This window comes from Pipistrellus kuhlii, unplaced genomic scaffold (genome assembly GCF_014108245.1).
Source record: "Pipistrellus kuhlii isolate mPipKuh1 unplaced genomic scaffold, mPipKuh1.p scaffold_m20_p_2, whole genome shotgun sequence".
NCBI classification, from domain to species: domain Eukaryota; kingdom Metazoa; phylum Chordata; class Mammalia; order Chiroptera; family Vespertilionidae; genus Pipistrellus; species Pipistrellus kuhlii.
The window spans coordinates 66,609,769-66,898,126 of NW_023425515.1; the positions used below are offsets into that span (position 1 = coordinate 66,609,769).

General features: G+C 36.4%; 1 protein-coding gene and 1 long non-coding RNA gene across 3 annotated transcripts; both read right to left on the minus strand.

The window, feature by feature from the left end:
• Window positions 1-8,726: 8,726 nt before the first annotated feature.
• ALCAM (activated leukocyte cell adhesion molecule) lies at window positions 8,727-205,273 on the minus strand. Of its 2 annotated transcripts, XM_036447634.2 has the most exons (15): window positions 205,050-205,273; window positions 59,209-59,309; window positions 55,176-55,395; window positions 47,259-47,323; window positions 45,987-46,074; window positions 45,353-45,535; window positions 39,530-39,657; window positions 37,934-38,066; window positions 34,363-34,475; window positions 31,793-31,928; window positions 31,551-31,684; window positions 28,851-28,983; window positions 26,603-26,641; window positions 26,201-26,318; window positions 8,727-8,842 (listed from the first exon to the last, which is right to left on the minus strand). In XM_036447634.2, the coding sequence occupies exons 1-15, from the start codon at window positions 205,120-205,122 to the stop codon at window positions 8,755-8,757; spliced, it is 1,752 nt and encodes a 583-aa protein (XP_036303527.1). In that variant the 5' UTR covers window positions 205,123-205,273; the 3' UTR covers window positions 8,727-8,754. The 2 variants fall into 2 exon arrangements, with proteins under 2 accessions (XP_036303527.1, XP_036303531.1); XM_036447638.2 differs by lacking the exon at window positions 26,603-26,641.
• LOC123652646 lies at window positions 179,491-199,554 on the minus strand. The gene is made up of 3 exons (XR_006742093.1): window positions 199,545-199,554; window positions 196,241-196,247; window positions 179,491-179,882 (listed from the first exon to the last, which is right to left on the minus strand). It is a non-coding gene; the product is annotated as an uncharacterized LOC123652646 (long non-coding RNA).
• Window positions 205,274-288,358: the final 83,085 nt, after the last annotated feature.

Below are 288,358 nucleotides of genomic sequence, written 5' to 3' on the forward strand. Positions count from 1 at the left end.
GCCAGGCCAAGACTGGTGTGAGCCACTGGTCACTGGGCAGGGGCTGATTGCCCTGCCAATCTGATTGTGATGCCACCTCTGGGCTCTCAGGTGCTGAGGGAGCAGGGCAGGGGCTTGCCACCTGGCTCTCTCAGCACCTGGGAGCTGGGTAGCAGCAGGGCATTCGGCTGGGTGATCAGGCCCCGCAGCAACCAGCAGCAGTGGCAGGGGGCAGATGACCAGGGGAAGGAAGGGAGTTTAACTGGCCAGTAGCCAGCAACTGCTAGGGGCCCTACTAGTACACAAATTTTGTGCACTGGGCCTCTAGTATTTTTTTATATTATCCTGACCTAATTAGCCAATCAGTTGTTACCCTTGAAGAAGTGTGCCAATGAGCTATTGTTGCAAAAGAACAATCTCAAAGTTTAGTGGTTTAAAACACTCCTTTATTACTGAGTGTAGCCCATGGATTGTAGCCCAGGTGGATCATCTGACTGACAGCTGATGCAGATTGGGCTCCAGTGATCGTGGCTGAGCTTGCCTTGCCATACTCTGGGTTTGTCTGAGGCACCTTACCTGGTGCGAATCTGCTCTGTGTCTTTAAACCCATCTTGGCATGAACAGGCTGGCCTCGGCTTGTCCTTCCCATGGTGATCAGAGAAGTACAAGAAGTCAAGAAGAAATATGGTATGCTGCTTGAGGCCTAGACTCAGAACTGAAAAACAGTCACTTTCACATGATTTTATTGGATAAAGTGAATCATATGGATGAACCTAGTGTCAAAGAATGGAAAAACATTCTCTGGTCCTTTTGTGGGAAGAATTGCAAAGTCACATACAAAGGGTATGGAGACAGGTAAAGGTAAAGAATTAGGGCATTTAATGCCTGGCTGATGTGGCTCAGTGGTTGAGCATCACTATGAACTGAGAGGTCATGGTTCAATTCTGGTCAGGGCACATGTCCGGGTTGTAGGCTTGATCCCCAGTGTGGGGTGTGCGGAAGGCAGCCAATCAATGATTCTCATCATTGATGTTTCTTTCTCCCTCTCGCTTCCTGTCTGAAATCAATAAAAATATATTTAGAAAACAAAACAAAACAAAAAAATTAGGGCATTTAATGCAAAAAAAATAAAAAATAAAAAATGGCTCACGAGTGAATCAGGAATAGGATTCCTTTTGCAAGAGCACTTGACTGTAGGAAGCTTCTGAAACACACAGGAGGCTGGAAAGAAGAGGCCTGTGCTGTGGGAGGAGTCTGGTCCAGGAAGAAAAGATGAGTCAAAGACAAAATCAAAAACTGTGTGAACTGCTGCTGACATGCTTCCTCCCATAAAGTCATCTTTTAGCAAAAGCTCAGTTCACCGCAATTGCAAATATATGAGCTTTATATCTGGAAACTCAAGCTGACATGCAGAACCAAATCATGACTCAACAGCTTCCTGTGCTTATTCCAACTTCCTAACCCTCTCCTGCTCCACTCTGGTACATCTCTAAAACTCTCTACAATAAAGATTAAAACAAAACAAAACTATTTTTGTAAAATCCATTTGACTTTGCTCCCAACTACATGATTTTCTCATTGGATCAAATGCTTAGAAAAATAATTTTAAAAGAGGGGGAGTGATGAAGATGGACGAACAGAATCTGCCTCAGTGCCATTTCCTCTTCTGTACAATGCCAAGAGTCACTGGGTACTGATGTTGATGGTATTAATGTCAGTTCAATTCCATTTTTGTTGCAGAAATACCACAAAAACAATAGCGTTAAAATTTATCAATCTGCACAGCCTTTGAATTGAACACTGATTCCATATGTTGCCTTTATCATCACGACAACAGAAAATCCAAATCCTGTCATGATAACTATGAAGTATGTATTTTATATTTTAATAATTACATTTTATTACACTTAAGAAAAATAACAAACAAATATGAGAGAAACTAAGTCACTATAGAAATCTTAATATATTATCAGTTAGGTATGTGGGGGAAGATCTATGTGTTGTTTTTGTGGTTTTGCCAATATGACCAAAAATCCATCATCTTTTAAACAATTTGTGTGCAACTGTGATATATGAAAAACAAAGCTCTCCAAATTAAGAAAACTCACAGAATATGATTCTTGTACATGAACCTGCAAAAGTTTTAAACAATAAACTTTCCTCTTGGGATTAGATTGAACAATAGGTAATATATCTTTGTCTCTCAATATAAAGTCTATTTTAAAGCTTTTGGTGGACAATTCTAATCAAGCTATGAAAAAGGAACTTAATTGTTATTGTCAACAAGAATTTCTGCGTAAATTGGGTTTTAATAACAATTTAGTTTCCAAGAGATGACTCTAGTACATAGACAAAAACATTTTCTTAACAGAAATACTAGTATTCTATATCCTTAATAGGCCATCCAGGGAGAGGGTTGTGAAATTACTTTCAAGCAATAACTTCATCTTCACTAATATTTCACTATATATTATTTCTTAATGATGAGAATTCAAAGAATAATATAGGTTTGCCTGGATTTTAATTGTTATTTCTGTGGAAGTGAACATCTCAGATCATATGTGAGTCAACCATCAATTTAAATTGTTAATTGAAGTTCCATTTATCCTGGCCTACCTGGGAAGATATGATGAGAAAGAAAATGTTTATGGGAAGTTGATATTTAATTTTGATTCCCTTACACAGTCTAAACCGAATTGCTGCCAACTTCCAAAGGCACATTTTATCAAGTGCCATACCTTTTGGACACCACAACTTCTGTTCTCTGGATATATAAGTTTTCTCAAAAACCTAATAATTTATTTTGAGCATCTATTATGTTGACACCGTCACTTATTTCCTGATATTATAGAGTTTATGTAATTAGGTTTATTCATACAAATTTCACTGCAACTGTTGAGTCTAGTGTGTGCTATTGTAACTGTAACACCCATGAATGCCTCACATCACAGTGCCATGAACATGTTCACCCTACAGTTGCTTCCTATCTGACAAATAATTTGTATGTATTTAAGAATTTCCTTTTTAAATAAGAAAAATGGGGCAAAAAGCTAATACTTATATAATAATTTGTTTTCAAAGTGGTGGTCATCTTTTTCTTTAAATATGAATGACATGTTGCTAAGGGGATCAGATAAGTTATTCAATGGAAATATTTCCTCTTGGTCATCTTCCCAAGCATAGATAGATGTATGTTCTTATAACAGGGAGGGCAAGCAATGTAGTGAATAGAACTTGGACTTTGGCATTTTGATCATAGGTCCGGGCTTACCCACCTCCCATGTCTGTGATTGTCAACAAATTTATTTACATTGTCTTGATCTGTAACATGGAGATAGTGCCTCCTGTGACAGGAAGTTGAATACATTCAAATGAAAGTGTAAGTAACACATCAATACAGTGCCAGTCTCATAAGAGGGACTTAGTGTATGACAGCAACATGCATGTTTAAAATGTCTCACATATTTATACACATTTTTAAACATGTGTTTTAAATAAACATATATAATTATACATATGATGTCTAATAAAATATCTGATCAGCTGTTAAATCTGTAATAATAAAAACATAATATGCTAATTAGACTGGGTGTCCTTCCAGAAGCCTGTGGCTGGAGGGAAGCCCAGGTCCCGGATGCTAGAGGTTAAGCCAAGGTCCCAGTGCCAGAAGGAAGCCAGTGCTGGCAGCTGGGGGAAGGAAGGCCTACTTGTGCACAAATTCGTGCATTAGGCCTCTAGTTATATAATATTGGCCTATTCCATCCTTTATAGATAGTATAATCACTTCATGTGTCAATATTTCCCAATTTTACATATTATAAAAAAGGAGGATTTCCTGATTAAAGAAGTTTGGAAACTATAGAAGATTGGGCCAAGCATGGCCTTTAGAATCAGATCTGGTTTTTATAGCAACTTACTTACTTAGAAGCTAAATGCACTTGGGACTTATGGAACCTCTCTAAACCTTAGATTTCAGCTATTAAATGGGAGGATATTTAATACTATTTGCAACAAGTAAGGGTTAAATAAGATAATGTATGGTTGGCCCTAGCACACAGTATGGGCTCAATAAATATCATTTTTTTTCTCTCTCTGATGTTCATAGCTGACTTTACCTTATTTTAAAGGTAAAGAATTGCTATGGAAGTTCATGCCTTGGTAATTTCCAATGGTAAACTGAATGGTGTGTTAATAGTAGAAGAAAAGAAATAGGAGCATGTCCTCTTAATTATGTTCCTAGGACAGCCACATGGGACACCCACAACAAGTATGATCCTATCCCTGAAGATAGACACACATACATTATAGAACCAATTTTAGGTAAAATCTAGGACTGGTGAAGGTGGCAGAATAGGAAGGTGTAGACAATTTCACCTTGCTGAATTCCCTCTCCAGAGAAATGAAGAGTCAAAATGAGTTTTCTACTGTTTTAATAAAGACAACTATTTCCTATACATAAACATCCTAGTTTAGACAAGAGGCAGACCACTGTGAGAGATGTGTGAAGACATATTTCAGTTTTATTATCTTTTAGGCATAGACGGGTGTGTTAATCCATTTCCATATACATTTCTTATAATCAAAGATTGGAAGTGAAACTTGAGCTGGAAAAACCTGTCTCCTGTTGCCGAAGAGTTAGTAGTAAACTGAAGAGATGCCACCTCAGAAGTTGAGGATTGTGCAAGATCCGCCCTCCCAGCCTCGCTGTGCACATCTCTGATGTTACACAAATAAGCTTTCCTTTTCATCCGGGCATGGATTCAATAGTTCTAATGTTGTCTCCTGTTTCCCAGCAAACTTTCTGCTTCCCGTCCAGAGCTCTGTGCTGTGAATGTTCTGCTCTCTAGGTTCCGACACCTGTTCTTGAACTCAGTTAACCACAGCAAATGAAAGCCAAGAAATAACTGTAGCATAACCCTCTCTTTCTATCGTAGCATTGCTTCTTTCTGCAAATGTAGCCTAGGAGTTAGACTTTGAACCTTTGATCTCCCACACCAAAAGAAAAAGTATTTCTATGAAAGAGATTTCATTTTAGTGTTCATGGTTTATTGTGGAAAGCAGGTGTTTAAAATTTTTAGAATTTCTTTAACAAAATTCTAAAGAAAAGAGAAAACAGAGAAATCACAGTATTTACAGAGAGATAACAGAATGGCTTTGCCATGCAGAACACAAAACTTTGGTTTTTCCCCTTTCACTTTGGTTTAAATATTGACCAAGATTCAATTTTCTTTTCCTGCCAAATAAAACTTCAATAAATGAAAGTTTAGAGGCAAAATAACATGTTTTCTCCCCCCTCCCATAATATTTTACACAGCTTTGAGTCTAATAAGATATTTTATGTATTTAATTCATACCAATGCACTACAGGAAGCTTTTATTAAACTGAGATACTATTGCCCAGATAGTAAGTGGTTTACAAATGTACAACAGCATGTGTTTCTAAATAATGCAGAAGTGGCAAAATATTATTCCTAATATCCACCTTCAATTTATTTTTCATTGGCTTCATAATTTTTATTCCATCAATCTAAAAAACAAACACCAGTTTTCCTCTCTCCCAAGAACACAGTTCTATACCTGGGAATCTGATGTTCATTTTCTTTTTCTATATAAAGTTATGTAAATCCTGGGACAAAAATAGCTGTGCAGTGTTCTCCCAGAATCCAGGCTTCTGCTTGAAAGAGCAAAGTTTAAAAGTCTAGTCACAAGTAGCTACTGGCCCATATCCAGTCTACTTCAAAAAGTTTCCATTTAAACTACCACCCTATAAAGTTCCTCAAGCATAAAACACGCTTATAAAGTTACAAATTTGAATGTAACTAAAGATACATAGACATTTTATTATTACACTTTTATGTACTGCTTGATAAATTATGTACCAGTTAAAAACACTAAATTATCTCAAGGTGCATTCAATATCCGTAGCATAGTTAACAAAAACACACACGAAAAAAATATATATTCTATATTCTGTGGAAAATAACACAGCTTTGATAATGACCACTGTTAAAAATCTCCAATTCTGACTGATATCTCTTTTAAAAAGGAAATGGGCATAATTTTAAGGCAGTGGATAACCCAAAGGATTTAACACCAATTTTTAAATACCGTGATTTACACTCTGATCTATGAAAATGAAAATGTTATTCGTGATTTTTCCAAACTGTCTCTCGCACATTTTTTTCCTTTCTTATGACAGAAAATAATTTACTAGCAGATGTCTCTAAAGTGCTACCCAAATTCTGTAATGTTATTTTTTTTTCAGTATAGGCAAAATTGTTAGTTTGGGAGTACCGTTATTATGTATGTGCATCCATATGCATGTGAGATTTCCTTTTGAGAGCCAGCTGGTCGTGCGTACACAGAATCAGCTCATCCAGGGTTTAGCAATCTGACTCTGCGCCTCCCCCTCTCAGGCTAAAACCACAGTTTTGGAATTGGGCAATGTGTGTGTTCCCAGTCCTCACAAGCTGCCACCTTTGGGAGTTAGGGGCTTGTGAAAAAGTTTAGGGGCATTATTGATAGCAATCAGAATCAGAAATGTACCTGCTCAGATTATCCATATAAACAATTGAAATAAAAACATTACAGTATACATCAGATTAACAGCAACTCCCAGAACAAAGCTTACAGTGTATAAAAATAGCTACGTAAAAAATTTACATAAAAGGCAAACCGAAAGGAAATCCTCAGTGCAGACATTTACAGAAAAAAAAAAAATAATAAAACCAAACGCAACATATGACCTATCATCATGGCTACCAAAACTTGTTATTGTTTGCAATTTCATTTCATTGTTTGACTTGAGATAATTCTCTAAGATCCTGTGACAGCTTGGTAAAATGAACTGCTTAATATTTGAACCATGAATTGCTGTCAATGTCTTTGTATATGTCTTAAATACAATCCACGTTCATGCTTCAATTGGCCTATATAGTTTTTTTTTCTCTGAAATAATGAAAAAAAGAACATAATTTAGTAAGTTACTGTAGCAAACATTTTTTATTGTCAGCAGATGCTTTGTACTAAAAGTGACAGGAATTACTTTATAGGAGACTTTCATAAAACTCCATTTTCCCTGAACCCATCTGTGATGCCAGGCATTGCTATGCCCTTTCTGCAAATAATTTTTTTTGGAATAGTTGAGTGTCTTTATTTTTATGAAAATTGCTTAATTCATGTGAAGAGCATAAAGGTTTTCAGGAAAACATTTCATTCTGTTTAAAAAATCCACTTATTCCTTCAAATCACACTCTTTTGTGGGCTTTGTCTTCAAGCTCAATTTTCCTTTGAGATTTTACTCAACCCAATTTTGAAGATAACAGTAGGTAAAAATCTATGTTTATGAAAGATGGAGGAATGAATCCTAGAGAAGCAGAAAAAACACACACCATGGGTAGAAATGCTGTCTATCTTGCTTCCAACGAAAGGCAAATAAGGGGAAAGAATCCAATCCAGTTCTTTCTCCCAATCAGTTTGAGGTCCTGGTTTTCAGATTTTAATAGTGATTACCTAAATTATTCTATTTTTCCTTCCTGTGTGCATCCTCCCAATCACAATTCTTTCCCATGCCCCATATCTTCTCTATGGGATTAATTTGGGTGACATACTCAAATTGTGACTATGGCTTATGTATAAGGAAGCAAAATTTTACTATGGTTGTTGGGGATTTTAACTTTAGAGAGTCAGCTACAGTAAGTATTCTCACTCAAGGACACGCAAAATAATGTGCCCAAATGACTTACCTTAATAGAATCACACTCATATAAATTACATAAAATATATGCAATACACATAACAAGTGTATATATATTATACACAAATATATGCATATGTGCATATACAGATACATGTATACATACACCTCCTATATAATAAAAGGGTAATATGCAAAGCGACCAAATGGTGGAACAACCAGTCACTATCACATGTACTGACCACCAGGGGGCAGATGCTCAATGCAAGAGCTGTCCCCTGTTGGTCAATGCACTCTTAAAGTGGGAGCGCCACTTAGGCAGAAGCCAGGCTGACAGCAGGTGAGCTCAGCGATGGTGGTGGGAGCCTCTCCCACCTGGGGGATGTCCAACTGATGGCTTAGGCCTGCTCCCCATGGGTAATAAAAGGCCCATGGAGAGCAGGCCTAAGCCGTCAGTCAGACATCCTTCAAGGACACCCAGACTGTGAAAGGGTTCAGGCTGGACCAAGGGACCTGCAAAAGTGTGTGTGTGTGTGTGTGTGTGTGTGTGTGTGTGTGTGTGTGTATACACAAACTTGTTAGTCTTTTCATTAAAATAATTTGAGAGATGGCTAATACTTTTAATATCTTAAATCATTGGATTCAAATTTTTATATTTAAAAATTATTCTCATAATTATTTTTAAAAATAAATTTAAATTATTAGAATCAGTGCTCATCCAACCAAAACACAGTTTATAAAATTAAGCTTCTTTGCACTCAACAAAATTTTTGACATTAGAATACAAAATGCTAATTAAATGTTAAAATTTCAAAATTGATTTTAATTATTCAGAGGATAATGATTATTTGTTTGGAGGATATGAAAATGGTTGAGATTCCATTCTTTTGAAGACACCTGAGTTATCAAAGCTTGCTTTTGAAAAGCTCTCTTCTTGTTTTAAAAGCCTCAATTATAAAATATCTTACTGTCAAGGCTTTCCCTTTCATCTCATAGGGTGTTTCATTCTTTACTAGGAATTATTTCTATAAACCTCACACAGCTTACTTACCTGGACAACAACAAGAACAGTTTCTCTCTTAGGCTTCTGTTTTGTGATTGTTTTCTTCTAACTTTTTATTTTCCTCTAGATTACCAAGGTCCTTGTTTACGTGTTTTGATGCGGTCCTGTAAAGGAATTAATTAAACATTATTACATTGACACACACATTTTCCTTTTATAAATTTAGGATTCACATTAATGTATCTTTGAAAGCACATGTTTCATCTCTAATATAGGCAAACCACTGGAAAGAACAATTCCACATCTGTGAGTCCTGATTGGTAACAAGACCCCTTCCATTGAAATGACTTTGACAGTTGGATTGTATTAAATATATGCTAAGAGAAACATAAATCTATTATTTTGAACACAAACTATACATACATAGTTGTATCATGGTTTTGGCTAGGTTTTCTCTCCACTTTCTGGAAAGTAATTATTATCACTTTTTAGTCAAAATTTTCATTCTGTGGAAATATAATAGTTTCTGGCAAAAGTTTTCTGAGGGAGTTTCATTAAGGTCTTTCCCTTTATCGCATCTCTTTTTATGTCTCCAGATAGAGCTAATCCCCAGTAGCTTTGTTTTTGGATTTTTGTTTTACTGGATAAATAAAATACAAGATTAGAAAGAGACTGAGATTTATGACAGGAGCTTGGCAGCAGCATAAGCTAAAGCAGCTCTACTGTGGTGGTTCTCAAATAGTGGCCTCAGATGAACAACAGGATTATGAAAACAGAAAATGCAGATGGGCATGCAATCTATGATAAGCAAGACCTAGTGGTTCAGCTGCAAGCTAAAGTTTGAGAACCGCTGCCCTAGTGGTTGCCATGGTTACATATGATTGACTAAGTCCCATCCTTTAAGCGCTGAAACCAGGTTTTCTTAAACCCAGGGCCAAATTCTTTGGTTTTGTGATCACTCAGGAGAAGTCATCACTATATCTAAGAGTGCATCATTTCCTTCTTTCCTGTTTCATTCCTTCCCTCTATCCCTTTTTTCTTTCCCTAACTCCTTCACTCCCTGTTGTAAGTACATCAGGGGAACCACAGTGATATGGAACTTCAAATTATTATTGCCATATAATTCCTAGTAATTCTTCTACTTTTAAGAAATTATGTAATACTAGATGTATCTCTTGGTTATGGAATCTGGGGTAGAAAAATCCCCTTTCCTCAAAGTATTTCTATTCTTTAATTAAAATTTTTGAACTCATTTGCTAAGAATCACAATTTTACCAGAAAAAGTGTTATAATGGTGTATGACATTGGTTCAATTGAGATTAAGACATACAGCTCATTCAAACTGGAAATTCATTATATTTAGTATAATTTTAATTTGTGATTTAAAAATCATTAATTTAGCTTAAATTATAGCCTTCTAAATCTATGCATAAAGAAAGGCAGGAGAGCAATCTCAAACTCTGTCATCATGATTAAGTCCTATATGTGATAGCATTTTACTAGAACATATTTAAAAATGTAAATGAGATCATGTTGTAAGTTTGAGTCTATATCTTTAGTTATATATCACATAAATATCTTCTACCTTGTACTAAAATGGCACATTATACTGAATGACAATTTCTTTATCATTTATATTTTCCAGGCAAATAAAAGAATAATGTGTATATTATATATATACCATCTACATTAATATATATATATATACCATTGGTAAAATATATACCATCTACATTAATATATATATATATACCATCTACATTTTATATATATATATATTAATGTAGATGGTATATATATATATATTAATGTAGATGGTATATATATATTAATGTAGATGGTATATATATATATATTAATGTAGATGGTATATATATATATATATATATATATATATATATATACACCATCTACATTATATAATATACTACTGTGTTTTCCCGAAAATAAGACATCCCCTGAAAATAAGACCTAGCGCATCTTTGGGAGCAAAAATTAATATAAGACGCTGTCTTATTTTCAGGGAAACAGGGTATGTAGTATATATTATAGGTGATTTGAAGTCTATTCTCTTTTGCTAACAAATTGCTTAACTAATGCCTAATAAAATCTTAGTAACCTCAACAGTAAAATATGAGGGGTGGTGATTTAAGATGCTCTCTAAGACTTATTTTAAGGCCTAGACTTTCTATAAATCTACAAATCCTTTAAGATTTGTTTTGTGAAGAGTTTATATACATATAAAATAATTTATCAATAATAAAAGTAAAATTCAATAAATTTTCAAAAACTGCATGCATGAATGCAACCTATACCCAGCTCAAGAAATAGAACAATTGCAGACCCTGAAGTACATGATGCTCCTTCCACTCACTATTGCCTCCCAAAACCTACCATAGTCCTAAGTTCTCACAGAATAGTTTTAGCTGTTCTTGTAATGTGAATATAAATGGAATCACACCTCATGTATTCACTTTTCTCTGCCTTTTATTTAAACACAACCCATGTTTGTGACATTCACATATGATGTTGTATGTAGTGTAGGTTTTGATTCTCATGCCTGTATAGTTTGTCACTGGTTAAATAAATCATAATTTATTTATATATTTTACTAGTGGTGGGAATTCTTGCTTTTTGTTCTTTTTGGGGATTTCACTTAAATTAGATCTTTTGTGTTGTCCCACATCTCTTATTTTATTGTGTGTCTTATCTATTCTTTTTCCTTTCTGGGTGATTTCCATTGATCTGTATTCTAGCTTGCTTCTCTTCTGTTCTGCTGTAGCCAATCTGTTTTTAAATTCATCCACCCAAGACTTATTTTTTAATATATATTTCCAGGTCTAAGGTGTCAATTTGATTTTGAAATACATTTAAATTCTCTATTCCATGAATCTACAATGACCATATTTTCTTCCACTTTCAAGATATTATTTAGAGTTATTTTAATATCCTTGTCTGTTAACTATAGTACCAAAATCATGCATGAATCTGCATGTCTATCTTTTCTCTTGATTTTTGATTGTGTATTTTTTACTCTTTGCATATATAGAATATTTTGTATGACACCATGTATAAATGAACTGTAGAGACTTATTTCCATGAAATAAGGTCCCTCTTTCCGTTGTTAAGTGGGCAGGGCGAGGGGCTGATGATTCCATTGCAATCAGGGCTTAAGTTAGGCTGAGGCTCAGCTGCAGTTTTAGTGAGACCCAGTGTTCCTCTGGTTTGCCATTTTCTCTAAGGCAGTGGTCAGCAAACTGTGGCTTGCAAGCCACATGCGGCTCTTTGGCCCCTTGAGTGTGGCTCTTCCGCAAAATACCACAGCCTGGGCGAGTCTGTTTTGAAGTGGCATTAGAAGTTTAAGTTTAAAAAATTTGGCTCTCAAAAGAAATGTCAAATGTTGTACTGTTGAAATTTGGCTCTGTTGACTGAATTTGCCAACCACTGTGCTAAGGCATGACCCTCCAAGGCTTCTGATTGAGATTCTGGCAAGTTCCACTTTCTCCAACCCTTAAATATAGAGATCCATCTCTTTGGAGAGTTTCCATCCACATCTCCAGCCATCTATCTCATGACACTTCAAAATATGGGCACATTCTTCTTGACTTGAGTATAGTTTCCTTGAAAGTAAGGACCATGTTTTACTTCTATTTACCCATAATATACAATACACTGACTGAATATGGTAGGCAGCCAGAAAGTATTTCTTTTGATGAAATGAACTAACTGACCTCACTGTATATGTGTTGTTTTTTTTCACCATGATATTCTTTAAAAAATATGTATATATTTTTTTTGATCTTTTACAGAGAGGAAGGTAGAGGGATAGAGAGCTAGAAACATCGATGAGAGAGAAACATTGATCAGCTGCTTTCTGCACACCCCCTACTATGGATGTGCCTGCAATCGAGGTACATGCCCTTCACCGGAATCGAACCTGGGACCCTTCAGTCCACAGGCTGACGCTCTATCCACTGAGCCAAATCGGTTAGGGCCCACGATATTCTTAATAAAATTTTCTTTTTTCTAGCTGACTTTATTGTAAGAATATAGTATATAATACATGTAACACACAAAATATGTAATTGGTTGTTTATATTCATATCTATTTCCTTCTACTGTTCCTTATATTAATATTCACCAACACAAAGTTCTCATACCCAGCCGTTATCTTACAGACAAGTAAAATATAGAGAATACTACCTAGAATGACAGAACTTGAGTGATTTTTTTCAAGATAAAACAATTTTTTTCTGATAAAACTGCACAAAATCATATACATACATACATACATACATACATATGTACCTTGATTATTCTAATAGAGTGTTATAAGCTAGGAGTTGTTATTATAATCTCAAGAACAACCACAATAAAAGAATACCAAGAGGTAGGGTTAAAAGACCAGTAGAGTAATTAAAATGCAACACTAAAATTTATTTGAGTACCAGAAAGCAGGAAAAGAGGACCAGAGGACAATTAAGAAAACAAAGAGGGAGATAGTGGTCTTAATTATATCAATAGTTAAGTCAAATATAACTTGGCTAAAATATCCATTTAAAAGCTAGAGATTGTCATACTATACTATGTAAGACAAGAAAATGCTGGAGAGCAGGGGCTAAATTATTTTTCTGAAAGGCCCAGATAGCAAATATTTTAGGCTTGCGTGGCTTTTGGTCCGACTCTTCAACTCTGGCGGTATAGTATGAAACAACCAACAATGGCCGTGCTCCCACAAAACCTGATTTACAAAATGTGGCAGCAGCCTGGAGTCATGGTTTGATCAGCCTTACTGTATACGAATGCACTTTAAATATATATATAAAGAGATAAATTATAAATATATATATATATATATATATATATATATATATATATATCCCTAATATGCAAATAGACTGAAGAGCTGGTTGCTACGACATATGCTGACCACCAGGGAGCACGTGTGGAACACGGTGGGCATCAGTGGCAGGTGGCAGAGCTTAGAACATGCTGGGCATCACTGTGGCAGGATGGTGGAGTAGGTGAAGGGGAGTGCCAGACCAAGGCAGGAAGTCGGTCACTATAATCAGGGCAAGCCTCTGGTGGTTACTGAAAATTCTTTGCTCCCATACACTGTGGTCCCACCAGTTACTTGTACCTGCTGCTAGTGCCAGCCCTGCTCACACTTGCTGACAGCACTAGAGCCGCTGCTCGGAACTGCTGCCCGCATTTGGAGCCATCCCCGATCGCTCGGTGCTGTCAGTGGATGCGAGTGGTGGCTGCTGCCCCAATCATCCCTCAGAGCTTCTCTACCTCCCCTGTTCCTGAGGGGCTATTGGGGCAGCAGCCACCACTCACACCCACTGGCAGAACAAGCCCCGCTCACACGCACTGCTGAAGAGCATGGGAGCAGTGGCGGCAGGAGTGGCGCTGCAGAGTGGGAGCACAGAGGATGGGCTGAGGCCTGCCCCTGTGCCCACTGCAGCCTCGCAGCCCACGGTTCCTTTCAAGGTGCATGAATTCATGCACTGGGCCCTAGTTGAAAAGAAAAGGATCAAAAAAGATAAACATGTAATCAGTAAGCTTATGGATGCCATGTGGCTATCTTAATACCAGGCAATGTAAAATTCAACACAAGCAATATTGCAGCAATAATGAGAGGCATTTCACAATTATAGCAGGTTTAACACCTAAAAAAGTCATAAAAACTGTAAGTGTGTGTACTTAATGAAAGAATAAAGCAAATACTGACAGTACTTGAGGGAAACATAGACAAGTACACAATCTCATTTAGAGACTTTAATGAGTGTTTCTCAGTAGCTGATAGGATGAATGAATCAAAATTCACTATGCATGATCTTAATAAAGTAGCTAGTATTGGGTAACTCTAGTACTGGAAAATTATGCTTACTAGTATATTCTTACATTATATGTAAAGTGATTTTATATAATTGAAAAAATATAATGATAATATTTAAACAAATTAAATTTAAACAAATTTAACCTAATATATAGCTATAGAGCACTATACCACTAATAATCAAATTATTTTTTTCAAGGGCCAACATAGCATCTACCAGGAAGTATTGCATGCCTGCACACCAACCTCCACTCCCACCAAAAATACCCCACAAATAAATCTCAATGAATTTAAAAGAGTATAAGCATGCAGAGCAAGTTGTCTTAACAAAACAGAACTAAATGAGAAATGTTTAGAATTTAATACAGTTCTAGTTACATGACTCCAGATAAGAAACCACAAAAGGAATTTAAAAATATTTTGAACTGAAAAAAATATGTAAATACAACATACTGAAATTTGTGGAATGTTGTTAACAGAGTGCTGAGATTAATAGTTTAAATGTTTGTGTTATAAAAGAAAGACTAACATTTATGATCTAAATTTTTTACTTTATGAAATCAGAGAAAGAAGAGCAAGTTAAGCTCTACATAACTTGAAGAAAGAAAATAGTAATATAAGAGCAAAATTAATTAAAATGGGAAAGAAGCAATAGAAATAAAAACAATGCCAATATTTAAAAATATTAAGAAAATTGATAACTCCCTTGAAAAGACTGAGCAACATAAAAAAACAAAGAGCAAAATAACAATATTAGAAAAATAGTGTTATCACTATACAGCCATGAGCAAAAAAGGAAAGGGGAATCCTAAATATCAACAACTTAGTAAATGAACAAAACATTTTCTTTGAAAAAAACGAAATTTATTTAAGAAGAAGCACCTGTATTTCTGTTAACATATATGTTAATCCTCATCTGAGAATATTTATTTTTGCCATTGTTTATTTTTAGAGAGAGTGGTAGAGTGGGAGTGAGAGAGAGAAAGAGAGAGAGAGAGAGAAACATCAACTAGAGAGAGTGAGAGAAAAAACACACACACAACATCGCTTGGTTGTCTCCACTATGAGCTCTGGGGCCAGGGATGGAAACTGCCATCCAGGTATATGCCCTTGACATGGCCTGCATCCGTTCAGTGGAGGAGCTGATGCTCTATCCACTGAGTTACACTGGCTAGGGTCATTCAAAAAACAAAAAAAACACAAAAACAAGTTCTCATAAAGAAAGTTCCAGGCCCATGTAACCATTAAATTATATGAAACTTTTAAGAAAGGAACAAACTTTTTCAGTAAAGAAGAGGATGGGACTCTTTCCGAGCCATTTCATGAAGCTCACCTTATCCTAGCAACAAAACTTGACAGAGATATTACAAGAAAAGAAAATTACAGACCAATATTCCTCATGAATACAGATAGAAAAAAATCTTTAATAAAATTTTGGCAAATTGTATCCATCAATATATAAAAATTATGACACATGATAAGGACTTGGATTTATTATAAGACTGCAACACTGGCTTAGCATTCAATAGTCAATCAATGCAATTTACCATTTTCTTTTAAGAATAAAAAATGAGAATAAATGATTATTTGTAGAACTAACATAGATATAAATGTAATGTAATGCAGGAAGGGCATTTGAGAAAAATGTATCAACAGTGATTTATGTTAAAAACTCTTAGCAATCTAGGAATAGGAATATTGAAAATTTCTGTAACTTGTTACAGGACATTGTGTAGTAAAGAATTTGGCCTTACTCAAAAAGAGATCTGGCCTTTGTCCTCAGTTCCTGGGAGATAATCTCTAAATGGTTAGAATTTTCTGAGTGATAGGAGTCACCTTATTCGTGGTGAGCCTCTTAGGTCACACCTGATAGTTTATGCTGAGAAAATGCCCCAGGTAAGGGCCATCAACACTTACTAGTCTTAGGGTGTAAGGTGGCCCCAGCTGAGAGAACAACTCTATGCATTTAGGTGGCTTTGGCTGTGAGATATCAGCCTGACTCTGAGAGAGTGAAAGGCTGGAGCCTGAGTTCATCCATGTGGGCAATCAAGCCTACACAATAAAGCCCCAATTCAAACTCTGGACCCTAAAGCTTGGGAAGCTTCTCAGATCGGCAAACTCCATACTTTTGGCACATATCTATATCGGTAAAGTAACAATCTCTGAGGACAAATGATACATCTCATGTGGAACCTTCCCAGACTCCACTATACTTTTCTTCCTTTGGTCAATTTTAGTGTATCCTTTAATTATCATAAACCTGCGAGTATAATAGTTTTCGCAGAGATCTGTATTTCTAGAAAATTACCAAACCTGAGGATGGTTTTGAGAAAACCATCAAACTTGAGTTGATGTCAGAAATGAGGGCAATCTTAAATGGATTCTTCCCTCTAACTTCCTGTTTGTACCCTAAATCCTTGCAGTTGGAGTAATAAATATTGAACAGAGTTGGCAGTTTGGAGGACTGTGTCCTCAACCTTACAGTTTGGCTAACTCTGGATAGGCACATATGAAAAACATACAGCCAACATCATCCATAGTGGGAAATACTGAATAATTCCTTCTGTAAGATCGGGAACATGTAAAGATGTCTGCTGTCACCCTAACCAGTTTGGCTCAAGGGATAGGGCATCTGATTATGCCCAGGTTTCAGGCTCCATCCCCAGTAGGAGGCATGCAAGAGGCAGCCAATCAATGATTCTCTCTTATTATTGATGTTTCTATCTCTCCCTCTCCCCTTCTCTCTTAAATAATAATAATAATATATATATATAAAGATGGTTTCTGTCAACTTTCTATTCAACATTGTATTAGAGCTCTCTATGAGTGTAAGAAAAATAAATGACATATAGGAGCTGATTTTAAAAGACAAAAAGTAAAATTACCTCTATTGGAAGATAATTGTTTTGATAGAAATCTTAAGAAATCCACAAAACAACTAATAGAACTAACCAATAAATTAAGGAAAATATTAATTATGGGGGAAGGCATGAGTGGGTGGAGGGGTAAATGGGAGGGAAAAGGGAGATATCTGTAATACTTTCAACAATAAAGATAAATTTAAAACATGTATTAATCATAATTTCACATATTACTATAAAGTGGAAAATAAAACATAAAATACTTGCATTTATAACATCTGCAAAATACATAAAATAATGAATGAATTTTATAAGATGGCCAATATCTGCATTAAAATTTATGAAATATTGCTAAGAAAAAATGGAAAAAATAAAGTAATTGGAGAAATATATGATATTCATGGATTGGGAAACTAAATATATATTTAAATATATTTTATTGATTTTACACAGAGAGGAATTGAGAAGGACAGAGAGTTAGAAATGTCGATGAGAGAGAAACATAGACCAGCCGTCTCTTGCACACCCCCCACAGGGGATGTGCCCGCAACCAAGGTACATGCCCTTGACCGGAATCAAACTTGGGACCTTTCAGTCCGCAGGCCGACGCTCTATCCACTGAGTCAAACCGGTCCCGGCTATTTTAAAAATATATTTATAGATTTTGTTTTTAGAGAGCAAGAAGAAAGGAGAGGAAGAGAGAGAGAAACATCAATGAGAAAGAAACATTGATCACCTGCTTCCTGCATGCACCCCAACTGAGAATCGACCTGGCAACCTGTTGGTGCATGGGATGACACTCTATCAACTGAGCCACACTGGCCAGGGAAGAAAACTAAATTTTTTTAAAAGATGTTTTTATTGATTTCAGAGAGAGGAAGGGATAGAAACATCAATGGTAAGAGAGAGAAGTACTAATTGGCTGCCACTTGCAAGCCCCCTATTGGGGATAGAGCCTGCAACCAGAACTTGTGCCCAGATCATGGGTCAATGCTCAGCCATTGAGCCACACTGGCCAGGCTGGAAACTAAATATTTTTTTAAGATATAAAATCTATCCAAATATATCTATAAATTTAAAGCAGCCAGCCACAATCCCCTAAAGTTCTATAATTTTTTTGTAGAAATTAACAAATTGCTAAATTTTACATGGTAGTGTACAGAAATAAGATTGTTAACTTGAACAGAAAATCAAAGTTGAAGGACTCATATAATTATCATTATTATGAAAAATGTGCCAAGGCTAAAAGAAGGTCTTTATAGCAAGTGGTACTGGAATGACTGGCTAAATATATGTAACTAAAGCAATAAGGAAACAAATACACCACCTTTACCTTGTACCATACACAAAATCTTAAATGGATCATATCCTTAAATGTAAAAATTAAAACTATAAAATTTCTCAAAAAAGACATAGAAAACAGCATTAATAAAAGGAAAAATCCAACTGCAAACTAGGACAAACTATTCAAAATCTAATTATGACAAAAGACTTTTATGGAGTATGTAAATAATTCTTACAAATCAATCATAAAAGGAGAAATTTCAATAAAGTCACTAGAAAATTATTTAAATATTCACTGCACAAAAGAAGATGACCAATAAGCACATAAACTTTAAAATCCTAGGTCTCAACGAATGACAACCCCAAATTTAAGTGAGGATGTGGAAGAACTGAAACTCATATACTGCTGGTGGGAATCTCAGAAAGGACAAATACTTTGGAAAGCTGCCTGGCAATTTCTCATGAACAAATATCTACCCTATGACCTACAAATTCCATTTCTAGATATTTACCCAAGAGAATAAAAACATGTATATGCCCACCATAACATTTGTTTGAGAATGTTGATTTTAGCTATATTTTTAATAATAGAAACTATGCAAATGTCCATAAACAAGAGAATGGGTTAAAATGATGTGATATATCTTAACAATGGAAAATGACTCATAAACTAAAATAAAATTATTAATACATTTATCTCAGGAACATTATGTTAAATGAAGCAAGTCAGACATGAAGAAGTACTTAATATATAATTCCATTTATATGAGGTTTAAGATTAGTCAAGTCTTAGTGCTAACAGTCACACAGAGTCTGCCTTTGAGAACAGGGCTGGTGGAGTCAGATAGGAAGGGAGTTCAAGAGAACTAGCTGGGGTGATGCAGTGCTCTATATCATGATTTGAAGTAATGGTTACAAAGGTATATAAAGGTTTATCCAATAAGATGTAATTGTATATTTAATGTAAGCAAATGTTACCTTCATACAGTAAAAACATATAGGGTGAAGCAAAAGAAGGGTTACAATTGTTCTTATGAAAAATAATACAATCCTATATAATAAAGAGGTAATGTGCAAACTGACCATCACTCCAACACACAAGATGGCTGCCCCCATGTGGTCAAGGATGGCCACCCCCAAGTGGATACAAGACGGTCACCACAAGATGGCCAGCAGAGGAGGATAGTAGTGGGGGGCCAGGCCTGAGGGGAGAGCAGTTTGGGGGGACCAGGCCTAAAAGAGAAGGCAGTTAAGAGTGACCAAGCGTGTAGGGAAGGATAGTTAGGGACAATAAGGCTGGCACAAGAGCAGTTAGGCAGATAGGGGATGGCCAGTGGAGTGGTTAGGGGCAATCAGGACAGCAGGCAGGCAAGCAGTTGGGAGCCAGCAGTCCTGGATTGTGAGAGGGATGTCTGACTGTCCATTTAAGATTGGGCCTAAACAAGCAATCGGACATCCCTTGAGGGGTCCCAGATTGAAGAGGGTGCAGGCTGGACTGAGGGACACACACCCCCATGCACAAATTTCATGCTCCAGGCCTCTAGTAACTAATAAATAATAATACAAGAACAAAATGTTTTGTGCACTCACAATTGTAAACCTACTTTTGGCCCACCCTGCTGTGAAAACAACTAAAGCATGATCCTTTTGGCCAGAGGTTGAAAGAACCAGGCATCGATGTAATCCATTCCCATTTTATGTACTTTCTAGGTGGATTTATTGCTCTAGGGATGGAGAGTAGTTTCTGTGATTTCATTAAGCTGTACCAAATAGAAGAACATACCCAAAAAGTGGGAAGTTGTGGTATTCAGGGCAAATCACATATATCTGTACTGTGAAAACTATCACTGCTCACAATTCCAAATTACAAAATAGGTAAGAGCAATATGAAACATATTTGTAGAATATGAGTTAGTTAACTTCAAACTAATTATATTTTTTATGTTAAAGTTTATAAAAAAAGAAATGGTAAATGAAAAACAAAATTTCCTTTCTTTTCTTAATCTCATTCTCCAAAAACAGTAACTGCTAAACTGACACTCTGGTAATACCTTCCTGTGCCAGGCACTGTTCTAAGTGCTGCATAGATATTAAATTACCATAGCATTAGGAAATCTCTATTTTACATTGAGACTAATAAACTTGCTTGTGGTCACATAGCTTGTAAGTAGCAAAGGCAGGATTCAAACTCCAACAACCTGGCTCAAATATCCATGTACCAAGTTACAAATATGCTAAGTTACAAATATACTATTTATATGCATTTTATTATAAATTTCTTTATTTTTGTGACTGAGAATCCATTCTCTCCAGCAGAGAAAAACCCTTAAAAATTATTCTGATCTCTTTTGGCTTGGTTTTGAGATTGCTGTGGCAAAAATCAATATAATTTTATGGATGTATCCTTTTGTAAAATTCAGTTTTGAAAGAATTACAGAAGTTAAAAATTCAGCTAGGGCTGGAAGAGGACAAAAAGTTATTTAAACCATTCCCTTTAGCAAAATATTTTCAGTCAATTGATTTGAGGGACAAGGCTAGGCATTTATAAAGAATGAGTGCTTGGGTAAAAAAAATACTAATTATATGGTTATTTGTCTTAAACTTTCTTCACCAGTTGATTTTTGTAACTTAATATGGGATAAATTTTAAATCATAGAATCCCAATAAATTAGCATTAGGAATAGTCCTAGAGGTAACCCTCTAGTCTAGTCTAAGCCATGAGGCAGAGAGAAGAGGCCACTGGGCCTGGGTTCTCATGTGTCAAGTCTGAGCTGAAAGTCCTTGGACCAGTCCCTCCTCTAAAGCATGCTTGCTCATCTATAAAGGGGGAAACAACAGGATCTACACACAGGGCTATTGTGAGGACAGTGTGATATATAAGGGAGACCCCAGCAGGTGACAGGGCCTCATCAAGTTGAAGGTGAGTCATGAAGCTATTCCTAAGGCCATTTGCTATGAAGTAGCAGAAGAGAATTAAACCTGGTCTGGACACTTCACCTGTTTTATTTCCATAACTGAAGTACCGATTAAGGGTTCAAGTTACTTTAAAATAACTTTTTAGAAGATGAGTTAGCTTTTTTTTGAGAGATTTTCCCCAACATTGTTTCCAGATCTCCTTCAAAGAAGGGAACGGACTAATCTGGTGGCATCTCCTAAATTTGCTCCAATGTTGCTAAGAGACTAGATATTAAGTGTTCTCACCACAATATGAAATGACAATTATTTGACCTGATGGAGGTGTTAGCTAATGCTACAGTGGCAATCGTATTTCAATATATAAATGTAACAAAACAATACATTTTGTACACCTTAAACTTACTCAGTGTTACATGTTAATTATAGTCCAATTAAAACATTATTTAGTGGGGGGTGGAGGAAGCAGCAAAAGTGAAGAGCATGGGAGTGGTGTGTATAGCTAATACATCACAATCTTACAATGTGCTATCATTTGAAAGGATACATGAACTATTAAAATAGAATTATATACCTGAAAAACAAAAAACAAAAAATCCCATTTAAAACAATTCATAGATGAAAGAGCTCATAAGATTTTAGCTTTTCCAAATGTAGGCTTGTGTAAAATGAATTTGAAAACTCAGAGGCAGCATGAGAAGTCATTAATGCTTTCTAATTTGAGAAAGATTTTCTATGATTTTTAACTTGTATTCCTGGAACACACCATAGTAGGGCAATGGGACTGAGGGTATTTAAGACTTGGGACCCTGGCCCTGTAGAATTGCCACTTCCAGCAAGCTGGCTATTGACATCTGTAGAAGTAATTAGAATCCCATCCAAGAGAACAGTTCTTTTTTCTCTTCCCTTGTCACAGCTGTTAGCAGGCTGAGTTTCCTGTTTGGCCCAAGATTAATTAGTTGAAGGAGAGGAGGGCTCTAATCCCTGCATCTCAGGAGGATAATTTCTGTCAGCAATTTCTGGATTTAAAGGAAATGAAGAATGAATAGTTGGTCTTATTACAACTTTCAAGTTTATGTCCTTAGACTTTCCAAAAGTCTCCAAGGAAACTCTCCATTTAAATAGGGAATCCTATTGTCCTCAGTAAGAAATAGAAAATGGCTTTTTCATCTTGTAAATATGGGGACCACACATTTAAAAGATGAGGAGGCCAACACAAACATAACTATACTGAATATGCATAAAAACAGGATGCCACCTGCATGCATTCTGCACCAAGGCTTGAAGTGCATTCCTAAGGTGGCTACTTTTGGGTTGGCACATAGCCGTGGCCCATGGGCAGGTGCACAGGGAACAGGACTTCCCTTTACCTTTGAAAAGATAATTGAAACAAACAAACATTTGAACAAAATGCATATATATAGACAGACCAAAGAAATTTAAAAACTTGGAAATGTTCTATTTTGACACGAGCCCTTTCATCTGGAAATATTTCAAGTCACATGTAATAGTGGAGGGGACAGCCATGATTGGTTCTGCCCACCTTGTGACTGATTAGATGGTATTTCCTTGTGATCTTATTTTCCCTCTAGTTCACCCTATTATTTTTGGTTCAATAGAAAAATGAGGAATTTCCTTTCTTTCTTCTGGCTCCTGCCAGACCATGGATAGGAAAGGAGAAAGAAGGCCAAACTTGGATCATCCCTGAACTTCAGAACTCACCCTCCAACCCAAATACTATATTAAATGCCAGCAGGCCATCAAAGTCAGGTATGCAATTTTAATTCCAAAGAAGGCACCAAAATATATTTGAAAATATATGAGATATGGAATACGCTTGGTCAAGTTAATCTCACTGAGCCTTTAATACTATGAAAACAGGAATAGTTGTATTCCCCTCATTAAATTATTGAGGATTTAAGTAAAAGAACAAAAACGAGAAATAATAATAATAAAAAAGAGTAGTTGGTGCTTAGTTAATGACAAATGAGGAAAGATTTAAAATGTGTTATGAATGGTCTCCCAGCCCTGTCTTTTTTATTTATTCAATAGGGAGTCAATCTTCCCTCATCAGAGTGAGTATTAATCGGATTGGAAACAGCATTCAGTTAAAATAAATTCTCCTGTGAGATCCTAATTCCATACATCAAGAAATACCAATTAGAAAGGTTTTAGAAAGGCTTAATATAAGTGTTTCTTAACATTTCAATGTTATAGGAAAGTCCTCTGTAGTCCTTCACCAATTTAGAACTGTCTTTTTCTTTTCCTGATACAGTGGTGGAATAATATAGCATTATGTAAAGACAGAACTGACAAAACATATTTGTAATTTTCAGATTTCCAGATGGCCTATACATTACTCACCAATTTTCATGAAAATGGTCATGAGTTCCAGGGTTGCAAAAGATAAACCTCTCGGTAAGTTCCTAATACTCAGACAATGTATGTTTTGAGATTACAAATCTTTGGTAAATGCTTATGCCCAGTTTAGTGATAAGAATTATGGTGGTCAGGGGTCTCTTAAATGCAATAAACCTGGAAGTTATGGTTTTAATAAACCTCTGAACAAGTTTGTGGCTACATCATGCTGCCTTTCCCCCTTTATCTTTGGCTCTTTTAATTTTTCATTAGTTATTTTACTATAAACCATGTAGGAGAGGATTTGAAACTCAAAAAGTCACATTAAATTCCTGCAGAGCTCAAAACAATGTTTGGAGGACAGGATGAAGAGAAAAGAAGTCAATAATTGAAAAACTATTAAATTATCTCTAGATTTCCTATGTTCTCCAACATGTTAAACAACTATACATGGTGTGGGCTTAGTCAAATAATGCCTTTAGCCTGGAACTGTTAGTTAAAACCTTACATATAAGGGAAATATCCATTCTCATTACTAAAAAAAATCTACAAGTAAAAAAGAAAAAAAACTTCCAGTGAGAAGTTATATGAATAAAATGGCAGAGGAATTAAGAGTTCTTACTCTGCTATGAATATATCATTTCAAAATGCTAAGCACCATGTTAAGCACTTCTTGCTGCAGGTCTCCATATTAAAATTGGATATAAAAATATATAGCTCATAATAATGGAATGGGGGGGTGCATGTTAGAGGGTAGCCACTAGGTATGTTAACAAATTTACTCTTAAATTCTACTTGGGTATAGAAGATTTGTCTTTCTCATCTCTCTAAAATGAGTTTTTAAATTGCCAATACAAAAACTTCCCTAAATATTTCTCAAACTTCACCACTGGGCTACCTATATCATTGAGGCTTTTAAATGAAATATTTGACTCACAATTTAATTGTTGCTCAAAGGTATTTGCAACAATAAGTGACTCTAAGTTTATTGATGATATTATTTTGTAGGATGGTAAACACAAGGCTATATATATTTTTTGGTATCTGAGGGAAAGTCTGGATCGTATCTTTATTAAAAATTTATCACATGTATATAAAATGGTGATGAATTAAGTATAGGTAAAAATGAAACCCTTATAATAATTTGTAAAGTTTAAGAAATTATCTAGAAGAGGAGAAAGAAAGAGAACATAGTAAAGCCTAAAACAGATTTAGCAACTCTGAACTTGAAGGCTTTTATTATAAATATGAACACTAGACAAAAGGATTAATAATAATTCGTATTGCCAAAATGCTGACTTATCTGAGAGGACACCAGCAGAGAATAGCATACTAAAAATAATCAGGAAAGCAAAGCACTTAGCAAACCTGAAGAGAGCCATAAGTTCATAAGGAAAACACTTTGATTCTTGGGATGATAAATGAAATTTATTACCAATAATATATATATATATATAAATAATATATATATAATATATATATATATATTTTTTTTAATATAGTTTATTGATTTTTTTTTTTTTACAGAGAGGAAGAGAGAAGGATAGAGAGTTAGAAATCATCAATCAGCTGCCCGCAACCAAAGTACATGCCCTTGACCGGAATCGAACCTGGGACCTTTCAGTTCTCAAGCCGACGCTCTATCCACTGAGCCAAACTGGTTTTGGCATATTATCAATAATATTAACTCTTGATAAGTTCAAACACTTTTCAATTAAGTAACAAGTATTTGAATGAATGTTCAAGTCTGATGGTAGAAATTGTACTTAATTTAATAAGATACCTTATATTTTATTTATTTTTTATTTTTATTTTATTTTTAAAAATATATTTTATTGATTTTTTACAGAGTGGAGGAGAGAGGGATAGAGAGCTAGAAACGTCGATGAGAGAGAAACATCGACCAGCTGCCTCCTGCACACTCCCTACTGGGGATGTGCCCGCAACCAATGTACATGCCTTTGACCGGAATCGAACCTGGGACCTTTCAGTCCGCAGACCGATGCTCTACCACTGAGCCAAACCGGTTTTGGCTATATTTTATTTTTTTTAATTTAAATTCTTTAATGTTTAAAGGATTACATATGTCTCCTTTTTCCCTCATTGACTTCTCTTTGGCCACTCCCATTCCTCAGCACGTCTTTACCCTCCTACTCTCTTTCCTATCCTAGAAATTACAGCTGGAGGGAGTGTACTAATTAACACACTGCATTTCCTTGCAGTGGATGTCAATGAACAAGGAAGATCTTTCCCACACAACTTACTTTGATTTCTTCATGTACAGCCAGTAGACAACCCCAGCAACGAGGGCAGCAAGGAGGAGACCAACGACGATGCCCACAATGAGCTTTGCCTGATCATTCACCTTTTCTCTGTTTTCATCTATGACAAAGAAGAAAGGCCCATGCGATTACAGACAATGCGAGGATTTCTTTGGAAAGAAATCAATCTGGTTATTATTTCTTATTAAAAATGATTGTGGCTCACTACTATTAGTCACATGCAAACTTCTGAATTGAAAGGATACAATTTTAGCATTCTTACTATCTTGTTTCAGTTTTAATTCAAGTCAAAATTGTGGAGGCTAAGAAAATTACTTAAACATTGACACTTCATAAATCTTGAGCTGATAGTCAGGGAAGAAGAGTCGGCAGCATAGTACCTACCACTTATCTCATCTGCCTCATCGTGTTCTGGAATACTTACTGAAATGAAAAATGTTAATATGAAATTAAAAACAAAATTTGTTGATAAATGAAAGTCACCTTTACTATTATAGTATGATATAATAATACTTAAAGATAAAATATCTATTCTAGAGCTAAAGGTAGACAATTTTTTTTTACATTTAATAGAGCAGGAACTTTCCTACAAGAAAATTAATTTTCTTTTAAGGAAGGAGAGTAGTTAATTTACCATAAAAATTTCACAATGGGTAAGCTATGGTATGAATCTAAAATACATAGAAATTTCTCCACAAGCTACCACCTTTTAATGGAACTTTTTTTTTTTTTTTTTTTTTTTTTTTTTAGGAGAAACAAGTTGCCACATATGAAATCTACAATGCAGTGTTTCTCAAATTTTCTCATTTTTTCCTGCCTCAATAGAGAAGCAATTTTCCTCGTCAGTGTTAGGGACTCACCACTAGGGACCTCCTTAAAGCAGTGGGGCTAGAGGTTAAAACTAGGGATGTCTTGGAGATAAAGAGGCACCATGTGTGATGTTTGTAAAAGCCTTCAAATAACTCTGGTGGTGCCAGGCTCCTGGCTCAGTTTAAAAATCACTGCTGCAGTGGATTACCAGCTAAAGTCAAACTACTGAAATATTCTTCTAGGCATGGGCCTGAACCAGGACTTCCAGGGATGTTTGTTAAACTGCAGATTCCCCAGTCCTTCCTCACAAAAATGGGGATCTCAGGAGGTGCTCACTGAATTGAAAAACAACTGTACTAAATGTTGATCAAGCCACTGCAAAGCCTAGAAGACCATTCTTCAATGGGTTAAAATGAAAAGAGAGACTTGTGTTCAGGGAGAAAGGATAAGTTCTCTTTCTAGGTAGGACAAATCAATACTCGCTGAATTAAATTCTGAGAAGTCAATGCTCCTATTTTCAAGTTAAATTTGTTTGGTTCTTTTCTTGTCAGTTCAGCAGGCTTTTATATTCCAGTCATAATCTGTTAAAAACTATTATCTTTAGACAATTATTTTCTCCTGGCTCCAGCTAATTCCTGGCCAGTGTATTCCTATCCTGCTAATGTCACATACAGATTCCAACTGACTGAAGAATAAGAGTTTGGAAGGTCAGTTAGCCTCCTGCTCAGAGCTAAACCTCATTCTAAGTCTCTCCTGATTTCAGGTTATCATAGTAACAGGAACAACGACAGAACTGAAGATGACCGATAACCCTATCCAATAAGGAGGGAAGATGCTTATTGACTGCCCTGCCCTCAAAGATGGCAGCGCCCACAGCCACAAGATGGCAGCATCCAGTCCCCTCAGCCCTACAGCCGCCCAGGACTGGCCTGAGGCACAGGCAAGCCTTGGATGCTATTGCCCAGCCACCCAGGGCTGACCGAGGCTCAGGTAACCAGGGCCAGCTGAGGCTTGTGCTGTTCCTTCCCCTGTTCACTAGGAGCCTCCCACCTCTGAGGGCTCCTGGACTGTGAGAGGGGACAGGCTGTGTTGAGGGACCTATTCCTCTCCAGTGCTTGAATTTTCATGCACTGGGCCTCTAGATTCAAATAAATGACAAATGTTTTCAGAAGCTGCTTTTGGCGTGTATGTATTATATTACCCTGATTTCATTATTGACAGATATTTTTCACTTTTTCTGAGATAATTTCATGGTTTTTAGCTATGATTCAAATATTGTATTCAAAGCATCAATTTTTAAAACTAGATTTCATTAATTCTGACACAAGTGTGACTAACAATTTGCTAAATGACCTTGAGCATGTGGCATTCTTGTACAAAATAATGGTAGGATAAATATCACAAATAGAATGCAAAATAACAGATTAAAGATAATTAAAATTTTATCAAAATTGAAACTGTTACACAAGTGTTTTAAGAAAAACTTTGAATTATCTGTACTCTGAACACAAAATATAGATTAAATAATAGCAACTCAGTTCATATCATCTCATGTTCTTGGGAAATATTCCCATATAAGTTAAGACTTTGACCCATAAGACATAAAATGATTTCGCTGTCAAGACAAGAATTATACAAGAATGGACACCATAAATAAATAAATAAATAAATAAATAAATAAAACCTATGATGATGATACCCAATGGAAAATAAATAAAACTTACCATAATGCAGTATAGGAAGATGGAATTGAAGATTTTAAACTAATGAAGAATAACTTCAAATTTTCTTACTTTTTAAATGTCAGAAATGAAATACTCACTAGCAGAGACATTCAAGGAGTTTACTGTTCTCTCCAGCTGGTTTTCTGCTGTGCAAGTTAATGTAACATTCTCTTCTGGGGAAATGATAATTTTACTATAATACTTGCCATTGATATAAGGAGATTCCTCTGTCTGGAAAAGAACAAAGAAATATAGATTTAGAAATGGAACTAGGTGAACAACCTGGGGAAGAGAAATGCTGAGTGAAATAGGATAGGTGTGGTGCTCTGTAGTGCTATCAGGTGTTGAAGGGTATATGTAAGGTCATAGACATAGATCGCTTCAGGTTTACATCTACAGCAGTGATGGGAAAAGAATAGTAAATTCATAAATGGATTCCTGTTTATGCTTATATTATAAATCCTAATAATTAAATTCACTAAACTCATCTTTTTCAAAAGATACTCAGATTAATATTTTAGCATGAGAGTGATTATTTTAAAATATTAATCATCAATTTCCCCCTAATAAACTAATGAATTCAGTTCTTGTTTTAAAAAATGTTTTTTTTATTAATTTCAGAGAAAGGAAAAGAGAAAGATGTAGAAATATCACGAAAGAGAAACAATTGGCTGCCTCCTACACATCCATTGCTGTGGACTGAGCCAGCAACCTGGGCATATGCCCTGACTGGAAATCCAATCAGTGACCTCTTGGTACATGGGATGGCCATTATATCTAAGTACATATTTACATAGAATTTTACTTATGGGAAATCTAACTCTTTTTTTTTCTTTCTTATTTGTCCTGAGCTAAACACAGAGGATGAGTTCTTTGGTAAATTGATTCTGTTGTTGTGAAGTGTTGATGAGGACAATCACTGTATTTAATTCATCCCAAAATGAGACAATGCACTTTAATCTCCTCCCTAGGACTAGACTCCTAAGTCTAATACAACAAAAGCAAATATGTACTGGTGCTCTTTTCTCAGTCCCCTTATTTAGACACATTGGTCCTTACTTAGTTTCCCTTAAGCTGCAATGTAAGGACCTTGAGAACAAGAGCTAGTTTTATGCTTAGGGATTTTTTTCTCATCCTAGGGTAGAATGGGCAAGGTTTTCAGGAGTTGTAAAATAATAGATTCACCATGTGTTTTTGGAGGGAACAAATAAAAGATTATGTGTATCAGCACAAACCTAGAACAAGAAAAATAACATATCACCTAGTGGGCCAGAATCAATTCTTCTCCTTGACAATGAAGAATGGCATTATTATTTTTATCCTCATAGTAAGTTCACCTGCTATTGTACCACTTCCCATCAGTATTTTTCATGTGACTTTCTCACTGAGTCTTTCTTCTTGTTATTTTTTATCACAACAAAATATATTTACTCGTTTCTTTTACACCTTTGCATCTTTCATTCATCAAATATTTATTGTGTGCTTATTTTTATATTTTTTATACTTACATTACCAATACCTACAGGTTCTTTTTGGCTTTCATTGAACAAGAGAAGGAGAAAAAGCAAAATAAAAAAAATAGTCATTTTGGATGCTAAAATTTAGCTTGTGTACATTGTATAGGTTGTTCACATCTTCACCTGGGTCAGGACACCTGCATTTCGTGCTAGAGCCTCTTTGTCTTGCTCGTGCATGCTTTCTGTGTGTCCCCATCCCACCTATTCATATCAGTAGTCTTTTGCTTTGGGGACCTTCCATATTTGGAGTTATGCAAATATATATATGCATCAACCATAGGTAAAAGAGCCAAAATTCACCTTGCTCTGCAAAACCACATTGTATAATTTGGACCAGCAGCCCAATATCCCTGAACAGAGAAAGAGTAGAAATTTAAACTTAAAACCCAATTGCAACTTTGCTTTTCATATGCCTTTTCACATTGCAACTGGGCCCAAAGATGAGAAGAAGGCAGCACAGAAGATTGAGAGAATCAAATAGCACCTCTGGGTGTTGCTGAAGAGTCTTTAACTGGCTCTATTGAGAAGAGAAAATAGAATTAAGAAGTATCTCAGTAACCCCAGCAGACTGGCAATTTAATGAGATTCTAGCTTTGAACTCCTAGTGACAGACCAGATTTTCATCTTTTAAATTTTTAAAAAATTTTATCAAAGTAAAAAGAAAATTACTAGTGGTGTTCATAATTTCTTAGCCCTTTACTATGACTAAAATGTCCTGGCAAAGGTACAAATATTAAGTTTTGGTTTGTTTCCTTTGGTTCCAGAAGGACACATCCTAGATACTATGTATTTACCTAGCCTTACTCTGGTCCTGGCACACACAAACCAGACCAGATGCCAGAGAACACTTGAATGTGTTCTCTACCACACTTCAGGGCCCAGTTTCAAGAGGAAATCTCCCTTAATGTGTGTAAGTAAGCAAAGTAATGGAGGCCACTTATATTCAGACATGTAAGTTTATCATGCAGAAAAGTACACACTTTAATGTTTTAATCACTAGGTTTCAGAAGTTAATTACCTTGGAATAACATCCAATTTATGTTCTTTTAAAAACAGATACTGACCACAACTCCATGATTCTTTCATTCTCCACAGCCCTGGTATCTAAAATCGCTCTTTGAGCCATGCTCTACCTTTGGGAAAATTAAGAATTTAGCAAAAGCTTCCTCTGAGGACATTCTGAAAATTTCACCTTGTCAAGCAGCTTCACCCACAGTTTAAGTCCAGATAAAACCCCATATTGGACCACGTGCAGGATATAACAAGAAGATGAATACTTGCTTGGTTTATGACACTCCCACTACCAGTAATTGTCCACTGTATGGCAGGCTTTGGAAACCCTTCCACATGGCAGATGACTGTTTTAGACAGGCCTCTGGGATCAATGATTTTTGTCATTCTGATTTGAGGTTTTCCTGAAATATTATTAAAATTAAAATAAGATGTTGAACCAAGGTCATAAAATTAACCAGAGAGCAAAATCTCAAAGAAAAAATTGAAGGAGTGTTCAAGTATTTTATTACCTTCTACAATGAGAGTCAATGACTCTCTTTTCTTTAGTCCTTCCACCTCCTGCAGAGCAGTTTCACAGACATAGTTTCCCGCATCCTGATATTGGAGACTAGAAAATGATGGGCTAGATTTAAGCCTGGTGTTATCCTGATTAAATAAAAAGTTAATTACTGCACAGGGCACAATAATAACTCTCAATGTGTTTACTATATAAATAATTAGGCCTAAAATGATTCTTCTGGGTCTAATGAAAACTCAAGCTTCTTTTTCTTAACTTCGGGTGACTTCAAAAGTAGATTTCCCTTTTCGTTTGTACTGCTAGAATTGAACATTATTTCAGACTCTTCTGTGTATTGAACTTGCAATTTGGAGCAGTTCTTAAACTTCTGAGACTCAGTTTCATTATTTGTAAGAGAGGATAATAGCCTTCTTGAACTGTTATAAGGCCTATTTTTATAAAAACAATACAATGTGTTTACACCAAGAAAAGTTCTTGATTCATAGTAATTACTCCTTGTAGAAAATGTATAATTAGGAATGACAGACATTGAAGACTTGTGCTATGTAATGGATGATAGATATAGATGTGTGAAAGGATACAGTTATTAACAGTGGATCCATTACAGAGCCATGGCAATTATGACAACATGCCTTATTTATTTATTTATTGCTTAATCCTCAACCAATGGTATTTTTTCAATTGGTTTTTAGAGAGAGTGGAAGGGAAGCAGAGAGACAGAGATAGAAACACATCAGTTGGTTGCTTCCAGTACATGCCCTTGACCAGGGCTAGGGATGGAGCCTGCAACCAAGATATGTGCCCTTGACTGGAACCAAACTTGGGACCCTTCAGTCCATGGGCTGATTCCCTATCTACTGAGCCAAACTGGCTAGGGTGACCACCTGCTTTTTAAAGAAACCCTTAATAACAACTTACTATCCCGATTTCAATGAACAAAGAAAATATAACATTTAATTTTTAAAAAATCACGCAATATATAGAAAATGATGCTATTTTATCAGGAATTGAAATGTTCAGAAGCAGACAACTAAATTAAATCCTAAGATTATGTTATCTTTGTCCACTATGAATTTTTTCCTCTCTCATCAATGAACCAATGGCCAGACAATATTGATCACTGATATTAGGTATTCAATTAACAACAATGACTGCAGTTGATATAGAAACTGGTTTAGTCAAGTAAACTACAGTCTTTAGTCCTGTAGTAAAACACACTATGAATGTTCATAATGTCATTGAGTGGTCTAGTTGCTTAGAACTTGTCTAGCCCTTTGATTATCAATTATTATAAATATATTATGTTAAATATACAGTCTCTTGAGTAACACTTTAATATCTGATTAACACTTGAGTAACACTTTAATATCTGATTAACACTTTAATATCTGGTCCATCTAATTGGTTATGAATTTATTTGAAATTAACATGATTGATGTTTTCACTGCACATATGTATTCCCCAGGGTTCTATCACTTTAAGAAAGTTGTGATAAGGTGGTTAAAACAAAGTGCAATAAGAAAGTACCAGTAAGAGTCAGAAAACAAGTAACAGAATCTGGTATTAAAAGAGATCAAAGAGCAATACAAAATCATTTATATTTTCATCAAGAAGAAGCTCTAGGAATAAATTTCTCCACAATTGTTTATAAAGATAATATTTGCTAACCCTTACTTCAAATCATATGCATGCATTTTGTCAACACATTACTGGTAAAATGTTCCTGTTAAATGCCATGTCATGAGGATTAATGTACTAAGTGTTTAAATTTAGTAGCCAAGGATTTGGGTGGAGGGATCAGTTACAACCATTGACTTTCAGGGAACCCTGTCTCAAATAACAAATTACCAATCCTACTTTCTTACTCTAAAAATATAATAATAATTGGGTCTGTGAAATGCCCTATATTACAGATAATTACAAGAAAATATTAGCACTCACTCAAGAAGTACTGACTGAGATCCTAGCATGATGTACTATGGCTTAAAGATGAAAAGAGATATGGACCTCCAAAGAGCTACTAGTTCAGTAGGACATAAATTCAGACACTTTAGTTTCAGCAGTCTTTATTCTCAGTAAGGCCAGAGTTCAAGTCTCTACTCTGTCACGTATGTGCTTTGTGATTTCCCTCATCTCAACCTCTTCATGATTAAAGAGAGGAAATAATAAATGTCCTGCATATTTCACAGGGTTGTTGTAACTGTCATGTGAGAATAATGTGGGTTACAAAACATCATAAATCGTTCAGCCCTAAAGAATGTAGATGTATATATGTGTGTCTCTGAGCATGTACATATGTATATAATTACTTAGTACATATACATTATTAAATTAATACCCCTAAACTAAGTTTCACAGCACCAATTATAAATGCTGCACTATTGTTTAGTAGCTCTAAAATTGTATTATGACATGACTTTTAATTATTATATATAGAGTATGAGTATGAGTACATAAACACATTACCCATGAATATACATATTGGATATGACATAAAATGCAAAAGAAGCCTGAGGAAGAATAAGTTCAAACAGCATAATATTACCAAGGAATATTACTTACTTTCATCCATACCACAGTTGCATTCCGACTAGCAGATATTGTGCATGATATAGGCAGGGCATCCCCAATCTGCTTGGTCACTTCCCCACTTGGATTTAAGGACAAATCCAAATCTGTGAAGCAGAAAATCTGCTTAAAATTCAAACTCCAGGAAGAAAGATAATGAAAATATTTTGGAGAAAAAATGATGGGAAAAATCCCTCTAACTGCACTTGAAAATTCAGAACTGATTAGTGTGCCTGAAATAACTGAATTGTAACATAATCAGTCATTTTTCAAGTGAGCTTTGAGATCATGTTAGTGAATGGTCCATCTAATTGGTTATGAATTTATTTGAAATTAACATGATTGATGTTTTCACTGCACATATGTATTCCCCAGGGTTCTATCACTTTAAGAAAAAAAAATTCTTAAATCATTTCTGGAAGAACATAAAGAATGATGATGACTAGGTAACTATTATAAAAACAATAGGTAAAGCATAACAGGGAAAAATCAAGTATATGTAGCCAGCAGATGATAAATTAAAAAGTCATGAGGAAGGCGACATAGTTTCTTCAGAGAGAATTAACTATAGTAGGTAAGTATTTTTTTAAAAAAAGAATTAACTTTTTCATGCAGTTGGTATTTTAAACCAGATATATTGTAAGGTACACTATTAGCAGATATCATCTTTTAAAAATAGAATATATTATATATGGAAGTATAATCTTTTAGAGAAGTAATTTCTATAAAAATTTACTGTCATAGTAAAATCTATATAAGGAATATCCAGTTCCATATGGGAAACATTTATTATACAGCTACTATGCTCCAAGCACTGATTGGCGATAGATCACTTGAGCTTGCAATGCACAATTTTTGAGGCAGAGGTAATTGTACTCAACTATGCAACTATAATACCTAGCAGCATGAAATCAGCACCTGGTGGCAAACATACTAGAAATTATGGACTCGATAAATATTTATTGAAAAAATAAAGGAAGGGCTGCAAACAGAGCAAAGGTGAGAGTGTAGAGACAAGAGCCAAACTGGATTTCAAAGCAGTAATAAAGGTTTTGTATAGGAGGCAGTACGTTTGTGGCCCAGTGGTTGAGAAGGACTTTGGTAAGTGGAGATGTAGGAAAAAACTTCTGCCACATAAACAGTCAAAGAGAAGATTTCACAATGGCGAGTAATCTGGTATGAATGGTTATAACACATGGAAGATAAATTGAGGCCAGGATGTAAAGGACTGTGTTTGCCAATCTCAGATTTGTAATTTGACTCTCTATCAGTAGGAATTTGCTATCACACCCTGTGCTGCTCCTCCATTTTACATGTTACCATTGTGATTCGTTGGTTATTTGAACATCAGTTTTAAATTCTCATTTCTCCTGTGAGGCTGTAAGCACCATGAGGGGAGGAGTTGTCACAGTGTTTCCATAGTGTCTGCCATGTGATAGGCTCTCAAAACTATTTGTTGAATGAAAGGAGTGTGCTTTCTCAGTTTCTCATTAATATTACAATATGCATGTCCACATAGAAAAGTGGAGTTTTTTGATAAATTATATTTAAATGAAAATTCTATTTAGGGTGAGTTAGAAGTTTTCCCTTCCTAGATAGTTAACTTGCCAGTGATAAAGGACTTTAAAGAATGATGGCGGGCTTTGGAAGTTCTGCTGAAGAATCTACATGTGCAGGAATTGGCAGAAGAATAGTAGACATTTCATCAACAACTGTGGGTCTGTGGGTGGGAGCCCTGCTGAGGGGTCTGTTTTGCAAACATGTGCAAGTATGGGCTGGAGATCCTCCAGCCACACACACTCCCTTCAGCCACCAATGAAAAGAAAACAACTCTTGTTTTTGGAAAGCAAACAAGCAATCAGGATAAAAAGGCAAAAATAGCGTTTTATCTTTTCATTTCAGGTAACTTACAATAAAATCTTGATTTGCTTGCAATACATTTCCACCCCCCCCCCCAGCTTTTAAAGAGCTATGTAGGACTTAAATCTAATATTAACAGTCTGCCAAAAGTAAAAATCATTTAAATCCAGGAAAATGCACAGAACTCTAATTAAACTATTACATGCTTTGTTTACTTTTTTTTTTCTTCTCATCCCAGTATCCTGGAGGTATTCTGTGGCTATATCCAAGTGTTTTGCTTTATCAGTTTATCTATTTTTTCCTTCTTGATCTACAAGTCATACAAATAAGAGCCCTCTCGTTTTAGGGTCCTGAGTAGCTAACATCTCTTCAACATAAATGTACCACTACTTAGCACTGGATTATTGGTCATTGACCCAGCTATATCAGATAGTTTTCTATAGTCAATTCTATATGTTGGTTATAGTCTCTTAATTCACCCCCTCCCCCCATATAGAACAGGCTGGATAAATGGCCCCATGACTGATTAGTTCTCAGAGAAAAGTAGAGCTGCTGCTATCGTGAGAGGTCACTGCTTTTTGTCTAAACAGTCCCTGATGGCAGACATACTCAGATCTGTACAACATGAATATGAAGCAAAAAACAGAGACATGGACTGGCTGTGAATATTTCATAACAGTGCACAGTTTTTACACACCTCCCAGGATTCCCTTCCAACATCACACACTCCAGAGCAACCATCCTGTTATTCTGTTCCCTAAAGTACCTCCCTGTACCTCCTTCAAAGTTTTAGCTTCTGTCCTACATGTTTCCCAAGCATTGCGGATCGAGTGAAAGATTTAGAATCATTTCCTCAGAGCAATTTCTAATGGGATCGCAGTGGATCATGCCTAGAGGAAACCTATTTATATGATGGTGCTGTTGGGTGCAAAGTATATATTAGGATGTTTGGTCTGTACTTCCAAGCAAGACTAACATTTCCCCAAGGCACTCTGTGAAGTCTAGTGTCACCAGAGAACAGTCCAAATTAATTCCCAATTTCCACACTGATTTCATGCTGCTAGGTAATATAGACTTCCAGGAGTTACAATATAATGAACACAAGTAAAGTATCTGTTTTCTATGTGTACCTTTTGCTATCACACTGGAGTAAATATAATGTTTAAAGCACCTGGAGATCAAAAGTGGGTGAAAAGTTAACAAAAAAAGGTACTTCAGAGTGATTTTGAAGAGGCTCTGTTTATAAAAAGTTCCATCTTTCTCTAAAGAAGCCAATAAATAGCTTTTAGTAGTCTCTGCCTTCTCTCCCAGAGGTTGAGTCTACTTTAACATTTTGTTTTTTTTAACATTAACTTTGTGTTGCTTGGGATTGGGTATTAATATTATTTATGCTATTTTCAAAGTGATACTTAATCTATACTTTTATGTGCCAAATGCAAACCTTGTAAATTTCAAGAATACCCAATATTTTATTTAAAAGATAAAATGAGTTATTTGTTTAATATCCAGGAATGTGTTTTGTTGATACCTCACACTAAAGGCATTTATAAACCAGACGGAGGTTTACCACTGTCAGAAGTTGCAGCTATTCGATCCATGCAAGATTTCAATATTGCAGTGCAAATCTGGAGCATGGTGGAGCTTGTTTCTATGCCCTTCAGTAAGTCACAAGAAACCACACTATATGAAGAATAAGGTGACTTACAGTGCACGGTGATGGATGTTGATGCAATCATGCTCTTTTTGTCTGTCAGGGAGCATCTGTAGTCTCCGCTTGCATTGCGCCTCATATCTGTCAGTGTGTAAGTATTTGAGCTTCTTATTCCTTCGGGCTGACCCTTTTGATTGAAGAAAAATGTCAGGTTATTGCACTTGGTAGCTACAATAAGAACAGTCTTATTTCTTGATGAAAATGACATTTTCTCAAATAAGAGGAAAAAAGGTTATATAGTTCTTTGATTGGACAAATAAGAGTAGTTTGTATTATCTGATACCTGGAAAAATAATTGATATTGAGGAGGTAATTCACATTGTATTGGTGCCATCTATTTTGTATAGCTTGGATTACATTTTATTTTTTTTAATTTCCAATATTTTATTTTTATATTTATACCTTGCCTAATCTGACAGAAAGATTCAAGGCAACTTAAAATAGAATGTGTCATTTATCCAAATTTTAAAAAATAGGAAAAGAATGGTAGGAAATAAGGAAGGAAGGAAGAAATTAAGAAAAGAAAGGAGGCAAGGAAGGAAACAGAAAGTAAAAGAGGAGAAAAAATAAATAAAAAGAAAAAATAACAAAGTAAAATATAAAAATATAGATGAACTGGGAATATACATTTAAAAAGATAAGTATCATATCTTATTGCTAAAACTAAAACAACATTTGGCTCTGTGATTCCCAATAGCCAAGGAAACGTAACTAGTTTCAAAACATCATTTGCATGAGACAAAAACAGTATGTCAACTTATTAGAAGAAACAAAGTTATGTGTCAACATTGAAATCTAAAAGAAATTACTTATACTGGTCTTCTGAGTAATGTTGCTGGGTATTAAGATGACAGTCTTAAGCACTACTGAGTAATGCAGCAGATGGCATTTGTAGTACAATGCAGACATAGTTGTACAAGACTTCTCTCAATGGAAGGTTATGTCAAAGAAAAACTCAGGAAGACCTGTGGGGGAGCAATCAGTTGTCCTCACATGAGCTGTCTGTCCTCTGGTATGATTCTATATCACTATGACATCTAGAACTCATCCTAGAATAATTGTCCAAATGATCCTTTCTACATATCATTTCTTTCATCTATGATACTGATAAAAATCAAGGAACTGGTGCTCCGAGACCATCTACAATTGCAAGCTATAGCCCCAGCTTTAGTCTGACAAGCTAAATATAATCTGCAACAGGACTCTTTCTGCTTCAGAGGTCCACAGGTGTGTTCAGGAAGGTGATATGGGTAGATTTAAAATCTGTATCACAGCATTTGCTGCCATCACTCTTCATATCACAGTTACCTGCATCTAAAGAGCAGATTCTTATAGTTTACGTGGATAATGAACATTGAGGTTTTATAATTATGGTTTTCTGTGAACGGCATTTATCCTAAAAATCACTTGACATTGAAAAAAGGGCAAGATCATTGGAAGATGCTGAAAAATGGTATCCCTTGTCCCCAAGAAAAACAGCCTTTCTCACTTAAGCTGCTCAGGTGCATTCAATCCTTAATGTCAGCCAGCTGCCAAACAACAGGACAAATGATAGAGTTCTAGCTTAAGTAATAATCCTTCAGCACTTACTGGTAAGTAAAAGAAAAACTCTTCAGGAGGAGGGTTGCCATTGCCTAGGCATTTCAGAGTAATGTTGTCCCCTTCTTTGATGGCACTTCTTGGTGGCAGCACTTGGATTGTCACTTGCTCTGTAGGATCTGCAGGAGTCACAGATATGAGTTAACCATTTTTGTCAAGTACCAAATTACTCTATACATACAATATAAATGACTAAATTACACACAATTTTCTCAAGAAGCCAGTAATGGTAATTACTTAAATGTATCTTTTTATAGAAGGATTGGAGTTAATAGCTACTTGCTACACCAAGCACTAATCTTGGTTAGAATAAACTGCAAAGAAACCTTGTTATAAAAAAAAAATCAATTTATTCTTAGCAAAATTTCTTCAACTGAGGTAGGAGTGAACATAATTATTTTATGGGTACCAGACCAGTAGGAACAATTGCACAATATGATTTTATTATAGGGACATTTAACTATATTATATGAATCTTAACAGTTTGGAAAGACTGGATCAGCTAGCAAAGTAGCTAAAGCTATTAGGCACTCCTGGACTCACATTACATAATAATACCTTATATTAAATAAAAAGACACATGAGCTAAATAATGCCAGCAATATTTTGGGGATGCAGGAGAGTAGATCTGCTTTCAAAAAGATGAATGCCATGAACTGAGGATGATGCAAGACCATAATATATTGTAATTCTGTTCTGTTCAGTGGAGCCAAGATGCAACTTTCATTCCCTTTTGATCAATTTTATGTTGAAAATAGGGCCAAAGGGTATTCTTTAGTGAGGCTACTGATCAACAGTAGAATGCTAAAGAAATTAAAGTCTGGAGCCAGTAGTAGACCATATCTAGCAAATCTCTCTACATAAAAACGTAAGCAACTGAACAACCAAAGGACCAAACAACCGGTTGGCCAGTTGCTATGACGTGCACTGACCACCAAGTGAGGAGGCAGACACTCAATGCAGGAGCTGCCCGCCCTGGTGGTCAGTGTGTTCCCACAGCCAACCTCCCCAGGTCAGCCAACCTCCTGTGGTCCCTCCCTCCAGTTGGCTGGTCTGGAAGACCCCGATTGGAGCTGCTGGACAACCTTCTGTGGCCCCTCCCCCTGCTGGCCAACCTCCCTTGGCCCTGATCAGCCCTGATTGCCAGCCAGGCCAAGGGATCCCACCCATACACAAATTCGTGCACTGGGCCTCTAGTATACAATAAAAGGAGGTGGTGCTGGTAGTTATAAATCACCCACTCTCTAACTTAGCCACCTGTTATATAGCTTGATAATATTTTGAACAATGAATTTCAAAACCATTTAATGCAAAAGTTTATTTTACAGAACCTTTTCACAGGCTTAATATCATTGAGGTATGCATCTATATTTCCAAACTGGTAGCACTAAAAATGATCTATGAAGACTTATTTTGCTATTAGCTAAAACAAGTAAATGATAGATTTGGGTGCTTTCTTCTATCTCTTGCAGTCACTTATATTTCTAAGATTAAAGTACAGGAAAAACAGGAAGATTGTTTTAAATTGCTTGTCATTTCTTCATGCTTGGGCATCTCTGAGTATTTGCCCAGAATGTTCTGAGGCTGAACCATGATTGGTTTAATATACTTATTGTTGTTTTTCTCAAATTGTCTGAGATAGAATCCTGACAAGCAGTTCCTGGTAAAGTGGAAAGTAAATTAAGTTTGATTTTGTTCCCATACTGACCTTCCATTCCTAGGCCTTCCTCACTCTTTTAGGTGTCCCTTCTCTGACTAGCTTTGGCCCATTGCTTACCACTGTGGAACATCACCAATCAAGGATGACACAATCTATCTGACTTCCTGCTCCATTTCGAAATTCCCTTTCTCTGTGTCCCCTTTCCAATAAGTTCTGCTCAGTATTAGGGGGCTGAAGGACTAAGCTCAGAAGGTTAATGTAACATTTTACTTTTCACAGTAACTTTCTTGATATCCACTAACATGCTTCAAGCAAAACTAATGATCTCTTGCACTCCCTTCGCCCTGATTTTGAATTTTACTCTGTCATTCTGCCAGTTACTCTGGCTTTCTCTTTTGTCTTCTCTTATCCACTCAATCACCAAGTCTTAATGATTAATACTTAATATATTTGGCACGTGATTCTCTCCTATTCCTAATAACATTTCCCTAGTCTGGGCTCTAATTAACCTACAGAGAAAACATTGCCATCAAACTTCATTCAGTCCCTACTTTGAACCTTTCTCTTTTCTACTACTCATATACAGGGATGGGCAAGAGTAGGTATACAATTTTGAGTGCACCAGAGTTTATTCTTGTATTATTACTTAATTGCTAGAGGCCTGATGCATGAATTTGTGCATGGGTGGGGTCCCTCAGCCTGGCCAGTGATTGGGGCCATTGAGGCCATCTTGCCCAGTCTGGACATCTGCCTCCCGCTGGTCACTTGGTCAACTGGTCATAATGGTTGCTTAGGCTATTATATATGTATGTATGTATGTATGTATATATATATATATATATATATATGTATGTATATATATATATATATATATATATAGAGAGAGAGAGAGAGAGAGAGAGAGAGAGAGAGAAAGAGAGATTGTATTTTTCATATGAACAACTATATACTCAGTTTTTCCCATTCCTGTTTATTTCCTCTAAATCGTTTTTAAGCTGTGCTTTGACTATTACAAGAATATTCAAAACCCCTCATGCATTCTCAATATGTATCTCTGAAATACATAGTTCCTAACCTGGTGTCTATTTTTCATCTCACTACTCTGTACATACCCCCTACATTATAAACAAAAGAGACTACTCAAATTTTCTTTCTCCCATCTCTTCATTTATCCTCTGTCCAGTTATTTATTCATTTGTTAGCTAATAATTATTTTGTGCTACTAAGAACTAGAGTTATAAATGTGAAAGCAGCACAGTCCCCATCTTCAATGAACCTTCAAATTACAATCACACCATACTTAAAACTACAATGTAAAAACTGCATAGATATAAGCAAAGTGACCACTGGAGGCTTATAGATACATGAGCCTAGGAAGCTTATAGTAGAAATTGACTCTGGATCTGGATTTTGAGACTAAGTAGGTGTTTTATAGATAACAATGATGAGGGGTAACAGTATATGGCTAGGCATGTAAGTGGTATTTTATAGGAGGAAGCTGGAAAACAGAACAAACTGTGGTAAGTACAGTGAAGTAATGGAGGTTGAGACGTAAAGCAAGACCATGTCCATCAGAGACTTAAGGAATATTAAAATTGCTCAGGAGCATGAAGATCAGTCTCAGAGATCTAAGGTGTCATTGAAGAATTTTAATTGCAGTAATGACATGGTCACCTTTGTGTTTTAGAAAGATATTAGAGGCCAGGTGCACAGATTCATGCATGGGTGGGGTCCAGTTGGCCTGCCTCAATGGGGGCCCATTGGACTGGGCCAGCAGGGTGGGGGTGCAGGTGGTTGACCACCCCCAATTGAGGTGTTGGGAGCTGATTGGGGGCCAGGCTGGCTGCGGGGGGCAGGGGGCAGGATGGTGATAGGCATACAGATCAGGCTGGTTGGCTGCCATTGTATGTGTCAGCCACCAGTTGTTTGGTCGCTGGGCTTTCATATATATTTGGATTTTTGACAGCAGCTTGGAGGACCGTTTGGAGTGAATAAACAAGAGGAATGCTATTTAAAAAAGTGTCATCAAAATACAGATGATGAAGAATGGTGGCATAATCTTGAGTGTGCAAGAAGGCAGAAATTAGGTAAACACAAAGATTAAGGAACTAGATTCTATAAAGATTCTTAATTGACTGAATAAGAAAAGGAAGGAAGGGACTAGAACAACTTTTTCAAGATGAATTTATCAAATTTCTTTTTCTTGTGTACTGGGTGTCCTTTGGATTCAGCTACCCCTTTCTCTTCTCTGACATCATCCTGGAGCAGGGCTTCTCACAATGTGGTCTCTGATCAGCAGCATTAGCATCACCAGGGCCTTTGTTATAAGTGCACAGTGCTGGACTCCTCCCAGCACCAGTGGATGAGACACTAGAGCAGGGTCCAGCAATCTATGTTCTGACCCGTTTCCTAGGTGATGTTGATGTCCATTCAAATTGGATAATCACTTTCCTTATGCGCCTGAGCTCTTAGGACTGTTCACTAAGTCCCTGTGGTGCTTGGGTCACTTGCAATCTGGCACTGACAATTTCCCTAGTGGAGGAGCAAATGCCTGAAATATCAGGACTACATCATAAACATGCTTGTGTCTTCACCATGAAGCTCAGAACTGCATACATTATGTGTTCTCATGAGACATGCCCAATGCACCCAACACAGCCAGTCACAGTAAAATATTTTCCTTCAATGAAATCAAGAACCTCTCTGCCTACCAAACTCCCCATGCCTCACATGCATGTACACTTCTGTTCTTTCTTAAGCCAATTTCCCATTCTCTACTACTCATTTGATGTTGTTTCCTTTCTTTTATTCTTGCACTTATACCAAGGTAGTTTATTTCCAATTGGGTATTTGAACAGACAGAAATAATAATTTGTTTTAAGATAAGCTATACAGGATGAAATCCTCTCAATCATTGATTTTGAGTCAAACTGAAATGTGCATATTTGCAAAGTGAAAGGCAAAAATGACTCTATTATTAGGACAAGTGGTATTTTAGTTTTGTTCTTAATAAGGTTCCACACTTTATGGAACCAAAATAGAAATGTAGGTGGGTAAAAACTCTGAGGCTCAGGTGGACTTTATGTTCCTTTTTCAGAACAGATGTAGAAGTGTTAGGTTATTCTGCAACACATGGTAGCATTACAAGAATTTTTGATGCATGTAAAAATAAACTTCTTCCTTGCCTTTTCCTAAAAAGATATAACTATATATATCTTTATGTAGTAACAATGATAATTTTGTAATAATGACAATAGTACTTAATAATGAGCATTTAATGTGCCATACAATATGCTATTTTAGATTTGTGATTTCACTTAAATCTCCATAATGACACTATTAAATTAAGTATTATATTTTTCCCATTTTGAGATAAGAAGAGTGAACCCTAGAGTATTTAAGCTACTCTTCTAGAAACACACAATAATAACAATGCCAGGACAGGATCACCAGCACGTTTGCTCTTCATTATTAGATTATCTTGCCATCTGTCTGACAGGAAACAGCACAGCATTAGAGAAAAGGATTCTAACCCAGCCTCTAATTTAGGACAAGTTTCAGGGCTTCACTTTACTGCTAAGTAAAATAATTGAGTTAGACCAGATCATTAAGAAGTTTCCTTTGTAGTCTACTATTCTAGGTTTCAAATCTGTGAAATAAACTTTTAAACAAAACATCTTGGACTGCAACATCTTATTTAACTTAAGAAATCAATTTCATTAATAAAATAAATCTCTTAATTGAAATGTAAAGTCCTTATCTAGAAGATCAATCAGCCATAAGTCTCTCTTTATCTGTCATTCATTCAGAAAACCATCAGAGGACATTTTGAACTCCTAGAAAGTGCCAGGGCTCAGAACCATAAGAGGAAAAATACTAAGTTAGAGATCTTGAATTTAAGGAACTTTAGCATCTAAAAATAACAAAAATGTTAAAAAATAACAAGTTAGGGAGTGAAAGATATCACAAGACAGGTAAGCCTTTGTTCTATAGGTCTTTCCATGAGGAAGAGATTATTAGCATGCTATGGAGAAGGTGGGTGGAGTTGGAAGTAGAATCCCCAAATCGTTAGGAACTTAAAAAGCTGATAAGCATTTGATTTTTTCCCCCTAGTGAATTAAAATTGCATACTAACAATATGTTGAGTTACTTACAGTAGATATCAAAGACTGCTTGTTCCGAATAAATTGTTTTCTGGCCTGATGGTCCATAGTATGTCACAGAGCAGGTGAATGGCATGTGTATGTCAGCCTTGGTTGTCTTGTATTCCAGGGATGATGTCATGGTATAGAGTTGAGTTACCGGGTCCATTTCTTTTTTAAAAACTATGTCCACCACTGAAGGAAACACAGAACACTAATGACAGGATCTTTCATTTAAAAAATGACAATTCTTAATTAAATGCCACAAACACCTTTAAGAAGTGGTTTTGTCCTTCTCAATGTATTCAATGGGACGGGAAAGTGACATGTAGTGAGGTAGAATGTCTTTTCGACACTGTGAACCAGAGACAAAAACAGAAATAGAATCCCAGAATCTGATTTCCACTCAGACTAATTAACTTCTAAAACACGCCATACACAGAATAGTTTTCTCTACTCTAGATTCCTCTGCATAAGGGCTAAAATGGTGTTTTAAAAAATCACTTAGTGAGTTAATGGGTACTTAAAGGAACAAAGCCCATAGGCACAGATCAAAAGAGGGCAACGCATTAGGGACAGTTCAAGGCATCCCCAGATGAGAGATGTGAAAACAGGTCCTCTGAACTGTTGCCCACTTAGTACCCACCTCCTTCCAGGGGTTGCAGCACTCTTCCACTCCTGTACCACGTGATGTTGCCTTCTGGGTAACTGTCTTTTGAAATGCAGTCACCCAACTGCAAAATAAAGGAGGAAATGTTACTACTTTGATTTCATCAGTGGTTGTCAATTTGGAAGCTCAGAATGGTCAGGGAATTTTAGAGTTACCCCAAAGTTTTGCTGGACCCACTCATTTTCCAAGCACTGACTAAGGGCTGAATGAATGCTCTTTTATATAAAAACAATTAAGGTCTTGCCCATTTTAAATTATGCCACAGATGCTGCAACTATTAACAAAACCCACATTCATGTAAAAAGATTACTAATTTTATTTTGTGCATGATTCTTTTTTAACATGAACTAAATATCATAATTACATTAACGCTGGCTATTGCCATGGTTCATAGATCTGCATAGGCAGAAATCACTAACAGTGTTACAATGTGGTTACCTCTTCCACTTCATACTATATATGCTCCATGCTACCATACATACACCCACTGAGATCTATAATACCCACCGCGTTTTTTCAAATGTGTTTTAACTTTAACAGTTAGTGTTTATAAAGTAATATTCTGCAGAAAAAGTTAATATGATTAACCGAATTCCAGACTTGTTTTTATTCTCCCATAAAGTAAAATTAGCTACTGAAATGGGATTATTAGGCAGTTGATGTGCCCAAATATGAAACTCCAGATATGTTCCTCTTTCATTATAGCCTCCCTCACACCTCTGCTGATGTGATATTTCAAATCTGATCTTTACTTCAACTTTTCAGTAGTTTAATTTGTCAATAGAATGAAGTCCAAATTCCCTACGTAACATATAAGGCCTATCATAAACCAGCCTTTTCTTACCTCTCTAGATTTATCTCTTACTTTACTCTCTCACCTACTGTCTTAGCACCCAAAGGTTCAACATACAAATAACTATGTTTTCCAAAAAATGTTATTCTCTTTCACATCGTATTACTTCAAACTGCTGGCCTGGGAAAAATCTACGCATTTTTCATGACTCCACTAAAGGTTCAGTTCATTCAAACAAGAAAAACATGCTCTTTCTCCTCTTGTTTCCCTCTTCTCCTTCAGAAATGGCATCATCTTCCTCTGTGTCCCCACTCTACCTTCTGTAGACTTTCTGACTGGCACCTATCACGCTGCCAGCTACACAATTACTATCTTATTTGTCCTGGCATCTGAGGCCCAGAGAAGGCATTTAATACTAGGCTGAGTAAAGCAACTAATCAAAAACAAGTTCTTACCTTTTTTAGCTGCTCTGTTTCAAGAAATGGTGCTTTGCTAACAATTTCAGGTTTAGATGGTTGCTCTAAAGTTAAGTAGAGAAAGGTTTTAAGTACACACGGAAGCATAAAAAGATGTGTTTTGGCCTATAAAAATAATTCATTTACTCAAACTAGAAACATCAAGCCACAACATATACATTTCCTACATAATATGTCATTATGAAATCAAGTTATTCCACCCCCTTTAAATATTTGCTTTATTATGTTAAATAGTATTTAAATGTTTGTAACTCCTTTGAATAAAATATCAATAATGTTTTTTTGGACACGTTATAAAGAATAAACATGGAATTGATTACCATGTCCACTTATCAATAGCTTCCAACTCATTAGGAGAAGACCTGAATAAACGTGAATTAGAATCATAGGAGTACTTGTTTACAATGCAGATTTCTGAGTTCTACCAGGCCAATAGAAGCAGAGTCTCTGGGGAGTGGAGGGGGGAGCAGGGAGGATCCCATATATTTACATTTTAAACAAATTCAATAGGGAATTTGAGGGCACAATAAAGTTTCAGAATCATTGCTCTAAAATAATGAGAAATAATTAAGGGACACAGAGACCCAACTTTCCAGTATTTCTCAAATTTTATCAAAGTAGTCACATTACAAAACTATAAATGTGTGACATTTTTCAAATCTTTAAACTGAGATACTGGAGAGAAGCATTTTAAATACAGGAAATTCTGTGAGCACAAATTCTAATAGAGGCATCAAGAAGAATTGGTTAAAAAGTTCAGCAACAAGGTAGTATTTTAGCTTATGTTATTCTTTGCCACTAGTTTTCTAACATTGATGGAATTTTCAATCAGCTCTAACAATTAGCCTACAGGAAATGGAGATTGCCTCATTGGCATTGATTTTTTGTGAGTTGCATGAAGCAAAATTATTCTATTCTCATATAAACAGACACTAAAAAACTACCAGCTAGTCTTTCTTTTATAGTCTTATTGCTTGTTATCTCCAATACCAAACTAAACTGGCTTTTTATAATTATTACTCAATCTGGAATTCAGTTATCAAACATGCTACCTCACCTGACCTCTCCAGGAGACAAAGATGAAAACAAAAAAGTCATTGGGCCAGCAAAGTGAGTATCACAAGACTATAAGCAAAAAATGTAAACTTCTTCAGGTTAATATTGAGAGTTAATTTCCTCTTTGCAAATATGCTTTATATTATAAATTAGAATAATAATAAATCTGCTTATGTGTGGAGCTCATATACTTTAATTATAGGAGGGCCTATTTACTACTAACTCTAGAAATATAATACAATTTTCAGAAGTGATATCTATTTTCTAAATAAATATATTAGAAACAAAACATTAAAAAGATATCAAAATATAAAAAAGAAACATAGAAGAATAGAAAGATATGACAGAGGCAACTACATTAATACAAACAGGAAGTGACACTTGACTCTGATTATTAAAAACTTGTGGCTTGGTGCACGAAATTTGTGCACTGGTGGGTGTGTGGTGTCCCTCAGCTTGCCCTGCACCCTCTCCAATCTGGGACTCCTCAAAGGGTGTCCTAAGGCCGGTTTACAGGGATCGGGCTTCAACCAGCAATTGGACATACCTTTTGCAATCTGGGACTATTGGCTCCTAACGGCTTACCTGCCAGCCTGCTTGCCCCCAAATGCTCCCCTCCCCCATGCCAGTGTGCTTGCCCCCAAATGCCCCCCCACCCCTGCTGGCCTGCTTACCCCTATCTTCCCTTCCCACTGGCTTGCTCATCGCCAACTGCCCCCCTACTGGCCTGCTCACTCCAAATTGCCCCCCACTATCCTGATAATCTCCAACTGACCCCCAGTGATGTCCTGCTCACCTCCAACTGTCCCCCCTGCTGGTCTGCTTACCCCCAATGGCTCCACCCCTCCACCAGCCTGATCACTCACAATTGCTGTCCCATCCTGGCCTGATCACCCATAACTGCCCTACTCTCTTGGCCTCTAACTGCTTCTACCTCGGCCTTGCCTCTATGGCTTTGTCCAGAAGAACATCCGGAAGGTCTCCCAGTCTAATTAGCATATTACCCTTTTTATTAGTATAGATAGAGGCCTTATGCATGGGTGGGGGCCACCTGGTTTGCCATGAAGGGTGTCCTGAATCAGGGTAAGGGTTCCCTTGGGGCCTGGGTGGCCTGGGTAAGGGGCTAAGGACCATTGTCAGGCTGGTCAAGCCCCCCATTTGAGACCCTCACCCCATGGGGTATGGCCAGCCTGGGTAAGGAGCTGGGGGTTGTTTTCAAGCTGGCCACACCCCTTTCAGGGTGGGGATCTTCACTGAGGTTCCTGGCCAGCCTGAGGGAGGGGCTGATGGCTGTTTACAGGCTGGCTAAGCCCCACCAGCAGGGACTCTAACCCCATTGGGGTGCCTGGTCAGCCTGGGTGAGGAGCTGAGGGCTGTTTTCAGGCTGGCCATTCACCCTGGTGATCCAGGCTCCCAGCCCTTTTTCTCCTTTTTTCCCCCCCAGCAACTTTTTGAGTGGAGGCCAGGGCCAGCTTGAAGCAGGTATCTGGGATTTATTTATCTTCTATAATTGAAACTTTGTAGCCTTGAGTAGAGGCCAGGGCCAGCCAGGGCTGATGGGAAGCTTGGCTTCCTCCATCAACAGGGAAACCCTAGCTTCCTGTTCACTCCAGCTCCATGGCTGCTGCCATCTTTATTGGATTAATTTGCATACTTGCTCCTGATTGGCTGGTGGGAGTGTATGGTGGGTGTAGCGGATGAACAGTCAATTTGGATGTTTCTCTTTTATTAGTGGAGGTGTGATCAGCCCTAGCCAGTGTTGCTCAGCCATTAGAGCTTCAGTCTTTCTCAATGAAGGATTGCAGGTTTGATTCCTGGTCAAGGGTATGTACATGGGTTTGAAGTTTATTTGGTCCCAGGCCCTGGTTCGGATATATGCAGGAGGCAACCCATCGATGCGTATCTCTCACATCCATATCTCTCTCATTCCCTCCCAATAAGTTCTAATGAAGATGAACAAACAAAAAAACAACAAAAAATGACCAAGAAACTTATTAAAATCTGATAAAAACTCAATATAAACAACTTCTGGGAAGCCTTCCATATATCATTAAGCCTTGATGTGATCACTATGTTTAATGTAATGTCATTGTGTTCATAATTACAACTCTGAGTTATTGCTAATCATTAAATCTGTTGAGAATTGATGTTTTAATGCAAATATAATACATTTTAAAGAGGTCTGCAACCAAAATATTCAAACATAATGAAAATTCCTGGTGCTTAAATAGGTAAACAAAAATCCTTTGGGAACTAAAATCAGTAATTTAGTAAAACTCTCTGAGAGCTGAAGGGAAATAAAATACTAAATTTATTTATGTGTTCAATCAAGTCAAAATTAACACACAAAAAAGTGTGTTTTTTGTTTGTTTTTCAGTAGTATCTATGCCTGAAATACATGGAGAGATTTGAAAGATCCTTTTAAAAAATTGAGGCTCTTAATACAAAATGTAGGTAATCAGTTTGCCTAAGTCTCACTACTTTCTAGTTCACCTAGATAGTTGAGAACATGCTTTCTCATATGTGAAATGTATTTCTCTCCTTTGCCCGGTGAATCCTGCGATGTTTAATCATTCTCAGAAGATCATGAATCCTTTGCCATGTGTAAAGGACCAACTTCTATAATGTCTTCAAAAATATATTCTTAATTCAATAAAATAAAACTGACAAACCCAAAGAACCTTGATGAAAGAATGCTTAAATGTTAGTCCTCTTTACACTGTGATTCATCTTTTTATTTGGAAGAGGGAGTCACAGTGGGTATCATGGAAGTAATAGTAATACCTATTGCATTTATTTGAGTTATTTTTCTCTTTAAGCTTTTGTTTCAAGCCCTCTATATTTACTATATATTCTGTATGTAATTTTCTCTTATATTAGCTTGCAACAATCAATGAGTATTAGTTGAAAGACTATAAAAGAGGACACATGTACTATTTTAACAAAATTGCATATTGATTCCAAAGTTTAAAAAAAAAAACTTTTCATGAATTATGTCTTAATATGATCCAAGGATTCATAGAAATGAGCTGAAAGAAAAAGTATAGAACTGAAAGAAAAAATCGTGCCCCAAATTTATTTTCATTATTAAAATAATTTTGTCAAATGTCTTACAGCCAAGGGAGGATGGAGTGATGAATGCAAAACTTCTCTAAATCACCCACAAGGTAGAGTGTTCTGATAAAACCAGACATGGGAGAGCTCCATTTGATGTGGCTGGAGAGCAAGGAAAGGCAGGTGAGCTGGAAGGTTGGCTCAGCGTGTTTCTCTCAGTACTTTGCTAGCAATCACCACTCACAAATTCTAATGTACTTTAGGTAAACCACTGTGAGCATGGATTGAGTTTATTTTCCTCATGAGATGTAAAAGGTAATTTTAAAAAATATATTTAAAGAATTAGAATAAAATATACAATTTAGGTTTCATTTGGTAAATAGGTCACTTTCTGCTTCCTTCATTAGAAAAATTATTTGCAGGTTGACTGACTTTCCCAGGGAAGTAGGAAGAAGCATGCTCAACTTGGATAAAACATTGAGAACAATATCCAAAGCAAGAGCGGGTCCAGGTGCATACCAGACTCTATGTCCTTAGAACAAGTATTTCTTTAACACTACAGACACCAGCGTACAAGAGACTGGACACATTAGCCTGGATTGATGGTTTCAAATGATTTCTTAGAGGTTAAGACCTTCTGCTTTCCCTCATTTCCCCTCTGAACAAACTACCATGAGAAAACTTTGACATATTGGATAGGTGGAATTCTAGCTAATCTAACAGAAGTAGCTCCTCATCTTCTCAACTCTCTAGAATTGTCAAAGGGATCCTAGGAACACAGTGGAAAAACTGGCCTCTAGTCCAAAAAATTTATTTTAGTGATGAGGAGGGATTCTTAGCCCCAGCCTACTATGAAGTGACTTGCCCAAGGGTATAAATTATAATAGCATCATATTATTAAGAAAAAAAAAATAGGAGAAGGAGAGGGAGAGAGAGATAGAAACATCAATGATGAAAGAGAATCACTGGTTGGCTGTCTCCTGCCTGCTACCCATTGGGGTTAAGCCTGTATTCCAGGCAAGTGCCCTGACTGGGAATCCAACCATGACCTCCTGGTTCATACTGAGCCACCCCTGCCAGGCAACAGCACATCTAACAAAGCTCAGTCTCCTGAGGACCAGTTCCCTGATTGTTCCATGACACCATTGACAGCAGCCATTTGGCAATCGGGGTACCCATTTGACCTCTAAGATCTTTGCCCAATGACTGTAGTAAATCTTTGAGAACTTATAAAGGTCTATTCTTCTTTTTCAATGGTATTGACTTCAGATGAACATTAAATGTAAAAAGTTTGATTTTAATGCCATGCAACTGCCAAAAATTAAAAAGCTGTATTAGTGGTGACAAAGCACATGATTTATTGTGTTCTGGGCTGCTTTATTGAAATGATTTCTTGCATTTGAGGTATAGGTGAAAACTAAACAAACAACCCTACCTACGAGGTAACCAAGTCATCAGTCTCCTAGTTTGAATAAATGCAATTTGACTTTGCCCATGAGATGACACTCTGCAGCAAGCTGATCTGGGATTAGCTCGTGTTAACTACTCTCCGTTCTGTGGTACACAGTGCATGTTGCTAGGTGATTTGACAGAAGGAAACAGAGGACTGATTGATGAGCCTAGTAACTCTTAAGTGACTGCAATATATACATGCATAGCATGAAAGCCTCCCTGCCTGCCACAGCTGCTGTTTGCTTTATGAAAAGTGACCCAAAGTAAATTCATTCTTTTAAAAAATGAAGCGAAGCCCCTACATATATGCTCTTGTACACATTTTCTTTATCATGAGCTGTGCTGTTCATTTGACAAGCCTTGCAGTGTCCCATGGTTTCTAATATAAAACTCCATTTTCAAGAGCTTGTAACTTGTCTATTTAAATTCTCCCTGGCTCAGGGCCTGGAATGCAAATTCTGTTTCTGAGAATCACTTTGTTTTCCACAACATTCAAAAGAGAAGGGGGTAGGGGTGCTAAGGGTATGCGGGTGTGAGTTTGTTTTCACAATCAGAAATCTTCTGTATTCCAAAATGGTTTGCAAATTTTATCCAATTAGACCAAATGATTTTTTTTTTTCAGATTGCTGTAGGGCTTTTTTTTTTTTTTTTTTAAAGAGTATAGTCTGAAAATTGTCTTAAATGTAACAACCTGGACTTTCTCAACTTTCTTGTATACGATCTTGAGATTAGGTGATTTTAATCCAGTAAAAAAGCAACCCGACAATGACAAATCAAACACACAAACTTTGGAGTGCTGTGACTTTATCTGTTTACCTACTGGGGTACATTCCTGAATATGCTTACATTTATGACATCATGACCTCATTAAAAAAAAAAGAAAAAGTTCTCTTTAGAGAGTGTCCCCAGCAGTGTTCCATCCATCTTCCTAATGAAATAAAAGAAAGAAAGAAAGAAAGAAAGAAAGAAAGAAAGAAAGAAAGAAAGAAAGAAAGAAAGAAAACATACACGGGCCATTGCCAAATACAGGTTGTGGATTATTTGGGGTGTTTAAGAGAAGGCCGCATGACTGACAAACACTTCACAATTGGTTTGATTCCTAAATTAATCGAGAAAAGTGGATGGCTTCTGGCAAGTGTCATCTAAGCTAAGAGGTAATCAGCTGAAACCTGTAATACGCTTTTACAAGTTTCTTCCGGAGAACAAAGCACTCTTTGAATCTGTGTCCTGAAGTCCACAGGAGTTTTGAAATTCCTATAAATACTTGAGGGACAGTCCTCCTTGGTTGCATAGGCTATTACAAGAGAAACAGGAAAAATCCATGCTTATTGCTGCAATACCAAAGCCCTCTGGGTTTCTTCCTTCCCTATTTATTTTAATTATTTCTAGGTGCTGCCAAGTCATCAGGAAGCAGAGGGAAAACAACTGAAACATGAGATCTTCTTTCCTAATTAAAAAGACTGGCATTCTGAAGCTTTGGAGATGGTTTTCTCCCTGTATTTTCTAAAATATTATGATGCACCAGAGGTGGGACATTTTACTTGAATATTAAAAGATAAAATAATTTAATTAGAACTCCTCATGTCACTCATTTGCATAGCTATTTGCCAAGTCACACTAACTGCTGGGGCAGGGGAGCCTTGCCATAGATACTCCAAGTTTCTTCCACCCTCTTCTTTTAACCCTATTCTATGTTTCCCCTTCTTGTTTTCTACATACACATTCGGGACATGGTACATTTTGTTATTTTAGGGCACTTTTATACACCTACTGAACAATTTGAAGAAATAAATCAGCAAGCATTAAAAGTTAGGATGAGTGTGTATGTGGAGGAAGGCAGGGGGTTATACATATACACACTCACATATAAAGCTTAGATGTCTAAATCGTAAGATAGTTTGGATTTTGCCTATATTTTATTGTGTTTATACATCAAAATTCTGCCTAAAACATATATATATGTGTGCAAGACATGCATGATTATGTGTATGTGTTGTATAAATATGTGATATCACAGAATATTTATTTGTATATGTCAGTGAATATTAAAGATCATGTGCCAATTCTCACATAGTAGTACTTCACATCACAGGAAATTTTCTCCGACAAAACAACAGAGAATATTCTTTTAGTCCCTCACTTTAAAAATCCTTTTTGAATTTTTGTTTTGTCTTGTTTTCCTCACTGACAGAATGCAGGAGAAGGAAGATCGCTAGAAATCCTCTTACACAGATACCTGCTTATGGGAACACTACAGAGTTCTCTTCTTTCTCAGGAACATTTCCCAGTACCAGCCATCAATCCCACTTAGCACTTATACTGCCGACTACTTACTGAACACCTTGACTATTGTAGGAGCCTCATACACGTTGTCCTCAGTCACTAGCATGCACACAAATCTCTTTTCATCGCTGATCCTCGCATTACTGATGGACAGAGTGTAGTTTTCGGAGAGGCTCAATCTGTCTTTGTATTCTGGCACATCATCATACTGCACACTTTTCTTTGTAGAGGACCTGAAGGCAATAAATACTGGGGAGCCGTCAGGCTTTTCCTGAAAGTTAAAACAACAATACATTTTAAATACAAGCTTATGCAGATGTTTCAGGATCATATCTAAAACAAAAAAAAAAATTTGGCCATATTCTTCCACTGATATTTACAGTTGTGTCCAAAAAGAATAATGGATACAGGCCTCACATAAATCTTTGAGTACAGAAAATTAATCTTTGTATGAGAAGCTGAAAGCTATTTTATAGGTACCAGCTTAAATATCTGAAGAGGGAAGGGCAAAGCTCTGGGAATCTGAGCTTTCTCTGCATTTGAAGGGCAGAATGAGTGACTGTTTTAAAACTACGGTAATAAGAGCTGGTCTTGTGTTTCATATAAAGAAAAAAAATAGATGTAAACAAATATACAAATGTACATAGTGATATTCAGCTAATCATCACAGCAAGCATACACCTGAGCTGCAAACACGCCTTTAGCAGTCATGGGGGATTCTTTTGCATATTCATTACTTTAATGCACATACGTTGCTTTAAATGACCATTCCTTTCATTTTCAGCCAAGACTGACACAGCTGACCTTTACACATAGCATAGTTTAATGACTCTTCATGGAGGAACAGTATTTGCCCTTATGGAACAGTGATGTCCATTTAGCAAGAGAAGCAGATTAATCATTAAGATCCATAGTTTTGCTACCAGAGGCATAAAACTTAGCTCAGGGGCTTTCATATAAAAGCTTTTTATCAAAATAAAATATAATCTGAGCATACACATCTATGCCAAAAGCACTAAGACATGTAATTTATTTCTTACACAGATACCTGCTCCCATAAGAATTCTTTTACTTATTAAGGAATTTAATTAAAAAAATAGGGGGAATCTCTCTTCTACCTACCCCAGGACCTTTGAGAAAATAAAAATGACAAAATATTTTAAAGTGCATGGCGAATTTCAAAGTGTTGCATTTTAAAAATTATTAGTATTTATGACTGTTCTGGGTGCAATGTTTATGTCCTCATCTAATCCTTGTCAAAGTCCTAGCCCCCATGTGTTAGCATTGGGAGGCGGAGCCCTCAGGAGGTAAATAGCGTTAGATGAGGTTCTGGCAATGGTGCACTCATTGGGGATTAGTGCCTTTTATAAGAAGGTAAGAATCATGGGTGGTGTCTGTCTCTCTATGAGAGCACAGAGGAGAGGTTACATGAGCACATAGCAAACTGTCAGCTGTCTACTCCACCACGAGTCAAATGTGCCAGCCAGCACCTTTATCTTGGTCTTCTCAGCCTCCAGAGCTGTGGGACATATCTGTAGTTTAAGTCCATGTCTCTGGTATTTTGTAACAAGGGCCCACACTAATAAACACTAATTTAACCTTGGAGTTCTCAGGTTTTAGATAGTTGAATATCCTCAAATGTGTGTATTCATTCACTTATGCAATAAATAATAGTTAAGTTTTGAGCACTTAACTATATACCAGGTGCTTTCTTTGAGCTTTCTATGCATTCATTAATGTAATACTCAAAACAACCTTGAGAGTTACGATATTAGTGCCAGGCTAGACAATGGAGACAGAGGCTGGTTACATAACTTCTCCAAAGGCCCAGCTAGTGTATCTCAGCAAAGCAAGGTTGCAACGCAGCAATCTGGCTCCATTAAGACAACCTAGCAGCACTCTCCACAGACATCAGATGCTGCCTCCGTACCAGGCACTGAGACAGATACCGGCAAAGAGGTTGTGGGAGTGGGTGCAAAGTTAGGATCTCCATTCCCTGGGAGATGACCACACAGTAGGGGGAGAGACAATGCATCAATGTTTGCTCCCTTTCATTGTTTCCAAACCTGCCATTTGTCTTTCAGGCTACATTAACTTTGAGCTTGTATATTATGCCTGCAAATCAACAGTTTTCAGAGCACATGGTACATCAGATTCATCTCATCGGTTTATTGCTGAAGTTTTTTACTAAATTAACCATTTGAAAATTGCCATTATTGTTTGTTTCCACCACCACCGTGCCAGTGCAGCTTAGGTGAAAATTATTCCCTGGGTTATCCTCAGAAAAGTCTGTGATCACAGAAGCGTGCGCCATCTGTGCTCTACTCATTTTGGCAGTAAATTTGACTCAACAGGTCGTAGTCTTTAGATTCTAAAGTTTGGACCATAGGAATTTTAGGGGGGCAAACAGACTTTGTCCTCATAGGCCTTAACTTCCTATGTCCGCGTTTATAGAAAGTCAGGAATAGTGTAGCGTGAGCCGGGTAACCAGGCGGGTGAGCGCAGTGAAGTGCTGTGTGGCCGCACGGCCTTGCTCTCCTTTTACACGCCCCTCACGTGCAGTGAGCTTTGGGCTTCACAGCTCCACAGTCACAACCGCTTACCTATCCATGTGCCAAGCACTCTGGCATGAATTACTTCATGTAACCCTCACAATACTACAGGGAAGATTATTCTTATCAACTCATTTTATCTATGAGAACACGGGGATGAATTCACCGCTCGGAATCCCACAGTGAGTGTGTGGTAGAATGTGCTGATCTGACTTCAAAACCCCTATTTTACCATATTTTAAGAGTGTGCTACACCACCCTCTGGGTACAGCCTTAAGCACACCGACCACAAAAGTGTGCTCTGTAGAATGTTTATTTTTACAGATGGGGGGGGGGGGCGGGGGGAGGGGAATGTATGGTTAAATAAATCTAAGAGATGAAACCGGTTTGGCTCAGTGGATAGAGAGTCAGTCTGGGGACTGAAAGGTCCCAGGTTCGATTCTGGTCAAGGACATGTACCTTGATTGCAGGCACATCCCCAGTAGGGGGTGTGCAAGAGGCAGCTGATCAATGATTCTCATGATTCTCATTGATGTTTCTAACTCTATCCCTCTCTCTTCTTCTTTGTAAAAAAATAAATAAATAAATAAATAAATAAATAAATAAAATCAATAAAATATATTTAAAAAAATAAACCTAAGAAATCAATCAAACTAAGACAATTCATAATGCACCTAATATATAAAAGGCTCTGAAAAGTTTTGTAATAAATGAACTTCAAAAATTCTCCTACAAATCATTTTCCTATTCAAATATATTTTACTATATCAAGAAGCTGGGGCACATTTGCCATTATTTTCAAGGAAACATGTCTATTTTAAGCTTATAAGCTACCATGGGTCTCATGTGATCCAACATTGGGAAATCACATCTCATAAAACACCTTTTGTTGGTTTTGGTAACTAAGTTGAGACATTTTGTCAGCCTAATGTTACCTAACTACTACACAGCCACCTGCCAGGGTAGCTACCCTCCATTTCCAGATTCTTCTGTACCTTGATACTTGGAAAAATATGAATTTGCTGTTCAAAAAAAATGGATAAAGTCAACAATGTTAAATGTAAAAGGGACCTACCATATCAACACAGTTCTGAGACTAAATCACCAGAAATGAGTGTTTGTATTGATGATTAATTTTCAATGAATACTTGGGTGCGCTGGCCATGGCAATAGGCACACTAAGCAGAGCATGAGCTTGTGGCTGCTGTCTCCCAGGAGACTTGTCCTGTGCACCACGTGCTTCTCTCTGGAACTCTGCCTTTCCTTCCACCCTAACACTTAAGGTTGGATTTTTTCAGATCAATATGACCTAAGAATTAGGTGTTTATTGGCTTTATTTTAAAATAGCATTTGCTATGTAAAACTTAGGAATTCTTTTCATATATTGAACACATGAATTCTACCTTCTTACATTGGTACTACAGCTGAATATTTCCAATATGTTCACTTGAAATTCACATTCACTCACAGATGGAATTTTATTTCAAAAACTAGAGGCCAAATTAACCAAATCCAAGGGAGGTCCCACTTACATATTTCCATTTGCCAAACATGAGATTCTGAGGTACATCGAGTCGGCAAGGCATGATAATGGTATCTCCATATGTTGAGCTTACAGTATACAATCCAAGGCCTTAGGAAAAAAAGGGGAAAGACAGAGATTTTAAGTATTTTCTTGAAGTAACAAAGTACAGTTGTTCCCCTTATCCACAGGGGATACATTCCAAGACCCTCAATAGATGTCTGAAACCACAAATAGTACCAAGCCCTAAATAGACTATGCATTTTTCCTACATATAGAGCATGTGGCAAAAGTAGGTTTACAGTTGTATGTAAAAAACAGACTTCATTCTTGTATCATTATTTATTAATTATTGTATGTTGTTCCATACAAACAACTATAAACCTATTTTTGCCCCACCCTGTACATACGTATAATAAAATTTAATTTCTAAATTAGGCACAATGAGAGGTTAACAGCAATTATATATATATATATATATATATATATATATATATATATATATATATATATATAAAACCCTAATATGCAAATAGACTGAATGGTAGGACAATTGAACAACTGAAAACCAGAACAATGAGTCGCTATGATGTGCGCTGATCACCAGGGGGTGCACGTGGAACATGGTGGACATCGGCCCCGGCAGGATGGTGGAGCAGGTGAGCAGGGGCACCAGACCAAGGTGGGACACTGGTTGCTGTCATTGGGGTGAGCCTCTGGTGGTTATTGAAAATTCTTTGCTCCTGTGCACTGTGGTCCCACCAGACATTCACACCTGCTGCCAGCACCTAGTGCCAGCCCTGATCTTTTGGCACCAGCAATGGGTGTGAATGGCAGTTGTTGGCCCCAACTGCCCCTTGGGGCTATTCCACTTCCCCCTGCTCCTGAGGGGAGATTGGGGCCAGCAGCCGCTTCTTGCACCTGCTGCTGGCGACAGCCCCATTTGCACCTACTGAGGGTCCCATGTGCTGGTTCTGATCACTTGGCGATGACAGCGGGTACTAGTAAAGGCTGCCAGCCCTCATCGCCCCTGAGGGCTTCTTTGTCTCCCCCTGCTCCTGAGGGGCGATGGGGCAGCAGCAGCTGCTAGCACCCACTGACAGCGCCAGGCCCACTCTCTACTCTCCACTCCATCAGTGAGTGCAAATGGGGCAGGTGCCATCAGCATGTGGGAGTGATTGTGGCAGGAGCAGGGCTGCTGGTAGACAGGGGGCTGGGTACTGCAGCGGGAGGGGCCGGGCAGGCCTTAACCCATCCTTGGGCCCACCGCAGCCTCATGGCCCACAGTTTCTTTCAAGGTGCACAAATTTGTGCACTGGGACCCTGAGTAACAATAAAATAGAACAGGGCAGGATGGCATAGATTTCATCAAACTACTCTGAATATTTAAACTTATGAATTGTTTATTTCTGGAATTTTCCCTTTAGTATTTTCTGACCTTGGCTGTTCTTGGTAACTGAAACATAAGAAGTGAAGTCTTGGATTACGGGTCAGGAGAGACTGCTGTAAATAACTTCATTTTAAGATGCATATCTTAATGAAGGTTATTATCATTTTATCTTAAATGACATATTAAAAGTGTGAAGCTAGAACATATATACTAGTACTATCTGAATATCATCAGATCTTATTTAGTTACTAAGCCTTGACTGTCACAGAATTCAAATTTACAGCCTCCCTCCTCCAATTTTATCAGGGCATACAGTGTATTCCCAATGAACACAGTGAAATCTGTATTTTTTAAAATATATTTTAATTGATTTCAGAGAGGAAGAGAGAGAGAGAGAAAGGGGGGGAATGGGGGAGAGAGAGAGAGAGAGAATGGGGTAAAGAGAGAGAGAGAGAGAAACATCAATGATGAGAATCATTGATCGACAGCTTCCTGCACACTCCCCATAGGACCACTTGAGCCCACAACCAGGGCAAGTGCCCTAAAGAGGGATCTGATTGTGACTATCTGGTTCATAGGCTGACACTCAACCTCTGAGCCACAAACAGCCAGGCTCTTTGTATTTCATAGGAAAACCACTCACTATATTTCAAAGAAGTGTGGAACTAGACAAAGACAAACATGTATTAAATTATCAAAACTAACTTAAAATATAATTGTTTTTTACTTGAAAATATCATCATATTTATCTTCTGGAAAAATTTTAAAGTCTTAAAAACTAAGAACTAATACACATAGGGCTGCAATACATTTTAATTATAAGTGGGAAAAAAGGAATGAGAATGGCATATATTGTATTATAGTAGTAATGGTTAAAACAGTAGTTTGGATTTTAATTGTACATAAATTATTATCACAATAAGAATTAATTGTATAAAAATTCTTCATAAAGTATTTTCAAAATGCAAACAATCTAACTTAAACCATAATTTTCGACTAAGGCACTGAAAACTTCTCACACTTACTTAATTCTATATAAAAAAGATGTAAATGATAAAAATATTAAATTGTAAAAAAGAAAAACACCCCACAATTTTTAGATATGTACTTAACAGACTATTCAAATCTATATATATTCATGTAGTATTAGAAAAACTTAGATATTTAACTTAGGAATATCTAAGTCATTAGTACTTAGGATACATCTCAGATTTTTTTACCTGATATTGTTTACCATAATCTTTAAGATTAATATTTTTATAATTAAGATATGCCATAATTGGATATAAAATGAAGGGGCTAAATTTAACGGTGGAGAAAAAATATTTTGTCCACCAGGTGGTGCTAAAGTGCAAAGCTAAGGCAATTTGCAACACATAAATAAGACCATTTTATGACTTTCTGAAGAAACAGGGCAGGGTGAATAGCATATATCACCATTACCCATGAATCACAACACACACACAATTTTATATTTGGGTAAAAATAATTAACCTTTGTAAAAATAAAAAAAACAAAATAGTAGAAAAATCCCTATTTAAAAATTCTGTCAGTTAAGGAAGCTATTTCCCTTTAAAGTAATTTTGCTCCGGTGAACAAAACATTAAAAAGAACACAAATTTTATGTATTTATGTCACATAACAACTATTTTCCAGCATTTTAAACATTGTTGAAATAAAGAACACATGGTATATCCCATGAGAATGTGGTTTTCACTTGCTATTGGAGATAAGATGTTTACTAAAATTGTTTACTGCATCTTCAATGCTATAATATAAAAATTACTTCAATATTTTTTAAATTGCTTAGTCTTTCCCATGTTGTAACTGTAATTCCTTTTAACTTCAATCAATTGAAAAGTATAAGTTTATAAATGAAGAGATGATTTCTTCAGTCTTATTAAAATAAAAAATAAGAATTGTGAGGATTGATATATATAGTTGCAGACCTGCAAACTAACTAGAGTTAATAAACTGATTTATTTCACAACACAGAATAACTTTCTATAATTCTTTGGCTTCTAAATATGGAATTTTAATAGTGCATTTTAACATCTGTTAATGTACTAACCAGGGGCAAGTATGCCAAGCCAAAGAAACCATTTTGTGATTTAATGTTTTGTTTTATTCATCAGTATATAGCAAGGTGTTTGCATATGCAATAACTCTAAAATTATCTGGATCCATACCTTCGATTATGACAGGACAGACACCTCTAATTATCTCATCATTATAAAAGCACATCTTTTGACAACCGACAATGCTCCCCTGATTAGTCAAGAAGTGAAAACAAGTTACAGAGCTTAGGTACCAACAACTGTATACTGCCAGGTATACAGTAAGAAAAGGGAAGTAAGAAAATTCCTTTTCCAAAAATGTAATGCTTTGTTCTTTTATACAGACCATTTTTCTTTTCTCTTCCCTAGAGAACCTTAATGTGCCATACATATATTTATATATATATATTTATTAAAAATGATAAAGCTCTACAGATTTCAAGTCCATAGTGTATTAGTAATGAAAGTGCAGTTACAACAGGGAAGGGACCATGCATGTTTAGTCTCTGCATACCTACGAGCAGTTTCTGGGATAAAATGGGCTTCTAATAAGGTGATTTCTCATTTGAACATTGTGGAGTCCTTTCCACTTTGGTTATCACATTAACTTTAGAAAATCAGGAAGGAGTTGACAACAAAGGGATTTTGAGAATTCTTATTCCTACCATATATTCTCAAGGGTGTCATAAATTTCAATTCATATAAAAACAGGGATTTGTTTTTGTATGGCGTTCTCTCTTTTGAAGAGAAACAATACAACATTTTTGTTAAGAGTTCATGGATGAAACTACAGAAAACATCCCCCTCGACTTTCCTTTCAAGAAGAATTAGGATTATTTGTGCTCTGTGATTTGCAAATGATACTATGAAATGTCATTTTGTTACTTGTGATGACCAAATAATTTAAAGATGATTTAAAGCAGAGATCATTTAAATTATTATTTTTTTTTTCATGCTCCAATAAATCTTTATTTACAAAAGCAGGTGGCAGTGTGGATTTGGCCTGAGGGCAATAGTTTTGCTGACTCCAGCCCCAAGTTCAGGATCCACAAATACAATGAAGCACAACTGGGCAAGAATACAAAACAACAACTACAAAACAGTAAAAAGAGTTACGCCAAAGGAGTCATTTAAATTATTTAAAAATTCAGGCATTGGTTCTTTTAATGACAACTTGACATCCAAAATTAGCCAGGGCAGGACTATTTAGAACATAAAAAACATAAGGAAAATATATCATGTGACCAGAATGAGGCCAATAGATAAAAGACCAACAGTTACAGACAGAAGCACTGGTTTACAAATTTAGGGCAGAATGAATGATAATCCATTGGGTGGAATAAGGGTCCACAATTATGATGATTTTAAAAATAATTTTCAAGTTTGTTATAATCATCGACCTTCCTCTTCTGGTAAGAAAATACTGACTTCCAGGTTCTCCTGAGAGAAAGTAAATGCTTTTAAACCTGGGAGAAAGCTAATTTCTTCAACTCCTTAGGGATGAAGTGGCTACAAAGACAACTGTGGTTTGGTGTGAATTGGCATCCTGATTTCTAAAGATGTCTGTCTTGAAGATGAAGTGCCAGTGAGACTCAAAGTATTTGTCAACACAAATGATTCTGTTTTCATAGAACAGAGTTTATTTTTGAACTGCCAAGCCTGAATTAAATTTACCTTAGAATTTCCCTACAATTTTCTTCCTATAATATAAGTTGGATAAATTATTCATGGCTTTGTAGCTTAGAGATTATTGGACATTATTGCAGATATAGAATGCCTATGATGTCCTTCCTCAAAGAGATTAAGTGTAAAATATAGGAGAAATGTGTGTGTACAGGCATGTGCACTTCTATGTCATATTTACATGTACATGCATATGATATGAGTCTTTAAAATGGGTTAGAAAATAACTATAATTGATGTGTTCTATAAATTAAGGTATTGTTATAAATGATTAATACTAATGTTTCTATAAAAATATCCTGACATAAAATAAATTATAAAATCATACTATATTTGAAAATACATGCATACTTATTTAAATGTTATGAATAATCATTAACTAAAGATAGAGAACAATAGAACTAAAAGGCTACATAGAAGAATTCAGTGAAAATACATGGGAAAACCACAGCATAAGAAAAATCTCTCGACTAAATAATTCTGACATACAGAATCTCAGGCAAGTGATCACAAAATATAATTGACTCAAAGTTTATAAGAAATAACTCTGTTATACAGAAATGTTAGGTAAATTTATTTGTGCAAATGAATTGTTGGGGGGAAGTAGATAGAAATAAAGTTATTCTTAGAAGTTACTTTCACACTGCCAAAACCGGTTTGGCTCAGTGGTAGAACGTCGGTCTGTGGACTAAAAGGTCCCGGGTTCGATTCCGGTCAAGGGCATGTACATTGGTTGCAGGCACATCCCTGGTAGGGGGGGTGCAAGAGGCAGCTGGTTGATGTTTCTCTCTCATCGACATTTCTATCCCTCTATCTCTCTCCCTTACTCTCTGTAAAAAAATCAATAAAATATATTTTTTTAAAAAGAAGTTACTTTCACACTTACGGTATTTTATGAATTTGACAGGTATATATGCTAGTGTCCCAATATGCTTTATTAATAAATTAAGATATGTACAACTCTAACTAAAACATGCAAATATTTGGTACATCCGTTTATAGCAATATTTCTCAACTTCATCACCACTGACTTTTGGTTGAATACCGGTACATCTTTACTGTGGGGGACTGTCCTGTGTATGGTAGCAGCATCCTTACCTGTGCCCATTAGATGCCAAAAGTACCCTCCTCCAATTATGAAAAGAAAATCTCCAGACATGACAAATGTCCTGTAGGAGGAAAATCCCTCAAACTCTAGTCTAGTTGAGAACCACTAGTTTAGATTTTCAACAATTGGCTTCCTTCATTCTATAAAATGTGGTTTCCAATAAAGGGAATTTTGTTACAAAATAAAACTAAATAGCATTCAGTAGGACTGAATATGAATGAGGGGATGGATCTAGAAAAGGTGCAAAAAATACCTTGCTATTATCAAATTCAAATTTTTTCCTTCACAAAACATCTCATATTAAACTATACATGGGCATTGATTCCTGAATCTAGGAATTTGAGATGCAATTTCTTCATAGAAATTTCAAGAAACATTCTAAGAAATCTAACTCATGTGCCACAAATACAAATTATACATGCTATATGTACTTTCTAAACTGTACATATGACATTTTAATTTTATTTAATATGATAATATATCATAATTCTTTTAATAGAGAGTGAAGTAGATAGCTTAAAAGTATCTTCTAAACCTGTGATTTTATGATTCAATGACACAAAGTTATTTCACATTTTTCCCCATACTTTATTGCATTAGACAAGAGTTTAAGATATTTGTCAAGGTCATGTAATATAAAACAAGTAAGACTGTGTGTGTGTGTGTGTGTGTGTGTGTGTGTGTGTGTGTGTGTTACAAGGGCCTGTAATTCCAATGTAATTTGGAAAGGATGGCAGATGGGAAAAGAGAGCTGATGAAACTTAATGCTATTTTTGAGAAATAGATAAAAGGGTGTTTCTCCTCTCTTTTTCTTTTTCAATTTCCTTTCAGTAAATTTAAATAGTTGGGGGCCAAGTTGTGTCTTTGCTGAATCTGAGCAGGGATATATTTGCTTAACATTTACTTTCTGCATTGCCTTTCAAAGGATCATATATCATAAAGTAGGTATGACTATATAATTCCTACAAATAAGAAAATCAGTAATATATATGTTCATTACACTGTATTGTTATATACAATGGTGAGGACATTATGGAATAACATTTAGAGGAAAGAGGACCAACTTATTAAGTTATAAAATACTGCTGGTACACAGAAATATATTTTAAGATATGTGCTCTTCACTCCCTTCCAAATTTGGTATATTATAATGCTAAAAATATTCAATTATTTTAAAAGTATAGGTCAATGTAAGAATTCATATTATGTCTTACAAAGGGGATTTATAAAAACAATAAAAATTTTTAAAGAGTATGAGTATTTGCACCATTGTGTTGAAAACTATCTTTTTAATTTACCATTTCCCCATAGCTCAGTATACTATAAGCATAGAATGATCTATGAGGCTGGAAAGGTAATAATTCTTCCCAATTAGTACTTTAGACTTTGCCCCATCTCTCCTTTATTTTATCATCGTACCTTAGGCTCTGGCTGAATTTTTGTATATCCTTAAGGCCCATCTCAAAAATCATGTATTTGTATCTTCATGCACCATCTGTTTGTAGAGCACCACTACATGCACATTGCTAAGTATTCTTTGTGGGAAAACACATAAAACGAATACTGAGGCCTATTCCTCAAGGAACATGATGGAATTCGTATGCTCTGCTTAAGAGGTTAACTGAGTGCTGTGTTAATGCAGAGAAAAGAATCCCAACAACGAGCTTGATGATACTGGTAAAGGCTTCTTGGAATAAATGTCATTATTTTCTGTAGATGGGAAGATGAATTATGTCACCAGAATGTCATAGCAGGGATCACACAGAGGCACTAAGTGACATTTGGTCTCCTCTTTGAAGGCAAACTCCATTTTTTTATTATAGTAATTTCCACATAGTAAATCTTTGGCCTTCATAAGGAATATGTCCTAAGACTGGCAATTTCCCCAAACTCATAAATGCACATAAAATTTTCCTAATAAAATGCAATAAACTATTAGATCTTTTTAATTTCTTTTTACTTCCAACACTAGCATTTGAATTCCTTTTGGGTGCTACTTTACATTATAAGCAAAAATTCTATATAGAAATGATTTAAAAGGAACAGAGTTGATTTAAGTCATACATAACTTATTTTTATTTTTTGAGAGATGCCACATACATTTTATATCAACAAATGTACAGATTCTACTGTGCTTGTTAGAATTCCTTAACTTTGGGTCCATAAATGAACTCCAGAGCATCTGTAATTCCTCTAAAGTAATTTAAAGAGCCCCAAAACTGTGGTATAAAAACATTTGTTTTTATATAAAAAGAATTCAAAGCTTCCATCAAATTGTCAAAGAAAACACTGAATAAAAAATATAATATTTAAGGTTGAATAGAAAGTATGGAAGCACAATTTAATGGTATACACCCAATTTAAAAGGCTAACACCTTTGATCCAGTCATTCTACCACTGGGAATCCATCCTACAAAAGTTTTTGCACAAATGCACAATTGTATACAAATATAATACAGCATTATTTTGAATACTAAATAACTGGAGTAATCTAATGTTCATTAATATAGCAATAATAAGATAAAGTGCAATCCACACTATGTTATACATTAACCGTTAAAAAGGCTGAAAGCCAAATACATTGTTTCTGTTTTCTATATATTGTGTTCATCATTTTTATAATTAATTCATTTTCACTTATTCATTGAATACTGAGTACCTACTCTGTGCCAATCACTGTTCCAGGTTCATGGTGGAGAATTCAGCAGGAATAAATAAATAAATAAAACCTGATAAACCTGGTGCATGGAGTTTAAATTATATATATGGTACTGTTTCTACACACACACACACACACACACACACACACACACACACACACATATATATATATATATATATATATATATATATATATTTAAAAGTTTTATATTCCTTCAAAAAAAGGGGAATTTATCAGTATAATTCCTCCACTATACTGTAAGTTCTTCAAAGGAAAAGCCTACATTTTACTCATTTAAAAAAAATTTGCAGCACCATTTGTAGGAGCTCAATAATAAAGGGTAAAATAAAGCCCACTGCACTATATGGAAAGTAATCCTCAAGAACATATTCTAGAGCTTGTATTCTTTTCTCTGCATTTAGCATTCCAGAAAGCCATGTGTGCTACTTTTTAAAATTCTAGGGAATCCAACAGTTGATGGGGAGAAGTGCTATGGTGATTAAAAGTCAGTATCTTAAAATTGTTTTTTAAAAATCTACTTTTGTCTTAAATAAACCCTTTTAATAATATATAACATATTTGCAAAACAGTGCACAGATTTAGCCTTTTGGAAACATCACTGAAAGTACCAGACTTGAAGGTTTCTTTGGCAACTCTCTGCACATTCTTTGTTCTAGTGATGAGACTGGGGTTCCCACACACTTGTCCCACAGCTGAACCCTGTGTTTACCATGTCATCATTCCTCAGTGACGAGGCTACGAGGTCTATGCCAACATGCCAAACACTTGTCTCTGTGCAGGGACCAACTTAAATACAAACCCTTTAAAACACTTAATGTTGTGTGTTTGTATATGGAAAGGACAATATTTTATATTTTATTTTAAAGTAGGTTTTCACAGTGAAGAAGACTACACAGGAGATTGCTTAAGCATACTAATATTTTTCTTTATACTATATAGTTTGTTCATTATAAATGAAAAACATTTATGTAATTAATAATTTATGATAGTTTAAGTTCATAAAATTGACTATTGTCTATAATCACACTTCTCCTAATTATCTAGAAATTAATGCTGTGTTTTAATTTATTTATATGATTCTCCTAATATGATCATAATAAAATGCTCATATAAGGAGAATCATATAATTGTTCTGCACTCAGACAATTAGTCAATATAATGCTCACACAGAGTTTAAATTCTAGACATGTATATATTTAAATATCATTTTCCTCTGCTTTCCTTCCTGCATTAGTTCTTGTATTGACTCTATTCAGATCCTGAGGACTTCAACTGAGAACTAGCTTATCAAAAGAGGTAGGTAGAAGAAAACAATATTTGAATACTCCTTGGGTTAAAATAATGCAAAGGAAAGACGAATACATTTATGCTGAATTGCTCTGCATATTTTTTGAGCTTTAAAGTCCAGGCTTAACTACTTGAGAATATCAGTTGTATTTGAATGTGATACTTACATTTTCCTGTGCATTTTGACATAAATCATATTGATATCATGAATACAGTTTAGTTATTTATAACAAGAACAATAACTGTACTGTATTTTTGAAAACACTATCAACAGGAAAGCAAGCATAACACTTCATGAAAACCCTTAATTGTATCATCTGAAGTAATGGAAACTTGGAATTGAGACTAGAGTCTGTCTTCAGAAAGAGTTCATAGTTATGACAGTAAATTTGTTTTCTGCAAGTAATTTAATGCCATGACAACTAAAAGACCTCTTGATTTGAGAAAATCAAAGCTGTCCTTGATAACACTCTCAAATCCCCAAGCAACAAATTTCTAATAGCTTTACTGCTTCTCAAAATGTTTTAGGAAAGATGTATCACAAAGATTTTTAGCTAATAAGGTCATCATTATTTTCACAGAAAACTTGACTTAATAACAACCTGTGCTAATTGTGTTACTTTACCATTTAAAGTAATATCCAACAGCATTAGATAATTTTAATTTAGCATTGAGGTAATGAAATACCAGTGATAGGAAATTAATTGTTAAGGCTATTGAATGAGCAGAGTAGTAAACTTCTGCTTCTGGATTGGTTTAATGGTCTTTTCCAGTAGGATCACTTCTAAAATATTCCATATTAAGTATTTCAAGAATATCAGAAAATATTTACATAGGTTAAAATAGGTTTTTGCTCCTTTTTTCACATGAATCCCAATTAGCATTGCCTATGTCTCCCGAGGATATATATTTCAATCAAACATGGTAAGTAATAAAGGTTAAACATCTACTTAATAGGTTTTTCCCACATATTCAGCACAGATTGCTGGCTGGTATCCGAGACTGAGATTTGTGTAAATTCCATGTTTTTAATCGACAACTCCCCAGAGGCATTGTAATATAATTTAAGGTCATAGGAAGAAAATAATGGCTGTCCATTGCATTTTCCCTTTAAGAACTAAATTCAGCTTACTATAAAATCTAGTTTTCTAATTTTGAGGAAAAAGGAGAAATAGAAACATTTTTCCATGATAATATTTTTGAAAGAGATGAAAACCACAGGGAATATATAATTTTAAAGTAATATAATTAATTATATACACCTAGGAAATCAGCATAATCTGTTCTATGAAATGGAAATCATCTTCCAGACTTTGGAGATCTTTTGTCACCTCAAAGACCAAGTAAGCTTGGAAAACAATACCCATGGTAGCTTGTCCACAGTGACAGCTCAATGAAGTAACTATGGAATGCATGAACTTGGAGAGACAATGGTGTCATCTATTAATATTAGCAGTAACTTTTTATATATTCCATTTTCCCTGACAGCTATTATTCTTAATTGAAGCGTGGGAGGAAAGGTGGGAAAGAGAACAGGATAATTTAGGATGGCAATGAGTAGTGAGGAGAAATATAGAAAGCTGTATCGAAAGCTAGTTTTGTCATTTCTAAGGGTGTTAGAGTGGAGGAATGTTCTAAAGAGCATGTGAAATCTGACCTGAAGCTGTCTCCGGCTTTGAAACTGTCCCTTACTCCCAAAGACTTTAACTCTGAAAGCTCCATTTCATAGCACTAGTGGCCACTTGTAATTTAACCAAAGAAATATGTGCATACAGGCAGTCCTCGAGTTACATCGGACTCGACATACATCATTTCGTGGTTATGTCGCCATCTCCCATTCAAAGTATTTATAAATAGATAAAAGTTCCATCATTTGACGTATGTACATATGTAGCTTTATGTTTTTTATTATTTATTTATCACAGTAAAGGTCAGGAATTATTATTTTTCTTTTAATTAATTATTATTATCATTATTATTATTATTATTACTATTTAACTTCATTACTGCTGTGTATGTGCTCGATGTGAATGATGTAGTTGCTTCTGTAGGTGGGTTCCAACTTACGGCAAAAATCCCATTAAGTCACACCATAGGAACAGATCTCCGAGGTAACCTGACGATCTACTCTGTATATGCATAGCACAATAACAAAGACAATAGTGCAAGGAAGGCCTGGAGTGGAGCAGGGGCCAAGTAGAGGGGGATAGGAAAGGTGGGAGTGTGGAGGGAGGGGAGGGGGAAATGGGGGCATATGTAATACTGTCAACAATTTATTTAAAAAGAATAAATAAATAAAATGTGCCATATTTATGCTTTAATTTAGAAAACTGCTTAACGCATCACAGAAGAAATTTTGAAAAACTAGCTATCATGGACAGGTAGGGGAAAAATAGATAAAGGAAATAAGTTCTTACAAGAAAATGGGTCTTCTGTAGACTGTGATCACACAGGAACCCAAGCATGTGAAGTGTTATTAAACTCTATGTGGGAACACCTCTCCTGAGAAAGGTACCTGTAGCTGGTTTTCCAAGCTTGCAAAAGCTTATGTCATATCTCACTGCTCCTGCTTCCCATCGTCACAGCCTCATATAAGCATCACTACATCAATGCTTTCTCTTTACTATTTTGTGAGGTTTGATGGACATGAAATGTACCTCATAGCCCCCAACTGCAGGAAATGCAACTTTCCAAGAAGCCCAACTGGGACACTCTACCAGCCATCACCAAGTTTGTGTTAAGGCCACGCTTGCTACTAGCTGTTCCCAGCTCATGACTGAGTGCGGCAGCGATATGAATGGGTGCAAGGTGCTGAGACAAGGGACTTCTCTGAGGTCTGACTATGGCCAGGCAAGGGCTCCCCAACTTTCTGACATACATTCCTTAAACTGCATGGCAATTTAGGTTATGTCTACCAAACCTCCTTTTCCTTAGGGTCAGGTTTGCATTGCAGTCTGATGATTCTCTCAGCTCATCAGCTCCCTCCTCATTTTTTTTTTTTTTAATAACTTTAGTGTTTCCTCTAGTACAGTCCTTGCATGTTTAATCCACTTTGGCAACTGTTCTCAGAGGCTCCTGACTAACACATGGAGGAAATTAGGCAGAACATAACTACATTAACCCTCCTCTGACATTAGTTTAGTAGGATTTTAATATGAACATGAGAAAACACACACTACACTTTGATTTAGTAAAGAGATAGCTAAATTATAAACAAGTGATATAGTAGAGCAATGATAGTAACAATAATGGACTTTTTATGGTACTTTATAGTTCACTTTATATATATATAATGTTTCTGCATCTGACCTCACAAAGTCCTGTATTTTGAGCATATAAACTAGTATGTTGCACAAACATTATGATACTACATTTTACTGCGAAGACACTGTTCACCCTGCAAAGCTAACAGAGGATTCCAACACCACTAAGCCAATATGTGGTAGAGCCAGGGCTCTAAGTTAATTCTTCACTAAGTCAAATTCTCATCACTATTATAGATATAGAGAGAGTGACTACATGTTCATATTTCATTTTATATGATGGCCAATTTAGGAATACTGCTTGAAAAGTATTATAATGCTTTGCACATTTAGACTTAGACATTTAAAAAAAAATGCCCTATAGATTGGAGGAACTACCAAAAAGTAAACTAATATATTTGATCACCTATCTCTCAATAGGCTGTTATGTAGTAAATGAGCATTTATTACCAGGCATACTAACTCCTTTCTATGATAGCTCATCTAATTTTCAAAAGAACATAGAAAAGTACATATATAAAAAACCAACATGATAATGTAGGCATCTTTCAGATAAGGGGCCAGAGGTATAATAAAGTTCTTTAATGTAGACGAGGCACTCAACAGAGAGAGCAGCACTTTACACCTAATGGAGTAGAGATATAGACTGCCAATAACTTTTTTATTGAAAGAAAATGTTGGGATTCAAATCCAGTATTTCCAATTTTAAAATCCACATCTTTCTTTTCCATCAAAAGTACTTTTCACAATTACAATTTTTAAGTGAGATGAAAATTTAAGCTCACACAAAAACCTGCACATGAATGTTATAACAGTTTTATTCATACTTGCCAAATTTTGGAAGCAACCAAGATGCCCTTTAGTACATGAATAGATAAACTAACTGTGACACAGCCTTGCAGTGGAATATTATTCAACACTAAAAGGAAATGAGATATCAAGTCATGAAAAGACACAAAGGAATCTTACATGCATATTGCTAAGAGAAAGAAGCCAATCTGAAAAGGATAGACACTGTATTGTCCCAACTATATGCCATTATAGAAAAGGCAAAACTGTGAAGACAAGGAAAAGATCAGTGGTTGCCAGGAGCTTACGCAGAGAAAGGGGATGTGTGGAGGAAAGAATACATGGAATACAGGACATTTTTATAGCAGTGAATTTATTCTGACACTAGAGTGGTGCATACAAGGCATTATACACCTGTCTAAACCCATAAATTGAGGGAAATACAAAGAGGGAAACCTAATATAAAGTATAGACTATTGTTAATAATAATAGTAATAATGTATCAATAGTGACTCAACAATTCTAACAATGATTCCATACTAAAACAAGACGTTAATAAAAGGAAACTGGGAGGGCACTGTTGAAAAAGTTAATGGGAACTCTATTTTCCTTTAAATTTTCCCATAATCCTAAAACACATAAAATAATCTTTGAATTAAAAAAAATGATGCCATAAATTTCTTCAGTCTATGGAACATGTTCTATATTTAGATAATGTCATCTATATTCCTTGATGATGGTGCAAAGAAGGACATAAAAATCATCCAGGGCAACGTTTTGCACCCACCAGCTCAGGTGATCTCAGCCTAGACAGCTGTGTCCCCAGGTGCACCTCGGAAGGTGCTGACACACAAAGACCTCTGCTGAACAGAGTGTCCTGGGGCTGAGGTGAAGCCCAGTAATTTCTGTTTTAGGACTATGTTCCCACAGATTCCCAATCGCATTGAGGAGCCAATACATTTGGTTCATCGTTCCATTTAAAAGAGATAGTGTCTTTGATAATTTGTTCACGGTTACTGCTCAAGGTGATAACGACACTAAAAAATTCCCCTAAACTGAATATTATAATATTACTTCTTTGGCTCTGCTATTTTTAACATTTTAAAGACAAATGTGTCATTAAGGTTAAAAAAAGTTCACTGTTCATACCCATTAAAGAGTTCCAGGTTACAGAGATGAACTCTAAGAGTTTCAGCAAGGGTTCAGATGTGTCCTGGCTTTTGCTTAGGAACCTCATTAAAGTTCTATAACAGAAAGAACTCCAAAAGCTACTGTCCTCCCAGGAAGAAATGAATTAATAACCAAAGAAACCAAATGGAAAAGACTGAAATGTTTAAACATGCCACGGTCTAAAAAGCCAATTATAATTTTCAAGCTAGCTCCCTCTTAAGAGTCCTACAAAAATATGGAATAAGTGGATGCTTTCCAACCATAATTCTACCTCTCTGAGTATATTATACAAATGACAAAGAACATCTCTGGAATCAATTTGAAAATACTTTTTTCTTTGCCTTTCTTAAATTGTAGGCAGCTTTAACATACAAATATGATTACTGGCACATTTTCAGTCAATAAGTATATATTAAATATATTCTAAGTGATTAGTAGGACTTTAGAGTTTGTTACTCAGAAATACATTGATGCTTACATTTACTTTTAAAATCTGGAAGCTATTCTACAAAGGAAATTTCCAACATAACACCTTATCTAATAGTCACCCAAAGTAAACATATGGACAATGAAAACAACAGATACACATGGGACAGAAATATGTCATTATGGAAGTGTGGTATTCATTCTAAAACTTTGTAATTATAAGACAATTTATGATGATGTATATGAAAATCCTTTGAAATCTATTCAAAAAGAAAAATTGCATGTACTTGGAAAATAGACTACATATAAATATGGGTTACACATTTATCCAGTATTATTGATGTAATTGAGAAACTGTAAAATATATATGTGAGTGCTGGGAAGAGGGGGTCAAGAGAGATGGAGTAGGGGATGGAAGGATAAATGGTAATAGAAGGAGACTTGACTTGGGGCAGTGAACACACAATACTGTGTACAGATGAAGTGTTATAGAATTGTGCATCTGAAACCTGTATAATTTTGATAACTAGTATCACCCAAATAAATTCAATAAAATTTTCAAAATATTAAAAATAAAAGATATATGTTAAACACCAAGAGCCACATGGTACATCTTAATATCATAGATTTTTTGTTATTGACCTATGCTAAATATTTTCTACTTTTTCCTATGAATATTTTCTATAAACTTTTGAAAATAAAATTTCCCTTAATTCAATTAATATTTCATATTAATTCAAAGACATTGGACAAAAAGCTATTGATTGATTAAATATGTCAGATACTATGTTTCTGCTGGGCATACAAATATAAAGACATTCTCTATTCGAGATTAAACTCTACCAGATGCAAATGAAATACAACCAGCAGCACGGCACAGCAGTTAAAGTGCAGTCTCTGGATTCAGAATGCATGAGTAAGACTGGAGCTCTGCTACTAATAAGGTAGGTGAGAGTTACTTAACTGAAAGGTGCTCACAGTCCCCAACTATTAAGGGAAAGACAGCAGCAGTATGAAGCCCACAGGGCTAAGGTGACTATTATTAAATAAATAAATATATGTAAGTTGCTTAAGAGTGCTTTTCATGGAAGAACTGCTCAGTAAATATTAGCTATTATGAAAGATGCTCAACATCATTAATCATCAGGGAAATACAAATCAAAACCATAGCCCTGGCTGGTGTGGCTCAGTTGGTTGAGCATCATCCAATTTACCAAAGGATCACGAGTTCGATTTCTGGTCAGGGCATATGCCCAGGTTGCAGGTTCCATCCAGCTATCTGAGATGAGAAGGGAGGGACTGGATGAAAGGAGGTGAAGGGAATAATCAAAAACCATAGGCATATGAGGAGTTTATGGGAGGCCACCACTCAATGTTTCTCTCTTAAATTGCTGTTCCTCTTCCTCTCCCTCCATCTGTTTTCTCCTGTCTCTAAAATCAATAAAAACACATTTAAAAAAAATCAAAACTACAATGAGATATCACCTTACATTTGTGAGAATGATTATTACCAAAAAGTCAAAAGACAAGTATTGGCAAAGATGTAGAGACAAGAGAAACTGTTAGTGGGTACTGCCATAAAACAAAAACAAACAAACAAAAAACGAGTACAGAGGATCTTGGCTAATACCGCTCACTTGGTGGGGCATCCTTGTGCACCAAAAAGTTTCAGGGTCGATACCCTGTTGGACCACATGTCCGGGTTGTGGGCTCGATCCTAGTGTGTGCAAGAGGAGACCAATCAATGTTTCACTTTCACATCAATGTTTCTCTCTCCCTTCTCTCTCTCTCCCTCTCTCTCTCTCATCTCTCATCTCTCATCTCTCTCTCTCTCTCTCTCTCTCTCTCTCTCTCTCTCTCTCTCAAAATCAATTCAAAATAAAATTAAAAAAGAAAAGAAAAACAGTAGAGATTCATATATATATATATAAAACCATATGATTCAGTAATCCTACTTCTACCACTTCTAGGAATATATCACAAGGAAATAAAGCACTTTATAAAAGGGGTATTTACATCCTCATGGTAACTGCAGCGTTATTCATAATAGCCAAGATATGCAAACAACCTGTTTGTCTGTCAATGGACGAAAGGATAAAAAAGATACACATACACACATATGAATGCTATTCACCCTTAAAAAAAAGAAAAAAAAATCCTCTATTGATGAACCTAGACATTAAAATAAGTTTACACAGAAAGACAACACCTTCTTACAAATACAAATATCACTTATATGTTGAATCTAAAAAGAAAAAAAAATTATAGAAGCAGAGAGTATGATGGATTTGGGGATGTAAGGGGAAAATGGTGAGAAATCGGCCAAAGGGTACCAACTTTAACTTACAGGATGAATAAGTTCTGAAGACCTAATACATAGTGTGGTGACTAGAATTAATACTAATCTATATATACTTGAAATTTGCCAAGAAAGTATATCTCAAGGTTCTTATCTCCCCCCAACACACACACAGTGTAAATATGTTATGTAAATTAACTTGAATGTTATAATCATTTCACAATGTATATACATATTTTAAAACATTACATTGTATACTTTAAATGCATTAAGCATAAATAATTTAAAAATATATACAGTTTTTAACATTAAAAACTTATAAAATGTCTCATTAAAGCTCAAAAGAATTAGCTATTATGTCCCCCTGGCTTTAATTAAAAGGAATTCAGTATATGCCAAATGTTGCAGGAGTAGAGGAGAGATTGATACATAGATTGGAGAAGACTTTACCTAAAAAGGATATTCATGGTAATCTTCACAGATGAGAACATATTCAAGTGAAAAGGAAAATGCAAGAAACTCTGTGCAGAAGAAAGGCTAGGAACAAAAGGCATGAGCATGCTCAGCCAGTGTGGCTTGACATTGAGGGCATGTGAGAGGCAACAGAGGAAATACAGCTGGGAAAGGAACTCTGCGGGTGATACTTTGAAAACCCTTAAATAATAGCTGAAAGAATTTGGACCTTATCCCGTAAGGAGTGAGGAGGCAATAAAAGGATGGCAGTGAAGTGGTCAGATTTCGGCTGCAGCCTGGAGGATAACCAGCTGGAGAAGGAACTGGGGGAGGTAGAGCTGTTAGGGAGTTAAACTGTTTAGGTCAGGTAATCACAGTGAAATAGGGACGGGAATGAAGAAGGGGAAGCATGATGAAGAAGAGACATTTCCAAAGTGTACCTGACAGGAGCGTCAGTAAGTTTGCTCTAGGAAGCAACTACAAAGTTCACATTTCCCAACACAGCTAGGTACACTGCTCACACGGAGAACAGCTAACACTCCGTCTCTGCAGAAGCACCTCATACACTGTGTGTGAAATCACACGCTCGCTGGGCAAATAAGAAAGCTGCCGTTCTGTGTTAGCTCTTTGGAGAAGCTTGAGACTAAATAAGCAGAACAGTCCAAAGCAAATATTAACTCTGTTGGCGTTAGGTGCCTGGATTTCTAAACTCGGATTGTTAATGGTAATGAGCATTTTTACTTTAACACATGCAAGACCTCTTTGGTAAAACCTATGCACTACAGAAAGAGAAAAGCCCAAAGCTAGAACTTAATAGCCATAAAAAAATACTGCTTTTTTATGGCTTTTTACTTACCAATTAGAATTTTGATAAAGTTTAAACAGGAAATGTAAAAGAAAAAGACATAAAATTGTGCTCTTCTGTCACTAGTTATCTTTCTTCTATAGAGCAGTTCCTGAATTCTTTTGAGATTCCCGAAGTGTTCTGCAAACACCAATGAGTGGACTAAGGACTTCATGCAAAGGTCTGATGTAAAGGGCAAAGCCATGGTGCTATTATTGTTTAAACATTCCAATTCCCAGGTGATAGTGTGACCACAGAGATTTGCCAGTCCTAGTGCTGCCAAGCTGCCAACTTCAGTTACTAGTGGATTTCAGCTTTCATTTGATGCACTATGCCTCTCCTATACAGGGAGGGAGTGGGAAATATTGCTTATATATCTTTCAAATATCTCTTTCGAATGTTGCTGGTAGCTGGGAATTAGCAGCCTCTGGTGGTGGTGGTGGTGGTGGTGGTGGTGTGTGTGTGTGTGTGTGTTTCTTTCCCTGCTGTACAAAGGAGTAATTGAGCTATCTGTGCTCCATCGATCCCACTAACCTGCACCTGCCTGGCTGATGGCCTTGCTCCTATTCACTATTCACTTGCTTCTGTGTGGTTTCCTTAAATGCCCCAACTCTGGGAAATGATTTCCAAAATGTTGGCCTCAAACCCCCAATATCAAGGACTGTCATGTCCCACAGATCTTTATTTAAAACTCCATTATTGCCCACCCAGTGTGGCTCAGTGGTTGAGCATTAACCTATGAACTAGGATGTCTCGGCTCAATTCCCCATCAGGTTGTGGGCTCACTCCCAGGGTGGGGTGTCCAGGAAGCAGCTGATCAATGATTCTCTTCCATCATTGATGTTTCTCTCTCTCTCTCTTTCTCTTCCTCTCTGAAATCAACAAAAAATATATTTTTAAAAGTCTGCCATTGATGTTATGCAGCAGATGATATCTTGATAAAATATCAGTTCTATAAGTTGTAGTTGAAAGAACACTGGCATAGGAGTCTAGTTTTGTCTCATCTTTACCTCAACTCATTGTAATCCTGCCTTCCTGGGCCTCAGTTTATTCATGGATCATATGATATAAAACAAGGCTTAAATAGTCTAGGATTCACATTCTCCAATATGAGAAAAGCATAAAGTTAATGCTTGGCTGGGATTTGAAACCATATTACATTTGTGTCTGGACTGGAAAAAGCTTACAAAAAGAGAATGTCATATTTCTCATTTCAGAACTTAATTTACTATTGGAGGTTCCCATGAATATTTTAGTAACTTGACAATGAACAAACTTTGGTTGGGATTTTAACTCTATATCAGGTGATAAATATTTTTACATATAACTTGGTTTCCTCTAGATTGGGTACCACTATCATTTAATAATCGTTGAAACTTTTCATAATAGTTCCTCAGCCTGTACTATGTTTTGAGTGTTGGCAAGTACCCTGTTCTATATCTCTCTGATAGTACTATGATAATAAGCTCATGAGTTTAGAAATAATGCTGCAAAAATTCTGAACCAAGAAAAAAATCATTTTGTTTAAATATGTAACAAAGTTAATTAATGTTATTTTATCTTAATTGTTTTCATTACGGATAATAAACATTAACTGCTTTTCAAAATTAGAGTAATATTTTATGTATTTAAGATTATCCTAGCTATAATTTTCTAGGTAATTCAAATGTAACCCCTATGTTGCATAGATTTTTAATTATTTTACAAGGAAAACATTTGTACCAGGTTGCTTACTCTCCTGACTTCAAATATGACAATAGCTAACATTTTGTAGTGTTTGAACATGCACATACCAAGTACGTCACCAAGTATACCACCTTTTAAAGTCAGTGATATTCAGGCTATAAATAAACTTTTCGGTGATAACTCAGTTATTTCCATAAGTGTATTATGCTATAATTCAGTGAGGATCTGGGTAACTGCTAAAATGATTAAACCTGTTTGCCAGGATACTAAACAGTCCCACCCCAACAAGATTTTGAAATTGCTGTTTTGTGTGAGGTGATTGATCTTCTTTCTCACTCTTCCTGTCACTCCTGCTAACAGCTCACCTTGCACAGCACTTCAGAGCCTACGGAGCACTTTCCCATGCCCTGCTCCATACTGACTGCCTTGCAGTCCCTTTCCAATTTGCCACCAAAGTGCCAGGCCTTTGAAAACAAGATAATCAAACTTAAAAAGAGATTCTATTTAGAGAGTAAACAGTCTTGGAGTGAGGGCCCCAAGGAGTTGCCTTCAGAATAAGGTTTAGTTCATGGACATCAGCATTTATTTTGGCTGCTCAGAACCTTTCCATTTCCCGTGGGTTCTGGGCTGGGCCCTGAATGGTTGAGGTTGGCAGGTAAGAAGCCTCTGGCTTTATGAACTATTTCTGCCACTGCACTTTTATAAGGAAACGTTTAGTGGTTTATAGACATTATACATTAGAATGTGAAGCAACCATGGAGATTATTTTCTGCAGGATTCCCACCATATAACTAGGGAGGCTGAGGACCAGATAATTTTTAGTATTAAAGGCAGAACTGACTTAACAAAATGACCCTTCTGATTCTCAATCCAGTTGTTATTTTTATCAACACCATCTTGGTGCAGGAAGCCACCTACTGCCTACTATCACAAGTGCACCAAGGAATGCAGAAGGCCAAAGGACCATGGGCTTTAGCACTGCTGACACTAAGCACCTCCTCTATTGAGATAGTGGTGGCTCAAGGCAATTCCCTAACCTGATAATCCTCTTACTGTTTAGCAAACTTTACCTTTGATATGCCTATATGCATTGCTAAAGGGAAAATGTGTATTCAAGTAAATAAAAAGTGGACAGACCGAAGTCAGAGTGCTCTTCATGAGACAGACACCTCTCGGTCCCCCAACTCTTAATAATTTATATTTCTTGTCTAGTGTTTTCTTTTTTTTTAAAAATATATATTTTATTGATTTTTTACAAAGAGGAAGGGAGAGGGATAGAGAGTTAGAAACATCAATGAGAGAGAAACATTGATCAACTGCTTCCTGCACACTCCCCACTGGGTCTGTGCCTGCAACCAAGGTACAAGCCCTTGACCGGAATCAAACCTGGGACCTTTCAATCTGCAGGCCGATGCTCTATCCATTGCGCTAAACCAGTTAGGGCTTATCTAGTGTTTTCATTTGTGTGTTGGCCCCTCCTTCAGATCCTGAACCCAGCCATGCAAGTCACAGCATCTTGGTATTTTTAAAGTACTGAATTTTGGAAAGTTTGGCATAACTGATATGTGGAAGATAATGCATTTCCAAGTGTAGGTACCAAAACACGCAATGAAGCATTTAACAGAACCTCTGCCTTTCCACTGGTGAAGTACAAATGTTGTTATCAGTACTTTCTCTGGAGATTTTAAAGTTAGAGAGGAAACACTTCAAAAAAGACGCTATCAGGGGGATCATTTTGTAGAGTATATTACTGTCTAATCATTGTGCTATACACCTGAAAATAATACAAAATAATATTGACTACAAACTGCAAATGGAAAAAAAAAACAAAAAAACAACAAAACAAAACAAAAAAAAAACCACCACATTATTTCTGTAAAAAAAAAAAAAAAAAAAAAAAAGAGAGAGAGAGAGATTGATTTTGGAGTGAAGGAAGGAGAGTGAGGGGAATGGAAGGAAGGAAGCAGAATTAAAGAGAAAATTAGTCATTCTTTGTGTATTAATATTAAGAAGTATGATAATTTTTATGTGCCAAGAGTTTCCTCCCATCCTAATATAAACTAGAATAGTTTATTTCAATTGCAGCTTTCTGACAAGCAGGTTAAGAGTGCCTTAATTGGTTACTGGTAAGTAATGGTGTGGCTGGAAACTTACTGCTTTTCCCCCTCAATATTTCACTGTCAACTAAACACAAAATCAAACGTTTTGTCGTTCAAGTGAGTGATAGGTGTAACTTGATATTTAACACTTTGTAGGTGTCGAAGGTAGAAATAAACTGGTTGCCTATTAACATTTTTAGTTTATGCTCTTGCTGGTCAAATAATCACTCTGGAATAGAAGGAAAATGGAGTAAGAACCCGTGAGGTTAGAATATCTCATTAAAAAAAACACACACACACACAAACTTACATAATGAAATAAAAGTAGTCCATAAATCTCACTTTAGAAAAGTCAGATTGTTAGTTCCTTAGTAGTAACAACTTTGCATCATGTTTATACTTAACAAGAACAACAAAATGAAGTAAATTTTTCCTCTTGATTAGAAGAAACTGGCTTGAATAATTGCAGATTTGTTGTTCTGATGACATATTCATAATGATTCACATATTTGTCAATGGGTTTAAAATTCTAGGGAAGAAATTCGACTGTCAACTAATGTGGAAACTGTGCTGATAAATCAGGTATAACATCAAAGAAATAAATTAAGAGATTGTCACTGATATGAAGTCCTAAACAAAAGGTATAATGAGGATCCTGAATAAACTCTGTGAGAGAAGCCAATCCATAGCTCATTGACATCCTACAAATAGGCTCTGAAAACAAAGTGGGTGTTCTGTAAAGTAATTTGAAAGAAGAAATGGTAGAGGTATAATATTAATTTTTAAATTAATTTTAGGACCAGTATTCATCAGCATAGCAATCAACAAAATTCAATTTAAAACAGTAGTTCTCCCTCGGGATTGCCAGAATTAAATGAACGTAGAGAAGTGAAGAATGCAGAAGAGAGGGGTGGCCATATTTAAACTCAGGTCATTCTGGGTAAGCTGTTCTCTCCAGAAAGCACCTGGGCTTTCCCCAGAGGATCATGAGGAAATGTGGTTCTGCTTGCCATCCAGCTAATGTTTATCCTCCTTAATTAATTTGCATTTAAATTTGATAGGCCAATTACTTCACACAGTCACTTCTTTACACCCAGCAGAATTTTAAACATCTTTATTGTTAAAAGTATTACATATGTCCTCCATGTTTTCCCTATTGACTGCACCTGGCCCACTCCCACCCACCACCGCAGGCCTTCACCATCCTATTGTCTGGGTCCACAGGTTATGCCTATAAGCATACAAGTTCTTTAGTTGATCTCTTTCAACCTCTCCCTCTCCTACCTCCCCTCTGAGATTCAACAGTCATCCCCGGTATTTTAATTAATGAGTAGCAATTAAATGGTATGTAAAAGAACATGAATTGATTTTTAGAACATATTTTTAAGGCAATAAATTTCTTTTTTTCTATCTAGCAAGATAGAATAAAATATTTTTTCTATATATGGCTAGAAATTAAGCCATGTTATAGTTAGGTGAGATTTCTGAGAATTTGGAAAAGAATAAACAAAATATACTTTATCACTAGGCCCATTTACTAAACTGACAATATTTTTCCATGAAGAAAATCAACATAATTTCTTTTTTAATTTTTAACTGTAAATAACATTCCAATCTGACTTTTTTGTCTTAACTGGTAATTGACTTACCAATTTTAGTCTCCTCTTACCTGAAGTTAATTACTCTTAGAGGGTATGAGATATGTGCACATTTTAAATTGTTTTCTAGCTCTTGGATATTAAAGATGTAAGATCTCTAAGTGTTTTTGAAAATTCTACTTTGCTTGGAGTTTTATAGTGATTTAAACATCATTTACATTCAGGTCATACATTTTAACAACTTTCATGAACTCTGAGGTAATTTTGTGACATTATTATACTATTTAACTTATTGCCATTCATTTGCCTAAAGAAAGGTGAGAGAGATAAGCTGTATCCTTTCTATTGCCCAACATATATATCTTTTGACGATAGATTACTACTATTCAGAGAATTCTGCAAAACATCAATATTTACATAACATATTGGAGAATCTTTATTTACTTCATTAGAACAGCCTGTGATGGAACGCTATCTAGAAGGAAAAATACTAAAGACTTTACACCATAACCCATATTGTTTTCTCACATATTAGAATAATGCAATAGAGATTTAGCAAAGTGCTATTTTAATTGTTAAGCTAAGATGGTTCTATCTGAACTTTTGTTTCACTACTGGGCTGTTGTGTACCTCTGAAAGTTTTTAAGTTGGAGAACTTTATTAGATTCCTTCTGTGTCAGCGGTCTCCAAGCAGAAAGTAGAGCTCCAAGCACAAAATTTATTCACCAATGGAGCAAAGCTAATATGTTATGTCACACTGAGCAGATGACAGCAAGAAAGATAAACATATGCTATACTAATAAACAGATAATTATAACACACTCGACTACAGGCGGACAAACATGACAGTCTGGTAACAAGGTTATTAAACTTAAGACAAATTGCACTGTGATTCTCCTCTATTTAGTACTGAGACCTAAATCCTACATTTCGTAACAAAGTCTTCACACATTTAATTTTTAGAAAACTTCTCACTTATGCCGAAGTTTCATATTTAATTGAGCAGAAAGTACAGAAGAGTGAGGCAGAAAATTACTGCCTGGAGGAAAATCTCCAGAGATTTGGTATTCTAAAGTTCTGGTTTGATCCCCAGCATCATGACTTCCTCACAATATAACCTCCGATATGCCTCTCTACTTCCAAACTGCACCATGGGGCTCATGGTACCTATCTTTCAGCGTGAAGTAGGTAATGGATGCAGGCCATCAGTCACTCTGGCACATGGCAGGTGCTTCCCAAAGAACAGTTTGATCTCCCTCTCAGACAATAAGAGCCAAGGAAATCTGTTTGGAAACATACAAGTGACCATACCTCCCCAATGAAAATCCGAGACATAGTCTGCCAAGCACGAATGCATTGATGGTGACAGCAAGGCAAAATATCTGAAACTCCAAATGCCACTGCAAAGCAGTAAGAGGTGTTCATCATGTAATGGAGAATGTAGACATCAGGAGAACACATTCATCCTCTGAAGGAATTTTATTTAACAACCTTTGGAGTTTTCACAAAAATAGAGGCAGCTAACTAGAGCACAATACATTCAGAAAGTCAAAAAAATATTTTTTTTTCCAAAAAAAGACACCTCAATACCTGCATGATACTTTCCATGTTACTGTAAATTGCAGGGTGACCAATTCTGATATATGTAGATTCAAAGACAAAGAGAAAGAGAACTTGAAGAAAGTTCCTTCTCAATTAGAATGACTGGAGAATGCTTTTCTTCCTTCTCAACTTCCTCTTTCTATTTCCTATCTACAGGGAAGTCATTTCTTATCGTTAATATATTCAGTGACTTTTTTAAAAGCCCCCTTTCCTAGTGAGTATGATTCCTTGTTTGAAGAAAAGAAATAGGAAATAGCGTGGTTCCCTAGGTGGAAAGCAAGTATACTTTATTTTAATTAGTTTCCTTAAGATACTACAAACCTTGCTTTTCTTTATTGTTGTAATTCAAAAATAATAGAAGAATTTTTATTTAGCTCCTAAGAGCAGTTAGAAAGAAGTAATAGGGGAAAAGAGGAGATGGAACAAACCTATTCCCTCTCACCCTTGAGGGCTAATCTTTATTGCACTTTTTCATTGCTTCTTCTTATCTCCTCCTTACACTAATATCTAACCTCACTGAACAGGGTGAGAAGTAATCTCTTGAAAAAGGACCTCCTTTATTAATAATAAATTATCTCACAACTTTCTTATCTACCTCCATCACTCTGTTCTGTTACTGCACTCAGCACCAAGAATGTCAGAAGACCTCGTGGAGAGTGACAATGGGAGAGCATGCAGATGGATGTCCGTGATGACAATGTGCCAGGTCTAACAAAACTGAAGACAGTGAAGAGATATAAAATATGTATTTCCTTTACAGTGACTGAGGAGGGCAGGAAGCTTTTATAAAGCCTGTTTAGGTGACAGTATCTGAAGTACTAACTTTCTCCTCCTCCTCCATCCTTATTCCGTCTGCTTTTCTTAGAACATGCAAAATAAGCAAACTCCCTGTAAATTCACCCTGTTCAACTTCCTCCTCTTCACACCAAAATGTCCTTCTTGTACTGCAGTTCGCACCAAAGGGGATCTTGCCCATAGAGGTTCTGAGATATTATGAGCCCCTAAGCTTCAAAGGCATGGAGCACCAAAGAAAAGGCAGCCAAGAAGCTAAATTACATTCTGGTCATTCCAGCTTTCTGACTTGGAATGACCTGTCAGGTGCTTTGCAGAGACCTCAGAGCTTTCAGGAACTCATCGCCTTAGATGCCATTCAGAGGCAGGAAGGAGTATTATTTTGGTGAAGAGGAGATAAAATATCCAATACTCCTTGATAAATAAGTTAGTCAGTCAGTCACTGAGTAAGTAAGTAAATAAATAAATAATTTAAAAAAAACAACAACAAAGCTCCCCAACATGAATGAGTAAAAAGGAAGGTAGGAAGGCTTTTGAAAGGAGAAAAGAAACATTAAAATGCCAAAAAGAAGAAAGGCATCTGGGAGCAAAAAAGAATAAGAAAGAAGACAAACAGGTGGGAGTATTTTTGCCTGGCAGTGTCTTTTTAAAAGAGAAATCAAACTTTTCTTCTTCTTAGGTAAGTAAGGTGCTGCTTAGGCTGAAAAAGAAAAAGGAGGAAGGAAGGAAGGAAACACCCCTTCAAACAAAAGACCCTTTGCTACATTCTAGAATGTATCACAGTTATCCTCACTGGCCTTCTTTCCACTAGGCAATTGGTATTAAAAAAAAAAAAAAAAAAAAGGATTTCACTCTACAGTAGGGAAATAAACAGGAAACTCTTAAATGGTTTTCATACATAGGGGTATTTTAAACATATTGTCTTTAGCAGACAAAACAGTCTTGGGACCAAATGCTGGCTTCATCGTCTATAAACTGTGAGCTTGAGGAGTTAGGTAAACACCCTAAACCTCAATTCCCTTATGTGTAAACTAGGGATAATGATGGTCTTTGTTTCTTTGGGTTGTTTTGAGACCAAAAAGAGTTAATTTAAGTTACCACAGTGGAGTCTGATACATCAGAGTATTTTATTGCTGCTGCAAAGCCAGCAACATTGTATCTATCTTTTTCTCACCGCTCCAGGAAAGCTTTGAAGGACTCCTGCAATTAGATTGGGCCTATTTTGTTAATCCAGGATGTTCTTCCCATCTCAGGGTTCTTAACCTAATCACATCTGCAAAGACACTACCATGTAAAGTGCCCTATTCCTGGGTTCTGGGGAATAGAATGGGGACATCCCGGGGAAGGGGTTGTGGGCAGAATATCATTCTGCTAACCGCAGTCTGGTACATCATGTACACCATAAATGTTATTACTTCATTATTATCATTACTAGAGGCATTATCATTCCTGGTGCATGAAATTCGTGCATGGAGGGAATGGGGGAGAGGGACCTCAACCCGGCCTGCATCCTCTCCAATCCGGGACACTGGCTCCTAACCGCTCACCTGCCTGCCTGACTGACTGCCCCTAACCCCTCTGCCTGCCAAACTGATTGCCCCTAACTGCTTCCCTGCCAGCCTGATGGCCCCTAACCGCCTCTGCCTTGGGCCCCTCATACAGGACCCAGGCTTCCCTCCCTCTGGCCAACAGCAGGCACCCAGAACCACTCGAAGCTTCTCTTAGGCTGGCCTCAGCCACAGGCACCCAGGACAGGGTGGCTTCGCCCAGGCCCAGCTTTGTCAGGAAGGACATTCTGAAGATGTCTGGTCTAAGCAGCATATTACTCTTTTATTAGTATAGATTACTATTTTATTGAAATGGGCATGTACCTACAGACTCTTATAACAGGTGTTATTGAGTGACCTTGATCTCCAAAACACATTTACACTACTCTTTCTCAGATGAGGAATTAGAGACCAAGAGATTTTAAATGATTTATGCAATGCCATTCAGCCAGTGGATGCTGGTTTTGTACAGTTGGTTGAGCAGTCCTGGATTGACAGTGTTCTCCCATATTACAAAGGTGAGAACAGTAATCTGAAATGTATACTTAATATTTACACTGACTTTAATGTTTAATTTGCATAGAACCTCAAAAACATCAAACTAAATTCCTTATGTAAATAGCCAAAAGCATAAAAACCATAAAAACATTTTTTTTTCTGATTTAAATAGAAATGCTCTTAAAATATATTAGGGAGAATGCTAATAATTGCTAAACTTCATGGAAGTCAGGTTAGAATTTAGAATTATAAAAAGGAAGTTTTTAGAGAACAAATATATCTCTGTACCTATGTTTTTCCTTGCTTGCTTTTCCTTTCCTTTCCCCCTTTTTTTTTTTTGTTACCATAGTTCTGAATGAATACCCTTGTTCAGTAGACAAGTCAACACCTTTAGAAGAGAACATTGCATTTCTAATTTATGATAGCATTATATCACTAACCTATTATTCTATTTTTCTTCTACAACTTTCCATGTTGATTCAAATAGGCTACACATCAAAATTGTTTGAAATATGCTGGGCTGCAATTTTAAAACATCACTAATAAACTCTGGTAGAGGGAAGTAAACACAGTCTAATGATATCTTACAAGTCTAACATAAGCCAATAGCTCTATTTTGGTCACATAAACACTTTACATAGACAAATACAAGCAAAATTATGTTTCTATTTTTAACACATTTAAATCAAATTATGATAAGGCATTTGATGACTATATCTCTCATTCCCCAATAAACTTAGGAACTTCTTCACTTTTTATTTGAGTTCCCCCAGGCAAACTTTTCAAATTTCTAGACATCTTATGCATAGTAGTATTAAACTTACTTGAATGGAAAACAATGATCGAAATGTTCTATTAATATCTAAATAAGTAATTTCTAATTATTACTCTTTTTTGTAACTTCTGCTTTTGTTTTTCTTTAGGACCTCATGAAAAGAGGTTACCTCATTTGTAGAATAATTGGGATTATCTGACCAAAAGCCAATTTAGCAATGAATTTAGCTATTTGAAATAGGCATAGATGATAGAATTTCTGATTTACATGTAACTAATGAATGACAAGTGAATATTTTTCCATAATATTCTAGCTATGTTAAATATACCTTCTCATGGCAGTTTTATATTCCTTGATCTACAAGTGTTCTGAGTATAAACACAAGTGTACATGATACTCAAAGTATGTATTATTCTATTTAAAACTGGTTCTTCTCTAGAAGAATCATTTTTATTCAAATTATAGGTTAATATTGAGTAAAAAGTACAGATATTGAAAATTCATTTTTCACTTATGGGAGTCCATGAAGAGTCAAAGATAATAGGTATTCAAAAAGGCTAGTATCAAGAACATTCAAGATTTATCAAGTCCAGTTCAATAAATAATGAAAAAAATCCAATAGAAGTATATTTTTAATTTTACATGAAGAGAACATTTAGAAACCACAATTCAAATCCTAATCTATATCTTCCTTTCATCTTAACCATTCCTCCCAAACAAAAGAGAGAGAGAGAGAGAGAGAGAGAGAGAGAGAGAGAGAGAGAGAATCTTTTTAATAGTAATAAAAACCAAACAGGAAATAAAGAATCACAGGACACAAGTGTGTACTTCAGAAAGAACAATACTTTTACTCCTTTTTCAAAGGTACTACAGGCTAAGAAGAGTCAGTATCACAAAGTAAACCTGAACACATTTTTTTTTTTTTTTACTGAATTCTTTCACTAAGTGTTAAAATAATTTTATCCCACATGGTCACTTGACATCACTCTTCTAGTTTAAGGCATCACTGAATGTTTGTGAAAGGGTAGGGACAAAAGAGGCTCAAACATTTAGTATTTAGAAAATGTGAGATAATAAAAACTTGATAAATGCCTAAATATTGAAGACACTTGCAGCCTAGAAACTCTCAATAAAGAAAAATTTTAGGAAAGAGGCCACTTGCATCCCAAGGGGGGAAAAAATGTATTTTTGAGCCTTATTTTTCCAAACTTCTTAGTTACTTGCTAGGGAAACACAATATCTTAAAATGTACCTTGGAAACATATCTGAGTGTAGAGACTGATAACAGCTGTACTAATTCCACTTCTAGAGTGTTATTGGCACAATGACTGGAATGTGAAAAATTACACAGGTGAAAATCATTAAATGGTCACCTGGCAGAGTGATGTATGGGAAAAAGTATACAGATACATTTTTTAACAGTAGTAAGTCTTTTCTCTATGCCAACACAGTCTTCAGAGAATGTAGTTTATTTTCAGTCCAATGAAATAGATTGAATTATGTCTAAAGGCAGGATTCATGTGTATATTGACACTGACACCTCTTTTATATATTCTCCTTTGGAATAACATATTCAAGAAGAGGAAATCCTCAATATGCTTAAAACATACCCATTTAATGATAAAATTACACCATGTTAACAAAACATGTTTGGCATTTTGAATGGCAATTTTTCTAAACTGCATTGAACACTCCACTGATTTATCCATCAAACTGGGTAATATGTTGGGTGTAATCTATCTTATGATTGATGATATGAGGGTCAAAACTATTGTCCTGTATTCAAGAGAATGAATCCCCTAGGAAGTATCTCGTTGTCTGAGTGTGTTGGACCATCCATTATATGCCTTCCGGATTGCTGTGTTTTTCTAAATTCTGACTCTTCAACCTCCTTCATCACTGTAGACCACCATTCCTTTAGTTTGTCTGGTTTAATGATTTTTCCCTGCTTTCCTTGCTACTTCTAAACTGTCTCCCACTAAAATAAACTAAGTCAGACAACTGAGATTTAAAATTCAGCTGTCTAAATTTTTCACATAACAAACTAAATCAGTGTACTCTTTTTTTTCTTCTCCATTACCTAAATCCTGGCAGCATTTTCTCATCTTTGCTACAGGATAGATCTAGAACTAGTTCTGGATGGGTGGCATTGTGAAAACTGCCAAAATTACACTTATGAACAAATATGAATACATGGATTTGCCTTTCCCCCCCCCCACTTTAAACCATTAGAATATAATATGTACCTGAATTTGAAAAAGGGGGTATTTATTGCTATCTCAAGGGAGCTTTTTAGAAATAAAAAGTTCAGCACCATACCCACCCCTAAGACCTACTGATTCAGAACTTTGATAATATCCCTACATTGTATTTTTTGTAAATTTAATTGTTTAGAGTATTACAAATAATAGTACATATGTCTCCTCCCCCCAACCCCCACTGACTTCCCGCTTGGTATTTATGCATATATATATTTGCAATGCACTGGTTCAGCACATAACTCTCCAATAAAATGACCTCATAATGGACTTTCATTACTACCATCTGAGAAATCAGGATTTTCTTTTCTTTTTTTTTTTATCTCAGTCTTTCCATTTAACACTCTTCAGACTACCATCATAGATTATTTTCATAATGTGATTTAACTTTAGCAAAATTTTTGTTATTCTTGTGGGGGGGAGGGGAAGCCTTCAAAATAAGTCAGTCAGAGAAAGATAAATATCACCTGATCTCACTCATTTGTGAAATTATAACGAATAACATAAACTGACGAACAAAAAAAGATCCAGAGACAGAGAAGCATTGGTCAGACCATCACGCCTCAGAGGGAATGTAGGGGAGGGTGGGAGTAAGGGGGACAGTTCAACCGAAGGACTTGTGTGCATGCAATAAGCCTAACCAATAGACACAGACATCAGGGTGGGTGAGGGCTTGAGTAGGGGGGATAAAGACACATACATGTATGTAATATCTTAATAAAAAAAACACCTTTGAGTTTAAATAAATTTGTTGCAGATAGATACATTATTCAACTCAATTTAGAGCCATAAATCATAGGTTTTTAAATCCTTAAAGAACATTATAAATCATCAGGCTCAATCTAATCCCCTCATTTTTCACAAGAGAAAACTAAAGTCCAGAGAGGTGACTTGGTTTACTACATTAATCAAGTGTTAACATGCTTTATGCTGTCTTACTGACAAGTTCTCACATTCACTTATAGGTATCCACTTTTGTTGTTGAAATTCATACACTCACTCTTTTTCCACATGCCAGTGTCAAAGGTGTTTAACGGGCTTATTATCCCTTGGATTCCTCTCTGCATATCTTTATCAAGATTTGTAGTTGGAATCCCACTTAATTTATGCCTCACAAATAGTTTGCTCCATTTTTGCTATTGGGCCTGTGTCTAAAATAAAGCTTTGTTCACTTTCCAGTGTTGTTCTCCTGCTTTCCATTTTTGTCTGGATTGACCTTTCCATTCAGGTGGTGACACTCTGAGCAAGGTCCTTGGATTTTACTGGCTCAGTCTGTGACCTCTTAAACTAGCAATTTTATCTTTCCCTATTACATCAATAGATCTTCTGGACTGGTCTTGTTATTTACCCGTCTTTAGTCTCATTTCTCGGTTAGGAAAAAAAAAAATCTCAACTCTATCTCCCTTTTTAATCCTGCACTTAATTAACTCATAAGAAGAAGCACTAATGTTAGTCATGGCAAAGGCATGATGCAGGAGATTATGATTTTTAGTGAAAGAAAAAAAAACGAAGAACTCCTCTGTTTCCAGTTTCCCTTTCATGGTATGTTACAGCTCTTGGATTGCTTGTCTTCTCTGCATTGCTTTTCTCTTAGTCTTCCTGTATAGTAATAGGGAGCCATGGCAGAAATACTTCATTTCCTTCTCACAAGCCCATGGGGTCAACCAGGAAAAATGGAAGGGAGGTGACCCCACAAATTAGATTTTAGTTTAGGTCTTTTGAGAGACATACATTGCATGAGATGAAAGTTGAGCCCAAATAGGCAAGAGCATAGGATTTAAATTTAAAGTCTAATTAGCAATAAAAAGTGTTAATCTACCTGGAATCCCTCTTGGGCATAGTACTGTATGAGGATCTGAGATATGGACACTCTGGAAGAGCAGAACAAGAGAAATCCTTCTTATTGGAACTGTCAAAGGGACCTAGACAATTTTGTATGGCTAGATTTATTTTTAAAGTAGTTATTCCACCTATAAAATTTACGACATTTGAATCTCAGCTGGTTTCCCCAAATGAAAGCTTTCCTTTTTACAGGTGTTATAGATAAAACTCTTGCAACACTAGGCAAAAATCATCTTCCTTCATTCGTAACCCCTTTTGAATCTCAGCCTAGCACAGCAATTAAATAAATAAATATGACTTATACTCTGCTCAGAGAGATAGTGCAAGAATAATTCACTGTTAAAAATAACCTAATTTTTAGTGCAAGTGTTTATTGTCAAAATATTATTCATCCATTTTAAAGTTAGACCTCATGCTAACCAATTTAAAAATTAATGTTGAAAGACAAATGGAAGCTATTTTCTGAAGCAAGTTTTTCAACCATATGCCTTTGGGTTGGTTAACTGTCAAAATGTGACCTTCCTAAATGCCGCATATCTGGTGAATTAATTTAACTGTATGTATATGCATCCTGTTCTGTAATAAATTACATAGTAAACAACCAGTGCAATTATAACAGATGCTTGCTCACTAAAATGCATAAGATGAGAATTCAGAATGACAAAGAACACATTCTCCCTTATTAAAAACAAATGCTAATTTCCTCTAATATGGACTTTGTCATGCAATTTGAGCTCTTCTACTCCCTTTTCCCTTAAAGAAGAATTACTAAGTTACAGCTAAGTATTCTACAAAACACAATTGATGTTTGTTGAATACTCTTTTGGAAGGTAGCAAGTGCATAAGGCTTTATAAACTGATATAACAGCTTATTCAGAAGATATCAATTTATGTGAAAATTCACTAAGTGCCACAACATCTGAAATAGCTGACTATAGTAGGCATCCACTGTGCACAAAAGCATTTTTTTAAATCATGGTGAGAGTTAGAAGTATCTATCATAATATTAAAATCTTTATTCAATAAATCGGGCTCATGTCTCTCCCAGGAGGAACCATTATTATAAGGACAGGATGCTGTTTTATGATGCATGGGAAGATCCAGGCTTTCATCTAAAAACATTAAATTTAGAAGGCTCAACGTTGTTACAAACAGATTAACTCATTAATGCTTTAATTAGAAAGTATCCAAACAACTGTTAATACAAAAAGGTTTGTAGGCAATAACTTTCTAGCAAGAAATCTGATGTTATTGTTATTTTGATAGCTGATTACGCATAAAAAGGAGCAAGTCCTTACTTTACACAGATTTTTAAGAATTTTCCTTTTTGGTGTAGTGTTGACAAGTCAAGAGGTCACAGTTTAATTTCCTGGTCAGGGTGGGCACATGGCCATGTTGTGGGCTCAATCTCTAGTAGGGGGCATGCAGAAAGCAGCCAATTAATGATTCTCTCTCATTATTAATGTTTCTATCTCCATCTCTCTCTCCTTTCTTCACTGAAATTAATAAAAAATCATTTAAAAAATTATCCTTTTTAGTGAATTGATATAATTTCTGCTAATCGTATATTTATAAGCTATTAATTAACATTTATCATTTGAATACTCAGTGATAAATACTAGTTTCAATTTTTCATTTTTTGATATAAAAATAAAATATTAGAAATTTCATATTGTTTAACATAAAACCAAGGTTGATAGATATATAATTTCATTAATAATTTCATCCAGTAACCCAAATGTAGCTTGTACTACATGGTTATTGAATGAATGAATGAATGAATGAATGAACGAATGAACGTACAGTGGATATTTGACATAACTCTTTTATCTATAAATCTGCTTATAGACCTAATGCTTAAATCCAAGTTTCTGGGTTAAATCATATTGATTTCATGTGGCTTCTGCCTTTAAGAATCATAGAAGAAGGTAAATTTCTTCTGTATTTTTTAATTATATGCAATGATCTTACACCTATTTCTCTCTTTTCTTTCTTCTCTCTCTCTCTCCCAACCACACCCCCCTCTCAATGTAGTACTATCTGGCACCATTAAAATAAACCAGATTATCTCTTAGGATTTCTTTCAGGATTGTAATTGCATGATTTCTTTCAAATATATATCAATGGAATACTCAAGGCAAAACACAAGGGCATTTTCTGACCAGGAGCAGTCTGTGTGTGAACAGGGTTCATGCCAGCAATTCAGATGCACCATCCACTGGCTTCTTTCCACACTGCATTAGACATGAAAATTTGTTTTTCCCAAAATATTTACATTTATTTTTTACTCCATCTGTAAAGCAGAGTTTATTTTCATATCTCAAGGTCTGATAGTTAAAAATTGGACAATGAATAAAAAAGCTTATTATATTTTAATTTTGAGCCAATGTTTACAGGACATTTGGTAAATACTGAGAATGCTTAGAGATTTCTACTATTCTCCAAATAAATCACTCCTGATGATAAGTCTTATTGTGGGGTTAGTGAAAAGTACTTGCTTTCCTAAGGTGCGAGCATGCACTGATTCACCAGTGTCCCAGTTGTTTCTCCAGCTGAGCAGAGCTTTCGTTTTGGTAGCATATATCCATGACAGCTGTTTATTCCATGTTTCCGTTGAAAGCCTACTCATATGAGTCTCTGGGGATAATTATTATCATGTATAAATGCCTTGGATGTTAATGATTTCTCTTCTCCCTTCTCTCTTATTGTCTTGACCCAGATATTACCAGGTATTAGTATCTTTCAGACTTCATAATACTGATAGCACCCTGAAAGTTATTCACACTGATTTTGGTTAAGAAAGCTTAAGTTTTGATAAATATTTTTCAGTTAACTATATATAACTTAACAAATAGAATTTTCTCTCTCTATTGGATATGTATAATATACAATAGCTCAGTAATAATAATGTGATTCATTGACCTTTGTTCATCAGGACTCATTCAGATTTAATAATTTTTCCTTGAATCCTGGTGTGGCAATCATATGTCATTTGGATAAAGTTTGTGAAGGAAAACATCAAGAGTATTCTGATTATACATATTTTTATTTGGTTTCAGTTGACATATAATAAAAGCAATTCATCCAACAGAACAAAAACTGGGAATAGTTGCTCTCTTACATTCCTATTTGTACAATTTTCTTACATGGTTGATTTTATGATATATAATATGAACTTGACATAAGATGTTTATATTTGTCCATTTTTCTTTTTTTTTTCTTTTTTAAAATTTATTTATTGATTAAAGTATTACATGTGTGTCCTTATTCCTCCATTAACACTTTTATTTTCAAGAAAATTGCTTCTAACCAAGAAAGTTTCATGCTTATTTCCAATACTGTATGTAAAATATTAGAGCTAAAGGAGTCATTTCACTGAATATCTAATTTGAGAAATAAAAAAGGTAAGGAGATAATGAAACTTATTTAATTATACATAGCTTATTACAAAGTATTTTGTAAATTAATTGGGTTTTATAAAACCCCAGACAGGTGAACTCTCACATTCAGAATAGAGCAAACTATAAATACGATTTTAAAAATGTTAATTATTGCATGTGCTTCATTTCACCTCCTTTGACTCTACTGTAATTTGTGATCACATAAGTTATATAATACACATTTCTTATTTTACCTTCATGGTATCTTGCTCTCTCACTACTCTTCCCTCTTCTCTGAGTGCCCCTTCCCTTCCTAGTCTGCTTGGATGTCCAGGTTATAGCAACCGCATCCAGCTGTGGGAATCTCTCTGAATATTCAGCCTGACTATGCTCCAGTGGTTCAGACCCACATTTGCAATTACTCACAGATCCTCTTCACCAAAATGCTTCACAGATATCTTAAGCTCAATAAAGCCCATCCTGAACAAATTAGTTTCCTGTTCTCCTCATCCTAACATCTATAAGCTTCTTCCCTTCTTTAGTTTCTACTTGACTACTAATTCAACAATCTATACAGGCAACCAAATTGGGCACTTGGAAGTCACTCTAGATTTCTCTTCCACCCTCAATTCCACACAACTAAAGAATCACAAAATCCTCCCATCATATTATATTGATATCTGCTATCTGTCCCTTCTTCTTTTTCCCCAATCTACCACACAGGAGGAACTCCATAAATATTTATTGATGAATGAGCAAGTGAATGATGACTAAGACAGTTTCTAGCCTTGGAGCATTCTAACAAATGGAGAGAGACAAATAAAGGAATATTGACATGATGCATGCTATGTTACAAGGGAGATCATATATGAGAGGTACTTTACCGGAGCTGGGACTCAAGGAAGTCTTTCTGAAGAATGAAAACCTAGGTAATGAAGAAATTTATTTACTCATTTATAATCTACTTAGTTTTCTACTAGTATCTTTAGATTGAATAGCAGGGGGAAATTAGATGAGGGCAAAGGGGAATTAAACAGGTCTCATAAAGACCTGCTTGACTTTTCTATTTTCCAGGTGGCTATAACTGCTTAGATGCTTTGGGGTACAATTTTTCCTAAAGAATCTATGATCTCTGTCTTGCAAAATTAATGACTTACAGGGACAGACTTATCCCCAAATTTTAGCCACAGATCATGAAACATGAAGCTTCAATTAACTAGCTCATTACATTGTTCTATGAACTTTTGTATGAATCCAAATGAATCTTATGTTTTAATAAAAAAGTGTAGGCTGTACAAATACTTATAAATCTATAGGATCATATTCAGTCACAGCCTTCTTGTAGGACATGCTCCAATTCTGGGCTAGTCTCAGTTATGTGGTGAAACTCAGTATGAACAGTCTTTTCTGGTGTTTTTTACTAGGTTTATTTGTTCTGAAATAGATGCACTAATAATTCTAGTAATAATAAGAATGATTCAATTTTTCATAACACATTCTCTTTAAAAATTAGTGAGAATTTAGAAACTTTCTTCTTTTATAATATAAATTAATACTGGTAGGATATGATCTTGACTCTTTTAAAAAAATATGTGTTCCATTAAATTTTCTTTTCAGGACTAATTATGAAGCCTATAAAATAACAGTGTTGCTTATTCTCTAATTATCAGATACGATTTAGTAAATAGTAAAGAAGCCAACAAACTTAATTATCATTTTGAAGTTAAACTTAAAAACTATCTTTAATGAATTGGTCAAAAGCTAAAATAACACCTTTGTCATTTTATAAAGAACATACTAAGAAATACTTAAACAACTGAAAAAGAGTAAATATGGCTTTAATTTTTCCATCAAGAAAACCTCTCATCCCTATATTTGTGTCACTCTATGCCATGATTCACTTCAAGAAATATGTGGGTAAATCAAATAAATGAAAAAGTGCCATTTTATATCTGTATTTAGTCTGGACTACTCATAGACTTACTCTTCTTGAAATAAATAATAAAAATAAAAACCTACTAACTCAGAATTGCACACATTCTCATTTCACTTATTTTTAAGTCTTTTTAAGGCCCAACACTACATTTTTAACTCAGTGACCTATAACCAATGCTATGATTTTTCCTTTCTTCAGAAAAAAAGGTAAAGGCTTTTCACTTCAATCAATACAAAATTAAATTCCTGTTATTTCCAGTTTGGAAATATGAATAGCATTAAGTAACACCTAAGTCATTCTGGTCCCCTATGCAATCAATCAGTGAGCAATATTAAAAAAGTAAATATGGACTATAGTTATGAGTTAATTTTTTATTTGAAAAAATAAAATATTTTTATACATCTGATATAAATACCAAGTATAGTGGCATTTGTTGTATTAGCCCTAATAAGCATCCCAAGCTCATCAATTTCCTTTTAGCTTTCTGACTAAAAAATACATTCCACTGTCCACTATTATAGCTTCTGCTGATTCCTGTTTTTGTAAACAGTATTAGAAAAAAATTAAAACTTTTTATGTCCCAGGGCTGTGCTACTCCTAGCCTCTCTGGGGTCAACAGATAGGGCTATGAGAAGAGTTATGCACTGTCACACCCTGAACGAAACCTCATCAATCAGACAACAGAATTTCACTCTCTGGTGCCTTCTTTCCACCGGACTGGAAACAAAGAAAAGAATCCCCAAACAAGCAATTCTGTTGACTTACTGTGTAAGATCAGGGGACAAATGACAGTGCTTATATCTCTAGTAAGCACTTTCCAACATGAATAAATTGTTCCCAGGAAATAAATTTTATGTGAAATTTTATTTTATAAACACAAGAGGTTCAAGGTAACCACAAATAGAAGTTTAAAAAGATATAAAGTCAAGTTTATTCTAGATAGAAAAAAGTTCTCACCCTGACAAGACCTTTTTCTTGCTGCATGTAGCATGCCCCTTCAACAATCTCTGATGACTGTCATGCTGAAATCATGTTTGGGGGATTTGGATCTAATCTATGATTTTCTTTTAAATAAGTGGCTCAGAATTTTGCTCCCTTCTCAAGCCATCTCTTAAGAACTCTTTCAAAGACTTCACGTACACACAAGCACACACATGCAAAAACCCTGAGTAGACCAAAATTTTTAGGCCAATGAATGAGTAAACTTTAAAATTTTTCTTCCTTCCACTGTGTTTTTTCCAGATATCATTATTTGCTAACAGATTTTGCCAAAATGTGTAAATTCATAGTATTAGGATGGTAGTAAGAAATGTAGAGATTTTATGAATAAAAGCTGACCTGTTTCAGTGTATTTGGTCTAAGGTCGGAGTAGCCACAACTGAGTGAAATCCCCATAGCACACAATCTTGTTGAAAGCTTTGCTGGTGTGATTGGATTTGGGAGACTGATACACACCATCTGAGTTCATAAGGAATGGCTATTTAATCCAAATGCAAATAAACAGGTAGTTGCAAAAAAAGATGTATGTAAGAAAAGATTCACTGTGATAAGAGTAAGCATAAGAAACCTGCAGTGATTAATACCAGATAAGGCATTTCATAATGATAAAATATTCAGTTAAGAAGATGTAACAATCACAAATATATATGAACATAGTAACAGAGCTTTAAAGTACATGATGAAAAAATGCATAGAATTAAAGGGGTAAATAAATGTTGCCATAGGAATAGTTGGAGATTTTAAACATCTTCTCAGAAATTGATAGGACAACTAGACACAAAAAAACAGTAAAGGTGTAGATAATCTTAACAACACTGTCAACCTTGACCTAATTGATATTTGTATACCTCTATATCCAGCAACTGCAAAATACACAACTTTTTCAAGTAGTCGATATGCCAAGATAGATATATGTTGGGCCATAAAACAACTCTCAAATGTAAAATAATTAAAATCATAAAAAATGTATCCTCTAACCACTATGGAATTAAATTAGAATCAATAACAAGATGCCTAGAAAAGGTATTTGTGTCTTAAGTGCTAAGCTTTAGTTATTTATGAAATATATTTATAAATAAAATAAACTTCCCAAATATTATATATGATGCATTTTCTAGTATACTCAACTGTTATAGAACTTAAGAAGAGAAAGAGCTCAGAGATAAGCAAAAGGCTGTGATCTTACTTCAAAGTAATAAAATATTTAAATATATGTGGTCAATGGGCTAGTTAATGATATTTCAGAATTTACATGTTTTGTTTTGAGATCCTAAAAAAAAAAAAGGATACAAATGCAAAACATAATTATGAGATTTGGTATCTATCTTTGTCACATTTCCTCAAACAGTTTAATTTTGCAGTCTTTGGTAGTCAGTATTTTTCACTGATTGTTCCTATTTTTAAAAATGTATTTGTTAATATTCAGTCAAGCTTGAAAAGAAAACTCTGTTTAATATGTATAATATATTGTATGATTAAAAGGGATTTCACAATTTAAAATACAGTAACTGAACAATTTCCAACCTGATCAACAAGAGTTTTAATTCAGCTCTTTAAGTGTGAATGGCAGAAAGCTTTAAGAAAATGTTAATAGTTAAAATAGCAACATTTATTTTTATTTGACTCATATAATCAAACATTAACTTTGTATTCTGTTTTCATTTTTGAAACATTTATCTTTCAAAATCTAATTAGAGAAGAAAATTTCACCCATTATGTATTTATTAATTTGAGAAATACTGTGAGGCATTACTCCAATAGTTAGGGGTATAATCATATTATTTGCTCTAATATAGTTTATATTCCAGTGGAGAAGAAAGTAAATTAGAATACAAAAATAGATAACTATTTAATTATAACAGTGCCATAAAAATGAAGTAAATGATATTATCAAAGCATGTAGTAGATATCCTCAAGTGACAGTAAATGAAACAGAGCTTTGAAGAATGAGTCAGAGTTAACTAATCAATGGAAAGAGTTTTGGATAGAGGAAAGAATAAATGAGGATGTGAATCAGGGAAGAGAAAATGGGTTTTAAGGAACTAAGAAGAAGCCTGCCAATGGAACACAGAAAGGAAGGAAGTATGGTCTACAGGTTAAGGGAGTTAAGAAGACAAGTAAAGCATGCTTTTCCCCAAAGATGCAAACTGATAGCCATTCGAAGCATTTTAGAGACGGAATTTAAAATTTAAAGGAATAGTAGATATTCTGGTTTTGATAGTGAACTAGAAGACTAAGTAATGGTTTCCAGGTTTCTAGCTTAAGCAACTAAATGAAGCTGATGCTACTTGTACTTGCTGAGAGGGGAAACATGGAAAAGGTAGATCTCTGTGGAAGAACTATAGAGTACTTCTTGGGACATGCATGACGTTTTAGTGGAGGTATTGTGAAGACATTCAGAGGAAGAATTTAGGTATGCAGCTCAATGCAGAAGTGGGCATCAGAGAAGGGTTTTCATTTCAATTTGAGGATCATTATTAGCACACAGACAACAATGGGAGCCATGGTTGTGAATGAGAACATTTAGAGAAAGAAGAGCACTGGTGTAGAAACACAAAGCTCATGAATGCCAACACCTGCAGGTTAGGGAGATGAGAGTGAGCCATCAAAGGGAAGCCAGGGTAGGACAGGAATGAGTGTTGTGCAGTGTGGGGGCAGCAAGAAAACTGTGTCTAGAAGAAGGAATCACCCATAGCTTGTAATACAGGTAGGTCAGAGAAGTCATGTACAATAAAGACTCAAAAGTTCCATTGCATTAGTAATACAGGACACTGTTGATCTTAGGAAAAATTATTATTTTTATTTATTTATTTATTTATTTTTATTTTTTTAAAATATATATTTTATTGATTTTGTACAGAGAGGAAGGGAGAGAGATAGAGAGTTAGAAACATCGATGAGAGAGAGTCATCGATCAGCTGCCTCTTGCACACCCCCTACCGGGGATATGCCTGCAACCAACGTACATGCCCTTGACAGGAATCGAACCCGGGACCTTTCAGTCCCCAAGCTGACACTCTATCCATTGAGCCAAACCAGTCTCGGCAGGAAAAATTATTATTTTTTAAAAATATACTTTATTGATTTTTTTACAGAAAGAAAGGGAGAGGGATAAAAAGTTAGAAATTATTGATCAGCTGCCTCCTGCACACCCCCCACTGGGGATGTGCCCGCAACTGAGGTACATGCCCTTGATTGGAATAGAACCTGGGACCTTTCAGTCTGCAGGCCGATGCTCTATCCACTGAGCCAAACCGGTTACGGTCAGGATGAATTATTACTATTTTTGTGTGGAGGGATAAAGCTTGAAGGAAAATAGATATTGAGACGACATGATGGGTAGAAAATGAGGAAATGGAAATAGCAATTGTAGATAGATACAAGAAGTATGCCGATAAAAGGGGAGGAAGGAGAAAATTGCATGTAGAGAAAGAGAAGGAGAAAATTGCATGTAGAGAAAGAAAAGGTGGGTAAGGAAAAACACTTGTTAAGGTGGGAGAATTCTGAGCATGGTGATGATGGCAAGGATCCAGTTCAGAGGGAGAGATTATAGACACAAGAGAGGGTAAAGTTCCTAAAGAACTGGGGGAAGTTACAACTGAGATGAATTATTTACATTTTAAGAGTTAGTCCAGTAATCAGAGGCAATATTTCAGAAGAGGCTTTTTCTTAGACTTATTAAAATAATCTGATATTTTGCTGGACGTGGAATTTATAAGATAGTTATATTCGAGGCTGAAAAACTTTACTGCCAAGTTTTGTGTTTCTGTGAGATTAGTTTTCTGTACTTAAAACTTATGCTTCGGTTAATGAAAAGTTATAGATGCGTTTTATCTACTCAGCAAACACCAACTTAAAGGGAAATGCTAACTTAGCCAGCAAGTTACTTTCAAGCAAGTGCACAACTGAACCAGACGAACAGAAAACATATTGCAATTTAGTGTTTTATTTCTGTAGCTTTAACTGAGTGATTTCTCCTCAGAGCAACCAGAATGATTTTTAAATCTTATTTTGCATTTTGCTAGCACATAAGCCAACCTCACATGAAGGATATTACATAGTGTTATTTGTGCCATTTTAAAATGTATTCATTGAGGAAACTACAAACTAAACTTCGGTATTAATAGACTTTGTTTGATGGCTTAAATTCAAAATCACTCCCTTCACATACTGACAATGTAAGCAAGCACCCTCAAGGATAAAATAGATCAGAAATGACTTGGCAGGTTTTTAGCCACCGAAGGACCTAGGTATTGTAGGTCGCTCTGGCCATAACTGCAAGAACATGACAGTGCTGTTCTAACTTGTGATTAGATGAACCAACAGCCATAGTACATCCATTGTTAAATAATCAGATATCATTTGCTCGAATTCAGCTGCTATGGGGATGATGTTCAACTGGCCAGTTGAATGAATGACTAGCTGGAGCATTTTATATGTGGCAAAAATAAAAAGAACCGGGAAATCAAAGGAAGTTAAAAATAATTATTATAAATTGATTATAATGATCATAGAGATATTATAATTAAAAGTTATAGTAGGTATACTGTCAATGTAGTATATAGATATCACTTACCCCCAAGAGAAAATGTCTAACTTTTGAATGTAAAATAATAATTAAGTTTTATTCTTCCTTTTTAATATTTTTATTGATATTTTTCTTTATTAAGGTATTACATATGTGTCCTTACCCCCCATTGTCCCCCACACTCCCCCCCTACTTGTGCCTTCAACAACCCCCCCCCCCAGTGTCTGTGTCTATTGGTTACACTAATAATGATTCTTTGAGGCTTTAGCAATTACTGAAAACAATTGCTATTTTCCTAACAACATCAATTCAATGTTCCCCCCACAACCTCCCCTGCCTTCCGTCTGAGGTTTGACATAATCAATGCTTCTCTGTCTTTGGATCTGTTTTTATAATGAACAACATAAACTGATGAACAAAAAAAGGTCTTTCCTTTTTTTAAATAAGGGAAGTCTTATGTCTGAGTATTTTCATTTTTCTTTGAAAGCAGAGCTACCAAGTGAAAAAGACTAATTATGAATGAAGTTATGTATGGTTGATCTTAGGTATTAACCTCCTGTTCTCGGGGTAGTTTGATAGACTGAACATCCTCTCAAAAGAGAAAATACATGCTCAGAAAATTTTCCATATGATGCCTCAATCTGATCTAACAATTACAGTAGGAAACAAGTTGGAGATCATGAGGCTGCTACGTGAACACTGCAGAGAGGAGTTGACATGCAGAATGGGTAACAACAATTCTATTCATTGTCTAAGTACATCTTTAATTCAAAATTATGGGAGGTCAAGTAACAGAACAGTATCAAAATTTTTATTAAAAAGTTTACATAATCTATTTGATATTGTTAGGAAAACAGCATTTGTTTTGAATAATTGCTAAAGCCTCAAAGAATCATTTCCCAATTACTGTCAGTGAAAACAAATGCTACGAAATAGAACCACAAGTACATATCCTCAGCAACTGACCCATAAAAGCATTGTTTTAACCTTGTACATAACCTTTTAAGAAATACTTGAAGATGGTCAGCTTAACTTTTTGAAGAAAAACTGTCTCATTCCCCACATCACCTAGTGGCTGAAGTGACCAAATATCTGTCCAAGACTTCAGTGGGGGAGGATGGAGTAGGAGAAGGGATGTGCCATGAAACCTGGTGGATGGGAATCATGCACAATTTCCTTAGTCATATGTGCTTTAGTGAGAAAACATCAGCATATGAGAAAGGATCTTACTATAGCCATATTGTAGGATTCCTGAGAATTGAAGAGTGTTCATCTGAGATTTGTGATCACACACATTATATATGAGTAGTAATAATAGTTATATAATTTTTCGCTAGCCATGCTCATCAGTTTGTATGTAACCCTAGAGTAGGAAGACAGCTGAATTTATATTAAATTGGGGTTTGTTGAGGAAGAAAAATAGATGATTCAAGGGACAAGAGAGTTACAGTTGGTAAGGATATAACCACAATGAACGATCAGAGGATTTAGGTTGGAAAAGATGGAAGCAAGAAGATGGGGAAGGCTGATGAATCTTGAAAAGTATTATCTTGTTATAGCAAGACATTTTTTGATTATAGTAGAAGAAGTAAGCTAGAAGGATATGTCATTGTGGCCAGAAATTAGAATGTTTGAACCCAAGATTTTGAATGTGCAGTAATTAATCATAATGACATAGTACAAAGGCCTACCATGGTCTATGCTAACTGCTGAAGAGACAAGGATAAGTAAGACAAATGGACCTGACCACATGGATTTTTACCTTCTTTGCTGAGTCCTCTTGGACCTCAGTTTCAGATATTCAAACAAATGTATATTACAATATAACAATAAATCATTTATTTTTAAACTGTTGATTGATATGAATATTTAGATTACCAGAGAGCCCATGAAGATGCCAAGATAGAATTCTCCAAATATGGGTATGTGCCACTTTTGCTCCATTGCTTAGAGAAGAAAATAGACATGGGATCTATAAATATAATGGCATTTTGTACTTTCCTAACATTCCTTTTTTTATATTATCTTCAATTACAGTTTACATTCAATGTTGTATTAGTTTCAGTTGTACAGCATAGTGATTAGACAATCACATATTTATAAAGTACTCCCCTTGATATTTTTAGTACCTACCTGAGATAATACATAGTTATTATAATATTATTGACTATATTTCCTGTTTATATTCTGCATCCTCAAATATTATTGACTATATTTCCTGTTTATATTCTGCATCCTCAAGACTATTTTGTAACCACCAATCTTTACTTCTCATTCCTTCACCTTTTCAGCCAGTCCCCTAGCTCCTTATACTCTAGCAACCATCAGTTTATTCTGTTTCTTTGAGTCTGTTTCTGTTTTGTTTGTTCATTTATATTATTCTTTAGATTCCACATGTAAGTGAAATCATATGGTATTTGTCTTTCTCTGACTGACTTATCTCACTTAGTATAATGTTCTCCATGTCCATCCATGCTATCGCAAAGGATAAGATTTTATTGTTTTTATGGCTGAGCAATATTCCATTTTATGTATGTACTGAATCTTTATCTACTTGTCAATAATGAGCACTTGGGTTTATTCCATAGCTTTATAATTGTAAATAATGCTGCAATGAGTACAGGTTGAATATATATTTTTGAATTAGTGTTTTGGGTTTTTTCAGATATACATTTAGAAGTGGAATCACTGGGTCATAGGCAAGTCCATTTTTAGTTCTGTGTTTTTTGTGAGGACCAATATTCCTAAATATTGACCAAAACTGTTATAACAACAATTTTGTTATGAATGCTTTCATTGGTTTAGATTGTAGAAACACTTTCAACAAAACTGACTTTGAAGAGACAGACCACAAATCCAGGAAATTCAGGGAACACCAAGCTGAATAAAAGTCCCTAGGTATAACATATTCAAACTTCAGGAAAATAATTTTTAAAATATTGAAAGGGGCCAGAGGGAAAAACACCAAACATACACAGAACCAAATATAAAAATCATTTGTCTTCAAATAAATTGTTCATTTATTTTTTATTATAGAAGCATGTTGCTTTATGTTTCAACTGGCAAAATCCAGTGCCAGTTTTATGTTATCTTACCATAATACCTTCTTCCCATAAGTAAACTAAGTGTAAAATTAAGTAGCATTTATATGGAAATTCTTCACACGGCCAAGTTTATCTTGCTAATGTTGACTCTTTTTATTTAGAACATTTTTCATTTGCTGACCTTTTTTATAGTATAATAATCAGGCTTTTTACAGCCAAGATATTCTTAGGAAATGACATTGTACCTTCCTTTTTCTCTTTTCTCACTAGTTTGGACTTATAAGATTTAAATTCTGGTTTCCCAAAGAGAATAATTTAATTATACCACAATAAAAAACTTATTCTCCACAGCATCAAATTTAACCAGTTCCACACTGAAACAATTTTCCAAGCAATATTAAAATTAAAATAAATAAGTAAATAAATAAATAAACTTATCTACATGCATTAGAATAAGCATCTCTTTATTTTCTTCCTTCTCCTTCCCCCAGTCTCCTGTGCTTGGTAGAATTAAAGTTGAGAGGAAGGGCAGGAAATTATAAAAGTAAATGTAACATTTCACAGAGCAGCTTGAAGATTTAAAAAGCTCTTTACATACTAATAGTACAGTGCTCAGAAAAATGGGATGTTCTGACTAATTAAATCTTCTCATGAACTTACAGTAAACTCAGGAGAAAACCTTTTTTAGAATTTCAATCCTTTTAAAAACCTTTTGAAAATGGCTTAATCCCCTTCTTGGCTTATTAAGTATAATCTGTGGAGGAGAATGAACATATTTGGTGAGTTAGATCGTGTGACTCAGAATCATCACCATGAATAACAATTCTCATTGTACATTTCTGAGATAGTGTAGGAGTTTGAACTGATTATATATAATCTTCAAGCAATGCCACAGAAGCTTTTCTTCAGAATAAATTCTGTTTATCACTTCCTTTTTTCCTCACTTTTCTCTTTCTTTCAAATCTTGGTGTTATAAAATTCTGATAAACTGAGAACTATGGTTAATCCTCTTTATAACTTTAAACTAACTTTATATGCACAATTTTTTATTATAAAAATAGAAACTACTTTAATCACATTTAATCTTTAAGTACTTGCTGCCTAACTTCCATCAACCTGGTTCTTTATATTTCTGACTCATTTCTTTATACAAATACATTCATTGTTTACTGTGGCCCAGAAGAACCTGAAGAAGAGTGTTTGATTGATTGTGTAAGTTTCTTCTCATCCTGGTGAAGATATGAAGAACTTTTAAGATGAGAGAAGTCACATACTTCCTTAAACTGGAGTGCACAGATGGGAAAGTCTATCTAAAGAAAAAGGTAGAAAAGCTGCATAGTAGTCTATAATTTTCTTAGAATGACTTTTAGTTCATCAATTTATTAAACAATATTATGAACCTACTATGTAAAAAGCACCCTTGAATTTTGGTACCTGGTTCCAGCCTTCTAAGACTTCAAAGAGTAATTAAAAATGCATCACCTTCCATTCAGGTAAAAATTGTAGGCAGAAATTAAACCTTTCTTTTGCTAAGTACTTACCAAGTGGACACACAAATACACATAAACATACAAGCAAACACGTACTATACATGGTATTATTAAAATTCATAGTATCCTAGGAGATAAGAATTATTATTTCTATATTTATAGTTACGAAAACAATGGCTGGGTAGGTTAAACTGGAGAGTTTATGCTCCAATATGAGATGAAAATCATACTGTCAGCTAGAAAAGTAAGAAAAATAATTCATTCAGGAATAAAATTTGGTCCTAAATGGTTGCTAAATTGGGAGAACATGAAATAAAATTGAAGGGTATTGCAAATAGGCATATAAAACAATATAGTTGCAGTTAAAAGCTTAAAGTAATGGGGGAATGAGGACACATATGTAACACCTTAATCAAAAAAAGAAATTAAAAAAAAGCTTAGAGTAGAATTCTGCTTCCAGAGTCAGAAAGAGCAACTTTCTTACATATAAAAACTATAGTCTAAAAATCAGGGAATGAACTATATGCAGCAAATATTTTATTTATACACTTTATTTATTTGGCCCTCAGGCAAAAATCCTTTAAAACCAGGAAACTTACTGGAATTCACCCAGTGCCATTCTCTTTTTCTAAGTTTACATGTCAACTCCTCTGTCTTCTGCTTACTGATCTCGCTCCAGTAATTTCAAGTTACACAAATAAAACCCACAGTCCTACTGCCTTAATGAACCAGAGTTTGGATCTAACACAGCATCCTGAGAGTGAAGAGGAAACTCTTGGAAAGAGTTGGCGGGTAGTGGGGGACAAATGCTTTGTATTAACTGCCTACTATCAAGCAGAACTCCAAACTACCTATGAGCAAAGGAGACTCTAAGAAACCTAATTAAGGCAAAAAGATTGGAACAGAAATTTCAGCTGCTGCCCACAGAAGCAGAGGTAAAGTTTGGAATGAAATACTTCATAAAATAGAGCAAAACAAAAATCACTCTTTGGGAGAATAGAAAGAATCCGGAGGCTCTACAATGTATTATTCACACGTCCTATATACAATCCAGAATTCCCACACATATGGAGATACAGGATAATCTTACTTGTACAACAAAAGAACAGCCCAGGGAAATTAGCCCTATAAGACCAGGGGCTCAAACTAGCAGGCAAGAATTTATGGCAGCTATTATAACTATGTGCAAAGACATAAACATTTACATTAAAAATAAAAAATGACATCAAGAAATAAAAATAACTAAAATATTATAATATTAAAAATATAATATCTTAAATAAAAGGTTGGAGTTGCCACATAGCATTTGTTTAGGTAAGCATCAGTATTTTCAGACATGCCACCTTCCCATTTTAAGCACAAAAACACTACAAATCTCAACTGAAATTAATTTCACAGGCTTTTGGTCTTTGTCTGTGGCTTCATTCAGCTTTGTTAGCAATGAATTCTTTTTTTCAGAAAGGACTAGAGATGCTAAAGTAAATCATATTGGCAACTGTTCTCCCATACTGCTCACCAGAGGCCTGAAATCCCAGTCTTCTTCCAGTGGACAAAGCCTGATAATTTTCTGCATTGCTGACAGGAGACAAAAAATCATTCATATTTCCTATTCTTTTATAAAAATTAATCTAAGTGAATAGATGTTGGTCAAGTAGATATAGTCTGACCATTAAAAATACAGGAGTTCACTCTAGGACATTACTTGAAGAAAAGGGTATGCAATGCACAGTATGACGCCATTGGATCTTTCAACATTGCTACCTGACCAACCATGGTTGATCAAACAAACATCTTACTGACATGCCTTTATCATACAGCAAGTAATAAGGTGGTGGTGGTTTGATTACATATTTTGTAGTTATCATGGCCAGTGGTGATGATAGAAAAAGAGAGAAATAGAGTCAAGAGTTTGGTAAAAAGTTTTCTCATTATTTCTTGGCTTAAACTTCAAGTATAAGTTTAGTCTGAATCAAGCACTCTCACTTTCCTAAATCCACCCATAGTTCACCATATACATAGATCAATGATAAAATTAGCACATTCTATTGTAACTGTCTGTCTCTTTATTGCCTGCATCCTATATCATACTCAAACTTCTTAAGGGAGGGTATAAATTACTATTTTTTCAAGGACAACAGGCAATCATTTTGGGGAAATTATCTCCAAAATTTACTTCCAGACCTTAACAAAACTGAAACATTTAAAATGAGAGATGAAAAATGAAGAGAGAAGTTTTATAGGGCGTCAGGGGTAGTGGTGTTCAGATGTATAACACTACATGGAGCCACAGGGCTAGTCTGCAAAATGAGATTACTCATTTGGATGATTCATTTATTTGTAATTTGTGCTTGGTCCACTGCAGGCACCAAGTACATTTTCTCACTTTCGAGTCAGGGTTTAGAAATCATTTGAACCAACATAATTAGAAACAAAACCCTAATCTCTTTGATATATTTAAGGCATCTGCAAACCTCACTAAAAATCTTTTTTTTATTAAAAATAAAATGTGTCAAAAAAAGATTAGGAGTCAAATTAGCTAAGAATGTCATCTTCTAGGATAGAAAGTGTAAAATGAAAGTATGCAAGTAATAAATACTGAGAAAGAACACATAGTAAAAATTTTCCTGTCTCTCTCACAATCTTCATGGAAGAGACTTATTAGTTATCAACCCAAATATTTCCAGGTTGTAGAAGATCAATTAAATTAGTATAGGATGAAAATATCGCCCTTTGTTTACTTCTAAATTCATGAAATGACTATTTAATCTGTCAAATGACATTCTGAAGGAATTTACCCAGCAATATACCAAACTTTTATTAGATAAATATTACTGTTCTCAATAGAAATGAAGACAAATAAAGCAATATTAATTTTGCATGTAATTCATTCTAGGAGGGGTTCCTATGTACTTTTTATATACAGTCTCTTTAATTCTCAGTGGAGTTCTGAATAAGTGTTGTACTCATTTAACAAACAGGAAAATTAAACTCTGAGGAACTAAATTATATTTCCAAAGTTACATAGCTGTTAAATGGTGAGGATAGGAATTAAACCTCATTCTACATATGTCCAAAGTCCATGTTCTTTCCATTCTAATGCAAATTGACAAAATGCCATTTTGCTCTGTGCATCAGTTTCTGATGAGCTTGCTTAGTGTATGTAAGTGCTCCTTCAGGACTTACTCACTCTACTTGGAACTGGTAAAATCTAAAGTCTAACTCCAAGCTAATGAGACTAGACCCTAGATTTCCTAGTGGAAAAATCCAACAACCAGGTCCCTAGCATCTGAGGCTAGCAGTCAAATATCTGATTGCTCATTTGACCTGGATCTAGACAAAATCAATTCAGGTCATTTGTCACTAATTAATATGTGCTGAGACAATGTCCTAAACATTCAGGGTCCATAACCTTTTCATTCTGCATATCTCAGGGATACCAGAATACAGTCACTTCTTGATTAAACTGGATGGACAATTTAACCTTTGAGTTGCATCCTGGCACATGAAAAGGAATGGCTTTGGTAACCTAAGGAGCTGGGAAGGTTATATTTTTAATATAAAAAGAACAAATGGATATCAGAAAAGCACTTAAACACTTTTTATTCAAGGAGCAGAATCTCCAGAACACATATACCCTTAATAAATGAGTAACCATTAAATAAAATGTGAAGATGGCACAATTTTAAGAAAGCTTTTGCCTGATCTCTGGCCCCAGATTGGTGATTTGCACTTAAGAGCATAATTACCGTGGCATGATCATCTATGCTTTCTTGGAGAACTTTCAAGATGACCAGAAAGGCACTTAATAGGTATAGAAGCACTGGAATTAAGAAAATCTAGATCTAAAAGGACAAGAACTCCCCCCAAATGTTGAAGAGTTAAGAAACTATCATCATAAAGTAGGAATAAAAAGACAGTCATTGTCACATTCTTTGAGTTAGCAATCAAGCACCAATAAATAAATGGTGGAGTCACTTTTTGAAAAAAATAGATATTAGAATCCTGATTGAATGGCTCAGTTGGTTGGAGTATCATCCTGTACACCAAAAAGTTTCATCTCTTTGATTGTTAGTGAAACCAACCACTGGGTTTTGAAGGATAAGCACTGCCTTCTTGTTGTATTTTTCCTATGTTTAAAGTCAGAATCTATTTGTCTCTGTGGTAACATGTGGTGGTTTAGATTCCTGATCAGGCTTAATCTGAGATATAGATGTGTTCCTAAAAGATTAAAGCTGCAAAGTTTCCACAATTTTGAGGTATTGTATTAACAAATGCATTTTAATGCTTATCTACAATAACAGTAGGAGTAGAAAACAAAATGAAAAATTTCTTAAACTTGCTAAAGGATTATCAACCATGTTGTGTTGAGATAAACATGTTGTTGTTTTTTAAAAGCTTGAATGAGATAGTATAAACTGGAGATAACTACTTTCAGACATTGCGTTGAAAGGGGTGACAAACTATTTAAACCACTTAAAACCAAAGAGTGGATGTAAATATCTGACTCAAAGTATTGGCCATTCCTGTGACACTTACCAATTCTTTATATTTATATTACTATGCTCCAGTTATCATTATATTTTTTTTATCACCTGCTAAACCCATTCTTATCCATTACCAAACTTGATAAATCATGTCTCTGATTTCTCTGAATCTATTTTTTAGCAGTTCAGAATTTTTTTTTTTTGGTGGGGGGGGAGGGAAACCAAGTAACTGTGTTGACTGACACCATTATGAATGTATTTTTACACGTCTTTTTGTTATCTCCAGTTCAGAAAAGATAAGTTTCTACTCTTTGAAAATGACATTATTGCTTATGCCCTCTATTGAATCATCTAACTCTTTCTCTACTCAGGTTCTTTTTTTCTTAGCTCATGAACAAAATAAACAAGACTATTCAATCCTATCAAATCTTGCTTTCCCCTTGTGACTACTAAGAGTTACTATTTTTTTTTCTACAAAATTTCAAAGTTTTTATCATATTATTGCATTTCTAGGAAATGAACTCTACAATTTAGAACTAAATGCAAATTATAGATATCTAAAATATTCAGAAAGTGTATCATGTATTCTAATATTTCTGCCACCAAACTATATTCGTTTTTTATTGCTTAAAGTATTACAAATAGTAGTATATATGTCTCCTTTTTTTCCACAGTTGACCTTCCCCCAGCATCCTCTACCCCCTGGCACATGCCCTTGCCCCACTCCCAGTGTCTGTGTCCATTGGTTGTGCTTATATTCTTGCATACAAGTTCTTCGATTGATCTCTTACCTCTCTCCTCCCCCAAACCCTGCCTAACCTTCCTGCTGTCCTTTGACAGTCTGTTTGATGCTTTTCTGCCTCTGTATCTATTTTTGTTCATCAGTTTATAATGTTCTTTATTATCCATAAATAAGTGAGATCATGTGGTATTTTTCTTTCACTGACTGGCTTATTTCACTTAGCATAATGCTCTCCAGGTCTATCTATGCTGCTGCAAATGGTAGAAACCCCTTCTTTTTTATAGCAGCATAGTATTCCATTGTGTAGATGTACCATAGTTTTCTAATCCACTCATCTGCTGATGGGCATTTAGGCTGTTTCCAAATCTTAGCTTTTGTAAATTGTGCTGCTATGAACATAGGGGTGCACATATCCTTTCTAATTAGTGTTTCTGTTTTTTTGGGATATATTCCTAGAAGTGGTATTAGTGGGTCTAATGGCAGTTGAATTTTTAATTTTTTGAGGAAACACCATACTGTTTTCCACAGTGGCTGCACCAGTCTGCATTCCCATCAACAGTGAAGGAGGGTTCCCTTTTCTCCGCATCCTTTCCTGTATTGGTCGTTTGTTGATTTGATGATGATAGCCATTCTGACAGGTGTGAGGTGGTATCTCATTGTTGCTTTGATTTGCATCTTTCAGATGATTAGTGACTTTGAGCATATTTTCATATGTCTCTTTGCTTTCTGAATGTCCTCTTTTGAAAAGTGTCTATTTAAGTCCTTTGTCCATTTTTTGATTGTTTTTTTTTATTTTTCTTTTGTTACGTTAAATTAGTTCCCTATAAATGTTGGAGATTAAACCCTTATCAGAGATAACATTTTCAAGTATGTTCTCCCATGTATTGGGCATTCTTGTTGTTTTGTTGATGGTTTATTTTGCTGTGCAGAGGCTTTTTTATTTTGATGTAGTCCCATTTGTTTTTTGTTTTTTTCTCCTTAGTTTCCATTGTCCTAGGAACTGTATCATTAAATATACTGCTATGACAAATATCTGCTATTTTGCTGCCTATGGCTTCTTCTAGATCTTTATAGTTCCCCATCTTATGTTTAAGTCTTTTATCCATTTTGAGTTTATTTTTGTGTATGGTGTAAGTTTGTGGTCTAGTTTTATTTTTTTAATTTTTTTTTTTGCAAGTATCTATCCAGTTTTCCCAACACATTTATTGAAAAGACTGTCTTGACTCCATTGTATGGTCTTGACTCTTTTGTCAAATATTAACTGTGCATAATGGCTTGTGTTGATTTCTATTTCTGGGTTCTCTGTTCTGTTCCATTGGCCTGTATATCTGTTCTTGTGCCAGTAGTTTCATCTTCTGTGAACTATTTACATCACAATATTATTAGGTAACCACTTTTCCAAAAACTAGTCTTCATAAAATTAAAAACTTTTTTTTTAATCCTCACTTAAGGGTATGTTTATTGATTTTAGAGACAGAGGAAGAGACAGAAAAAAGAGAGGGAGAGAGAGAGAACATTAATGTGAGAGAGGAAATTGATCAGTATACATGCCTCGACTAGGGATTGAACCTGCAACTTTTTGGTTTATGGGAAGATCCTCAAATCACTGAGCAACTCGGCCAGGACTTAACACTTTATTAATCAGCAAATTTAGTCACTCTTTTGGATAAAAAATTACTCCTTGATAAGATATTTTACCTTTCCTTTGATGATAAAATACAATTTTTGATAAGTAGAAAATTTAGTCTTCCAAGGACAGCCAATGCAACAAAATTGATTATTTAGCATAGTTTGCTGATAGTTACAAAGAAAAAAGATAAGAAAAAACTAGCATAGTTGGGGTAGCTCAGTGGTTGAGCATTGACCTATGAACCAGAAAAGGCCATAGTTTGATTCTCAATCAGGGCATATGTCAGGGTTGCAGAATCAATCCCCAGTAGTGGGCATGAAGGAGGCAACTGATCAATTATTTTCTCTCAACATTAATGTTTCTATCTCTCTCCCTCTCCTTTCCTCTCTGAAATCAATAAAAATACATTAAACACACACACACACACACACACACACACACACACACACACACACACACACCAAAAACAAAAACAAAAACGAACAACAACAAAAAAACCCACCTAACTAGGCCCCTTATTCTGTAATCCCTTGTAGGGTAGCTATTTGTCTGTCTTGAGTAACCAAAACACATCTATACATTTGTGCTAAATAGAAAAAGTTTCCTTTCTAAAATGATCACTATTTCTTTTACTAAATAAAAACTCTGTCTACAGAAATTTTATATTTTGGAACCAGGATTATGCACAATATGCTTTTCAATTATTGTTCCATTATATTGTATTTCTTAGAGTCAAATATTCCTCTCAGAAGCTTCCTATGAAGATTTTGGTGAAAAAAATCTGAATTTATAAATACTTCACAATAACATACTAGAACAAAAATAATGTAACTACCTATGACATAATTGTCCCTGTTCATGCACTACCTTTTACTGATATAGAGGTAGACTGATTGGCTCTTTGAGAGTGCAGATATTTCACAGGCACTAAATGTGACAAAACAAGCTGCACATTTTGTAAGCTTATTTTAATCTTGCTTGTAGTGAACAAAATATCTGCGTATTATTAAAAAACAGCAACAACCCTTCCTTATGAAGGATGCAAATTTTATGAATTGTCAATCATCCAGATAAGTACTTTGCAGTTTCTGGGAAATTGTTTTTCTTTCTATTGACTAAGTGACTTCAGGGAAAATACTTCAGTAACAGAAAATCTCCCAAATTTCTAAATAGCTTTATTATATATCTGAATCCACAGTCTCAATATTCCACAGCTACATATTTTAACACATTTACCATGAAAACATAATAGATATCTGTGTTGTCTCTAAAAGTCAACAGGGGATTTTTAAAAGAGTAATTGCAAATTTTAAACTTTTCAAGAGAATTAGTCTAGGCTTGTGAATCAGGTGTTAATCACTGAGTAATCTTTTTCTTAAAACCTCCAAAACTCACAATTATTGTAAATTGAAGATTTTAAAAACCTTAAGAATATTTTAGTTTCTATCAAAATTCCTTAAGAAAGTGTGCTAAGTTGTTCACTGTTGGAAAATTCTGTTATAAAGTTATGTAACTTAAAAGATTGCTGCACCTTCACCTTCTTAACATATAGATTTACTGGACACAGAAATAGACAAATGAGAAAATATATTTGTGAAGATAAAAATTCTATCAGAATAGGCAGTAATATGTACACAGGAGAGCCAGCATTAGAGAGACAACTACCCAGTGTCTGCTGCCCGAGATAATGTTGTGCTGACACAGCGGAAAGAGCACTGAGGGAGGTGAAATATTAGTGAAATTCAAATACTGGGATGTTCCTTTTGGGCATATATTTTAAAATCAAAATTAAAAAGTGATATTGATCTATAACCCTTTTCATGATTGAAATATAGTTTGTGACACATATACAACAAAATTAGGTTAAATTGCATTATATTTATTATGTAGTATGTCAGCTATGAAGGAATAACTTTTTAAAATAATATGTAAGATGTAGATTTAAGATGGTCATGCTGCCACTTTATTTTCCTTGTACATATGGATCTGATCTCGCTCAATGTTCAAGTTAAATTTAGAGAGTGCACAGCTAATATTCTGTGTGTCTTGGAAAAGTGCCAGGATAAGACTGTGAGAAACGACTAGAAAGGTTAGACCAACAATATAGCATTTTAAAGTGTATGTTATTATGCAATACAAACTTTGTAAGGACATATTTAATATTAAAGTACTTAGACTTTAACTAATGCTTTTGTAATGGCTTTCAATATTTGATATTTGATTATGGGTGTTTTTTCTTTTGTTTGTTTGTTTTTTGTTTTTAGTTTCAAATATCAACATAGACTTTTCTTAGCTTTGTGTTCTGAAACATTTTTGTTCTCAGTTATTAACTCCTGATTGAAGATGTTTTTTATCCTCTAGAACTTACTCATATGTACTGATTCACAGTATAATTATGTTTTTAAAAATTACACATTACATTTTGCACTTTTTAAAACACATTACACTTTGCACTGTTAAATATGGGCCTTTGATATGTACTTTATATATAATCTGTAAAAACAGATGGGCATATTTAATAAAAGGCATTTGCTGAAGGTAAAATACCAAATAATTTTATATTTATACATGTATATTATTTTATCATAAAATAAAATATACATAACCAAAAATCTTTTGAAGGACATACCAGTATTGCCCTCTCTAAAATAATTATTTATCTCTTGTATTCTCTTCACCTGTCCTTCTGCAAAATCTATGCCCTATGTTCTCAAAAGCCATGAGAGGCAAGAAAGCAAAGTATAAAATTATTACTAATAATGATTTTAATATTTATTCTGATCATAATATTCATTAAATGGCTGTTGAATGGAAGGTATTCATTACTGATCAAACTGTTATTTGAGCCTCCCACTTTTAATTTTTTATAAACTTTTGATAAACATGAGATTGTTTAATATTTATTTGCTTCTAGAAATATGTGACATAAGTATTCAACACTTGGTAGAGAATGTATTCAAAATTACATTTTGATTATAATTTATCAGGGTTATGGAAATTCTTGAGTAAACTCCACTTCCTTCTGGAATAATCAAAATATATCTAGTGTGACTGTTCATGTAGTCAATGCGTATGTAATAAGGTTGGGTTTGACCCCTGTGCATATGCACAGGAAAGTGTGTATAGAGCATTAAGGGACATTGTCTTCCAGAGCCTGGAGTAGGGCTTGGCATATAGTTGGTATTAAATAAATATCCTAGGTCAAAGTATGAGATGGTAGTGCATAAAAGAGAAAACAATGAACTAGTAGAAGAAATGGTTCTAATTCCCACATAGTATAAACTATTCACTATCTTCCCAAATTATCATCTCTGGGCTCCATACTACTTTTCTCACTTGGAATATTTTCTCCCTTGCTTTCCACCACTGAAAGCCACCCATTCTTCAGGTTTCAGATAATTCCCTCTTCTTCACATAATTCTGGTTCAACCTCAGCCAACACCAATCTCTTCCCTACTACACTTAACCGGTTTGTCAATTGTTACCTAATTTTATTTAATTTAATATCTAATTATATAATGGCTTATACTACTTTTGAATCACTTAACACGTTTTAAGTCTGTCTTCCCAAATTAGATTCTAATTCGAAGGTCTGGAACTTATAACTGAATTTTTCTCGTATACATGTTTTATTTGACCATCACAAAATTTCATTGTTTAGCTAGCTGCAGATATTCACATGAGAATGCATAACAAAAAACAAATTTACAGGGTCTGCATTCTTGTTTGGCAGTAATCAATGAGAGCTGAAAAGCTCCTGCTCCTTTAGTCCACACACACATTTCTGTCAACCCCACCTAGCCTGCTTTCTTTATGTTCTCTGCCTAGAACCTGTGGGATGTGTGAGATTTTAGCCCCTAAATGATGATACTTCATGCTACTATACCCATGCCAACACACACACACCACACACACACAGACACACACACACACTTGAAATCTCTAAAAAGCCTGGAAGTCTCCATCTATACACCTCTTAGGCATGTGATATTCAAGATACTAAAATCTTTTTTAAATTATATAAATTGTCAAGATATCTTCCTGTTTTCTACATATCTGTAAAGTGGGTTTCAATGAAAATTGATGTTAAAACTACTTTATCTATTTTATTAATTCTCACTCAAGGATATGTTCCCCCATTGATTTCTTAGGGAGAGTCAGAGGGAAGTAGCGGGGAGAGAGAGAGAGAGAGAGAGAGAGAGAGAGAGAGGAGAGAGAGAGAAAGAGAGAGAGAGAGAGATCCATCCAAAGTGGATTGGTTGCCTCCCACCACAGGGGCAAACTGGTAACCCAGGTGCATGCCCATGACCAGGAATTAAACCCACAGAATCAAACCTGAGACCATTCTGTGCACAAGCTGATACTCTAACTGCTGAGCCCACAGGCCAGGGCTAAAACCACTCCTTTAATTTCTAGCTTCATTAATGGCACTTGGTGCAATTAGAAATTGGAAAGCCATTTTGACTTCTTTTATATCTCTGTATCCAAGGACTTCCCAAGTTCTGTAAAATTTCCTGGCAGAGAGGTTCTTTAGCATGGTGGAGAGCAGTTTATTTTCTTCTCTCCATTCCTATCGCTTCTGCCCTCAGAGTCTGCATTTGCTGAAACGATGCCCTTCTCTATGGGAAAGCACCAGTCCTAAAATTTAACAGAGCCCCACGAAGAGACTCCAGTTAGTTTTGGCTTCAGATTCCAGAAACCAGAGAACCAGAGTCAATTTATAGCCAATAGTAAAAAAGTTGTTTCAGCGTCCAAATTCACTTTCATGGAGCTTGCAAAATGACACTTCAAAACATTCACAATGATCTAAGAGATGAATGGTGAAATGTTTTGGCACCAGCAAGTCTGGCATGCAGCCCTTGAGACAAGCAGCATTTCAACCTACATCCTACCTGACTTTATTAGAAGCACTGCGCGTGAGAGAAACAGGAAATCTGTGCTGTTAAAGCAGTGTGGTGAATTATAAATTAATGAGGGTTTTGTGTGGGAAGAGAATAACATCTGCAGAAGAGCGGATTTCATAAAGACAAAAGGGAAAAGGTTCCCCTTAATAAAACATAACCTTTCTGCGTGCACGATCGATTCTCAATGAGTCAGACCAGAGAGAGTCTCCACCACACACTGTCAAAATGGCCTCACTTTGCCTCCTCCCCCCTCTCTCTTCTCTGGTTCTGCCTCCTCTCACCCAAGATGTTCCTTAAATTAATATTCCCAGCTATTTTCTTCATTCTCTTTCTGCTGTCAAAAATATCCTGTTGGCTTTTTAAAATTTCCATGGAGTCTCCATTGCATGGGACTGATTTTCCTCACATAATTTCTTACGCCTTCTCAAAGAGGCTTATGACTCTCACACAATTAAATACCACTACCTTATGCTTTTATGAGGAATAATAACAATGGTTGATTCAAAGTATTTTAAATTCTTCTTGGGGTGCTAAGAGAGTCCAAGTGAGATGGCAGTGGAAGTTGAAAGTTGGCCTAAGACATTGGGAAGATGAAGATGGTATAAGTGCATTAAACTCTGGAAGAACTTCTACCAAAAGGCCTCTGCTTCTGCAGAGCAAAAGAGAGTGACGTTGAGAGAAAATATGGCATTTCAGTTGATATTAAGAGAAAGGGAAGGGAAGAAGAGGTTCCAATTGTGGGAAAGAGATAAGTGAGCAAAACCATGGTAGAGTGTCACACCATATGTTTTAGTTGGTGGAGTATCTCAACCATTACTTCGGAGTGGCTACTCGAGGTTATAGATGGGGCACCTTCAAAGTGGTAAGTCTGTTGTAAATATTAATGGAACTATTACTGGAACTGGTATTAGTACCATTTGGGAAATAATAAGTAGTTCCCAGAAGTCAGTAAGCATGGAGAACATTTTGCCTTCAAAATACACAGGGAACTGTTCATGCCTTATTTGTTAATGAGAGATGTAGCAATGTACATAATATACCAGACTATCTTTAATTAGCAGTATTTTATAAATTCATATTTTGAAAAGCGATGAGAAAAACCATCTTGATGAAAATAGTATACTGCTGTTAAAGTACACAAACAATGCCACCAATCCCTGGGTAACTTTCCTCCTCTATTACTCATTATTTTTAAGCCATTAAAATTTTTTGACAAATGTAGATTCTATAAGGCTGATTGGTTTGATTAATCTAATAAAGGAGAAAAAAAAAACAGTCAGCCACTTACCAACCTTCACCTAACATTGGCATAAAGTCTTTACGTGGCACAGTTCCTGGGATCTGGCATTTGAAACGGGGCTATGGATTGCGAAGAGGAGTGGGGTTGCAGTGCAACAGATTAATTAAGCAGCTCTCGGGAATGATATTGAAAGGTAACTGATTAATTGAACATTGAGGCCATCTAATCAAATAGCAGACACAATAAATATATTTCTTCAGAGATAAATCATACCCTTATTAGCATATTCATTTATACAGCTGCATTAACTCTTTAAGTGCTTTTTAAGCTTTGCTTAGCTGGAAATAGCCACCTGCTACTGATTTTTTTTTTCATGTTATTATAAAAATGCCTGGTGAATATGCTAGCATTCCTTTAAGATTTGAGCAATTTAATCATGAAATATGCAAACATGCTGTTCACACACACACACACACACACACACACACACACACAAAGGGTAAAAATAATCAATGGAATCATTATTATTATTCCACACAACCCACAGCTAGGCAAAGCATACAATAGTGTTGAAGATGCAACAAGAATCTGTTTTACGTTGAACTCAGGGTTTAGTAAGGGAACACATTGCTGTGAAAATGCCAAAGATCCACCATGCTATTCATATATAAAAATGTGTCTTTATAGATGTGAAACCCTGGTTATTCTTAATTTTTTCATATAAGCCTATAAAAGATGATAGTCACTTTATGATGATAAAGCTTTAGCAAGTTAAAGGGTAGATCTTAAACCAGGGCAACTGGGAAAATATAAATTCAGAGGTCCGAAAGCAGTTCACTTGTATTTAGGACTGTTTTCCCTTTGGCTGAAACTGAAGCCCTGGCCCCATTTTTGACACCAGGCAGGATCCAGTTGCCACAGCTGTGCAGCTGGATGAATAGAAAGAGCCTGCACCCTGTGCCTTCCGATGCTCACCATCAAAGGGGGTCTGTCACCCTCTAGTCCAGAGGCGAGTTCCCTGCCAGCCTGAAGGAATAGATCTGCAAGGAACTTGGTGGTGGTGGTGGGGGGGGGGGGGGGCAAGAAATCACAAATGTAAGAAACATGGCCTTGTCAGCATCTGAGTCCAGGAAGCTTTAGCCCTAATTCAAGTCCTGACTGATTCTCGTGTCAATGGCTTTCTTACAGAAACCCAAGCCCCACCTAAGGGAGAGCTCTCCAGGAGAAAGGTCCTGCAAACACCTCCACTGCACAGATGTCATGTGGAAAATTGGATGGAGCCATGTTACTCATCTCTCTAAATTGAAATTGGCTGAGAGGGCAGTATCGTGTGTGGAAGCAAAATGTTACAGAGCTGTTGGTTGAAAGGGGATTCAGAAGATTACTGGAATTGTTTTTTGTTGTTGTTTTTTTTCTCGTTTTTTTTTCCCTCTCTTTATTTTCTTAAATGGAGACTAAGGAATGCAAGTGAAACTTTTCTTTTAGCTTAAAAGAATTTCATTGGATCAGTCACCAACTGAACAATGATACTTTATGCTATATGATATTTTACATATTCTTTCTGTTTATAAAACTTTCAACTTTAGGATTGTTTAAAAGGTAAAATATGGTAAGTATATCTGCATATATGTAAATTGAGTATTATATGGTAAATATACTACTATATATATCTGAAAATAGATTAAAATTGATCAGAAAAGCAGGTCCCCAAATTGGAATTGAAATGCTTTTACTACTTTACTGAAGCACTGATAGTTCAGCTTCAGATGAAATTTAAATAACTAACTACACTTCTGGATAAAAACAAGTATTCCCTGTAAAAACTTCAAAATTCCAACAGCTTTTTTGTTGTTTTTGCTTTCAATATATCAAGGATTTATGCTAGACACATCCAATTGCAGAAATCTAGAGGTCTATATGAAAAAATACCATCAGAATTATCAAATATTTTCCACCTTATATTTTATCTATTCCTTAGACTATTATAAAGAGAAAACTAAATATATCTTTTCATTCTATTCATGTGTTTATTGGTAACAATGTTATAAAAGATCCCATGGCCAAACGCTAGTGCTATTTGCATTTTCAGAATCATATTTTAAAAATTATAAACACAAATGCATTTCCCTTATAGTGGGGTGGGGCATGTACCTTTAAAAATATACTTAGTCTTTCATAGATACAGAGAACATAATGTTGGTTGCCAGAAGGGAGGGAGTCAAGGGAGCTGGGCAAAAATGGTGAAGGGATGAAAAAGAACAAATTGGTAGTTACAAAGTAGTAAGGGGAAATAAAGTACAGTACAGAGGATATAGTCAATAATATTTTAATAACTATGTATAATGCCAGGTGGGGACTTGAAATATCTGGGGGATCACTTTGTAAAGTATATGACTATCTAGCCACTATGCTCTATTCATGAAACTAAAATAATATTGAACATCAATAAAATATAAACAACACAAATTTGTTACCTTAAAATAAGTGAAAAACAAAGTGAATTTGTAAAATTATGGGACTCAGTCCTGTAGTAAAATTATAGCCCCTTTGTTTCCCTCATAGCTTTCATTCCAAAAATTAAAACTACGTGTGCATGCATGAGTTAACCAATGTTTATTGTATATGACTAAGTAGAAATTGTGTGATAGAGTGACTTGATTTATTTTATGTTTTCAATATTAATTTCTCCAATTATTTTTGTTTTTGTTGCACTTTGAGCTCATTGTCTCATAGACTAAGATAAATGAAAGCCACATAAATAATTTGCTTCATATATTATACATAAAATAAACCGTTGGTATCTCCTGGATGTACTTGCAATATATGAACCATTTGAAAAAAGAAAATATACATATATAATATATCTCTAAGTATTTCTGGAATGATTTCAGGGAAAATGTCCTTGTACATATTTAGTAAGACAAAACAGATTGGTACTATGATTTATTATGATATAAAACTGCATTGGTGTTCCTTAGCTCACTGCTTATCTTTTTAAAAAGTTAGATAAAAGAGCAATAAAATAAAGAGCATAAATATTTTTAAAGATATATATATATAACTGAAATAATACCACTAAGCATTTTGGTTCTAATTGAGAAGCTAAGCACCTTGTATCCTGGAGGGTCCTGATTTAGATAGTTGTGACATTTTAAATATTTTTTTTCATGTTCAGTACAAATTTTAAGATGTACTTTTAGGCTTTTTAAAATTAATTTTATATTATGTTTCTTCAAGTTTTTTTTGTTTCCTTATCTATATAAAAGCCTGAGCAACCATTATGACCGAACCACCAGAACAACTGGTCGTCATGAGAAGCACTGACCACCAGGGGGCAGATGCTCAACACAGGAGCTGCCCCCTTGGTGGTCAATGAGCTCCCACAGCTGGAGCACAGCTCCCCTGACTGACCTGTTCCAGTGGCCCACCAGCCCAGTGGCAGTCCCTCCCTCCCTCAGTCCTCCTGCAGGTCCAATCTCTGGAGAATGGGCCAGGCACTGAGGAACCAGCACCACTGGCACAATCCTGACAGCACTGCCAGCCTCCTGGAAATCAGCCTCAGGCACTGAGGCCACTTTCCCTCCCTATATGCTCTGCAAGGAAGGAAGGATATAAAAGTGGCACAATATTCAGCAGAGCTATCTGGATCCCAGGCTGACAGGGCATTTCACCACCAGCCCAGAGGGCCAATTACACCCAGTCCTACACACCAACTCCCTGGGGACTCCACCAGTGCACAGATTCATGCACTGGACCTCTAGTAGAAAATAAATTGCAATGCCATGCCCAGCCAATATGACTCAGTGGTTGAGCGCAGACCCATGAACCAGGAAGTCACAGTTCGATTCTAGGTCAGGGCACATGCCTGGGTTATGGGTTTAGTCTCCAGTAGGGGGTTTACAGGAGATAGCCAATTGATGACTCTTTCTCATTGATGTTTCTGTCTCTCTCTCCTCATCCCTTCCTCCTTCTAAAGTCAACAAAACCATATTTTCTAAAAAAAAAAAAAAAAAAAAAAAAAAAAAAAAACAAACCTTTAAAACATTGCAATATAAAAGTAAACATAGCCACCTCTATTTTTGAATGCATTATAAATAGCAGCAAGCATATCTTGCTCTATGATAGACAAATCATGTTGCTCTTATGGTGAATTTTTTAAAGGTCCTTTAATAAACTAGTGGTAGTTAAATTTTATTTGAAAGGATAAAATGAGTTTAGCACTTATACTGCTATACAATTGCCCCAGATTCTCTTTATCATATCAGCAACATTATTAAACTTTTGGTCTATATTTCTGGCACTGTGACAGCAATCCTGCAAAATTGGGTGTCGATGAATACAAGTAGGCATTAAATAAACATTTGATTTATCTTCCTAATATTGTGAAAGTAAGAGAGTTTTGAATTTATTTCAAAAAAGGAAAATACGCACCAAATTTATATGCAGAACCATTGGAAACTCATCTACATCTATTTTAAACAGCAAAGACAATTTCATTTTACTTTTATTCAGTACTTAAGATCCAAGCCTACCTGTATATGTTTCATTATAATTTCAAGAGAAACCATTTTAAATTATTTTATATACATTTCCTGGTTTTAAAGTATGTTACTTTAGAAAAATCCCAGCTATGGATTTAATTGATGAATTATTAAAATTATACGATACACCTCTTGCTATAATTCAATGTTTTTAGATAGCCATAGTTCAATTCATTGATTCTCAATATTTCTTCATCTTTAGAAAGCTCATTTGCACAACACATTCCACTCAGAAACATTGTACATGAACAATATAATTTTCAACAGAGTAGAAGTGGAGGGAACCAAGAGGAGGAATATTAGATTTGGAGGAAACTGGGAGGCAGGCATGCAGCTTGAAAAAAATTACCACTAAGAATCATGAAAAAAATTACCACTAGGAATGCACACTTATCCTCATGTGAAAATCAGTGATTAAATGTATAATGTTTCAATTTTGTTTTCCAATATAATATTTTAATAGTGCACTTCATATCTCAGAAAGGGTGTACTCAAAATAGGAATAAGAAAAAATACCTTCAACTTGAAAGAACTATTTTTAGTAAGTATAATTTCTGCCTCTTTTTAGTAAGTTTTGACCTGTTAAATGCCCTTTTCAACCCGAAAACTTGGAATTTACTCATTTTTACAAGTAACTATTTTTAAAAAACTATTTTTTTTTCCTCTCCTTAGATATTTGGTATTTTTCTCACTTATCCTAAGGAACAAAGTAAAAATACATTTTAATTATTTCCTTACAGTGGAAAAATTATTTTGTAAGTTATTTAACCAATTTCTTGCAGTGCTTTATTTAATATACTTGGAAAATAGTAAAGTTCTAAATTTTACTTAAGTCCATTTGGGCCTCAGAGTTAAGATGACTTGAACAAACCCAAGAGACAAAGAAGTGGATAAAGGTCCAAGGTAGATTGGTTCTGGTTGATTTCCAGCATTGGCCCACCTCCACTCCTACTTTTCTCAATACATTCACAAATACATTATATACAAAGAAAAAGAAAATATAGTGGTGTATGTTAAATGCCCTTGGTTATTTTTTAAAGCTGATAATGAAAAAGCTTCACCTATAATAAATAGTAAAAATTGCGGCCTAACTAGAAAGTATTGAAGCTTGAAAATAGGTTCCAAATACTATTCCAAAGGAACACCAGCAATAACCTACATGGAATGGCAACGCCTTTGGGATAAATACATTGCCATTCAGGGTGACTCCTTAGAGGGATGCGGCCTCCATTGAGACATTTAAGTAGAGCTGGATTTCTTAAAATATTATCTTGTAAACTCATTTTTATAGTAATATCTTAATATTGAAGATAAATGCTAAACCCTTCTTTTATGAAACTTACAATATAAAGAGGATTGATTGGTGCCTGTTACAGACAGAAAAAAAAGAAAAGAACGTTTTACAGAAGCTTAGATGATGTGTGAGAAAAACAGACATTTGAAGGTGAGTGTGAAGGGGCTAGAATACTATTTCATTTATTGATCATAGGATTTACAAGCAGCAACTTGGGAAGGATGCATGGTCAAGGTCAGCTGCACCTTTAAACATAAGTTCACCCATTACTGATGAGCTACAGCTCCATATGTTTCCTACTAAAAATCTGTGAAGCCTTTTTCTCTCAATTGATTAAAAGCAAAGAAAGTTGACAAGGGAACTAATGAGCTATACATAATAAATGAGGTGGCAATGTTCTCTTCTAGTCAATCTTCCCTTTTATAAAAAAGGGAGCAGAGACCTGATTTAATGCATTGCCATAGACACTGATCCACAAGCGTCGGCCACTATAGCAACGACACAGTTGGAGCCACTTAGTTACCTTAGTTAAATACTTGCAAATGTAAGAAACAGAAGCATTGATCTGGTTCTAGGCTAAAAAATGTAAACCCACAAGAAAAATTAGGTATTCAGAATTTATATATTTCCTTTTAGTCTGGTTTGGTAACAAAGAATCAGGGGCTTTGGTAAATGTTCAAATGATATCTAGGCTTCTGTTCATAACCCAGTGATTATGGGTGATGTAGAGAATCAAGTCAGATCCAGGTCTTATTATTTTACCTTAGCTCAGGCATCAGCAATTTACTGCAAATGTTCTTGAAAGGATTTTCTAACTCATAGAAAGGCCTTAGGTAAAAATAAAGACTAGAGAAACTTTCTTTTCAGCATTTTCTCTGTTTTAACTTAACCTTTCTCTCTGGTTTCCAAATCCTCATTCTGTTTCCCCAAGCAGATTCTGCAAGATCCAAATGACCAGGACTCCCAAAGAGACTCACACCTCTCCTCCACTGCTTGAAAATAATACCCTGGGGCAGAAGATCTGAGATAGCATAAAAAAGAAAAGCAATTTGTTTGGTTATCTGATGGAGGTAATTTATGGAGAAGTGTGAATCCACTTAAATTTCCTGTCTAACTTGCTTTTAAAAAGACATCATTAACATAAATGATTCTTTATAAGTGACAGGAGGTGATAGGCCTAGTGCTCTTTGCTAACTTCTTCCCTAGGGCATGATGGTGATAAGAGGTCAGTAACTTGGCCACCCTTTAAAGACTGCACCACTTTTTTTTTTTTTCTTAAAAAACTTATGATTTGCTATTCCCTTTGCTTAGTACTAAAGGCAGGGACATAAAGGAGATACTTTCCAGTCCCTGTCCTTGAGAAGTTATAACTGAAGGATGTTTTTTCCCCAACCCGTCCTCCCTTTTCTCTCACCAAACACAAATAATTAAGCCAAACAAACAAAATTCAACAGATCTGAAAAGGCCCTGAGATACTCTAGAATGACCTGTAATCAATAAATATTTTGCTTTTTACCTTTAGAATTATTCAACAAGGATTTATTCACTTTTCTTATCACAAGTGCTACATCCTAGAAGAAGCTTCTCTCTCCTGTTTCATGTTCTCTTGAGTATCCTACCCTGAACTTGAGTTAGGAGTTGACTTAGGTGCTATTCCTTGTGCATCTATAGCTAAAGGATTCTGAAGTGTTTTATCTAATTATGAGATTATTTTCTCCTTATCCTCTCAAGAGTTTTATCCTTGTCACTTTAATCTTCATTCTAAGTAGAGTTCTTTGCAAATAGTAAGTGGCCTTTATATATTGTTGAATGAATGTATAAATGGCATTTTCTCCATAGGGAAGAAATAATAATATGTATCTAAATAATCTTCAAACAGAAAAAAATTTAACCAATAGGTATAATTTCATATTCCTTTGAATGCAAGACAATAAGTCAAATTATGCAATCTAACAAAAACATCTGCCTTAGATTGTATGAAGATGGAAACAAAGAGAAAAGACTTTAAAAGCAGCGAAATAAAATTCAAGTTTTACTAAACCTTTGATTGAGGAAATTGATGAAAATGGGCTCTGATGCATTTGGTAATGTTTATTCTTCAAAGGTACTAGTGGAAAAGTACATCTAAATTTTGTCATTTTTATTACTTTTAAAAGATTTAAATGAGGTTAAAGGAAAGGTCTTTAATCAATAGTGTTTTCTGACAGAATTCACTAAAAATAAATTCTTCCATTAAGACTAAGTGTTGCCAGAATAATTTTTTAAATGTTTGCAATGCCAGTGACCAGTTATTTAGAAATTATTTCTATTTTACTTTGTTTTATCGTCATAAATCATAAGGGGGAAAAAAGCATAATAGTTTGTCTCACTTGGTCTTTTGAACTTCTAAAGATAAACAGAGAAAGTAACCAACAACTTTATGATTTTCAGTGCTGTAGGTTGAGAGGTCTTATTCAAAATATTGATTAATTCCCTGACTAAATAAGTAATGAAGTGGAAAAGAGAAATAGCATGCACATTTAGAAATCATTGAATATAAGGATTTGGAAAAAAAAACTGCAGGGATGATAAAACAAGAGAATTTTATTTTTTTTGGAATACAGAATTGTCTCCTATTAAAAATCTATTTTTTAGACATTTTAAAGAAAATACTTGAATGTATGTTAAATTTTTAATATGAAAATGTATAATGTAAATTATTTTGATTTATTACTTTCCATTTTTTAAATTAGAAGAACTGATATTACCCATGTAAATTAATCTAGTTTTCATTTTATTTATAGTACTTACATTAGAATTTAATCATGGACCACTTAACTTACATTTCTTATTTTACTTTTTAAACAAAATTTATGTGCTTTTTCTTACAATAGTGTAGCAAAGTAAGGAAAGTAAAGAAGAAAACTAACAAAAAAAGAGTGGACTATGTTCTATAGATTCTGCTAGGAACTTGTACATACTTTGTTATACTTAAATACAAATCCAAAACCAAGAAAGAGAATTACTGCCCTGCAGAAAAAGTGATAAAATAAGTTGTAATATTAGAATAATAATTTATTAACATTTATTAACTTTATTTTTTTATATTTGTGGACTAGAAATGAACTTTAAAAACATTCTTACAACCACAGTTTTCCTCCTATGTTATAAACAAATATCAGCAATAATAAAAACAACAAAAATATCAAGTTCTACAGCCACAGGAATTCCGCTGTCAATAAAGAAACTATATTTATTGCCTTGACCTTCAGGCTGGAAGACTCATTCAGGAAATACAAAATAGGCCACAGAAGTTACTTACTCTGCCTTGGGATCAGATTCATTGAATGCTCTGAATACTTGTATTCTGATCTTAGTGCACTTGACCTTTCAGATTTTAGATCAACACTTGCTCCAACTTTCCATTTCAAAATACAAGAAGTCAAGATTCCACATTTAGCCCAAATTCTTCACATCCCCAATTCCAAATAATTTATATGACTGATAGTCAAATAATTTATTATGACTTTATTCCCAACAGAATAATAAGCTTATTTCTTATCCAGATTATAGTAAGTATAATTTCTTTTTTAATATATATTTTATTGATTTTTTTACAGAGAGGAAGGGGGAGGGTTAGAGAGTTAGAAATATCGATGGGAGAGGAACATCGATCAGCTGCCTCCTGCACACCTGCGACTGGGGATGTGCCTGCAACCAAGGTACATGCCCTTGACCGGAATTGAACCAGAGACCCCTCAGCCCACAGGCCTACGCTCTATCCACTGAGCCAAACCAGTTTTGGCATAAGTATAATTTCTTGAGTGGTTACACGAGGAATGTAAATTCTATATGGTTTCCTATATATGTAAAAAAAAAAATTCAAAACATATCAGGTATTTTTGTTTTGCTTTGCCTTCCCCACCTCCTCCATTTCATTGATAATGAAATATATATCAATGACACTGGTGCTGAAATTATCTAAATGATCATCTGAGATTCCATTCCAGACTCCAGAATTACCACTACAGAACTTTGAACTCAATATTTGTTCATAGCCTAAATAATTAAATAAAACCTCTGAGACCTATCACTTTGAGTTAATGACTCTAAAATTCCTTGACTCTTGAGTACTGAGAAGTACAAATCCTCTGCCATTTTTTTAAATCTCCTCAGTTGTTACTCTAGATACTAACAATCTCGGAGCCATAGTCTCTGCTTTCAACCTTTGGTTCCTCACTGAGACTTTCCAACCATCTCACCCCGGCATGAAGAACAAACTCTTCACCTAATTTGTTACTGTAATATAATTTTCAAAATCCATATCCTTGGTCAGTAGTATTATACAACATTATTTCTATGTATGTGTTATTTTCAGTAGCTTTAGCAATATGAATGGCCCATCATAGGGTTAACAGTCTGATACTTATCTAATTAATCTACACTTGCCATATAATTAAGGATTGATGCTACATCCAACTATTGAGGCTTCCAAGAAAATAACAAAGCCTATTATATTTACAGAAATGTATATATAATAATTAAACAGCAGTTCCTTGTTAAGATGGTACTCACATCTTCCCAAGCCACATAAAAATTACAACTAAATTATAGAGTACCATCATTCAGAACCACCTGAAATCTAACAAATGGAAGCCCTACAACCAAAGATATAAAGAGGAAGTCTCGTATAGAGACTGATAGGAATGGGGAAGACTCAGAATGGGTTGATCCCACAACCACATCTAGTGGATAAAAATTGGAAGGGATACCTCAACTGCAGAGGTTCCCCCCTGAGGGTGGGTTCCAACCCCACACCAGGCCCCCTACCCTAGGGTTCAAGTGTCAAGGAGAAAAGTGCCCATAACTTCTGGCTGTAAAAACCATCAGGTATTGAGACTTAGTGAGATGAAGGGCTCTTGGAGTCCCAGGCAGTTCCCCTTAAAGGGCTACACATAAACTTCCTTGGACTCACTCCCTCTGAGCTTTAGTGATAGGGCAGCAGCTTGAAAGGCACCAGGGACATACAAGGCAGAACTGAATTGTCTAGCATCAGGACAAAAACTGGAGGGACAGCTTTCTCCCAGACAAAGCTGGCAGAGGCCATTGTTACTTTTCTGAGCCCTCTTAATATAGAGTGTAAAGGTGGGCACTAGATTTGAGTCTCTATCAACATGGCTAGCATAGTTCTCCATGCCCTAGTGATTCCCTGAGACCCACCCCATTCAACATCATAAAAATGGATATGGAAACAATAAAAAAAGAACCACTCAGAAATAAATGATACAGTAAGTGAAAGGAAGAATAATTTACAGGGAATCGATAGTACAGTAGATGAAACAGAGAACCAAATCAGCAATTTAGAATATAAGGAAGCAAAAAATCACACTAACACCAAAAAGAGAAAAAAAATCCAAAAAATAAAGATAGATAAAGAGCCTCTAGGACAAGTTCAGGCATACCAACATTTGCATCATGGAGGTGTAGGAGAAGAGAGAGAACAAGAAATTGAAAACCTATTTGAAAAAGTAATAACAGAAAACTTTCCTAATGTGGTGAAATAAATAGACATACAAATCCAGAAAACCAAGATAACTCAAACAAGGTACACCCAAGGAGGCCCACACCAAAACACATTATACCATGTGTACCAGTTAATAATGCGGATTTTTTTACAATAGATGGAGTTAAACATCAGTTGATATATATGTGATTTGATATATATGCTATTATGTTGTATTGACAACAAGCTTCAAAACTTCATATGTCAAATTTGCTTAAGGTGTTAACATAATAGGTATTTTTACGCTTAAAAATGTTGAATTTCATGCCAAAAAAGAGGATTTGTGGGAAGTTTTAATTCACTTTATTTTGAAGAAAAAGTTATCATATACTTCAGCAAACTTATGTTGAACATGCTCCATCTAAAAATACTTGTGAACACTGGTTTAAACGCTTTAAAAGTGATTCTATGTGAGAGACAAAGAACATCCAGGTCAACCAAAAAAGTTTGAAGACCAACAATTACAAGCATTATTATATGAAGATGCATGTTAAACTCAAAAACAACTTGCAGAAAGAGTAAATGTTGCTCAGCAAACAATTTCCAATTATTTACAAGCAATGGGGAAGATTTTAAAGGAAGGAATGGTACACCAAAAAGGCTTTGGTAAAATGTTGCTTCAATGGCCTGAAAGAAAGTCTTTTCTGCATCCAGTTATGACTAGAAATGAAAAGTGGGTTTATTTTGAGAACCCTAAATGCACAAAATCATGGTTTGTTCCAGGTCAGCCATTAACATCGACTGCAAGGCCAAATCACTTTGGAAAGAAGACGAAGCTCTGTGTTTGGTGGGATCAGGAAGGTGTGGTATATTATGAGCTTCTAAAATCGGGTGAAACCATTAATACTTATCGCTAGCAACAACAAATATTCAATCTGAATCACTCTTTGATCGTGAAATGACCAGAATGTGCCAGAAGACACTGCAATGTAATTTTGCTTCATGATGACACACCATCACACACTTCAAAACCAGTTAAAGGCACATTAAAAGATCTTGCCTGGGAAGTATTAACCCACCCACTATATTTGCCAGACATTGCTCCTTCAGATTATCACTTGTTGTGATTGTTGGCCCTTGCATTTTCTAAGCAGTACTTCAAAACAAACAAAGAAGTGGAAAAACTTGGTCTCTGACAGTTCTATTGAAACAGTATCCACAAATTACCTGAAAGATGGGGGAAATGTGTAGCTAGGTTTGAATAAAGCATTTTTGATGATTCTCTTAAACTATCATGTTTTCTTTGATTACAAAATCTGCCATTATTAACCAGTATACCCAGTAATTAAAAAGAGAATCTTGCCGAAACTGGTTTGGCTCAATGGCAGAGCGTCAGTCTGCAGACTGAAAGGTCCCAGGTTTGATTCCGGTCAGGGGCATGTAAATTGGTTGTGGGCACATCCCCGGTAGGGGGTGTGCAAGAGGCAGCTGGTCGATGTTTCTCTCTCATTGACATTTCTAGCTCTCTATTTCTCTCCCTTCTTCTCTGTAAAAAAATCAATAAAATATATTTAAGAGAAAAAAAAAAGAAAAAGAAAAAGAAGAAAAATCCTGCCTTAAAAAAAAAAAAAAAGAAAGAAAGAGAGAGAGAGAGAGAGAGAGAGAGAGAGAGAGAGAGAGAGAGAGAGAGAGAGAATCTTAAAAGCAGCAAGAGAAAAGCAGTTAGTTTCCTATAAGGGAACTCCCATAAGGCTATCAGCTGATTTCTCAATAGAAACTTTGCAGGCTGGGATTGGCCAGGATTATTCAAAGTGATGAAAAGCAAGACCTACAACTAAGATTACTCTACCCAGCAAAGCTATCATTTAGAATTGAAGGTCAAATAAAGACCTCATACAAGAAAAGGCCAAAGGAGTTCATCACCCTTAAATCAAGATTACATGAAATTTTAAAAATTCTTCTTTAAGAAAAAGAAGAAAAAGATAAAAAATATGACCAATAAAATGGCAATAAATATATATCAACAATTGAACATTTTGACAGGTGCAAGATAAAAGAGTGATTGAGGTATGGGTGAAAAAGATGAAGGGATAAGGAAGTATAAATTAGTAGGTACAGAATAGTCATGGGGATGTAGAGTATAGTATGGGAACATAGTAATATTCTAACATATATGTGTGGTGTCAGATGGGTATGATATTTATTAAGCTGATCATCCAGTAAGATATATAATCTCTAATACCTGGGGTGTACACCTGAAACAAATATTATATTATATGTCCACTGTAATTGAAAAAAAAATGATTAAAAACATAATTATATTCCTTGTCATACAATTCTGATATCTAATCCATAATGAAAAATTTTTCTTAACAATTTATAAATGTAATGATCCTTAGTAGATACTGAATAAATGTTATTGGTTTATAGAGATTTTTCATTTTTTCTAATCAATTTAAAAATTTTGACTAACATTTAAAAATTATTTATTTAATAAATAAAAGTTATTTATCAAGTGTAAAGATAAATAAGATGTAAAGGAGTAATAAATATGAGTAAACATATTATGTCAACAATATGGGACATATTACGTTATGTGAAAATCAATCATGTTAAATTAATCTTAAACTAGTACATAGTCCATGACAAATTAAAGATTCTCCATTAGGTCCAACAGCAGAAGATCATTAACTGAAATATCATGCTTCACATCATAAAGAATATGAGAGATATGAATAAATATTTAGAAAACAAATGGTAGGAATAGACAGCAGATGCCAAATTCATGCCATAAAGGTGATTTTACATTATTTAAGGAGTTATGTTTCAGATTTATTTACTTACAGATTGTAAATATCAATAAATCTTAAATATCAATAAAATTAAATATCAGCTAAATCTTTTCTTTTAAAGTTTAAATATAGTGTAAATTTAACATTGATAAAAAGATATATATTTTCTTGCTGTATAATGTGAGAGTTTAGGAATTTCCTCATATTAATACATTGCTCCTAAATTATATACAATGGTCTAAATATGATAGTTTGTACTCATTTGTAATTTGAAAAGGAATACATACCAGTATGATGAGTTTGAGAGAAGATTTTTTTAAAATATATATTTTATTGATTTTTTACAGAGAGTTAGAGAGAGGGATAGAGAGTTAGAAACATTGATGAAAGAGAATCATCAATCAGCTGCCTCTTGCACATCCACTGGGGATATGCCCACAACCAAGGTACATGCCCTTGACTGGAATCGAACCTGGGACCTTTCAGTCCAAAAGCCGACGCTCTATCCACTGAGCCAAACCAGTTTTGGCTTGAGAGAAGATTTTAAAAGAAGAAGTTTTCATGTTAACTTACATCCTTTTTTCCTCTTTTGGAGGTAAAAAACAAAACAAAAAACAAAAAACAAAAAACAGATTAAAAAGAAACCTATTATTCCAGGAAGATGGTATACTATTCAGACAGTAGTCTCTTCAATATTATCACTAACTAGTTTTTTATCAGCTCCATACCAAAGGTTCATGGAATATAGTTAAATTAATCAGAGTGTCCTTATGCATTAAACTTTTCCCCCTATTAACTGTTAAGAATTAAGTGTTCTAATGATTTACCATATAAGAATCAGCCAGCACTTGTTTCACAAAGCACCTAAGATTTTTATTTTATATTAAATATATATTTCTTTATTGATTAAGGTATTACATAAGTGTCCTTTTTTCCCCCATTTACCCCAACTCTATCCACACCCGGCTTTGTGCCCTCACAACCTAGTGTGTGTGTCCATTGGTTATACTTATATGCATGTACACACATCCTTTGGTTGATTTCTCTCCCTTCCTCTGATTCTCCCCTGTCTTCCCTCTAAGGTTTGACAGTCTTATCAATGCTTCTCTGATTCTGGATCTATTGTTGTGCATCAGTTTATGTTGTTCATTATATTCCACAAATAAGTTAGATCATGTGATATTTATTTGACTGGCTAATTTCACTTAGCATAATGCCCTCCAGTTCCATCCATTATGTGCAAATGATAGTAGTTCCTTCCTTTTTACAGCAGTGTAGCATTCCATTGTGTATATATACCACATTAAAGAATGCTTCTAGGAAATATAAGGAACAATAGTTTTGACATTTCCTTGTCTCAAGATGCACTCTGAGGAAGTTAAGAGGTATAAATGACAGAAAGATAAAACTGATTTTACCTTTGCCATGAAGTCATATTAATTATCATGGAAATAGTAGTTAGTCCAGAAATGGGGGAAAGTTTTCTGTAAAACAGCTAATGAGCTCCCAAGTACTATAAAAAATTAATATTTTTACTAATAAAATGTAAACATTCTATAATGTGTGGCATATTATAGGTTTAAAAAATCTTTATAAGTTTTCAGAGGTTGGTAACTTTGTTTATAGGCAACAATCAATTGTAAGGAAAATAAAACAAAATAGTTTGTTTTCAAATTACAGAGGGTGGAAGTGAGAAATTAATCAAGCAAATTTTGAATCAAACTTGAATGCAAATAGTTCCCATGTTATGAAATATATTATACTGATTATTATAGACTCAATGTTTATGTCTTCCTAAAATTCATACATTGAAATCCTAAACCCCAGTGTGATAGTATTAGGGGGGAGGTGGGGGGCATTGGAAGTGATTAGGCCAGGAGGGTGAAGCTTTCATGAATGGAATTAGTGTCCTTATAAAAGAGATTCCAGAATATTATCTTCTCCCTCCCACCATGTGAGGACCCAATGAAAAGATATCTTTGAACCAGGAAGTGGGCTTTTATCAGAAATTAAATCTGTTGGCATGCTGATCTTGGACTTCCCAGCCTCCAGAACTATAAATTTCTGTTGTTAATAAGCCTCCAGACTATGATATTCTGTTATAGAAGCATGAACAAACCAAGACATGAATATTTTGCCTGAAATCAACACATAATTCTCTCTCTCCCACCGGAAAAAAACAGCACAAGGATAAAGATTTTTGTCTGTTTGATTCACTTCTGTGTCCTCAAGATATAGAAAATATCATAACACACACACACACACACACACACACACACACACACAATGGTGAGTACTTTCCTTTCTCACTTATCCTTTCCTTTCTCTTTGATTACTATATTTATTGGAGTGTGTATTTATTGTTTGGGCCACCACAAAGTCATTGCCTTTTTTGGGAACAGCACCCTAATTTTCACTGCATCATCACTCTTCTATCCTCACCATGTGCAATTCTTACAGGTTGACATTGTTCCCACCCTCCAATCTGACAGGCTCCAGAGAGGAATACACACTTAATTTGACCAGTACGATGGGTCCTTTCAATTGAGCCATATGGTTGGTTCAGAAGAACATGTAACCAATATCAAGCCAAGAAGATTCAGCTGAAGAACTTTTACTGGAATTATAAAGAGAAGCTTTTACCACAACATTGCAATAAGTTATCCAAATAAAATAAAAACAAAAGAAAACAAAGCTAAGTGATATTACAATGTGTATTTTAGCATTATCTGAGCTCTGGATTCTAGGCCGAAAGCCATTTCTATCCCATTCCTTTGAAGTTATGAGACCCAATAAATTTAATTTTTACATATTTAATTTGCGATAGATTCCTGTTACTTGCTTCTGAAAAAGTAATAACACACAGATCCTCAAATAGGATTGTGTTAATTACCTAAGGACCTACATATAGAAGAAATAAATAGCATCATGCTGATGTTGAGTCATATAATAATCACTGGAGAAAAATAGTGATAGGTATAGGGTATGTTCAGAAATGTCTGGCAGTGTTTGGTTCTCCTGTTTATTTCCTCAGACTAGATTTCAGGAAGAGACAGTAGTATTTGTTAACAACTCTAGATGGTATGGCTTTCCTTGTGTGACTTGCCACTTGATTCAGTGCTGCTGACTCTAATATAATTGCAGTGTTATTAATCATAACTTTTTTATAATAATAAACAAATAGTTTATATACAAAGGAAGAACAATGCATATTGTGTAAATAGTTACAATATATTAAATCATATCAAGGCCTAAAATGGCTTAAAAAATCAGCAACATCTATACCCTCATTTTACAGTTGCAGAAAATTAAGGGACTTGCCACTGTCATATCACCCACTAATAACAGAGGCAATGGTTACAATACAGCAAGCCATACTATGATTTCACTTATTTTATATTATAATTTCTTCCCAAAGATTTGCTGTGAAATTCCATACATAAGAACTTAAAATATTTATTTACACTTAGAATTCTATTCACATACAGAGGACTGGCCCACAGTTGCTGCATACATGTATTGTCACTGGGAAGAATAACAAGGAATTTCATAGTGTGCTCTGTACTCAATAAGAGCTCATTAAACAATGATTTCATTCACACCCTCAAAAATCCAATATAAAATTATACAAGAGTTAAAAAGTAAATTGCTTCATTTCTAGAGAATTACCTCTTTTAGGTCAATAAAACATAAATCATCTAATGCTACTTTAGTGTCCTGGAAAATCCATACTTACTTCTAAAAACAGGTCTATGAATTACTTTAGTAGTTACTCAAGAGGATAAAATGGCCAATGTAGAGTACATTGACATAGCCTATCTAATAAAAGAATAATATGCAAATTGACCATGCATTTGCCACACCCACAAACCACGCCCACCAGCTCATCAGAAGCAAGTATGCAACTAACCCAACTAAGATGGCCACAGCCATGGAATGAGCAGGAGATTTTCCCAGCAATGGAGGAAGCCTAGCTGCACACTCTGGCCAGCCCAGGCCGCCAATCAAGGCTACAAAGTTTCAATTATAGAAGATAAATAAATCCCAACAAAAATGGCTACCGCCACAGAGCAAACAGGAGGCTTGGGTTTCCCTGGCAATGGAAGAAGCCAAGCTTTCCACCCGCCCTGGCCAGCCCAGGCCTCCACTCAAGGCTACAAAGTTTCAATTATAAAAAATAAATAAATCCCAACCAAAAATGGCTTGGGCCATGGAGCAAGCAGGAGGCTTGGGTTTCCCTGGCAATGGAGGAAGCCAAACTTTCTGGGTGGCCCTGGCCTCCGCTAAAGGCTACAAAGTTTCAATTGTATAAGATAAACAAATCCCAGATCCCAGGGCCTCTGCTTGAGTCTCCAGGGAGTGTGGCCGGCCAGCAAATCACCACAGTCCCCTTGCCCAGGCCACCCCACACCCCAAGGAAACCCCCACCCTGATCAGGGCAAACCAGCTAGCCCCACCCATGCAGCAGGCCTCTATCCTATCTAATAAAAGGGCAATATTGAAATTGACCATCACTCCAACACACAAGATGGCTGCCCCCTTGTGGACACAAGATGGCCACCACAAGCTGGCCTGCAAGAGAGGGAAGTTGGAAGGAACCAGGCCTACAGGGGAGAGTAGTTGGGGGGGGGGGGGGACCAGGCCTGCAGGGGAGGGCAGTTATGGGTAAACAGACTGGCAGGGGAGCAGTTAGGCATCAATCAGGCTGACAGGGGAGTGTTTATGGGGTGATCAGGCTGGCAGTCAGAAGCAGTTAGGGGCAATCAAGAAGGCAGGCAGGTGAGCATTGGGAGCTAGCAGTCCTGGATTGTGAGAGGGATCCCAGATTGGAGAGGATGCAGGTTGCACTGAGCGACACACACCCCTTGCACAAATTTCATGCACTGGGCCTTTTAGTGGAGACTAAAAATCTGAAACAAAATATTCTGCATATTACATTTTTGAAATATGGACAAGCAATGTTAAATTAAAATCTAGTTTCAGTTTTAAGTGTGTCAGCTTGTCTGAGAATGTGCATACATGTAATGTATATTTCCTATTGTGGTGGAAGTAATGTCAAGCTCTGTTCAGCAACCCAAGTCTTCTCCTTTCTGCATTATTTGAAGGAAGTGAAGGAGGAATTTGGTTGCTCAGCCACAATTCTTATTCATGGGTTCTATGCAATGCAATATTCAGGATCTTGTAGTGAATATTTCCTTGGCTGGAATACCAGAGTGTTTTATTGAACCAGGGAAAGCTCCACTTAGAAAACTGCACATTGAACATCTATTTATTGATTTTGTTTGTCCTTTATAGACTTTGGCATCAAGAGCCTGGCATCATCTAGGATATCTTGTGACATGGCAATAGCAGAAGAATTAACCTAAGTTCTCAGAAAGTATCTCACATTGAAGCCTGAATATAACAACTATAAACAAGAGCTTTCATAGCTCTGGAAGGAGAAAAAAGTGGCATTTAAACTGAAATTGAATGTTGGCAATTCTGTTTTCCTTTCCTATGTTGTCATTTCTCAAAGCTCATAGTGTTCTGAACAGAGTTATCCAGCTTAATCTGTAAATATGCACACATACACACACACACACAAGTGGAAAAATGTAATGCTAATATTAGTGGGGCACATTGATTATCAAAATGGTTAATGTATGCTCCTATCAAGTTTCAGAGAATACAGTTAGCACAAGAATAAATGTAATTCCTTGTAATAACATGCTGGTTTGTGCCAGTCATTGCTCTGCTTAGACTCTGCAGAATAACTTACTTTCTGCTATGCATTTTTCCATGCCTAGATGCGTCAAAGGGTTGGTATATGGCAGATAATCTAAAAGTCAGGATAATAGAAGCATGTACCCCAATGGGTGAAAGGAATGCTTTTTTTTTTTTTTTTTTTTTTTTTTTTTTAAATAACCATTGGGAAGTAAGGTATTAAGCAACTATAAAAGTTTTTGTGGAACTTTATGATATCAAATATTAGTAAGGAGCTTGTTATGTGTGAAGCATTGTACTAAGTTTCACATTCTATCGTAAAATTCTCATTAAAAAACCATATGAGATAGACACTACTTTTTTACACTTAAGAAAACTGAGGCTCACAGAAGTTAAAACTCCCTGTTAAACCAATTTAACAAAAGAGAGAATCGGGTTTTCAACCCAGATCTCCCTGGATCTGAAGCTCTTCTTCTTTCACCACAAAGTGCTGTCTCAAACCTCAGCCACTTTCTAAGGGAAGTGTAATGGAAACTGCTTCTTTCAGGATTATATCTACCACATGAAATCTAAACATAAAAGATATGTTTAATTACATCGCATAAATTATTTTCAAATGTTTGAGGGGGAAAAAGAGCTTTATTTCATTTTGTTTGATTATAATTTTTTTGCAGGAAAAAATAGGATTTGATATATATGAGTTTTTAAAGGCTTATTTTGTTTATACACTCTAAAACAATACATTTGCATGTTGTATATTTCACAATTGTCAATAACTCTGTTTTTAAGAGTATTTCCATGGACACCTCTTTATAAGCAGGAATTTATCCTTTCCTGGATATTAAATGAGAATAGGTTACTCATATATGTAATTCTGGCATAAATGTATATGGAGGAGCTTACAGGCTTAGCTGATTCTTTCATTTTACAGACCAGTTCATTATTACACTTCAAGTTTTGCTACATGAAATTCTCATTCATATTGGAAATACACCCCAAATAAAAAGCATTTATTCAATACAATTTTATTATAATCTGAGATGTGTATAGAACTGAAAAGTAAATTACTATCTTATACTTTTAAGGAATTCCATCATCAGTTTGGAAAGAACAGTTTTTGAAATATGACAGTTAATGATAATGCTTTGGCTCCACTTGCTGTCATAACTCACAACAAAAATAAGGTGGAAATTTACTTTAAAAATAATAAATACAAACTTTTTCTTGCTCAGTTAGGCATGGTAGATTGATCCCTTTAATGGCCCTATTCTTTACTCCTTTCTGATAAACTACATTTGCCATGTGACTTTGTAGTTCCTCTCACAGAGGCAACACAATCTCTCTCCCCACTCCTTACATTTGGGCTCACCTTATGCTTTGGTTTAGCCACTGAAATGATAGCAAATATGATGCAAGCAGAGGCTTGAGAAAAACACCTATTTCTGCACACTCTTATCCTTGGCTATGACCATGAGAACTTGCCAAGCTGTCACCCTTCATGATAAGAGGCAATCGTGGGCCACCTGAGGCAAAGTTAGTGCCTGGATTCCCACTAACCATGCTCCTGGCCCTCCCATCCTTGCCACAGACACCTAGGTGTAAACTCAGCCATCCAGCCAAACTCAGCCGAGATCAGCTGGACCCCCAAAGACTTATGAGCTAAGTAAATGTTTACTGTTGTTTGCTGCTAACTCTTGATGGTTTTTTATATTGCCACAGTAATGTGGCAATATCTAAATTATATACTGTCTCCTCTTACTACTGTTTACTTTTTAAGGGTATAAGTGGGGATCTACAATTAAAAATTACATTCATTATAATAAAACTAGAGGCCCGGTGCATGGCATTGGTGCACTGGGGAAGGGGGCAGGGGGAACCCTCAGCCCAGCCTGCCCCCTCTCACAGTCCAGGACCCCTAGTTCCTTTCTGGCCCCCTACAGTGGAGGTGGGAGAGGCCACCACCTCTGCGCACGCCAGCTGTGAGTCCTGCTTCTGGCTGAGCATCGCTCCCCCTGTGGGAGTGCACTGACTACCATGGGGCAGCTCCTGCATTGAGTGTCTGCCCCCTGGTGGTCAGTACACATCACAGCAACTGGTTGTTCAGCTGTTCAGTCGATTTGTATATTAGGGTTTCATGATATAGGATACCCTTTCTATTTTTAATAAGATAGCCCATGAGCATATTTATTTCCTTATTAAGTTTCACAGTAAATTTTCATTCATTGAGTATCTACTATGTTTCTGACGCTGTGTTGGGAACTTCCAAATATAAATCAATAGTATAAAAGATCATGGCTGGAATGATTTGATCAATAAATAAAGTAGTAATGAACTATAATCCAATAAATTAAATATAAATAAGCCCATACTGATATAATAAATAAATAATGAAGAATAGATAAATATCCTTAGCAGAATAATTCCACAATAATTTAGAAAGCTACTCCAGCTTCAAGGAGACATGAGCATAAATACTCTTAAGTGTGGGCTATGTACAGTGACTTCCTTCCAAAGAATGTGGTTTAGAAAGAAGCACAAAGACTAAGTTTACAGTGGAGTAACTTGATAAACATCAACTCAGCCAGTTGATCAGGGTTAATGTCAACAGTAACAGGCCGTATTGATGATATGTGCCTTTGGTATGTTGTGATAAAACAAGCCTTTTCCCTTTGTAGTTTTCCTTTCCAAAACCTATAACTTCAATCCACATATTGTCATAAAAAATCAGACAAACCCCAAGTATCTATGTAACTAAATTCATTACTAGTTATCTCCTAAACTGTCACGATTATTATAAAGATAAGAGAGTTTGGGAGAAACTCTGAGCAACTGTCACAGCCAACAAGAGCTAGAGGAGACACAGTGACTGAAGGTCATCCTAACATTCCAGAAAAGTAACACTGGGTAAAAACTGAGAGATTATGAATAAAGTATGAACTTTAGCATATAATTATGTAGTTATATTGGTTGTTAATAATGTTATTATAATTATCAGGCATAGTTCAAATGTGAAAACTTGTATTTTCCCAAATACTATTATAAAGAAATAAATTTTAACAGATTGCTAATTTAATATAGACACTAACAAACAAATAGTGTGTCACTCTGGAAGATAAAATAACGTATGTAGGATAGGATAATTAATTGTAATTCTAAAATGGATTAAAATGAGTAAATTGAACACTATTTTAATATAATTTTGAAAATAAAATGCAAATTGCATTATCACTTTTCACTACCATTCTATAAAATTGTCAATATCACTTCTTGTCAAACTCTGGAGAAAATTAATGGTATAATCACAGAGATACCAGCTGTTTAAATATTCTTTTTATTTACCATGCTAGCTTAGTAAATAACCAATCTGCTTAGCAACTATAATCTTTTTGCAGCTGAAAAACTTTTGTGGAGATCCTCTACATATGGAAAATTATCATATGTTTAATACTAGGCCATTATCTGTAATAATTTAATATTATGAGACAAATAATAAAATTTTGTCAGTGAAATGACAAAAATAACCACTTGTTCAGATGTTTTGTAGCTTTTAAAAAAATTTAAGGATATCTAATGGGCTTTGGTAAATAGGTCTCAAAGATAAAGGAAGCATGTGTAGAAGACATTTAATAAAACATGCCTCTCATTTTTATTCCTTTTCTGTTTGGTTTCTCAGGAATCTGTTTAACAGGGACTGCAGTGTATTTGCTTCAGGCAGATGCTTTCATTCTCTTTGTCTATTGATGTGGCAGTCCAAAGGAGAAGGACAGGAAATATGGTTAAAACTTAATATTATGTTTTAAAAAGCAAAATAGACTTTTTGCAGATTGAATTATAGTGTTGAGTAATTTAAAATGTTGGTTTAATATTTATTATTTGAAGTTAGACATGATCTGAAAGCAGATTACAGATTTCAACCATAGGTTATAATGGAATCCTGGTACATTTGATTTTTTCACCCTGTAAATAAGAATATCAACACGTATTCATTCAGACTGTTTATGTCTGTGTGAAGGTGATATTGAGGATAGATAGACAAATGTAAGACACTAAATCATGAAGATTAAAGATTAATTTCTTGCTTCCTTAAGGGCCTGTTTATGGCAGTACTAGTCTGGAAACCAACTCCACGAACATGCTTTCTTGCATGCCCTCACAACCACACTGTCTAATTTTAATATTATTTTGGTAACTATTTCAGAAATTAGTAGTACTAATCTACTTTTTTTTTTTTCTTTTTTTTTTTTCATATGGTCCACACACCAACTCCCATGTCTCCACAGAAGAGACAGTCAAATTATAGAGATACAGTAATATAAAAGCAGCAATTCTGAAATACTTACTAGAACTCAGAACTATAATATACACTTCTTGCATTTGTTCAATAGATTATTCCCTTATTAATGAGATTAGCAGAAAACTAAATAATGGTATTTGTATATACATTCCTAGTATTTATCTATAATGCATGCATTATGTGTAGCATTTTATAATATGTATATAGAATACTCAGTTCCTTCCATTGTCGGAAAACATGAGTATTACAATATTTTGAAAGAAAAACTCTCAGAATAATCTTTTCTTCTCAAGGAAAGAAAGTGGTTTAAAGATTTAGGGACAAAAATTTAAGAGGTAAAATAAAAACAAAACACACTCTTTATGTTCATGGTTTTTATTTTAGACTTAATTGTTTGCATGTTTATTAAACCTTAACAGAATCATTCTATCAAAGAGGCCTTTTAACCCTGGAAAATCTTTTGGTTAAAGAACCTAAGCTTCCTACTCTAAGGTTGTCTGGCAATATTTGCTCGGTCATGGAGAGTTTATAAAGGATGTGAGCAGTGTGATCCCAAGAGCACACAGCAACTGCTGGCATTTCTAGGCATTCAAATATTTTGTTCAGATGATTCAGAATTATAAATGAAGGATTTAAAAATATTTTGTTTTCTTTTTCCAAAATTCTTGTGTGTGGGCAGGGAAGGGGACAGATATTATCTCAACCCAGCAATTGATTTCCCTACTATTACAGATTGTCTCTGCCCTTGAAATTCTTTGTCTGGAAACTTCCTTTTTATAATCATTTGTAGGCATTTCCCAATGGAAACAACTTGGTGCACATGATGGTGAAGGTTTCAGGAAAGGTCACAGAAGCAAGGTAAGGGCTGATAAAAGTAGGAAAGCAGCAAAAAAAGAGAGTTAAAAAGCACAGGCCAGTTAGGTTATGTTGAGCCAAAATTAATTTCAGGGTATCTTACCTAATAATAGTAAATTGACCAAATCTCCGCTACACCCACAGCCAATCAGAGTGAGTATGCAAATTAACCAAACAAAGATAGAAGTTAATTTGCATACATATCTGGAGCCCGAGAATCTCATCAGTGCCCAGGTCACTCCCAGCTGGCCATTAGAGGGGGCAGGGCCCTTCCAAGCCTAAAACATCTGCCAGGCTTTAGGCTTGGGAAGGGGCCAAGCCTGTGATTGGAGGGGTGGGGGTGTCGGCTTCTCAAGCTTAAAAACTGGGTTGTAGCTTTAGGCTTGGGAAGGGGTCCAGCCTGCGACCAAACACAGACCATCGGGAAGTCAGCATTGGGTTGCCCAGCTGCAGCCTAGTGACCTAGCACTGACTGCCCAGGTGGCTGAGAGCCAGAAAGTGAATCAGGGTCTGATATGAAGCTTTAGTAGAAGCTGCTGATCAGTGTAGTTACCTCTCTCTTCCTCTCCCTCTTTCTTTCTGATCTTCGCTAGCAGCCAGGCTTTTCTTTCTCTCCCAGCTTCCACTAGGGCTGCTGCTAAGCCCCACCTCTTTGATCAGGCCCAGAGATAGGCCTGGAGTTGCTGAGTTGCATAAGAGCCAACCAATCAGAACCAAAGATGGGTGCTGTAGGGAACCAATGGCTGTCTAGGAGACAGAGCTTTTGACACTGACTGGAATAGGAACTGACTAATGAGAACCAAATCTGCGTGCTATGGGGAGCCAAAGGCTGCCTAGGAGGCAAAGCTTTTGATGCTGACTGGCATAGGAACAGATCAATCAGAACCAAAGGTGGGTGTTGTGGGGAGCCAATGGATGCCGAGAAGGTGGAGCTTCTTTTTTAAAATTTTTTTTTTAATTTTTTTTATTTATTTATTTTGTTTGTTCAAGGTGGAGCTTCTGATACTGACTGGCATAGGAACTGACCAATGATAACCAAATCTGAGTGCTGTGGGGAGCCTATGGCTGCATAGGAGGTGGAGCTTCTGACACTGACTAGCATAGGAACTGACCATTGAGAACCAAATCTGGATGCTGTGGGGAGCCAATGGCTGCCTAGGAGGTAGAGCTTTTGATGCTGGCATCAGAACTGACCAATCAGAACCAAATTGGGAGCAACATCAGGCCTGCAGGAGAGGGCAGTTAGGGGTGATGAGGCTGGCAGGCAGAGGCATTTAGGGGCAATCAGACAGGCAGGTGAGCATTTAGAAGCCAGTGGTCCCAGATTGTGAGAGGGACGTTTGACTACCGGTTTTGGCCCAATCCTTGGGATAGTACCTAAAATGGCAGCTGGACATCTTGCAAGGGGTCCCCAATTGGAGAGAGTGCAGGCTGAGTTGAGGTAACCCCTCCTTAGTGCACGAATTTCATGCACCGGGCCTCTGGTCTATATAATAAAAGCCTAAGCAACCATTATGGTGGAACCACCAGAATGACTGGTCACTATGATGTGCACTGATCACCAGAGGGCAGATGCTCAATGCAGGAACTGTCCCCTGTGGTCAGTGCACTCCCATAGGGGAAGCCACTCAGCCAGAAGCTGTGCTCATGGCTGGCGAGCACAGTGGTGGTGGCGGGAACCTCTCCTGCCTCTGAGGCAGCATTAAGGAACAGTGAGCTGAGCAGTAAGGAGCAGCAAGCAGGCAGGTAGTAAGGAGTGAAAGGTCCCAGACTGTGAGAGGGCACAGGCCAGACTGAAGGACCCCCTCCTCCCCAGTGCACAAATTTTGTGCACTAAACTTCTATTATATAATAATCTGATAAACTCCATGGCTTCTTCCCCATCAAACCTGCAAAGACTTTAAGATGAACAATTTAACTCATTCTCTGCCTACACTGTCATGGAACATTATAGAGCACATTTAAGGATCCTGGAAGCTGGGGGTGAGGAGACCTTGCTCCTGATATGGAGTCAGACAAGGCAAGGGAAATACACACATAGCTCAGAGATATTACAGGTTAGGTTCCAAACCACCACAATAAAGTTAGTACAGGCATACCTTAGACAGAATGGGGTCTCAATTCTAGAGCACTGTAATAAAATATCAGGATAAAGAAAGTTCTATCTTTTTGCTGGCAGAGAGTTTTGCCTTCAGTTTGTAAAAAATACAACCCCTGTGGAGTGCAGTAAAGCAGAGCAGACTACAATGAGGTGTACCTGGAGAGGAAGACAGGTAGAAACGGAGGGAAAGCACATCTTTCCTGTCTCCAGATTTCCCTTTCTTTACTTCACACTTACAGGCAAACTTCAGCCTTCGGCGAGGACAGAGGACAAGAAGTGGCCGCAATGAAAGTTTTAAGGAATTCTAGAGATTGCCTTTCTCCCCACACTCCCTTTTTTCTCTGCCTTCCATCTGCTCCTCTTCCCTTCTCCTTTACTGCTGTAGTACAGAAGATAGGAAGACACAACAGCTGCCAGGGCAGCTGACATTTTCCAGGGAAGGAGGAGCATAGCCAATGGGCATCCTTTGATAACAGAGTGGTAAAGATGACCTTTACTGGCCACTCTGCTCTCCTCGTTACCCTGGCTTCCCTCTCTCCTTATATTCTATCCTTCCTGTGTTAACATTTCCTCCATTTTCCCATTGGCCAAGGAATTACTAAGAACTAAATAAGGTTCTTTTGAAAAGTATGGACTGTGGCTGGCATAAGAAAGTGATTTTCTCCCTGCCCCCCGCCCTGCCCCGCCCCGCCCTGCCTCTTCCTTCTTCACTTCTTAAGGATCCCTTCTAGGACAGGGCAGTCCCTCCTGGCATTGAGGAGGGTAGCTCAATCTCTGTGCCTTTCTGGGAAGAATGACTGGTCAAATGTGTTGGAAATATCCCAGTCATTTAAAGTACAAGACTGCCTACATTTTGTTAAATTGCGCTTTTATTTATTTGATAATCAAAACATTTTAAAAATAAGTTTGGAAAGTTTTTCTAATGATTATTTGTTGATGTTAAGCCCAGACATATTTATAATTTCCAGAAGAATATACATTTATGGATTAATTTACAATGTGCATTTGAAGTAAGTAGAAATTCTAAAGTGGCCAGATGTCCTTTAACATATCCAGGATCAGTTATGTCCATGATGAAAGCCCTTTTTTAAAACATACAATGACATACAGTCTTAAACTTTGTTTGCCAGCTATTACATTTTTTCCTTCATTGTCTGTTAGTCCTAAAAGTCCAAAAACATATAAATAAATATCATTGTTCCAACAGTGATGTCTAGAGATTGGGTCTAAACCTTATTGAATTCTGGCCAGGTCTATGAATAGTATTTTGCCCAATGACATTTGAAGTCTAATTCAGAAGAATCCAAATTGCTTATGTAGTTAATAATTGAATCTACAATTGAACATTTTTCCTCACCTCAGACTACTGAGGCATTTCTTTTGTAACAACACTTCTAAGTATTTTAGATTTCTAAGATAATATAGAAAGAACTCTGGTGCCAAGAACCTTCAGAAATAGAATGGATATAGAAATATGGTTTGTTTGATTTGACACAACCTATAAAGATTATTTATTTTAAACTCCAAATTTACTAATTAGAAAAGTAAGACCCAGAGAGCTTAAGTGCCTGCCTCCCCCCGAAAGAAAGGTCACTTAGAAAGTTAAAATCACTAAATAGAGCACATTCAAAAATACCCCAATTCTCATGCAAATTATTTCCAATTTTTAACCCTAAAATGAGGAACAAAGACAAGAAAGCACCTACAAAAATAGAGCTTAGTTTTGCCATGATCTTAAAGCTAGCATACCCTCCAGCTATAAGAACGGGTCTCTTATAAAAAGGAAAGAACATAAGAGAAATCTCATTTTTGATAGAAAGACTTCTCAATTTCTAAGAGATGAACAAATCACATCATAGCAACCTGGCAAAGATACTGCTCAAAATCTAAAGAAATATTTTCCCATTCTAATAATCATGTGATGGATATTTCCACTCTACAGACTCCACCCACTTTACAATAAAAAAAATATTAAAACTTTGTCAACAACAAAAAGTGCCTAGTAGCTGTACGATTTATCTTTTTACCACATACATATTACTGGCTATTTAATTTATGCCTACTTATTATAAGGTACTGTAAGGTATATTTAAAACTTAAGGCTATAGCTAATCAGAAGCTAATTAAAAACTTGACACAGTTTTAGCCGAAACCGGTTTGGCTCAGTGGTAGAGCGTGGGTCTGCGGACTGGAAGGTCCCAGGTTCGATTCCGGTCAAGGGTATGTACCTTGGTTGCGGGCACATCCCTGGTAGGGGGTGTGCAAGAGGCAGCTGGTCGAAGTTTCTCATCGACGTTTCTAGCTCTCTATCTCTCTCCCTTCCTCTCTGTAAAAAAAATCAATAAAATATATTTTAAAAAATAATAATAAATAAATAAAAACTTGACACAGTTTTACAGGAGTAATTATATAATTATATAATTGTTAATAGTGTGATCTATTTAATTTTTTATAAAATTTTCTTTAAATCATTACTGGAGAACAAAAATCATCTCTCTAAAGTCAAAAGTATTCAGCAAAGGCACTAAAGGTTTAACTGTCTTTTAATGGAGGTGTCCCCTCTGACAGATTGAGATTGAGAAGGTTACTTTGGAAGAGGTGGGAATTCTGGCTTCCCTCTCCTGTTTAAGTCTAGCTAGAAATTACACACACACACACACAGAGAGAGAGAGAGAGAGAGAGAGAGAGAGAGAGAGAGAGAGAGAGAGAGAGAGAGAGATCCCAAGGAACACTAATAGCAAAACAAATAGAACCAGTATGTCACTAAACATACAGCACAGCCTGAACTCAAATAAGAAAGTAATTTTTTTCAGAGAGATTAGTACTTAAACTACAAGAATTGATTAAATATTTATTAATGATAAAGCATAGAACAAGTCTGTAAAGATTTTGAATATTAACATGGATGCCTCTAGAATGACTCAATATAGCTGAACATGCTGCCACCCAGAAGGGGGAGGGAGTATAGTGAAAGTAATAGTGAAAACCATGTAAAAGACCCAACTTCAAGTTCTTGTACTACCACTTACTCCATAGTACTTACTTAACACAATGGCAGGCACACAGGAGGTGCTCAGTTTTGGTTTATCATAAGTGACTGAAGCCAGTCTTCCTGGTTAGAAAGTAAGTTATTCTTTCCTCTTGTTCCTCTATCATAATCAGTCCATCAGCAGGGCATTTGTTTATTTGAAACGTCAATGGTTTTCTGAACATGTTTTCATAGTCTGATGGATGCCATGTTAGTCTGGCTATAATTTGCATCAATATTTCTGTAACATCAGCACTTACCTCACTAATCTTATCCTTTCCCAAATAAAATGTGTCTTTTTCTTCTGTCACTTTTAGACATATTCAAATTTTACCAGTACCTTCAAATACAGACTTTAACAAATCCCTAATTATAATGCCTATACTTTAATATATTCTCTAAACTGGCCTTACAACTATTCAATATTTACCCACAACTCTAAATTTATGCAAAGTTGATTCTTCAGTAGAATACCATACAAGTTATCATTCCTATACTAATGTACATTTGCTCTGAAATGCCCTCTCAGCTTCAATGTGGTAAAAAGAACATTATTTTTGGATTAAAAAAAAATAAGTGCTTATCTCAATTCTGATACTTGAATAGATATATAATTTAGGATAGTTTGGCTCATTATAAAATGAGAATAACTACCCAACACATTTTTGTGAGAATCAAATGAGATAATAGCAAATATATATAATTTATTGAGAGCATACATAGCAAAGCAAATAGAACCAGGCCTCATTCTATATCTTTTACTTATATTTATGCATTTGATACTGACAATAAATCATGAAGTAGCTAAAATACAATTTCTCACTCATGAGAAAATTCTGGCATGGAAAACTAAAACAACTTCCTACTAAGTGGTTTCTGAGAAAATAAAATGTAGCTAGAATAATATACCTGTTATATTAGTGAATGAGTAACATTTTAATAAAAATGCCATATTAGTGAATGAGTAACATTTTAATAAAAATGCATCTCATTTTAAACAAGTACTACTATTTCCCCAAAAACTATTCAAATTAAAGGTAGCTTATTTGACTCAAGATAAAATAGTCACCATGAGTCAAAGTTACTGACTATATAATTAGTCCCTCTAAGAAAAGTACATGAACTCTCAACTACAGTATCAGGTTTATTAAAGTGGTGATTGCTTTGGACTTTAATATAAATATAGTCCTGTAAGAATGAAATAGCATGTTGAATAAAATTTTAAAACACATGATTATATGTTCTTGTGTGTTTTTCTCTTAAAGAACAGATGTTAAAAATATGCTCAGTTTAAAATGTAATCAAATATTATATGCAGCTTAAAAAGTCATTCAATACTAAAATACTCGGGTAACTGGTTCAGCTAGTTTCCTTATTAAATCATTGCCCCTGTTCAACCTCCACTGAAGCAATCTGTACACAAATGAGTCTCCGTAGACAGTACTGTGACTTGTCACAACATTTATTTTCATAGGCACTGAAAAAGCACATTGCATATCTTTATTCAATAGTGTATATGTGTTGGGGGAGCAGTTAGCAAAGAACCAAGGATATTATAGTAAAGAACTCAGGATATTGTAATTATATTATAATGTTTGTAATCAACTATTATAATAACATTTCTACTCTGAAGACTTAGTGATTCACCATTCAAAATACAGGAATGAAGATCTTGTAAAAATTTTTTATTTCACTTAGCTTTTTCAAAAATGCTCTAGTGGCCTGTTGTAACTTTCATTGCTAACAGTAGGTGCTTACATTAGTTTACAGTAAAAACTATATGACTTACCTATATACTATGTTGTAAAATGGGATGGCTACTATATTTTCAAAGAGAACTAGTACAACTGCTAGTTATGAGTCTAATAATTTCTGAAAAGTATGTTCTGTTATTAAATATGTCCTTCCCTAGAGTGATGACTACACTTGCTCTTTCTCTCCATTAGTGATTTCCCACTTGAACACTTTGTATGCCACTGACTGTTTAGGAAGTGGACAGAGGGGGATGGAGTAGAGAAACAAGTTCATCTGGCATAATTCTATAATCCTCAGTGACTAAAACACTGATTGCTTGAAAAGCTGTTTCTGTTTTATCTTATTATTGTTCAATATTCTTCTCCATGATACATTAAATAAATCCAATACTCTACCATAATAATAACAAACAGCGTGTTGCACACATTAAATGACTGCTATAGTCCCCACAAAGAAAGAAAAGCTCTATTTTATCCACTTATCACTTTTGATCAGGCAAAACACATATTTTTCCCAAGGCTACAAAATACATCAGAAACATAGCAAAAATTCAAAAGCATCAATTCATTAATCAGTCTCCATAAAGTACATTGGTTCAAATAAAAAAAGGAAGGTCAACAAATTTTCTGCCTGAATGTATTACCAGTAGTACCACTGGAAATAATGTTGGCGTTACCAGTTGTTTAGAAGTATTATCATCTTGGAAAGGACAAAATTGTTCAAAATGAGGCCCTAGAAGTGGAATTAAAATTTTTTAACTTCATCAAGGTTTTGACTCAAGAATGAACAAAAATCTCCTACAAAACATTGTTTTAACTAAAGCACTTCCCAGGAGTTCCACTTTAAGTGCCATGGATTGGGCAGGGATATAGAACCTAAGATTTCTTTGGATGACAATTGTAACCAACTTTTCAAGGTGGTACCTTTGTATCAGAAACCATCTCCTTCTTTATCCTTCATTAGAGTAGAGGAGGTTACAGAAAAGAATAGGTACTATTAGAAGAGTTCTATTTATACACACACACACACACACACCCCGAGTAGCCAGATTATTATGTGTTCAGAGATCATAAATATCATAACAATCTGGCCACTCAGTGAGTGTGTGTGTGTGTGTGTGTGTGTGTGTGTGTGTGTGTGTGTGTTTGATTTCAGAGAGGAAGGAGATGGGAGAGAGAGATAGAAACATCCATGATGAGAGAGAACCATTGATCTACTGGTTCCTGCACATCCTACACTGGGGATTGAGCCCACAACCTGAGCGTATGCCCTGACTGGGAATAGAACCATGAACTTCTAGTTCATAGGTCAGCACTCAACCAAGGAGCAATGCCAGCCAGGCTGTTTTTCTATTTTAAAAATACTGAGAGAAGTAATTCTTAAAATTACCAATTTTATTATCATCTTCTGATAAAAGTACATTATAAGAATATGTGCTAATTGAGATTTGATATTTTCCATGTTATGTTATTTTTTTGGATCTCAAAATGAATAGCCCAGATACTATTAATTTTTTCTTATCAATTTCAAAATTTGTCTAATTTTTACAAGTTACCCTCTGACATTTAGTTTAATCAGCTAGAATGTTGATGGTGATTAATAACTATAACCAGACATTTGCTCATTCTCTCTTAAGCTATATATTTATTTCTAAAATAAAGCCAACAACTCTTACTTCAAAGGGTTACTGCTACTATTATGGGAGATAAGTAAAATACCTTCTATCCAAAAATAGTACAGAGAGTTTGAAGAATATGAACAAATATTTGGTAAAGTTACTAATAATCCATCTTTAATTCTTAGCTTAAAATACAAACAAGTTGTGTCTAAAAACCCTGAATCCTTTACTACACACTTATGCTGGGATAATAATCTCCCTCCTTTTACCTTTCTCTCTTCAACACAGACATATAGTGTTTCCACATCTCCACCAAAATATATCGCTCCATCATCTAATATAGTCCCATGGCAATATCTCCATTATGGCTCCCATTATAAGTGTATTACAGTTCATGATGGATATGTGTGTCCTTTAGCCTAAGTTTTGAGTGCATTCAGGGAAAGAACCTGTTACTTGCTGGAATATATGAGGCTCTCTCTAAATGATTGCTGGAATTATAAGAAATAGGTACTCTTTAAGCTAAAAAAGATAGTATTATACAGAAATTATTATTTTATGGCACACATAATTTCCAAAATTCAAATGTATAATTGCAAATACTTTTATCCAGCAAATAATTAACTCAGCTTCCACAGAGTTCACTTTATAGTAGTTAGTTCATTTTGGCTGATGTTTAGATGTAATATTTCTTCAAAGCACACACTCTTAGAGCCAAATTTGGGTCCAGTGCATGAAATTTCTGCAGAGTGGGGGATTCCCCTCAGCCCAGCCTATACCCTCTCCAATTCAAAACCCCTCAGGGGCAATCAGACATCCCTCTCATAATCTGGGACTGCTGGCTCCTAACTGCTCACCTGCCTGCCTGCCTGATTGCCTCTAAATGCCCTCCCCTGCCAGCCTGTTCACCCCTAACCACCTCTTCCTGCCAGCCTGATCATCCCTAACTGCTCCAACTGCCAACCTGGTCACCCCTAACTGCCCACCCACCAGCCTGGTCACCCCTAACTGCCCCCCTGCCAGCCTGGTTGCCCCTTACTGCCCCCCCCCACTGCTAGCCTGGTCACCCCTAACTGACCCCCACCAGCCTAGTTGCCCCTTACTGGCTCCCCGTGCTGACCCATCACCCCCAACTGCCCCCCTCTGCTGGCCTGGTCATCCCTAACTGCCCCCACTCCCACCCCCACCCCACCCCCGCTGGTCTGGTCGCCCCATGCAGCCTGCTGTTTAATCATTTGGTCATCTGTAATCCCTGCTGGCCTGGCCACCCCACACTGCCTGCTGTTTGGTTACTTGTCCAGTTGTTTTGGTTGTGAGGGCCCCTGGCTTTTTACATATTAGGATACCAGTGTACAGACCCTGTCCTTCAATATCTCTAAGTTAAAACAGTTTTCTCAATATTTTGCAATAAAGTGCTCTGGGAATGTAATAAAGGACAACACCTTTCTAGGCACTGAACACTTTTGGAGCACTTTAAAAAAAAGAAAATCATGTAAGTTTTGTCTAAGGTGCTGCAAGTGTTCTTATACATGACAAAATGGGAAGGAGAAAGCTGCCACTTCTTAAGAAAAAACAAAAGGCAGACTTCATTTTCCACATTTGGATTCTGAGTATCTTCATTTCTTCTATTTTGTAGGCTGCATACTATCTATAGAATGAAGGAACTTCAGGGACTTAGTGAGCATAACCCTTAATCAACTCCTGTTCAGTTCTTCACAAAATACAATTCAGATGTCTGGTATCTGAGATAGATAGCCACAGAGATGTGTAAACTGTCCCTTCCTCTTGGCTTGTTAACACTTGCTCTCTAGTATACTGGCTTTCATTCTTTCAGAGGTAAAGCATCTTTGAGAAACCAAGGAAAGCAATAAAACTTCTCAAAAATGCAAGTGAACAGAAAGTACCACAAAGTTTTTCAAATTAACAGACATTGTAGCCTATCTATGTAATCCACATCAAGAAGCTCTGTAGTTAAGTTCTGTACTTTAAAAAAATGAAATCTATAAAAAAATCTTATTTCTCTCTTTTCACTGGATTCAAGAAATTAGAAATCAGTGTGAATTTCAAAAATGCCCTCCATGTGTATGCAGGACACTGCAAAAGATGCAACACATATCTATTTTATTTGATTAATGCTATTCAAAAAGGTAGGTTCTGTTAACCCTACTTCAGCAATGAGATGCAGGGAGGTTATGTGGTTTGCCTAAAATTAGCTGTTTGGCATTTGGCAGAGCATTTCAACACTATTTGACCCCAACATCAAAGGTCTTTCAAGTACACCATGTTCCCAATGAGACACTTAATAAACAAGAACAATATTACCTCATGTGTATCCTGGTGCTACAATTTTATCCCCACCAATAAATTTTTATATTGAGGCCCTAACTCTGAATATCGCTGTGTTTGGAGAAAAGGCTTAGAAGGAGGTAATTATGGCTAAATGAATTTGAAAAGGTGGGGCCCTGATCTGATAGGATCAGTGTCCTTATAAGAAGTGACATCATAATTGGAGTTCATTCTATTTACCGCTCACTCTCTGCCCCCAAAATGTGAGGTTACAATGAGAAGACAGTTATCTGGAAGCCAGAAGAGAGCTCTCACCGGGAACCAAAATGGATGTCACCTTGATCATAGACTTCCCAGCCTCCAGAACTCAGAGAAAAGAAATTCCATTGCTTATGCCACAAGTCTATGGTATTTTATTATGGCTGACTGAGATGACTAATACAACTGAAATAATATCTACTTTCCTTTCAAATACTTTTAAATCACTCTTTTAAATCTAAAATGTGAACAATATATGTTTTAATTTTGTAAGTAACTGAAATTCATTTTTATAAGAGATGAAAAATAGTTTTCAAAAAGGGAAGAAATAAAGGTAAGAAGGAAAAGAAAAAAAGGAAGAAAGGAAGAACATCCAGTAGTGGCTCTGTCCACTGTGTGAGATAAGTAAAACCGTTTATGGTAAAACTAGAGGCCCAGTGCACAAAAATCGTGCATGGGGGGACTCCCTCAGTCTGGCTTGCACCCTCTCCAATTGGGGACACCTTGGGAGATGTCAGACTGCTGGTTTAGGCCCAATACTGCAGAGACCTGATTGCCTCTAACTGCCCTCCCCTGGCAGTCTGATCAACCCTAACAGCCTCTGCAAAAGTCCCCGCCACCGTGGCTATGTCTGGAAGGACATCTAGAATATGTCTGGTCTAATTAGCATATTATCCTTTTATTAGTATAGACTGGAACATTTACCTTTGGGCATTCTTAAAAGTGTTTAATAAATGCTAATATTCAATTACATTTATGGGTAAATGTCTGAAGAAACTCAAAACACTAATTAAAAAGATATATACACTCACACTCCCAGGTTTATTACAGCATTGTTCAAATAGCCAAGATATGGCAGCAACCCAAGTGCCCATTTATTAACTATCAGATAAAGAAGAATACACACACACACACACACACACACACACACACAAAGGAATGTTATTTGGTCACAAAAAGAATGAAATCATACCATTTGTGATAACATGGATGGACCTAGATGGTATTATGAAAATGAACTAAGTCAGGCAGAAAAAGACAAATATCATATGATTTCACTTATATGTGAAATCTAAAGAACAAAATAAATGAATAAACTCAACAAAAACAGACTCAGAGAGCAAACTGAGAGTGCTAGATGGGAGGAGGCTTGGGGAGCTTGGTAAAATATCTGAAGGGATTAAGAAGTACAAATTGATATTCACAAAACAGTCACAGGGATGTAAAGTACAGCATAGGAAATATAGTCATTAATATTGTGGATTTTTTTTCTTTTTAATCTTTTTTTTAAATTGATTTCAGAGAGGAAGGGAAGAGAGATAGAAACATCAATGACGAGAGAGAATCATTGATCAGCTGCCTTCTGCAAGCCCCCTTACTGGAGATCGAGTTGGCAACTTGAGCATGTGCCTTTGATTAAAATCAAACTTGAGACCCTTTAGTCCACAGGCTGATGCTCTATCCACTGAGCCAAACAAGCTAGGGCTCTTTTAATCTTTATTGTTGAAAGTATTACATAGATCCTCCTTTCCCCCTCCTTAACCTTTTCTAGCTCATTCCTGTCCTCCCCACTCCACTAGGCCCTCCCTCCCCATTATCTGTTTTCCATGAGCTATGCATATATGCATATAAGTGCATTGGTTGATCTCTTCTCACCCACCCTCTCCTGCCATGTCAGGTGCTAGGTAGGTACTAGAATTATCCAGGGGAATCATTTTTAAATTATACACTGAGTGGCCAGATTATTATGATCTCTGAATGCATAATAATCTGGCCACTCAGTGTATATTCTATATAATAAAAGGCTAATATGCAAATTGTCCCCTTGGCCAGGAGTTCGACCAGCAGGCATGTCGGCCAACCACCCATGTAAGAATTCATGCACTGGGCCTCTAATATATTCACACACACACACACACCCTGAGTGGCCAGATTATTATGCATTCAGAGATCATAATAATCTGGCTACTCAGGGTATATTGTCTAACCACTATGCACTAAATCTGAAAATAATATAAAATAGCATTGAATGTCAAATATAATTAATAATTAAATTAATAAACAAAAAATAATAATATTCACTATTATTTCTGACTTTAGAATATGAAGGAATATTTGTGAGTCTTCAAAATTCTTGAAAAGTTTTTGTACTTGTGCTTATACATATAAAAAGACTTTATCTCTCTCTCTCTGCTGTATCCATGTTCTAAATACATGTCCAGATGGTTACAACTGTGAATGTATAGCTGTGCCAGGCACAAAACAGGCTCACAGCACATGCTCATTTGGGAGGGATAAAATTGAATTCTATCTTCAATATGTGACCTTCCTCGCAATGTGAACTTATGTGATATTATATCTACTTGCATGTTACTATTTACACATTCTCCAGGGAAATTTAGTTTTCATAATCACCTGTTTATTTTAACAACATACTATTAAGCTTCAGATTAGTAGCAGCTTTTCAACTAGAAAAATAAGACTCCTCTGGGACCACTTATAGTTTCTAGTAGGCTACATTTTTTAAAAAAAATCCTGTATAGGAAATTTTATTACCATCCACTTTGATGCCTAACAAAATTTAGCACTTTATATTCATTTTCTTTTTTTTATCTCTGGACTCTTCCTGTCAAAATGACCCTGAAACATCACAGAGCTATTGAGTTCTCTATGATATAATTGGGGCACCTCTTTTGCCAGTTCTCAAGGCGAATGTAAGATAGCTCTCTTGACTTATTACCTCATTTCCCCGTTAGGTCTTTAGAACCATTAATGTTTTCCTAACCTGTTTTTTTTTTTTATTAGGTATATATTATATAGTTCAAACTTAAATATTTGATACTGTTTTCTCAAATGCTACAAGAAAAAGAAAGGGCACCAATCTGAATGTGATTAAGTAATCAAATTATCTATTGAACTTAAACACTTTCATAAATTTAATTTCCATGGTTTCACTGTACCCTTTAAGGAACTGAACAATCATTTAAATTACAATACCACTTTCTTTTTACATTTCAAGAAAAGCCTGTGTTCACTGACATATAAATACATACATATAGTAATTTTTTATCTTATAGCAACCTCTTTTAGAGGATTATAAAAATGAAAATTCCTTTAGCTGTACACTGGAATTGGGGAAAAAGAGGAAGAATCTCAAAAGAAAACAGAATGTACCAGTTGTCCAAGAAAACACAGACATGGAAATTGATAAGAAAGGGTTGTTTGTAAGAAGGCAATAAAATGGTAGAAAAGAGTAAGTGAATGATAATAAGAAATTCAAGAGAATGTTTTAGGGTTTGGTATAAAAACATATAACCAGGAAAAAGCAGCATTTTTTTTTTCTACAGTGACTACTTAGGAAAGATAAGAAACTAAAGATGCAATTTAACTCCTAACATATCAAACACTAGCTTTTGTCCTAAATATATTTTTCACAATATTGCACCTGTCATTGCTTTTCTGTTCATAGCTTCTAATGCTAAAACCCTCAAATTCAGAGGCAGATGAGCCTTAATGCAACAAATTAACTTGGCTGCAAAAGCAAAGCAAGCAAGCAAACAAAAAAACACATCAGAAGAAAAATAATCTAATTCCTCAACCATCACAATACATGGTTTTAGGAAAGTTTGTTCTATGGAGTGAATCTGAACTGTCATTCACTTTTTTTTTTTTTTTTTTTAATCTCATGGTAGTACAGATCGATTGAAAGAAGCACATCTGTTTGACTGAAGATTCAAGAAGAAATGGTGTCATACTCAATTCCTCAGCTGTTTCTTAATGGAGAATTAACTTCAAAGTTTTTTGGAACATTTAAATTCTTACACTAAAGCTGGCCAATGCACACAGTGTTCAATGGGAGAAATGGAAATCTAATTTTAAAATGGACAGCTGGAGAAGATTGAATTTTAATATTTTAAAACCAAAAATGTTATCCCTTCAACCCCTGTATTTTGTTTTACCTTTAAAAAGTTGAGTAAGAGATATTTTCAAAACACACAAGATTTGTATTAAGCTTATACTTGATGAATTTAAAGACCTCTGTAAGACAGAATGAGCATAGCCATATATCAAAGGAGGAAATGAGAATGAAACACATTTCTTCATTCAAGGTGATTTAGCACCAATAGACCACATAATCAAACCCCTCAAATTAATCAGCAAAAGTACAAATTTTTTCTGGTACTTTTAACCATTAGGTCACCCCTTTTTCCTCAAGTTGCAGCAAAGAGTATAATACTCTATCCTGGAAAGAAAAGGGACACTAAAATAGCTTATCATGAATCATTCAAAGAATATTGACACAAAGAAGGGAAAATATTTGTTCCATATATTAGGAGAATATACAAAAAGGGGGGGGGTATGAATACCTCATACTAATAAAAATCACAACTACTGCTAAAAAAACAACAACACACACACAAAACAAAACAAAACCACACACATACCTCTAATAAGAAAAGAAGAAGTAACATTTATAGAAAATACATTGTTTGGTGCTTTACATATGTTACCTTATTTAACTTCCATAACCATCAGGGAGAAAGTATAATTATCTCCCAATTTCCTGATTTAAAAACAAAACAAAACCTGAAACAAAATGATGTATTCAATACCAGAGTCAGCATATGGTCAAGGCAGGATTTGAGCTCAAATCTGAATGGTTAACAAAAGCCTATTTATTACCTTCTTACTACACAGTTCATTCATCTCATTCAACAATTATTTATTAAATATCTATTACTCTTCTATGTTATGTATTTGGGCCAAAATAGTAAAAAATTAAACTGTCATTGTCTTCAAGCAACTTAAGAATGAGTTGGAGAATATTAGACTTGGAATAGGTAAATACAACAGTGAATGTAGGGTAAGAAATAGGAAAGATTTAATAATGGGTCAGCAGAGAGTGTAAATAGAAGAAGAAATCAGGAATGCTTCTGGGAAAGTCACTAGAAGAAGGCTAAGAGTTATCCTGGTGAAAGAGAAGCTTCAGAAGCAGAGAAAATGGTGTATCTAAAGGCTTTGGAAGTAAGTAGAGCAGGCAATAAAGCTGAAGCTTTGGTACAGAGGAGACAAATTAGGCAAATATACATACATGGTGCTGAGCAATTTTTATTAGCTCATATCAAGGTTATGAGATGCTATTGAAATGTTTTTAGCAAGGGATAACATGATCAGATTTTAATTTTCTAAAAATCTCTCTAGCTATAACCTGAGAATAAGTTACAGAGTCTATAAGAGAAATTTTGGAAAATGAGTTAGGAAACTATTGTAGTAGCTCAAGAAAGACATGATGGTGGCTTGAACTAAGAGTATGGAAATGTATAGAAATGGAGAAAATGTGTTGAGATGCAACATAAATCTAGGAAGTAGAACCAACAGAATTCACTGATTGAGAAACATGACAGATGGATGTGCTAAGGATAATTAAGGATACTGGTCTAAAAATTGGTTGGATGGTGGTGGTACTTATCAAGATTGGGTACACAGAAGAAGCAATATGGGGCAATCTATACTAATAAAAAGTAATATGCAAATTGGTTGGGACACCCTCACAGTAATGACTGAACAGCGGGCTTCATGGGGCGACCAGGCCAGCAGGGGGTTAGTGAGGGACAACCAAATGACTGAACAGCAGGCTGTGTGGGGAGACCAGGCTGGCAGAGGGACAGTGAGGGCCGACCAGACTGGCAGAGGGGGTCAGGGAGGGGCCACCAGGCTGGTAGGGTTGGGGTAGTTGGGGGCAACCAGGTCAGTGAAGGATAACCAGGCCAGCAGGGGGGGGCAGTTAGGGGAGACTAGGTCGATGGGGGGGGGGGGGCAATTGGGTGCAACCAGGCTAGCAGGGGGGGCAGTTAGGGGCAATCAGGCTGGCGGGGGGGGGGGCAGTTAGGAGCAATCAGGCCAGCAGGCAGAGGTGGTTAGGTGTGATCAGGCTGGTAGGAGGGGTAATTAGGGCAATGAGGCAGCCAGGCAGTGAGCAGTTAGGAGCCAGCAGTCCTGAATTGTGAGAGGGATGTCCCAGGTTGAAGAGGGTGCAGGCTGGGCTGCGAGGACACCCTACCCTGTGCACAAATTCTGTGCACTGGGCCTTTAGTTTCATAATAATATTGTTACAATTACCAATAATAATGATGATGATGATAACCAATTGTTGAACTCTTAATTGTGTTGCAAAAACTGGGGTTAGTGCTTTATAAATATTTTTAATTTTTTTTACAACCTTCCCTTTGAAGTAATTATTCTTATTATCTCAATTATATAAGTGGAAAATTAAGAACTGGACTGAAAAATTTTGTAACTTTCATAGCTGGTATATGTCAATGCCAACTGACTAGGCAGTAAGAAAAGAAGACTTAATGAAAGATTAAGTGCTGTAGTTAGAGAAAAGATAGCTCAAAGCATTGATGAAGCCTACATTTAGTGGCATTTAGTCCTAAGTAAACATCCTGATGAATTTATTTTCCAATGGAAACCATTGATAAAGTCAGTCTATATTACATCCTGGAAAGAGAATGAGCAAGGTCAAGTTGGGAATAACAAGCAAAATAAAGAATTAGGAGTCAGGTGAAAACTAATAGAATAGGCCAACTCTGGAAACTAGCAGGAGAGGTAGGAGACTATCCCCAAAGAGCAATACCAAGCACATCTGCCTTGTCTGTTGGCACAAAGATAGTACATAAGCGTGCATGGTTGTCTTATAGACATGCAATGAAGTATATCAAAAATAGAATATACCAAAAATAAAATTAAACATAAACTTACTCGAGGCCCCAAAATAACTGGGTTATTCTGACTAAACCTTATACAACCTATAGAATAACAATTAATCCTACCAAGTGAACATTCTCTGTAAAGTCTATTGACATTACTTTATAGTTGATCAAAGAAAAGCCATTGGCAGAATATAATAAAAATATATTGATTTACATAAATTTGTAGGATAGGTTTAAAAAGAAAGAGGCACAAAGACAAAAATTATGGTAGAAAAACACAACATATAAGTCTATCAATAATAACTAAAACATTATATATACAAATAAAACTAATTTACATATGATTACTTTGATTCAACATAGTCATTCACATGGTTTCCAGAAGAGAATCAATAAATGTTTCCATGGTTGGCAAAATGTGGATGTGAGGCTAATCAGTGGGTTGTTTTCTTAAATGTGTATCTGTGAACTGATGTCAGTTCTGCTTGTTGTCAGTAGGCAGAAATTTTCCTTCCCCATGCTAAAGTTGGACCAGGGAAGTTTATTATTGGGTGATCTCTGCTATTCACTTTACACAATTTCTAGAATTTATCTCCAAAGCATAGTCCTAGACACCTATAAGATTTATTTGTTTCAGGAAAACCGTAGATTCCATAGTTCTTCTTTCTAAAGAACTTTATCTCAACTAATTAATCCTTAAAACCTCTCTGAGACCAAAGTGATAAAGACGAGTGATTCATATTTACTGAGAAAGCAAATTTAGGCACCTTGCCCAGAGTCTCTCAGTAAATAACTATGAAAAAATGGGCATTCATCAACCATTCCAACATGCTCTCCAAAGGGACTTTGCAACATTTCCAGGCTACTAGCTTGACAGCACATTCAAAAAAGCACTTTCCAGAGTTGCCAAAACTATCTAAGCTGGCATAGATCTTGTCGGTGCGCTCTCTCTATCTCTTGAGTCAGCTCTATTCTCACTGCTATGGATCAGATCAAGTGTGCCTCTGGCTCTCCCTTCTTTCAAGCTCTCTCTTTGCAAACATATCTTCAATACAAGCATAAGACTTAACTTTTTTTCAAATAAAAATTGGGCCTTTTTATTCCTCTAGTTAAAAATCTTTTGATGTGTTCCCACAATGAGCTCCAAGCCTCTTAACCTAGATTTCAATTCTTTTCAACTTAATTGCAACTTACATTCTTGAACTTTATATCCCATGACACTCTGACTCTTAACCCATTAATTACAAACACACAAACATACACACATACACGCCTGCGCATGGCCTACATTTCAGTTCCGTGAAGATACTCTCTAAGCTTATTTACATTTATTCTCATCAGCATTGGGCATGATATTTTCCATATAGTAGGTATCACATTTGCTAAATTGAACTGAATGTTTGATATCATAGCATATGGCCATTCTAAGCCTACGTAAATATCATTATATTCTATACCATTTTCCTACATTGAGTGACTGCAAAATTTTAGTCAAAATATTGTGCATTCTATTTTCTAATCACTTTTCTTTTGTGTTTCTTCAATATACAGAGATTGTAATGAAAAGGAGGCCTACAATGATCAAATACATGTTGCAATAAGAATCTGAGGACATACTACCTATTCAGTATTAAGCCTGCTCTATGTCAGCTGTAGAGATTCTTGACGTTGTTATATCTATAATTCCAAACAACCTATTAAATATCAATCCTCTCATTTTTCACATGACAACTGAAGGACAGAGATGGGACACAGGTGACATATCCTGAGACCAGTTATTAAGGATCAGAGCAGAAACTAGAAGTCAGTATGTTCCAGTATAGAATCTAAACATATTCGAAACTATAGCACAATCCTCCAGGACTATAAGACTGAAATGATATGTAAATATGTACAGAGAAGATGAAGAAACTATTTTGTATCCTGAGTTATACAGCAAGTTTATACAGAAATTTAACACCATAAAGGACGACTACACAAATACCTTTTCTATTAATATAAATGTCCAAATTGTGATACTTAATCTAAACTATATGGTGTTCTTATCAGATATATTTAAAATTATATGATAATTATAAAATATAATCTTCACTGACATATAAACATCAATCACTGCACCCAGCATTTAATTTACTAATTAATTTCACCATCACAAGAACACTGAGGTAAATACTATCATTTTACATTTTTTACTGATGAAGAAGTGGAAATTTAGGCATGTTATTAACCTATACAAGGACACATTGTTAACAAGTGTTAAAACTTTGATTTAGAACCAGGCGAGTTGGATTGGCAAGATCAATATATTCCCTAACTGCATTCACAAATTCACATATTCCAGGCAAATTGAGCATGTGAAAATATTAATTTAGATAAATGTGTCATTATTATTTATCATATGATGAAGAGTTTTACACGAGATTTATGATCATTTACTTTAAATGTCTCCTTGAAAAAATTCTAATTAATTTCTCCATTAACACACCCACCAATTCTTATTGAGTATATAACAAAATATTAAGCATACTAGATGAACATAAATATATATTTCATACTTTTATTTACATTTTCTCCAAATATTTTTCAAAATTATGGGGCTGAGGAGATTTTTTCTTCAACTACACAAAACCATCTTTTATTTTGCTCATATTGACTTCTGGTGCTATATCTAAGTCATTTTTCTCCTGAAGAACATAGAACTGAAAAGTGTAAATCATCTCAAGTATAAAATAAACAATATGGCATTCAAAAATAAAATTCTGAATTAATATAAGAGTACTTTTCAAACACAAAAGTACAATGTTAGATTAATAATTTCCATAAAAACAATAATATATGTATTTCTAAGTTTACTAGATTTCATACTTACGTATGAAACCTCTCTACTTTGTTTTAACTCTAGCAGTGTTATTGTGAGAGGAATATATTAGTTTAAATTTTGAGTTCCACATTACTTATAATTATACAATTTGAACATTATATACCATTTCAGTTCATAATGAAAATAAAGCACATTTCTAATGCTTTCTGATCTTCATGTTCTTTTCTTTTCTTTTTTTTTTTGTTTGTTCATTTATTTTAATTTTTTTTTATTAATTATGGTCTCACATAATTGTCCTTATTCCCCCATTCCCATCCCAAACCCCTCCCTAGATATGCCCCCCACATTGTCCTTTTCTTTTATACCAGCCTTTAAAGTTATTAAATGCTGAAGGAAACTGATGCCATAATTATTTGATACAAGGATCTTTTTCTCTCCTTATGAGGACTGTCCTGAGATATTAAAACATTTAGCATTACTTTATAAAAACATAGATCTGAAAAGAATTCTAGAGTTTTACCTCTTCTTTCTCCAAGTTTTACTCATATCATTATATAATGACATTATTGGTCCTGAAATCATTATTTTTTTTAATCTTTATTGTTGAAGTATTACATAGGTTCTCCTTTTCCTACCATAAATACCTTATTACCCGTGCCATGCGCATGGCCCCCTCACAGCCCCATTATTGTCTGTGTCCACGGATCATTGGTTGATCTCTCCCCACCTACCCTTCTTCTTGCCTTCCCTCTGAGGCTCAACAGTTGTTTATGCTCCTATGTCTCTGGGTCTATTTTTAATCATCAGTTTATTTGGTTCATTAGATTTCACATATGAGTGCTATCATATGATACTTATCTTTCTCTTATTGGCTTATTTCACTCAGCATAATACTCTCCAGGTCCATCCATACTGTTGCAATAGTAAAACTTCTTTCTTTTCTATTGCTGCATAGTATCTCACTGTGTAAATGCACTCACCTGCTGATGGGCACTTAGGCATTTCCAGAACTTAACTATTGTAAGTTGTGCTGCTCTGAATATAAGGAACTACATTAAAGTAAAAAGCTTCTTCACTGCAAAAGAAAATATCAATAAAATAACAACAACAACAAAAACCCCACAACATGGAAGAGCATATTTGCCAATGATACAACCAATAAGGGGTTAATCTTCAAAATATATAGGGGATTCATACAACTTAACAGAAGGAAGATAAACAATCCAATAAACAAATGGGTAAAGGTCCTAAATAGACACTTCCCCAAAGTGGACATATAGAAGGTCAAGAGACATATGAAAAAAATTTCCAAGTCACTGGTCATTAGAGAGATGCAAACTAAAATACAATGAGATATCATGTCACGCCTGTCAGAATGGCCATCATCAACAAATCAACAAACGACAGGTGCTGGCCAGTTGGTGGAGAAAAGGGAACCCTGGTGCACTGCTGGTGGGAATATAGACTGGTGCAGCCACTGTGGAAAACAGTATGGAGTTTCCTCAAGAAATTAAAAATGGAACTCCTATTTGACTCGGTGATCCCACTTCCAGGAATATATCTTAAGATATGAAACACTGGTCCTGACACTAAATGTCTCCAGGAGCCGAAACCGGTTTGGCTCAGTGGTAGAGCATCGGTCTGCGAACTGAAAGGTCCCGGGTTCGATTCCGGTCAAGGGCATGCACCTTGGTTGCGGGCACATCCCCACCCAGTAGGGGGTGTGCAAGAGGCAGCTGGTTGATGTTTCTCTCTCATCGACATTTCTAGCTCTCTATCTCTCTCCCTTCCTCTCTGTAAAATATCAATAAAATATATTAATAAATAAATAAATAAATAAATAAATAAATGTCTCCAGGGGAAAATACTCATTTCCTCTTTCAGAACATATTTCTGTTCATAAAATGCCCTCAGCACTATAAGATTTCCCCTTTGTTCCTATTTACATTACAAAATTGTGTATGTTATATCTTTTATATGTTTTCTTTATAGTACACATACTCTGTGCCTTCCTTTCTCTCCTAGGTTATGAGATCTCAAACACAGAGTACTGCAGAGCTTTCCATATGTTCTGTTCTTCAGCTTCAGAAGCCAAGCCTGCAGGAGCTCAGAGAGTCCCGGGAGGATATCTATTTCCTTATAGGCCACATTGCTAAGATGTCCATGCTCAGCTCTGCTTGCATGCACAACCAGAATGCTCAACTTTGAACACTGCACTACCAATTTGTTCTCATAGACAGTATTCCATTAAATTGGAATAACAAGTTATAAAGGCTATTATGGGAATTAAGTGAGCTAAAACATGTAAAAGCTTAGAAAATACCTAGAACATAGTAAACAGTCGACTAAATGTTAGCCATTGCTCCTGCTGCCTCTGATAACTATTTCTACTCCTCCTATTATTGCTATTGCTACCACTACTACTTCTACTGATACTATTACTACTACTATTATTAATGCTACTACTGTTATTTCTACTGCTACTACTTCAACTGCTATTATACCCTTACAGATGCACTTTCTTCTACCCAGTGAACTGGAATGCTTTGGAGGTTTGGGGATCACCTCCTCTTCCCAACTCCTTCCTCTGCTTAATTGCACAGCTGAGCTGCATTCTGCCTGATCACATGGCCCCTAACGCAATTATTATCCAAGTTGACAAAGGTAGTGCAGAAAATTTATATAGGTCAGGGTCTCTAGTTTTTCTGGCTCTTTCTCCTTCCTGCGATCTTCCTGACAGACTGTCATTTTGTAAGATCTGCATTAATGTTCTTCCATTAACATGAATAATTGAAAGTTCATCTAATAGGAATACCTTTGAATATTATATGATGTTTGCCAACTCTATTAATGGGTTAGAAGTACACAAGAATATAGAAAACTGCAAGGATAAACCTAATATTACATTTCTTAAAAAGGCCTATAAATGGGAAATGTTACACTTTTTCTCTGTAAGTTGATGTCAAAGAAAATGTTGAAAGCAATTAACTTTTTCAAAACAATTTATATTTTCAAAGTACTCCCTCATCACTTTTACTGTGTACTCCTCAAACAAAGCCCCACAAGGGAATACGGTACCATCAGACATTTTCTCACAAAGAATCTAAGGTGCAGATATCATGCAATTTAAAAATAGGTTAAATATGATTAGATTTCACAGTCTCTGAGTCGCTGGCATGCTGTTAAGTCAACTGAAGCCTGCCTGCCTCAGAACGGTAAATAGACTAAAGGAGTGTACATCTAGATTTACAAATAAACCAACAGTGGATCACAAACCAAGTTAATGAGGCCTGTTTTCATGGTGGTATCAAAATATTAAGGTACACAATCACATACAAGCCACACACACAGACACATATACATATGTAGCAAAAGATGGGCATTAACTCTTCTGGCCTGATTTGCTTTAACCAACTCTGATTCTGTGATGAGTGCTATGGTAGACATCACAGCAGACAGTACTTCCTTTCCTACAACTTAAGACAACTTGCCTTTGTGAATTCTAACACAGCCTGTCCAACCTACCTTTCCCATTGTGCTAATTCTGAGTGACCTAGATTGGCAATCTTGGATATGAAAGTGTTAATGGTTATAATTGTGAGGATAAAATCACACCATCATTTAAAATTACAATTGTCAAATTCAAGCTTATGTAGGTATTGTTATTTTAAATATCAATCTAGCCTAAATTCACTGTAATAATATAGATCCTAATGGCACAAAATAGCACAATAATCCATTTACTGTTACTACACGAAATTCCTGAAAATATGTCCGAGTGTCTAGAGTTAGCATATATCTTGACAGAAATTTCTGTTGAGTATACTTGATCTTAGCCAAAAGGCCGAGAAGCGATAATTTCTGTTGAGTATAAAGGAAAACACTACATTATCTAAAACTAAGTTGTTTTACTTGCTTTTTGTATTAGCCATATATTTTCAAGGTCTGAGGAGGAGGTTTTGAAAAGTTTAAGAAATGTTAATTTTATCATTCTCTTTCCTTAGTGTTTCTCATTATTCACTACCTAAAAATTATATAGTCGTTGCTATTCACTACCTAAAAATTATATAGTCATTGCTGTTTCTCTTTTGTTTTTTTTCTCTAAATTATAGATTTGTTTCTATTCTCTTCTCCTCCATCACCCAACAAATCCCACCACCACTTTTACCACTATCACCAGCCCATCTTCGGAAAATCTTTCACATGGCTATTTCTTCAATTATGTGTAGAAAGAGTTCTATCTATATATCAAACTCCAGAGGGCTTTGACTCCTCTCTGAAAGTGGGCCTAAAAATATTAACATTCTTACTACCATTGCGTTGTGGTTTGTTTTTTTTTTCTGAATCTATAAAATTACAGAAGGGTATTAATAAAATAATTATATAAATACAAAGGATACATTATGCTTGATGTAGTCACCATGGAAAACCAGTATGGAAGTTCCTCAAAAATTAAAAATAGAACTATCATATGATTCAACAATCCCACTTCAGCTCTAGGTATATATCCAATGAAAACGAAAATGGGATGTAAAAAAAGATATCTGCACTCTCATTCTTATTGCAATATTATTCATGTTGGGCAAGATAAGAAAACAATCTACATGCCCATCAATGGATGAATGGATAAAATATGTGGGGTGTGTTTGTAAATTCAGCCATGAGAAAGATGAAATCCTGCCACTTCTGACAACATGAATGGACCTTAAGGGCATTATGGTAAATCAAATAAATCAGTCTGAGAAAGACAAATACTGTTTGATCTCACTTTCTGTGGAACCTAGAAAAAAATAAACTAAGAGAAACAGGATGTAGATTGATTGCCAGGAGTTGGGGTGTGGAGCAAATGGGGAGATGTTTCTCAACGGGTGCTCACTTCCAGTAATTAGAGTAACGAGTGTGGAGACTTCACAGACAGCATGTTGATTATAGCTAATAATACCATAGAATATACTTGAATATTGCTAACAGAGTACATATGCTCCCATAAAAGAAAGGTAACTATATGAAGGGATGAAGGTGGTAGCTAATACTTTGGTGGCAATTTTTTTTGCAATTTATAAATTTATCAAATAAATCCATTGTACACCTTAAACTTACACAATGTTATGTGTCAATTACCTCTCAATCAACCTGGGAGGTGGGAGAAGGAAATATTTTCTTTGAACAGTCTGTTATTCAAAAGTTCTCCTTTAACATTATTAGTGAATAACATGAGAATTTTTTATTTAAAAATTCTTCTCAAACATTTTATACATGTGAAAATTATATTGCTTTTTTCTGTTTATTATTTATAAATTAAATGACATTTAGAGAAAATGTCAGAAAATAGTTTTTAAAACCCAATAATAAATTATTTCATTAATGGCAAATTAAAAGCTTTAAAATATCTATAAACTTTCTATTAAAAACATTATATAATCTCATTGATGACCCAAGAAAGAAATATTTACTTTTTTCATTATTCATTCATATTTTTAAAGTCACCTAAATTAATTTCATTGGCATTCAAAGGACAGTGTAGTTACTCCTTCCAGCTATTGTGCTTTTAACTTGAATTATTTGAAAACAAGAATAATGGCAACATATTAAATCTGTATATAAGAATAAAAGTCCTAATAAGTCAGTGATAGAAAATAGAGGCTAGTAGAGATCGAGAAGGACAGGGTAGGTGAAGTTAGGATAATGTTTGCTAGCTTTTAAGAATAATTCTTATATGACGGGATGCAGGTTGTCTGCAAAACAAGTTAATTTAGCCAGTGGATACGAATACTCTGTATTCTCAGGCATGGCAACTCTGCTGAAAAGAGCCAAAGTTCTCCAAACAGAGTGACCCTTGTTGTCTTTGTGTGCACTAACCAGCTCTTTCGGGTTTTCCAAGGAAGGCAGATTGTCACAGTGTGGGTGGTAAGAAAAGTCTAACCTGCAAGACTAGATTAAAAACATAGAACTATCAAGATATAATATTAAACCATTACAAGATAGAGAAATTAACATGATGACAATAACTGGGTGTAGTCTTTTGCTTATTTAATTCACTGCTTTTATTTATATTAAAATCTGATAAGAAAAATTAAAGAATTCCTGAAAATAAATCTACTTAGTTCTAATGTATGTACATATTTGCAATAATATATGTTCATTATGGTTGATTATTTCTTGTTAGTTACTCTGATTTTTTTTTAACTGCTTATTTGGCATATTAGATAATAACAAAATATTCTGGCATCAGGTTACATTTTTATATTTCTTTTCAGATTTACAAAGTTTGAAAAGGAAGATAAGCATTGTAAGTATATAACAATGACATGCAATTTTCTTTAAAGCCAAATATATAAAACAAAAATGAACTGTATTGGGCATTATATGATGTATACAAAAATAAGGTGACCAATGTCCAAATTTTATCTGAATAATTTTTATTTAATTTGAGGTCTATTTATTTTTAAATAATAAAAAAAGACCATTAAACTCAAGTAGCATTAAAAAAAAAAAAGTAAGTCTATTGCTGTGCTTTAAGGGTATTTCAAATATGTCCTGTAAGAAATTTACATTTGAGGCTGTGGTTCTATGTACTTTGGTGAACTGTCCAGAGCCACTTAAGATTCACAAGGAAAAGAGTTTAGAATGAGAACATAATAAAGGAAGTTTAAAGGTAGTGAAAAGAGAGAGAGAGAGAGAGAGAGAGAGAGAGAGAGAGAGAGAGAGAGAGAGACTCATGAGGACTAGAAGGCCTTTATACTGTTCTTGGCAGCAGGAACGAAGTGAAAGGCAAACTCCAGGGCTAGAAATGCATACATGAATTGATGGTGATTAAAAATTGGTAAATATTACCAGCTTATTTATAAATATCTCTCCTAAACATTAATGGCTTAAGATGCAAAGGATATGGCAAAGCATAAGCCATAAAAGAGGCCTTCATGCTAGGGAAATAATTTATACAGCAAACACAAGTGTAGTCATTCCAGCTGGCATGCTGCTATCCATCTTAATTATTGCAATAAATGACCACTGGCCATCACTTTTAAAAGACTATGGAAAACTGGAGGGTTACCAAAAGATCAGAAGAAAAAGCTTTATGTTAAAAGAAAGTGATGATTAAATTGAAAATCAAACCATAATGCTGATGATACATTTTTCCTGGGATAAACAAGGCAGCTTTGTCTTTGAAAATGATTATTTGACCTCATAAATTCCTTGATAATTTGTTAAGCAACTATACAATTGTGCACTATACACTATGCACACCAGAGTGCATTTAGAGAAAGCATTTTTACTACTGGTAATAACCACAAAGGGGGTCTTGGCAGTGGGTTTGGGTCCACAGAGGGGGGCTAATTGGAGATCTGGGTGGTAGACAGCATCGCCTTCCACCAGCACAGCTGTTCTCTAACCCCAGAACCAGCAGCATCAGCAACATGTGGGAGCTTGTTAGAAATATAAATTCTAAGCTGAGTCAATCTGAAACTAGGGGTTGGGCTCAACAACCGATGTTTTAGCAGGCGCTCTACCTGATTCTGATTCCAGGTCAAAGTTTGAGAACCACTATTCCTCTGAAATGAAGCTCTGTAGGACCATATTTGTTGAATGAATGAATGATTAAAAAAATAATAAAGCTTTTTCTTTAAAAAAGCAGACTTAAAAACTATCCCAAACCATCATTTTTAGGTATGTTTAGTGTTTTCAAATAATTTAATTTATAGAACAGAAGTTAAGCTTGTGATTGCAGGGGGTAAAGGAGTTGATAGAGGTAGAAGAGGTCATAGAGATAAATGGTGATGGGGAAAAAATTAAATTAATTTTAAAAGTGAAAAAAAAAGCTTCATTAAAATGGGTGGATTCTTATTCAAATCCAGAGTAAATTGTATTTAAAAATCAAAATATTATTTTTAAAAAATATGTGGCTCTATTTTAGATCCAGAAACATAGAAGCATAGACCAGACGAATGAATTTCAGCGGGAAGGTGGGTGTGGGTGGTTGGGTGGTTGAGACAAGCTAAACAAAGAATTACATGCATATATACTTAATCCATGGACACAGACAATAGTGTAGCAAAGGCCTGGGAAAATGGGAGCTGGGTGGAAGGAATCAATAGGGCAGAAAGGGAATGTCTGTAATAATTTCCACAATAAAGATAAATAATATTAAAAACACACGCACACATGAATTGGGCCATGTCAAAAGTACACACACACACACACACACACACACACACACACAAACACTATGGCAATCTTCACATGACTAGTTTTTAATTTGTGGATGGGGAGCTAATTTTTTTGTTTTTTTGTTGTTGCTCTAGGGCAGGGGTCTTCAAACTTCTCTCATTATAAGAATCACCTGGTGGGGTTGTTAAAACACAGATTCCCGGATCCCAACTATAAGAAGTGCTATCAGGAATCTGTGTTTTAACACCTCCACCAGGTGATTCTCATAATGAGAGAAGTTTGAAGACCCCTGCAGTCTAGGGAGTGGATTATATCAGAAAAAAAATTGGTCTTAAAAAGGGATTATTACCTGTCATCCTAATAAAAGAGTAATATGCAGATTTACCATCACTCCAACACACACAAGATGGCTGCCCAAAGATGGCTGCCCCCATGTGAACACCAAAAGATGGCCAACAGGGGAGGGCAGTTGAGAGGGACCAGATCTTCAAGGGAGGGCAAATGTGGGTGATCAGGCCTGAAGGGGGTTAGGGGCAATCAGGATGGTAGGCAGTTGGGAGCCAGCAGTCCTGGATTGTGAGAGGGATGTCCCAGATTGGAGAGGGTACAGGCTGGGCTGAGAGATGAATTTCATGCACTGGGCTTCTAGTTATCTATAAATGGCATAAATCATTAATATCCAAAATATATAAGGAACTCATACAACTTAACAAAAGTAAGATAAACAATCCAATTAAAAAATGGGCAAAGGGAGGATTCAAGATGGCTGCGCCCAGGGGAACACCTAGCCGCAGCCAAACACAACAATTTCAATAAAAAACAACTAAAATATAAAACGGACATTGCCCAGAACTATAGGAAGGTTGACTGACTGGAAATTCTACAGCGAGAAGCAAGGAGAAAACCAGAAGGAGGTGCGGAGGAGCTGGAAAAGCCCAAGGTACAGAGACACAGCGCGCGGAGAGGACAGAGCCAGAGAGGAGAGGGAGGCAGAGTGCCTGGCAGGCATTCCCTAGCGGAAAGGAGATAAAACTCTGACTGTGTTGGGCCCCCAACTGCTCTGAACCCCAGTTCTAGGCCAGACCCCGGGGACTCAGGCTCAGCCATAGGGAGCCGGGCTGTAAGGCAGAACCCCGGGGAAGCGGCGAAAGGAGGTCCTGGCAGCGGCGCGCACACTGCGTGCAGAGAAGGGACAGTCGGCTGTGCTGTGGAATTACCCTGACGGGAAGGAGACTGGGGCTCCAGACTGCTCTGAACGCCACCTCCAACTCCACTTCCAACTGAACTGAACCCCAATACCGGGCCCATTGTGGGAGAGCATAGACTGTTTGGCAGCAGGCGAAAATCGAGGGCACCTTTCTCTCAGAGGCGCTGGCAGCGAGCACTGAAGGACCCGCATAGGGCGGGGCTGACGGAAGTCAAAGCTGCAGGCTCCACCCTGAAACCCCGTCCCACTGTAACTGCGAAATGTGACAACAAAATAGATCACAAACGAAAGAAATGGAGGACAAAAAGTGTCTGGATATAGAGTTCAAATCTACGCTTATAAGGTTTTTCAAGAATTTCCTAGAAAAGATGGATAAGACCTATGAGGATATGAAAAGAGATCAACTAGAATGAATAAGGAGTCATCAAGAAATGATAAGGGATCAACAAGAAATAAAGAATACATTGTCTGAAATAAAAAATATTTTACAGAGTACTAAAAACAGAAGGGAAGATCGCAAGAATCAAGTCAAAGATTTGGAACATAAAGAGACAGAAGACACTCCTCCACAGAAGCTAGAAGGCAAGAGAATCCAGAAAATTGAAGATAATGTAAGAAACCTCTGGGACAACTTCAAGCAAACCAACATCAGAATTATGGGGGTCCCAGAAGATGAGAGAGAGCAAGATATCGAAAACATACTGAAGGAAATAGTGACAGAAAACTTCTCCCACCTGGTGAAAGAATTAGACTTACAAGTCCAGGACTCCAAACAAAAGGAATCCAAAAAAGACCACACCAAGACACATCATACTTAAAATTCCAAGAGCAAAAGACAAAGAGAATATTAAAAGAAGCAAGAGCAAAGAAGGTAGTTACCTATAAAGGAGCACCTATACGATTGTCAGCTGACTTCTCAACAGAAACCATGCAGGCCAGAAGGGAATGGCAAGAAATATTCAAGGTGATGAATAGTAAGAAACTACAGCCAAAGATAATCTATCCAGCAAAGCTATCACTCAGAATCGAAGGTCAGATAAAGAGCTTCACTAATAAAAAAAAGCTAAAGGAGTTCATCAACACCAAACCAGAATTATATGAATTGCTGAAGGGGGTTCTTTCAGAAGAGAAAGTAAACAAAGATAAAAATTATGAACAACAAATATGTAACTATCAACAAGTGAATCTAAAAACCAAGGAAATTAAAAAAAATCTGATGAACAATAGTAACTGTTGAATATAATAGAATCAGAGGTATAGAAGGGGAGTGAACTGATGATTCTTGGGGAAAAGGAGAGAGGGGGGCGTGGGAAGAGACTGAACATAAACTGTGCACCTATGGATGAGGACAATGGGGAGTGGGGAAAGGGCAGAGGGTGGGGTGGGAACCTGGTGGAGGAGAGCAATGGTGGGGGGGAAAAAAGGAACATTTGTAATAACATGAACAATAAAAACTTATTAAAAAATAATAATAAATAAAATAAAATAAAATAAAATAAAAAATAAAAAAATAAAAAATGGGCAAAGGACCTACTAGTAAATAGACACTTCTCCAAAGTGGACATAAAGATGGCCAAGAGACATATGAAAACATGCTCAAAGTCACTGAACATCAGAGAGATGCAAATTAAAAATACAATGAGGTATCACCTTAAACCTGTCAGAATGGCTACCATCAACACAACAATAAATGGTAAGTTCTGGCAAGAATGTGAAGAAAAGGGAACTCTAGTACACTGCTGGTGAAAATGCAGACTGGTGCAGCCACTGTGAACAGTATGGAGTTTCCTCAAAAAATTAAATATGGAACTGCCATTCGACCCAGTGATCCCACTTCTAGAAATATATCCCAATAAAATAGAAACACCAAATTGACAAGTATCGCATGATCTTACTCATATATGGAATCTAATGAACAAAATAAACAGATGTACAAAATAGATCCAGAGACAGAAGCATGAAACAGACTGGGGAGTCTCAGAGGGAGTATGGGGGGGTGTGGATGAATGGGAAGAGATCAACCAAAGAAGTTGTATGCATATATACATAATCCATGGACACAGAGAATAGCATGGTGAAAGCCTGGGCAGGGTGTATGTGCAGGCTATAAGGGGCCAATGGGGGGAAAAGGGGGATATCTGTAATACTTTCAATAGCAAAGATTTTAAAAATTAAAAAAAAAAAATACATGCTGTAAAAGAGGCAAAAAGCAAAACAAAAAATAACACTTAAAATATGAGAAGATAATAGGATTTGTATTGGTAAACTCTAGACATTTATTGCCAGTTAACTAAGGGAACAAATGCCAAGAGGAAAATTTACAAACCTCAAGGGACAGACTAATGACCATCATCATTTCACAAAGTGCAATTTTAGGAGACACACTTTCATTGCACTTTGGTTTGAATTATAAACTTTCATTTAAAAAAAATAGGAAATTGGACAAAATAATACATTTGAACTCTAGAATACCATTTAATATAGCCTCACACACACAAAAAAAAAGTTACTTTGAAAATTAATTCAATGTATCTGCAAGAGGTAACCTGTCAGCATGAGTTGAATGTTGTCTGAAAACCAAAAGAAAACAAAGTTAAACACTTTAATGCCACCTAATGATATACATGTCCTTTATACAGAAGTTACTATTTCACATGCTAACATTTACAAAAGAACTATGAAAATGCTAAGACATGAATCCAGAGGCCATCTTTGGGGGAAAAAGTGAAAACGTAAGGGAACAATCTCTTCTCCTGAATGCCATCTGTGGGGTTAACCATGCCAATAATGCCCACACCATGAGCATCAAAAACATGGGTAAAAACACAAAGAAATCCAGGACCAGGCAGTGGGGAAGCTATGGTTCCACTGTATTTAAACTCCTACATAGAAGTTATTGCTAAAAAGTGCCCCAAACTAGATTTAAGTCCACTACAATTATACTTGAAAACTCAACTGTTACTAATGCCTTTATCCATCATTTGGTTTCATCTTAGAGAAGGAAACCCAACAAGTGCCCTTCTGTCATTTCTTGGCTCTTGCTCTTCCTCCAACTTTAACACTTTGCTCAGTCAGTTCCCATTTGCTTCCAAGATTGGTTCTGCCCCTTTGGCACTCTCTCCTGTTGGCTCACACACGTATCACAAAAATTCTCAAGAGGATCAACCCTCTTAAATTCTTAACCTCCTATTTCTCTCCTTATGATCATGACAAACTCCATTCTCTGCACTGTACTCCAGTGCTGAATCCTCTGACACCTTTGAATGCAGATACTGTATCTTACTCATATTTACTCACCACAACAGCTACTTACAATGGCTGACTTATAATGGATGTCTAATAAATAATAGTCAAAGTTAAATTTTAAAAGGTGCTATAGTATTATTTTGCCTGCACAGTTCTAGCTGTGATCACATGCCCAGTTTTTTGTGAAACTGCACAGAAATATGCTAACTTCCCCTCCTCCATTTATAGCTGATTGATCCAAAGTCAGTACCTCATCCAAGCTAAGCCAATCAGAATACTTTCTGTGCACATTTGGAATCAAAGCAAGGGAAACCATGCTGGGTAGTTTATTAAATGGAAAAAGACCAAGTCCAGGATCTATAGATTGCCATATGGCATAGCAATCAAAATAGAATAGTCTCCAGAAAGAGAGAAGAAGGCACATAAAAAGAAATGGAGATAGAAAGAACTGACAGTATTTATGCCCTTGTTTCTAATTATTCCCCAAGCCCTAAATAGCTGTATTATCCCTTTGGTTATAGAGATTTATTTTTTTGCTTAAGCTAGATATTGTAGACTCCTGTAACTGCAATAACATATTCTATAAAATACAGGTGCCAGAATCATGGGCCTCATATTGGTAATTGCTTTTAACCTTAATAAGTGTAAATTATATTTTTAGAGGGAAAAATCTAATATAGAAAGGTAACATGGAAATGTCACTTGAAATTAGGTAGAACAAATATATCACAGCAACATACGTAGAGAACAATCTAGTAAGAAAAAGTATGTAGTGAGAGCTAATTGTGGTCTTGGATTGCTATATTTCTGTATATTCTCTCAGGACAAGAAGTTCTATGTATCTATTATACTATATAGGATTAGGGTAACAATGTATTAAACATCATCTTGAAAATGTTCCATTGAACACTGTTCAAGCTAAAATGTAAAAGCATACTCCGCTGTGGCCACTAAATATATTTTCAATGGAGAAATATGAAAGGATACAAAGCAACCATTTAAAAATTTTAATAGCACAAATCCTTTGTCAATAAATTGGTAGGAAGACCATCTGATATAATATAAATGATACATGCTGATTGTTAACTTGTGATAAGCTTTCAGTGTAATAATTGTGGCATGAGATACATGCTATGCTTCTAATTATAATGTTATGAAAAACTCTATATGAGCCATGGTTGCTAGTATCTACACTAATTTGTTTCACCAAATATAAGAATTTTACTCTCTACATCAAAGAAAAGAACTACATAGAGCAAAACCTTATAGAGGCCACTACGATAGACTCATAAAAAGCAAATGCAATCTCTGTAAGCTATTGAATTATTAAATATTTTTCCAAAACAGTTATTGGTTTGTATGGCTGTAGTTAATCTTAAAATGAAAAAAAAAAATCACATCCTAGATTAAATAAATGCTCATCACAATAAATGCCTAAGTTCTATAAAACCATAAGACTGTAATTCTAAGTGTACTCAACAGAACTCTGAAATATGGAAAATCATTTTTCAGGAGTACTTTGTGGAACATGTTTCATGACTCACATTTTCTTAAAAACAGTGATAACTAAAAATAATCTGGAACAAAGGTCTGTTTTACAAAGTTAGCTGAGGTTGAAGGAATCAAAGGAAATCCTTAAGGCCTAGTATAAAAGGCAGCTAAGAAGCAGAAACATTTCTAGGGTTGTTTTTTTGTTTTGTTTTATTTTTTTTTTTTAATCAATCAATTCTATCTTTACTAAATGCATCTGAGGGTTAGGCCATCATAAGTCTTCAAGCCCTTAGCGAAAGTTACCAATTTCTTCAAATCCTTCATTAAACATGTGTTAATGTTTTATTATTTTTTATTGTTTAAGGTGTTACAAATAGGAGTATGTATTTTAATGACGGAGCAGGGGCTGGAAAAGCCTAGGCATCTGTGAGTGAGCGTGGTGGCTTCCCGTCCGAGGCTATGTGTTTGGAAGAAGAAACTGGAGTCGTGACACAGGGTGGTGAACACAATACAATACACAGATGATGAATTATGGAACTGTACACTTGCTCTATATAATTTTTAACAGAGAAAACATATTATTTTCAAATAGACATTATTATATGAAAACAGAGCAGGTAACGGGCTAAAAAAATGCCTCCATTAATTCCAAAGGACCAATATCATGATCATTGGTTCTTTTAGTACAATGTAAAAGAACTTCTCTATATATTCAAGACAAATACAGTTTAAAAATAAATTCAGGACAAGAAATTAAAAGTGGAGTAATAAATAACTCAAAAGAATATAACACAGAAAGGATAAAAGCGTAACAAACAGAAACAGAGAAAAAAGTTTTTAAAAAATATTTTAAGATACAAAATGTCTGCTATGACCTGTGAGAGTAAAAGGTATTCGACACAAAATACAAAATAAAAAAGGGAAATAATTACAGATATAAAATTTTTAATAAAAAAAGTTTTTGGATCAGCTATATACTAATAAATCTTAAAACCTAGGAGAAATGCATATTTTTTTTAAAAGTATAAAATGACAAGTTGCACCACAAAGTAGAGAACTTAAAACGAAAAGTAAATACTAAAGAAACTTACAGGTAGTAAAAAAAAAAAAAAAAAAAAAAGTCTATAGTTATTTTCTCTTTCAAGATTAATATCTTTAATTAAAAAAAAGTTTCCTCTTAGTATTATCTAGGATCTTCAATAGTCTTTTAAATATTGTCAGTAGTAGTGAAATAATTGTCCTCTGCTCTATTTTAAAGGTAAGGCATCTAAAAAATTTCCATTAAGTTTTAATATATAATGTTATCAACCAATGTCACCCCAATAAATTCAATAAGAATAAAATAAATTTGTCCTGTTAACGCTCCTCACCCCAAAGAAAAGAAACTAGAGGCACCTCAAATGTGCATGCTTGCCCTTCCCTCATACATCCAAAGCAGGGAGGTAGGGAGTCATGTGTTGTGAGCCCCCATGGAGAAGTGAAAAGGAAACTACGCAGTCAGCTGAGGGCCCCTAAGTATCCTGTACTTCCTTTGTAGACTCAGTTATCCAAGAATTACTCCTAAGGCTTTCAGTTTTAGGTGTTTTACATGCTCTTACCACACTTATTGAAAATGCCACGGTATTCTGACTACTGGTGTGGCACTCTTGAGAAAATGGACTTGAACTATATTATGAAAATGCACTACGCCTTTTGTTTGTTCCTGTGCATCCTGGATTACGATGGCAATTGAAAGAGATTCACAATGCCTTCTACATACTATTTAACACAGTTCATAAATTGAAAGCACTTTTACTTATGTTTGGCCTGGCTTTATTAATTGACAATGATAGTACTCTGGAATTGTTCATTACCTAAAGGCAGGGGTTCATTATATTTTTAAATGAAAAAAAAAAATCAATTGTTTACTCTCTGTGTTAATTTTTGAATATAGTTTTCTTTCAGTTGGTTGGGTTTGGGGTAAAAAAATTAAAATAAAATAAAATAAAATAAAATAAAATAAAATAAAATAAAATAAAATAAAATAAAAACATGTACACAGCCTGGTCAATGTGGCTCAGTGGCTGAGTGTCGACCTATGAACCAGGAGTTCACAGTTTGATTCCTGGTCAGAACACATGCTTGGTTTTCAGGCCAGATCCCCAGTGTGGGGCATGCAAGGGGCAGTTGATTGATGATTCTCTCTCATCATTGATATTTCTACCTCCCTCTCCCTTCATCTCTTAAATAAATAAAAATATATTTTAAAAAGTAAAATCATGTATACATATGCTCTGAAGTCTAATCTCTTTTGAATTAGCTCTTGAATTAGCTTTTGAATTAGCTGTGAACTGAATGTCAGGTACAAAAAAAGGGATTAGAACAATTTAGATTTCTCAATGGCAGAATACAATCTAAAAGTAAGACACCATTACCTGCACTGTTGGTATTTAAAATAATCATTTCATGAGTGATCTTTCAGGAAAATGCCAGAGAGAGTAGCTATAAGGAGAATGAGGCCCAGTGGTATTTCTTTGAATCAGGCAAGTTATAAATATGTTTTGAATAAATCTATATGCACAAGGAATCAACTTTGATGTTGCAAATATTTCTAGGAGGGTTAACTGTATCCCATAATATTTAGCCCTGCTAAATTCCTCCAATGAAGACATATGATTTAATATTTTCCATTTCTCTAAGCAATCATTAAATTAGAATAAAAAGTTTTACTTATCAATATGTATGTTTCCAAATTTTCTATGACTTATAAAAATAGGTTGGCAATATAATATTTCTATATTCTGCATAATAAGGTTATATCCTTGAAATCCCTGAGGTCTCTAGATTACACTTATCATGTGCTAAGTATTCAATACATCAAGCAAAATGTAACAATAATACAATTATTATTGGCAACTTCCACAAATTTAAAAGTACCCATATTTAAGAAAGCTTAAAATTTAAAATTGGATATAAATTCCAAATAATGAAGAAATCTTACATGCAGCTATTAAGAAATGAACAGGTTTCTTTTGTTCTTCTCTTGCCATATTTTTATTTATAATGCAGAAATATAGTTCTAGATTATACCAGAAAACAAAAAAAATGCTACATCTAAACAATATATTTCAATTGTGAAATATATTTATGTAATGTATTTTATTTGTAAAATAGACTAAGCTGTGCTTTTTTTTTTTAATAACTAAAGAACATTTATTTGTTTTTCACTAATACTTTATCTTAGGACATAACTAAACTGAGCCATCACCACCTCACCCAACTTTAAGGAGGATTAGTACAATGAATGTTATAAAGCAGATATAAAGAGTTTTTAAAGGATGGGGACCAGTATTAACTGACAAAGAAAAACTTCCTCCAAGTCATCACAAAAAATATTTAAGTAAAAAAAAAAAAAAAAAGTAAAAGGGGCTGATGGAGATTTCAGATTGAGTTAAGATCCTCACATTTCATCTAATACACTCTATCCTGGCTAGAGTGTACCAAATGGAATCAGGATCACTATCATACAAAACTTCCCCTACACAGCCCTGTCCATGTTCCCCTCCTACGCCCCTACTGCTTTCAACACAACTGTTTCTCTGTCTGCCAATGGACCACCACATAGAAGATCTCCTTAACTCAGTCTTTGTTTTAAGGCTAGTATGTCTGGGTATCAGCTTTTTAAGGAGGCAGCTGAGGTAAGTCAGATCACCAATAAAATCAAACGACTGGTATCATAAATGATAGAGGGCTGTTGGGATTCATTCTCTTCAGATGTTCTTCATATATTTTACAAACACCTTTCATGCATTCCTTCACAGATTCTAATCAGCATAACTCCTGCCTTCCGGCCTCTTGGTGGGCTGAACCAGCAAAAAGGTGTGAAAGCTCCACACATGAACTTAGCCACCAAGTAATGCTTCCGAAATACTGTTTCTCCAATGTCTCAAGTCAGGCACCAACTTAAAAAAATATTGAACAAATTTCTTGATGTTAAGAATTAGTGGCATTTATTTGTATTGTGAATTTTAAGAATGAGTATAAACATACACCATTTCACAAATGAATTTGATCATGGCCTAAAATTCAGTGTTTCCCAAACTTTTGGCATATGTGTACCCCTTCTATAATTTTCATAACGCTGAGTATCCCTCGTACTCATAAGAACATAGAATTAGGCGCAGCTAAGCACAGTGCAGTGCATATCCCCACCAAACTCGGGTGCAATGCGTACTCCCACCAAACTCTTCCCGTACCCCTGGGGGTACACGTACCACACTTTGGGAAACACTGGCCCCTAAATGATTGGGTTCTCAAGAATTTGGGACGTCCTGGGTGGTTAGAGAGTTGGCCCATGCACCAGAGGGTCCCAGGTTCCATTCCCAGTCAAGGGCACATACCTGGGTTGCAGGTTGATCCCTGGTGGGAGGCAACCAATCCATGTCTCTCTCTCACATTGATGTTTCTCTCTCTCTTTCTATTTCTCTTTCCTTCCCTCCTCTCTTCCACTCTTTCTAAAAATCAATGGGAAAAATATCCTCCTTGGGTAAGAATTAACAAAACAACAACAACAACAACAAACTTTGAGAAATACTTCTCTAGGACTACAAAGCCAATAGCTTATAAAATAATCCATTTAATTAAACATGGTTCAACAACCTTTGGTATCAGAAAATCATTACTGACACAGAATTAAAATTCCATTCATTGTATGTTTTTCTCATTCTCACTTGTCATCACAGGCAAGAATTTGTTAACTATATGTTTGAGCTTTTATCAGTCATCACATAGGATTATAATTGTACATTTGCAAAGAGTATGATTTAAACTTAAATGTGGACTAGTATTATTTAAAATGCCAATAAAAATGAAGGATCATTTTAATTTCAGTATGTTTTTAGGCTTACTGTAATATATCAGAAAATAAGGAAGGGAAAAGAAACAAGAAACACAAAAATGAGTATAAACGGTATTCTAAAATTCCATAATCATGGCTAGCATTGCATTTAATTAAATGTCCTAATTTCTCAATTCAAAATGAGTAAATTAACTACGTGAGAGGTGTATTTCTTCTATAGTTTTGGTAGTAGCATCATTATTACAATAATCTTTGAATTAGTAGTTTATTTATATTCAAATTGCACAAAAGAGTATATAGCTAAAAAAATGTTTTCCTTGCTGTAGCTGGTTTGGCTCAGTAGATAGAGCATTGGCCTGCAGACTGAAGGGTTCTGGGTTTGATTCTAGTCAAGGGTACATACCTTGGTTGCAGGCTCCTCCCCAGCCTGGAACCTGGTCAGGGCTCATACAGGAGGCAACCAATTGATGTGTTTCTCTCACATCCATATTTCTCTCTGTTTTTCCCTCTCTCTTCCACACTCTCTAAAAATCAATGAAAGAATGTCCTTGGGTGAGGATTAAGGAAAAAGGCTTCCCTTTTATCTCATATTCCCAGTCTGCCCTTTTAGCAATAGCCATTATTAAAAGTTTTTGTATCTTTTTCAAGAAAAAATATTTATGTATGCACAATTATGCATAATTGTGTCCTCTTGTACTTCAGGACCCCTTGGGGGATGTTGGACTGCTGGTTTTAGCCTGATACTCACAGGCCAGGCTGAGGGACCTCACAGGTGCACAAATCCACTCACTGGGCCTCTAGTAATAAAATATTAAGCTAAGGTTGAGAGTCAACAATCCCAATACTCAAAAATCATATACAATTAGAATCAGGAAGAATCTTTAATTACAGTTTTTTCTTATCACTATTATATTTTATACATTCATTTATTTTTGTATATCAGTGACTTCTGATACTGGAAACATTTCTCTTTATGAGTTGGCTGTATTAAATCATATTTAAAATATAAATTATATTTTATTGCCGTGACGTTGCTTAACAAAATGACATAGGTTTTATCTATGTCATTTGTACATTGTATTGTATGTTCACTACCCCAAGTAAAGTCTCTTTCCATCACCATTTATACCCCCCAATCCCTCTTCTATGTTCTTTTACTTCCCTTTTCCTCTTGTTACCACCATTGCTGCTGTCTGAGTCTTTTTAAATTTAATTTTATTGTTTTTTCATCACCATTTATTCCCCATATACCCTTTTCTAATTCCCCATATACCCTTTGCAATACCCTCACTCTTGCAATCACCATATTGTTGTTTGTGTCCATGAGTTCTTTCTTTCTTTCTCAATCCTCCATCTTCTTAACACTCCCACTCCCACTAGAGCTGTCTTCCTATTCTCTTATCTATGAGTCTGACTCTATTTTTCTTGTTAGTTTATTTTGTTCATGAGATTCCACATATGAATGAAATCACATGGTACTACTTATCTTTCTCTGACTGGATTATTTCACTTAGCATAATGTTCTTCAGGTCCATCCATGTTGTTGCAAAGGGTAAAAATATCTTCCTTTTTATGGCCAGGTAGTATTCTATTGTATAAATGTACCATGGTTGTTTTATCCACTCATTGACTGATGGACAATCCAAATCTTGGCTATTGTAAATAATGCTGCAGTAAACATAAGGGCGTATCTATTCCTTCAAATTATTGTTTCAGGTTTCTTCAGATTCCCAGAAGTAGAATTGCTGTAACATAAGGGAGTTCCAATTTTAGTTTTTTGAGGTAACTCCATACTGCTTTCCACAATAGCTTCACCAAACTGCATCCCTACCAATGGTACATGAGGGTTCCTTTTTCTCCACATTCTCACCAACACTTGTTTGTTGAATTGTTGATGACAGTCATTCTGCCAGGTGTGAGGTGATATCTCATTGTTGTTTTAATTTGCATTTCTCTGATGATTAGTGATGTTGAGAATATTTTCAAATATATTTTGGCCATTTGTTTGTCCTCTTTGTAAAAGTAACTATTTATGTCCTTAGTCCATTGTTTTTAAATCCTCACCCAAGGATATGTTTATTGGTTTTAGAGAGAGAAAATTGAAGAAGACACAAATAAGAGAAAGCATATAACATATTCATGGATAGGAAGAATTAGCAATCTATAAACTCAATGCAATTCCTCTCAAGATACCATGGCATATTTTACAGAACTACACAAACATTGCAAAAATTTGTATGAAACCACAAAACTTGAATAACCACAGTAATCTTGAAGGGAAAAAATAAGGTTGGAGGAATCATACTACCTGATTATTAAACTATACAACAAGACCATAGTAATCAAAAGAGCATGGTACTATCATAAAATCAACAAAAACAACAGCTATATTGATCAATGGAACAGAATAGAGAGCCCATATACCCATGCCTCTATGACCAATTGATATTTGACAAAGGAGGAAAAAACATATAATCTGGTAAAGATAATCTATTCATTAAATGGTACTGGGAAAATTGGACAGATAAAAAATTAAGCCTATAACTTTATAGGTAAAAAAAATTATCAATTTATTATTCTTCCATACTGATCGCCAAGGTGAAAGCAACATCAGAATTTCTCTGCCTGGAGTAAGGAATACATGTAAAGCATCCTAGATAGACAAGTAGCTATAATGTATTGTATTATCAGAGACAGTGGTCTCTGAGCCTTCCCAAAAAATAGCAAATTAAAATCAAGGAACTAGCTTTTTCTTTTAGGAGTTCAATCCTGTTTTGTTATTATCATTGTGGGCTAACTTTCTATGATGACAGGAAGTCTTGGATGAGTGTTCTTATCACAGCTATTAATTCACCCTTTTCCCCTTCCTTCTGTAGAACTTAATCCCTCATTACAGGAACTGTGTTCTATAAAGTTTAATCTCTGAACCAAATTAAATTTCTCTATACCTTTATTTAGAATATGAAGACTAAAATTAAATGTAATTCTGTTCTCTCATGAGTACAGAATTACATTTAATTTTGTTCTGTGTTGAATAGGGGAGAAGTGTGAATGCTTGCCTCTATTGTGTTATTTTTTTTAAAAATTTTTCTATGGCTCAATTATTTTATTTATGGTCTACAGTGAGTGGGAATCTTAATCTGAAAAATGTTACATGGCTATCTCTAAATCTAGCATACTGATGAGGACAAAAGAAAAACATAGCTCTAGCCCATTTGACTCAATGCATAGAGCCTCAGCCTATGGACTGAAGGGTCCCAGGTTGGATTCTGGTTAAGGGCATATACCTTCGTTGAAAGCTCAGTCAAGATCCCCAGCCCTAATGAAAACAATTGTCACAAAAATGTTTCTCTCTCTCTTCCTCTCTCCCTCCCACTCTCTCTAAAGATCAATGGAAAAACAGCTTTGGGTGAGAATTAATCAACAAAATTAAAAAAAAAGAACAAATTATCCAAAAAAGAGACATTGTAAAGGTCATTTTTATTTGGCAATGGAATAAAAATCACACATTACTCATAATCACATGAGAGCTCACTAGCCTAACCTCGTCATTGAGCAAGCAAAAAAAACCGAACAGAAACATGAAGTCACTAACCAAAATCCCTCAGCTGCTGACAAAGGTGGAACTGAAACATAGGGCATCTTCCCTCTCTTGTCTTCTATATCACTCTGACATTGATCACTGGCAGTTATACCTTCCTAGTAGGAAAGTTCCTGGTCACTGTTATTAACTCCACATTGATCCTGATTACTGTTACTGACTCAACAATAGTAAACCAACACACATTATTAAATGCTTTCTGTTTAATCATTAAATAATAAAGTTAGTGAGTGTATGGACTGTTTGCATGGGGCCTGTTTTCTTAACTGCTTTGTTATTTTATTTTATAATTTGTGAAGCAACTATATTTAACATTGCAATTATGTGGTTAACAAGTACACACTGGTTCTATTGGGAGAATCAATGTTACTTTTTTTTTTTTTTTAAGTTAGGAGTACATTTTGTATCCTGCAAACATCTAAAGAGAAAAAGCTAATAGATTGTGTAATACTCCCAGAAGGCAAAGTAAATAACCAACAAAAGAGTAAAGTAAAATATGATCTTATGTTTACATGGCTTTGTTCAGTAGTTTCTTGGTTTTTTTGTAGGTAGGTAGGATTGCTTTTTTTTTTTTTAATTATTATTTTTATTTCCGCCTATCCTTCCTATAAAACACTGATTTAGAACTTCAGCCTTTTGACTATTACACATTGCTGTGGAAAATTTAATTATTCCACAGTTACCCTATTACTCTTATGGAGAAATCTCTAAATTTATATTTAGAAAATGACCTGGGGGTAAAAGAGAAGACGGAATTTAAAAGTTGTCAAATTGAAATATCAATACTTCATCTGCTATTAACCAGACTGAGATTGAAACTACTGAAAAAAAAGTCACATATATTGGGTAATTTTCTCATACTACTTTTGATGTTTGTTTTCCCATTAAAGGATTAAGTTCAGAAGGATGGCATTCCAAACACTGGAGACTGTGCTAAAAAATGAATATAATAATACTCATTATTTGGCAGTTGCTGAATTGGGGCTTTGTGTTCAAATAGGCATGCTTCTCATAAATGTGCCTAACTTGATAGGAAAGGTATAATGTACATTTCCAATGTAATTTTATTTTTTAAGAAAAAAATTCACAAATCATGAAGAACACAACGAAATTCATATATTTATTTTAATAAATGACAAACCAAATCTAGGCTGATAGTAAGTGGGGTCTAATGTTTAGAGGCAGAGGCCCTGAGGAAAGGAGATAGGAAGGTAAGATGTGGGGAAAAGTTTTATAAATCTAAGCATAGGAACAATGCCGCTAGCCAATGAAAATAGGATTTAATTGGATTTTATTTGTTAATAAACCAAGAGAGGGAACCTGTAACTAGGAACGAATATGAAGTTTATGCTGGCCTTGAATAATTCTATTCACAGGTCTCATGCATGAATCATTGTGTACTTGATTCCAAACAGATGCAGACAGATCATTGATAGGGCCCAACCAGTTTTATACAGTAAAATGAAAAGAATGAGAAAGTCCCACTTACTTGACTTTATTTGATATCTTTGCCCTAATTACTTTTGATCCATTTGCTATAGTGCATTCAAAGTTCTATATTTAAAAGACTAAAAGTGAGAGTAGATTTTATAATTCAAAAGTAAAAATGTACAATATTTAAACTTAAAATTGGTTATAAAAGTATATTGGCCATTATTTTGCAAAGTGCTACAGTGCATGGAACATAGCAGGTATTCAGTAAGTGGGAGCAAACAGTGACAACATGTTAGACTTATTTGGTTCATTTTTATAACATATTAGAAAAATACTAGAACTCCTCTGCAGGAATTCAGGAGACAATGTGAGTCACAGATCATAGTGAAAATTTACTAACAAGGTATTCTATGGAAAATAACAGAATAAAACCATGATATAGAAGTTAAAATTCAGAATAACTAGGAAAGATCCAAATTAAGAAATATAATCAAGACTTAAAATAAAAAGTTTTAAGAATTAAGACTATTTTGCCCAAAGAAGAGTCCTATGTGATTCTGTTGACCAATGTCACCCCAATAATTAAAAAAAAAAAAATACATTGCTGAACCTAAAAAAAAGGGGGGGGGGGCAGCCAAAAGACTTAAACCATTAGGGTTTTGCCAATCAAATACCATCAAATAATAAGATGCTATGATAACTCCATTTCTGTTTTGTTTTGTTTTGTTTTATTAGTACTAGCCTGTTTCTTAAAATGATATGTTACCTTTAAAAATATAAAGTTTACTTTTTTATATATATATTTTTATCGATTTCAGAGAAGAAGAAAGAAAGGAGGGATGGAGAGATACAAACATCAATGATGAGAATCATTGATTGGGGAGTGAGTCTGCAATCCCAGCATGTGGCCAGACCTGGAATAGAACCATAATCTCCTAGTTCATAAATCCATGCTCAACCACTGAGCCATGCCAGCCGGGGTAAGGTCTACTTTTTAGTAAAAATAAAATCATCTCGTTTTTCTCAGGTTTGTGTCTGAAACTTTAAAATGCTCTGATAGGAAATACATTTGCAAACATTACACCAGATTTTCTCCATATTATCTCTAAATTTTATTGTTAACAGCTTTCAAGGCATGACCTACAATACAAATGTATTTTCTATGTCACAAATATATTAATATTGCTTGCATGACTGATTAACTTGTCCAAGAAAGATTTTCTACACTATTTTTTGTCATATTTAGAAAAATCCCTTATCCACAGGTTTAATCTAAGAATTAAAAACAGGATAAATAAAAGACTACCAACAATTTACTGCCTATTGATAATGTGTTCCTTCTTATAAAAACTTAGTTTTAAAAATAAACTAATTTGAATAAATTTTATATATCTCTAGAATATCTTAAGCTTAATGTTTAATGTCTATGGAAGCTCTAGAGAACACAATTATTCAAGTTTTTATCTTATATAAACTAGGATTGATAATGTGTTCCTTTATCCTATAAAAACTTAGTTTTTAAAATAAAATAATTAAACTAAATGTTACATATCTCTAGAATATTTTACGCTTAATGTTTAATGTCTGTGGAAGCTCTAGAGAACACAATAATTCAAGTTTTTATTTTATATAAAATAGGATTGTCACCTAGAGGAAAAGTAGACTGACTTTATTCCATTTCTTCTTCTATTACATTGCATAGCTTGAGCAGACTTTGTCAAATACTTTATTGTTTTTATTTATTTTAAGAACCATAATTCAAGAGGTTAATCATCCTCTAATTAAAGTTCTAAAAGAAATTGAGAGATTATCTCAATCTGCATATTTCTTAGTCACGTGTGAATAAACGTTACAGCTTTAAATAGGCTTCATTAATAACCAACACTTTTAATTTTAACTAATACATTTATTTAATCATCATATACGTACTTGGGGTATACTATATAGACCACATGTGTCAAACACAAGGCCCGCGGGCCAAATCCATCCCGCCAGGCCTTGCAATATGTCCCGCACCGCGCTGTCATCACTGCACTCCGCTGCGTTTCCATCACAATGACAGTCTATGACTGTTCAGTAAACCATTTGGCCTGCGATTTAGGCTGGATTTTAGATTTTGGCCCCTTCTCTGATTGAGTTCGACACCCCTAATATAGACAATGAGTTGGGGGGAAAAAGATTAAGAAAAGAGCTCTTGCCTCCAGGAACACAAAAATTCTCAGGGAGAATGACAAGATAAATAGGTAATAGACAATAAATGAAATTAGCTCTGGAACTACAGAGGATGGACAGTTTAGAGAGTTAAGGAGAGTGGCATAAAAATTGTGTTCTGAAAAATGGGAATGCTAGTTCTTTTTTCAGATAAAGGAAGGGTGATAGCAGATTCTGTGAAGGAGGGAGTTCTAGAATAAGTCAGTGACATGAATAACAACCGAGGAACAACAAGGCTATGGTTCACTTAGAAGTAGGGCTAAAGCATAGGATTTAAAGAAAGACTGTGTTAAAAAAAAATAGAAGGACCTTAAATGCTATAAGAAGTTTTCATTTCATTCTTACTCTAGCAGGGACTCTTTGAAGTACTTCAAACATATTAGTTACAAGATTCTACTCATATCATACCATATCAATTTGATGGCAAAGAGGAGAAGAGATTGGAAGGGGGGCTAGACTGAAGTTTGAGAAATCTAGACTATATTTACTTTTCTCACTTTCTTTTTTTTAAATATATTTTATTGATTTTTTAAAATTGATTATGGTCTCACATAATTGTCCTTATTCTCCCATTCCCATCCCAAACCCCTCCCTAGATATGCCCCGCCCACCCCCATTGTCCATGGCCACTGGCTAGGCCCATATGTATCAACCAAAGGACTTGTGTGCATACTTTTCTCACTTTCTTAGATTATTATGATCACTGTGCTCTATTTTATTCTGAATCTAGAGTCTAAGCACATGTACTTTTCTATTCCTAAAGAACCTCTGGCTAATTTGTACTGATGACCTAAAGCAATAATATGCTTCACATACTGTGAACTACAGCCGACAAGGTGTCTTGTTTTTAGCTTTAAGTTTACCTTTAAATTTAGATTTAAAACTCAGAATTGCAATGCAGTGATGTTTAATTATCAGATGGGAATGGCATCATAATGAATATGATACTAATAATTAATGGATAAAGTCTGGGAGTTTGTGAATGACTTATTTGTTTGATCAAGTGAGTAGATTCAAAGTTATGCCCAATAAATAATACAACATCACTCTCATTAATATTCCGTTTTTATTAGTGGAAAAAAAGATGACATGGGGAAGAGTGATAGCTGGCATTTTTATAACTTTGAGACAATTTGAGGTCTCTCTTATCTAAATGCTCCTGGGATTGAAATTGTGTTTTATAATCATTATTACTTGAATAATACTAACAATGTATGGAGAGATTTGTTATTATTATTATTATTATTTATTATTATTATTATTATTATTATTGATTTCACAGAGAGAAAGGAAGAGGGAGAAAGAGATAGAAACATCAATGATGAGAGAAAATTATTGACTGGCTGATGCTTGCAGTGCCCACCACTAGGGATCAAGCACTCAACGGAGGCACGTGCCCTGACAAGGAATAGAAGTATGACCTCTTGGTCAATGCTCAATCACTAAGCCACACCAATCTGGCTGGAGATCGTATTATTTGACAATCATACCACTAATTGAGCTTCATATGTATTAATTTATTTAATCTTCCCTAAAACCCTAAGACACTATTATCCCTATTGCAAAGATTAGAACATAAGAAGGCTTGATCACTTTGCCCAATTTTACTTGGGTGGAGGGTGGAAAGTGGACACACAGGTTTAAAAAACCACATCATTTGCCCTAGCTGGGTTTGGCTCAGTGGATACATACTCTTTGAACTGTAATTTTAGAAGTTCTTTCTAAATGAATATTAGAGGTATTTTTTAAACTCAGCAATTTCACTTCTAGGACATTTTTCTAGCAACATAATTTCACATGTGGACAAGAACTTGTATTAGGATGTTTACTTCTATATTGTTTGTAATAAAACAAGATTGAAAACTACATTTCTAAGAACCAAGATAATGTCTAGTTAATTATGGTGCATACTCTTAAACCTAATAAACTGTGTTAAAAAGAGTGCTGATATGGGATAATTTCTTAATCTTCAAATGTGTGCCAAGTGGAAAAGGAAAGGAACAACATGGTGTATACAGTATGTTCATTAATTTAAAGGGGAGAAGTGTATGAGTATTTAAATAAGATAAAAGAGTCCCTCTTCTGAACCCCTTAATAAATAAATAAATTATGGAAATTGCAGGAAAGTATTTGAACTAATACTTTCTAACTAACCCCAAGGAGTTAGAAGCCATTTTTCTTCCCACCTTTGCATCTTCTCTGACACCATTTTCTCAACCCATATCCTTTGTTGGCTTATTCTTCAGTGCATACCTCAGATATCACATCCTGAAAGAACCTTTCAAAATTTTTTCCTAAACTTTACACCAAATCTGGGCACTTTGACGTAAAATGACCTTTATTTATTCTTGTAATATTTAGCAAAATTTCAAGTAAATAATTATAGAATTAGTTGATTGACTTGTTTTTCAAAGAGAATATAATGTCTTGGAGTGACTACGAACGAGGTCATTGCAGCATTCCTAACAGTATTTATCAGATGCTGTTATTTATGTTGACTTATTTTTCCACATAAGTTTTACTCTTGATTTGGCCAACAGTATGACCTTAGCAAGTATCAATGTAATTTTAAAATTCTTTATAGCTCTAAAACATTGATTCTATGACTCTAGTCCTAAATGAAACTAAGAACATCATTGTCTCTAAAAACTTAGCTAATTTGCTATTGAGTTTTATGTAATCTGTTAACCTGAGTTTATCTTGCTATCAAGTAAGAAAACCGAACAAGATGAAGGTGTAAGACACATTCTCATTTTTCCAACAACCCCTCTTCTCTCACATTTTTGCTTCTGACTATGAATCGCATATTGCAATATTATATGCCTTTAACTCTTAAGAATCTCCTCAGCGCTCGCATTCTCTCTCTCTCTCTCTCTCTCTCTCTCTCTCTCTCTCTCTCTCTCTCTTTCTCTCCCTCCCTCCCTTCCTCCTCTGTCTCTCTCTTTCTCTCTCCCCTCTCCCTCCCTCCCTTCCTCTCTCTCTCTTACATACACACACACACATTGAACTTTCTATAATCTGATTCCAGGGGAAGATAAAGTTTGAAAGGTAGGAAACAGTGTTCTTACTGGACAATGCTTTAGCCTCTATAATCTGTCTTTTTCTTGCCCAAGGAGAAATACGGGGCTAAGGATCTACGGTAAGGATATTTTCTGATGTCACATCCCCCATTATTGTTGTGAGAGGTAGAATGGTTGCAAAAATGGTCCTAACTCTCTCTCTCTCTCTCTCTCTCTCTCTCTCTCTCTCTCTCTCTCTCTCTCTCTCTTTCCCTCTCTCTCTCTTGTCTTTATCCACACCTTTTGCAAAGTATGTTTAGCTCCTTCCATTAAATAAGTGGGTATGATTTCCCCACCCTTGCTCCTTCCAATAGGTAGGTATGATTTCCCCATCCTTGAACTTGAGCTGAGCTTGGGACTTGACTTCACCAACAGAATGTGGCTTCCACCAAGAAAAATAAGCCTAGGGAAGCATATCTCTCTCTCTCAAATAAGCCTAAGGAAACATAACTCTCCCCACTTCTCTTATTATATATTAGAGGCCCACTGCATGAAGATTCATGCAAGAATGGGCCTTCCTTCCCCTGGCTGCTGGAATCACCTTCACTCTGGCCAGAGCACCTTTCCACCTTCTCACACTGCCCAGAGGCCCAGAGCAGCTGGGGCAGTGAGGAATGCCTGTGTCATCACCATGGTGATGATGCAAATGCCCTACCCCACCTAGCCACTTGGCACCTGCACATGCAAATTAACCCACCATCTTTGTTGGGTTAATTTGCATACTCACTCCTGATTGGGTGGTGGACGTTGGGAAGGTACGGTCAATTTGCATTTTACTCATTTATTAGTGTAGATATAATAAAAGCCTAAGCGACAGAACAACCAGAATGGCTGGTCACTATGATGTGCACTGACAATCAGGGGGCAGATGCTCAATTCGCTCCCATAGCGGGAGGGCTGCTCAGTCAGAAGCCAGACTAATGGCTGACAAGTGCAGCGATAGTGGCGGGAACCTCTCCTGTCTTCATGGCAGCACTAAGGAGCAGCAAGCCAAGCAGTAAGGAGCAGCAAGCAGGTGGGTGCTAAGGAGCAAGGGGTCTCAGACTGCAAGATGGATGTCCAACTGCCAGCTTAGCCCACTCCCCTCAGACTTCTGGACTGCGAGAGGGTGCAGGCCAGGCTGAGAGACCCCCCCCCCCCCCCAGTGCACAAATTTTGTGCACCGGGCCTCTGGCAGATATATCAAAGGCTAAGTGACAGACCATCTGATATGATGCGCATTGGCAATTTAAAAATAAATATCAACTTATGCATGCACAAAACATATAAAGTTTTCACTGACATATAAAGTTTCAATGTATCTGAAGACAAATGTTAGCACAATGTACCTGAAGCTGAAGGAAAGCGTTGACCATGTTTTTGTTGTTTTTATATCATGTTTTTATTGTTTTTATATCATGTCTTTGTTGTTGTTTATTAATTTATCAATCATTGTTTTTATCAATGTTTTATATCATTTTTTTGTTTTTATATCATGCCTTTGTTGTTTTTATATCATGTTGTTATTGGTTATTTATTAATAAATTTATATATTACTTTCATATACATTTTACTAATTTTCTTGTATCTCTGAAACTTCTATTATAGAGAAAGGGCAAATAGTGATTTAATATGTTTTGTATTTTAATTTTATACTATATTATATATACTATTTTGACATGTAATTTTTTGCAGTAACATAATTACCACATGAATCTTTCTCTAATTAATTTCCTTTCAATGTGCATGAATTCGTGTTACGGGCCACTGGTTAGAAAATAAAAGACCATGAAGAAGAATCAATTTTCCCTGAACAACAACCAGCCAACTCCCAGAAGTAAAGCTTCCTAGGCTGAACCACAGCAGACTAGTGGAATGAAGACATCAGGCTAAAATCAGAAAAATCATCCAGCTGCCCAAATTGCCAACCTTCACAATAATGTACTACATAAAATGTTTACTGATTTAAACCACTATGTTTTAGAGTGCTTTATTATGCCATACAATTAACTGATACAAGGCGGTTCAAGAACTTAATAATAGTAGCTCTTTTTATGTTTTTTTTTTTATTTGAAGCTAGGTAAATTCCAAACCCAGAAACCTCCAAACTATCTGGGAAAACCCTTGGGAATATACTGATAAGAGTTTTAGCCACAAAGGACAATACCTTCTCCATTTTTCTTCCCTATTAACTAGGACAATACTATGGCATCCTTTCTTTAGCTTGTGTGTTTAGATAACACCCACTCACCATTCCTTATCTCTACCCATTGTTTGGGTTTTCTGAGTAAATGAGACACTCAGAGATAACTGAACCAAATAACACATGTGTGCCTAATTAGGAAGAGTCAGTGGTAGCACCAACTGTTCTAGAACCTCCAAATCAAGGCATCATTTCTAACTGATACAATTGTAGCTTACATGGGCAAATAGATGTAGACATCCCTATAGTTCTTTTAATACAAATTTTAATTTTATAGACATCCCTATAGTTCCTTTAATAAAATTTATAGTAAGCTGCTGAGAAACCTTACAGAAGAATAAATAGAATGGGAATTGTATAATTGGCTGAAAAGGATTTCAGGATCACACTGCAAAAGCACTTTCTAGATACTCCATAGCTAAGTATAGCTTCCAGGTGAATTTCAACCATTATTCTCTTGGCATCGCAGGTGAACTCGGTTTCCATTCCAAACCATGAGATCTTTGATGTTCCACATCCACTTCAATATTCTGGAGTTCCAAGCTATATCTTTGTCTCTCTCTTATACTTGATATTAAAGGGACATATAACTCCTATTGTTTGTTCACTGTAGCTGATATTTTAATTTTTTTTTTAAAAGGTTAAAAACATGCAATGGTAAGGATGAAGAATGTACATCTTATAGTTAAGTACTCTATGACAGACATATAAACAGGAAAGTCATTAATAATCATGTTAACCATATAATTTGTCATCCAAACTGCACTTCTGGGAGTAAAATAGGGTACAGTTAATAATTGAAACAGGACATCAGGCATAAACCAAGACTGCATTAGATATACCAGGCTGTATGGTTCACTGAGTGATATAGAGAAAGATGTAGGGAAAGGAAAAGGGGGGAATCAAGCCAGAGAAACTAGACAGCTATCTAATTTCTAATCCATTCGCCTACAGTTTAGTTGCATTATGCTATAATACTATGAATTCTTAGAAAATCATACATAGGCATATTCGTTGAAGTATCTGAACTTCGAAGTCAAATTAAGTAATCTTTTGATTAGAAATTGTTTTGTATTATGCACAACATTGAGTTCCTCTTAAATGTAGTGGATAATTCATAACTGACTTGATAAATAAGAGAAGAAGCACTAAAAGCTAATTTCATTCTTGGAGCATACGCTGCCATAATGGTTTATGATAATAGGTTACCATGAAACAATTATTATCACAGCACATTTGAAACTGGTCTTAGCTGAAATATATATAGTATTCCATTTAATAATAAGGTGAAAAGAAGAGAATATAAATTTTGTTATTTAAGTGGAGGAATTAGCTGGAAGAAAATATCACTACTTACAAAAATAATACTTTGTATACTATAAGAGTACTTATAATAACTGTATGATTTAAACATATCATATAGCCTATAATTCTCTTTTTAGATATGGAGAATCTATTATAGTCTTGATTCTGATCTCCACAGGGAAGAAACAATTCTGACCAAATAAAAAATAATGAGAAATATAAATGGGCATTTTTCTGGTCTTTTTCATTTCTTATTAAAAGAAAAACTGATATCCAAAAGTAATAATCAAATCAATATTACTTCATCAACCACTACTTGAAAGAAAACTTTCATTAGTATTCCACTGAGTTAGCTCATTTCTTAATATGTCACATATATTAATGTATAAAAAATGAAATGAAGGAGTCATCTATGAGGTGACAAAAGGATATTTCACTTTGGGTGGTAAACACAATGCAGTGTATTAATAATATATTATAGAATTGTACACCTGAAACCTATATAATTTTATTAACGAGTGTCACCCCAACAAATTTAATTTAAAATTCTAAGGAATGAAATGGTCCTTTGTGAAAACCTAACAATAAACAATAAATAGCACTTTGAGAAGAGTTAAATTTAAGTTTATATGCATTCACAGAGACACAGGGATACTCTTTCATCATAGCTGCACCCACTTTGTTCTATTACATATCTGAGATCTATATTGCATATGACTACTTAAGTTAATGGCTTCAGAGAGCTAGAACTCTTTAATGCTGTTTTATACAAAATAAATGGCCAGAGCAAAAAGAGGTATTGTTTGAGAACATAAGGCCAAGGTGATTATAGAGCATTAAAAACACTATATGACAAAATGCTGCCATCTTATACCAAGTAATGCTGATATTGGAGTGCTCAGTTTTACAAAGGCCTATGTTCAGTGGCATGAAAACTTGGGGAATAAAAGAAAAGAAATATTTTGCCTGCTTTTAATGAAATGGTAAAGTGATAATTAAGTGAAATAAAAAGTGTCATTCTAGTAAGAATACAATGGAAGTCTTAATATAGCACATTTTATTTGAAGAGTTCAAATGCTGAACAAGGGAATTACTAATCAGAACCATGCATTATGTAAGGAGAAGGTTTTACAGATTGGATATAAAAAGGAGCAGGAAAATAACTTTCCCCAGGTCACATCATTCTTACATGGCATAGCTAAAAACTGTACATATACTAGTATAGATAGAATTTTCTGGTAACATTTGCATTGTTAAAGTATTATTGATTTTTTTTTTTAAATAAGTCAACAGCAGACAAGCATCCTCTTCCAAATTTCTATTCCGAAAAGCAGTTATGATAGTTTGAATTTTCTAAAAAGTCAAAAAATGTTTGGAGTACAAGTTTTGTTACATTAGTCATAAAAATTTTTTGGATTTGTATAAAATTGAAAACATGAGGAAAGCATCAGTATTTTCTGTGTCCTCTCTATGTCCTCCTGACCATGGTGCAAATCAACTTCTTTGTTTAGGAGCACTTGACAGGTGTTCATGTAAGGCCTTGTTACATGAATGTAGATAGCATCAACTATCACTTTTATCTTGTCCTCGGAGCTATAGAAGAAGTTTAAATAGAGGCAGGCTTTCAAGAGGGATGGGTTACACGTATAGGTATTTTTTAAGATAAAAAAAAAAACATTCTCCTGGCTCTCTTAACCCAAGAGAGTTGGAGACTAATTCTTCTCCATGACACTTTATTTTTATTTTTTTTAAATAGCCCATATTCTAGCCTGGAGGAGTAAGCACAGTAAAATGAGTTTTAAAAGATAGGAAAAAGAAGGGAAATTAGCAATCAAGGTACATTGACATTTTCTAGTAATAAAACTTATATGAATTATGTGCATCCAGCCTGTCTGAAAGAATTAGAAAAGGAAAACAACTGTGCCTTGTCCTGATAGGCCTTTTACCTTAGGTAGTCAGAAACAGTTTTGAGCTGATGGTATCTGAGCGAGTAGGTACTTAGCTCATCCTTCTACTTACACATGAGAAAGCTGAAGCCCAAAAAAGGTGAAATGACTTTCTCAATGGGCCTGAAGATAGGTCCTGGCCCAAACCTAGAAAAGCAGTTACTGAAACTAATACCCTATTAAATTGTAATTGTATTGGATTAAATAAATCACCAAAGAAAAAAACAACATTTACTGGATACTAAGCAGTTTCCAGTTTTAAAATGCATAAATAGTTTCACATTATGAAAGGACATTTGATTTCAGTTGATGTTTTTCCCTAGGCCTTCCTGAGATAAACTGATACTTTCTGAACATAATATACTGCTAAGACCAAAAAAAAAAAAAAAAAGTGTGTGTGTGTGTGTGTGTGTGTGTGTGTGTGTGTGTGTGTGTGTTGGGGTGGGGGGGAGGGCGGGACACTTTAAGGATGTTTATGTCTTGGAATTACCCTCATGTCAGTGAGCATTTAGGAAAAAAATCCGAAGAGGAGGGCGCCCAGACGAACCACGTGAAGAAACAGTTAACTGCAGGGCCCCACCTCCTTGTAAATAATCAAGGAAAGCCTTTTTAAAAGCAATACAAAATGTCACCACAGGCTGACGCTCTTTCGATAAGAATAATGAGCTCCTTTGCTCCCGAGATGATGCGCACCTACTTCATGGCCTTTATAATTCCGCTTTCAGTGTCCGTGGTTCCTGTACACTTTCCCTTCCCTTCAAAAGCTGGTAACATGCCATGCCTACAATCTATCAATGGCTGGTCTGCAGGAGCAGGTTCATGAACTCGAATGCGTGTCCTCTGGATCCGGACCCACCGGGTAGAACTGCAGGAAACGCAGGGCGCCAGCGGGGAGTCCCTGGCCCCGGGACTGAGCAGGCTCCCCCGCAGGCTGGCCCTGCGGAGGCTGGCAGCAGGCGCCCTGGCGATCCAGGCTTGCTCTCCAGTCCGGACCGGGCGCTTTCAGTGCCACCGTCTTTTCCGTTAAAACACAGCGACCCACCGAGAGTTTCGAGCATCTGCCAGCCCCAGCCGGGTAAATTCAAGGGAACCGCTGATGTGAGGGGCTGAGGCTCTGACCCCCGGGGGAGCCCCGCCTGGCGCTCGCGGAAAAGGAGAAAGAATGGGCGCGGAGACAAAAAGCCCGAGCGGCCGGCGCGCCACGAAGGGGATCAGAAAGAGGAACCTCTCCCCCTTGTAGCAGTTAAACGTGCGGGAAAACCTGTCCCAGGAGCTGACCCCGCTGGATGGAACACCGGGGCGACTTCAGAGAACAGGAAACAGGGTGTGCTCCCGGGGTGGGGCTGTGCCCGGGGTGGGGCTGTGCCCGGGGTGGGGCTGTGCCCGGGGTGGGGCTGTAGGTGAGAGGAGATGACAGTCTCCGAGCTTAGAGAGGGTTACACTGAAATCCAACTGTGGGCGTGATTTTCTTTGCATTTTACGAACTACAGCACCCTCGTCCTCCCTTCTCTCCTCTTGGCTCCAGATTGAGTACCCTTCCTTCCCTCAGCAACGCTGGGATCAGGAAAAAGAGGGGAGAAAATTCACACTGTGCCAAAAAAAAACCTCAGGGGGTCTCTCCTCCCGCTCCCCCGAGGTTCCTGCCCTCCCCGCACCCACCTGCTTTATAACCGACTGAACCCGCGTTTCACAGTCCCCGCTCCACACCCCACCCGGAGACGGTTCCCACACGCCTCCTTCTCCAACCTCAGAACAGCAGGTGAGCTCATGACCTCACCCAGAAATGGAACTTTGAGGAGGAGATCGCCCCCCTCCCCCGCGCCACTGCCAACCACAGACACTCACAGCTGCAGGTCACGAACACTCAGCATCCTCAGGTTCCAGCCCCCTACCCTCTCCCCCTTCCCCCCCTTTTCCTAGGAGGGATCCAGAGGCTTTCAAACCTCCTCTCTGGCTCCAACTTGCCAACAACCAAAGGAATAAGCACAAATTAGAGATGCCAAAGGGAAGTGAGTTTTCATTTGAAAAAAAAACAAAACGCTAAAAGAGAGAAACCAACAGAACCTGAAGTAACAGGAAGTAGGAGTTGTGCTTGCAACTGTCTATAAAGGGCTAGCGACCTAAACTTTATATGGATGGGGGGGGGGGGGAAATAAAAGCTAAAAAATCCTCCAGTCTCGAGAGGAAATAAACCTGCTGCTCTGTCGGTGAGGGTCCCACTCCTGTCAGCCGCCCTTTGGTCTGGGCATGACAGAGCCAGGGGACAGCCCTAGGGTGAGAAAAGGGATTTCCGTCCAGAGATATTTTAGTGTTGGGGGATTTTGCCCTTTAAAAAAAAAAATTATTATTCTGAGGCTCAGAACAGAACTGAGATCTGAGGTTGAATCACAAGTCCTGGAAAATGCACGAGCCCCGCGGTGAGGTCTCACCAGCCCGGCTGGGTTCTCTACCCGCCGTCAATCCTGAACTCACCGCCCACCCAGACCACGCGGAGGGGGCGTCCGAGCGGCAGGTGGGGTTTAGGTCAGGACTTTCTGGGAAGCTGGTCAAGTCCTCTTTCTCTTCTCCCTCTCCCATCGCCTCTGGACTGTTACCACGGGGAAGTTACCAGGGGATTTAGTAATCACAAAAAAAAAAAAAAAAAAGAAAAAAGTAGGGGCAGTGATTGCCTCCGAGAGCTAAGCGAAAGGAAAACTGCCTGGAGCGCAGTGACGTGGACTTGGGGACTCGGGGACCGGACTGTCAGGGCGAGAGCTCGCCGCCTAGGCGGGAGCCACTGGAAGGAAGGGGTGGAGGGGCAGAGGCAGGCGAATGCAGCTTTCTGATCCCTGGGCCCCGACCCCGGCCGCACCCCAAGTTCCTGGAGATTCATCCGGCGCCCCCGTGGCTGCGCAAACTTAAGCCAACCGCCCTGCCGAGCCCGAACAGCGGCACAGGTGCCTGCGCCCGGGGCAGGTCCCGCGCCCGCTCCGCGGTCCCTTTGCCTCCAGGACGCACCCAGGCGCCCTGCCCCGCGGGGCCAGGCCGGGGCGCGGGCACCCAGGGAAACTGCCCCGGCCCACGTCGTCCTGGGGGCTACTGGAGGGCTCTGCTCACCTGGCCTGAGGACAGCAGCGGAGATCAGGAGGCAGAAGATCAGACGGCAGGAGGGGGCCGCCTTCGATGCCATATTCCTCCTCCTCCTCCTCGGGAGCCACCGACGGAGTCCGCGCCGCAGGAGCAGGAGCAGGAGGGGGCGTCGTTCCCTGCCCCGCGCTGCCCGCGCTCTGGGCGGCGGGTCGGGGCGCAGGGGGCAGCCGCTTCTTCTCCCAGACACACCGCCTCCCCCCGCGCTGTGGGCGCCGCACCTTCGGGTCCGCGCTGCACGTAACTTTCCGCCACGCAGGGGCCAACTCCTGCGCCCTCCTTTGCACACTCGCCCTCGGCCCCCTCGGCTGCTTCTCCTCCCGGGACGGCGACCCTCTCTTCTCCTCGGGGAGACACTTGAGCAATTCAGAAAGGTGTACGTGGTTCTTTTTTTTTTTTTTTTTTTTTTTTTTGCCCGGTCTGTTATTCCCCTTTTCTTGGAATAATAATGCTGATGGTAGTGGCGGCGTGCGTACAAAGCAGGGTGCCAGGAAGGAAACAGCCGGGGATGGCAACAGGGGGCAGCGGGTCCAGGCGGTCGGTCTCCTCAGGTGGCAGCAGTGGAGGCAGCAGTAGCAGCAGCAGCAGGGATAGCAGCGGCGGCGGCGGCACTCCGGGCTGCTCTGAGTGGAGAACTGGAAGGCGTGGGGAAGCTGCCGGTCTCCTCCTCCCTCCGCCTCTCCTCTCCCTCCCCCCTCCCCTCTCCCCTCCCGCCTTCCCAGGACGCCGCCGCACGGAGCAGGTGGTTGCAGCGCAGACCCGCAGCCTAGAGGCGCTGCAGGACCGAGACGAAGGCTCAGCCCGGCTCGCACACTGCGCCCGAGAGGCGGGGCTTCGAGGGGGCGGGGTTACTCCGGGACACGCCCCAGGCGCCAGCCAGCCAATAGGGAGCGGCCGCAGACACGCTCCGGGCGGGTCGGGGCACGGCCGCTTCCCGGTAGCGTTCCCCTCGTGACAGAGCCGCTCGGTGCTCGCCCCGCGCCCAGCCCGGTCGCGGTTCAGAAGACCTGATTGCCCTTTTCTTTCCACAGGACTCGCCTCGCGGTGACTCACTCCTCGGGGACTTCTCGGCGGCGGCGGCGGTGTCGCCTTCTGCTTCTCAGGGGCGGGGAGCTGCGGGGAAGGGCCCAGGGGGTGGCAAACCCAGAGGCTACGGGTCAGCGGGCGGGAGCGCAGGAGGAAGGAAGGGGCTGGAGGTGATGGCTAGGTGGAAACTTAATCTCCGGGGAGTTCACCGACTGGCTAGGGTCCACCCGGGGCAATTCACTTAGCTGATCTCTACTTCCTGCCCCCATCCCCACGCGCACCCCCTTTCGCACACACCTTTTTTTTTTTTTTTTTTTTTCAAAGGCTTAAGTGGACTGCCCAATACCAAATAGGAATTTGTACTCTTTCCCCGGGGGATGCTTCCATCAGGGAAGTCTAGAGCGCATGCTTCCTCACAAGGACCGTCCCAGTGTCTACGAAGCCAGCGCGTGCCTCTTTAATTTTGAATTTTAAGCGGCGATTTTTAAGTGACAAACAGCAAATCCTCAAGTTATGCAGATGGGAAGCCACGCTTCGCCTTTGTCTGTTCCAGAAAGCCAGGCACGCCAGCAGATGGACAGGCTTCTTGGGCAATTTCTGAAGATTGAACCACCTCCCAGGCGGAACATTGGAAGCTGCAGTCGCTTTCAATCAGGCAGAGAGCATGAAGGAGTATTTTCCTCTAGAACACCAGGGTGGAGCTGTCGGAGCCCTTAAGTGGCTCTAAATCAGGGATGCAGGATCACAACTCTCATCCCCGAAGCTTAATAAAATATTGGTCCCTGAACCACTTTGCCGGGGCATTAAATAGCCTTCCGTGCATCCCCCGGTCACCCCTGGGTGAGGCTACTCTCCACCAGATAATGCCAGCTGGTGATGGTCACCTACTGTCTTTCATAAAAAGGCTTGGAATCAGCAGCTAGATGCAGGCGAGGGGACTTTGCTGCAGGAGACGCTTAAAAAAACAAGCCCACACATGCACACAACAATGATATTTAACTTTTTAAAAATATTTTCATGGAGGGTCCATTTTCAGCTGTAATTTTTGTCAAAAGCTTACCTATCTTGTCCCTCTGGGTCTCCTTACATTACAATAACAACATCCTAGAGTAGAGCTCTTACATTTTTCCTCTGTAAAGAAGTAGTTTCTCCCTTTTGGTTTTTAATGTTAATCATTTGCATCTTATGAACCAACAGGAAGGCTAATGCTATGAGGCAAATGCTTCATATGTATTCCATTCAGTATTTCATAAACTACATTTGACTACATTGCTAGTATTGGATGGATTCTGTAAAATTCCTATGGGGATTTTTTTTTCTTCTTTTAACAGGGGCTCTACATAGCTTGCATTATAACATATCATCCTAACTATTTAATCTGGACCCCCCACTTTGTCTGTCTGACCACCTTTATTTGAAGGTGGGAGTTAATATAGCATAATTTCTAAAAAGTAGATCTGCAAAAGGCAGAGTGTTTGATTTGGGTTCTCACCTTTACTGACGACATGATCTTGGCCTCAGTTTTAGGCCTCAGTTTCCTAAATGTAAAAAGTGATAACAATAGTGTCGGTCTCTTGAGATTGCTGTGATAATTGAGATCACACAAATAACTAGCTAGGTGTAGTAGAAAGGGCCTGAGATTTAGGGAATGGTCAGAGTCTGTTAAAACCCCTGCCTGCACTTAGCAAGTGACCTTGAGCAAAAGTCAGTCTCTCAGGATCAAAATGTGATGACACATTGGAGTACTATCTTTAAAATGCACAGTTAAATTGGATCAAAACACATGGCATAAATTAAGACAATATATACACACCGTATGTATGGATTTTAGGAAGCAACAAACATATTTGTATGTAAAGTCAGTAGCTTTCATCATTCTTTTTAAAGAGGAATTTGTCCTAGTATAGGAAAATGCCTTGATAAGCCACTTGGAGCAGTAACTCCCAAGGCTATTAGTCATAGATGGCTAAAGCCACAAAAGTGATGGTGAAACTACTCTGTATTAAACAACATAATAAAAATAGGAATCACATAATAATACAAATAGAAACTTGGAAGAAGAGTGAAGAGGGAGATGCTGAGAAGAGAGGAAGGCACAAAGACCAAGCCATGTAATTATAAGTTTGAAAAGTAATAGTTATTGAAAACTTCCTATCTGCTAAATTATTCTAAGCCATTCATGGGAAGTAATGGAAAAATTCCCCTCATAAAAACCCTATGCGGTGGGCCTGGTTATCACATTCATGTTGCTCATGAGGAAACTGAAGCCCAGAGACATGAAATGCCTTTCCCAAGGTCATACAGTAACTCACAGTCATGGGAAAGCCACGGTTCTACCCAGGCACTTTGAGGCTAGAGTTTCATTCCTTCCCCCTTTGCTTATCTAAAAATAAACTTCTGACTTTATTTTTGGTTTGGGAGGACATTTAAACATAAATCCCTTTATCTTCCCAAAATGTTAATGAAGTCTCCTACTCTCATTTCCCTTAAGAAGATTAACGAGGCAGATCTGCATGAATCAGGTATAGTGCATATAAAATGGCAAGACCATTTTTTAGACTGAAATAATTTAGCATAAGCAAAAGTTTAGAGTCAGAAATAAAGTAAAGGAGAGGCTACATGTCTTTAAAAGAATCTAGAGAATGGATCCACCTTACCTAGTTCTTAAAAGAAAGAACTTTTCCAGCTGCATCTGGAACACAATTGCTTTTGTTACAACTAATGATAGATATTGTTCCAATGACATATACAACACTGTTTAGTCAGGTTCAGAGCATCATAATGGGTATTTCTTACTCCAAGAGGTAATGTTCAGCCAGAGGAAAACAAATATCTCATGTTACCTAGCATAGGAAAATACTTTTGCATCTTCAGTATCCTATATAATAAAGAGGTAATATGCAAATTGACCATCATACCTTCACATAAGATGCCCGCCCCCATGTGGTCACAAGATGGCTGCCAGAAGATGACCTGCAGGGGAAGGCAGTTGTAGGCAATCAGGCCAGCAGGGGAGGGCAGTTAGTAGGGACCAGGCCTGTAGGAAAGGCAGTTGGGGGGAACCAGGCCTGCAGGGCATGGAAGTTGGGGGACCAGGTCTGCAGGGGAGGGCAGTCGTGGGGAGGACCAGTCTTGCAGGGGAGAGTAGTTGACAGTGACCAGGCCTGAAGGGGAAGGCAATTAGGGGTGAATAGGCTAGCAGGGGAGGGCAATTAGAAGCAACCAAGCCTGCAGGGGTGGGAAGTTGGGGGGAGGGGGGGAACCAATCTTGTAGGGGAGGGCAGTTAGGGATGACCAGGCCTTCAGGGTAGGGCAGTTGGGGGCAACTAGGCTGATAAGGGAGGGTATTAGGGGTAACTGGGCTAGCAGGGGAGGGCAGTTAGGGATGACCAGGCTTTCAGGGAAGTTGGGGGTGACCAGGCCGATAGGGGAGGGCAGTTGCGGGTGACCAGCCTGGTAGGGGAGGGCAGATAGGGGCAACCAGGCCAGCAGGAGAGGGCAGTTGGGGGAGTTCAGGCCTGCAGGGGAGGGTAGTTAGGGGTAACTGGCCAGAAGGGGAGGGCAGTTTAGGCCCATAGGAATGGGCCTAAACCTGCAGTTGGGCATCTCTCTCTCAATCTGGGACCACTGGCTCCTAACCACTCACCTGCCTGCCTGCCTGATTACCCCTAACCACCTCTGCCTGCTTGCTGATCTCCCCTAACTGCCTCTGCCTACATGCCTAATGCCCCTAACCACTCTCCCCTGCTGGCCTGATCACCCCTAACTGCTCTCCATTGCCGGCCTGATCATCCCTAACTCCTCTCCCTACCTTCCTGATTGCCCCTAACCACTTCTGCCTTGGCCCTGCCACTGTGGCTTTGTCCAGAAGGATGTCTAATTAGCACATTACCCTTTTATTAGTATAGATAAATGCTAACTGGTGAGAAAGAGCTGCTCTTTATAGGACATAGACTTTGAAACAAACTTATTAGGGAAGGTGATAGATGGAGATGAAAGGTTCTTCAATGATGGGACTAATAAGGATGATTCCAATACAAATTCTAAAGTGGGTTTTTACCCCCACACCACCAAACAATTCTTGGGCACCAGCTGGGTGTCCTACAATTCAACTCAATTCTGATACTACCTGGAGAAAGCAGGTAGCCAGGTGAAAAAGCTCTATAGGGTAAAGCATGTGGAAAGGGGACAAGGCTACCATGTCCTCTGAGCTACCAATCTACATTCGTTCACCAACTCTGAAGTGCTCCACACCCTGTCCTTTGATTTGTTGTGGAGGTTTCATTAAGTAGGAATGATTGATTAAGTCCTTGGTCATTAGTGCTTGTACTTGATCTTCAGCCTTTCTCCTTTAATTGGAAACTGAGGAGTGGGACTAAAAGTTCCAACCTGGTAATCACATGGTTGAGTCCATGGCAACAAGCCCTTTACCCCCCAATCCTAGGTTACATAGGAGCTTTCCAAAAGTTACCTTACCATTAAAAGACACGTTTATCATTCTCATAACTTAAGAAATTCCAAGAGTTTTGGGAACTCTGTGCAGGGAATTAGTCAAATACAAAATATATATTTCTTATTATAAATCAATTAGTGCACCGGTGCATGGATTCATGCACATTGAGAGGAAATTAATTAGAAGGTGGCCAGTGGGGTGGGACTGGGCAAGACGGGCCAAACATGCTCTTGAGCCAACCTCCTGTGGTCCCTCCCCGGCCAGCCATGCCTGGGTGGTGCTGGGCTCAAAGGGCAACTGAAAAGTGAGCAGGGTCCCTCTGGCAGTTGGGGTCCCTGTGCCTGGCCTGCAGGGATTGGGCCAAAAACTGCAGTCTGGCATCCCCCAAGGGGTCCTGGCGTGTGAGAGGGCACTCTGCAAAGTTGCGGTCACTCAGCAGCTCCTGCATTGAGCATCTGTCCCCTGGTGGTCAGTGCATATCATAAGCTACCAACCAGTCAGCTGGTCAGCCAGTCGCTTAGACTTTTATATGTATAGATATCATAACTAGTCAAACTAAGGTTTAGGAAACACAAGGAGAATGAGTCAAGTCCTAGTGACCATAGTGAAAATTTTGAAATACAAAGTAAGGACACTTAATCTACAGGAGGAAGAGAGTGATAAAAACTATTTGCCATCAATGAAAATAAAACAAAAAGAACCATGCTGAGAATACTTGGTAAATGTTCTCAGTGACCAAACTGATGATCCTAGGCTAATGTACTGATGACAAAGATTGAAATAGAGGGCTAAGTAGAATTTATTTTAAGTCTAGGAAGGTAGAACTATTTTTAAAAGGCACAGAAATTGCATAGGTATAAAATAAAACTCTAGTTCATTTCTGGACTCCAAGGATTTTTTTAAGTCAATAATTCCTAAAATCACTGTGGATATGGATATCTGTGCTCTTAAGAAATATTCTTTTCAATTTTATTGTTTAATTTTAATAGTAACATCAGTAATAATTTTAATAAAATTTTGTAACTCACATCCTCAGTAATACTAAGCAATAAAGATATATCACTGGAGCTCAGGAGGATAAAAACTTTCAAAGCCTATGGTAAACATTATGTTCTTATTTCAGACTGTAGATTGCTCACTGTCTGGGTACAAAAAGAAATGCATAGCTATTTCAGATCAAGCAGACGTATCTTTAGTCATTTTCCTTCTTATCTTAGATATGAAGAATGAAGAAAATAATCGAGCTAAGCTATTTAACTATAAAACTTACACTTCACGGATAAAATGGATGTAAAAACTCTTAGTGTATTAAACACTCAAAACTCATTAGTGATTTCAGTCAGTGCATAAAATTGACTCAAAGTGTACAACAGTTTAGGTTTAACCTACCACATGACAGTTTCTCTTTAGAGGTTTCTATATGAATAGTTTTCAACTTTCAACTGAAATACTCAGTTATTTCAAATTTAAATAAATAAAAAGTGTCTTAGGGTATACTTTTTAAAATGTTTGATACTTTTAAAATTTGCAACTTCATTAATGCTAAAGAAAGTCTCCAGAGTTATTTCTATTTGCTTTACCATTATGACGCATGAAATTTTATTCAGAAAGTTGAAGTGGACATACAATGACTGTCAACAGATAAAAACAATATATATTTGATTTTTCTAAACCAAACAGATCAGCATTGGTTCAATGGGCTTCTGGAAACCCAAAGTAATTAAATACTAGGCCTAGGTTACCCACACTATTTCCTCTTAAAATAAGTAAGATCATTGAGTTTAAGTATTAAGAAGCAATTCTTGAATAAATATAATTTCTAATGAGTGATACTAATTAGCAAAAAAAAGATTAATAACACTGAATGAAGGATAATTGATTATGTATTATAAAATAAAACCTTAGAAGATTAATGATTTTCAGGGCCTTACAAGTAATTTAAATAAAGAATTTTCTAGCTTTATTTAAATACAAAACTTTTTCTTCTAACAAGGCTTACACTGAAGTTCAATTTTCTATTTCCTCTTTATTCTATCCATTCAGACCATAGTGATCTCTTACTCCTAAATAAACCTGCATATTCCCACATCAGGGTCTTAGCACTTGCTGTTTTTAATATTTGGAACTCTTTCTCCCTAGGTAGTAGTATAATTTACTCCATCACATCCTTCAAGGTATTTGCTCAATGTTACCTTTTAATGAAGTTTTCCATGAGCAACTATTTAAAATTTCAATTTCTATCCCAAATATGCTTTATCTCCCTTTCTTGCTTCATTTTCTTTGTGACTCTATCACCATATAACATAACTAGAGGCCCGGTGCATGAATTTTGTGCAAGGAGGGGGGGTTCCCCTCAGCCCAGCTTGTTCCCTATCCAATCTGAGACCCCTCAGAGGATGTCTGACTGAAGATTTGGCAGTTGGACATCCCTCTAACAATTTGAAACCACTGGCTCCTAACTGCTCACCTGCCTGCCTGATTGCCCCTAATTGTCCCCCCTGCCAGCCTGATCACCCCTAACCACCTCTGCTTGCCAGCCTGATTGCCCCAATTGCCCCTCCCCCCCACCACCACCACCAGCCTGGTTGCCCCATGCAGCCTGCTGTTCGGCCGTTACTGTGATAGAGTCCTTGATAATTTGCATTTTCCTCTATTATTAGTATAGATATGTTTTTAACTTACTAGTATATGTCTCACATGTTTTCTGCTGCTCTTTACTAGCATGAAAGCTCAATAAGGGCAGGAATTTGTGGCTGTTTTATTTTCAGCCATATGCCTAGAATAGATGGAAACGTGGTGGACACACAATCCTATTTGATTTATGATCTCATCAATTCATAAATATGTGGATAAATAATAAATCACTGTGCAAGGTAATTAATAAACTTATATAGGTGGGCTGCCAAAGCAACCTGTAGACACCTTAAGGCTTTTCAACATGGAAAACCAATGGAGCCTGTCTGAGTGCATCACATGAAAGATGAGGTAATAGAGGTCCCAGGAGCCAGAGACTGGACCAAAATTCACATAGCTATGAGTACCACTCTGCTTGAATGCAAATGGACCACTTTCAGGTAGTGTAAGTACACAAGATGCCCTAAAACTTTTTTATATTTATTTATTTATTTATTTATTTATTTATTTATTTATTTATTTATTTATTTTTACAGAGAGGAAGGGAGAGAGATAGAGAGCTAGAAACATCGATGAGAGAGAAACATCGACCAGCTGCCTCTTGCACACCCCCTACCGGGGGTGTGCCTACAACCAATGTACATGCCCTTGACTGGAATCGAACCTGGGACCTTTCAGTCTGCAGACCAATGCTCTTACCACTGAGCCAAACCGGTTTTGGCATGATGCCCTAAAACATTTAAATCAGATTCTCAGCATAATAAAAAGTTTGGATACATATCAGACAGTATTAATAAATTTCAGCTACAGTGCATTTATCTACATTCTTTTCAGAACAAACATTTTGAGTAATGTTCTGTAAGTTCTTCACTAAGGCATGATTACGGATGCATTACCAAATTGCAAAGACTACAGAGGTGGTTCAGTATTTAAGATTTTAAGCCTCAATGTTCTTTATACTTTTTTCTTTACAGGGTGGATTTGGCAAAGTTATAATTCAAAGCAATGTATTCCACAAACATAGATGATTCAGAACCTATTCAGCTATCTGTGCTATAGGACACTATTTAATTTAATATGCAGCATTTTAACATTACATGGAGGTGTTTAATGTATTTACTTTTCTTTGTTAAGGGCAAGAAATTCACTTAAGAATTGTACCTGAAGGAAAAAGCTGTAATATGTATAACACATATTAAAACAACTATATAAGCTAATGCACAAAATATTTATAAACATGTATATGCTCACATTGAAATTATAAGAGTCTATTATGGCCTTGACCAGTTTGTCTCAGTGGATAGAGCATTGGCCTGGGGACTGAAGAGTCCCAGGTTTGATTCCGGTCAGAGGCACGTACCTGGTTTCGGGCACATCCCTGGTGGGGGGTGTGCAGGAGGCAGCTTATCAATGTTTCTCTCTCATCTATTTTTCTAACTCTCTGTCCCTCTCTCTTCCTTTCTGTAAAAAATCAATAAAATATATATTTTTTAAATGATCTATTTTGTGTTCTAGCTGGCAGGACAGCAAATTCAATTATTTTTGGTCATTGCTCTAAGTTTTAAAATTCTGTTAAAATGAGTTAATTGAAATATATCTTAAAGAAAATGAGTTGCCGTTTTATAGAGAATGACATCCAAGTTATGAGTGAAGCTGTCTGTCCAAGAGTAGTTAACATATCAAGTTAAAAGAGAAACCCTAAAGAGCATAATCCTCAATTATTTTTACTAGACTTAAGGACATTGCAAAAGAGTGCCAGGTCCAGGATTATTCCTTATTTTTTTCCCCAGACAAATATTGAGTTTAGGATTAAATGAACACTGAGTTGACCTTTAAATGTAAAACACTTCAAAGACAGATTGAAGGCAAATCATACTCATTTAGCCTGACTGAGTAGATGGGCCACAGTTATTTATTCCCCCCTCTCCTCCCATACCAGTAACATAGTAATCTTCTATTCTAATTTTTGCCTCCTTCAGTCTTCAACTTTTGAGATTTTCCAAGAAAGACTAAGAAAAAAAACTCCCAAATTACTCTATCTTGGGGTGATTCTTTATCATTCGCTAAAATTCGAGCCATAAAATTTAAGAAGGAAATATTTTGTTTAGTGCTGATTTGCCCTTCCAGTTCTAAAATGATCAGCATCTCCTCCCTTCCTTTCCTCCTAAATAATCCTTTGTCTTTTGCCTGTTCTGTTAAGGCTCATCATTTTGAGTGAAATAATAAAGCTATGATAATTTATGAATGAAAGAATAAAAGTATTATGATCTATGACAATGAAAGAAAGAGGAGATTTCCAAAGAGAGATGAATCAGACTAGAGAAACAAAATAAAATAAATTAGTATATCTTAGATTATAGGCCAAGAAAGAAATTTAGTTCTTGGTATTTTACCATCCTCATTCCTTGGCCTCTCTTTAAGTTAAGGATATATTATTTTCAAAATCTCAGTTAGCTAAAGTTTGTTATCAGATCAGGAAATCTGTACTAAAGTTTTTGTAATGGTCAAAATATTTCCAACTGAAAGTGACAAAAAACCATTCCAAGGAGCTTAACCAACTAATCAACCAACCAAACAAACAATAATCACTCCAAAACAACAATAAAAAAAAAAAAAATCAAACAAAACACAGGGTGTCTTACTGGCTTAAACACCTGGGAACCCCCAAAGTATGTATTGTATGTATATTCTTAGGCTTAGCCAGACAGTCATTTGAGCAAAATTGTCAAGGCTCTTTGTCTTTCCCTATCTTGGCTTTACATGCCATTGCTTCTCTTTGAGTGCTTTATCAGTTTTGTCTGCAGCAGCTCAACTTGATCCATTCTGAAAAAATAATTACCCTCAGACATGAGCCTATATCCACAATGATTAAAATTCTAAAATAAGAGATACCCTCTCACATATGAAAAAGGTTTGGTTGACTTTGCCCAACTCTAGAGTAATTTACTGTGAACATGAAGATTTAGGACTATGATTGGTGATTGGCCAAGCCTAAGTCACACGTCTACCCATGCAGCCAGAGAGCAGGTAGGCATCATGCTTCACCTCAGAGTCACAGGGATTGGGGCCATTTTCTTTCTTCTTCTTCTTTTTTTTTTTTCAAATATATTTTTTATTGATTTTTCACAGAGAGGAAGAGAGAGGGATAGAGAGTTAGAAACATCGATGAGAGAGAATCATCCATCAGCTGCCTCTTGCACAGCCCCCACTGGGGACGTGCCCGCAACCAAGGTACATGCCCTTGCCCGGAATCGAACCCGGGACCTTTCAGTCCGCAGGCCGACGCTCTATCCACTGAGCAAAACCTGTCCCGGCGGGGCCATTTTCTAATGAGCAGATAAAACAGTAGATATCCACTTCATTTCCTTTATATTATTTTTTTTATTGGTTCTAAGGTCCAATATGCTCTCTATCCAGATTGTGTACAGAAACTTTTGAGTATCAAAGAGAAAAAAATAAAATAGAAATATCCTGCAACATGGAAAACATAATTTTAATTTCACTCTTCCTTCTTTTAAAGGTCTAGATAATTGAAAAAGAAGAAAAATGGGCATTATTTGCAGGTACTAGCTTCTGCTTTTTTTTTTTTATCCTCACTATCTTATTTTTTCTCTTTCTCTTCACTATCCTATGCCTGATTATGTGGGGAATAAAGGAAGCATTGGGTTTTTTTGTTGTTTTTGTTTTGTTTTTAATCTTTCTTAGAAACATGTGAAATAAAGTGACAGAATAAATACGTAGAAGTATTTGCAAATGTATTTATTTCCCTTGGACATAAATTCAATAAAAGATACAGGCAGTCTAAGGGAACAAGTAGTCTCTTTTGAAGGTGAGCACTAAATAACTCTTTTCAACATTATTGTCTATATATTTGCTATGCCTCATTTTCCATCCATTTATAACTTTCATCTGTCTGCTGTTGTCCTCACTGTAAAGAAAAAGTAGATAAATAGCCAGAAATTCATGTTGGCCAATCTATTTTATTCATCTAATTCTGATTTTTCTATTAAGTATGTTTTAGCTTTTAGTAGTCATTAAGACAAGTGCTTGCTGACAGTTTCAGATAAAATAAGTCAATGTATTAGGTCTTATTTTTTCAAGCAAATTGTCATCCCTCAGGAATGGTGATTTTCAACAAGTTGCTGCCCTCAACTAATTCTAAGTCACATTTTCTACTTGATGTAATCACAATTAGGTTAATTCATCTAACTTCTTTGAATATAACCAACCTAGTCCCCACTTCAGCCTTCATCCATTACCTCTTTTTTCTCCAAGTGTTATTCCCAATCTCTTCCATTTTCCCTCTAACTCATTGCTCAAATGTCACTTCCTCCATGATACAGTGGTGTGTTGAAGGCTCTCCAGAGCTGCTTGTTTACATCACTTCCAGATGCCACATTCAGGGATGTCACACTGGCCACCTGAAATCCATTTTGTGGAATTTTTCACACCCAATGGGAATTGGAAATTGTCAAACACTACAGATCAGGGTTGTTTTTGTTTTTGTTTTTGAGAGCTGATAGTAAGGCATGTAGTAGCACACTCTGTCCATGGAACCCACTTCAGTCTTTGCTAACCACTAAAATAGTTCTTTTTTTTTTTTAAAATCAATCTTTATTGTTCATATTATTACAAAGGTTCCTCATTTCTTCCCCCCTTCACCAGGTTCCCACCCCACCCTCCGCCCCCTCCCCATCCCCCATTGTCCTCATCCATAGGTGCACAGTTTATGTTCAGTCTCTTCCTCCCTCCCTTTCCCCGATAGTAAATCCCTTTTCAGATAGTAAATCAGTTACTTAGCATTTTCTCATATCAATAATACCTCCACATACCCAATGATGCACTTCACACAAGACATTTCCAAATAAGTCAACCAGCCTCATCCAGGCCCCACCCAAGGCTCTCACAGATCAACACCCCAGCGCTATACTAACTCAACACATTCAGATCTAAGCCTTCATCACTTGATTCAGCAGACCCTCAAGTTCCCGCAAAAGTTTCCAGCCATGTCTGAGAGGCAGCTGTGGGGTAGGGGCAGGCGAGGAGCGAGCTGTTCTGGGCCTGGCTGCTCCGGGCCTGGCCTCTGTTGCTCTGGTTCCTTCCACAACCAGCTGCTCTGGGTCTGGTCACTGCCACTTCCGACCTAGTTGCTCTGTACTTGGCTGCTGCTGCTCCGGGCCTGGCCGCTCCGGGCCTGGCCGCTCCCAGCCTGGCAGCCGCTGCTCCGGGCCTGGCAGCACCTGACCCGGCTGCTCCGGACCTAGCCGCTTCCAGCCTGGCAGCTGCTGCTCCGGGCCTGGCCGCTCCCAACCTGGAAGCTGCTGCTCCTGGCCTGGCTGCACCCGACCCGGCTGCTCCAGGCCTGGCCGCTCCCAGCCTGGCAGCTGCTGCTCCAGGCCTGGCCATACCCGACCCAGCTGCTCTGGGCCCAGCTGCCGTGGGCCCGGCCGCTCCGAGCCCGGCTGCTCCGAGCCTGGCCGCTCCCAGCCTGGATGTTCCGGGCTTGACTACTGCTGTTCTGGGCCTGGCTGCTCCCAACCCGGCTGTTCTGGGCCCGGCTTCTCCGGGCCCGGCCACTCCGGGTCTGGGTGTTCCTGTACTGGCCGCCCTGGGCTTGGCCGCCTCCGCCTCAGGCCTGGCTGCCACTGCCCCAGGTCTGGCTGCTCCAGTGCTGGCTGTTGATGCTCTGGTTCTGGCTGCTGCTTCTCTGGGGCCTGGCTGCTGCTGCTCCAGGCCCGGCTGCCACTGCCTTGTGCCTGGCCATTCTAGGCCTGGCTGCCGCTGTTCCAACATTCTGTCCTTTTTTTTTTTTTTTTTTTTTTTTTAAACGCATTTATGTTGCAATGTTGGCTGGTGAGTTGAGTTCTGACTTAGTATTTGATTTTTCAAGATCTTCTTTGTATTCTTTCTTAGGTAATTTTACTATCTTTTGCTCTCACTTGATTTCTTCACATTGAAAACTTCTTTGGTTTCTTCCTCCTTGTCCTGGGAGCTCAGCAGGTTGGCCTGTGGCACCCCATTGTTCTCCGCTGGTAAAATAGTTCTTAAGAGCCTAAGCTAGGTGTCAGATAAACTGAAGCTCAAGTTCTAACTCATCTGTTCAAAATTTTAATATTTATGTGATACTGAACAAGTCATTTCACCTCTGAAAGTGAGTTTTATTAAGTAAAATAACACATGTGAAATCCCCTCTACAGAAAAGTACTAAGTAAATTAGCTATTTCTCTAATAGCCTTTGATCTTTCAAACTGTATATATATATATATATATATATATATATATATATATATACACACACACACACACTGAGTGACCAGATTATTATGATCTCTGAACGCATAATAATCTGACCACTCAGTGTGTGTGTGTGTGTGTGTGTGTGTGTGTGTGTGTGTTTATTTCAGAAAGGAAGGGAGAGGGGAAGACAGACAGAAACATAAATGATGAGAGAGAATCATTTACTCGTTGCCTCCTGCATGCTCCCCACTGGGGATTGAGCCCACAACCCAGGCATATGCCCTTGACTGGAATAGAACCTGGGACCCTTCATTTGAAGGTGGACACTTTATCCACTGAGCCAAACCAGCTATTCAAGTTTTTGATTAGTATGGATCTGACTGTATATTGATGTCATTTGTATATCTCTTTTTTCTACCACAAAACCTCCAGTCTTAAAAAAGATCATCATAGTATCTTGCTTAGTGTATTTGACAGACAGGGAATCCACAAGTGCTACTTTAGAAAATATTTGTAGGATAGACAATTCAGATAGTCAGGAATGTATGCCCAATGAAGCCTGAGATAAAGGTAGCAACAACTAGGGGAGAGGGCACTAAGTTAGGGATAAAGATATCTAAGTTTGAATCTCAGAACAGTATATAAACACTGCAAGAATGTCATGATCTGATAACTCTAGTTTGAGTCCCAGTTCTGTCTCTAATTGTTGGTACACCTTCACCAAGTCACCTACCTCAGCTTCCTCATCTGTTAAATGGATTTAAAAGTAGCTTTCTACTCAAAAGTTAGGAGGGTTAAATTTTTTGACAAATGCTAATAATAATAGGCAGTTATTATCATTTTTCCACTAGTTGATTGTGTGGTTTAATCTTCTTTAGCTTCATAGTCTTTATAACTGTGAAAGTTAGAGAACGGACTAGTGCCCTCTTAGGAGATCTTTTATCTTGAATGAAATTCTTTGTGCTTTAAGCCCTTTATTGTAGAAACAGTTAGAAGATCAACGCCAATATTTTTGGTGTCCCATGACTCCTGGATGTCATAGTCTGTACAAAAACTTTCCAATCAGTATTCCTACTATCTGTTTCTATTCTCCATCCTTTAAACTTCTCCTGTGTTCTTACGACAGGCAGACAGAAACTCCAATTTTATTATGTCACCCCCTTTCTTTGAAATCTCTGCTGGAATCATTTTACCTACAAGATGAAAGCTCAACTTACTAGCAAGCTCTCGACAGCCATTGCCATCCTTGCTCCTAGTTTCATATGTGCCCATCTTAGTTTCATATCACAACACTCTCTTGTGAACTCTATGCTTCAGTCAGATTGAGCTCACTGTTTCCTAAACACACCAAGGCAGCCTTTCTCAATGTGTGGGGTTACATATATGCTTCCCTCAGCCTGAAATGCACCTCATACCCCCATCCCTTTGTTTTCCTGGGATACTCCTACTCATATTACAAGACCCACCTCACCAGTCAAAGTTGCCTTTTAAGCCTCTCCTGATCCCTGAGGCAGTGCAGTCATGCTGCCTCTGTATTTCCATAGCACTAGCACTTACCTCTTTGAATTACATTTATTTGTTTACAGGTCTGGCTCCTTCTCTGAAACAGTGACTCCTTAGTAGTGATGTGCCAGTCTGGAGTCAGACTGTCTCGTTTACAAGCCTCCGCCCACCAACACATTCTAGATGTATGAGCTTGAGGAAGCTACTCAACTTCTTTAATCCCCAGTTTACTCGCTTATAAATAAAATGGAATACTCCATTAAAAGTGTCCTTATAACAACTAAAAGAGAAAATGCATTTAAAGCTCTCACCTCTATGCCAGACATATATAAGGCTCAGTGAATATTATAGTAAGTGATGTAGATGAGGTCAGAGAGCAAAAGGAGGAGAGAAAGTAATGAAAAAGAAAGCTCATTTATCTTTTCAGTCCCTGGGCTATTCCCAGCTTCTGGCACCTCTTAAGAGCTCAAAGCATGTTTGTTGAATGAATAGTTGCGCTACTTTACAACACAGCCAAGAGAACAGATACCAGCTCTTTTCTCATACGTGAGTCCGTGATTTTGAATTAATTTTTGGTATGCTAGAAACTGAGGTGCTGATGAAAGGAGGAAAAAGAGGGAGGGGAGCAAGAAGGGAACTATTGTAATGGGGATGAAGAGTACAGGTCAAATTACTCTACTCCACAATTCTCTCTAAGCATCTCAGTTGTTTTGATTATCAGAAACTGAAACAGTCTTTAAAAATAGAAAATTAAAAAAAAAAAAAGTGAAGAGGGGCATATTCCCAATTTAGAGAACAGCACCTGCCAGTGGGCATCACTTTGGTCTAAGGGCAGTCAAAGCAGACTTCTTTGATGTGTTTTGAAAGGCTGAGGGTAAAACAGCAACCCAGCCAGGGGCTGGAATGCAAGGGTCTTGAAATGAAAATGTGAGTTCCTGCTGGTGGAGGGGGGAGAGGGAGGGCTCACTTAATAATGGAACCTCTGGACTAGAAAGGACTGGAACATTGAGAGTGGAAGATCGAATTAGCAGAATAACAGACTCTGAAGGCATTTGAGCAGATAACAACATGACACACAAGATATAAAAACTGAGACAAGTTCTTTCAATTAGTGACTAATTATTAGTCCAAAAGATCAGCTTGGAACTTGACTAGAGGTATGATGGGAATGGCATAAGAGAAAATAAATTGGAAAAGGAAAACCAAAGAGATGGAATGAAAAAAGAAAGAAAGAAAGAAAGAAAGAAAGAAAGAAAGAAAGAAAGAAAGAAAGAAAGGAAGGAAGGAAGGAAGGAAGAAAGAAAGAAAGAAAGAAAGAAAGAAAGAAAGAAAGAAAGAAAGAAAGAAAGAAAGAAAGAAACTGCTTTCCTGTTTTCATTAAATAATGGGTGCTCCTCAGACAGAGTCCAGGTTTTTGCACATGTTAAAGAAGAAACAAAACAAACAAAAATGCACCATAAAAACCGAATGAATAATAAAAAAAGAAGTGCTTATATCTTTTCTCTTCCTTTGTCCAACCTAGTGCATCCTTCAGCCACAGAGCCTGAACATGATGGTTTTTGTTGTTGTTTGTTTGTTTGTTTTTTCTTCTTTGCTGTCAATGCTTGTTCCTTTGACCTCAGCAGCTTGCCATCATATCCATTGTCCAGATTCCAGTTGAGTTTGGTCTCCTTCCCTCTAGTTTTCTCTCTTCTCCCGGTCCCTTCCCTTCTCTGTCCAGCTATCACTTGCCTTACCTGTGTCTTTCCAGTCTGGTTGCTGGAAGGAGGGTCCTTGGATACTCTTGTAGAGTTGGCCGCTTCCCAAAGGACACTCCCAACCTTCCTCTTTAAGAGAGGAGAGTGGTTTCCTGACCTTTCTGTCTACACACGGAGGGACAAACACCATGGTGGTCCTTGGCTGTTGGAGCAGGACTGCTGGGGTTGAGGCTGGGACCTAGGAGAGCAAGGCCGGTGGTGCCCAGCAGCAGCCAAGCTCCCTGCCACCCAGTGGGGTTGGGGACTGCCTGCCACTAGGATCAAATGATGTGGCTCCTGCCTCAAGCAGAAAGGTCATAGTCAAGCATGACCTCCTTAAAAATTGTCCAGGTGCGGGCTGTAGTCTGCTCCATTGGTCAGAAGTCATTGATTCACCATTCTGGGAAAGTGGAATGACTGACATACATAGAGAAATGTCACAAATATGTTAAACAAAATAAGCAAGTAAGTGCCACGTATTGTCATTGTTACTAGCAAAAAGTTCAAGGTTTTTCCTTTTCATTTTTCTTTCTTTTTTTTCCTGTTTTTGTTGTTGTTGTTTCTGGTTTTATTGTTGTTTTGTTTTGGCTGGCTGGGTGTACTCCCCCATTAATTTTTCATTATAAAATAGCACTATATTCACCAAAACCTGTTTGGCTCAGTGGATAGAGCATCAGTCTGCGGACTGAAGGGTCCCGGGTTCAAATCCAATTAAGGGCATGTACATTGATTGCAGGCACATCTCTGATAGGGTGTGTGCAGGAGGCAGCTGGTCAATATTTCTCTCTCATTGATGTTTCTAGCTCTCTATCCCTCTCCCTTCCTCCCTGTAAAAAAAAAAAATCAATAAAATATATTTAAAAATAGCACTATATTCCATATAATATTGTCTAGATAATGATGACTGCACCTAAATCAAAACTTGAACCTACCAAGAATCAATACAACTATTATTTCTTGAAAAAAATTCCTCAGGAAGCAAGAATGTGTAACTGCTGGAAAGATACCACTTAAATCTCTTGCCTGGAAACCAGAAAGAGGATTGAGAAATATGTGACAATACAGCTGAATTGTTGTCACAAAGTGAAAGGCTTGTGCATGTCTTAGGGTTTCCGGGAGATTGTTTTATATTTAGGTGAGAATGCTGATCTTGGCATAAATGATACATAGAAAGTTATTGAGTTGATGTGGGATACAAAAACCTTAAGGGATCCTTGGGCAATATCTGAAAGGGAGCATTTAATTCTGTGACTAGTGTGAAGGGAATGGATCAGCTTTCAAAATGTATCTCCATTGTACAGTCAGCCAATAAAATATAATTCATACTCAAGCAATTAGAGAGCGTGGAGTTTCAGTTGGGATTTTTAGCTTGGTTAAAGCAAATAAAATACTGTAGAAGAAATGAGATTAAACTTGTTGAAACTTGGATTTGCAGAAATATAAGGTAGCTTGGAGAAGATGAATTCAGGTGGAAAATGACCTTTTTTATTATGTGCAGGAAGGCATTAGGATGTCAGAAGAAATGCTGGAAAGGAGATTTATTACTATAAGCACAGTTGACAAGTTCCGTTTTGTTGAGTATTTTGATGGAGGAAGGAAGCCAGCATATCAGGAGGTGATTAGAAAAGCTCTGCAAAGTGTTCAGTAATCCAAGAATGGGCAGTGAGCAGGTATGACAAATTGTTGGAGACCAGAATGGGCAAGGGATGTGTTACTCTCCGTCTGCTGAGAGGTTCCTGGGAACTCAAGGACCTTATGCCACCAAAGATTTGCTTATTCTTTGTCAGAATATTTGTAGTAGGTGGATTATAGGAGATATGAGATGGAATGGTTACTGTGTGTGTGTGTGTGTGTGTGCACGTGTGTATTCTATAGGAATTTCAATATAAGTCATTTTTTTTGTAGTAAAATGAAGTTACATGTATATTTGTTGTACATTTTTGAAGGTCACATTTACTTGATACAAACATATACTTGTGTTGCCTAGAGGGCTAATGTTAGAATTTTCATTTTAAAGATAAGGAAATGAGGATAAAATGAGGGAAATGATTTTCCCATTGTCCTTTTCCCTTTGCCACAAAGCTTTTCACAGTATTTGTGATTCATAACCATGAACTTTAAACCCACATGGGGCCTCAACACATCCTCTTTTTTTAATTTATTTATTTATTTATTTATTTATTTTTATCATTTTATTTTTTTTTTACAGAGAGGAAGGGAGAGAGATAGAGAGCCAGAAACGTAAATGAGAGAGAAACATCAACCAGCCATCTCCTGCACATCCCCCATCGGGGATGTGCCCGCAGCCAACGTACATGCCCTTGACAGGAATCGAACCCGGACCTTTCAGTCCGCAGACATACCAATGAGCCAAACCGGTTTTGGCCATCCTCTTTTTTAAAAAATATATTTTTATTGATTTTTCACGGAGAGGAAGAGAGAGGGATAGAGAGTTAGAAACATCGATAAGAGAATCATTCATCAGCTGCCTCTTGCACACCCCCCATTGGGGATGTGCCCACAACCAAGGTACATGCCCTTGTCCGGAATCGAACCCAGGACCTTTCAGTCTTCAGGCCGACACTCTATCCACTGAACCAAACTGGTCCCGGTACAACACATCCTCTTTTTCCCCCCCTACCTTTCCCTCGTTTTTAGTTTGAATATATAGTTGAAAATCCTTTACAATTTTCAACAATTTTCCCTTTTTGTTCACCATCTATTCTTCTTCCTTGCTTTGTTTTCTCCTTAACACACATTTATCATTTATTTTGTTTCTCTGTTTGTTTTTGCATTTACTTTTCTGCTCCAGAGAACACACTCAGTAAAGACTGGGAACTATTTTTAAGGAGTGTGTGTGTGTGTGGGGGGGGGAGGGGGTTGGTGGTAAGAGTGGAGTCCTTTCTTCTGCACATCCCTAGTGCCAACAAATGTATATAGTTAATGGTAGGCACTCAATAAATAGTTATTAAATAGATGTGAATGAATGAATGAATGCTTGAAATGAATCCATTTGTCCTCTTGGATCTAATTAGTAACTATCTGCCACTGTTTTCGTAAGGGAGAGATGCTAATTAATTACTTACAAGAAAAATAATGGAAATAAGCTCACTGTAAGTCCCTGGACACTTGATGTGGAGATGAAATTCCTAACTTAGTTTTTTTCCGGCTAGCAACAAAATGTGATATTGGCATCTTCATTTCAGATCAGCAAATGATGTCTCTGCTAAAGGCATGGAACATTTTTTATGTCTTCTCTTTGTAGCCTCCCACTCACCCTTCACCTTTCTCTCTACCCAACCATTAGGAAATGCCCCTTGCAGACACCCAGCCAGGAATGTATTTTTCCTGGATCAGAGCCTTTTATGTAGGATCTTTCCAGACTTTTCCCTCCCTCATTAAATTTTACCTACCACTTTTTCCATTCCTACTGGTGTCTGCTTTCCATGGTGTTTTTATGCTTCCTAGGTAATATGTTTTTATTTTGGAGTCAAGTTATATCAGCATTGGAAGGTCACGTAGTGTAGCTTCTCTCCCAGTGAAGCAAATCTTTCTACTGCATTGACAAGTGAGAGGCTGCATGGCTGAGAACTCAGTCTGCCGACGACATGAGACAGAAGTGCCTTCTGCCTTTTACTCATTCTATCACTTTGGGAAAATGGCTTAACCTCTTTAAACTTCAAGACCTTCATTTTAAAATGATGTCAAAATAGATGTCATTTTCTGGAACCACTGTATTACATAGGAAGAGTCAGGGAGAACACATGGAATAATTCCTTGACAGTTGTGACTGCTTATAAACTTGTGTTATGACTAGTCACATCCTTGCTAAATGGTCTTCCAGACTCTATTTCAATGCCATCAGTGTTGGGGAAGGAGATCACTACTTTCTTGAGTCAATCAGATCTTTCTGAAAACACATTGTCCACCTGATGAAGAGAGATCCTTCAGAATTAGCCTAAACCTGCTTCCTTATCGCTTCCATCCATCGGTTTTGAAGAAACATAGACTACATATATGCTCTTATGAACTGACCAGCTGTGTCCCCCACAAATGTATATGTTGAAGCTGTACCCTTCAATGGGATGAGGCTTTGGGAAGGTAATTAAATTTAGATGAGGTTGTGAGTGATGCTCTCAGGATGGAATCAGTGGCTCCAAAACAGGAGCAAGGGACAAGAGTGCTGTCTGTTGTTGAAGCCACTCAGTCTATGTTACTTGTTATAGTAGCCCAAGCTTTTAGAAGGAAACATTTAAAATTATTAAATACAACTAGGGGCCCAGTGCATGAATTCGTGCACCTTGAAAGGAACTGTAGGCCATGAGGCAGTGGTAGGCACAGGGGTGAGTCTCTGCCTCTCACCCCCATCTGGCCTTTCCTGCTGCCACAGCTCCCATGCACTGACAGCACCGGCCCCACCTGCACCCATTGAAAGCAAGTAGCAATTGGGGTTGGCACTAGCAGTGGGCCTCAGTGGGGCCAGTGCTATCAGTAGTGCAAGTGGCAGCTGCTGCCACAATCGTCCCTCAGGAGCAGGGGGAGGTGGAGAAGCCCTTAGGAGTGATGATGGCTGGTAGCTTCTGCTTGCACCCAGTGAAGGTATTGAGTGATCAGGACTGGTGCCGGGCACTGGCAATGTGTGCGAGTGGTGGCTCTAACACTGGCTGTGGGTATGAGCAGGGCTGGCACTGGCAGTGGGTGTGAGAGGCAGCTGCCGGCCCCGATTCCCCTCAAAAGCAGGGGGAGGTGGAGAAGCCCTTAGGGGTGATTGGGGCCAGCACTGGGTGCTGGCAGTGGGTGCAAGCAGCAGCTCTGACACTGGCAGCAGATGTTAGCAGGTCCAGCAGTAGGTGCAAGCACTGGGCAGGACAGCAGCACGTGGGAGCAAAGAATCTTCAATAATCACCAGAGGCTTGCCCCAATGACAAGCCTTGGTCTGGTGCCCCCACTCACCTGCTCCACCATCCTGCCACAGCCAATGCCTGCTATGTTCTGCACACGCCCCCTGGTGGTCAGCATACATCATAGCAACCAGTTGTTCCACGGTTTGGTCTATTTGCATATTAGCCTTTTATTATTATAGGATTATTATAGCCTATCTGTACTTTCCCATTAAATTAAGATTTTCCAATTTCTTCAACTATCGTTTATCTGTAGTGGTCTCTTACCCCATCATCAACCAACTGCTCTCCTTGTGATGATGCCTAGTGTACCTATGTGGCTCTTTAAGAGCTGCACTGAGAAAGATTCAATAACCTAACTATTGTCTAACTGGATTAAATTGCAGTGGAGACATTATTTCCTATGATCTGGGCATTCTATTTTTAATGGAAGCTGAGATCTCATTAGATTTCTTGGCAGCCATGTCACACAGTTGGAGGCATATCTAGCTTGTTAGAAAGAGAATAAAAAATCCAGGTCTTTTTCACATGGAAAACTGATAAACCAGGTCCAGCCTATTTCATGATGAACAATTAAGAGTGTGTCTAACAGTAAAATTTAACATTTATTCTTATTAAGTCATAATTTAAGGAACTTCTGGTGACAATGTTTTCAACCTATTGTTCTCAATCTTTTTTTCCCTCCTCAATACACATTAATGATGGCATTTACATGAAATACACATATGCATGAGCACACCCATGATTATATCTGAAATTTTCATCTCCCAGTTTTAACTCTACACTTTATTCCCCTGTACAAAAAACACATGTCGGAATTTGAATGAATAAAACAAAGAACTGAATGTGAAAAACAATAACCTAAAACTTTTGGGGGGTCACACACGTTAACACCTTCATGACATTAGGGAAGAAAGAAATTTCTTACAAAACTCAAAAAGAAAGAAAGAGAGCATAAATAATAAAGGAAGGAGCTGAGACATTCGATTTCATTAAAACAAAACACATCACCAGTTCCCACACACACAAAAAAGAAAAGATACTTGTAACATATACATTTGACAAAAGACTAATATGTTCCCAAGTTACAAAGAATTCTTATAAATTATTAACAAAAAGACAATCAATAGGGAAACTGGCAAAAGATTTAAATATGTATTTAATAGCAGGAGAAACCTGATTAAAAAAAAATCATGTAAAAAAAATTAGCAACAGTAATCAAGGGAATGAAACTTAAAATTCAATGAACTAGCATTTGATATCCAAATAGAGTTGTGTAAATTAAAATGACTGACAATACCAAACATGGGGGAGGAGTTACAGTAATGGGAGCTCTCATACTCTATTGGTGGGAGTGCCTGTTGATATATCTCATTTGGAAAACATTTTGACACCACCTAGTTAAACATGCATATATGCTATATATTAGAGTCCAAGATGCTGTAAAATAAAATCCCTCTTATATAATTGACTCACTGAATGGTCCAGTTTGTTAGATGCCCTCTTCCACAGTCATTTGAGGAAATTTTAAATCATTAGTTGGCTCTTTTTTATATCATTGGCCATGTTTGAAGGATCTATAAGATGGATTGGAGGCACATCAATTTCCCAAAGTGTGGGAAGAAAAATGACAGCAGAGAGGAGTATAATGCAAACTTTCTGAGGCCTAGACCAGGAAGTGTATTACTTCCTTTTTACTTAGACTCCATTGGCAAGAACTTAGTCACTTTGGCTACAAAAGGCTCTAAGAAGGATTGGAATGCCTTATCTAATCCTCTATGTATTATGCAGTAAGAAGAGAAAGGATAGTAATGAGTCACCTCTATCATATCTTACAGCATAGCAATTCTAATGCTGTACCATAGAAACTTGTTTTTTACTATCCACCAAGAGAAATCTACAAGTGTATTTATAGCAGCATTGTTTTAGTAACAAAAAAACAACAACCACCTTGAAATAATTCAGTTATATATTAACAATAGATAGAATAAATGAGTTGAGCTTTATAATGGAATGAGAGGCCCTGTGCACAAATTCATGCACCAGTGGGGTCCCTTGACCTGGTCTGTGGGATCCAGCTGAAACCAGCTCTCTGGCATCTCCCAGGTGGTCCCAGATTGTGAAAGGGTGCAGGACAGTCTGAGGGATCCCCACTGGTGCACCATGAGGGCTGAGGAGGAATGCAGGAGGTTGGCCAACCAGGGAAGGACTGTGGGAAGGCTCCAGGGTGTGTCTGGGCCATCTCGCTCAGTCCCAACTGGCCAAACCCCAACGGTAAGCTAATCTATAGGTTGGAGCATTTGCCTCCTGGTGGTCAGTGCATGTCATAGTGACTGGTTGACTGGTCGACTGTCTGACTCCTGTTGGTCAGTGCATATCATAGTGATTGGTCAACCAGTTGATTGTCTGCCCCCTGGTGGTCAGTGCATGTCATAGTGAGCGGTTGAGTGGCCTTAGCATATAAGGCCTTTATTATATAAGATACTATCTATCCATGAAAATAAACAAACTCAAACTATCCTATGTAATAAAGAGGTAATATGCAAATTGACCCTCCACCCTCACATCACAAGATGGCTGCCACAAGATGGCCGCCACATGTCATCACAAGATGATCACCACAAGATGGCCACCTCCACATTGTCAGAAGATGGCCTGCAGAGGAGAACAGTTGAGAGAGACCAGGCCTGCAAGGGATGGCAGTTGGGGGTGATCAACCCTGCAGGGGAGGGCAGTTAGGGGTGACCAGGCTGGCAGAGGAAGGAATTTGGGGCAAACAGGCTGGCAGGGGATCAGTTAGACATCAATCAGGCTGGCATGGGAGTGTTTAGGGGGTGATCAGGCTGGCAGGCAGAAGCTGTTAGAGGCAATCAGGAAGGCAGGCAGGCGAGTGGTTAGGAGCCAGCTGTCCTGGATTGTGAGAGGGATGTCCAACTGCTGGCTTAGACTCAATCCCACCAGGATAGGGTCTAAACGGGCAGTCAGACATCCCTCAGGGGGTCCCAGATTGGACAGTGTGCAGGCTGGGCTGAGGGACACTCCCTCCAGTGCACAAATTTTGTGCATCGGGCCTCTAGTACCTCAATATAGATGAATGTTACAGCATGCTACAAAATAAACAAGTAACAGAATATACACAGTGTGATTTCATTTGCATAATGTTTATTAAAAAAAAGGAAAAGGTGATATTTAGGGATACCTAATGGGTTGTAAACAGAATAAAAAGACTGGAATTTCAAAAGGCAGGATAATGTGTAGCTGTCTTTTGTGGAGGAGGAAGTAAATGAGATTGGGGAAAACACTCAGTCATACTGGCATTGCTTTATTTCTTAAGTGGGTGCTGAATACATGTGTTTCTTTTTGGTGTGTATATGTTAAACAACAAAATCTTTCCTGAAAAAAACAAATTTAAAAATTCTGTATTTTAAGAATATAGTAACTAATTATTTGTGACATAGAATTTGCAACAAGTAATTTAGCATAATAATATATGCTAAAACAACATAATCTTTTTTTCCCCCCCAGAGGCAGGCTTTATAGGAGGGATTTTGGCCATTCTGGGACCACACTTCATAGAGGGTACTTTGGGGATGGGGATGAGTGTTCCTTCTGTCACATAATGTGGCTCCATCTTTCCTAGTTGATTCTTCTGGGTGGGTCAGTGCATTCTGTGCCCACCTGCGTGCAAATTATAGAGCAGAGCATACCCTCTGTACTGAGCATGGAGCCACAATTCTTATTTTATGAAGTCATAATGTTAGTGTTCTCACCAGTTCCTCCAGTACAGCAGAAATGAAGGCATGGCTCTAGAATCGGGATGCCTGTGTTCAAACCCTGGTTCTGCCCTGCAACCATAGACAATCCTTTTGACATCATTAAGACTCCATTTCTTCATCTATTAAATTGGAATTTTAATAACACCTTCCTTATAGGGATATGTAGGGGTTAAATAATATAATGTGTAATAATTTCACACATGCCTGTTACAAAGGAAGGGCTTAAAAACTTTATGTTAAAAAAATTCCAAGATAGAAACTATTTTTCCCCTCAGTTAGCAATTGGTTAACATCAAGTAACATTCTGCCTGTCCAAATATAGAATCCTTTAATTTTTTTTACATATGTGCACAAACTAGTTTCAGCATGTGATAGCCCCGGCTTGCAGTGGTCACTCAATAAATCTTAGCTTCTTTTTATTTTAAGATATTTGGAAGCTTTGTCCTGTTTCTTTTAATATGTTATTATCCACGAATCTACTAATTAGAGGCACAAGTTGTAATTAGTATGTGAAACATCAGACAAAAGAAAGTCACACTGTCTAGAGTGTTGTAAAGTTTTGTTCTGTAATTGTTGCTTATGTCTGGCGGTCAGAGTCCCCAAGGGTCAGTGATATAAAATAAAATAATGTAAAATTAAATGGTATAACCATGTGCAAGCTTACAGTACTGTAATTGTATATAATAGGAACTTAGTGCACTTAAATTTTCTTTTCCTCACTTGGAGTTGCTTCAGATGCTGTATTAAACACTAAAATAAATCCTTAATAATCTATGGATTCAAAATTTAAGTCTGAATTTTGGAAGTAGCGAAAAAGCCACTCAGAGCCATGTGTGGTGAATAATTAAAGTAAAAAAGTTGTACAATACCATTTCTGGTGAAAAACAAGTTGTGATGACATTAGTGAGACATTTACTGGTACAGGCACTTCCACAAAGGAGTTCCATACACTTTTAGGTAATCTATTATATAATAATAAAAGCATAATATGCTAATTAGGCCAGACATCAGAAGGATGTCTGGCCTAATTAGCATATTATGCTTTTGGATGAAGCCAGGGCTGTGAGGTAAGCCTGGGTCTCGGGTGCCAGAGGGAAGCCAGTGCCAGCAGCTGAGGGAAGGAAGGCCTACTCTCTCTCTTTTTTATATATTATATTGATTTTTACAGAGAGGAAGGGAGAATGATAGAGAGTTAGAACCATCAACAAGAAAGAATCATTGATCAGATGCCTCCTGCACACCCCTTGTTTAAAATAGTAAAATAATTTTGTACCTATTTCAAATAGCCCCTGACCTAAATTCTGCTATATATGGTTCCCCAACTTCCCAGCTGGCCTGCCCATACCCTAGGTTAACTCATGGTGCCGCCAGGGGTCTGGAATCCTGCTTTAGCACTTCAGCCCTTGTCAATTCCGGTGCCATTGAGTTTGATCATTATTTTGAATATCACTACTGTCTGTCATACTGTCTGACCTGCAATTTCATAACTGTCCTGGCAATGTTCTTTTGGATGGTAAGCTTGGAAAGGTTGAATAACATCAACAATGTATTTCTGAGATGACTAGAACAGAAAATTAGTAGTTTTCCTTTGGAATAACTGATCACCCTCACAATTATTTCCTTAATAAGTTACATGCATCTGATTAAGACTTCAGATTTAAAGCTAGATTATTATGCATTCAGAGATCATAATAATCTGGCCACTCAGTGTATATATTCCATGAATAAATAAATGTTTTCTTGATGTTTGCAATGCAGACTTGAAAAAATCCTAAGTATTTCTAGTTTATTCCAACATTCCTATACATGTTAGAGCATAATTAATTCTGCCAAAGATAACTCCGGAGGAATCCTAAACATGATAAAAATAAGCAGACTAAATTCCTAGGTGCTTATAAAGCAAATAGTACAGATCAGTCTAATTGAAGCACCTGGTAGGAAAAATATCTTTGAAAACCCAGTGAGGTATTTGTTATCTGTTTACTTTCACAAGGGTCCCCATTGTACACATCATGTTGATATTTTTATTGGTCACAAAGTGGTTATTGTTTCATTTTGGTCATAAATTACTCCACCTTATTGGCAATTTTCTATTAGGGTCTCATTTGACATTAATTGTGATTGCCAGCTATTGATATCATGTGTTCATACATTCAGGCTGCAGCAAAGATTTACCTACAGCAATATCACAGAAGCTGTGTTATGAAACAAACACATAAATAAAATGTTATAACATTTTATGACTTTTTAAATAGATTTCTTTATGTACATTTGAAAGTAACTCTGCTTTCCTTTTCCTGTTCTTTGCATTTTGCAAGAAATGAATAAATGAAAAAAGCAAAGGGAAACAGAACCAAAGAGCCTTAAGATTGCCAGGGTCTCCAGCACTGAACACAGTGCCTGGCACATAAAACATTCAATCAGTGGTCAGTGAAAGGACAACTATCTGGGCATAGTAATCATGTACCTTAGTTCCAATGTTGGAGCTCTTGCCTGCAGGCCCTGTGGTACCAAGAGTGGAGTTTGCAGTTGTCAGGCCCCCTGCTTCTTTCCCATTTAATTTTCAACTTGAAAGAACTGCATGGTAGATGACACATAGGAGGTTTCTGAACCCTGTTATCAATGCTTTCTTATTTGAGAGAGAGTCACTTTACAAGCTATGGAGTGAATCAGTATGATCGAGATGCCGAGTCCAGACTAATATACTTTCCTACAACACTCAGTTTGAAATAGCTAGAGGAGGCTAAGGAAACAAGGAGATGGAAATGGAAACAGAGAGATGACTTTCTATTTATTGCCCAAAAGGCTAATACCGTGGGTTCTTTGTTACAAAGTGGAAGAACCTGGGCAGTAACCCATTCTCAGTACAGCATCAATGTTAAAGTACTATGAAGTAAAATATAATTTTTTAATCTCTTCTTGGAGGATACAATGTAGTGTTTATAGTAATAGTTGGGTATGGTTTCATTATTTGGAAAATAGAAAACAGGAATGATGTATTAGTTATCTATTGCTACAAACTAAATTACCATGACTCTTAGTAAAAGTAAATGTTTGTTATCTCTGTTTTCATAGGTCCATAATTTGAGCCCTACCTGGTATGGCTCAATGGATAGAACATCGACCTGAAGAATGAAGGGACTCAGGTTTGATTTCTATCAAGGGCATATGCCTGGGTTATGGGCTTGACCCCCAGTAGGGGGGTGTTCAGGAGGCAGCTGATAGTGGATTCTCTCTCATCATCTCCCTTTCTCTCTGAAATCATAAAAATATATTTAAGAAATAATAATTTGAGGGTGGTTCAGCTCAGAAAATCTGGTTCAGGATCACTCATTAGACCAAGTGAAAGTGTTGGCTGGACACACTCAAGTGAAGGCTTGACTGAGTTTGGAGGATCCACTTTCAATACACTTCTCTCACATGGCTAGCAGGTTGGTGCTTTCTGTTGGCTGGAGGCTTCCTTTCTCCCTGTTAGCCTCTTCTGAGTGCTACTTGAGTGTTCTCATAGCATGGCTGCTGGCCCTCCTCATACCACAAGATAGTAGCAGCAATGTCTTTATTGTGAGAAGAATGCCAGATTAGAGAGGGTGCAGACTGAGCTAAGGGACACCACCCCCCCTCCGTGAATGAATTTAGTGTACCAGGCCTCTAGTAAATCATACTTTTGAGATTACCTTCGTGTGTAACTGGACAGCCAATGAGCCAATTAAGCAGGGACAGGTTTGAATCATAGATGAGCATTTATTCCAATAATGCTGGCAGTATGGGAGAGTAGCAGTCACTCACAAAAACCTGCTCTGCCCCTCCCCACAAGCCAGCTGCTTATATTGGGTAGAAGGACAAAGAGTACATGAGAAAGTAAGAATTACCGGCATGGGAAAGTGGGCAAGGTATAAAGGTTACAGGGTACAGGCAATGCAGGTTTGGGAGGGTCGCAGAGGGCAGGTGCCTCCGTGCACCTCCAGGACCAGATTACAGGCAATAGGGACTGGGAGTTGCAAAGGGTGGACACTGTCAGGACTAGGTTTTTTTCAGCCATGAGGTTATAAAACTTTCCATAATTGTAGGCAGTTCTTGGGAAAGGAGGATGGACTACATTCAGATGTAATCTCCCATGTCCCAAGACACACAACTCTCAGCCAGTTAGAATGTAGTTTATTCAGAACAGAACAATCATGGTTAAGAGAGCATGATTAATATATCTTATAATTATACCTAGTTCCAAATGTTCTATTTCTTCCCCTAACAGATGGATGCCACCAGTGAAAAATATTTAAAATGTGAATACTTAAATTAGAGAACTGGACCTTGGTTGTATCCTGTCTTTAGTTGTCCATCTTTCTAAAAGCTTTTTATTAAATTTGTATCTACTAAGATGAACTCATTTAATTTTCACCAGAAAACTGCAAGTGAGATATATTTTTGGTTTCATTTTTTTCAGGCGAGAAAACATCTAGTAAGTGATTTCAATTCACTGCCACTCATTGGTTCCATTTAATATAAATGCAATTAAAAATAAATAAATAAATGGGATATTGTAGCTATTTAACTAGTAAATATAGATAGCAGATAAGGTAGAGTCAGGGGGTTATGATCATGTTTGAGATACTACTTAGGAAAGATCATGCCTGAATTTTCATCAGACTTAGATAAACTTTTAGTTACTAAGCTAGACCAGTGTCCAAGATGCAAGCAGTAGTTTTGCATGCTGAAAACACAATTTTGCCAGATTCATAGGCTCTTATTATCAAAATGCTCATTGAGTTATTTAAGTTTCAGAACAATTAATTTACAAATAAAAATTCTAGTAATTTATTAATAATATAAAATGTAATTGCCAGAGCAATTAGGTGTTTACTTCTATCTGACTAGCACATTCTTCCTGTGTAGGAATTATTTACTAATTGTATCAGTTGTGATGATGTAGGTCATGCTGCTGTAACAACCTCATGATTTCATTGTCCTTAAACAACAAAGATTTATTTCTTGCTCACACTTGTCCCACACTTGTGAACAGGGTGATCTCCTTGTGTGCATCAGGGAAGCAGGCTCTAGTCATCTACTTCCAGGACAGATCTAGGATTTGTGGGATCTGAGCCTTATATAGGTTTTATTTTATTTTATAGAAATATAATACAAAATTACAAATACTGAACTAGATAGAGAGCCTTGAAATAGACCTATGTAAATAAGGGGCCCTAAAATCAAGAATTTTTTGCCCATTATTTATTTATTTATTTATTAGCGTCACAATAAACAAATTACACTTCAATGATTTCTAGGTCTTGGAAAAGCATGTGGTGAATCATCCATGGACTATTCAAGTTTTAATCTAGAAGTGACACAGGCCGGGTTCAAAGTGATTTGGGAAGCATAATTCTACCATGTGCCCCCAAGGAAAGAGCAGGGCACATTTGGTAAACAGCAGTGATAATTACTGCGGTAATCAAGGAGCAGAGACAGGAGAGATACATGATTTGAATGCATAGTTTTATCGTCTTTTAAACTTGCTATACCGATTTGTGCAAAATTTCTATACCTACCTCTCAGACTGGAATCACAAGTTAGCTTTCTGTGGGTCTCCCTCCCAAGGATAGCACAAAGATAGGTATATGCAATGTGTGTGTCATACATTTCTACTTTCTCTTTCATTTTTAAAATAAAACAATCACCTTCTTCTTAGAGTGATACATTCTTTCTTAAATATGATACTACCTTCTGTCAAGTTGTATATCTATATTATATAGATATAATACATAGTATACATTATATATATATATATATATATATATATATATATATATATTAATGTTGCCCATGTTCTAGAATTAGGGAGCATGAAAGCTCTGAGTAATCATTGCTGCTGTGAGAATCTGAAATAATCATCAGAATTAGGTTTAAAACAAACAAAGTGGAACATGTTAATTGAAAGGGTTTCTTTTTTTTTTTTTAGACTACAAAGATAAAATGCACAATTAACTACTGTTTTGAAAATGAATGTATTGGCTATATTTTATAGTTATACATTGATAATTCCAATACATTATTCTAAAGACAAGTAATCACATTAATTTGCAGTTAATCTGTAAATATGCCAAAAATTAGATTTGTGTTTAACTATATGTTTTGCCCATCTACCAAAGCAATTATAATAGACCATTTGTTTCCTCTAATGTGATTTCTTGTATTCAGCTCTCAACCATTTATTTTAATAAAAAGGGGGCTGTGTCTTGGGTCATTTTTAAAACAATGACAACAGAAGTTCTAAAATGTATTGAGTTTCTATTAATGTACCAAGAAATAATTATTTAAATTAATGCTATTTAGCTTTGATAATTTACAGCATTTTTGAAAAACTTATTGTTTGAGTTGAGTTGTACTTAACTTTAAGTGTCTACTATAATAAAAAGGAGCTTATGAATAAAAAATACTTGAAAGCAAATAATGGCAATGATTAAATGGTATTGAGTATGCTTTGTGCTAGGCACAGAGCTACTTACATGTGCAATCTCATTTCATCTGCTTCTAGTGACTCTGTGAGGTACATATAATTTTTCCCATTTTATTGAAGAAGCTGAGACTCTGAGAGGTTAAGAAATATATCATCATAGCTAATTAATGATATAGTAGGCCAGCCTAAGTCAGAGGTGCAGTATGTGGTTTCATCAATTATATTATCCTTTCAACTCTTCAAATCCCCAATAAATGGGTTATCAGTAAGAAAGAGGTAATTAAAAGCCTTGTATAATGAGAAAATGGTTCATCTCTAGACAATCTACAAATGGGAGTCAATTTTATATTTAAAAAAAGAAAAAGGAAACTGAGAAGAAACAACTAAATATATAAAGAAAGGTCCATAAAATAGATTTCATAGTGGATTAATGATCCTCAGAGAGAGGACATAACCACTGGTTGACCCAAGAACTTTACTCAAGCAATGGAAGTTCCTCTTCTTCTCCCCTGTCCTTTGAATGTATGTTCCACCCACTGTTCCCATCACAGACTGGGTTCAAGGACATAGTGTTGTGTTATTGAGACTATCTGGGAGGTTTATATTACTGAATTCAGTTAAGGCCTCTGTATAAACTTTCTAGTGGGCTGGTGGGGAGATCTACTTGTCTTGTAAATGCCCAAACAGAAGTCTTGCACATAATTTCTCTAACTTATCAAAACTGCCACCTACAAATTATAGTGTTATGTCTTTGTCATTGGTTTCTCTTTAACCTCTGTGTACACAGCTCAGGTTGGGAACCAAAGAAATGGTTCTTTGGAAAGCATCATCTATGGGGAAAAACAAACAAACAAAAAAAAAACAGGCTTGGCCATTGGCCTCTGTGTGGGAGGGATAGCCAGTATGTTAGGTGTTTGTGTGCTGCCATGTGAGTACAGTGACATTTCAAAAATGCTGGCTGAGTTAATCCATTAGTTTGAGAAACTGCACATAGTGCACCTGATATGGGATATTGATATCCCTGCTGAGCTCAGTTGTGGGAAACTATATTTATGATATTGTGCACTCTGTTGTTGACTTGGGGAAAACTGACAAATTCCAGAAACACATACAGGCTGTGAGAAAGACTTTGGCAGAGAGAGAAGTTGAAAAGCCAAAAGCCTATCCCAATCGGCTATAAAGGGTCCGATAGAAGTAACCTGGAAATAAATGTGGTTTGATCTTATTGTTGCCAGGATATACCACGAGAAAAGATAGAATGGCAACCCAACCCTATGTTGATTGACATGTGGAAAGCCTTAAAATCTGAACTGTTTATACCTTCCACCTGTCCCCATCATCCTTGTTTCTCCCCGACACCTGCTTCAGCAGTCTTCGGGGATACAGTCCTATCTGGGTGCATGCCTCCCACACCCCAGATACAGTGTGCAGGCCAAGATTGCCTCCAGGTGGGGGCCACTGGAAGCTATTGAGGGCTTCATATTAAGCTCACTATTCACTTCATCCCCCAGAAATAAACAAAAGGTGATGGTTCTGGTTGATACTGGAGCAGAATGTACTCTATCTAATACGTAGTAACCATCAGACATTTTCTGGTCCCCTCTGTTTCATAGATGGACAAATGATTATGGTTAGGAAGGTTCTTCTGCCACTGAAAATTGGGCATTGTCCACAACAAGAATACAAGGTTTATATATCTTCAAAACCAGAAAACATATTGAGTATTGATGTCCCATAAGGTCAGATTCTGCAAACCTCTATGGTTGAATTCTTCTACTGTATTAGCGTGATCAATTCAGTCCTTAAGGGAAACACCACTGGGAAGAGTGAGTCTACTGCCTCCTCAAGTGTGGTAATTATAAAGCAACATAAATTGCCTGGGGGAAGGGGCATAAGAAAATAGGATGAACTTTCCAAGAACTGAACTGAGTGAATATTGTACACTCAGCCCAGGATGGCCTGTAAAAAGCCAAATTGTTCATGGCACATGACCATGGACTACTGAGAATTAAACAAGGGAGTGCCCATCCATGTGGCTATACTAAGCATTACCATCATTTTAGATACCATGGCCATTGTTCTAGGTATTCATGCTATATTGGATTTAGCAGATGCTTTAGTTTAGTATAGCCCTGACTGATGAGTCACAATAATCATGGGAGGGACAACAATGGACCATACAAGTGGTTCCAAAGGCTGCATACACAGCCTACAATATGTCATTGGATGGTAGCCCAATATCTCTCCCTGTTTTCCTTTCCCAAATCTGTAAAATGGTCCTATTACATAGATGAAATAATGTTTTTTTTGTTTGTTTTTAATATATTTTTTAATTGATTTTGTACAGAGAGGAAGAGAGAGAGATAGAGAGCTAGAAACATCGATGGGAGAGAGTCATCGATCAGCTGCCTCTTGCACACACCCTACTGGGGATATGCCTACAACCAAGGTACATGCCCTTGACGGGAATCGAACCCGGGACCCTTCAGTCCCCAAGCCGACACTCTATCCATTGAGCCAAACTGGTCTCAGCTAGATGAAATAATGTTAACATGAGAAGACTTGCCTCTGCTGCAGGACACTTTGTGGACTTTGCTGGAACATCTGTGAGGGAGAGGTAGTGTGGTAAACCCACAGAAAATTCAAGGCCCAAGCGTCACCATAAAAATTATGGGTTATGTATCCCAACCCTCCAAATGCCCCAGGCCTCATTCCAATGGTAGCCCCTGTGGAAGCAGGGGAAATGACCTGCTAATACCTGCAATACAGATGGGTCTAGTAAGGGCAACCCATTCACTTGCACTGAAATAACAATTCAGCCCAACACTAACACCAATTGGATGAAAGCAAGAACAGATCAAAACAGCTAATGGTCTAAATTCAGGGGTTTGCTTGGTGATCGATCATTTATGAGCCCTAGCCATTAACTCTTTGCATTGACAGTTGGGCTGTTCTAAAAGGGTTAATCCTATGACTTGAACAATTATCCACAAAGAAGTGGATAACCCTATATAATAAAAACCCAGCAACCAAATGGTGGAATGACCAGAAAGACCGGCTGACCAGTTGCTATGATGTGCACTGACCCCCAAGGGGAAGATGCTCAATGCAGGAGCTGCCTCTTGGTGGTCAGTGTGCTACCACAGTGGGAGTGCTGCTTGGATGACTAGGATGAGTGGCTGCTCACACTGAGAACCCCAGGCCGGTGGGCAGGAACCCCTGCTGCAATCATTGCCTCCTTGCCCCAGGCTTCTCCTCCTTGCTCCCTGCTGCCTCCTCTTGGATGCCCACAGGCCACGCAGAGCTGACCCAGGAGGCTGGGAGGCAGTTTCATGGCTACTAGGGACTGAGGCCTACTCTGCTGCCTCTCAGTGCTATTGTCCCTGGGCCTGGCCCCAACTGGGTCCCCTGGAGAGGCAAGTGCTCCACCTCCATGGAAGATGCCAGGGAGCAGCCACTCAGAGGGCGGGTCCACAGTCTCTCCTCAGACCAGGATGAGCAGTGCTCCCACAGCAAGCTGATCCCCACAGGCCACGCCCCCACCAGTGCCTGAATCCCATATACCCGGCCTCTAGTCATGAATAAGCCCTTGTGGGGTCAGGACAGGTGATGAGTTCTCCTGCAAGAGTCTGAAGGAGCCCTCACTATTTTTCATGTCCTGTTTCTTAAGGGCCGGACAATCCATCAGGAAAGTGATGCCCAAGTTTGATTACTGGTCTTTTAGTAGATAGAGAAGATTGGTACATGGAAGGAGCAGCCACTGTAGCACCCTGTAGCACCCAAGGTTGCAGGCAAAGATGCTGGATTGCCCTTGAAATACAATGAATTGGTTAATGCTGTAATAACACATACTGTGTGCTGCAAACAAGACCCAAATAAGTCTGGGGCCATCACTGGAGTTCCCAACAAATGAGGGATTGGCACATTGATCACACTGGCACCCTCTGTCTGAGTGAGGGTTCTAAACATGCTCTGGTTTGTCTGGCCTACCCCAGCTGCCACTATTAGGGGATTAGCAAAACTGAGTACCATGTACATATACCCTTATCAAATAGACAATGTTCATGGGTCATATTGTAAAGGTGATGTGTGAGACTGGGCAAAAGAAGGTGACATTGAATGGAGGTTCCATCTCCTCTATAACTCTAAAGTGACAGGGTTAATTGAAAGGAAGAATAGGATATTAAAGCAGCAGGTTAAATTATTAATAGGGTACACCACCTTGGTCCAATTTAGCTGGGTGGACTAAGGTAAAGTACTGTCTCAGGTTTTAACACCTTAAACTGATTAACCAATAGGGCCTGTTGCCCCATATTCCAGATTTGGAAGTCAAGAGAGATAACCATTGCCTTGACTGTCACCATGGATCAATGTGTTATACTGCTGAGAACATCAAGCTCCATTATGCCCAGGAAAGTCCTCATCTACTGGAATGTGTACTGGGACATCTACCTGGGATGGAAGAGGGACTTCACACCATTAGGTGAGAGGTAACTACTCAATCTCCACTGGGATCTTATTGACCTGTTGTAACCCAGAACTTTTGAAAGATATTATACTGGAACTAGAGGTCCAGTGCACAGAAGTCATGCACGGGGAGGTTGGGGGCCCATCAGCCCAGTCGGCACCCTTTCCAATCCAGGACCACTCAGGGGATGTCCGACTGCCTCTCACAATCCGGGACCGCTGGCTCCTAACCGCTCACCTGTCTTCCTGCCTGATTGCCCCTAACCCATCTGCCTGCCTGCCTGCCTGATCACCATTTAATACTTCTGCCTGTATGATCTCCCCTAACCATCTTTGCCTGCCTGCCTAATCTCCCCTAATTGCTCCCCTACTGGCCTGATCTCCCTTAATTGCTTCTGCCTTGTCCTGCAGCCTGAACCCAGGATTCCCTCCTCTGGCCAATTGCAGGTACCTGAGCTCCCCTCCCTCTGGCCAGCCACAGGCTGGCTTTGCTGGGCCACAGGAGCTGGCACCTAGGACCTCAGAGCAGGCGGCTTGTCTCTCTACTGGGCTATAGCCTAGCTGGTCCTTATTCGTCTCTCAAGAGCTCATTTGTGCCTGGCTGGCTCCCATTCCTCTTTCCTCAGTGTTGAATGTCTGAGCCATTACAGTGTGAGGGCATGATGACTATTTGCATATTAGCTCTTTATTATATAGGATGGAACAGGCACCATTGAAGAGGGGGAGAAGATGAGGTTCCTGGTTTAGCATATTCTCTCCCAATCCATCTCTTCATGCCTGACCATGTTGCCTGCCCAGGCCAACATGTAAGATATGCACAAGTAGTCAAGTTTCTAAAGATACCCACCTCCCTCTCCTCAAGGCCAGATGGGCACATTCTGTTTTCACTGGTAAGATCATTTGACCGGCAGTCTTTGTTTCCTCCACTGCCCTGGGGAACAGTGTAGCACATAAAAGGCTCTTATTATATTCACCCAGGAAGCCTTAAATGATACCCGTCAAAGCCAGTCTTCACTGAACACTGAACTAGCTCTAATGAGAAAGCTGTCCTCCAAATTAGGCTGGCCCTGGACAGATAAATAAGTGATTTGGATCATGAGGCACTTTCGGAGTGGGAGGATGAGAGGGGGCGGGGGGAGGAAAAGGGGAGGGACGGGGGATGGATTACTTATTTTGGTAATCATCTTGATTTTTTTCCTTGCATTTGCCTATATTATCACTGTGGTATTTGCCTCCAGTGCAGCCAGAGAGCTGCCAAATGAGCCTCCTCTGTGCTAATCAACCCCTTGCTGATGATTCAGCACATTGTGGAACAGGGTGTGTGAGATGGTGAGAGCCAGTCCTGAGGTGTGGAGTGTTGGAGAAGGTTTTTGAGGAGAAGCAATCCCTGGTTGACTTGTAAGCTCTATCCGCACAATCAGAGATCCCTCATCACCCCTACCCCTGTCCTTTATATATATATGTCCTGCCTACTGTTCCCATAGACTGAGCCATTTTCAAGGACACAGGCTTGAGAGAGCAATGTGGTTTTGAGATCATATGTGAAGTGACTGAACTCAGGTAAGGCCTCTCTATAAAATTTTAAGTGTCTAGCAGGTGGATACTGAGACCTACTCTTATTTCTGCCACCCACTCAAGACAATCCTGTAGGCAAGTTCCCTTGCTTAGTAACCCTGCCACCACCAGTCTGGAGTGGCAGATTCTTTCTCCAGTCTCTTTTTGGCCCCTGTGTACTGGGGCCAATTTTCAAGCAAACCATGGAATATTCAGAACTTCATTTTTGTTGGAATTAAAATCCTATTTGAATTCTTTTCTAACTTACTAAGCTATGATTACAGAAGCTTGATATTATAACATGAGAGTAAACATGGAAACTGGTTTTTAGACATTGCTTGTAATTACTGATGGAGAGGTGGATATTAGAGAAAAACATCTGCAAGATTTATTGCTGTTTCTTCAAGTATGAAGAAACGAAGCACAGATTACTAAGAGTTTGCTCAAAAGATCTATGAATTAGTGTTATTATAGATTATTTACTTTTCTTGTGCTTCTTATATTAATGTGATGAAAAAATTATTCAAAAGGAATAGGGAAAGAAAAGGATAAAGATACACTTAGAACCCCAAGTTATATAATTTTAAAATTAATTTATCATCCTCTAACTCCACTCTTATTTAAATGCCTGCTACATGGTGTCCTGTAATTTCAAATACCTACTGGTAAAATATATACAGACCATAGGTTACTCAAATATTCATTTTATAGTAATGTGCTTAATACCATTACCAATGCATTGACACATTTCCAGTGTATTTGAGACTTAAACTGTAAATGTATATAAAAACTAGTGGCCCAGTGCTCAAAATTCTTATGGGGGGAGGAGGCATGGAGGTCCTCTCACAATCCAGGAACCCTTGGGGGATGTTGGCCTAAACCAGCATTTGGACATCCCTCTCGCATCCAGGACACTGCATGCACCAGTGACCATACTTTTTATACAGGTAAAAGGCATCTGGCTATTGTATGGGCAGCTACATTTTTTTTTACCCCTGATTATAAAAAGTAGCACATAACATGATCCTTAGGAGGCAGTAGTAGCATTTTCCCTATCTTATGGGTGGAAAAACAGAAGCAGTTTTGTAAGTTACGTAATTGGCTTTGTCACACACAGTTATGTGTCAGAATTAGGGCTGATCACAAAATGTGCAAGCCAGAGTCCATGCATGTCATTGCTGCATCATACTGTTTTCTGTGTTAGAGTAGCCTTGTCAGGTTTTAATTTTTAAATTTAAGAGGCTGTTCCCAATATGTAGGTAGGGTCCCTAGGTCTGGCTGGTGATCAGGGCCATCAGTGGGGCAACAGGTGGACGGAGCTACCTCTTAGGGGTAAGAGAGGCAGATGCTCAACACAGGTGAGGGGCAGCTCCTGCATTGAGCATCTGCCCCCTGGTGGTCAGTGCACATCATAGCAACTGGTTGTTCAACCATTCCTTTCCGAAGTTTGGTTGATTTGCATATTAGAGAGTTTTATTATATAGGATAGTATCAACCTATTATTAATATTCCAGGACCTTTCCCTACTTTAGACAATAATCAGTTACATTATGTGGATTCTTAATTTGCAGCTAGAACGTGTTTTCAACTATGGTTATGCTACTCACATATCTGTATCACCTTTTTTCACTTCATTCCATAGTTCTTTCTTACTTTAAATCCTTGAAGCATAAATTATTTATAGCATTTATATCATACACTGCTTTTTATTTAAATTTCCTAAATAGGTTTCCATATTTCAAATTATTAGACGTTAATTGATGTAGAGGAATGTACACTTAAAAATAAAAGCTCTCCTTGAGCCTAGCAATTAATATTCATTAAATAAATACAAACACAAGTTATTTAGCCAATGTAAAGCCATTTTAGAACTTGTGTTGTTGTGATGCACTTTAGTGCAGTAAAAAAAAAGAATAGGTGCATATATTAACTTATTAAAGGTATTTTTAACCAGAAAAATTATAGGTTAAAAAAGTAGCATTTCTTTGGCACCTCTGCCTTTTACAAAGCAAATAGAAAAGGCCTGTGGTAAAAATTATTTTAAAAAAATGATTATTGAAAGAAGACAGCACGGAGTTGTAGGATTAGTAATTTTTGTTCAGTGTTCTATAAAGCACAAATATGGATTTTTTAATAAAAAAAAGTAAAAGTAGAAAAACACAAATGTCAAAAAAATTATTTATGTCAAGTTTGAGATTTGGTAGCTAGATGACTTTCCACACATTATTAAATTAAGTCACTAGTTCATTTTTGAAAATCCATTTTCTAGGCAGTTCAACATATGTTTACTAGTCAGTTTTAAATGGAAATGCATATTAAAATAGTTCAAATTATTAAGATGCAATACAATTTGTCCAAAGATGGAAAAGATTCAATGAAGGTGCAATTCCAGTGTATTTCTTTGAAAATAGAATTTTAAAAGTGTACAAAGCACTCAAGGGAGTGGGGGGAGGGCAGTTTTGCTCTTTGCCAGACACTTTTCTCAGTGCATTTTCATGTGCACCTCATTTAATCCACTGGATAATACTATGGGGTAGACATAATTTTAATCCTCATTTCAGATCTAATGAGAATGAAGTTGTTAGAAAAGTATTTCAATCAAGCACCTTGTAGTATGTGAAGATATAAGCTCTTCTTTTTCTGCCAACACCTCTCTATGCTTTTGTTTACTTTCATTCTTCACTACTAGCAATATATAAAACAGGCTGGTTCTTTGTCTATAAACTCTTTTTTATTCTTCAAAACTCACTGATCCCACCTACTGCCTGGTTCTTCTTCATAAGAGCTCACAGAGCACTCACTGCACACGCTGAACTTTTCTGTGGAATTTATCTGCCATGCTTTCATTGTTGTAGTTGATGATATAACAAGACACAGAGGCAACTTTCTTCTACGTGTTTTATTTTCAAGGCAATAAAGCCTGAGGACAGCATGCCTTCAATGCTATCCCAATTGCTGAGGGCAGGGAGAGCATCTGCACCTTTAGCTTTAGCTGGGGTTCCCTAAGGAACAGAATCTCTTATATGCTATTCTTTATTGAAAAATGAAATTTCAGGGAAGAAAGAGTGCGTGAAAAGGAAGTGGGACAGGGAAGGAGAAAGAGAAAATATAAGGCTCTTGTTGTGACCTGGTAACAGCTGCACAAGACAAAGCAGCTGGTTGCTCACAAACGTGAGGTGTCTTCCAGAGCAGCCCTATTGAAACACTCCACCTTGGGACAGTCCAGTGGGAGGAAGGATTGGCAGTGTGTCTGCATCCTCCTTCCTGTCTCTTGACTTTCTCTGGTTAAAATATGACTCATTAGATGTTACCTCTCTGTACACCTGGATCATTCCCTGGCCCCCTAAGGCAGCACTTCATCTGATCCACATAATGAGAGCAGCCATCATTTAGCATTTTGATTTTTTTTGTTTTATATATATTTACTTTTTCCCATTAACTTGAGTTTTTAATTATTGCATTAAAATGTACCTTTTCTTGATTACTTAATTTATTACAACCCCACTGAAATTTTGTACCCTAAGTAAAATCCTTGCTTGTCTTGTTCTAGCTCCAAACCTTCATACAAGATCATAATCCCACACATCTGAATTGCTCAACATAGCACTAGATTAAAATGGACAATTTTCATATAGCCGGATGCAGGACCTCAAAGATTATCAGGCTCCAAGCAATGCCAGGATCGTGTTAAGGCACTTTAATTAATTAATCAATTAATGAATGGATTAAAAATATGTATTAATTTTCTGTGGGCTAGTAAAGGTGTTAGCAGGTAGCTGTGAAAATCACATGCTGAACTATTATAACTCAAATTTTAATTTCTATTGTGATACCCATTAATATTATTAAAATTTGTATTGGTATATAACTAGTCTCTTTACCTTATGTAATTAAAATGTATGAAATGCCCAGTACTCTTAAAGGGAAACTAATGCCTATACACAAGTGTTTGCTTTTATATCAAAACTAGAGGCCTGGTGCACAAATTCATGCACATGTGGGGTCCCTTGGCCTAGCCAGCTACTGAGGCCTATCAGGGGCCAGTCAACCAGGGGAGGGACCACAAGAGGTTGGCCATCCAAGGCAGGGAGGGGTTGTAGGAGGTTGGCCAGCTGCCTCCCCCTCATCGGGGCCAATCAGGGGAGCCATCTGACTGGGGGGTGGCAAAAGGCACCTAAGGAGGTGGGAGGTTGGCCAGTGGAGGGAAGAGGCCAGGGGAGGTTGGCAGTGGGAGTGCACTGACCACTTAGGGGGGAGCTCCTGCATTGAGCATCTGCCCCCTGGTGGTCAGTGCATGTCATAGTGACTGATCGACCAGTCACTCTGGTCGTTTCACTCATTCCCATTCTGGTCGTTTGGTCATAACAGTTGCATAGGCTTTTATACATATAGATAGGTTACCATTTATAGAGAAATATACCCTACTTCTAAAGTACATACTCAAACATCTTCCACTTTAAAATATTGGTTGACAGTACCTCCTATCCAAGTACATATACTATTGTAGGGTCTTATGTACTGCTCTTTTAAATACTTAATGTATGACTTCTATTAAAATTTATATTTCTTTTAGTTTGCTATTGTTTTCTTCTTCACTTTTTGACTGAACATGTTACACGATAAAGATCAGGAAAATATTCTCTATTATATTTCAAGGAGAGATACTATAAAATAGTTGAGATAAAGGTAGTGGTATTGAATTTATTTGTAACTGAACTTTGCAGGTTGCGATACCATGTCAAAGTGCATCAAAATACTAAGTATGGCCCTAACCAGTTTAGCACAATGGCTAGAGAGTTGTCAGCCTGCGGACTGAAGGGTCCCAGGTTTTATTCCAGTCAGGGGCATGTATCTTGTTTGCCCAGTGGGGAGTGTGCAGGAGGTGGCAGCTGGTCAATGTTTCTCTCTCATCGATGTTTCTGGCTCTCTATCCCTCTCCCTTTGTCTCTGTAAAAAAAAATCAATAAAATATGCTTTAAAATACTAAGTATGCACTAATATATTACTATAACTCACTGGTGGGCTAAATATACTGCTATAATTCTCTCCAAGGAAAAAATTAATTTTAAGCAGAAGTTGACTCATTACTGCAACACATAATTACTTAAAACTAAACTTCAATTGTTTTTTATTTGATATCTAGGACATGCTAGACTGGATAATGAGCAGATACAGACTTGAATGAGTGACTAAGTACATGTACTAAGAAGAAGCTAAGAAAGATAAGCCAGATATCACTGGAAATTTTAAATGAGGTTTTTTTTTTTTTTTTTTTTTTTTGTTTTTTGTTTTTTTTTAAAACTAAAAAGAAAGAATCACTGAATTTTTATGACAAAAAAGGTATCAAGAGGATATTGTGATGAGATGAATAGGGATACCTGCAATAATAAGCTGCCTCCCCTTGTGCTAATTGAAGCCTCTGGTTCATGTGTTTTTGCAAAAGCAGGACATAAACTTGCAAGATTGTGGTAATTGATGATGTAACAGGACACAAAATGCAACTTTCTTCTACATGTTTTATTTTCAAAGCAAGAAAGTAAGAGTTGAGGCATTAGAAGGAAAGGCAGTGAAAGGATCCATCCCAAACTGGCCTACCATCTTGGTCTCATAGAGGAGAAATATATGAAGGCATTAAAATAAGAGATGGTGTATAAATGCCTAGAACATTACAAAACTGGAAATAGGTTATAACCATGGTAAAAAAAAAAAAAAAAAAAAAAAGGTTGCAGGGATAGCATTTGGTGTTACAGACACCACGACTTAGGAAATCCAGAATAAAAATGTGCAAGTGATGTTGCCAATAACCTGTATCGCTTGGGATTACTGCCTGTTTTCTAATTTTCTTTTGATGAGTCACTGTGTTATAAACCACTATTTATTCTAAACAAGACAATGTATGAAGATTACCCATATATTTTCTCATTAAGATTCTTTTTACATTGATGATACTCAACCTTGATTAATCAGAATAAATTAGTGAAGTTATATCTACTCACTTATATGAACCTCTGTTCTTGTATTCATATTCACAGGAATCAGGGCACAAAATAGGACTTTAAAGAATCATTCAGTCAATTGCTCTTTTAAAAACAGGACTCTAGTAAAATCAGTGGGTAGGATAAGCTTCTTTAAATTTTCTACAGAAATATACCCAGTTTTCCTAGACTATTTTAGATATTTATTAAAGACAGTATCATTTAGTAAAATTTCCATATTTCTTAAGGATTTATCATGTTTCAACACATTTATGTCTAGATATTATAAAAAAGGGCATATATTATAATCATAATGTAGTAAGTAGCAAAGAATAGAAGTATTACCTCATTAGAGGGTATTTGTATTAATTGCAAACAATTCTAAGGGAAGTATTCAGCATATGTATCAATGTGTCTGAAAATGTCATGGTTGTCATAATTTTAGTCATTTAAATTGTTTAGGAAGTAACATTATAATTATTTCTATAATCTCTTTCATTAAAAAATGTAGGTAGATCATTTTTTTCTTTAATTCTTTGTATTTATTTCAAATTTCCCAATACGATCATTACAGGAAAACACTTCAAAATAGCATATGATACCACTGATGAGTTACTTCTCTGGTGAACACACTATAGTATATCTCACTTACAGGATTAGTGACAGCTTGTAAATGAAATGCCATCCACGCTTCTGAGCATCTGTGTAATAATGCTAAGGAGTCTGAAAAAAAACTTTTAGAGAGAGAAAACATTTCATAATTATTTCTGTTTATGTCCCAGGTATCTTACCATAGTTTCAAAGGACCCCATTGTTTTTAAAATATGAATTTTGAAAGCTATTAACAGTAAGTGATTTATAGAAAAGTAAATAGTCATCTCAGAAAATTAATCTTAGAGGCAGCTTTGTGATCATTCAGGAGTAATAATGTGACAAACACTGTCTTGGACCCTTGGAATATTACTGTAATTTCTAAACTCAAAGACTGGAAAAATCAAGCATAATAGAAAACTAGTGAATGAAATAGGAGCTCACGGCATTTGCTTGGTCAGGACTTGGAAGTGAAAACCTAGTTCATGCAGCTCAATGAAGCAATGGACAGTGGAGCCTAGCATTGTTGCCAGAGGGTGGAGTGGACCTGTGGAACTCCTCCATTGGTAGTGGGAGTGGGGGTCTCGGGGTTCCACTGGAGTAAGAATTCCCAGAGGCCCCCAGGGGAGAACGAGCGGTTCTTATTTTTGTGAAGTTACATTTCTCGGTTTGCAAAGTCTGTCCTGAAAAATATGCAGCTGGGGGCTCAGCAGCGCTGAAACAGGGCCAATGTCCAGAGCTTCTATTCCATGGCAGAGAGGGGTCCATTGTAGCGCCAGACTACAGTCCTTTAATCCATAGTGTGGAGTCCACATGGCTGTGGGCCATGTGGTAGAATACAGAACCTGTGAGTCCCACAAGGCAGGAGTCAGGCATGAGCAGCAAGAGAGCAGGAGTTAAGTATCTCCAATCTTGTGCCTTTGCAGTGGCCATGCCTGTTCTGGTCACTGATTCGCTCCCAGGTGTGACTGACAGGTAAGCATGTCACCCATACCTTGTTGGGCATGCATCTACATTGCCTTTGTCCAATCCTTTCCCCCACTGATCTGCAGGGAATAGACGTGGAGAATGTTAAATTGTAACCTCCTGGAAAAGCTGTACAAATGGCACACCTATGTTATCTAGTCTTCCCTTTACTAATAACCATGTTACTAATGGTATCAGCATGACTTATGGAGCTAAAGGAACTACTGCCTTTTAAAGTAGAATGTTGACCTAATTATTACAGGGAGGGAAATGCTTGTCACTTCACCAGTTTCATGTACATGTGTTTTCAAGTCTCGGGTAGAGCAGACAATGACTTTTAAAACAAAGACTTATAAAAAGTTTTATAACACCCATAGCTATTTTGTTGAAAATTTCTATTTTTTGTTTAGGCTTTAAGAGCATGTGGGCTATTTTTCACCAGTGAACCAGCAACTGTGTCAAGATGAGACAGCCAGCCTAGAGGTGGAGAAAAGCAGTCCCCCAAAGGAAGGAGTAAAGGGAAAATGAACAATCGAAAGGTGTATCTTCCAAGGGACCAAACTGCCTGGGAAAGAAAACTTTAAAGATTTAGTTGCGAGAGTAGAATTATTATTTTTTTTTTCAAGCAGACAGCCTGATATTTTTTTTCAATTATTGTTCCCTATCAAATATTGCTCTATTGAATTATTGTAACAACATTTTTTTTCAATCAGGAAAGTGGAAATATTATCTCCTGCTTAATATTATCACCTGTTTACATTCTTAACCCTAAAGGGGTTAGAGGTTGCATCAGTAAGTGGATTAAATAGAACCCAGAGCAAGAGGTTAAAAAAGTTAATCCTGGCTGACTAGTAACCCGAGGAGGATAAACCTGAGTAAATCACCTCCAGTTAATATCTTCTCCACTATCTGCAGCCTATTAAAAACTGAATTTCAGGAACTTGTAGGTAGATTATACGCAATTGTGCACGAAGTAGTGTTAGAGTCTTTGGAGGAACAGAGACATGTGTTACCCATGCACAAGGAATGTAGTCTGAGTGGTGTGCCCAAATTTTAATTCTTAGCTTTCATGAAAGATTTGCAAAAGAGCTTCTCTATAGAAGTCACTTCTCTCAGAAACAATGATCATATCTCTTCCCACCTTAACTTCCTTAAATTGAACTTCAGTTTTCAGTCATCTACTGACACTTAAAACTATGTTATGGTTTCCTTCTTGCCAATTCTAAAAATATCCCCCCCCTTTTTTTTTAAACCCCTTTTATGTTTCTTTAGAATATTTTCTTAGGGAAACATTGTCTCCTTTACTTTCAGTATAACTCATATTTGCCTCTTTTATTTCTACAGCTTTGTTTGAATAAATCCTTATGGTCTTTTTGTGGCCCTTTATCATTCCCCATTCTTTAGCTAAGGGTATTAACAAGACCTAACTCTTGGATTCTGTTTTCTTCTTTTTTCCCCTGTGCATTTATGAGACGGCTGCTGCCTGACTCCCTAGTGATCTTTCTTTAAATTAATGCCCTTAAATTGACTATGGCTGACACATGTTTAAGTATCTCCAATCCATACCATCAGCCCTAAATTCATGTCTTATCATCCAGTTCCAGTTGAATGTTTTAGCATTACATCAGTAGAAGCATGCTTAAAACTTACATCCTCATCAACATTGTTCTCTTCATTTCTATCTTTGTCACCTATCTCCAATCAGATTCGTAGCCCTTAAGAATTCTTCTGTTCTCCTCGAATATACTTTATTTTGTAAAACAAGCAAGCAAGCAAGCAAGCAAGCAAGTAAATAAATAAATAAATAAATAAATAAAAAGATAAAAGGCCATTGAGCTAATCTTTGAAATATCTCCTATCATCTTTGTCTGATACTTATCACTTCACCACAGTAACAACTGCTACTGCTATGTAATGTTTGGTTCTCCTCTTTTTCACTAACCTCCATATATTCACAGGACATCTTTGCATGGTTACTTTGTACAACACATTAATGTAAAAACTGATTATCTGAGAATGGTGAATAAATCATATTATTCTAATTGTTATATATTCCAATAATCTATCTTTGAATCCACTCTTCTCAAGGTCATCACTCAAGATGATCTATCTGGTCTCAGATTGTAATTTGCTTGTATATTCTGACCCCATCTTTGCTTGTGTCAAGTTCTATTCTGGCTTTAAAATCTTGCAGTAATATTACCCTTTATTGATTTAACCTCTATGGTCTCTGTTTCTCTTCAATATGATAGTTTGTGCCACACACTTAATATTTTTCTCTCTACCTCTTTCTTCATATATTCATATATCCATTTGTTCTATAATATTAACTTTATGTTTATTGTACACTAAATAAGTACATTATCTCATTTATTCCTCAAAATATCCCTATTGTTATTATTCCAGTCCTAAAGAATAGAAAATTAAGGCTTAGAATTTTAACCATGCTAAAAGACAGATCTATGTTTCAATAATCTTTGACTTTAGAGTGTGATTTTCCACTACATTCTACAGAAGTATTTTGCCTTTTATCATCACACCAGTACTCAATAAAATCCTTAATAAAGTGGGTGACTCAAAAACCTGAATACAATAAATAAGTGGATGAAAGTTTTAAGGTTTAAAGTCTAAGGCTCCCAAATTGATGAAGCACAGCTTAAAGCCCAGATTCATTATTTATACTAATGTGAATATCCTAATAGCATTATAATTGTAAACACTATAATTGTTAGTACTTACTGAAACTTTAGTATCAGCTGTACTGTATAATATTTTCTTATTTATTCATCAAATCTAATTAGGTAGTTTTTCCAGCTTACACACTGGAAGAAACAGAGGTTCAGAGAAGTTAAATCAGCTGTCAATAGGCACATAGTAAGTGCCAGAACGAAGAACTATATGCAGCCACCTTCACTTCTTATTCTTGTCTACTTCATTATGCACCCTGCCAATTAATGCTCAGTAATGGAATACTCTCCTTATTTCTCCTGGGGATTTGAAAGAACTGAGAATAAAAACAAGCTTGAGCAAACTCTTTCTGTGTAAACTGAAGCTACTGACTCCAGAGCTATGACAGTGCCATTTGGCGTCTGGTGGTGGACTCCAGGTAGCGCTCCAATGTCTCAAGGTCTCATTTCCCAAGTGTTGTTTGAGTAGCCATTTATACCTTCTGAGGTTTTTCTTATGGGAAGAATCAGGAGACATTACTGTTCTGTACTGCTATGAGGCCAGGATGAGTTGCAAATCACAGGAAAATATATGTGCATTCAGATTGAGAATAGTTTGGGAAAATAGGATACATGAATGAAATGAGTATCTATTTTGTATTTATGTATCTATATCATATTTGTTACAGTTAAATTGAAAACATAATCTGCATGTGTGAAATGTTTACTTTGTTGTAATTACCACGTATTATTCTGTTTAAAAGAACATGGCCTTCCATTGGTTTTTCTTTGAAAATGTGGGCTTTATATTAGGATGTTTAGAAGACATATAATATAAAATATTATAAGTCACTTGGCATATACAGAACTTTGTACAAGTATTTAGGAATATCACAAAGCCTCTGATTTTTTTCTTGCTTTCATACTACTGGTCCAGGGACATTGTAGATAATGAATGAGAGCAAGTTGTAGACCTAATATAGGAGTTTTATCAACATGAAAATAATCACTTCAGAAAATAATGACTGAGTGGATGGTAAATGATGTTATCCTTTGCAAAATAATTTACTAAAATTTTTTGGCAAACTGAATGTCAGTAGGTTTTATTTTCAAGACATGTTCCCCTATCTTAAGCATGAGATGTATATATACATTTTTAATTGTTAAGATTTAATAATTGAAAAACATATAAAATACATAGATATAGACAGCAGTATGGCAATAGTGAGAGGAAAAGAGGGTGAGGGGTAGGTGAGGGTGAGCAAAGGGGGGCTAAATGGAGACAGAAAGAGACTTTACTTTGGGCTATGGGTGCACCAGGAAGTATGTAGATGATGTTTGTTGAGTTGTATACTTGAAACCTGTGTGATTTTGTTAATCAATGTCATACCTATAAATGGAAAAAAAATAAAAAAATATATATCATAAGCATTATATTATGTTTACATTTCTATTTATAGTTTATTGAGTACTAAGAGTAAATAGTACTGTGCTCAGTTAGATGTTAAATTCAAAAGTATAAAACGTGCAAAACACTAGCACATCCAATATTTACGAGCAAAAGTGTTTTGGCTGGTCTACATAACATTAGCATTTTTCAATGATTACAGAATCTCAAGCCAAAAAAAAAAAATCCCAAACAAACAAACAAACAAAAACTGTTAATGCAAATAAAGGATTTTAATCAAATATAATAAACTATATTGGCAGTCAGGGTTGGGAAGTTGTGACGAATGCTGGAGGGCAAGATAGATTGAAAAATATATGTGCAACTGAAATAATTTTATTTAAAATGAAATGGTTTAGTATCTGTTTATTTCAACACTAACTCTGCACTTACTATTCCATTATTGCATAAGACTCCATTGTAAAGAGTGTGCCAGAACTTGTTATCAGATAACTGATGCCAGTAAAACCTGTATTAAAGATGCATACAATATAAGATCTATAGGGCAGATTTGTAAATGTATGAAATATGTTGGTAAATGTTATGTTCAATTTCAACAGAAACATTGTTCGAGGGATTTATGTGGCATTAAAAATGATATAATTTATTAAGACTTACTATATGTCAGGAACATATAAAATGTTTTAATTTTCATTTCTGCAAGTCTAAATCACTATGGTGAAATAAAATATAAGGGATTCATCTACCCACTTAGGACATCAGGCTAAAGAGATATTGGTTGAGTCCAGCACAATTAGCTACTTTTCCTTAGAAGAAGCTGAAGTTGTTCTTTATCCCAGGATTGTATAATGGCATCAAAAGGATTAGTCAATAAATACATTACAATTAGTTATATAAAACTGGAGTGTTAATATAAGTGGAAATATATGAAGCAGATTATAAATACAGATTTGTACAAAATAAAATGTATCTACAGATGTCTAGTTATTAGTTCAAATATTTAATGGTGAAATAATTTCATAATATGCTCCAAGTCTTTTTTAAATATTACTTTTTTATCAATAAGTTGAAGCTCAAGGGGTGTAAGAACTTTGCCAAAGTTCACACCATTGGTTTGTTCAAGTCAAACCTTGATCCCAGGCATATTTTTGGTGTAAGACGAACATTGTGTTCAGTTTATTATGTTGCACTGCTTTTCTAAACAAAATCATTTCTTGATTACTTAGTGAATCTAGTTGTGTTTCTGTCCAGCTCTGTTATCTCTTATTGTATTTTTTTAGTCCCCTAACTTTCTCAACCTATGTTCTTCCTGCTGGATCCCATGCTACCTATTTCAGTTTGATTCAAGTTGATATGTTCACTGTAATTACCTTATTTTATTTTCTTTACTTAAAAATACTTAGAATTCAGTCCCTAAAACATTAGACTTTTAACGTTGGTAACAGAGGCTATGGTGCTATTGCTATTGCTCTCTTTCTTGTGTTTTTCTTTAAATTACAACAAAGAGTGGCAATTCAGAATCTATATCCCTGAAGTTTTCTTCTAGATTGAGCATGGCTGTGTTGGAAAGCTTTAATAGGTAGCAAGAAGACTGCTGATTGGGTTACCTTTCCCCTTTGTCTTTCTTTTCTCTCCTCTCCTCATCTTACAGTTCTCTCATTTTATTATGTAGACAACTACAGCTTTAGCGTCCTAGGCACCCTCATGTTTCTCACCTTGAAAGACCCACCATAGCTCATCAAGGAATTCCTCAGCAAAAGTATCTACCATCATGTTTTCACTTAAATAAGATCTTCCCAACTGTATACTATGTGATGAGAGGGGTATGTCAACTGAGTCACCCACTTCTTTTCTTCAAACTGAAGCAACTTCAGGGCCTTGCTTCAGTAAGAATAAGAGTTCCCAAAGGCTTCAGTAAGTGTTTGGGTAGTTTCTATGAAAAAGGAGTGGTTAGAAATGAGAGAGCTAAAAGTTTAGCAACTTAAAAAATATTTTTGAGAAATACAAAAGGATTAGTCAATAAATACATTGACTATAATGTATAATGACTCAGCCTTTTTTTTTTGCCCCTAGTCTTACTACAAGATTAAGAAAAAAAGTTTATGACTCAATGATGCACACAGATATATTATATAAAAGGAGGAAGGTAGTTTATAGGATTAAGGACAGTGAAGGAGTAAAGGAACACTATTGATTATACTGACTTGATTTGTGCATTCTTTTCTAGATCTTCCAAAGTTCATATTCATTTTGAGGGTTTTGTTAACTACAGGAGGAATTTTAATGGAGACCGTGTTATAGTTCTTGGCTTGCTTGTGAGGAATTGCTAGCAGAGATTGCAGTTCTGGATAAAATCACCCTGCTTTAGCACATGATTGCACAGAGAAGGCAGAAACCCAGTGAAATTGAAACACTGAAGTGAGGAAGGTGATATTGGCAAGTACAGTTGGGAGTCAGATGATGAATTACTAGTTTGCACTGAAAATTGTATCTCTCCAGTACACATGATCTGTGGGATAAATCTAAAAGATTCAATCCAACTAGAAGCCTAATGTCTTATTCCTTTTTTTTTTTTACAGGTTTTACTTTATTTTTTTTAATTTATCTTAATTGTTGAAAGTATTATAGGTATCTCCCTTTTTTCCCCATTGACCCCCTCCACCCCAGACCCACCTGTCCCAGGCCTTCACCACAATCTTGCCTGTATTCATATTTGCATATAAGGTCCCAGTTAATCTCTTCCCACTTCTGCCAGCCCTGTCTCCCTCTGAGATTCTTTAGTCTGTAATTATTTTTTTGGGGGAGGGGGGCTTCACTTCTAGAAATGGATATTTTAGTCAAAGTTGAAAGTGATCACAATCTCCATATCTTAGACTTGTTCTCCATATTGTTGTCACTGTGTTTGACCAAAGGACCAAAAAAGATTAGGATAGAGAAATGGTGGCTTTAGTTTTTCAACTAAGATTCTCAGTTTGAAGAATTATGACAAATTCTCTCAGTAGTTCTTTAGAAATAACTGTTGATAAGTTAATCTTGCCTGCTATGTGCTTAAATTGCACATCCCCACTCCATTTCTTGATTCAGATTTTTAGGAAAATGAAAAAATATATAAAATATATTGAAAATAATTGCAAAGTTAGAGAGTCAACACCTAAAATGGAATTAAAATGAAGTCACATATAGGTACCTTGTATATACATAAGGTTAAAATCCTTTTAAAATTAAATTATTCTTTTTAAATTTTAATTAAATTAATGGAAATCCTTAGCCACCAGTTTAAATCTAATAGTAGTTCAAATAAAATATATCTGAAATTTATAATTTTTAACATAACCTATCTAATAATATTTTATTCAGGAATGAACTGTCATTTCAGTATTTCCTAGAAACAACAACTTGATAGATATGGTGGCGGTTATGGTCTCAACTGAACACTTCTTCCAGATATTGATCAAATTTTGTTTAAGCAATCTTGTCATAACTATAGTTTTGTGTTTTTTTTTTCCAGCTACATTGGGCCCTGGAGACACTAGGAAATGAACATTGACTCCAGCATTTCCTACTTAAAGTTCAGAAGTCCATTTTCAATGCTGGTAACTTTGCCTTCTCTTTTGCTGACGTTTCACAGGATTCTGCTTCTCTGCTGAGTTCCCTCTGATGGAAACCCAATGGCTCTTTGTTTTACTCTGGCCACAGTCTATCATGCCATCTTAAGATCCATAGCCTGCCGTGTCAAGGCCAGACTCACCCACACTCAGGCTCAGGGTCCAGAGCTCTTGCTTGTCTGTAAGGGGGATTTACATAGATTTGGTCTCTATCCCTCTGAGAGGAAAAATAAAGGAGACTAAACCCAAATGCATGTCTGAGACTTACCTAGGTATAATTTAGGATATTCCTCATGCTTAGAATATGACAGGCTTCTAAATTTTTAAAACAGATTTTATGACCGCCTGAATGTTCAGAATCTAAAGCATAGTATTTCTTTTAATAAACAAAACACAATTATCACTTCTGTAGGCAATGTCAAGAAGTCTAATGAAGCATTGACTGTGAGCCAATACTTGCCATCAGCTCTGTTGAGCTAGAATAATGGAGCCTAAGAACATATTAACTATTTATTTCTCTAAGATTTCTAAACTGAGTCTTGATCTATCAAGTTAGGTCAGCCAAAATACCAGACTTGAGCGATAATAGCTGAGTACCTTATAGAAATACTTTCATCGATATATGATTTAATGTTATGCTCTAAGCTTTTATAGAGGGTTGACATAAGAAATGATCATTTGTAACATTTCTTTACTGCTTGAGAAATGGTAGTTGAAGGCATTTTCCATTATGTAACCTAGAATCACTCATACAGGACTCCACATGATAAAGACCTCAGTAAGTTTTGTGTTGGGGGAAAAATGTCTTATCAGATACAATTTTATGCTGTTTTTGATTAGCAAGTTAAAGGCATATAAGACAATGGGTTTTATTTATAGTAATGGTATGTAAACAAGCAAAACAAAGCTTTATAAAATTATTTAAAATAAAGCATCTTATATTTTAACAAGAAGTCTCCCAGAATAAATTCTCAAAGTTATAAACATTGATTTTGAAATCAGCCCTTTTTCCTATTCCATCTCTCAGGAAAATAGGACTTTGACAAAAACAAAATGGCAGAGAGGCACCTCAGAATGACATTCATTATTCTCCCTAAAAATTGACTGGATAGGAAGCAGAGGATCTTTTCTGTTGAATGGTTGGCTCTGATTTAATAAAATTCTAAATCAACCCACTTATTATCTTAGTCCTGGAGTTATTTACTTAACCTCTCATTTTCAACTTCCCATCTGTAAAGTGGAAATAATATAGTACCTGGCTCCTGAGATTTTGGTGAAGATTAAATGAGGTAATGCTTATAGTATTTAGCACAGTCACAGTGTCTGTCATATACGGTATAAGACATAGTGGCAGCTACGGGTATGGTACCAGTGGATGTGGTAGAAGGTGATGATGATAGCAGTGAAGTCAGAGCCAGTAGAGAACAACTCTCCCTTCACCAGAGGACTCCTCCGGTGCTTCCCTGAGAGCTTTCTGCCGAGGACACACCTGCCTTGGAGGCTGAGCAGGCCCAGGGAGGAAGAATGATCTCCTCAGGAATGATTCTAAACTATCTTTTCTTCCTTCTGTTGGAGAAAGATTTAAACTGAATGAGCTTTTTTACTTTGAGCCTCCTGCCAGCTCTGCAAAGACAAGCATGTTTAGGTTAATCTTGGGGAAAGAAAAGAACAAGCTCAATCTTGTTTTGGGGGAAAAAAGTAAAAGGGACTCTTTGAAGTTCATGCTTTGTCTAGCTCACAGCAGAAGATGGTGGATGACTGCATAGGGATTTGTGCAGAATTCCCAGCCAGGATAAAAGTGTATGACTAGAGAACTGGTTTTCAAAGTTTTTGGTCTTAGGAAACTTATACTTAAAAATTATAAAAGATGGCAAAGAGTTTTGTTTGTGTGGGTTATAGTCATTGATGTTTATTGTATTAGAAATTAACTTAAAAATATTGAATTATTTATTGTCATTTAATAATAACAATAATTAATGTATTACATATTAATATAAAACCATTCTTATAAAAATAACTATTTTTTCAAATAAAAAACAAATGAGTATAGTGGCATTAATTTATATATTTTTTGAAATTATTTAATATTCCATTTAATAGAAGACAGCTGAATTAACTTATATGCTTCTGCACTAAGTTGGTTATAATGTGTTATTTTGGTTTCAGTAAAACAAAATAAATCTATTGATAGCATTACAGAGATATAAAATTAGAAAAGTTTAGATATATTTTTTTTACACTACCTCACACTACATGTGGTCATTTCTTAATGGTTAGTTGTAATGTGGAACCTATACCTTATCAATGAACTTTTCAATTTCTTTATAGTAAAATTATTAGGCTATCTTTGCATATTCTACCATGTTTGATTTTGTAGCATCATTTATTCATCATTTGGAAAATGTTGGGTCTACTGAATTGTTCAGATTTCCAAATGTTGTAACAGTTTATTATACATTGTTAAATAATAGCATTTGTTAATCTCACTAAAAAGGTCTCTCTGTGTTGAGAAACTGTTAAACTCTTAGAGACAGATATAAATTTCTCAAAATTCTGGTGTTGGCTTAAAAGCTCAAATTTTACCCTTGTCAACAAATACTGTCAGTTGTTTCCTTGAAGTATCAGGATCACTGTGTTCATTTGTGAGAAATTACAGACCAAATGCCCAAATCTGAATAATCAGATAAACCTAGGGTTCCATGAAAAAAGCAGATAATTCAGCTTCCAACTCCAAAAATTGCACAATTTTTTTCTTTTAGACATCCAGCATGTGACAGTACAACAAAAGTGATTTATATTAAAAAAGTCAAGCAGTCAAGTGTTGGGATGAAATAAAACTAATAATCTTTACTGCTTCATTAAGAACATTCTTGAGTGAAACTGATGTCTTTACTGCAAGTGTGTAGCAGTACAGAATGTAATTAATGACCGCTAATTCTATTGGGTGCTACTACTTTGTTTTGTGCTTACCAACAGCTGTTTCATCACTCTTGCTTTTGCAGCATTTGAGCAAATATTAAGACAGCAAAATAGGCAAATAATATCTTTGTATTATCATGAACTGATATATATTATTTCTGGAAACCTAAGTGTGATGATAAAGTATTTTGTGAATTTGGGACTCAGAGATTTGGGCTGGGGATGCACAAGAAGATTGCCTATGTTACCTAAATCATACAATTTTCATTTTCCTTTCCTTTTTTTTTTTTTTTTTTTTTTGGTATATCAGTTAAAGCAACCCTTTTAGTTCCCTATTTTAGGCACTAAGACCAGGAGAACCATGGTGACTCTGATGTCACTTTTTAATCATATTCTAGTGTTAGTTTAATTAGTTTTGGTCAGCATAACTCACTGTAACCATATAAAAATGACTCTGTATACTTATATACCAATTATATATCTTTATAGTTATCTATAATTACACACACTGCTCTGGGATAAATTGAGTTTCTTCACAATGTATATGTTGAAATTTTAACCCCCAGTATCTAGAATGTCAAGGTACTTGAAAATAGGGTGTTTGAGAGATAATTACATTAAAGTGAGGTCATTAGATAAGGCCCTAATCCAAGACCTTATAAGAAGAGGGAGGACCACCGTGTGCAGTATACAGAGAAGGCAGCCATCTCTGTGTCAATGAAAAAGGCCTCAGAAGAAGCCAATCTTGCTGACATCATACTTTTGGACTTGCAAAATTATGAAAAAAACATATTTCTGTTTATGTCACCCAGTCTGTTGTTCTTAGTATGGGAGACCCAAAAAACTAACACATGGATTACTAAAAGAATATCATGCATCAGTATAGAAGGATAGAAGGAGATAAAGATTAAGTTATATCGATAGCTAATCTTTTTTTTTTTTTTTTTAAGGATGGGGTACTAACTGTGGCTACTTAGTATTCATATCCACAGCTTTCACTATGGGTTCTTCTAGGGTTCTAAGATTCAACCTTAGTCTTATGTTTCCTTTTCCAACTTCCAGTTCTCAAGCGCACACTTTTCCAGTGTGTACGCTGCATTGTCCAATATATTTTCCAAAAAACAAAACCTCACCAAGACTAATAGAATACTACTGACCAAAAGAGTATACATTTGACAGGGTTCAGCTGCCAGTAAATGTTCTCAAGCTTTGCTATTCAAAGAGCGTTTGTAGACCAGCAGCATCAATATCATCTGAGAACTCTTCAGCAATCCAGTCTTGGGCCCCACCCTAAAAGTACTGAATTAACTTCGACATTATAAATACTCCCTTGTGACTTTTATGCACAGTGAAGTTTGAGACAGTGCACTGAAGGAATCTGTCTAGAAACATATCATTTTCTTTTATTGAACTTGAGTATGCTATAGAAGGCAAGGCTTATAATTTCCCGGAAGATTGTGCAATGTATGGTAGTTTTCTAGGCCACATACAGTACACTTGTTTTTTTTAAATCATTTTTACAGTATTTCAGTCACCAGGATGACACTTTATTTTGCGTGACATGTGACTTATCTCTCCTAAGAAAATCCAGGACATGAGGTGGTCTCGCAGGAAGCAATGACTTTCTCTTTCGGTGTCAATACTTCATGGGGAAAATATAGTTATTACCACAGTTGCCCAACAAAATTGAAACCCTCTTAGTGTGCATTTTCAACACATGGAAAGTTTTTCATGTGTTAATTTTAAAAAAAATGTTTTAAGTATTCAGGGGGAATATTCTCCAATCCACTATACATACAAAGTGTTCTGAGTACATATTTACTGTTAGATAATTATTAAGTTGTATGCTTATCATAACTACTTCACAAATTATTTGTTGATTCTAAGTGGGAATCCAGCTGTTTATTACAAAGTGGTAAACAGCTGGATGTCTTAGAAACTTCTCCTGTACTTTTTGTAGATCAGAATTGAATATGTTTACCTAAGAAATATACTGTGGGACTGTGAGTGTCTGCCGAAAACCTCTCTTGTTAGCAGTAGTGTTCAATCTGGACATGTATTTACTTAGTGAAAGCTCTTGTCTGATGTTAAAACCAACAACAACCTGTCACATTGGAACAACAAAAAAAGTGTTTTTCTTTTTTATCTTCCTAAAGTGTTGTGATTGAGCATCCGTTCTGAAGAAGTTGCCAGCCATTGTCATTTTATTTGTAGATCTTAAAGCAATGTGTCCTGGCAGAAATGACGTAACTCATATTTAGACCTGCCATATGTTGCTTAATATTTTAGTGACAACAGTAGTTTGAGCAAGAATGTCCACATGGGGAAGTTATATCATTTATTTGCACTTTTAAGTTGTTTGTACAACTGTGTGGATGGATTTAAATTTAGACATTGTAATAGAAGTATTCACTGCTGATCTCATATAGCATGACTTCTATAAATCAAAATAACAGTCCTCCTGCTCCATAGGCTGACATTTCACCAGCCAGCTGGTCTAGCTTGTTCTTGGAAACCTGTGTCATCTTTTGTGTCTACCAGATGTTCCCAGCAGAGATTTGCCAATACTTGCCCAAATAAAAATGGAAGTATAAAGAGAATTATTTGAGATCTTTCCTAGAAACTTTAGTAGAAGGTTACTTTTATATTTCAACACAGTAATTTCTAAAATGATGCAATCAGTAAGCATTTGAAGATTTATAGCATGGTATCAGCTAATCCTCCTTGGCATTTTCTCAAGTTCTGGATGAATGGGCTGACCTTGGAGTATGTAGTGTCATTATATAGTTTCACACAATTATAGTATACAGTTATAGCAGCTATATGACTATATACATTTGATGAATTGTGAAATATTTATCATTGTTTACTATCACCACAGTTTCACGGGCTGAATCTTGTGTACTTCCCCACCCCCAATTCATACATTAAAACTCTAAGTCCCAGAACCTCTTAATGTGACTACAGGTGAAGGAAAGGCCTTTGAAGAGATGATTAAGGTTCAATGAGCTCATTCATATGGGTGGACTCTAATTCAGTGTGACTGCTGTCTTTATGAGAAGACAAAATTTGGGCACACAGAAGACATAAAAGATGTCCCTGCATAGAGAAAAGAGCATGTGACCAGGCAGCAGAGGAGGAGTGGTCAGACACCTGCAAGCTAAAGAAGGGCCTCAGACGACAACATCTCCATTTGGAATTTTAGCATCTCCATTTGGAATTTTAGCCTCCAGATCTGTTTTTAGCCACCCAATCTTTGATATTTGGTTAAGGCAACTCTAGCAAACTACAGTCATAATACAGGACATTTCCTTTGCTCCCTCAACAGTCTCTCTGTCCCTTTGCATTCACTCCGTTCTCAGTCCCTATAACCACTGACTTGATAACTCTTTACAACTTTGCCTCTGGAGACCAGCATGCCATGTAAATGCAACCACACAGTATGTAGCCCTCAGGATTCGCCTCATTTCACTTAGATTAAAGCTCAGTATATTCACACCTTTACTGTGTGTATCAGTAGTTTGTGAATTTTTTGTTGTTGGGTAGTATTTCATTGTTCAGATGCACCACAAGTTACTTATCCACTCAGAATTTGGGCTGTTTCTTCTTTTGGCTCTTAGAAATGGAGCTACAAACTTTCTCAGACAGGTCTTAGTGGACATCTGCGTTTATTTCTCTTGGTAAATCTAGGAGTGGGATTGCTGGGTCCTGTGTATGTGTAGTTATAGTTTCATAAGAAACTGTTATACTCTTCCAAAATGAACCATTTTATACTCTGTCAACAGTATATGCAAGATCCAATTGATCTAGTAAGGTATCCCTTTTTTTGGTTGTCCAATTTGCTGGTGTATCATTGTTCATAGTAATCGTTTATGATCCTTTGTATTTGTTTGATATCTATTATAATATCTTTTCTTTCATTTCTGATTTTATTTTTAGCCCTCTTTTTTTCCTACTTGACTCAACCAAGAGCTTATCTATTTTGTTTATCTTTTCAGAAAACAGTCCTTTGTTTCTTTGATATTCACTGTTGTCCTTTTAGTCTCTTTTAAATTTATTTTTAATCTGATATTCGTTATTTACTGTTTTCTACTAATTTTTTACTTTGATAGTTTTTTTTTCTGTTTTCTTGAGGTGTAAAGTTAGGTTATTTATTTGAAATCTTTATTAATGTTGATACTTATTGCTATAAACTTCCCTATGAGTGCTTTTTTGCTGCATTTCATAATTTCTGGTGTGTTGTATTTCAATTTTTACTTGTCTCAAGATAATTTTTGTTTTTCTTTTGATTTTATTTTACCAACTTTTTATTCAGTAGTATGTTTTTACTTTCCACTTTTTGTGAATTTTTATTTTCTTATTACAATTGGTTTCTAGTCTTATATCACTGACAAAAGATGCTTGATATGATGTCAATATTCTTAAATTTATTAAAACTTGTTTTATGGCTTAACTTATAATCTATTCTGGAGAGCTTTCTACGTGCACTTGAGAAGAATATATATTTTGCTTCTTTTGGATAGTATTACCTATTAATATTTAAGTCCATCTGGTCTTATCTGTAGTTTAAATCCAATGTTTCCTTATTTATTTTCTGTCTGGATGATCTATAAACTATGTAAAATGGGTATGAAGTCCCCTACTATTATTGCATCACTGTCTATTTCTCCTTTCAAGCCTGTTAATGTTTTTTGTATACTTATGTGTTCTTATATGGGTATATAAATATTTATTAACATTCTATCCTCTTTTTTAATATATCAATATTTTATTGATTTTTTCCAGAGAGGAAGGGAGAGAGATAGAGAGCTAGAAAAGTCGATGAGAGAGAAACATTGACCAGTTGCCTCTTGCACACCTCTGCCGGGGATGTGCCCGCAACAAAGGTACAAGCCCTTGACCGGAATCAAACCTGGGACTTTTCAATTTGCAGATCGACCCTCTACCACTGAGCCAAACTGGTTTCGGCTATCCTCTTTTATTTATTTATTTATTTATTTATTTATTTATTTATTTATTTATAATACCTTTATTGTCCCCCTATTGCCCCCATTGGCCCCCTCCTTCATATTCTTGCCCTGCCCCCACACAAGCCTTCACCATACTATTGTCTCTGTCCATGGGTTATGCATATATACATACTAGTTATTTGGTTAATCTCTCTCTTTAAAAAAAAAATATTTTATTGATTTTTTTTTTTACAGAGCAGAAGAGAGAGGGATAGAGAGTTAGAAACATCGATGAGAGAGAATCATTGATCAGCTGCCTCTTGCACACCCCCTACTGGGGATGTGCCCACAATCAAGGTACATGCCCTTAACCAGAATCAAACCTGGGACCTTTCAGTCCACAGACCGATGCTCTATCCACTGAGCCAAACCGGTTTCAACGCAGTTATTTGGTTAATCTCTTCCTGCTCTACCTCCTTGCCTCTAAGAATCCTCAGTCTGTTGCATTCTTCCATGTCTCTGGCTCTATTTTGTTTGTCAATTCATTAGATTCCAGATATAAGTTTGATATTTGTCTTTCTCTGACTGGCTTATTCACTTAGCACAGTGTTTTTCAACCTTTTTTGGGCAAAGGCACACTTGTTTCATGAAAAAAATCTCAAGGCACACCACCATTAGAAAATGTTAAAAAATTTAACTCTGTGCCTATATTGACTATATATAAAGTAATTCTCTTGAATAGGAATCAAATAAACACAAAGAAAGTATTTTATAATTACTTTATTATGAAATATTAAGTAAACAAAATAGTGAAAAATTATAAAATTCTTGTCTTGTCTGCACCTACGGCACACCAGGCAACACTAGTGTGCCGCGGAACAGCGGTTGAAAAACGCTGACTTAGCATAATACTTTCCAGGTCCCTTCATATTGCATCACAGGGTAAGATATAAGATATCCTTCTTTTTTCCTGCTGCATAGTGTTCCATTGAATAAATCTACAACAGCTTTTTTTTTTTTATCCACTCATCTACTGATGGGCACTTGGGCTGTTTCCAGATCTCAGCTATTGTAAATAGCACTGCTATGAACATTGAGGTGCATATATTCTTGGTATTTCAGGCTTCTCAGGATATATTCCTAGAAGTGGGAATCACTTAGTCATATGGCAGTTCTATTAATATTTTAAAATTTTTGAGGAAACTCCATACTGTTTTCCATAGTGGCTGATGAGTCTTACATAGCAGAATTTTCACTGATATAACACCCAGGGTAAGAGAAACAAAGGAAAAATAAACAAATGGTACTACATCAAACTAGAAAGCTTCTGCACAAGCAAAATAAAACATCATCAAAATGAAACGTGAATCTGCTGTATGGGAGAACATATTTGCCAATGATACATCTGACAAGGGGTTAATTTCCAAAATATATAAAGTACTCATACAACTCCAAAAAAAGAAGATAAAAATCCAATAAAAGTGGGCAGAGGACCTGAATAGACACTTCTGCAAAGAGGACATACAGAAGGCTAGGAGTCATATGAAATATGTTCAACATCGCTAATCATCAAAGAGAAGCAAATTATATCCTCTTTTTAATTGATCACTTTATAATTATATAACATCCTTCTTTGCTGTTATTACATCCTTTGGCTTAAAGTCAAATTTGCCTCATTTAAGTATTGCTTTCTTTTGTTTTCCATTTGTATGGAATACTTTTTTTAATGTCTTCATTTTCAGTTTGTATGTATACTTAAAGCTGAAGTGAGCATCTTATTGGCAGCACATAGGTGGGTTTTATTTTTTATCGATGTAGTTATTTTATGTCTTTAGAGAGTTTAATCTACTTGCATTTGAAATAAATGGAGAAACTGAGAAATGAGGTTTTGTTTTTCCTGATTGTCTATGTTGGACCCAGCATATAGCCATGGTGGTGGTGATGGGTGATCTTGCAATACTGTGGGGCTTGCAAGCCCCTTTGATAATCTGAGGCCTGTGTCTTGGGGCTGGTTCTTTGCAGCAACCACAAAAGCACAAAAGCCAGGGACATATATATATATATATATATATATATATATATATATATATATATATATATATATACTTCTTCCAGGGAAATATTGGTGACTTGGAGCTGGCTAGAGGGAGCAGGCTGGGGAAGTGTCAAGAAGCTTCCCTGAACTCAGGTTGGATCACATTTTTGTCCCAAAATATATGCTAAATTAGAAGTCTGATGTTCAGACAGCAATTATTTAACTATGCAAATAAATGTATTTTAGGGAAAGACTGCAAATGATCATTTCTGTCTATATCATTTGCACTGAGCCCTGGGAAGGGGGCATAACCACTGTGAGTATTCATGAGCTCCTTAAGAACTGTGTCTTCTAATATATATATATATATATATATATATATATATATATATATATATATAGTCTCGTGGATTTCAGGGGTACAAGATCCATTGGCTGCTACAGCTAGTTGTTTTGGGGGCTGGTCCCTCAGGTGGGAGTCTTACAATAGATGCAGGTTCCAAACTCTATGCTCATAGGGAGAAGCTGGGATTGGTAGTTCCCTTCTGATTGTATGGTGCTGTGCCAGAAGTGGCATTTATGGTTAGAGTGTGTGCTTGCCTTACCTAGCCATATTGCTGTGGGTATTTACCCAATGTGCAGGAGTCACTCACCTAGTTTCTTATTGCTTTCAGAGTTAATAGCTCCATGTGTAACTGTAGACTCAGTGTATCCAAGAAAAGAGGTGAGCTTAGGAGACTCCTATGTCACCATCATGAACCTAGACCACTGGCCACAACAGCCCATCTCTTGCAGCATCTAATAACTTTAATTTTTATAATTCATTCAATAATAATATGTTGCTTTTTTCAAAGTAAAGGCCACTTATCCAAGAATTCCCATTGATGGTCAACAGTTATTGAGCAGTATTTTTTAGGAATTATGCTGGATGTTTTCACCTTTCTTTGATAATTTCAATGACTGAGTAAAATTTTATTTTTATTAATAACCAGAGATATATTGATCTGTGAATAATAAAATATTTTTTTCATCTAGGAGTCTACTATGTGCAACCCTAAGTACTCTTTATTTTGTTATTCAAAAGATCAGTTCATAAATTAGCATCCTTAACTTTCTAGTTTTTTTTTTTCATTTTTGCTTCTAATATGCATATCTTATTAAAAGTGGATAGTGAGTAATTTGGAGTCCAATGATTAATAAAGTTTGGATTACCCAGGTTTTAATAATTTCTAGCTAAGCTATTCCATTTATTAATATAGGTAATTGATATATGATTTTATTGTTATTTTTTTAAATTACTTTTAACCCTATGAGTTCCTGTGCTAGCTAGTATAACAGGTACACATAATAACTCAGACTCAGATTTTGTTTACAAGAAAACTATTTTTTCAGGAGTGGCTATAAAACTTAGGCATTTTAAAACCTCATAAAGGGAAATGTATTTATAGCCATAATACTCATAAAAATATAGATTCAGATAAAGGAAAGATCTTTGGAGAGATGCAAAAATGTTTTGTAGAACTAGTGGCATTTGAGCTGCACTTGAAAAGCTGGGAAGAAAATGTACATGTGAAAATGGGCAAGGCAGGATGTGTGAGAGATGTTCAAGAAAAGGCAAGTACTTTGTTAGCAAGACAAACTATAGGGCACTCTTAAAAACTTAAGTTGGCAAAGTTTGCTGGACTTAGATGATGGAGAACTTTAGATATTAGGCTATATTTTAGAATTAATATCATAGGTCATGGTGACTTTAGAACAAAGAATTAACATAATCAAGGCTAAGTTTCAGAGTGATTAATCTTGGCAGCAGTGTATAAGAGGGAGAAACAAGAGACTGGGATTGATGGCACCAGTGGAGGCTGTTTAAATGTTTCAAAGAAGAGGCGATCAAAGTGTTAAAATTGTGAGAAAGATGAACTGAAATAACTAAATATAAGCATATTTTAGAGATAAAATTTGGAGGAACTGGCAATTAGTATTTTTAGTTAGGAGAAACTTTTTTTGTCAGTACATGGGGGTTAAAAAACTTATAATATGCTAGATCATACACACCCATACATAAACACAATATAAAATACTATGCTAAGTAATTTAAGAAAGATGCATAGAACTATAAAGGTACTCGATTGTGAACATTTATCTAGCTTACCTACCTTCAAAGTCCCAGTAAAATGTAGAAGAATATATAAATTAAAAAAGAAAAACTAAAACCCAAACTGTTGAAAAATAATAAAGGAAGCAAGAGGAGAGAAAGAAAATGAGGCCAGTAGTGAAAACAATTGAGGAAACACACTAACCTAAATCACTGGCGGAGTGAACAATCATTTCCAAGGTTGCTTAACAGATGGTTTAAAATACCCGTTAAAGCATGTGCTACACAGATGTGCTGTCATCTAGCTTGTATTCTTCCATTTATAGAGCAGATTTAGCATAACTGTTAAGGTCCCTAGGATTTTTGGTATGCTAAATGAATATTGGCTTCAAGTTAAAGTCACCAGCTTCATTAGCCCCTAACCCGAGAGTCAGACTGTCCTTTGAAGCACAGAAGCCGGGCACTGAGTTTTCCTTTCTAGCTATGACATTCTTAGAAGCCTGTTCTTCCAATAGAAGCCTGTTTCATCTACATTGAACATATGCCTTCACTAATTTCACCTCGCTCTACTGTATAACTTTCTACAGCCCCTACACCAATACTTGCTGCTCTGTCTTGTACCTGTATGTTATGGAGATGGCTTCTTTCCTTACATCTCACGTACCAACCTCTGCTAGCTTCAAACTTTTCTTCTGACGCTTCCTCTACTCTTTTAGCTTCCATAGAATCAAAGAAAGTTAGGGCCTTGCTCTGGATTAGGCTTTGGTTTAGGATAGTGGTCGGCAAACTCTTTAATCAACAGAGCTAAATATCAACAGTACAACGATTGAACTTTCTTTTGAGAGCCAAATTTTTAAAACTTAAACTTCTTCTAATGCCACTTCTTCAAAATAAACTCACCCAGGCTGTGGTATTTTGTAGAAGAGCCACACTCAAGGGGCCAAAGAGCTGCATGTGGCTTGCGAACCGCAGTTTGCCAACTGCTGGTTTAGGAGGATGTTGTGGCTGGCTTCTATCCAGTCCCCTAAAACTTTCTCCATATCAGCAGTAAGACTGTTTCACTTTCATATCATTTGTTTATTCACTGGAACAGTACTTTTAATTTGGTTCAATAACTTTTTTAAGCATTCAGAACTTGGCTCACTGTTAGCCTGTCTCAGCTTTTGACATGCCTTGTTCACTAGGTTTAATCTTTTCTAGCCTTTGATTTAAAGTGAGAGATGAGCGCTCTTCCTTTCACTTGAACACTTAGAAGCCTTTATAGGGTTATTAATTGGCCTAATTTCAGTATTGTGGAGTCGTGGGGAATAGGCAAGCCCTAGGAAAGGGAGAAAGAGGAGGGATTGGCAGGAAGTAAAGCAGTCAGAACACACAGGACATTTGTCAATAAGTTGCTTGTCTTAGAGGAGCATGGTTTTAGTGCCTCCAAACACAGAGACACAATGAGAGCAGATGCTGTTGGAAAAAATGGTGCAGATAGACTTGCTGAATGCAGGGTTGCCACATAACTTCAATTTGTAAAAAATACAACATCTGCAAAATGCAATAAAATGAAGCAAAATAAAACTAGACATGCTTGTATTAATACCTTAACTTTAATTTTTTATTACAAATTCAGGTGAATTAATTTTTCATATTTTGATTTGTTATTGGATCCAATAACAAATTGGATTTTCTTTTTTAGCGGATTTTCTTTTTCAGTGAATTACCTATTTGTATTTTTTCTCTTTCAATCAATTTGTGTTCTAATGAAAGGTATATTAGGATATAAATTAAAACTCTGAGTGAAAAAGTGTATTATCGAAATTTTGATATATATATATTTTTAATTGCTGTCTGTGAGGTTATACTGGTTAACTTTCCCATGTTTCTTTATTTCTATTGAGTAACAAAATTTTTGGTTTTTGCTTATCCATAAAATAAAATATATATCTTGTTTTATTTTATATATTTTGTTATGCATGGTATTTTAATATCTTTATATATAATTTGGAACCATTTATTTCTTTTTCTGTTGAAATTTTTTATATATATTTCAAATTTGTTCTTTTTTTTCATCGATTTTATTTATGCTCTGTTTATTTATACTTTGTGAAATATATAATACATAGTATTTTAATGGCTCCTGATTTTACTTTTATATTTAATAATTTTTTTTCCCAAAAAAACTCAAAATATTCTCCCAGTTTTTTTTAATATATATATACTTAACTTTTTTCTTATAATATTTCAAGTTTGATCATCTAAATGTATTTTATGGGTAAGACATGATAGAAAATAACTAAATTTTTTTCTGATGTCAACCCAATTGTCCAAACTGTGATAACCAAATAATCTTTTATCAACTTATGTAAAAATGCCAACTTTATTTAACAAATACTGAATTTGGTCTTGTTCTGGATTATATTATTTCTCATTGTTCTATTGATATATACTTAAGCATTAGTACTACATAGTATAGCTTCAAAATATTTTTTAACTTTCTATAGAATTTACTGATTCATGATACATTTCTTACCATATATTGAATTCTCAAATAGAGTGGTACCTATTTTCTAGCCTTATCTTTCACATGAATGTGTCTATTTTAACGCAATAGTTGTATACTGATTTAATTTTAGTAGCTCAAATTATTGGCAAATTTTCTGAGATTGATTTTTCATCATTACTATTATTTAAATTTTTTATTAGTTATTTCTTCCCATTTATATTACTAAATTAACTCAAATACTAACTTTTTTAATTACAAAAACTTCGTTAGAATGTTGGTAGTAATTTTGTTAATATAAAAATTTGAAAAAAAAATGCTATCTTTAGTATTTAGTACTATCTTATAAAATAAGCATGTCTAGAACTGAAGCTAAATTTCACAAACCAATCTGAATATATAAGTGAGACTTCACCATCCTTGATACTGAAGAGACCTAAGGAAATAGAGATTGCATGTTTATAGGTCAGCCAGCCTGTGGCTCTCTTGGGGTCACTGACTTAGATTTCCTGAGATACCAAAACTAACTCTTCTATATCCTCCAAGAACATATTCAAAGTCAATATTTTTTCCTTTTTGATTTATAGAAGTAAAATGTGGGGGATTTGGGGTGGTTGTTAGCTTTATTTGTTAGAAAGATAACAGTTTGGTTTTTTGATCTATTATCAATGATTGTTTCTGGCCTAGTAGAAAAAAATAGAGCCAGGAAGTTAAAATAGGTGTAATCTCAGAGCTTGCTCTATCATAATTATATCTTTTTTTAAAAAATATATTTTTATTGATTTTTTTACAGAGAGGAGGAGAGAGGGATAGAGAGCTAGAAACGTCGATGAGAGAGAAACACCCACCAGCTGCCTTTTGCACACCCCCTACCGGGGATGTGCCCGCAACCAATGTACATGCCCTTGATCGGAATCGAACCCTGGACCCTTCAGTCTGCAGACCGACGCTCTACCACTGAGCCAAACAGGTTTTGGCCATAATTATCTCTTAATTAGTCTTTATAGGACTCAAAGAAAATTAGCAAGCAGAAGTATGTATCAGTGTAATACATTTTTCTTGTACAAACCACTTTAAATCTTAATGGCAAGTCACCCAGGTTGGCTTCTGCAGGTGGACTGTTTGCTGATGGAGAGTCACATGTTGCACAATATCCTGCAGATTTTAGCTTCAGCTTCTTTACATGGCACTAGTGTCAGAGTCCTTAAAACAGCAAGAAGAAACTTCAAGACTTCTTGAAGCCTTGTTTTGTGATTTTCATCCATTCTATGGATTCAAGCCATTCACATGGCCAGAAATTAAGAAATGGACTCTACCTATTGTTGGGAGGAGCTACCAGTATTCTGACTAATTTTGAAAACTAGCACAGCACCCAAGAACTGTATGTAACAACAGAGGTCTATCCCAGAGGCAAGAAAACAAGCACAAGTCCTAGAGACTTGCAGGGTCATTGCTATGTATTCTCTAGTAATGAGAGATTTCACCCCCTGATATTATTTGAGAAATACATTTTGTAGATCTGCAGTGGGGCCCAATATTCTGCATTCCTAAGACACTTGGAGGTGATGGTGATTCTGTTGGTCTGAAGAGTACACTTGCAGTAGCAAATCACTGCACCAGGGCCACTCAAGGTATGGCTTGTGGACTGGCAGCATCTATATCACTTGTAGAAAATGCAAAATGCAATTATATAAATGTACATATATTGAAATATATATATATATATCAGAGAGGAAGGGAGGAGAGAGAGATATAAACATCAATGATGAGAGAATCATTGATCAGCTGCATCCTGCATGCACCCTACTGGGGAATCTAGGCTGCAAACCCAGGCATGTGCCCTGACTGGAAATAGAATCCTTGACCTCCCAGTTCATATGTTGAAGCTCAACCACGGAGAAACACCAGCCAGCAGAAAGCACAATTTCTTGATACTCTAGACATAATGAATCATAATCTCTAGAAGGGCCTGAAGTCTGTGTTTTGACAAACTTTCCTGGGGTATACTGATGCATGCTAAAGTTTAATAAACCACACATTGAAAGGTATTGGGTAGAAAAGAAAGAAGTGCAGTCAAGGAGGAAGAGAATAACAAGAAATGATTTGTTTCACCATGCATGAATGCAGGCCTTTTGAAGAATACATGTAAACTACAAAGAATTTTGCCAAACAGCAAGAGGTGGACAGGTTTGTTATGATTTCCCTGGAAGAAAAAGATGAGTAATGTTGTTGGGCAATACCTGTAGAAATATTTGTCTTTTCTTTATATTTTGGCAGCTTACCATTCCTGTGTTATGTTTTTATTAATGTTTTCAGAGTGAACATTGAAGGAAAGCCTCTCTTGTGTATGATTGTGAGTCTACTAGTAATCAATTGAAGCTCCAGCATGTTTTACTACTGTCAGCTCTGATTTGTTATTTTCATTTTCTTACCACAGATGTCTGATTAATTTATTCAAAATGGTCCAGAGCAGATAAATATACAGAAGTACTGTTATAGCTTAATTTTTCCCCAATATATTTGGTATTTAAAGGTATTCATAGTACATTTGAGGAATTATATAGAGTTTATAGAATCCTATGATATATAAAATTGAAATTTAATTCAAAAGTCAAATTATTTGTTGGGGACTTTTATGTGTGTAGTGGGAAAAAAATTACTCCTTTATGGTACAGGTATGAAGCACCATGGGAAAAATGAGGGAATTTTTAAAATCTCATTTTTTCTGTATATTTTGATATATGTCTGTGGACATTATTTCAGCTGATTACCTTTTTTCATTTTTTAATTTGAATTTTATTGGAGTTAATAAAATTATGTAGGTTTCAGATGTACAGTTCTATAATACATCATCTGTATTCACCATTCCAAGTCAAGTCTCCTTCTTTCATTCCCCCCCTCTTTACTCTTTACTCTTTACTCTTTCCTGTATCACCTTTCTTCCCCTCTTTTTCTCACTGTACTGATGTCTATATCTATGTGTTAGTGTTTTCCCCTCCTTAATCCCTTTGCCTTTTTCACCCAGCCCTCCAATCTTCCTCTCCTCTGACAGCTGTCAGTCTATTCTCTCTACCTATGAGTTTGTTTCTTAGTTTGGTTTGTTCATTAGATTCCACATATAATTGTAATCATATGGTTCTTGTCTTTCTCTGACTGGCTTATTTCAATTTTTTCTTCTTCTTCAGTAGACAATCCAGTCTAAGGCTAGATATTGAATTTACTTTTCATATCTGATTACCTTTAAAAAGGAGAAAGATTTATGCAGTCTGAAGAGAAACCAGAGCATCAGCTGATTACCTTTAAAATATTTAAAAGTTATTTATTTTTAAACCACTGGACAACCTCAAATATACAGGCTTCATTTTTAGTTATCTGTAATAATCTTCAGTGTTTATAAAAAGAATAATCTTTGATTCATTTTATGTAATTTTTATCTTGTTTACTGACACAATCCAATGATTTGATATTCTACTCATATTAAACTACTGAGAGCTCTGCCCATTTTATTTCAATAGTGAAGATCATCGGGCATAACATTTTTACCGGCTGTGTGACCTTATGCAAATCACCTACCTTCATAAAGATTGTATTCCCTTTTACTTGCTGAAAATGCCTAGGAGATATTCCTGCCTAGCTCAAATACTCTCCCTCCCCAAATTGTTTTACTAATTGTTCTTCTAAGTAATTGGTCTTTCTCCCCCCCCTCCCCAAATATTATATAATGAGTATTGTAACTAATTTAGGGCAAAGTAGATAGATAAAATACTAATCTAACATAACATCATTGACTCTTACATTAATCATTTTTCAATATAGAAATTTTGAATACATTTAAGGTTATTTTAAATGAGATAAATTAACAAATTTTGTAATTTAATGAACATTTAGGAAGTCAAACGTAGAATTTCTATGCTGGCACTCTTGGGTTATTTCAAAATATCTAGGGATTAATTTTTTATTTATTATATTTGGCATTATGTAGACATTTCCTCAATTATTTTCTATTTTCTGTCATATCCTTAGAAACAGATAGACTGAGTATGTATAATGCTCTGCCTGTGTTGATGTTTAGTCTCAATCATATCATTGTAACATAGTCTCAATGCTATTATATGTTTTTTATATTGATTTTTAAATAGCTGAGGGACTAAATAAAGTATACAATGAAGTCATGATATCTTAACTTATAACTTAGTTCATAAATTAAATTAACTTATTTCTCAAATAGTTTCATTTTACTGCTCTTTTTATTTGTTTCTTATACAATTTTTATGGGTTCTTCAGAAAGAAATAAGAAGAAACACTAATAAATTTTATCCCCATAAGCAATATATATTATCCATTTCCTTTAGAATGTTTCTTTAATTTTACTGACTTTGGTGTCTTAAAACAGAAAGAAATCTAGTAGATAAATTGGAAATTTTCACATTAGTACTTCACTGAATATAGGAAAATAACTATAAAAATAGTGAAGAAAAATCTCCATTTCATAAAAATTATCAAAATGAATCAACCAGGGCATCTTAATTTTAGAAACTTTATTTCCATGCAACAGATCTGTGCTAAAAATTATAATTTTTTTTTTTGTCAGTAGCAGGAATGTACTTCATAAAATTCACTTAAGTATCTCATGGGCTGTTCCCTTTTTATTAGAAAAAAATCAGAATAGAACAAAAGGTATGAGAAAATCCACACATAACTAGATATGATTTCCCTACAACTCATATCTTATTCCTATAATTACAGCTTGTTATCCATAAGACCAAATCCTATCCCATCATCCAATGAAAGGGATAGGACTGCCAAACTCTCTATAGTCTCCACCCTTGTTTATTGTGTCAGACTTTCCCTTTTAAAGGTTGATGCTGATAGTTCCATTAAGTATATTTGCTAAAAAAAAAAAAATAATAATAATAATGTTGTAGAAGGTAGAGAGAGAGGATGAGGAACTGAGGCTAAACCTTCTGCTATGGATTAACTTCCATATTATCCTATATAATAAAAGCCTAATATACAAATTGTCAGACTAGGAGTTTGACCAGGAGTTTAACTGCTCTCTATAACATGTGCTGATCACCTGGGTTTAGCACAGAACATGGTGGGCATCGGCAATGTGGAGCCGACAGTGGGTGGCAGTGTAGGTGCTGCTGGCCCCAGTGACCCCCAACGAGAGCAGGACCATGGCAGGATGGTGGATCAGGTGAGCAGGCAGTGTCAGGCTATGGTGGGTCCGAGCAGGGGCCCAATATCCCTGCTGATTGCCCCACAGATGGTGACCAGCAGTGGTGAGGGGGGTTGCCACCCAGCTCCCAGGCACTGAGAGAGCCAGGTGGGGGATCCGGCCCCAACTGATGGCCCTGCAGAAGGTGACCAGTGGCAGTGACAGGGGGTGGGGCCACTGAGTGAGCTGGGAAGGGGGCCCAGCCCTGATCGATTGCCCCAAAGGCAAGATGGTAGAGCAAATGAGGGGGTGGCACCAAGCCAAAGCAGAGTGCCAGATGGAGCTGCGGAGCTGTGAGACTGGGGGCATGAGCTGGGGCTGCTGGGCTGGGAGGCTGGGGTGCAAACTGGGGCCTGATTCTCACAGGCTACCCCAAGGGTACCCACCTGTGCAAGAATTTGTCCCCCTGAGAATCTATATATTTAAAAGCCTAAGAGACTGGATGACCAGTTGACTGGTTGCTATAGCATTCACTGACCACCAGGGGGAAGATGCTCAATGCAGGTGCTGCTCCCTGGTGGTCAGTGTGCACCCACAGCCAACTTCCCATGGCAAGCCAATCTCTCATGGTCCCTCCCCACTGCTGTCTGGCCAGCCCCAATTGGGACTGGGTGAGATGGCTCCCATTAGCATGATCACCAGCCAGGCCAAAGGACCCCACCCATGCATGAATTCATGCACCAGGCCTCTAGTATATACATATAGAAAAGAGAAGTGAAAATTATAGATGTAAATCCTTACATCTTCATATCGGTAATCTATTACTTATGATACTTAATATTTTTTTAGAATTCTCACCTGAAGAAATCTTTATTTTTAAAAAAAAAAAAAATGATGTTAGAGATACACAAAGGGTGTGTGTGGGGGAAGAGAAACATTGATGTGAGAGATGTGAGAGAGAAACAACCATCAGTTGCCTCCTGTACATTCTTGACACTCAACAAACTAAGCCACACCAACCAGAGCAAGAAACAAACAATTTAACTCAAATTTGGTCACAGAATAAATGTAGATCCATGGCTTGTGTGGTAGGTTATTTTCCCCCCCCCCCCAAAGTTGGTCTCATTGATACATAATATATTTAAAATGCTATTTTTTTAAATGTGGTATTGGCACACTCTCACTGATAGGGAGTACACATATGAAGAGACTCAACCAATAGAGTAAAGCAGAGGCAATCTTTCCTGAATTCTGGAGTTAGATCATAGTAAGCAATGTGTGTTCATCTATGTTAGATCCTAGATTTCCTGAATTCTGGAGTTAGATCATAGTAGGCAATGTGTGTTTGCTTCTGTCTTTCTGTGTCATTCTCTTCTCTATGAGCTCTTTGGAACCTAGCTACCATTGGAGGAAGAAGCCCATCCCACATGGGAAGACCTTGTGTAGGTGTTCCAGCCAATGGCCCCAGCTAGTTGTCAGGGGACAGTGAGCATTAGTTTCCAAATATGTGATAAATGAGCTTCAAATGACTCCAACCCTCAGCCTTTAAGCCTTCAGGTATTTCAGTTAAGGACTTCTAATTACAGGGCAGAGATATGCCATCCCACAGTGTTCTGTCTGAATTCCTGGTCAATAGAAACATAAGATAAATATGTATTGTTCTTTTAAGCCAATACATTTTAGGGCATTTTGTCATATAGTAATAAATAATAAATACGACTTGCTTTATTGAAAAAATATCTAAGTGAGGTATAAGTTTTAGGCATGATTTGGTCAGCGATAAGCCATGTTTCTCTATGAAGCTTTTTTCTAAGCTCTGATTTTCTTGGTGTGTTAGGTTTATCCACTTATAAAAGAAAAATAACTACATTTGTTTCACTGCCTCACATATCTATAATATATGGTCCAGAGCAAAGAGATAACTTTTGTTCAAGCATTCTCAGAAGGAATCCTAAAATTCAGTATAATTGAGCTATCTTGACTCACATGGCAACTTCTAAAATAATCTAGGGTCTAAGCATATATTGATAGAATACGAGAGGCCTGGTGCATGGATTCATGCACTGATGGGGTCCTTCGCCTGGCGTGTGGGGATCTGGCTGGAACTGGCTCTCCAACATCCCCTGAAGGGTCCTGGATTGCGAGAAGGCAGTTCTCAGGGTGACTTACCCTGGAATCAGGCTCCCTCCACTCTGGTTCTGGGTGCGTCACCTGAGAATTGTGGCTGCTAAATCACCCCAGCTCAGCAGCTCCTGAATTGAACATCTGCCTCCTGGTGGTTATTGCATGTCATAGCTACTGTCAGCAGGTTGAACAGTCAGACAGTCACTTAGGCTTTTAAGAGGCCCTCATGCACTAGTGGGGTCCCTCAGCCTGGCCTGCAACCTCTTGCATTCCAAGGCCCCTCGGGGGATATCAAATTGCCAAATTCAGCCTGATCTCCAAGGAACCCACCAGTGCACAAATCTGTGCACTGGGCCAGTTTCTGCCCTATACTCACAGACCAGTACACTTCATAGCTACTGGCCGAACACTCAAATAGTCAGAGGGTCACTTAGGCTTTCATATATATAGAGAGATAATCATTGGTTCATCTTGGTATATTTTTCCCATCCTTTAAATCACAGAAATTCTCAAACTTATATCAAGGGCTCTCTAAAAAAGGAGAATAGATACTCAGGAAGATACCATAGATTTCCATCATAAAAATGTAGCATAATGTTTGATATATGGAATTCTTTATACACAATAGCTATGACTGTTACTTAGTTTTTACTTAGGGTCAAATATTTTCTCATTTATTGCCTTGATATTCATCAGTCCCTAATCTTTCCATAAGTATTTCACTCAAGAAGATATGAACAATGACATTATGCTACAATATTTCTCCCTTTAATTTCAAGGCTAACTACTTTCTATAAAACTTAGTAAATGTGTCTACCTCTATTTGAGTTAGCTGCAGCATACATGGGCTATGTTTAAAATTAAGCCTTTCTATACATTCTTTCTTGAATTTGTCTTCAGAATACTTGGCAATGTTAGGTGACAGCATATGTTTAATGTTGTTAAAAGCAGAGTCATTTCAGCAAAAGTCTGGAAAAAGGCTTTAAATCTACAAAAGGTGCACCCTCAGTGGTCCTAGAACAGCCTTTAATAAGAATAAAAGGGAGAGAAGTCAGAGTGCATAACATGAGTGATGCACTGATATAAAGGGTTAGTGTTAGTGGTTAGAATATTCCCCAAATCCTTTTCTGAAGAATGTCAATACTTTGGGGGGAAAAATAAAAGGTTTCAGAATTTAAATATGTTTGGAAAATGTAGTGCATGATCTACCCCTTTTGTTAATTCAAAATTCAGATTAACATAATAAAATATCTAAAAAAAAAAAAAAAAAGTTCTAAAGTAAAGGCATTATTTAATTTTGCTAACCCAGCTTTTTCCAAATAGGCTTAAGTTTAGGGGGTTTCTGTTTCCCTGAAGTTTCTTTTCTTATAACTTGATGGTCCATGGATCACAAACACTTGTAGTACAATATATTCATCAGGCTTTTATTCCTACTTAGGAATTTATACTTTTATATTATTTTACAAATGACCTGATGCACGAAATTCATGCATTCAGCTGGCCTGCACCCTCTCCAATCTGGGATCCCTAGGAGGATGTCTGACTGCCAGTTTAGGCCTGATCCCCCAACTGCTACCCCTTGCCAACCTGATTACCACCAGTATGCTCCCCCCTGATTTTCCCATCCCTGCTAGCTGGCTCACTCCCTCCTTTCCCCCCTGCCAACCTGCTTGCCCCCAACTACCCTCCCCTGCTGGCCTGTTCACCTCCAACTTCCCTCCCCTCTTGGCCTACTTGCCCCGAACTGCCTTTGCTAGCCTGCCCACCCCTGACTGCCCCTCTCCTGACAGCCTGTTCACCCCTAACAACCTCTGCCTCAGGCCCTTCACCATGGCTTTGCTCAGAAGGAGTCCAGGTCTCCCAGTCTAATTAGCATATTACTTTTATTAATATAGGTAATTTTCATTGAGACATTTTACTTATTTCATTTTATTAGTTTTAAGTATACAACATAATGATTGATATCTACATTAATAAAAGAGAAACATGCAAATTAACCATCACTCCACTGCACCCACTGGCCAATCAGGAGGGAATATGCAAATTAGAAGGCAAAAGATGACATCTGACCAGCTGCTCCAGGCACAGAGTGACTGGGTGGGGCAGGAAGCCTGCTATGTGAAGAAGGGAAGGGGGAGAGGGGATCTATAGGAGAGACACTCTGGCCAGTAGCAAAAGTGAAGACAGCAGACTGGCCAGAGTCTGCTGCAAAGGCGGCAGACTCCAGCCGGAGTAAAGGCCTGGGTCCCAGGTGCCAGAAGAAAATAGATGCTGGAAGCCAAGGAAAGGGACCTCTAGTTTGTATATATTGCAAAATGATCGCAACAAGTCTAGTTAACATTCATCACCAATGCTCAGAAATATTAACCCTGTAATATTCCAGGTTCTCTTGTTCTCAAACAAATTTTCCCACTAACTTATCCTTTAAACATGAAAATGTTTTTTAACTGAATTTATTGGGGTGAAATAGGTTTCAGATGTACAATTCTATAATATATCATTTGTATATTGCATTGTGTGTTCACCACCCCAAGTCAAGTCACCATCCATTACCATTGATCCACCCTTTTCTTCCTCCCCTCACAGCCCCTTCCCTCATAATTACCATACTGTCCTCTGTGCCTATGAAGTTTTTTCTTTTGTGGTTTTTTTTTTTTTTTTTTTTTTTGTTTTTTACATAGAGGAAGAGAGAGAGGGATAGAGAGTTAGAAATATCAATGAGAGAAACATCAATCAGCTGCCTCCTGCACACTCCCTATTGGGAATGTGCCTACAACCAAGGTACATGCCCTTGACTGGAATGGAACCTGGGACCCTTTAGTCTGCAGGCAGATGCTCTATCCACTGAGCCAAACAGGTTTTGCCTGAAGTTTTTTTCTTTGTGTAAGCATAATCCCTTTACCTTTTTCACCTATTCCCTACCTCTTTACCCTTTGATAGCTATTGGTCTGTTCTCTGTATCAGTGAGTCTGTTTCTATTTTGTTAGTTTATTTTGACCCTTAGATTCCACATATAAGTGAAATCATATGGTACTTGTCCTTTTCTGACTGGCTTATTTCACTTGGCATAACACTCTTCAGGTCCATCCATGACACAATAGGTAAGATTTCCTTATTTTTTGAAAAAAAAATTAAAAAATCTATAGGATATTACAAATGTAAAGAATCTAACAGCCGAATATCATTGATTGCTGGATCTTTTATTTCTCCAGTAAAGGAAAGAATGTGAAAAGGTGAGACACATGAAATTTACTTTGTAAAGGGATTTTCATGCTTGGGGAACATTGAAGCAAATAAGATAAGCTTTAAAGATTTCATATATTTGATTTGGATAAGTCTTGTTTATATTTCCCTGGATTAGGGTAATAAAAGCTTTGAAAACACACACACACACACACACACATTTTCAAACAAATTTAAATAGAAGAAAGTCTGATTTTATGTGTTATGTGATGGGCTTTTAAAAATAATATAGCTGACATAACTTCCATACAATAGTTACACTCTGTATATCAAGTTATCATTGGGGATAATTTCATATTAGCAGAAAATCATAGGAAGATTTAAAGTTTTATTTTTGGAATTTAAATTTTACCTTATTTCTCCCAAGTTATATTTGCAGGACTTTCTTGAAAAGACAAATGGGAAGAGTAATGTAAGATACAATGTATGACATTATTTACAAATGAAGGGAATAAATAATCCCACAAGTCTAGCACCTAGTTGCATCTAGAATCACATGTATTTCATTTCATCACCTAAAACCATTGTTTTAGTTTATATAATTCTTTTGACTTGCTCTCAAAGTTTGAAAATTAAAATAGCATGCATTCTAAACCCACATACGTATATGCATACATATTTTGTTTGTGCACATACATGCATTTCTATATGGAGACTTAGTAACTATAGCAACATGTTGGCCCAGCATTGATTTGCAGCTGGATATACGTTGTGATCTTTTAACATTTTTGAAATGGCTGCTGCATTGAGGGGGTGAACATGTTTCATAATATTGGGCAGCTTCTGTATATTCAGCTGACAGGAAAGACAAAAAATTATCCTGAGGTTCCAGAGCAAAGGTAAGATGGATGAAGGTAAGGTGGATAGATCGATATAAACTATGAGGTCATATTTGGTGACTGAAAAATAAAGTGAGATACATTGTAATCCATCTAAGAGAACAAAAGTACTAAGGCACATTGTAGCTTAATGATGAAATTTTCTGCCAGAAATTTTCTCTTCTAAAATATTATAGGTTTTATATAAATGACTATATACATGTAAATACACAGTGTATATTTTAAATGGGAATAAAATGTCTGCATATTTTAATATTTTTGGCAGTTTAGATTCAATTGGTGATTTTCCTTTGAAATATTTGGTTGCTTCATTTCTAACTTTTGCAAATATTTATAAATGCCTATGTACTGTGTACAAATAGAGTATGGTTGCTGTATACAAGAATTTTGTAATTTAAAAGGGAAGATATTTGTCTCTCTTTTTAAAAACATCTTTCCCTTAAAATTATGTTTTCCTTAATTTATTTAAAAAATATATTTTATTTATTTGATACAGAAAGGAAGGGAGAGGGATAGAGAGTTAAAAACATTGATGAGAGAGAAACATTGATCAGCTGCCTCCTGCACACCCTCTACTGGGGATGTGCCCGCAATCAAGGTAGATGCCCTTGACCAAAATCCAACCGAGGACCCTTCTGTCCACAGGCTGACACTCTATCCACTGTGCCAAACCAGTTAAGGCTGGTTTCCTTAATTTCTTATGCAAAGTTACTAAATAAGAATATTTTCATAGAGAGACTTATTTTCTTAAGCATTCTAGAAGACAGTGGTGTTAATACTTTCCCTATGCCTATTGTGAAATAGAGATTGTTTCCACAATATTATCACTTTAAGAGTATAATGCTGACAAATAGTGGTGAGTTGAAGTTGAGACGCTTAGATGGACTGCTTAAAGATACTACTGCCTTCTCAGAGTTAAAAGTGATGCTGCACAATTGTGAAGGGAGAAATAAAGTAAAATCTAAATGGTTTTTTTGAAATGGCATGTCTTTAGAAGCAAAAGGGCTAGAAAAAGAATGGAGCTAAGTGAAGATACAATATCACTCTATTGATCAGTCGATTGACTGATTGATCCATCCATTCATTCATTCATATTGAAGGTTGCTTCATTAATTTGTTCATGCAATAAAACTGGTGAGTAGCTACTTAATATAATTCCATTTAGACCATTGTTTCTTAATCTGGGCTACACATTAAAGTTTCCTGACCACCTTTAAAAAAATAGGAACACCTGTGCTCTAAATTATATCCATTAGAGAAGAATAGGAGGAAAGAGGTGAATTGAGGGACTTTATAATCTATAATATTTTCTAGATAATTCTAAAATGTAGCTAGGGTTAAGAATAGCCAGTTTAGCCTTTGGGATACCCAAGATTAATGTAATTTGTTGAATATTTTCATAATGGAAAAACTCAGAAGTATCTGGTTCATTTATGTTTCTTTAAATGAAATCTTGTATTTTTGTTTTAGGATCCAGACTTTCCTGGGTAACATTTCTTAAAGCAAATTATAAAAAATAAAAAATAAAAACTGTGGTACATCTACATAATGGAATACTAAAATTGCTGTAAAAAGGAAGCAACTCCTACCATTTGCAATAGCATGGATGGATCTGGAGAGCATTATGCTAAGCAAAATAAGCCAGTCAGAGAAAGATAAATATCACATGATCTCACTCATTTGTGCAATATAATGAACATAAACTGATGAACAAAAACAGATCCAGAGACAGAGAAGCAACAATCAGATGCTTAAACCTCAGAAGAAAAGTAGGGAAGGATAGGGTAAGGGGAAAAGATCAACCAAAGGACTTATGTGCATGCATATAAGCCTAACCAATGGACACAGACACAAGGGTGGTGAGGGCATGAGTGGGGGTGCAATGGGGGAATAAGGACACATATGTAATAACTTAGTCAATAAAGAAAGAAAAAAGGAAACTTGTTTTTTGTACACTGAATTCTGAGGAGAGAATTTTGTTACTTTTAGTTACATATGCTCATTCTGTCCTACCTTTCCCTGGGTAAGTACATCAGAGTAATTTGTGTGTTTCTAAAAAGGTTAATTCAAAAAAGCAGAGTGTAAGATGTTTTTCACTTGGGTAAAATGGTATTCACACTTATATCAAAGCTGTCTCACAAGCATAATTAGACTGAGTCAGATTATAAATACTAAGCTTTCTAAACTATTTGAATGTTGTATATTTTTACACATTCAAAAGCTTTTTTTTGTTTTGATAATAAATATTACCTGTTTTATTTTCACCAATTAACCATTTATCTTGCTTGATTAAAATATTTCAGAAATTAAAACAATGCATTTTCTCTTTTTAATTGGAAAGTGTCTACTGTGCATTTGAAAACACCATTGGGTCACAGAATAAGATAAGATCAGAAAGAATTTCTTAATCAAATTGATTTACACTCACTGTCTTCTGAAGCATCAATTCTGAGAATGTGGCAGCTCTCTATAATTTCTTCTTGAGGAATCTCATCTATTCAGTTGCCAAGCTGGCAGCATTTGACTGTTCCTTCCAAAATGAAAAATGCTTTTGAATCTGCCAATAAAGAATGGGCTAAATTTTGGTTAGAAATCCAAGTCAATGTATGACATTCATGATATTAATGACCTGAGATTTGAAAAAAAAAATCTTTTTGTTTTGTCAATCTTGACTGTGTATATTCATGAATTTATTTACCCATATTAATTGATCAAATTCAGAGCAAGAAATTTTGTCCATTACTATTTTAAATGGCATTAGTCATGATTATTGTATTTGTATTTTAAAACTATTCTGGTGTTCATTTTTTAGAACTTCATCATGATTTAAAAATTAAACAAATAAAATAGCAGCCTTATATATTTATAGAAAACATTTTAGTGCTTGCAACAATGAATTTATAATTCAACTTCTCAGTTTGAAGCACACTTGTTTCAGCTGTCTATCACAACTAATGTGTCTCAATTTCATATACATTCAGGTATAGATTTTATATTATTTTGATTTCATGGTTGTAGCTCAGAGTGCTGAATCTCATGATATAAAACAAAAATTTTATAAACACAGATGGTGCTCTTATCTCCAATCATCTTGCAAATGTGTGCCAATCTTGGAAAAGAAAATGGAATACACTGGAGTTTATGCATAATTCAAAGCAATCTCTTTACTTATCTTCAATTTCATATCCAACACTCAAAGAAGTATTAATTTTACATAGATGGAAGATTTCACTGAAGTATAAATCAGGACTCTGACTTATGAGCAATTGAAACTCTACTCAAAGAAGCTTAAGCAAAAGAGCATCTCTCTGATAGCTCTGGTCAAAACCCTGTGAGGAATCTCTGACTATGATCATTTATAGTAGGAGACCTTGAAATAATTTATCAAGGAAGATGAAATATTCTTATTGGCAAAATATGTTCATAAGTCTTTCCTGTTTTAGTGTTGGTTAGATTAACTCTTTTTCCCAAAAAAGCATA

Coding starts and splice junctions, on each gene's coding strand:
- ALCAM (XM_036447634.2), bottom strand. CDS start 205,122: ATGGCATCGAAGGCGGCCCCCTCCTGCCGTCTGATCTTCTGCCTCCTG. Junction 47,324..55,175: donor TACAATAGTCAAGGTGTTCA/GTAAGTAGTCGG, acceptor ACTTAACTTTAG/AGCAACCATCTAAACCTGAA. Junction 26,319..26,602: donor TGAGGCAGATGAGATAAGTG/GTAGGTACTATG, acceptor TCTTTGTCATAG/ATGAAAACAGAGAAAAGGTG.